Source organism: Bubalus kerabau, chromosome 21, assembly GCF_029407905.1.
Source record: "Bubalus kerabau isolate K-KA32 ecotype Philippines breed swamp buffalo chromosome 21, PCC_UOA_SB_1v2, whole genome shotgun sequence".
NCBI classification, from domain to species: Eukaryota; Metazoa; Chordata; class Mammalia; order Artiodactyla; family Bovidae; genus Bubalus; species Bubalus kerabau.
Window position 1 is genome coordinate 16,639,443 of NC_073644.1, and position 288,358 is coordinate 16,927,800.

Sequence of the window (288,358 nt, forward strand, 5' to 3'; positions counted from 1 at the left end):
TAAAGAAATGCAAATCAAAACTACAGTGAGGTATCACCCTCATATAAGTCAGAATGGCCATCATCAAAATGCTGGAGAGGATGTGGAGAAAAAGGAACCCTCAAGCACTGTTGGTGGGAACATAAACTGATATGGTCACTATGGCAAACAGTATGGAGATTCCTGTAAAAACTAAGAATAATGCTACCATATGACCCTGCAATCCTACTATGGGGTATATAATTGAGATAACCATAATTCAAGAAGATACATGTACCCCAATGTTCATTGCAACACTATTTACTCCTTGTACTCCTTAGACACTCCCTGGACTACAAAGAGATCAAATCAGTCAATTCTAAAGGAAATCAACCCTAAATATTCATTGGAGGACTGATGCTGAAGCTCCAATACTTTGGCCATCTGATGTGAAGAGCCAACTCCTTGGAAAAAACCCTGATGCTGGGAAAGATGAAAGGCAAAAGAAAAGGGCAGCAGAGGATGAGATGGTTAGATAGCATTATCGGACTCAATGGACATGAATCTGGAGCATCAGAGACTCCTGGACATGAATCTGGGAGATAGTAAAGGACAAAGTAGACTGGCATGCTTTAGTCCATGGGGTTGCAAAGAGTCAGACATGATTAAGTGACTGAACAACAACAACAACCCCAATGTTCATTGCAGAAGTATTTACAACAGAGGTCATGGAAGCAATCTAGAGGTCTACCAATAGATGAAATGATAAGTTGTGGTACATATATACAATGGAATATTACTCAACCACAAAAAGGAATTAATTTGAGTAAGTTGAGTTGAAATGGATGAACCTAGAGCCTGTTATACAGTGAAATCAAAAAGAAAAACAAATTTTGTATATTAATGCAATAATATAGAATCTAGAAAAATGGTCCTGATAAACCTATATGCAGGGCAGAAGTAAAGACACAGATGTAGAGAATGGACTTGTGGACACAGCAGTGGAAGGAGAGGATGGGACAAACTGAGAGAGTAACATTGAAAAAATATACATTACCACGTATAAAATACATAGCAAGTGGAAAGTTGCTGTATAACACAGGGAGCTCAACCTGGTGCTATATGATGACCTTAAGGGGTGGAATGGGGGGCAGAGTGGTAGGGACGATCAAGAGGGAGGGGATATATGTATACTTATGGCTAATTCACATCATTGTACAGCTGTGCTGTGCTTAGTCACTCAGTCGTGTCCAACTCTTTGTGATCCCATGGACTATAGTCTGCCAGGCTCCTCTGTCCAAGATATTCTCCAGGCAAGAATACTGGAGTGGGCTGACATTTCCATCTCCAGGGGATCTTCCCAACCCAGGGATCAAACCCAGGTCTCCCACATTGCAGGCAGATTCTTTACCATCTGGGCCACCAGGCCAGAGATACAGCTGAAACTAACACAACATTGTAAAGCATCTATACTCTATAAAAAAGAAATTGAAAAAATAAGAGTGCTTTGTCAACATGGGTTTGAGGAGTTTAGAGGTAGTTTATACCATCTTGTCAGTCTTATATTTTATAATATTGAGATCGATGCTTTGTACCTGATCTCAGTGTGATACCTGGAATGCTCTGCCACTGGGGAAGATTGTATAGCAAGAATACACTACACAACTAGCCAGTATAAGAAGCACCAGATGAAACTCCATTTTGGCCTCTCTGATTCAAAATTTGTTGTTGCTCAGTCACTAAGTCAGGTCCAACTCTTTGTGACCATATGGACAGCAGTATGCTGGGCTTCCCTGTTGTTCACTGTCTCTTGGAGTTTGCTCAAACTCATGTTTTTTGAGTTGGTAATGCTATCCAATAATCTGTGTATGTATTGATGGTTCAAAAGAGAAAGTATGTCCAATAAGGCTCTGCACTGATAAAACAACTGGAGCCTGTATCTGACCTCTCTGGATGCCTTGCTGGAGATAGCTTTACTTTGAAGCTGCTGTCATATTATATCCTTGTATTCTTTTCTCTAACAGAATGTATATTTGCAAGCATTGTGATTTGGGGTCCTATGATTTTTTTTTTTCAGTACTTGAACTCTAATTGCCAACATTAGTGTTTGAATCCAAGTGAGACAAGTAGAGAAATTGAGAATAAAGTTTCAGAATCTTTATTTGACCAGAAAATGTTTACGATTTTTGAAGGGGATCAAAAGAGGCAAACTTCCAGTTATAAAATAAATAGCCATGGGGATGCTGTGGTGGCTATAGTTAATGCTATATTACATATTTGAAAATTACTGAGAGTAGATCCTAAAAGTTGTAATCACAAAAAAAAAAAAAAAAGAACTATGTATGGTAACAGATGTTATCTAGACTAATTATAGTGATTATTTCATAATATATATGCATATTAAATCAATATTGTATACCTGAAACTAACATATGTAAATCATACATCAATAAAAAATTAAAAAGCAACAACAACAACAAAAAACCCAAATTCTTAATTCCTTCCTACCTAAGAATAAATAAATTCAGTTGATGCTTGAAGAATGGGTTCGAACTGCATGAATCCACTTACACCTAGATTTTTTCAATAAATGCATACTACAGTACTACACCATTCAAAGTTGGTTGAATACATGCATGCAGAACTTTGGGTGTGGAGGACTGACTATGAAGTTATATTGGGATTTTTGACTGTACAGGTGTTAGTGCCCCTAGCCCCCTTAATTGTTCAAGGGTAAACCATAAATACAATTTTAAAAAACAGATGGGGATTTTCTTCTTTTCTTTTTTCTTACTATTCAATAATCCATTTTTAGTGGTTCCCCAAACCATTTTATAAATCTGCATTTTTACTATTCCTTTTTAGTATTTTACTTTAAATAAATAAATTAAATTATGTTACTTTATGACATAAAAAGAAAACAGTCCACCACAGATAGCTTGAGAAGCATTGCTTTACCTTGAGTGTTCAATTTGTGATAAACCATTATGTGATACATCTTTGTTCTACACAATTTTAAGTGTATTATATTACTCATAAAAACATTTATAATAAAAATTAACAATTCCATGCAACTTGTTTTGCTTCAAGGTTGAGAGCACTGTCCCCCAACCCAAGACTTCTAACCGCAACTTCAAGGAGTTACGGTACAGCTACAAAGTTAGAGGAAAGAGACCATGCAAGATCACTCTCACTTCTGAGAGCAATTGGAGGTTCAGAGATTGCAGGGGAGGGTTCCCCAAATGTAATCAGATTCAAAAATTTGTTTGTAGAATTCATTGAAGCCAATTATATTCCCAGTTATATTTTATTATAGGGCAAGTATACAGATTCTAACTATCCAAAGGAAGAGATGCATAAGGCAAAGTCTATGAGGGTTCTAAAAGCAAAGTTTCTATTATTCTCAGGTTGCTTTACTCTCCTGGCATCAATATGCAGAGTATTTTCAATCTGAGAAGCTCACTTGATCTTTAGTGTCCAGAATTTTTATTGTATCTTTGATATGCAGACATGATCAGTTGATTGCCCATGTGATTGTTGCAGATGGATTGATAATACCGTATGACCTGAAGTCCCATCCTAAATTACACAGTACATCTTTTTTAGTGCATCCAGCTCTTGCCCTAAACAGAAACATTCCTATCAGGTATGACATCCCTGGATTTGGAAGATCTGCTGGAGGAGGGCATGGCAACCCACTCCAGTATTCTTGCCTCGAGAATCCCCATGGACAGAGAAGCCTGGCAGGCTACAGTTCACGGGGTCACAAGAGTTTGACACAACTGAGTGATAAAGCACACATCAGGTATTGTTGCAGAAAGGGGGACCCCTTCCAGGGTCCGAAACTGGGCTCTTGTCTAACACTCTGAAATGAATTGTCCGAAGAGACACATGTGCTGACAAAGCAAGAGATTTTCTTAGGAAACGACACCCGGGCAGAGAGCAGTAGGGTAAAGGAACCCAGGAAAACTACTCTGCCTTGTGGCTCGAACTCTCCGGCTTTATGGTGATGGGATTAGTCTCCGGGTTGTCTTTAGCCAATCATCTGACTCAGAGTCCTTCCTGGTGGTGCACACCTCATTCAGCCAAGATGGATGCCAATGAGAAGGATTCTGAGAGGTGGTCGGACATATGGTGTCTCCTTTTGACCTTTCCTGAACTCTTCTGGTTGGTGGAGGCTCACTAGTTCCATGTTTCTTACCAGGACCTCCTGTTGTAAAACAATTCATGCAAACGGTTACTATGGTGCCTGGCCAGGGCAGGTGGCTTCAGTCAGTCTGCTTCCCATAAAAACTGCCCTCTGAGAGACTTCATACTCAGGATACTTCTTGGAAATGGGGGCAGATGTCTCTTTCCTCTGTAACTTCTTCCTGCTGTGCATGGACCTAGGCCTGCCTAGCAGAGCAGAAGTCTCTCTCTACCTGATCTAAGTCGAGGTATTTTTTGCCTGAAACCAGCATTCACCCTTGTAATAAAAGCAATTTAGCTTGAAACTGTTGGTCCCTGTCAGAGATGAAATAGGGCCAAACAGGAGGCCTAAACAGATGGTCATCATCATGCCCCCAGAAACAGAAGGTGGCATTTGGGGTGAGGGCTGCAGGATGTGTGACTTTTTCTGATTGGTTGGTGGTGAAGCAACAGAGCAGTGCTCCAGCAATCTTGTGTTCAGCCTGAAGTTACCATCCTCCACCTGGGTGTGGGTCCCAGTTCTGTAGAAGAACTCAAAGACATTGCTATGCATTTTTTTTTTTTTTTTTTTTTTGAGTAGGAACCAGAACCCTGTCTCAAGGCTGTACCACCATTTGATTTTTCCTCTGTTCTGTATCCCCTCCCTTCCCTGATCGGGAACTGTTTGAATCTGCTCTTTGAGACAAATGGGGCTTCCCTTGTGGCTCAGCTGGTAAAGAATCCGCCTGCAATGCAGGAGACTTGGGTTCAACCCCCGGATTGGGAAGATCCCCTGCAGAAGGGAATGGCTACCCACTCCAGAATTCTGGCCTGAAGAATTCCATGTATAGTCCATGGGGTAGCAAAGAGTTGAACACGACTAAGTGACTTTCACTTCACTTCACTTTGGGACTCAGGGAAGGTCAAGGAGGCTGAATGAATGTTTTTATCCTAAGAATAAGAAACAGAGAACACAGAAGAGATCTGTATGCCAGAACCCCATGGAGTCCTGCTCAGTTTTAATTTAAGGAACTGTGCAATTATGACTTTGATAACTTCCTGTCAAAATGGGGCATAGGACTGCCTCAGTTTGGAGAATAGACACTGAATTTCAAGTATTTCTGAGTTTCAAGTCCTAGATCTGAGTCTTGTATGATTAAAATTTCAATGCCTTGGTCTGCCATTTTAGTATAACAGGCCCAATTAGAAGTAGTTGGAGGAGTGACCACTGAAATTTTAATAGACAAAATAAATCTCATTTATTTTTTAGAAGAATAGGCCCGAAATCAAGTCTGGACCCGGCACTTTGGGGAGACTTGTAGCCAGGTAGCCAGTTTTCTAGTTTTATAAAAAGTAAAGTTGTAGTTGTTAGCTGCCAGCAGACAATGTTTTGAGACTGTCTGGTGCCATCCAAGCCTGACACAACTTAGTAAACTCAAGTGTTTAGAAATATAATATCTAGCCTGAAATTACATCCATAGTATCCCCTAGTTATTTTCCTGGATATCTGAACCATAGCTATTCTATTTTGACTTTCAATTGTAAAATTCTCCTTAATAGCCAAAACAGATGTCACCATTAACAATGTCAGCATTTCTCTAGGTATGAGAAGATGCAAGAATTGGGACTCATAAAATCTTTTCCTGAAAAGATCTAACTACCTGAAGGCCTGTTCTGCCAGTTTTGCCCAGAGCACAGAGTGCCTCATTCCTGATTTCCATCCTGAATCCCTTTCAAGGGTGTTGAAGATTAGTAGCTGCAGTGGCCATGATTTAATCTTTGTAGAGGTAGATGGCAAGTGTCAGGTTTTAGTTGGCAGAGCCACTTCTTGGTCATAAACTTGACCATGATTTTGAGAGGGGCATTTCATGGTCATTTTATCCCATGGTGTTGAGAATGTCCATTCTCAGGTTCTGGCAAAGATTTTGTTGATAGTACGCTCAATGTGCTATTACTGGACTAGGCCATAAAACAGTATACAAAATTCTCTGGACCACCTGTCTTACTAGCCTCTTGGTTCAGGAAAATATTCCCTCTTGTTCCTTCTTCCCATATTTAGAGTTACACTGTTACCATCATCATCTCATATGGAATTATATATTATTTTATCAGAGGCCTCAGTCACACATTTGGTAGTGTAAAAAAGAGCAAGTTTGTAAGCAGGTGAAATACAAATGACATAGTCAGCAGTATCAGTAAAATCATAAGTAAGACTTAAGAGCTTCCATTAGACGTAGCCCAGTATATCCCAGGTCATCGAACTTAGTCTACTCTGTATGAATCTTTATCTTCCAGAGAAATTATATATTGGCACAGTCTATAAGGCACACAGCCCAGTTTTCTAGTGTTACTAGACTGATTATCCTTTGTCTGATTTTATTGTTTCCAACATAGAGGAGACTTTAAACCTAAATTACCATAGCCTGGTATTATCTATATAAATCCATCCCATAATTGTGAGAGATTTTTCCCTTTGCTAAAACTTTGCTTGTTGCTCTGATTGAGCTTTAGTAATAGAAGAAAATTCAAATTTATGGCCAGAGTCAGAGCAGGCATTATTAAGTGGCTAGGTGAGGGGATCCCATCCAGTAATATCAACAGTGATTTGAATATGACTATAATTTTTTTTTTTTAAGTAAATTTTCTCAGGGCCAACCAGTTAGTCTCAGAGTAGAGAAAGTAACCCAGAACTAGAGACAGGTAATTGGCCACAAACCCAACAATTGGATTGATTTCTAAAACTAGCATAGGATCAGGCCTATCATCAGGCATTTGATTTATATGCAAAGGTCTATGAAGTCAAGAAAACATTTTAAATGATTATATGAATTAGGTCCAGCATCTTGGGCAAGCTGTTTACCTCTGATGTCATCTTCTTCTTGTCCTTGTGTAGTGTAGTTTCTTCTCTGTTTGAGCATCATTTTAAGGTGAGATGAGGTCAGCTGTCCTCTCTATAGACCAGTCCAGTGTAGGGGCCTTTGGAAGTGGGAATCTAAGTTGGTTTCCCTTCAGTTTCACAGTGCATGAGCCAGTTAAGAATACCTGATAAAAAGGTCCTTCCATCCAGGTTGGAGACAGTCCCTTATATTATGTTTTTTTCCAGTCCTGGTTGCAGCTCATGAGGCATCTGATCTTTATCCAAAGACAGATGACTGAGATGTGCTTCAAAAACAAACTTAGGGTGTTCTTTAAGAATTCAATTAAATTATACATTAATATCACAAAACAGCAAAGAATATCCAAGTAATGAGTCTTACTAGAAGCAGACTTCCATTAATAAGCTGGGATTTAACATTTAATGAAACACCTTTTTCTCCCTAAAATTACCTTTATTTTTATCAAATATAACCAAATTAAGGCTAGTTTGCTTGCAAAATAGGTCTGTTCTCAGTAATTTTGGCCTGATGATTTATATAAACATAACTGATCATAGACTTTTTGCTTTGCTGAAACATTTATAGAGTCTCAGACTGAAATTTTAAAATAAAACAGGGCTGGGAAATTCACCAAAGGCTTATCACAGATTTAGCCTAACAAATCTAGGTGAATTCTTCCCTTTCCAAGGTCTCAGAAATTCCTTAAGATTTTTGTACCTGTTTGTGAGATAACCTTCCTAACTCATCTGATAAAGTTACTGGAAACCTAAGAGTTTCCAATCTCTGGAGGAGTTGATAGAGAGAAAATGTAATTGTTTTGTTTATAATGTATAATTTCACCAAATTACTGTCATAATTAGTTTGAGAGGAAGGTTTTCCCTACTCCCAGAAAACACAAGATTCAAACCTGTAATTTTTCAGATAGAAACCACAAAAGTTATAAGCATATTCGCTGGTTCAATCAGTCCTTTTTTTAACTTTTTGAAGTCATCAGGTTTTCCATTAGAATACCAGGACATAACAGAATGTTAAGAGTTCCATAAAATTTCTAGGATACCTATATTGGTAATATTTACCATACATTATAACATGAGAGGATTTATTACTCATTTGATAATATTTTTTATGTAATTTAACCAACCAAATAAACACAATTATTTTAATATCTCTGTTTTGAATGTTTCAGAGGCCCTCTGAAGCACCCCAAAGTTAGCTAGAGGTCAAAGGAACTTCAACAGAATTCAACTTAGGAAGTTTGGTCAAAAAAAAAAAAAAAAATCAATTCAAAGGGGTTAGAAGAGGAAACCAGAATTAAAAGAGACATGTGTACCCTGATATCATTGTAGCACTGTTTACAATAGCCAGGACATGGAAGCAACCTAGATGTCCATCAGCAGACGAATGGATAAGAAAGCTGTGGTACATATACACAATGGAATATTACTCAGCTATTAAAAAGAATGCATTTGAATCAGTTCTAATGAGGTGGATGAAACTGGAGCCTATTATACAGAATGAAGTAGTCAGAAAGGAAAACACCAATACAGTATATTAATGCATATATATGGAATTTAGAAAGAGGGTAACGATAACTATATGTGAGACAGAAAAAAAGACATAAATGTGAAGAATAGACTTTTGGACTCTGTGGGAGAAGGTGAGGGTGGGATGATTTGAGAGAGTAGCATTGAAACATGTATATTATCATATGTGAAACAGATCACCAGTCCAGGTTTGATGCATGAGACAGGGTGCTCAGGGCTGGTGCACTGGGGTGGCCCTGAGGGATGAAATGGGGAGGAAAGTGGGAGGGGGTTTCAAGATGGGGAACACATGTACACCCATGGCTGATTCATGTGAATGTATGGCAAAAATCACTGCAATATTGTAAAGTAATTAGCCTCCAATTAAAATAAATAAATTTTTAAAAATCTATTTTATCTGATATTAAACAATAATAATAAATAAATAAAAGGGTTTAGAACATTTGGTCAGATTTGGTCAATGCTGATGGTTGTATCATTTAGCTTGTTGATACAGCACAATGGTCCTATACATCGAGGCTCAAGGTCTAGTGAAAGTCAACTCTGCCATCTTGGACCTAGCTGGCTCTAATCAGTTTTCCTATGGCTGTGTCAATCCTAACAAAATCCATTTATCTAACTAATTGTAATACAATTTTAGAAAATCCTGATCATGCATAACTCTTTTTAGTATTTTTTCATACTTCCTTTTACTAAAAACAATCTTCCTACTTTCCTTAAGCAGCCAAGAACTAATTTTTATATTAGCATTTTATAGATTGGTGAGCATAAATATGTGTGTGTTTTATACTCTGTGTTCTGTGTAGAGATTTGTGATGGCCATTTTGCTTTGTCTGGCCACCATTTGGTTTAGACCTGCCATCATTTTGTTAGAACTTGATTTTCTTTCCCTATACCTTGAGACCAAGGCTATCGGAAACACTTATCTAGACCATCTCTAACTCCCAAGGCTGAGAAAAAACAGGAAATTTTTATCTATTTTTTTTTTAAATTTTAATTAAAAAAAATTGTTTATTTTAAATTTTATTTATTTAAAAATTTTATTTATTGCAACTGTTATTTATAAACTAGTGAATTTTATATTGTTATATCTAATTCATGACTAAGCTTTGAAAATGAAGCTAGATCTTGTGTTGTGTCTGTCTGAATATGCCTCCGTATGTCTTTGTCTCGCATAATATTTTTGAGATTAATTTGTAAATGAGCTCTATTTAATTGGCTTAAAAAAAGTAAGCACTTACAAATGAAATCATTTTAAATTGAATAATGAATTCCAGGTTCATGTGAACTGGGAAATATTCAATATTAAATGCCTGATATTAATGTTTGTTTGTTGAACTATTAATATAGACATGTCTTAGAGTAATTAACATTAAGTAGAATATTCTTATTGTACCTAGGTTAAATATGTTAAATATTATTGTATCTGTTACAAGTTTGTTAACAAGGAAATTATCTCGAGTGAAGAAACTTCTAAAAATTGTAAATGAGATATGATCTTTTAGATAAGATGTATTAAGAATAATTATGCTTTAGGAATGTCTGTCTAAAATAGTCTCTCTATATTGGAGTAACTTAAATATCTAAGGGTTGTGCTAAACTAAGTGTTGAAAGTCTATTGAATAGCTAGGTCAGTTTCAAATAAAATGATATTTTGAAACATTTACTACTAAATTGTAATTTCCCTTTACAAAGAAACTAAAGAGATTTGGGAGTGTAAATGAATAATGTTTAGTGCCATCTTAAAATGTTCTAAGAAAGCAAAGGTTTTAGAAAAAATCACTAGTATTTATGCTCTGCTGCTGCTGCTGCTGCTAAGTCACTTCAGTCGTGTCCGACTCTGTGCAACCCCATAGCCGGCAGCCCACCAGGCTTCCCCTTCTCTGGGATTCTCCAGGCAAGAACACTGGAGTGGGTTGCCCTTTCCTTTTCCAGTGCAGGAAAGTGAAAAGTGAAAGTGAAGTCACTCAGTCGTGTCTGACTCTAGCAACCCCATGGACTGCAGCCTACCAGGCTCCTCCGTCCATGGGATTTTCCAGGCAAAAGTACTGGAGTGGGGTTCAGGAAATACGCTTATACCCAGTTACAAATATAGGCTTCCCCAGAAGCTCAGCTCTAAAGAATCTGCCTGCAATGCAAGAGATACAAGTTTGAGCCCCAGGTCGGGAAAATTCCCCTGAAGAAGGAAATGGCAACCCACTGCAGTATTTGTGCCTGGAGAATCCCATGGACAGAGGAGTCTAGTGGGTTACAGTCCACAGGATCGAAAAGAGTCAGACAAGACAGAAGCGACTGCACACACAAACACAAATATATAACTTGTTTTGTGTCTTTCTTCAGCCAAAATAACCTCAGCTAGAATATGGGCATAACACAATTCCCCTACCTAAAATGGGAAACCATATAAGAAAGTAGTTTGACACCTTAAGTGCTGCATGGCTGTGAAATAGTGGTATAGTACTAGTAGGGATCTAGGGGTTATAGCGACTATAGAACGACTTGATTTTGAGTTATAGCCAATCTGTTTTTATCAGTATCTTTAATATGCAGGCCCTGTGCCAGATAATGGGAATATGATGATATTGAGGGTAATGGTCTGATTGATACAGACCTCTAAGGAAGCCCTTCTTTCTCACCAAAACATCCTAAAAGCCTTTTGCTCAAACAGTACCAAAACCATGGAGTTTTGCTGTAATTCTCCATTTATGCATGAAATATCTGGTTTTTCCTAATTCAACAGCTTGCATTATTTTGCTCCAAATACATAAAAACACCATAAACTTGAAAAATCAGTTTAGGCTGCTTAGACTTCCATCTCACATCCTGAACCCTCTATATCTTCCAGGGGCTTTCTTGTTATGCATACTGGGTACTAGGCATTATTGACAGTGCCGTATTAGTGTTAAATGTGATTCAGACCCGCTTCCTGATGGATTGAGGTTGAGAAAAAAAATACCAAAATCTGAAGCTCACCACATAAATCAGAAACTGCTTCATGTTGTGACCATGATAAATAGATCTGAAAATATCTACCAGGAAAAGTTAAGTCTTGGGGCTTTGTGTTATACCTGAATTAACAAGCCATTTTGCAAAAAATGAACTTTTCTCAAGGCCAGTATGCTTGTTGTTTTATGTTTATAAATGGAATATAGCAAAAACTCTATAAGGCATTAAAGAGATGTTGCAGTTCAAACCCAGGATGCATTTTGCTAAGGGGTGGCCATTGTGTTAGGCAGAAAGAACAGATGGGTTATTTTTCTTAGAGCTAATAGATAAAGGCCCTGAGTGTCTGTCAACTTCTTGCTTTCATGAACTTTACCAATTTTCTTTTTTCTTTTCATTTTGACTGATACCCCTTCTCTGTCAGATTCTAACAATAACCTACTAAGGATTATTACTCAGTATTATTCAATATCTGGGAATTTAAACATTGTATTCTTTGAAGTTATTATTAGGAAGTGCCAAGATACTTGGAATAGGTTCTGACAAACTAAAATTATGATGACAAAAAATGGGTTAACTAAAATGACATAATAGTTGAATTTCACTGTCACAAAATCATAGGTCTGTTTCTCCATCGATATTATTTTGAAATCATTTCATATTTTGGTTTCAAATTGGTCACTTTTTTAGACAAGCTGAAGTCATTGTGTTCTTCAAATTACTCATTTTATTTTATTTTTTTTAATTTTATTTTATTTTTAAACTTTACGTAACTGAATTAGTTTTGCCAAATATCAAAATGAATCCGCCACAGGTATTACTCATTTTAAATTCATGGATGGACCTGGTAGGTTAGGATGTCTGTAAAGAACAAAATGGTCCCTTCTGTGATAACAGAGAAAGAATGTATCGTGTTAGAAACACACATATCCTGGACTGTAAATATTTCCTTACCAAACTTAAGGAGTATTTTTAACTCTCTTATTTGTTAATACTAGCATAACAGTAATAGAAAAAAACACAGGCCTTCAGACAATGAAGTTATGTTCTTAATTACCATGCAGTACTGAGTCAGCTTCCTGTACATAAAAAGTGGAGCTGTGTTATAAATAAGGTTAGTAACTAAATAGAAACTCTATAGAAGTATAGCAATGTGGCTAAATGGTCCAGCTCTGGAGTCAATGTAATCAAGGCTAAGCTCTTTCAACTTACTAACCCTCTTTCTTTTATGGAGACAGAGATGCAAATAGGAATTTTTTTCATATGGTTTTAGGAGTCAAATAATGTATATAAAATTATTTTAATTCTTGGTATAATGTTAGAGCTCAGAAAGTGGCATATTACATTAACATTATTATTATAGCATATACAGCATGTAGAAAAAAAGGTAAAAGCATAACACAGAAGGGTCAAGTTAATACTCAGTGGTGGCATGATTGAAGACTATCACTCATCCTTTCTGGTTCTAGCTCCTGAAAACATTGAGAAGAATGTGCCATTCTATAGTTGGGAAAACGCCAAAGCAAAACTGAGAAGTTAAGCAGTCTGAAGGTAGATGCCAAGAAATTACACCTCCTGTCTATTAGGTGTTAATTACAACACACACACACACACACACACACACATACTGAAAAACATTTAATAAAATAAAATTTTATACAAATTGCTTAAATAATTCAGAGACTTTTAATGTTTATGTCACTTTGTTGGCTTAAATAATTCAGAGACTTTTAATGTTTATGTCACTTTGGGGCAAGGAGGGACACATCAAGATAGAAAATCAAGACAAGGAATGCCTAAATCTGTGAAAAGACTTGAATTCAAGATGCAGTATTATAGAGGAGAAAACGTATCTTGACTAAGTGAATTAAAAAGCACAAATTTGCTCCAAAAGACAGGTGCAAATGCAGGTAATGTTAGGCAATAAACTAAATTCACATGGAAAAGTGTTGGAAAATTAAAATATTTTTGAAATATAAACACTTCAATGTTGTTTAATTTTGTTTATTATGTATATGTGCTTGGAGAAACACCCTATCCTTCCCAACACACTACTACTACTGTACTATCTTCATTCCTACTGAATTTTGAAAAGAAAAGCCTCAAAAAATCATGATGCTAAGGGTTTGAGATCTGTTTTAATTGGTTATTAACTGTCTTTGAAGTCATTTGACATCACTTGTGGAATAAAGACAGATGCTAGTCTTGAGTGAAAAGATCCAGAAGTCTGGAAACCAATCCAGGAGAGATTTCCTGAAATAAAGTCCACAGCTTGGTAAGTGCCTAGACAAGTAGATGGAGTGGATGTGAAAAGTTGTTGTTGAATCACGCGAAGACACCGGGATTCTTGGCCCCTGGAGGAGAAGAATTCAATCCGGGGCCAGAGACGAGGCTTGATTGCTCAGAGCTTTTGTGTACTTCTGACATAGGCATCAGAAGGGGGCAGAAAGAGTGCCCACTTGCTAGTGTTAACAATGAGGTTATATAATCCAAAGAATGTCTGGAGGCTGTAAAGACCTCATCAGACCTACTCCCATAATTTACATTTTAAGATAACATTGTCCTCAGGCAAGATACATCCTTGTAAAGACCAGGTCTACTCCCATAATTAACATTTTAAGATAACAGAAGGTTGAATCCAAAGACTGTCCTTAGGCAGGATACATTATTGTTATATAATCCTAAGGAATGTGGAGAAAGAAAAAAAGTTTGTCCTTTCTTCCTCCCTGAGATTTCCAGACCCCTCTCTCCTTGGGGACCCCTAGACTCCCTATCAACCTGCCTAGGAAATGACTCTCTCAGATGTCACATATACTGCTGCTAAGTCATGTCAGTCGTGTCTGACTCTGTGTGACCCCATAGACCGCAGCCCACCAGGTTTCTCCATCCCTGGGATTCTCCAGGCAAGAACACTGCAGTGGGTTGCCATTTCCTTCTCCAATGCATGAAAGTGAAAAGTGAAAGTGAAGTCGCTCAGTCGTGTCCTACTCTTAGAGGTCCCATGGACTGCAGTCTACCAGGCTCCTCCATCCATGGGATTTTCCAGGCAAGAGTACTGGAGTGGGTCGCCAGTGCATTCTCCATGTCACATATGAGGGACATTTTAAAAGTGTCCATGGAAGGGATCAAATTGAGGACAGGTTGCTAGTCAGTACTGCCATTTTCACTTAGGTGAAAATTAGTGCCTCCACCCAGAATTTTCCCGAGTCAGCCAAGAGTCCCATTTCGGTGGGAGTAAGAAAAGTGCCTACTCTGACCCGAATTGTTTCTTACTACCTTATTTCATCATATAATGAAGATGTTTCCTCACAGAGCCCCAAAGTTACATGCTAAATAGCTGGGGAAATTATTAATTAAAAATAAAATTTTCTCCCAACCCAGAAAACCTCTCCAGAATAGTTACAGAGAAAGAAAATAGCTTATTGAATAATCATTAAACCAGAATGTCATGGACATCACAGGCAGTCCTCTGTGAGACTGAAAAACAGAAAGAAGTCTTATCCATTTATAACCAGGTAGATAATACCCACTACTTACATGTTCTCTAAATAAACAGTAGTTAGTCCTCAAATAGGAGAAGACAATGACTATATTGACTATGCCAAAGGCTTTGACTGTGTGGATCACAATAAACTGTGGAAAATTCTGAAAGAGATGGGAATACCAGACCACCTGAACTGCCTCTTGAGAAACCTGTATGCAAGTCAGGAAGTAACAGTTAGAACTGGACATGGAACAACAGACTGGTTCCAAATAGGAAAAGGCGTACATCAAGGCTGCATATTGTCACCCTGCTTATTTAACTTCTATGCAGAGTACATCATGAGAAACACTGGGCTGGAAGAAGCACAAGGTGGAATCAAAATTGCCAGAAGAAATCTCAATAACCTCAGATATGCAGATAACACTACCCTTATGGCAGAAAGTGAAGAGGAACTAAAAAACCTCTTGATGAAAGTGAAAGAGGAGAGTGGAAAAGTTGGCTTAAAGCTCAACATTCAGAAAACAAAGATCATAGCATCTGGTCCCATCACTTCATGGCAAATAGATGGGGAAACAGTGTCAGACTTTATTTTGGGGGGCTCCCAAATCACTGCAGATGGTGACTGCAGCCATGAAATTAAAAGACACTTACTCCTTGGAAGAAAAGTTATGATCAACCTAGATAGCATATTTAAAAGCAGAGACATTACTTTGCCAACAAAGGTCCGTCTAGTCAAGGCTATGGTTTTTCCTGTGGTCATGTATGGATGGGAGAGTTGGACTGTGAAGAAAACTGAGCACTGAAGAATTGATGCTTTTGAACTGGGGTGTTGGAGAAGACTTGAGAGTCCCTTGGACTGCAAGGAGATCCAACCAGTCCATTCTAAAGGAGACCAGTCCTGGGTGTTCTTTGGAAGGACTGATGCTAACGCTGAAACTCCAATACTTTGGCCACCTCATGTGAAGAGTTGACTCATTGGAAAAGACTCTGATGCTGGGAGGGATTGGGGGCAGGAGGAGAAGGGGATGACAGAGGATGAGATGGCTGGATGGCATCACTGACTCAATGGACGTGAGTCTGAGTGAACTCCAGGAGCTGGTGATGGACAGGGAGGCCTGGTATGCTGCGATTCATGGGGTCGCAAAGAGTCGGACACGACTGAGAGGCTGAACTGAACTGAATGGCAACCCACTTCAGTACTCTTGCCTGGAAAATCCCATGGACGAAGGAGCCTGGTAGGCTGCCGTCTATGGGGTTGCACAGAGTCGGACACAACTGAAGCGACTTAGCAGCAGCAGTCCTCAAATAAGAGAATACAATAGCACCATTTATTACACACATGTTTACCGTAAATTTACCTGGTAATTGGAGTGACCATTTATGTTATTTAATTGGTTTATACAAAGGAAAAGCAAATTTCTCCTATCTTTTGGGCAAGAGGGATTTTTTCAACGTGGAGCCAGGTACCCACTGAAGTTATGCTCTTACTGTCCCACAGAAACTGCAAAATAGGGGTACTATTTCAATTGATGTTTGCTTTTCAAAGAGATATCTCCCAGACTCTTAAGAAAAGCATCCCTAAGTTATAAAGCTGGCAAGAGGCTTATTTAGTTTCTAGAAAGATGTACATACGTTTTAAAGAGAAAGTGAAAGAACTTACAAGTTTTCTAAAGTAAATATTCTAATAAAAGGGAAGAATGAGAAGACTCTTATTTACAACAGAGAGAATAAAGCCTCTTAAAAAAAAAAAAAAGAAAAGAAAAGTATTTAAATGGGGACCTTGGACTCCAGTGCAGTGGTGGAGAGATGTCCCCATGCTGTTTGCTGTGAGTGAAATGATCTGCCAATGCAGGGCTCTCCCACTTGGAAGTGCAGCACAGGCGGTGGCCATTTCAGTGAGGAGAGTATTAACTATAATAATTATCAAAGCGTTGTTGAAAAATAATAACATAAAGAAAACCTAACATGTAACTTAAAGAAGACATGTATAACTCATTTTAATGCCCAATGTCATTGTTCTAGGTCACTTAGAATGGTAATGCTGTAACTATTTCTCTCTGACTAGCCAAAACATGCCTTTTTCTCACCTGGTGGATGTTTAAACACTCCTTTCTTGTCTATGCTGAATTTAGAGACTCTTTTTTTGTTTATTTGTTTGATTTTTCACCAGTACATGGGAATTATAACTGTATCCCACAGTACCTCAAGTTATCTTATAAAACCTCATGAAAGCAAGGATGGGAAATGCTCCTAAAGTTAGAATGAAGTATTGTCATTGTTGGAAGTTAAATGACTTGGAATAAATCAAAGAATGGTCACTCCAAAAGACATATTAGGCTTTTTAATATATTATACAGAACTTGTATTTAAACTGAATATCTGAATAAGTTCCCTGAAAATGATTTTTGTATGAGGCACGAGGGAAGAAAGCAGGAGAAGCATTTCCTGTTGTAAGGCCTCTCTCTTCCTTATTGCTAATATACAAAACAGCAACAATTCTTTTCACTGGTTTCTGTCTTTGGAAAAAATTATGTTTATTATCTTTCATAAACACATGTGACCATCAAAGAATACAGTTTCTCATATTTTGTTTTAGGGCTTCCAAATCACCTATATCTTAAGATAAACCCGAATTTTTCTCACACCAATATATCTACTTGAACTAGAGTTCAGATATCTGATTTTGTTCTTATATAACTTAGCTTTTACAATCAAGTCCCAAACTTGATCTGACAAATACATTAGGGGAAATAGAAAACTTTCAGAATATGTCCTAAAATAAATGAATACAATCCAACTCCCATAACTTTCTTATTTCTATCTAACAGTCTGTGTAATTAAATTTATCTTTAGAATGATCCTAAAGCTTTGGAAAAGTGTTCAGATTGCTAAACATGTTTATGATATTCCATAGCATTTTAGTATTTTAGTGGACATTGATTTCAAAACTGATAATCTAAGTATAAAATGGTTAATTTTGATTAAGCAGACTATTCATGTGATTGGACTATTGCTTTGTAAACACATTTCTGGAAAAATAGAGATTGACTATTCTTAATATGCTTTTGTTAAAATAAGAAAATATATAGATGTTGATGGCTGACTCTTCATCAAACTGATGTCTGGGCATTATATGGGTGGATCCAAAAAGGTCCCTAGGACCCAGACACTATACATAAATGCTAAAGTGCTGTGATTACACTCAGTTTGGCTATTGCATACAAACTGTAAATACTTATATATCAGCCACCAGGAACAACTTAAATATTTTTCTATTCATTCTTTACACCAAGTGTTTACCAAGTAGAATACCATATTACCCAAAATGTTTCATAAAAATAATCAAAAAAGATATATATATATATATAATTATTATTATTCTTAAAATATATACTGGTGATAAAGAATGTATGAGGTAGTTTGTAAACACATCGGCAGTGATCCTTCTTCTAACAGATGGTGCAAACTGGGCTGTACTTAGCTCCATTTTAATAATAAGCTCTTTGAAAACAGAAGGCTGGCTTCAGAAAGGAGCAGCTGGCAAAGGCAAAAGAAATAGAATATATTCAAGGTTGGCCTAAATAGGTTTTCTAGAGCATTACTGCATGAATTGCTTTGTGGATTCCCACTAGACCTTATCCCACAGATAAACTGTAATGTTTCACATAATCCATCACATTCCTGAGATGAATGCATAGACAATGTCCTGGGAATAAAAGTCTTCTTGTGACAGCTGCCCTTTCCAACTTGTGTTTCAAACATGAAGGGAAACAAAATAAATGCATTCCACTGAATATTGTATTCATTCCTTGTTAACAAAAATATGCTCAGAAGAGAAAGGCACTTGTCTTAATTCAGGAAGGGCTCCTGTGGAAAAAGAATGATATTCAGGCTCATGATTATTTTTAAATAAGCTTATTGTATACCTGTTATCGATTGCCAACTTAAAAAATAAAAATGCACAATGTGAGAGTTGAGAGTTAAGTTTTATTTGAGAGCAGAATGAGAACTATTGCCCAAGAGACAGCATTTCAGTTAATTCTAAGAAACTGCTCCAAAGAGGAAAGGTAAGCATATATGTGAATTTGGTGAAGGGGGAGTACATGCAATTAAACATATATTTTTCCAGAAGATTTCTGCTATTCATGAAGAACAGTCATCACTATGAAGGATTTTATTGTTTTTCTGGATATGAGGAGATAAAAAAAATTGGACTCATAAAATCAGTTCATAAAAATATCTATCTGAAGACCTGTTCTGCCAATTTTCCCCAGAGCACAAAGTGCCTCATTTCTGCTTTCCATCCTGAACTCCTTTCAGGGTTTGTTCAAAATCAGCAGCTGCAGCAGCATGTGATTTAATCCATGTAGAAGTAGATGGCAAGTGCCAATTTGAAGTTGACAGATAACGCTGCTTTTATGTTTAGTTTACTTTTGATATTCAACTTAAATGTAAACTTAAGCAGATTGATCAAATCAAATGTCACTGAGAGAATTATGGAGCAATCCCTGCAATGTTTCTACTGATACCTGGGAGTGCTACAATCCTAGATATCAACTCTAACTAAAGATCAGACAACACTGGTAAAGAAAGAGATTCCTACACCTACTTTGATGTCTTTTCCTCTAAAGAATGCTATGTCCTAACGAAAGGTTGTTGCTGAATCACGCAAAGACTCTGGGATCCTTGGCCTCCAGAGGAGAAGAATTCAATCCAGGGCCAGAGATGAGGCTTGATTGCTCAGAGATTTTGTGTAATAAAGTTTTATTAAAGTATAAAGGAGATAGAGAAAGCTTCTGACATAAACATCAGAAGGGGGTAGAAAGAGTACCCCCTTGCTAGTGTTAGCAATGGAGTCATATACTCTCCAATGAATCCAAAGAAAGTCTGGAAATTTTAAAGATCTCACCAGACCTACTCTCATAATTTACATTTTAAGATAACAGAATTAGCCAGAAGGTTTAATCCAGAGACTGCCTTCAGGCAGGATACATTATTGCTATATAATCCTTGTAAACTGAAAGTGAAGTCGCTTAGTCGTGCCTCTTTGTGACCCCATGGGCTGTAGCCCACCAGTCTCCTCCATCCATGGGATCCTCCAGGCAAGAATACTAGAGTGGATGGCCATTTCCTTCTCCAGGGGATCTTCCCAACCCAGGGATTGAACCCAGGTCTCCCACATTGTAGGCAGATGCTTTAACCTCAGAGAAACCAGGGAAGCCCCTTGTAAAGATCAGACCTATTCCCATAATTGGGAAAGACTAGAGATCTCTTTACTTTCTACCATAAGAGATCTCTTTAAGAAAATAAGAGATACCAAGGGAACATTTCATGCAAAGATGGGCTCGATAAAGGACAGAAATTGTATGGACCTAACAGAAGCAGAAGATATTAAGAAGAGGTGGCAAGGATACACAGAAGAACTGTACAAAAAAATATCTTCATGACCCAGATAATCATGATGGTGTGATCACTCATCTAGAGCCAAATATCCTGGAATGTGAAGTCAAGTGGGCCTTAGAAAGCATCACTACAAACAAAGCCAGTGCTGTGAAAGTGCTGCACTCAATATACAAGCAACTTTGGGAAACTCAGCAGTGGCCACAGGACTGGAAAAGGTCAGTTTTCATTCCATTCCCAAAGAAAGGCAATGCCGAAGAATGCTCAAACTACTGCACAATTGCACTCATCTCACATGCTAGTAAAGCAATGCTCAAAATTCTCCAAGCCAGGCTTCAGCAATACATGAACCGTGAACTTCCTGATGTTCAAGCTGGTTTTAGTAAAGGCAGAGGAACCAGAGATCAAATTTCCAACATCTGCTGGATCATAGAAAAAGCAAGAGAGTTCCAGAAAAACATCTATTTCTGCTTTATTGACTATGCCAAAGCCTTTGACTGTGTGGATCACAATAAACTGTGGAAAATGCTGAAAGAAATGGGAATACCAGACCATTTGACCTGCCTCTAGAGAAATCTGTAAGCAGGTCAGGAAGCAACAGTTAGAACTGGACATGGAACAACAGACTGGTTCCAAATAGGAAAACGAGTACATCAAGGCTGTATATTGTCACTCTGCTTATTTAACTTATATGTAAAGTACATCATGAGAAACGCTGGACTGGAAGAAACACAAGCTGGAATTGCCAGGAGAAATATCAATAACCTCAGATATGCAGATGACACCACCCTTATGGCAGAAAGTGAAGAAGAACTAAAAAGCCTCTTGATGAAGGTGAAAGTGGAGAGTGAAAAAGTTGGCTTAAAGCTCAACATTCAGAAAACGAAGGTCATGGCATCTGGTCTCATCACTTCATGGGAAATAGATGGGGAAACAGTGGAGAAGTGTCAGACTTTATTTTTTTGGGCTCCAAAATCACTGCAGATGGTGACTGCAGCCATGAAATTAAAAGACACTTACTCATTGGAAGGAAAGTTATGACCACCCTAGATAGCATATTCAAAAGCAGACATATTACTTTGCCAACAAAGATCCGTCTAGTCAAGGCTATGGTTTTTCCTGTGGTCATGTATGGATGTGAGAGTTGGACTGTGAAGAAAGCTGAGCGCAGAAGAATTGATGCTTTTGAACTGTGGTGTTGGAGAAGACTCTTGAGAGTCCCTTGGACTGCAAGGAGATCCAACCAGTCCATTCTGAAGGAGATCAGCCCTGGGATTTCTTTGGAAGGAATGATGCTAAAGCTGAAACTCCAGTACTTTGGCCACCTCATGCGAAGAGTTGACTCATTGGAAAAGACTCTGATGCTGGGAGGGATTGGGGGCAGGAGGAGAAGGGGACAACAGAGGATGAGATGACTGGATGGCATCACTGACTCAATGGACATGAGACTGAGTGAACTCCGGGAGTTGGTGATGAACAGGGAGGCCTGGCATGCTGCGATTCATGGGGTCGCAAAGAGTCAGACACGACTGAGCAACTGAACTGAACTGAACTGAACTGAACATACTGCTAGAGAATGGAAGCTTGTTCAGTGAATTTAGAGCCTATTGTGTCCAAGAGAACTGCATGTGAATCCTAGCCACATACTAGATGGCTGATGCTGCATAAATAATTAGTATGACGGAGCCATAAATTTTTTTCCTTTGTGAGATTGCTATAGTAATTATAATTATGTTCATGATTAACATTTCAATGAATTTATGATTTGACCACATCTTTATATACTGTATCCTCCAGAAATGTGGGAATACTTACTATTATTATGCAAATGTTTTAAAAGGAGAGTCTAGAGTTAGAAATAGCTGTGAAAAAAACGTAAAGAAACCTTGAACCATTGGGGCCTGAATAACATTTATATTGTATATTCATTTACTGTCACAGAAAAGAGGGGATGTTACTGAGTCCCAGCTCCCTTGCTTACCACACAACAGGCCAGTGAATCCGAGACAAGGTGTTGAGGCCAGGAATTTGACTTTATTCAAAGTCAGCTGACTGAGAAAATGGCAAACTGGTGTCTCAGAGTAACCATCTCGTCAGGGTCTGGATTCCAAGTTCTTTTGTAGAGTCGGAAAGAAGCAATGAGGAACTAAAGTCAAAAGGCAGAATAGAGAGTAGAGGCAATGGGGGAAATACAGTAAAATAGTCTTCAATCTTGCAAAACATCTCTAAGGGAATGGCCAGACTTGGGAAGGTGTGTATTAATCTCTTGTATTCACAGGTGGGCAGGGTCACATTATCTCTCTATGAACTGAACAAAAGCACTTTAATTTACAGTCAGGCAGAGGGGTAGGGTCCTCTGAGTCAAGTTATTAAGTATGATTATAATAACAAAAGCAATGAAAAGCAAGTCAAACAGTTTCCAACATGGAGTCAGAATTGATTTCTTCTCTGCAATGGGGATAGTCACTCCTGCTGTTATTTCCACTTCATAGAAAGGCTGCTTAGAAACAAAGAGTTCTCAAGTCAACTATCCCACAAGTTAGGGATATTTGCTTTTGCCTGCTTCCAAATTACTACCATTGTAAAACATCTTACCATGAGTCAAGTATTTAACAATTTAACAGGGCAATTAAATGTCATTATGATAAAATCTCTTTAGCTCTTAACCCTGAGACATCTGGAATAAATGAGGACAACAATGAGAAAGAATTGGTCAATTTTAAGGCAAGAGTGAAGACTCTAGGGTTGATGTTTTTAGTAGTATTTTCCCCTATAATAAATCCATTTTACTAGATAGTTCTGTGAGATCTGCTTTCCAAAATAGTTTAAAAAAAAAAAATCTATAAAAGCACCTTGGTGTTTTTATTTCTCTCATTATCCCCAGAAAAATAATCAGAAAATCCTGAGCCTGTAGTGGCCTGCTACTAAATCCAACTTTATCTACTGATGATAGTTTCTTCTTTATTTTCATCGTTTTTTTTAATTTTATTTTTTTAATACCAAAAACATTTCGCATTGGGGTATAGGAGATTAACAATATTGTAGTAGCTTCAGGTGAACAGTGAAGGTACTCAGCCACACATATACATGTAACCATCTCCCCCAAGGAGCCCTCCCATTCAGACAGACACATAACATTAAGCAGAGTTCCATGTGCTACACAATAGGTCTTTGTTGGCTATCCATTTTAAATACAGAAGTGTGTATATCACCTGAGGGCTTCCCTGGTGGCTCAACTGGTAAAGAATCCACCTGCAAAGGAGGAGCTTCAGGAGGTAACAGGTTCGATCCCTGTGTCAGGAAGATCCCCTGGAGGAGGGCACAGAAATCCACTCCAGTATTCTTCCTAGAGAATCCCATGGACAGAGGAGCCTGATGAGTTACAGTCCATGGGGTTGCAAAGAGTTGAACATGGCTGAAGCAACTTGGCAAGCATGGCATATACATCACCTTCCTGAAGTCCCTAACTATCCCTTCCCCCTGGCAATGATAAGTTTTCTAAGTCTGTGAGTATCTTTCTGCTTTGTAATATCAATTGTATCATTTCTTTTTAGATTTCACATATAAGGAATGTCATATAAATTTCTTCTTCTCTGTCTGACTTACTTCACTCAGTATGACACTCTATGGATCCATCTGTGTTGCTGCAAATGGCATTATTTCATTCTTTTTAATGGCTGAATAACATTCCATTGTATTTAAGTACCATATCTCCTTTATCTATTCCTCTGTTGATGGACATTTAGAATACTTCAATGTCTTAGCTATTGTAAACAATGCTGTGATGAACATTGGGGTGCATGGATCTTTTTGGACTGTCGGGAGCCACGTTAGGCATTACTGACAAAATGGAGGCACAGCCCCAACCCCCTTTCCTCATCTTGCAGGCACAGCCCCAGGATGAATGAGTTAAGCCTTGTGATTCTGACTTGTTCTTTCCTTTCTTTGGTTGAGTTGGCTGGAAAGAATGTTAAGGTGCTTGAGAGAAGCATGAGAAAGCACAAAGCCTTCTGCAGTTGTGCCCAGAAAATAATCTGTAGAATAACCATTGACAGTTTTTCAAGGATCTTTACAAAGAATGTCCCAGGATGAGCACGTAGACCACAGCTTGAGGCCATGGGAAGAATTGTTATCTGAGACCTGTTTGTGGGGGAAATATATATGACAAAAGAAGTTTGCTGAGTTTAGGGTTTAGGAATAATTAAGAATAGCTAGCAATGGCACCCCACTCCAGTACTCTTGCCTGGAAAATCCCATGGACAGGGGAGCCTGGTAGGCTACAGTCCATGGGGTCGCTAAGAGTCGGACACGACTGAACGACTTCCCTTTGACTTTCACTTTCACGCATTGGAGAAGGAAATGGCAACCCACTCCAGTGTTCTTGCCTGGAGAATCCCAGGGACGGGGGAGCCTGATGGGCTTCTGTTTATGGGGTCACACAGAGTCGGACATGACTGAAGTGACTTAGCAGCAGCAGCAGCAGAAGCCTTTTTAGGAGATAGTGATCTTAAGATGCTAGGGGCAAACAGGATTTAGAAAGATAAGACATAAACTGAGGAATGTAGCATGAGTTATAACGTAATCACAAGTTAAGTATAGGACACATAAGAGAAAGTAGATAATAGATATTAAAGCCGATTCTGAAAGAATCGCTGAAGCAGGAACTCTATTTGAAGGACAACAATGATTTCTGGAGACAGTAAATCTGGGTGGGGGAAACGAAAAATGTCAAACCTCTGACCTAATCCTTTTGTCAAAGTATAAAAGAAAACCTGAAGCTTGAAACAAACATGTAGTTCTGCACTATGAGTTAGAGGCTACATCATCCTCCGCCGACACCGCTCACCACTTTGGGCTGATTCCCTGGCTGCTGGAGCTGGACTCTGGCATTGGACCACGTTTTTCTCTGGATATATGCACAGGAGTAGGATTTTCAGGGTTATATGGTAGCTCTATTTTAGCTTTTTAAGGAATCCCCATATTGTTCTCCATTAAGTTTGGTCTTGGAATACAAAATGAAGCAGGACAAAGGTTAACAGTTTTCCCAAGAGAATGAGCTCATCATAGCAAACACCATGTTCCAATGACACAAGAGATGACTCTACACATGGACATCACCATATGGTCAATGCTAGAATCAGACTGATTATATTCTTTGCCACCAGAGATGGAGAAGCTCTATACAGTCAGCATAAACTAGACTGGGAGCTGACTGTGGCTCAGATCATGAACTCCTTAGTGCAAAATTCAGACTTAAATTGAAGAAATTAGGGAAAACCACTAGGTAATTCAGGCATGACCTAAATCAAACCCCTAAATCAAAGCCCATGGGGTCCAAAGAGTCAGAGACAACTTCATAATTGAACAATATACTGTTCTCCATAGTGGCTGTACCAATCTACATTCCTACCAACAATGCAAAAGGATTCCATTCTTTCCACACCCTCTCCAGCATTTGTTGTTTGTGGATTTTTTGATGATAGCCATTCTGACCGGTGTGAGTTGATATCTCATTGTAGTGTGATTTGCATTTCTCTAATAACTAGTGATGTTGAGCACCTTTTCATGTGCCTATTGGCCATCTGCCCATTTTTTGAGTGAGCTGTTTGTTTTGATGTTATTAAGCATCACAAGCTGTTTGTAAATTTTGAAGACTAATCCCTTATTGGTCATATCATTTACAAATATTTTCCCCCAATCTCTGGGTTGTCTTTTAGATTTGTTTATTGTTTCCTTTGCTGTGCAAAAACTTTGAGTTGGAGTGAATGAATGAGTGAAGTTGCTCAGTTGTGTCTGACTCTTTGCGACACCACAGACTGTAGTCTATCAGGCTCCTCCATCCACCGGATTTTCCAGGCAATAGTACTGGAGTGGGTTGCCATTTCCTTCTCCAGGGTATCTTCCCAACCCAGGGATCGAACCTGGATCTCCCTCATTGTAGACAGATGCTTTACCATCTGAGCCACCAGGGAAGTCCTTGGAGTAGGTCTATTTATTTATTTTTTCCTTTATTTCCATTATTCTTGGAGATAAATCCAAAAAAATGTTGGTATGATTTACGTCAGAGAGGGTTCTGCCTATGTTTTCTCTAGGGGTTTTCTATTGTCCAGTCCCACTTGTAGGTCTTGAATCAATTTTGAGCTTATTTTTGTGTATGGAGTTAAAGAATAATGTAATTTCATGTCTTTTATATGTGGCTGTCCAGGTTTCCCACTACCATTTGTTGAAGAGACTGTCTTTCCAACATTGTGTAGTCTTGCCTCCTTAGTCATAGATTACTTGACCATGATGCATGGGTTTATTTATGGGTTTTATATTCTGTTCCATTGGTCTATATTTCTATGTGAGTACCATGCTGTTTTGATGACTGTAGCTTTGCAGTATAGTCTGAAGTCAGGGAGCCTGATCCCTCCAGTTCTGTTTTTCTTTTTCAAATTGCTTTGCTTGTTCAGGGTTTTTTGTGTCTCCATAGAAATTTTAAGTTTTTTTTTTTTTTTCTTGTTGTTCTTGTTATGTGAAAAATAGCATTGGTAATTAGATAAGAATTGCATTGAATTTGTAGATTGACTTGGATAGTAAAGTCATTTTGACAATATTGATTCTTTGAACCACAAACATAGAATACCTTTCCACTGTTTATATCTTCTTCAATTTCTTTCATTAATATCTTATAGTTTTCAAAGTACAGCTCTTTAACTCCTTCCATTCAGTTCAGTTCAGCTGCTCAGTTGTGTCCGACTCTTTGCGACCCCATGAAGTGCAGCGCGCCAGGTCTCCCTGCCCATCACCAACTCCCGGAGTTCACCCAAACTCATGTCCATCGAGTCAGTCATGCCATCCAGCCATCTCATCCTCTGTCATCCTCTTCTCCTCCTGCCCCCAATCCCTCCCAGCATCAGAGACTTTTCCAATGAGTCAGCTCTTCACATGAGGTGGCCTGAGTATTGGAGTTTCAGCTTTAGCATCATTCCTTCCAAAGAAATCCCAGGGCTGATCTCCTTTAGATGAGACCGGTTGGATCTCCCTGCAGTCCAAGGGACTCTCAAGAGTCTTCTCCAACACCACAGCTCAAAAGCATCAATTCTTCGGTGCTCAGCTTTCTTCACAGTTCAACTCTCACATCCATACATGACCACAGGAAAAACCATAGCCTTGACTAGACAGACTTTTGTTGGCAAAGTAATGTCTCTGCTTTTCAATATGCTATATAGGTTGGTCATAACTTTTATTCCAAGGAGTAAGCGTCTTTTAATTTCATGGCTGCAATCACCATCTGCACTGATTTTGGAGGCCAAAAAAATAAAGTCTGCACTGTTTCCACTGTTTCCCCATCTATTTCCCATGAAGTGATGGGACCAGATGCCATGATCTTCATTTTCTGAATGCTGAACTTTAAGTCAACTTTTTCACTCTCTTCTTTCACCTTCATCAAGAGGCTTTTTAGTTCTTCTTCACTTTCTGCCATAAGGGTGGTGTCATCTGCATATCTGAGGTTATTGATATTTCTCCCGGCAATCTTGATTCCAGCTTGTGCTTCTTCCAGCCCAGCATTTCTCATGATGTACTCTGTATAGAAGTTAAACAAGCAGGGTGACAATATATAGCCTTGACATACTCCTTTTCCAATTGGAACCAGTCCGTTTGTCTCCTTAGGTAGGTTAATTTCTAGGTATTTTGTTTTTCACCATGCAATGGTAAATGGAATTGCTTCTTACATTTCTCTTTCTAATCTTTCATTGTTAGTGTATAGAAATCCAACCGATTTCTGTGTATTCATTTTGCAACCTGTACCTTTACAATATTCATTGATGAGTTCTCTGGTGGCATCTTCAGGTTCTTCCATGTGTGGTATCATGTCATCTTCAATCAATGGCAGCTTGACTTCTTCTTCTCCAGTTTGGATTTGCTTTACTTCTGTTTCTTCTCTGATTGCTGTAGCTAGGACTTCCAAAACTATGTTGAATAAAAGTGGTGAGAGTAGATATATTATCCTGTTCTAGGTCTTACAGGAAATGCTTTCAGCTTTTCATCAGTGAGCATGATGCTAGTTGTAGGTCTGTCATATATGTTCCTTATTAGGTTTAGGTGAAGCTGAGAGGACCCCATGCCCAAGGGACGGCAGCCAAGAGGAGCAACCCCACGTTTGAGATCAGGGGCAGTGGCCGAGAGTGCCAGGCTGCAACAGGACAGGAACAGCCAAGAGGAGCTACCCCATGTCCAAGGCCAGGGGCGGTGGCTGGGAGGAGCTATGCCACGTCCAAGGAGCAGTGGCTGTGCGGGCGCAGGAAGGCCTAGAGGAGCTACTTCATGTTCAAGGTCAGGAGGGGCGGCTGTGAAGATATACCCCTTGTCCAAGGTAAGGAGCAGTGGGTGTGCTTTGCTGGAACAGCCATGAAGAGATACCCCATGTCCAAGGTAAAGAAACCCAAGTAAGATGGTAGGTGTTCAGAGGGCAGACACAGTGAAACCATACTCACAGAAAACTAGTTAATCTAATCACACTAGGACCACAGCCTTGTCTAACTCAATGAAACTAAGCCATGCCCTGTGGGGCCACCCAAGATGGCCAGGCATGGTGGACAGGTCTGACACATGTGGTTCACTAGAGAAGGGAATGGCAAACCACTTCAGTATTCTTGCCTTGAGAACCCCATGAACAGTATGAAAAGGCAAAATGATAGGATACTGAAAGAGGAACTCCCCAGGTCAGTAGGTGCCCAATAAGCTACTGGAGATCAATGGAGAAATAACTCCAGAAAAAATGAAGGGATGGAGCCAAAGCAGAAACAGTTGTGACTGTGGGTGTGACTGGTGATAGAAGCAAGGCCCACTTGTCTTCACATTCCAGGATGTCTGGCTCTAGGTGAGTGATCATACCATCGTGATTATCTTGGTTGTGAAGATATTTTTTGTACAGGTCTTCTGTGTATTCTTGCCACCTCTTCTTAATATCTTCTGCTTCTGTTAGGTCCATACCATTTCTGTCCTTTATCAAGTCCATCTTTGCATGAAATATTCCCTTAGTATCTCTAATTTTCTTGAAGAGATCTTTAGTCTTTCCCATTCTGTTGTTTTCCTCTATTTCTTTGCATTGATTGCTGAGGAAGGCTTTCTTCTTTCTTTCTACGCAGTTGTGGGTGTGACTGGTGATAGAAGCAAGGTCAGATGCTATAAAGAGCAATATTGCATAGGAACCTGGAATGTCAGGTCCATGAATCAAGGCAAATTGGAAGTGGTCAAACAGGAAATGGCAAGAGTGAACATCAACATTCTAGGAATCAGCGAACTAAAATGGACTGGAATGGGTGAATTTAACTCAGATGACCATTATATCTACTACTGTGGGCAGGAATCCCTCAGAAGAAATGGAGTAGCCACCATGGTCAACAAAAGAGTCTGAAATGCAGTACTTAGATGCAATCTCAAAAACGACAGAATGATCTCTGTTCATTTCCAAGGCAAACCATTCAATATCACAGTAATCCAAGTCTATGCCCCAAACAGTAATGCTGAAGAAGCTGAAGTTGAACGATTCTATGAAGACCTACAAGACCTTTTAGAACTAACACCCAAAAAAGATGTCCTTTTCCTTAGAGGGGACTAGAATGCAAAAGTAGGAAGTCAAGAAACACCTGGAGTAACGGGCAAATTTGGCCTTGGAATATGGAATAAAGCAGGGCAAAGGCTAATAGAATTTTGCCAAGAGAACACACTGATCATGGCAAATACCCTCTTCAAACAACACAAGAGAAGACTCTATACATGGACATCACCAGATGGTCAACACCAAAATCAGATTGATTATATTCTTTGCAGCCGAAGATGGAGAAGTTCTATAGAGTCAGCACAAACAAGACCAGGAGTTGACTGTGGCTCAGATCATGAGCTCCTTACTGCCAAATTCAGACTTAAATTGAAGAAAGTAGGGAAAACCACAAGACCATTCAGGTATGACCTAAATCAAATCCCTTATGATTATACAGTGGAAGTGAGAAATAGATTTAAGGGACTAAATCTGATAGAGTGCCTGATGAACTATGGATGGAGGTTCGGGACATTGTACAGGAGACAGGGATCAAGACCATCTCCATGGGAAAAAAAAAAATGAAAAGAGGAAAATGGCTGTTTGGGGAGGCCTTACAAACAGCTGTGAAAAGAAGAGAAGTGAAAAGCAAAGGAGAAAAAAAAAAGATATAAGCATCTGAATGCAGAGTTCCAAAGAATAGCAAGAAGAGATAGGAAAGACTTCCTCAGCGATCAATGCAAAGAAATAGAGGAAAACAATAGAATGGGAAAGACTAAAGATCTCTTCAAGAAAATTAGAGATACTAAGGGACATTTTCATGCATAGATGGACTTGATAAAGGACAGAAATGGTATGGACCTAACAGAAGCAGAAGATATTAAGAAGAGGTGGTAAGAATACACAGAAGACCTGTACAAAAAATATCTTTACAACCAAGATAATCACGATGGTATGATCACTCACCTAGAGCCAGACATCATGGAATGTGAAGACAAGTGGGCCTTAGAAATAATCACTACAAACAAAGCTAGAAGTGGTGATGGCATTCCAGTTAAGCTATTTCAAATCCTGAAAGATGATGCTGTTGAAAGTGCTGCACTCAATATGCCAGCAACTTTGGAAAACTCAGCAGTGGCCACAGGACTGGAAAAGGTCAGTTTTCATTCCAATCCCAAAGAAAGGCAATGACAAAGAATGCTCAAACTACCGCCCAGTTGCACTCATCTCATATGCTAGTAAAGTAATGCTCAAAATTCTCCAAGCCAGGTTTCAGCAATACGTGAACTGTGAACTTCCAGATGTTCAAGCTGGTTCTAGAAAGGCAGAGGAACCAGAGATCAAATTGCCAACATCTGCTGGATCATGGAAAAAAGCAAGAGAGTTCCAGAAAAACATCTATTTCTGCTTTATTGACTATGCCAAAGCCTCTGACTGTGTGGATCACAAGAAACTGTGGAAAATTCTGAAAGAGATGGGAATACCAGACCACCTGACCTGCCTCTTGAGAAACCTGTATGCAAGTCAGGAAGCAACAGTTAGAACTGGACATGGAACAACAGACTGGTTCCAAATAGGAAAAGGAGTACGTCAAGGCTGTATATTGTCACCCTGCTCATTTAACTTATATGCAGAGTACATCATGGGAAACCCTGGGCTGGAGGAAGCACAAGCTGGAATCAAGATTTCTGGGAGAAATATCAATAACCTCAGATATGCAGATGACACCACTCTTATGGCAGAAAGTGAAGAGGAACTCAAAAGCCTCTTGATGAAAGTGAAAGAGGAGAGTGAAAAAGTTGGCTTAACGCTCAACATTCAGAAAACGAAGATTATGGCATCTGGTCCCATCACTTCATGGGAAATAGTTGGAGAAACAGTGGAAATAGTGTCAGACTTTATCTTTTTGGGCTCCAAAATCACTGCAGATAGTGACTGCAGCCATGAAATTAAAAGACGCTTACTTCTTGAAAGAAAAGTTTTGACCAACCTAGATAGCATATTGAAAAGCAGAGACATTACTTTGCCAACAAAAGTCTGTTTAGTCAAGGCTATGGTTTTTCCAGTGGTCATGTATGGATGTGAGAGTTGAACTGTGAAAAAAGCTGAGCACCAAAGAATTGATGCTTTTGAAGTGTAGTGTTGGATAAGACTCTTGAAAGTCTCTGAGTTTGAGTGAACTTTGGGAGATGGTGATGGACAGGGAGGCCTGGCATGCTGTGATTCATGGGGTCACAAAGAGTTAGACACGACTGAGCAATTGAACTGAACTGAAGTGATGTACCCTCTTTGCTCACTTTCTGAAGAGCTTTTTTTTTTTTTTTTTCCCATAAATGGGCTCTATATTTTGTGAAAAGCTTTTTCTGTATCTATTGAAATGATTATATGGTTTTTATTCTTAATTTGTTGATATGGTATATCACATTTATTGATTTGTATATATTGAAGCATCCTTGGGATGAGTCTCACTTGATCATGGTGTGTGATCCCTCTAATGTATTTTTAGGTATGGAATAGTGGTATTTTGTTGAAGATTTTTGCATCTATGTTCATTAGTGATATTGGCCTGTAATTTTCTTTTTTTGTGTGGACTGGTTTTGGTGTCAGGGTGATGGTGGCCTCATAAAATGAATTGGGAAGTTGTCCTTCCTCTGTGACATTTTGAAACAGTTTCAGAAGAATAGGCACTAACTCTTTCTCTAAATGTTCAGTAAAATTCACCTTTGAAGTCTTCAGGTCCTGGACTTTTGTTTGTTGGGAGATTTTTAGTCAAGATTTCAATTTCAGTGTTTGTGTTTGACCTGTACATATTTTCTTTTCTTCCTACTTCAGTCTAGGGATATTGTATCTTTCTATGAATTGCTTTGAGGTTGCCCATTTTATTGTTATACAGTTGTTCATTGTAATCTCTTATGATTATTGGTACTTTGGTGAGGTCAGTTGTAACTTCTCTTTTTTCATTTCTAATTTTACTGATTTGAGTCCTCTCCCTTTTTTCTTGATGAGTCTGGCTAAAGGTTTATCAGTTTTGTTTATCTTTCCAAAGAACCAGTTTTTAGTTTCCTTGATCTTTGTCATTGTTTTCTTTGTCACTTGTTCATTTATTTCTGCTCCGATCTTTATGATTTCTTTCCTTCTACTGACTTTAGGTTTTGTTTGCTCTTCTTTCTCTGGTTGCTTTAGGTGTAAGGTAAGGTGGTTTATTTGAGATTTTTCTTGTTTCTTGAGGTAAGATTGTATTGTTCTAAACTTCCCTCTTAGAACTGCTTTTTCTGCATACCCTAAGTTTTGGACCATTTTGCTTTCATTTTCATTTGCCTCTAGGTATATTTTTTTTTCTTCTTTGATTTCTTCAATGATCCAATGGTTATTTAGTAGCATACTGTTTAGCTGTCAAATGTTTGGGTTTCTAAAAATATTTTCCTTGTAGTTTATATCTAATCTCATAGCTTTGAGGCCAAGTTTCTTCTATTTTACAATAGAAGAGAGAGCTTTGATGATCATGATCACACAGTACAAACATAAAGGCCACATGCTGTCTCCTGCCACACTCAGGAGTTCATTTTTTCATAGTTGACATCTTTGCAACATCTGATTATTTCAACTATTGGCAGTGATTCTCAGACAGAGGTGTTCTTCTATTAACATCTGAAGGAAGTAGCTTGCTGATAAGCTCCATCCATATATCAATCATAATGATCCAGATATCTTTTCAAAAGCATTCCTGCAGTGAGAATTCATTCATGTGTCAAAGCACAGTTGTAATTAAAAAGTTGATTTTTACCTCAGTGGTTTTGAAATCTAAGAATTAAACTTGGTTATCCAGATCCTAATAAAATGTAAAAGGTCAGAATGTTTCATGAATTGTAGAGCAATCCCCTAGATGGGCTGGGAGTTAGGGTAGTGTCTAACATATTAGAAGATCCCCAAGTCAGTCATAAGAGAATCTTAAAAAAATCCTTGATACACTGTCAGGGAACGTTTAATTTTAAGGAATCCTATACGTTGTTTTCTGTTTCTCAAAGGCCCTCTGTTCCTTATCAGTTCCTGGAAAACAGGAACAAGCAGAGCTGCAGGCAGTTCTCAGGACTGAAGTCATGAGACAGAACGCATACGTGGATTCCTTTCAATAACCTTTTACTTTTCTGTAAAACTAGTCATGTTCCTATTTCTCAAGATATGGATTGTCTTCTGGCCCCGTGAAGTTATTCCCCTAGTTACTGTTGTTATGGCCATAAGATGATTGTTATTTCCTTAGTTACTGTAGTAATGAGTCTGGTTTCGGTGTTTTTGCTCAACTTTATTTTCTGCCTAAAGCTTCCTTGTATAACAATATATAAGCACACGCTGCCTAAAATAAAGCATCCTTGTTTCACTCGAGACTTGGTTCCCCTGCGTCCTTCTTTTCGTTGCTTTCTCTTCATTGACTCTCATCCCCAGGTCCTGGTTTGCAAAGACCATAACAATACACTTTCAAAGAGAGGGATTAGAGAATTAATTATAGGGAAGGTGGCTGATACTAACAGTAGAACTGTCCTCTGTACCCGCAAGAATGATAAGTATGGAGCCCTATACCAAGGTCACAGGGCAAAAATCTCTCGAACTGACCAAGCCCAAGAGCAACTGTTGCCATGAGCCTCCAGATTGAATCAAGCCATTTCCCTGATCCCATATTAGATAAAATGCCCGCCACAGAGCATCCTAACAAAACACCTAACCCCATCATTCCAGTAGGAATTTTCTTTGTCTTGAAGCTATAAAGATTGGCTTCTAGCCAGTGAAAGTGGTTGTCAGCTCTCCTTTGAGCCGATACACTGTTCTAACAGTATCTACCACTCTAATAAACTTTATTCTCCTGTCATTCGGCCTCATGTCTGGAAATTATTTTTCAACATGTGCACAGGCCATAACAATAAGGAATATTTACATCCTCACAGTAAAAGAATATATGAAAAAAAAAAATCTACTCAGAGTAAAACAGCAAAGTCACATAAACAGGTTGCAAACTGCAGTGTGGATTTTCCTAGGAGTTTTTAATCTCATCTCAGTAAGGAGAGAAGTCATGGTGTGGATAATCAGTCATACTTGCTCGGGGAAGAAGTGAAGCCAGGCCTGGAAAAGTACCTGTGGAAGAGAAAATAAGCTACAAGGCTGACCAAAAGTTCAGGGGCAAGGGTAGGTTATGGTTTCCTCCCCTTAATTCTGCCCATCCCTTCAGTCCCCAACCTTGCCTGCAGTCTTAGGAGGGTATCAGTGCCACCATCAGAAATAAAACCACCTGTTTTGATGGGATTCAGAATATGTTACCCCAAAATAGCATACCTTGGCATACTGAATATTTCAGGCTGAAGGAATTTAACAAATGGCATGTGTAGGAAGGAGTTGCAGACTTTCACCTGAAGCAGGTGTTAAAACTCTCATTTGAGAGGTACCCTTCTTCCCTATATCTGAAACAAAGGAACATCTTTAGGTGGGCAAAAAGTTTTTGACAACCATTTCAACACACAAACAGCAAATATTGCCAGCCACCAAGTCATCAGCCACTGAAACCACTCCAATGGTACCCTGAAGGGAATAAGGGGGATTTCAGTTCAGTACAGTTCAGTCACTCAGTCATGTACGACTCTTTGTGACCCTATGAATTGCAGCACGCCAGGCCTCCCTGTCCATCAGCAACTCCCGGAGTTCACCCAAACTCATGTCCATCGAGTCGGTGATGCCATCCAGCCATCTCATCCTCCGTCATCCTCTTCTCCTCCTGCCCCCAATCCCTCTCAGCATCAGAGTCTTTTCCAATGAGTCAACTCTTCGCATGAGGTGGACAAAGTACTGGAGTTTCAGCTTTAGCATCATTCCTTCCAAAGAAATCCCAGGGCTGATCTCCTTCAGAATGGACTGGTTGGATCTCCTGTAAGTCCAAGGAACTCTCAAGAGTGTTCTCCAACACCACAGTTCAAAAGCATCAATTCTTCGGTGCTCAGCTTTCTTCACAGTCCAACTCTCACATCCATACATGACCACTGGAAAAACCATAGATTTGACTAGATGGACCTTTGTTGGCAAAGTAATATCTCTGCTTTTGAATATGCTATCTAGGTTGGTCATAACTTTCCTTCCAAGGAGTAAGCGTCTTTTAATTTCATGGCTGCAGTCACCATCTGCAGTGATTTGGGAGCCCAGAAAAATAAAGTCTGACACTGTTGCCACTGTTTCCCCATCTATTTCCCATGAAATGATGGAACCAGATGCCATGATCTTCATTTTCTGAATGTTGAGCTTTAAGCCACCTTTTTCACTCTTCTCTTTCACTTTCATCAAGAGGATTTTGAGTTCCTCTTCACTTTCTGCCATAAGAGTGGTGTCATCTGCATATCTGAGGTGATTGATATTTCTCCCGGCAATCTTGATTCCAGTTTGTGCTTCCTCCAGCCCAGGGTTTCCCATGATGTACTTTGCATATTAGTTAAATAAGCAGGGTGACAATATACAGCCTTGACGTACTCCTTTTCCTATTTGGAACCAGTCTGTTGTTCCATGTCCAGTTCTAACTGTTGCTTCCTGACTTGCATACAGGTTTCTCAAGAGGCAGGTCAGGTGGCCTGGTATTCCCATCTCTTTCAGAATTTTCCACAGTTTCTTGTGATCCACACAGTCAAAGGATTTGGCATAGTCAATAAAGCAGAAATAGATGTTTTTCTGGAACTCCTTTGCTTTTTCCATGATCCAGCAGATGTTGGCAATTTGATCTCTGGTTCCTCTGCCTTTCCTAAAACCAGCTTGAACATCTGGAAGTTTACAGTTCATGTATATTTAAGATGGAGAAAGAAAGGATACTGGCCCTAGATAGTTAAGATGCTTTGACCAATGACAATTTGTGAACATTTTGCTCAGTTGCCTAGTCATATCCAGCTTTTTGTGGCCCATGAACTCTAACCCACTAGGCTCCTCTATCCATGAAATTTTCCAGGCAATAATTCTGGAGTAGAGTGCCATGCTCTACTCCAGGGGATCCTCTGACCCAGGGATAAAACCCACATCTCTTGTGTCTCCTGCATTAGCTTTACTACTAGTCCTAGTTAAGATGCATATCAAAAGAATAATTTCAATGAGCCCAGGATCTTGGATCTTCCTATGCATAGAAAACCACTAAAATTATGAAGTTGAGATGTCTATTGTTTTGATTAGCAGTATTAATTTCATGTTTGACTTTTTTTTTTTTTTCCCAGTAAACTCCTATATATCCTGATATCTCCCTTACATCTTTGGAAGAATTCCTCAGAGCTATCTGAGAAGCTGGGCTACGGTCCTCAGTAAAGTCCAGGAATAAACATAACTCTCAACTTTAAGATTGCACTTTGTTGCCTGGTGAATTGTTTTGGTGGCCAACAAAGAGATGCAGAGCAGACTTTTCTCCTTCAGCTGAATTCTACAAGGAACCAGACCTTTGGTACCAGCAGAGGCTTCTTGTGCCTGTCCACCTTCTTGGATAGTCCAAATACATTTGGGTGAGTGTCTTCTGGGTCTTGGATCTCCCATTACTGGCTGATAATCCTAAATTTTATTTGGTTATGTTAAACTACTCTTTTGAGGAGTGATTTTCCTTGAAACATACTTTCAAGAAGAGCTGCTTGGGTTATCCTCAGTTAAAAGACACTGGAAAGATTTTGTTCAGTTGAAAGACATTCTGTTAGGGGAACCACTGACCAAAACTTCCCTCTCTGGCCAGGTAAGGTAGCAATCACTTGAATGATTTATCTTATGACTCGAGTCCTGGTAAGGAACATAGAACTAAAAAACTACCACCAACTAGAAGAATTTGAGAAAGGTCAAAATGAGAGAGGGGCTTCCCAGGTGGCTCAGTGGTAAGAATCTGTCTGCCAATGCAGGGCACCTTGGTTGGGGAGATCCCATGGAGCAGGAAATGGCAAACCAATCCAGTATTCGTGCCTGGAAAATTCCATGGACAGAGAAGCCTGGTGGGCTAGTCCATGGGGTTGCAAAGAGTTAGAAATGACTAAGCACATATGCATGCAAAATGAGAGATGAAATGCCAGTCCATATGTCCTACCAACCTTCCAGAATCCTTCTCACTGGAATGCATCTTGACTGTGTGATGTGTGCACCATCAGGAAGGATCCTGAGCTAGAATGATTGGCCAGAGACAATCTGGAAACTAATCCCATTATGATAAAACTTGAGACTGCAAGCCACTTGGCAAAGCAGTTCCTAGATTCACTTACTCTGTTGCTTTCTGCCTGGGCGCCCCTTCCCAGTGCTGCAACAAAAATAAAAATGAGCTTTAAAAAAAAAAAAAAAAAAAAAACTAGGAAAATAAAAGGAACAATGAACGGGCTAGAGAAGAAACATAAACTGGCCTGAAAGAGCTAAGGAATCCTAGTATTACTTTAACTGTTACTAGTCTGTAATGTCTATCCTTCACAAAGCTTACCTATCACCCTCTACTACTGTGTAAATTACCTCCTGAGCCAGGTATTTACTCTCCCTGCACTCTTTTATAGCATATCATCCCTTATAGCTGCTTGCATTTCAGAAAGAAGCTCAAAGGCCAATAACTCAGAAAAGAGTGGACCTAATTACTGAGCTGTTGGACCCACTCCTGCCTGATGCCAGCAGTGACTTTTATAATAATGCAAGCAGAAGAAAAATGCAAATCCTTCACCACTTTGATCCTCATCACTTACTCTGGACTATGCGTTTCACCTATAAAACACCCTGTAGTTCCCCAAGAAATGGGGTACAGTTCTTAAGGTTTTAGTCTACTGTGTTTCCTTTTTGCCAAGAAAATAAAGCTACTATTTTCTCCAAACTCTGTCTGTGTATTTCCATTTGACATCAGTAGACAAGGATCTAAGATTTTTAGCAGTACAAATAAAGTCTCTAGCTGCATCAGCATGTATATCTCCATGGACAATTCATTTCTGAGTGATAGATAAGAGCCCACTCTTGGGCCCCTTCCTGCAACAACCCAGTGGTTTATTCTTAGTTGAAAGACACAAAGAAGAGAGTTTTGGGGAATACATTTTATATTGATAGATCTTGTGAAGGCTATATTCTTGATACTATCTTGTGGGAATACCCCTTGTGTCTTCTTGGTTTGACTTACTATTAAGATACTACTCACCAATAACCAGACAGATCCTTTAAATTAGAGAAACTTTTAAATTGGTAAATTTTTAGAGAACTCTCATTGTTAACAGGCTTCTCTGGTGGCTCATTTGTAAAGAATTTGCCTGCCAAAGCAGGAGATGCAGGTTCAATTCTTGGGTCAGGAAGATTCCCCTGGATGAAGAAATGGGAGCCCACTCTAGTATTCTTGCCTGGAAAATCCCATGGACAGAGTAGCCTGGAAGGCTTACAGTCTGTGGAGTCACAAAGAGTCAGACATGACTGAGAGACTGAACATACATACACATTATTACAAACTGTTTTATTGGTACTTATTAAAAAACCAAAATAGCAATAGAGTGTGGAGATATATATATATATATATATATGAACTCTCTTAGTTTAAAACAATCAAATTAAACATGGATTGAGAAGGCTTATTTATGATCATCATTTCCCTCAATGGGTCTTACACATCATAATAAAACATCAGATTGTTAATTAGGTTGATTGGTTTTTCCAGTGGTCATGTATGGATGTGAGAGTTGAACTGTGAAGAAAGCTGAGCACCAAAGAATTTATTCTTTTGAACTGTGGTGTTGGAGAAGACTCTTGAGAGTCCCTTGGACTGCAAGGAGATCCAACCAGTCCATTCTGAAGGAGATCAGCCCTGGGATTTCTTTGGAAGGAATGATGCTAAAGCTGAAACTCCAGTACTTTGGCCACCTCATGTGAAGAGTTGACTCATTGGAAAAGACTCTGATGCTGGGAGGGATTGGGGGCAGGAGGAGAAGAGTATGACGGAGGATGAGATGGCTGGATGGCATCACTGACTCAATGGACGTGAGTCTCAGTGAACTCCAGGAGTTGGTGATGGACAGGGAGGCCTGGCGTGCTGCAATTCATGGGGTTGCAAAGAGTTGGACACGACTGAGCGACTGAACTGAACTGAACTGAAGAAAAAGCTGAGGGAAAAATCAAGAAACGTCTTCCCAAAAAGGTAAAAAGTTTAGAGACTCATGTCAACTGGATAGAAATCTTTAGATAATTATTAAGAAATGAAATGAATAAAACTGATATTAACAGGAGTAAAACAAAAGGTTTTGATGGAATACTACATAAGGTTGGATGGGCTAAAGGGATCCCTTATCAGTCCATAACATTAAAGGACCTCAAACAAGTCTGCTCTATTTATCCCATTATATGTGTTTCTGTATATATATAATTTGACATTATATATACAGTCAATTACATAAAATAAATTATATATATATATATATATATATATATATATATATATATTCTACATATGTTAAGCAGGAAGAAAATTATACTAAAGTACCTAACGAGAAGTGGTTTGGGGAAACAGTCCAATTAAACAAGTTGAAAGATTTAGCAAAAGGCCTGGGTTCCTTGGCTCAAACCCTCACTGAGGACCTCAAAGCATTTATACAAAAAATAGATAAAATGGTGGGGGAATAAAAAGGAAATATTCTGGGACTTCTTAACATGATGAGGAGGTTCTAAAGGAAAGGAAAGTTAAAGGTATAAAGGTTGATAGAATTGAGATTAAAGTCTATAAACATTGGTATATTTAAATGGACTGTTTGTAAGATGGCTATATCACTTTTGCCTAATTATACTGTGAAATAGACATAGCTCACTGGGGAATATTTGTGTGCCTGGTATTATAAGACAGAGTATATAAATCTGCCCCTCAGGGAATGTTAATTCAATATACTAAAAGAATGATCAGAATGATGTCAGTTCATTTCCAAGGCAAAGCATTCAACAACACAGTAATCCATGTCTATGCCCCAAACACTAATGCCAAAAAAGCTGGAGCTGTACAGGTCTATGAAGACCTACAAGAACTTCTAGAACTAACACCAAAAAAAAAAAAAAAAAAAAAAGATGTCCTTTTCATTATACAGGATTGGAATGCAAAAGTAAGAAGTCAAGAGATACCTAGAGTAAAAGACAAGATTGGCCTTGAGTATAAAATGAAGCAGGGCAAAGGCTAACAAAGTTCTGCCAAGAGAATGCATTGGTCATGGTATGGTCATCCATTTCCAATAACACAAGAGACGACTCTACACATAGACATCACCAACTGGTCAACACCGAAATCTGACTGATTATATTCTTCACAGCCAAAGATGGAGAAGCTTTATACAGTCAGAAAAAAATAAGACCTGGAGCTGACTGTGGCTCAGACCATGAGAGCCATACTGTAAAATTCACGATTAAGTGGAAGAAAGTAGGAAAAACCACTAGGCCATTCAGGTATGATACAAACCAAATCCCTTATGATACAGTGGAGGTGATGAATAGATTCATGGGATTAGATCAGAGGCCTGAAGAACTATGGACAGAGATTCATAATGTGCAGGAGATGGTGACCAAAATTATTCCAAAGAAAAAGAAATGCAAAGTGGTTGTCTGAAGAGGCCTTACAAATAGCTGAGAAATGAAGAGAAGCAAAAAGAAAAGGAAAAAACGAAAGATATACACAACTGAATGCAGAGTTCCAGAAAATAGCAAGAAGAGATAAGAAAGCCTTCTTAAGTGAATGATGCAAAAAATAGAGGAAAACAATAGAATGGGATAGAGATAGAAGGATTAGAGATCTCTTCTAGAAAATTAGACATACCAAGGGAATGTTTCATGCAAAGATGGGCATAATAAAGGACAGAAAATGCAAGGACCTATCAGAAGCAGATGAGACTAAGAAGAAGTGGCAAGAATACACAGAAGAGCTATACAAAAAATGTCTTAATGACCCAGATAACCATAATGGTATGGTCACTCACCTAGAGCCATACATCCTGGAGTGTGAAGTCAAGTGGGCCTTAAGAAGCATTACTATGAACAAAGTAAGTGGAGGTAGTCCTAAAAGATGACATTGTGAAAGTGCTGTACTCAATATGTCAAAAAATGTGCAAAACTAACAGTGGCCAAAGGACTGGGAAAAGTCAGTCTTCATTTCAATCCCAAAGAAGGGCAATGCCAAAGGAAGTTCAAACTACTTCACGATTACACTCATTTCACATGCTAGCAAAGCAATGTTCAAAATCTTTCAAGATAGGCTTCAACAATTCAACTGAGAATTTCCAGATGTACAAGCTGGATTTAGAAAAAGCAGAGGAACCAGAAATCAAATTGCCAACATCTGTTGGATCATAGAAAACACAAGGGAATTCCAGAAAAATATCTAGTTATGCCTCATTGAACATGCTAAAGCCTTTGAGTGGATCACAGCAAACTGGAAAATTCTTCAAGAGGTGGGACCACCAGACCACTTTACCTGCCTCCTGAGAAACCTGTATGCAGGTCAAGAAGCAACAGTTAGAATCGGACATGGAACAGTGGACTTATTCACAATGGGGAAAGGAGTACATCATGGCTTTATATTATCATCCTGCTTATTTAACTAATATGTATAGTACATCATGTGAAATGCTGGACAGATGACTTGCGAGCTGGAATCAAGGTTGTTTGGAGAAATATCAACAACCTCAGTTATGAAGATTATACCACTCTAATGGCAGAAAGTGAAGAGGAACTAAAGAGCCTCTTGATGAAGGTGAAAGGAGAGGGTGAAAAAGTTGGCTTAAAACTTAACATTCAAAACACTAAGATTGATTTGTGGGAGAAGCTGGCAGAGGAATAAGAGACGGAACTCACTTGCCTGCCCACAAATATATTAAAGACTCATCAAAATACAGAATAATTCTAACAGAGCTATTTCTAAATGAGAGAAGAAAACCCAGGAATGCAAAAAGGTAAGCTAATCTTCCTCGAATGATATAGGACAAAGATAAGGACATTAAAAAAAAAAAAAAATACAGCGGACTTCAGAAAGCAAGTTTGTGCACAAACAGAGGGAGGGAGTAGTGAAAGAGGAAAAGTTTGTGGGCACTGGAAACCCTCTAACAGGCGGGACAAAAGGGTAGTTGTGGAGCCTCAGACTACATTGCAACAGTGGGGACTCAGAAGGTGATATACAGAGAAAGCTCTGGAACAGCACTTCTCAGTCCATAAGTAGCTCACAAACCTCAGCCAAGACCAGAGGGTGTGGGTGGGGAGTGAAGCGAAGTGGCTACAAGCCCCAGCCTGTCCAGAAGGAGAGGACAAGAAGCTGAGGAAAGCAGCACATAAGCCTCCATCAAGCAGAGGCTGGGACTAGGAGCTGAGAGAAGCAGCTAGAAGTGACAGCCTGGCCCAGAAAGAGGGGACAGGGAGCCAGGAAAAGCGGCACACAAGCATCCACCCCAGCAGAGTGTGGGCACATGGAACTGAAAGAAGTGAGTATTAAGATTCAGCCTGCAGTAAAGGAAGTGATCTGGGGGCAGAGGGTCCAGCAAAGGTCCTAGGGACAGGTAGAGGGCTGGCGGCTATGCGGATGTGCTGAGAGGCCTCTTCCACAGGGCTGCAGAAATAGACATGACTACCACTAGTGGAGGTGACGGAATTCCAATTGAGCTATTTCAAATCCCAAAAGATGATGCTGTGAAAGTGCTGCACTCAATATGCCACTACATTTGGAAAACTCAGCAGTGGCCACAGGACTGGAAAAGGTCAGTTTTCATTCCAATCCCAAAGAAAGGCAATGCCAAAGAATGCTCAAACTACTGCATAATTGCACTCATCTCACACGCTAGTAAAGTAATGCTCAAAATTCTCCAAGCCAGGCTTCAGCAATACATGAACTATGAACTTCCAGATGTTCAAGCTGGTTTTAGAAAAGGCAGAGGAACCAGAGATCAAATTGCCAACATATGCTGGATCATCGAAAAAGCAAGAGAGTTCCAGAAAAACATCTATTTCTGCTTTATTGACTATGCCAAAGCCTTTGACTGCGTGGATCACAATAAACTGTGGAAAATACTTCAAGAGATGGGCATACCAGAGCACCTGACCTGCCTCTTGAGAAACCTGTATGCAAGTCAGGAGGCAACAATTGGAACTGGACATGAAGCAACAAACTGGTTCCAAATAGGAAAAGGAGTACGTCAAGGCTGTATATTGTCATCCTGCTTATTTAACTTATATGCAGAGTACATCATGAGAAACGCTGGGCTGGAAGAAGCACAAGCTGGATTCAAGATTGCTGGGAGAAATATCAATCACCTCAGATATGCAGATGACACCACCCTTATGGCAGAAAGGGAAGAAGAACTAAAGAGCCTCTTGATGAAAGTGAAAGAAGAGAGTGAAAAAGTTGGCTTAAAGCTCAACATTCAGAGAACTAGGATCATGGCATCTGGTCCCATCAGTTCATGGGAAATAGATGGGGAAACAGTGGAAACAGTGTCAGAGTTTATTTTAGGGGGGCTCCAAAATAACTGCAGATGGTGAGTGCAGCCATGAAGTTAAAAGATGCTTACTCCTTGGAAGGAAAGTTATGACCGAACTAGATGGCATATTCAAAAGCAGAGACATTACTTTGCCAACAAAGGTCCATCTAGTCAAAGCTATGGTTTTTCCAGTGGTCATGTATGGATGTGAGAGTTGGACTGTGAAGAAAGCTGAGTGCTGAAGAATTGATGCTTTTGAACTGTGGTGTTGGAGAAGACTCTTGAAAGCCCCTTGGACTGCAAAGAGTTCCAACCAGTCCATTCTAAAGGAGATCAGTCCTGACTGTTCATTGGAAGGACTGATGCTAAAGCTGAAACTCCAGTACTTTGGCCACCTCATGCGAAGAGTTGACTCATTGGAAAAGATTCTGATGCTTGGAGGGATTGGGGGTAGGCGGAGAAGGGGACGACAGAGGTTGATGTGGCTGAATGGCATCACCAACTCGATGGACATGTGTTTGAGTAAACTCCGGGAGTTGGCGATGAACAGGGAGGCCTGGCATGCTGCAATTCATGGCGTCGCAAAGAGTCAGACACAACTGAGTGACTGAACTGAACTGAACTGCTAGGCAGAAAACACAACAGAAGAAAAAGACCTCAAAACAAACCCCAAACAAATAAGAAAATGGCAACAGAATCATACATATGAATAATTACTTTAAATGTAAATGTATCAAATGCTCCAACCAAAAGATACAGACTGGCTAAATGGATACAAAAACAAGACCCATATGCATGCTGTCTACAAGAGACCCACTTCAGATCTACCCACTACAAGAGACACATGCAGACTGAAAGTAAAAGAATGGAAAAAGATATTCCATGCAAATGGAAATCAAAGGAAAGCCAGAAAGGCCATTCTCATTCCAGACAAAATAGACTTTTGAATAAAGAATATTACAATAGATAAGAAGGACAGTACATAATGAGCAAGGGATCAATCCAAGAAGAAGATGTAATAATTGTAAATATTTATGCACCAAACATAAGAACACCTCAATACAAAAGGCAAGCACTAACAGACATAAAAGGGGAAACTGACACTAACACAATAATGATAGGGGACTTTAGTACCACATTTACACCAATGGACAGATCATCAAAACAGAAAAGTAATTAGGAAACACAAACCTTAAATGACATATTAGATCAGATGGACATGATTGATATCTTCAGGACTTTCCACCCGAATGCAGAAGAATACACTTTCTTCTCAAGTGCACATGGAACATTCTCCAGGATAGACCATGTCTTGGGTCACAAATCAAGCCTCAGTAAAGTTGAGAAAATTGAAATCATATCAAGCACCTTTTTTGACCAAAGCACTATAAGAGTAGATATCAATATAGAAAGAAAATGTAAAATACACAATCACATAGAGATTAAACAATACATTTCTAAGTAATGAAAATATTACTGAAGAAATAAGAAGGGAAATCAAAAATTTCCTAGAGACAAATGACAACAAAAACACAACAACCAAAACCTATGAGAAGCTGTTCTATGAGGGAAGTTTACAACATTACAATTCTATCTCAAGAATCAGTAATCAAATAGACAACCTAACTGTACACCTAAAACAGCTGGAAATAGAAGAACAAAAACCCCCAAAGTTAGTAGAAGGAAAGAAGTCATAAAGTTCAGAGCAGAAATAAATTAAAAAGAAATGAAGGAAACAATTACAAGGTTAAAAAACTGAAAACGGGTTATTTGAGAAGATAAACAAAATGACAAACCATTAGCCAAACTCATAAAGAAAAAAAAAGGGAGGGGGAGGGGGGAGAAAAATCAAACAAATTAGGAATGAGAAAGGAGAGGTTACAACAGACAACACAGAAATACAAAGGATTGTAAGATATTATTACAAGCAACTATCTGTTAATAAAAAGGACAACCTAGAGGAAGTGAACATATTTTTAGAAAAGTTCAACCTTCCAAGAATAAATCAGAAAGAAATAGAAATTATGAGCAACCCAATTACAAACAATGAAATTACAAATGTGATATTAAAAAAAAAAAAAAAAACCTCCCCAAAAAAAGCCCAGGGCAAGATGGCTTCACAAGTGAATTCTACCAAATATTTGGAGAAGAGCTAATGCCTATCCTTCTGAAACATTTACCAAAAAAGATGGCAGAGGAAGGAACACTTCCAAACTCATTCTAGGGAGCCATCACCACCCTGACACGAAAACCAGACAAAGGCAACACACAAAAAAAGAAAATTTCAGGTCAATATAACTGATGAACATAGATGTGAAATCCTCAAAAAAATTTCAGCAAATTGATTTCAAAAGCACATTGAAAAGATCATACACCATGATCAAGTCAGGTGTATCCCAGGAATGCAAGATTTCTTCAATATACATAAATCAATCTGTTTGATACATCATATTAACAAACTGAAAGACAAAAACCATATGATCATCTCAATAGAGGCAGAAAAATCTTTTGACAAAATTCAATACCCATTTATGATAAAACTCTTCACAAAGTGGTCATAGAAGGAACCTACCTTAACATAATAATTACCATGTATAGCAAACCCACAGCAAACATTATTCTCACTTGTGAGAATTTGAAAGGATCCCCTCTAAGATTAGGAATAATAAAAGGGTGCCCATTCTCACCATTATTCAACATAGTTTTGGAAGTTTTAGCTATGGCAGAGAGAAAAAAAAAAAAAAAGAAAGAAAGAAAAGGAATCCAGATTGAAAAAGATGCAATAAAAATCTCACTGTTACAGATGACATGATACTATACATTGAAAACCCTAAAGATATTATCAGAAAATTACTAGAGCTAATCAGTGAATTTAGTAAAGTTGCAAGATACAAAATCAAGAAACAGAAATCACTTGCATTCCTATATACCAACAATGAAAAATCATAAAAGCAAATTAAAGGAAAAAAACAGAATATGAACCTAAGATGAACCTGGAGCCTTTTATACAGAATGAAGTAAGTCAGAAAGAGAAAGATAAATAGGGAATACTAACGTAAATATATGGAATCTGGAAAGATGGTACCGAAGAATTTATTTGCAGGGCAGCAGTGGAGAAGCAGACATAGATTATAGACATATGGACATTGGGAGAGAGGAGGAAAGGGTGAGATGTATGGAGAGAATAACATGGAAACTTATATTACCATATGTAAAATAGAAAGCCAGGAAACTCAAATAGGGGTTCTGTATCAACTTAGAGGGGTGGGATGGGAGGAGATGGGAGGTAGGTTCAAGAGGGAAGGGATAAACATATACCTATGACTGATTCATGCTGAGGTTTGACAGAAAACAACAAAATTCTGTAAAGCAAGTATCCTTCAATTTAAAAAAACAAACCTAGGAATAAACCTAACTAAGAGACAAAAGTTTTGTATACAGAAAACTATAAGACACTGATTAAATAAATCAAAGATGACATAAACAGATGGAGAGATATTCCATGCTCCTGGGTTGGCAGAATCAATATTGTGAAGATGACTATATTACCAAAGGCAATCTATAGATTCAATGCAATGTCTATCAAATTACCACTGCATTTTTTTTCCACAGAACTAGGAAAAAAAAAAAAAACCTCACAATTTGTATGGAAACACAGAAAACCCCAAATAGCCAAAGCAATCTTGGAAAAGAAGATTGCAGCTGGAAGAATCAACTTACCTGATTAAATACTATACTACAAAACTACAGTCTTTCAGACAATATAGTACTTGCACAAAAACAGAAATATAGACCAATGGAGCAAGACAGAAAGCCCAAAGATAAATACACACACCAGTGGGCACCCATCTTTCAAAAAGGAGGCAAGCATATACAATGGGGCAAGGATAATCTCTTTAATAAGTGGTGCTAGGAGAACTGCACAACTACGTGTAAAAGAATAAAATCAGAACACTTCCTAATACCATACACAAAGATAAACTCAAAATGGATTAAAGACCTAAAAGTAAGACCAGAAACTATGAAAGTTAGAAGAAAATATAGTCAGAACATAGAAGAGAGCATATACATCTTAGAAAAATCCTCTATGATCCACCTCCTAGAATAATGGAAATAAAACCAAAAATAAACATGTGAAACCTAATTAAACTTAAAAGCTTTTACACAGCAAAAGAAACTATAAACACTGTGAAAAGGCAGAACTCTGAATGGGAGAAAATAATAGCATAACAAATGAAACAACCATCAAAGGGTTCATTCCCAAAATATACAATCAGCTTATACAACACAATACCAGAAAAACAAACAACCCAATCAAAAAGTGGTCAAAGACCTAAACAGATATTTATCAAAAAAAGACATCAATTCAGTTCAGTTCAGTCATGTCTGGCTTTTTGTGACCCCATGGACTGCAGCACCCCAGGCTTCCTTTGTCCTTCACCATCTCCTGGAGCTTGCTTAAACACATGTCCATTGAGTCAGTGATACCGTTCCAACCATTTCATCCTAGGTCCTCTGCTTCTCCTCCTGCCTTCAATCTTTCCCAGAATCAGGGTCTTTTCAAATGAGTCAGTTCTTCGCAGCAGGTGGCCAAAGTACTGGAACTTCAGCTTCAGAATCAGTTTTTCCAGTGAATATTTAGGGTTGATTTTCTTTGGTGTTGACTGGCTTGATCTCTTTGCAGTCCAAGGGACTCTCAAGAGTCTCCTCCAACACCACAGTTCAAAAGCATAAATTCTTTGGCGTTCAGCTTTCTTCACAGTCCAACTCTCACATCCATACATGACTACTGAAAAAGCCATAGCTTTGACCATATGCACATTTGTTGATAAACTAATGTTTGCTTTTAATATGCTTTCTAGTTTGGTCATAACTTTTCTTCTGAGGAGCAAGCATCTTTTAATTTTATGGCTGCAGTAACCATCTGCAGTGATTCTGAAGCCCACGTCTGTTGCTGTTTCCATTGTTTCCCCATCTATTTGCCATGAAGTGATGGGGCTGGATGTCATGGCCTTAGGTTTTTGAATGTTGAGCTTTGAGCCAACTTTGTCACTCTCCTTTTACACTATAATCAAGAGGCTCTTTAGTTTTTCTTTGCTTTAGGCCATAACAGTATCATCTGAGTATCTGAGGTTATTGATATTTGTCCGTGCAAACTTGCTTCCAGCCAGTGCTTCATGCAGTCTGTCATTTCACATGATATACTCTGCATATAAGTTAAATAAGCAAGGTGAATTGCCAAATTCAGACTTAAAGAAAATAGGAAAAACTCCTAGACCATTCAGTTGTGACCTAAATCAAACCCCTTATGACTCTACAGTTGAAGTGACAAATAGATTCAAGGGAATAGATCTGATAGAGAGCCTGAAGAACTATGGATGGAGGTTCAAAACATTGTACAGGAGGCAGTGATCAACCATCCCCAAGAAAAATATTTGCAAAAAGCCAAAATGGTTTTCTGAGGAAGCCTTACAAATAGCTGATTAAAAAAAAAAAAAAGAGAGAGAGAGAGAGAGAAGCTAAAAGCAAGGAGAAAAGGAGATATATACTCATCTGAATGCAGAGCTCCAAGGAAGAGAAAAGAGAGATAAGAAAGCCTTCCTCAGTGATTAATGCAAAGAAATAGTAGAAAGCAACAGAATGGGAAAGACTAAAGATCTCATCAAGAAAATTATATATATCAAGGACTGATGCTGAAACTGAAACTCCAATACTTGGCCACCTAATGCAAATAACTGAATCACTGGGAAAGACCCTGATGCTGGGAAAGAGTGAAGGCAGGAGAAGGGGACAACAGAGGATGAGATGGTTGAATGGCATCACCGACTCTATGACCATGAGTTTGAGCAAGCTCCAGGAGCTCATGATGGACAGGGAAACCTGGCATGCTGCAGTCCATGGGGTCAGACACAACTGAGCTACTGAACTGAATTGAACTGAAGGAAACATTTCATGCAAAGATGGGCTCGATAAAGGACAGAAATGGTATGAACCTAACAGAAGCAGAAGATATTAAGAAGAGGTGGCAAGAAGATACAAAAGAACTATACAAAAAAAAAAAAAAATATATATATATATATATATATTCATAACCCAGATAACCACGATGGTGTGATCACTCACCTAGAGCCAGACATCCTGGAATGTGAATTTGAGTGGGCCTTAGAAAGCATCACTACAAAAAAAAAAAAAAAAAAAGCTAGTAGAGGTGATGGAATTACAGTTGAGCTGTTTTAAATTCTAAAAGATGCTGTGAAAGTGCTGCACTCAATATGTCAGAAAATTTGGAAAACTCAGCAGTGGCCACAGTACTGGAAACTGTTAGTTTTCATTCCAATCCCAAAGAAAGGCAATATCAATGAATGTTTAAACTACCACACAATTCACTCATCTCACATGCTAGCAAAGTAATGCTCAAAATTCTCCAACCCAGGCTTCAACAGTATGTGAAGTATGAACTTCTAAATGTCCAAGCTGGATTTAGAAAAGCCAGAGGAACCACAGAACAAATTGCCAATGTGCATTGGATCATAGAAAAAGCAAGAGAGTTCCAGAAAAACATCTATTTCTGCTTTATTGACTATGCCAAAGTCTTTGACAGTGTTGATCACAACAAACTGTAGAAACTTCTTCAAGAGATGGCGATACCAGGACACCTTACCTGTCTCCTGAGAAATCTGTTTTCAGGTCAAGAAGCAGCAGTTACAACTGGACATGGAACAACAGACTGGTTCTAAATTGGGAAAGGAGTAGGTCAAGGTTGGGTATTGTCACCCTATTTAACTTATACACAGAGTACATCATGAGAAATGCTGGGCTGGATGAAGGACAAGCTGGAAACCAGATTGCTTGGAGAAATAATAAACTCAGATTCGCAGATGACACCACCCTTATGGCAGAAAGTGAAGAAGAACTAAAGAGCCTGTTGATGAAAGAGAAAGAGGAGAGTGAAAAATTTGGCTTAAAGCTCAACATTCAGAAAACTGAGATCATGGCATCTAGTCCCATCACTTCAAGGCAAATAGACAGGGAAACAATGGAAACATTGACAGCCTTTCTATTTTTGAGCTACAAAATCACTGCAAATGGTGACCGAAGCCATGATATTAAGAGACCCTTGCTCTTTGGAACAAAAGTTATGACCAACCTAGACAGAATATTAAAAAGCAGAGATATTACTTTGCCAACAAAGGTTCGTCTAGTCAGCTATGATTTTTCCAGTGGTCATGTATAGATGTGAGAGTTGGACTAAAAAGAAAGCTGAGCACCAAAGAATTGATGCTTTTGAACTGTGGTGTTGGAGAAGACTCTTGAGAGTCCCCTGAACTGCAAGGAGATCCAACCAGTCCACCCTAAATGAGATCAGTCCTGGGTGTTCATTGGAAGGACTGACGCTGAAGCTGAAACTCCAATACTTTGGCCACCTCATGTGAAGAGTTGACTCATTGGAAAAGACCCTGATGCTCAGAGGGATTGGGGTCAGGAGGAGAATGGGACGACAGAGGATGAGATGGCTGGATGTCATCACTGACTGGATGGACATGAGTTTGACTGAACTCCAGGAGTTGGTGATGGACAGAGAGGCCTGGCGTGCTGTGATTCATGGGGTTGCAAAGAGTTGGATTTGACTTAGCGACTGAACTGAATTGATGCAATATTGTTCTTTACAGCGTTGGACTTTTCTTTCATTACCAGTCACATCCACAACTGGGCATTAAGTTTTGTTTTTCTCTTCATTCTTTCTGGAGCTATTTCTCCATTCTTCTCCAGTAGCATATTGGGCATCTATCAAGGAGATCCAACCAGTCCATTCTAAAGGAGATCAGTCCTGGGTGTTCTTTGGAAGGAATGATGCTGAAGCTGAAACTCCAGTACTTTGGCCACCTCATGTGAAGAGTTGACTCTTTGGAAAAGACTCTGATGCTGTGAGGGATTGGGGGCAGGAGGAAAAGGGGACGACAAGAGGATGAGATGGCTGGATGGCATCACCGACTCGATGGACGTGAGTTTGAGTGAACTCCGGGAGTTGCTAATGGACAGGGAAGCCTGGCGTGCTGCAATTCATGGGGTCACAAAGAGCCAGACACAACTGAGCAACTGAACTGAACCAACCTGGGGAGTTCATCTTTCAGTGTTATATCTTTTTGATACAAGTTTGGACGTGAATTTGTTCAAATTCTGGGAGATAGTGAAGGACAGTTTAGCCTGGAGTACTGCATTCAATGGGGTCACCAACAGTTGGACACCACTGAGCGACTGAACAGCCACCTGGGAAGAAAAGATATGACAAACCTAGACAGAGTATTAAAAAGCAGAGACATCACTTGGCTGATACATGTCTGTTTAGCCAAAGCTGTGTTTTGTTTTGTTTTGTTTTAGTAGTCATGTAAGGATGTGATAGTTGGGCCATAAAGAAAACTGAGCATTGAATAACTGATGCTCTCAAATTGTGGTGCTGGAGAAGTCTCTTGAGAATCCCTTGGACAGCAAGGTGATCAAGCCCATCAATCCAATATGAAATCAACACTGAATATTCACTGGAAGGACAGATGCTGAAGCTGAAGTTCCATTACTTTGCCTACTTGATGTAAAAGGCCAATTCTCTGAATACACCCTGATACTAGGAAAAACTTAGGGCAGGAGGAGAAGGTGGCAACAAAGGATGAGATGGTTGAATGGTATCATAAACTCAATGGACATGAGTTTGAGCAAAATCTGGGAGAATGTAAACTATAGGGAAGTCTGGTATGCTGCAGTCCATGGGGTCACAAAGAGTAGGGCATGACTTAACTGAGCAACAAAGGAAAACAATAGGTTCAAATAAGCCCCAAAACATGAAATACAACCTGGGAGCTAATATTCAGGAGTGATAAAACAAAATAAAGATTTTTTCTGCACCTCCAGAAAGAGGGCCTCTATGGAATGACTTTTGCTATGTGTTGAAAGTGAAAGTCGCTAAGTCGCGTCCTACTCTTTGCATCCTAATGGACTATACAGTTCATGGAATTCTCCAGGCCAGAAAACTGGAGTGAGTAGCCTATCCCTTCTCCATTGGATCTTCCCAACTCAGGAATCGAACCAGGGTCTCCTGTATTGCATGCTGATTCTTTACCAACTGAGCCATCAGGGAAGCCCGCTAAGTTTTGAAGGCATGATAAATTGAACCCTAAGGTTCTAGAATCTAGAACTGTTGATTTTTAGTTTAGTTGCAAATCTTCTCACTGATGCAAAAGAGCAAATTAAAGAAAATGTAGGTGAGCAGATCAATCTTTTAATCTTACTTAGTCAGCAAATCATTTATTTGGGGAATTAAAAGCATTTGTCTTGTCTTGCAAATCTCTACGTATCAGAAATATAAATATTGCTCACAATACCTGAGATTTAGCTAAATCTAAACCTAATTAGCTAAATCTGTTCCAACCTGAAACAAAAGGAAATAAAGAGAGGTGGGACTTTTTAAGTAGAAACCTTGGTAAGGGTCCCTCACCCAAAATCTAATTCAATACCTCTTTAAGAGTTTATCAAGGACAAGCAGAAAACTTAAAAGACTTTTCCACAAGTAATAAAGTGTTTAGTCACCTGAGCAAATGAATATAACTTATTCCCATGTTATTTATAAACTAGTATTAAGTATTTATATTATAATATTTAAGTTTTAAGTGAAGCTACAAGATCTCTAGTTATGTATGTTTTATGTCTGTGTGAACATTATACATATGATGTGGCTCTACATTCAGATAGATTTAAATTATTTTTAATTTTGGTTTTGAATTAAATTATAAAACAGCTTTATTTAATTGACTTAAATAAAGAAATAAGCACTTACAAATAAAATATTAATAATTATAAACTGGCCAGAATGAATTTCAGGTTTACATGATCTGGAAATTTATATTTGGTATTAAACTTAGCTTAGACTTCAGCTCAATTTCCCAGTTTGGCTAGTGATAAAGAGCATGCCTGCCAACACCAGAGACATAAGAAACACGGGTTCGATCCTTGGGTTGAGAAGGTCCCTTGGAGAAGGTAATGACGACCCACTCACTCCAGTATTCTTCCTGGAGAATCCCATGGACAGAGGAGCCTGGTGGTTTACAGTCCATAGGGTTACAAAGAGTCAGACACAACTGAAGCGACTTGACATGCACACACGGTTAGGATGTGTCTTTGGAGTCATCAATATTATGTTATCTGTATTATACCTAGGTTTGCTGAAGGTCAATAAGTTAGTATTATTTCTGTTGCAGAATTCATCAGTGGAAAAAAATTGTTATGATTATATTCCCATAAGTTATAAAAACAGGATACTGCCCTAGATAGTTAAGATGAACATCAAAGGGATAATTTCAGTGAACCTAGCCTCTTATATTTTCTCAAACAAGGAAAAGAACTAAACGAAGTTGAGATTTCTGTATTTTGTCATTGTTCTTGTTGTTGATTAGTCGCTAAATTGTGCTGGACTCTTTGTGACACCATGGACTGCAGCAGGCCAGGCTTCTCTGTCTTTCACTGTCTCCTGCAGTTTGCTTAAACTCCTGTCCATTGAGTTGGTGATGCTATCCAAACATCTCATTCTCTGTCACCTCCTTCTCCTCTTGCCCTCGTCTTTCCCAGCATCAGGTCTTTTCCAATGTCAGTTTTGTTTTCAACAAAAATTCCTATATATCCTGACTCCTCACTTACTTCTTTGGAATAGTTCCTAAGAGATATTTGAAAGGCTTTCTCCCAGGCCATAGTCACAGTAAGGTCCCCAAATAAAACATAAATTTCAACATATGTGTTCTTTACTTTTTCTTTAGTGGATACTTTTGTCTGAAGACAAAGGGATACAGAGAAAAATCTGAACAAACAGGCCTTGCTAAGTTTCCCTGAGTGTATTACACTTGCTCATACACTTTGCCCTATTATATCTTTTTACAACTTTCCACTATTCCTCAAACCTAACATAAAACACACATGTTTAACCATTTCTTTGGGTCTTCATTTCCTTATGAAATCTCTTGTGTTAATGTAAAACATATATTATAAATTTGTATGCCTTTGTTCTTGTAAATCTGTCCTTATCAGTTTAATTTTCAGACCCAGTTAGGAACGGTAAGCAGATCAGAGTAAAGAAAACCTTTCCCTCCTTTCATGATCATCTTCCCTATCAACTCCCTAGCCCCTGTGACCACTCTCTGATTTCTCCTATAATCCCAAGCACTGCTTGTTGTTTCCTAGCTAAATACGTCACTTCATACTCTGCCTTTTGAGTCACAATAGTCCCCCAATTCTACATCTCTGGCATATTTTCTGCTACCCTTCTTCCCTTAGCAAACTATTTTTTAAGCTTCCACACACAAATTTACCAACATCTCCTTACACCTGAACACCATGGTTAGATCTCTGTGCATAGCCAATAAAGCAGAAGTAAATGTTTTTCTGGAACTCTCTAGCTTTTTCAATAATCCAACAGATGTTGGCAATTTGATCTCTGGCTCCCCTGCCTTTTCTAAATCCAGCAGAGGTTCACAGTTCATGTTCTGTTGAAACCTTGCTTGGAGAATTTTGAGCGTTACTTTGCTAACATGAGATGAGTGCAATTGTGCAGTAGTTTGAACATTCTTTGGTATTGCCTTTCTTTGAGATTGGAATGAAAAAGGACCTTTATGAGTCCTGTGGCCACTGCTCAGTTTTCCAAATTTGCTGGCATATTGAGTGTAACACTTTCACAGTATCATCTTTTAGGATTTGAAATAGCTCAACTGGAATTCCATCACTTCCACTAGCTTTGTTCATAGTGATGCTTCCTAAGGCCCACTTGACTTTGCATTCCAGGATGTATGGCTTTAGGTGAGTGATCACACCATCATGGTTATCTGGGCCATGAAGATATTTTTTGTACAATTCTTCTATGTATTCTTAATATCATCTTCTGTTAGGTCCATAACATTTCTGTCCTTTATTGTGGCCATCTTTGCATGAAATGTTCCTTTTGTATCTCTAATTTTCTTGAAGAGATCTCTAGTCTTTCCCATTCTATTTTCCTCTATTTCTTTGCACTGATCACTGAGAAAGGCTCTCTTAATCTCTCATTGCTATTCCTTGGAACTCTGCATTCAAATGGGTATACCTTTCCTTTTCTCCTTTGCCTTCAGCTTCTCTTCTTTTATGGACACTTATTTTTCTACAAACCCCTTCTAATACAACTTGGGAACTGTGTCAGGGTCAAAGTGGTTACTGCCCATAGAAATGCCCGCCAAGACTGGCTTCTGGTTCATGAAGCCAGCCCAACTGCTTGCTAAGCATGTGTGTGCACTACAGTTAGTGATTTCTATGAATAATATTTAGGTTTATTTTAAATATATTTTAAATTATACTGGTTGGAATTCTTTGGTTGATGATATTGTCACATCTAAACACATCATTTGTTCAAGTACAAGCACATGTACACACACAAGCTCAGGCTACTTATCTATAATAGTACTCTGTGTGCACCATATCACCAGATACTGATGTGATTATTGGTTACAGATGTAAGAAGTGGAAACATTTTTTAAAAGTCTTCATGGAAGTGTCAGTTTTTTGATGAGCCTTGAGGTAAGCACTCTCCAGAAAAATGAGGGGAAAGTGTTGGTAGAACTGCAAGAAATGTAACATAGAAAGAATAACAAACTGGAGGACAAAGATAATAAAGGTAAAAACTAGAAAGTGTGGTGAGAATCAGATAATGAAGACTGCTAAGAATTTGGACTTTAAACTGTGGGTAACTGAAGCTCTTTAAACAGAAGTTACATAAAGACTAATATTATTGTAGCAAGGTATATATTTTAGAGTACAAGGAAACTGCAAACAGGGTTGACCAACTTAAGAAAATCAATATTTAAACTACAGTGGTAACAATGGGAACACCAGAGGGAGGAGAGCGGAGAACAGCTCTAAACTGTACCGGCCATTCTAGCAAACATTAGAGCTGGCTAACTCTTCTGTGCAACACAGTCTGGGTCAGGGATTGTTTGCTAACTTTTCCTTTAATTTCCACAGCTAGCACAAGATCGATCACAAAAGAGATGCTCCATAAATAACTATCGATTGGTTAACATGAAAAGAAACTCTCCTGTATTAGCCTTTTCAATGAGCAACAACAAAGAATTCCCTGAATCCACCCAAGTCAGAGAATGGGCTAGAGCCACAGTCTCATTTGTCACATCAAGAGTCAGAACCAAAAAGTCCCTCCATGAAAAATCCAAAGCAGTGGCCCATGTAAACAGCATCCATTACCCCTGCTTCCTCCTCTGTGTGCAAGTAGAATGTCAGGATTGTCTGCAGCATAGAAAACTTCTAAATTAACTTTCAGAGCAGACTATGGTATCCCATTCATGACTGTCCTCACGTAGCACCAACATTTTCAGATATCCCATGAACAACTTGCAAGAGGAAGAATTTCATCTCTGAATTATTGAAAATAGTGCTTTAGGCCACATTTGTGAAAGTGATTCTAGCCTGAGCTTCCATGAAAATATGCAATAACCACACTTCACGTTCATTTCCTCTTTGGGCTTCATTACTCTCCTAAAATATGATCTATAAACCCATTTTATAGATTTTTCTTACAAGATAAAAACATTGCTTAAGGTCTCAGGAAAATTTGCTGTGAAAGACAAGACTACACTGAGGGAAGTTTTAAAGACTGTCAAAATCTAGTGTTCACAGTGTCATAGGAATGGTATCATAAATTGATACAGCTTTTCAGGAGGCAATACAATATTATTTATCAGTGTTACTTATGAACTTATTATTTGACCCTGAAATTCTACTTCTAGAAATCTACCAAAATACTTGTACATATACACAAAGACAAATGTGTGAGAATGTCCATTACTGCATTGTTTGTTGAGCTCAATGGTTTAAATCATGTTTCATCTGCACTATGTAATATTACCCATTTTTTAATGGAGAAAAGATTGTAACTTTTTTATTGTATATATCTTTTCTGTAGCTTATTTTCTTATAATGAGTATGTATTCATACATTAATTAAAAATTTTTAATGTAAAAAGAATCTGGGCCACAATCCCAAACTCTGTACTCATAGTGCCTACTGTCTGTCACCCATAAGATGAATAAGATACTATCCTTTTTGTCTTTTCCTTTTTTCTCTGGGGAACATGGAACAGGATATAGACATATAAGCAATTATTCAATGAAGTCAGTGATAGGAGCCTATGCTTCCTTTCCTTCCATCATGGTCCCCAGACTGATTTCAGTTATAAATTGACAGTCTACACCCATACAAAGGCAGAAGACATGTGACAGAATAAGAAGCTAGTCTGGGGAATCAGAAGCTGGGTATACTAGGCAGTTTCCAATGATGTAACTATTTAATTTCTGAGACTCAATTTCTTTATTGCTATTTATAAGGAAACATTCTGCATCCCACAGTGATTTTATTCAGAGAAAATAGTCACTATACTTGGGGCTTCCCCAATGGCTCAGCAAGTAAAGAATCCATCTGTAATGAAGGAGACACAGGAGATGGGGGTTCGATCCCTGGGTCAGGAAGATCCCTGGAGAGGGAAATGTCAATCCACTCCAGTATTGTTGCCTAGGAAACCCCAGGGATAGAGGAGGCTGGTGGGCTACAGTCCTTGGATTGCAAAGTATAGGACACAACTAACAGACTAAACAACAAAACAGTGAATCTCTTTCCAAATCCTTATGTCATTTGCTTGCTCTGCCCTCTGTATTCTCTGATGTTCAGGCATAACTTCTACCATTCTGGGTCATGTGTATGTGTATGTGTGTGTGTTTAGTAGCTTCAGTCATGTCTGACTCTTTGTGACCCTATAGACTGTAGCCCACCAGGCTCCTCTGTCCATGGGATTTTCCAGGGTGGAATGCTAGAGTGGGTCGCCATTCCCTTCTCCAGGGGATCTATTACTTATTAATCTGGATGTGAAAATAGTCCAATGGGTTGCAAAGAGTTGGACATGACTGAGCCACTAAGCACTTACTAGCACTAGTCACTATACTATACAGGAAAGCACTGTGTAAGCTAGAAGTTATATATAGAAAAATAAATTCATTTAAATAAAGTCTCTTGCTGTGGTTTAGAGGACTATGTGAAAAAAATCTTCAAGTTGTACAGACTTTCACTTCCTCTGCCATGACACATTTTAAGGATGCCACCTCTGAGTCAAGAGTGCAATAGAAATAACACAGAGTAATATATGTAGAATTTTAAGATGTAAAACTATTTGTGTTATTAGTCAGAATCTGTTTATTACATGTAACTATGTGTGTGCATCTCTGAAATAAGGATCACCTCTATAAACAACCAAAATTACATAAGAAGATGCTAGCCAAAATGTTAAGCTGAGATTAGACCCCAAGACAAAATTATCTGTGGTATTAAAAACAAACTACCTGTGAATTCAAAGAACCCATAACACCAACCAAAAAGAATGAAGATGGGTCTTCAAAGACAGATGGGAGAAGGAAAGACACCTGGTCAGGCTTTGTCAGCTGGAAGTGATCATTCAAGCTCCTGGTTATTGCTTTATACAGCGATCAACACTAAGAGGAGGAGATAAAGTTTTCAGCAAGCCACTCAGATGGAACACCACAAGAGAGACTTTCTCTCTTTTTGAGCCCCCAAATATCTTCTTGTTTCTGCCTATTATATTATCAGTTCAATAATCAAAATTACAAGTGACATAACACTACCTCCTCCTCCTAATCTCTGTTGCCCTGTTCTAGATAAAAAGAGCAGAAATAACCATCTGGAAGTTTTTTTCTGTCTCTTGCTACTGGAAACTAGGTACTATAGGGGGAAAAACTATCCATATTAATAAAACTGAAAATTAAAAAATAAAATTAAACAAAAATTTCAGTGCTTTAAAATCCAAACCTCAGATATTTCCAAAGCTGAGATGATATGACCTATAAGACATTCTAGAACTAACACCAAAAAAATATGTCCTTTTAACTATAGGGGACTGGAATGAAAAAGTAGGAAATCAAGAGATATCTGGAGTAACAGGCAAATTTGGCCTTGAACTACAAAATGAAGCAGGTTAAATGCTAACACAGTTTTATCAAGAGAACACACTGGTCATAACAAACACCCTCTTCAAACAACACAAGAGAAGATTCTACACATGAACATCACCAGATGGTCAATATAGAAATCAGACTGATTATATTCTTTGCAGACAAAAATAAAGAAGCTCTATATAGTCAGCACAAAGAAGACCAGGAGCTGACTGTGACTAAGCTCATGAATTCCTTATTGCCAAATTCAGATTTAAATTGAAAATAAGTAGGGAAAACCACTAGAAAATTTAGGTATGACCTAAATCAAATCCCTTATGATTATACAGTGGAAGTGACAAATAGATTCAAGGGATTCGATCTGATAGACAGAGTGCCTGAAGAACTATGGATGGAAGTTTGAGACATTGTACAAGAGGCAGGGATCAAGACCATACCTAAGAAAAAGAAGTGGAAAAAGGCAAAATGGTTGTCTGAAGAGGCCTTAAAAACACCTGAGAAAAGAAGATAAGTGAAAAGCAAAGGGAAAAAGGAATGATATAAGCATCTGAATACAGAGTTAAGAGATAAGAAAGCCTTCCTCAGTGATCAGTGCAAAGAAATAGAGGAAAACAGTAGAATGGGAAAGACTAGAGATCTCTTCAAGAAAATTAGAAATACTAAGGGAACGTTTCATGCAAAGATGGGCACAATAAAGAACAAAAATATTATGGACCTAACAGAAGCAGATATTAAGAAGAGGTGGCAAAAATACACAGAAGAATTATACAAAAAAAGATCTTCATGACCCAGATAACCATGACGGTGCAATCACTCACCTAGAGCCAGACATCCTGAAATGCAAAGTCAAGTGGGTCTTCCGAAGCATCCCTATGAACAAAGCTAGTGGAGGTGATGGAATTCCAGTTGAGCTCTTTCAAATCCTAGAAGATTTTAAATAACTGGTTATTTGAATAACTCAAATAACCAGCAATTTTGGAAAACTCAGCAGTGGCCACAGGACTGGAAAAGGTCAGTTTTCATTCCAGTCCCAAAGAAGCTAATGTCAAAGAATGTTCAAACTTCCACAAAATCACACTCATCTCACACACTAGCAAAGTATTGTTCAAAATTCTCCAAGCTAGGCTTCAACAGTATGTGAATCTCCAGATGATTGAGCTGGATTTAGAAAAAGCAGAGGAACAAGAGATCAAATTGCCAGCATCTGGTGGATCATAAAAAAAGCAAGAGAGTTCCAGAAAAACGTCTACTTCTGCTTTAATGACTACATCAAAGCCTTTGACTGTGTGGATCACAACAAACTTTGGAAACTTTTTCAAGAGATGGGAATACCAGACCACATTTCCTGCCTCCTGAGAAATCTGAATGCAGATCAAGAAGCAACAGTTAGAACTGGACATGAAACAACAGACTGGTTCCAGTTTGGAAAGGAGTACATCAAGGCTGTATATTGTCACCCTGCTTATTTAACTAATATGCAGAGTACATCATTAGAAATGCCAGACTAGATGAAGCACAAGATGGAATCAAGATTGCCAGGAGAAATATCAATAACCTTAGATATGCAGATGATACCACCCTTATGGCAGAAAGTAAAGAGGAACTAAAGAGCCTTTTGATGAAAGTGAAAGAGGAGAGTGAAAAAGTTGGCTTAAAACTCAACATTCAGAAAACTAAGATCATGGCACCTGGTCCCATCACTTCATGGCAAATAGATGGGGAAACAATGGAAACAGTGATAGACTTTATTTTGGGGGGCTCCAAAATGACTGCATATGATGACTACAGTAATGAAATTAAAAGGCACTTGCTCCTTGGAAGAAAAGCTATGACCAACCTAGAGAGCATATTAAAAAGCAGAATGTAACTTTGCCAACAAAAATCCGTCTAGTCAAAGCTATGCTTTTTCCAGTAGTCATGTATGGACGTGAGAGTTGGACTATAAAGAAAGTTGAGTACTGAAAAATTTATCCTTTTGTACTGTTGTGTTGTAGAAGACTCTTGAGGGTCCCTTGGCCTGCAAGGAGATCAAACCAGTCAATCCTAAACCAATGAATATTGATTGGAAGGACTGATGCTGAAGCTGAAACTCCAGGACTTTGGCCACCTGATGGAAAGAACTGACTCATTGGAAAAGACTCTGATGCTAGGAAAGATTGAAGGCAGGAGAAGAGGGTGACAGAGGTTTAGATGGTTGGATGGCATCACTGACTCAATGGACATGAGTTTGAGTAAGCTGCGGGATTTGGTGATGGACATGGAAGCCTGAAGAGCTGCAGTCCATGGGGTCTCACAGAGTCAGACACAACTGAGTGACTGAACTGATGATGCATTTCCTTTGTCCTGCCATGAGAAAGGTGTATTAAGGAGTCAGAGGAGGCCCTGCAGATCATATCTTCTTGGTGTCTGCAGCCCTACAGCACCTCAGAGAGGTCCCCTTCCTCTCTGCTTCTGGAACTGGTACAGTGACCATCCCCAGAGCACCATGTCCTTGCTCTTCAAAACCTAGAGTCAATCTTGATTATCCTTCAGTTTAAAATAGAGAACAAAGACATACACACAAATTAAGCACAAATCCCTCATCACATATGAATTTGATTTTACCTACATAAGTTATATTGTTTTATTTGCTTATTTATCTTATGGTTTTTCTTTTCTTTTTCTTAAGCATAGGAAGCTGAAGGAACTCTGTCTCCTGATAAGAAAGAAGTATACAATAATCGCATTAATTTCCAGTCAGGCTGCCCAAGGACTGTCTCTCTTCTTAGAGGAAAAGACAATGGAAGCAGATTTCCATTTATCATGTAATGAACTAGACAGGACAAGGTGCTGGGCTTCGTACTTCAAGAGAATGAGCAGATGTGTGCTTCAGGGCTGGCTGTGAGGTACTCCACTGCCATCACTTTCTTTTCTCAGTAGGAGAACTCTTGGAAGCCTGAGGTAACAGTTCAATATTTGAAGAAATATCACACTGGAGTGACTGTCACTTCTTCAAAGAGTGAAGCTGTTTTGTCTTCTTTTTAAACCTAGGAGATGCAACTGACCTAAAGGCTGAAGTGATCACAGAGTGATGTTACCTGCAGAAGGGATGAGGCAGAGTGAAGGAATAGAATAATTTACCCCAGATTCTATGTTTATCTATTGATTTATTACTTTAAATGTTTTAATTGAAATATAGTTGAGATATCAGGTGCACTACATAATAATTTGATACTTACATACATTATGAAATGATTACCAAGTTAAGTCTGGTGATCATCTGTCCACATACAGAGTTATTACAATATTATTGACCATATTCTTTATGCTATATATTATATCCCTGTGATTTATTAATTGTATACCTAGAGGTATATACCTCTCAATCCCCTCAAATTACTTCCTTCACTTCTCAGCTCCCTCCCTTCTAGAAACCACCAATTTATTCTCTATGAGTGTGTTTTCATTTAGTTTTGTTTGTTTTTAGATTTCACATATAAGTGCGATCATACAGTATTTTTCTTTTTCTGACTTTTCCCCTTAGCATAAATTCCATCCATGTGTCATGAATGACAAGGTTTCATTCTTTTTTATATATACATGAGTAATACTCCATTGCATGTTTAATACCACAACTTTACCATACTAGCAAGGTAATGATAATCCCCCAAACTAGGCTTTAACAGTACATGAACTGAGAACTTCCAGATGTACAAGCTGGATTTAGAAAAGGCAGAGGGACCAGTGATCAAATAGCCAACAAGTGTTGGATCAAAGAAACAGCGAAAGAATTTCAGAAAAATATCTACTTCTGCTTCATTGACTATGCTAAAGCTTTTGACTGTGTGGATCACAACAAACTGTGGAAAATTCTTCAAGAGATGGGTATACCAGACCACCTTACCTGCCTCCTCAGAAACTTGTATGTAGGTCAAGAAGCAACAGTTAGAACCAGACTTGAAACAATGAACTGATTCAAAATGGGGAAAGGAGTACATCGAGGCTGTATACTGTCACCCTGCTAATTTAAATTCTATGAAGAGTACATCATGCAAAATGCCTGGCTGGATGAAGCAGAAGCTGGAATCAAGATTGCTGGGAGAAATATCAATAACCTCAGATATGCAGTAGATACCACCATAATGACAGAAATGGAAGGAGAATTAAAGACTCTCTTGATGAAGGTGAAAGAGAAGATTGGAACAGCTGGCTTAAAACTCAACATTCAAAAAACTAAGATCATGGCATCTGGTCCCATCACTTCATGACAAACAGATGCGGGAAAAATGGAAACAGTGTGAGACTATTTTCTTGGGTTCCAAAATCACTACAGATGGTGACTGCAGCTGACGTTGTCTGCTTTTTGTGTTAGGGCAGTGCTTCCTTAATGCAATGAATTTAGAAGCTAGAAGCATTCCTTGAAAAGGATATGCTAACTTTTAAAAAAATATTTGGTAGTATTCATCTATGAAGGCTTCTTTTCCTGGACTTTTGCTTGTTGGGAGTTATCATTATTATTGTTATTATTATTATATTACTGATTGCATTTCATTATTGGTAATCCATCTGTTTATATGTCCTATTTCTGATTCAATCTTGGAAGACTATACATTTCTTGGATTTATCCATCTCTTCCAGGTTGTTCATTTTGTTGGCATATAATTGTTTGTAGTCCTTTGTGTTTCTGTGACACCATTTGTAACTTCTCATCTTTCATTTCTGATTTTATTTATTTGGGTCTCTTTTTTCTTGATGAATCTGGCTAAAGTTTTATCAATTTGGCTCATCTTATCAAAGATCAGCTTAGTTTCACTGATTTTTTCTGCTGTTTTGTTTGGCTAAGCATTTATTTAGTTTATTTCTGCTCTGATCTTTTTTCATTTCTTTCCTTGTACTAACTTTGATCTTCCTTATTTTTTTCCCTAGTTTCTTCAAATTAAGGTTAGGTGGTTTGAGATTTCTTTTGTTTCCTGAGATAAGCTTATACTGTTCTAAACTTCTTCTTACAACTGCTTTTGCTACATCCCGTAGATTTTTGGAACATTATGCTTCCATTTTCATTTTTCTCTAAGTGTTTTTTATTTTTTATTTGATTTATTTGGTGATCTGTTGGTTGGTTAGCATGTTTTTTACCCTCCATGTGTTTGTGTTTTGGACAGTTTATTTTTTTCTTGTAGTTGATTTGTAGTTTCATACCATTTTAGTCAGAAAAGATGTTTGATATTTTATCTCCTTTATTCTATTGAGTGTTGTTTGTGGCCTAATATGTGTCTTATGCTAGGAAATGTTTTACATGCACTTGAAAAGAATGTGTATTCTACTCCTTTGGGATGGAATGTTCTTTATATGTCTATTAAGTTCACATGATCTAATGTGTTATTTAGAGCCAGTGTCTCCTTATGGATTTTCTGTTTGGATGATCTGCCAGTTTATACACAGGGGTGTTAAAATGCCCTATTTTGTTATGTTGCTGTCAGTTTTTCTCTTATGTTTCTTAACATTTGCTTCATGTATTTATTTGTTGCCATATTGGATGCATGTGCATGCATGTTCATTCACTCAGTGGTGTCAGACTCCATTGCATATGGAGTGGTGCATCCCCATGGACTGTAGCCCACCAGGCTTCTCCATCTGTGGAATTTTCCATGCAAGAAAACTGGAGTGGATTTCCATCTCCTCCTACAGGGAATCATCCTGACTCAGGAGTCATATCCATACCTCCTGCTTCTCCTGCATTGGCAGGCAGATTCTTTACCACTTAGCCACCTGGGAAGCCATTGGGTGCACATACATTTAAAATTGTCACATATTCTTGCTGAATTAATATGTTTATCATTATATAATACCCTTTTTTGTCACTTATTCATTCATCTTGCATTAAAGACTTTTTTTTCAATCCCCTCACTTTCACTTTGTGTGTGTATTTATATCTGAAGTGAGTCTCTTGTAGACAGCATACATATGGATCTTGTTTTTGTATCCATTCAGCCACTTTGAACCTTTTAATTGGAGTCATAACTACATTTCAAGTAATTATTGATAGGTATGTACTTATTGCCATTCTGAATTGCCAAATTGCCAGATATTCTTGTTTTTTTTGTTTTTCTTTTTACTTTGAACACTTTGAATATATCAATATATCATGACACTCCTGGTCTGCAAAATTTCTGATGAAAAGTCCATTCCTAATCTTTTGGGAGTTACTTAATATATAACCAGTTGCTTTTCCCTGAAGCTTTTAAGATTCTTTACCTTTAATTGTTGCTATTTTAATTATGGGCTTCCCTGATAGCTCAGTTGGTAAAGAATGCACCTGCAATGCAAGAGACCCCAGTTTGCTTCCTGGGTCAGGAAGATCAGAAGAAGGGATAGGCTACACTGCAGTGTTCTTGAGCTTCCCATATGTCTCAGCTGATAAAGAATCCATTTGCAATGCGGGAGACCGGGGTTTGATCCCTAGGTTGGGAATGTCCCCTGGAGGAGGGAAAGACATTTTAATTATAATGTGTCTTGGTGTGGACCTCTTTCAGTCAGTTCAGTTCAGTCTCTCAGTCATGTCCGACTCTTTGCAACCCCATGAATCACAGCACGCCAGGCCTCCCTGTCCATCACCAACTCCCGGAGTTCACTCAAACTTACCCCCATCGAGTCGGTGATGCCATTCAGCCGTCTCATCTTCTGTCTTCCCCTTCTCCTCCTGCCCCCAATCCATCAGAGTCTTTTCCAATGAGTCAACTCTTCACATGAGGTGGCCAAAGTATTATAGCTTCAGCTTCAGCATCAGTCCTTCCAAAGAACACCCAGCACTGACCTCCTTTAGAATAGACTGGTTGGATCTCCTTGCAGTCCGAGGGACTCTCAAGAGTCTTCTCCAACACCACAGTTCAAAAGCATCAATTCTTCGGCGCTCAGCTTTCTTCACAGTCCAACTCTCACATCCATACCTGACTACTGGAAAAACCATAGCTTTGACTAGATGGACCTTTGTTGGCAAAGTAATGTCTCTGCTTTTGAATATGCTGTCTAGTTTGATCATAACTTTCCTTCCAAGGAATAAGCGTCTTTTAATTTCATGGCTTCAATCACCATCTGCAGTGATTTTGGAGCCCCAAAAAATAAAGTCTGACACTGTTTCCACTGTTTCCCCATCTATTTCCCATGAAGTAATGGGACCAGATGCCATGATCTTAGTTTTCTGAATGTTGAGCTTTAAGCCAACTTTTTCACTCTCCTCTTTCACTTTCATCGTCTTATTTATGACTATGCTTCCTGGAAATGGGTGGCTGTTTCCTTCTTAGAAATGGATGTCTGTTTTCTTTCCTTTCGTTTCTCAGTTCTTATTTCTTCAAATAACTTCTCAGCCCCATTCTCGTTCTCTCTCTTCTCCTTCTTGGACCCCTATTATGTGAATGTTAATGTTCTTGATATTGTCTCAGAGGACTGAAATTATCCTCATTTAAAAAAAAAAAATCTTTCTATTTCTGTTCAACTTGGATGATTTCCACTACTCTGGTCTCCAGCCTGCTGATCTATTTCATTGTATAATATAATCCACTGCTAATTTCTTCTAGTATATTTTTTATTTTGAGTTGAAGTTATTCTTCAGCTCTCTTTGGTTACTCTTTATATTGCCCTGAATTTCTCACTGTGTTTGTCTATTCTTCTTCCAAATTTGTTGAGGATATTTATGATCATTATTTTGAACTGTTTATTGGGCAAATTGCTTATCTCCACTTCACATAGTTCTTTTGGGGTTTTGTCTCATTCCCTTATTTGGAATATATTTCTCTGCTTCTTCATTTTGCCTAATTTTCTGTGTTTATTTATTTGTATTTGATATATTAGTTATTCTTCCTAATCTTGAAGAAATGGCCTTTATGTTGGAATTATCCTATGGTGCTCAGAGCACTCATCCCCTAAACTATATGCTTTAGGGTACTCTTTATCTAAGATTGGGTCCTTCTGTTGTGGTGGGGCTGACTACTATGGGAACACCAGTAGGTAGAGTCAGGTCTCTGCCCGGCTGACTGCCATAGCAGTGGATGCCTGGTGGTGGATAAGGATGGGTCCTGGATTGGTTAGTTGCAGGGTCCCATGATTGGTGCCAGTTTGCTGGTAGCTGTGAAAGCCTTCAGAATTAGTAAGCTATAGGAAGGATTTTCATAACGGGAATTTTCCAGCACCAATGACTTTATGATAGAAGTAGCCTGCCAAAATGGCTGCTATGGTATTTATGCCCCTAAGGGGATTCTTAGTTACTTGCTGCTTCTCCAGGAAGCTCTCCAAGATCAGAAAATTGGTCTCACCTAGGCTCTTTTCAGATCATCGCCTCTGTACTAGGACCTGGAGTGTGTGAACCTCTTAAGATCAGACTCTCTGTTGTCACACTCCTCCAGCTCTGCCGCATGTACATCCCACTGGCTTTCAAAGCAAGATGTTTTGGGGTCTTGTCTTCCTGGTTCAGGATCCCTGGGAAAGGAACCTAGTGAAATGGGCTTCTCACTCCTGCAATTGTGATTATTCTCTTGTTTGTGTTTCACCTGCCCAGAGGTGTCAGTCTTGATTATACTGTGTTTCTGCCCCTCCAACCCATCTTGTTGTGCTATATTCTTCATATCTTTAACTATGGAAAATCTTTTATTATGGTCTTTGGGTTTTTCTTATAGATAGTTACATAAATAGCTGTGACTTTTGTGTGCTCATGGGAGGAAGTGAGCTCAAGGTCCTCTTATTCCACCATTGAATCAACACCTTCTGCCTGTGGATATCTTTAAAAATGGACTTCTTATAAGGCTCTAGCAAAAACAAAACAAAACACTTATGAAGCATAAGCTTGGCTGTTGTTCAGTCGTGTTTGACTCTTTGTGACCACATGGACTGCAGTACACCAGGCTTCTTTGTCCTTCACTCTCTTCTTAAGTTTCTTCAAGCTCATGTCCATTGAGTCAGTGATGCCATCCAACCATCTCATCCTCTCTCACCCACTTTTCTACCTGCCTTCAAACTTTCCTAGCATCAAGGTCTTTTCCAATGAGTCAACTCTCTTCATTATGTGGCCTAAGTATTGGAGCTTTCAGTGTCAGTCACTCTAATGAATACTCAGGGTTTATTTCCTTTAGCTTAGACTGGTTTGATCTCTTTGCTGTCCAAGGGACTCTCAAAAGTCTTCTCAAACATTACAGTTAGAAAGAATCAGTTTCTCATTGCTCAATCTTCTTTATGGTTGAACTCTCACATCTGTACACGACTACTGGAAAAACCATAGCATTTACTATACGGAACTTTGCCAGCAAAGTGATGTCTCTACTTTTTTATACAGTGTCCAGGTTTGTCATAGAATGTCTCCCAAGGAACAGGTATCCTTTAATTTTGCAGCTGCAGTCACTGTTCACAGTGATTTTTGGAGCCCAAGAAAATAAAGTCTGTCACTATTTCCATTGTTTCCCTATCTATTTGCCATGAAGTGATGGGACCAGATGCCATGATCTTAGTTTTTGGAATTCTGAGTTTTAAGCCAGCTTTTCCAATCTCCTCTTTCACCTTCATCAAGAGAGTCTTTAGTTCCTCTTCCATTTCTGTCATTATGGTGGTATCATCTGCATATCTCAGGTTGTTGATATTTCCCCCAGAAATCCTGATTAATACTTGTGCTTCATCCAGCCTGGAATTTCACCTGATGTACTCTGCATATAAGTTAAACAAGCAAAGGGAAAATATACTGCCTTGAGGTACCCATTTCCAAATTTTGAACCAGTCCATTGTTCCATGTCCTGTTGCAACTGTTACTTCTTGACCTGCATACAAGTTTCTCAGGAGACAGATAAAGTGGTCTGCCATTCCCAAATCTTTAAGAATTTTCCACACTTTGTTGTGATTCACAGTCAAATTCTTTAGCATACTCCATGAATCAGAAGGAGATGTTTTTCTGGAATTCCCTTCTTTTTCTATGATCCAGCAGATGTTGGCAATTTGATCTCTGGTTCCTCTGCCTTTTTAAAATCCACTTGTACATCTGGAAGTTCTTGGTTCATGTACTATTGAAACCTAGCTTGAAGGATTTTGAGAATTACCTTGCTAGCATATGACATGAGTGCAATTGTGTGGTAGTTTGAACATTCTTAGGCATTACCCTTCTTGGGGGTTGGAATGAAAAATTACCTTTTCCAGTACTGTGGCCATTACTGACTTTTTCAAATTTGCTAGTGTATTGAGTACAGCACTTTCAGAACATGACCTTTTAGGGTTTTAAATAACTCAGCTGGAATTCCATCACCTCCACTAGCTTTTTCATAGTAATGCTTCCTAAGGCCCACTGGACTTCACACTCCAGGAAGTCTGGCTGTAGGTGAATGACCACATCATTCTGGTTATCTGGGTCATTAAGACCTCTTTTGTGCAGTTCTTCTGTGTATTCTTGCCACCTCTTCTTAATCTCTTCTGCTTCTATTAGGTCCTTTCCTTTTCTGTCCTTTATTTACCCATCTTTGCATGAAATGTTTAGTCTTTCCTAGTCTATTTTTTTTCCCTCTGTTTCTTTGCATTATTTGCTCAACAAGGCTTTCTTTCCTCTCCTTGCTATCTTCAGAAACTGCATTCAGTTGCATATATCTTTCTCTTTCTCATTTGCCTATCACTTCTCTTTTCTCAGCTATTTGTAAGGCCTCTTCAGACACCATTTTAGCTTCTTCCAATTTTTTTTTTTAAATGAACCAGTCCATTGTTCCATGTAAATTTCTAACTGTTGCTTTTTGACCCATATATGGAATTCTCTGGAGACAGGTAAAATGGCCTAGTAATCCCATATGTTTACAGGTTTTCCACAGTTTGTCATGACCTACACAGTTAAAGGCTTTAGTGTAGCCAATGAGGCAGAAGTCTTTTCTGGAATCCCCTTGCTTTCTCCATGATCCAAAAAATATTGGCAATTTGATCCCTTGTTCCTCTGCCTCTTCAAAATCCAATTTGTATATCTAGAAGTTTTCAGTTCACATACTTGTAAGGCCTAGTTTGAAGAACTTTGAGCATTACCTTAATTGAGAATTACCTCACTGGAGAGGGAATGGCAAACCACTTCAGTATTCTTGCCTTGAGAACCCCATGAACAGTATGAAAAGGCAAAAATATGGGACACTGAAAGATGAACTCCCCAGGTTGGTAGGTGCCCAATATGCTACTGGAGATCAGTGGAGAAATAACACCAGAAAGAACGAAGAGACAGAGCCAAAGCGAAAACAATGCACAGTTGTAGATGTGATTGGTGATGAAAGTAAAGTCTGATGCTATAAAGGGCAATATTGCATAGGAAACTGGAATGTAAGGTCCATGAATCAAGGCAGATTGGCAGTGGTCAAACAGGAGATGGCAAGAGTGAACAACATTTCAACATTTCAGGAATCAGCAAACTAAGATGGACTGGAATGGGTGAATTTAACTCAGATGACCATTGTATCTACTATTGTGGCAAGAATACCTTAGAAGAAATGGAGTAGCCATCATAGTCAACAAAAGAGTCAAAAATGCAGTACTTGGATGCAATCTCAAAAACAACAGAATGATCTCTGTTCGTTTCCAAGGCAAACCATTCAATATCACAGTAATCCAAGTCTAATGCCCCAACCAATAATCTGAAGAATCTGAAGTTGAATGGATACTTGAAGAGCTATGAAGATCTTCAAGACCTTTTAGAACTAGCACCAAAAAAAAGATGTCCTTTTCATTATAGGGGACTGGAATTCAAAAGTAGGAAGTCAAGAAACACCTGGAATAACAGGCAAATTTAGCCCTGGAGTACAGAATGAAGCAGGGCAAAGGTTAATAGAGTTTTGCCAAGAGAACACACTGGTCATAGCAAACATCCTCTTCTAACAACACAAGAGAAGACTCTACACATGGACATCACCAGATGGTCAATACCAAAATCAGATTGATTACATTCTTTGCAGCCAAAGTTGGGCAAGCGCTATGCAGTCAACAAAACAAGACCTGGAGCTGACTGTGGCTCAGATCATGAACTCCTTATTGCCAAATTCAGACTTAAGTTGAAGAAAGAAGGGAAAACCACTAGACAATTCAGGTATGACCTAAATCAAATTCCTTATGATTATACAGTGGAAGTGAGAAATAGATTCAAGGGATTGGATCTGATAGACAGAATGCCTGAAGAACTATGGATGGAAGTTCATGACATTATACAGGAGGAAAGGATCAAGATCATACCCAAGAAAAAGAAATGCAAAAAGACAAAATGGTTGTCTGAGGAAGCCTTACAAATATAGCTGTGAAAAGAAGAGAAGAAAAAGGCAAAGGAGAAAAGGAAAGATGTACCAATTTAAAGACAGAGTTCCAAAGAATAGCAAGGAGAGATAAGAAACCCTTTCTCAGTGATCAATGCAAAGAAATAGAGGAAAACAATAGAATGGGAAAAACTAGAAATCTCTTCAAGAAAATTAGAGATACCAAGGGTTAATTTCATGCAAAGATGGGCACAATAAAGGACAGAAATGGTATGGATGTAACAGAGGCAGAAGATATTAAGAAGAGGTGGCAAGAATACACAGAAGAATTATTCAAAAAAGATCTTCATGACCCAGATAATCACGATGGTGTGATTAGACTCACTTAGACCCAGACATCCTTGAATGCAAAGTCAAGTGGGCCTTTGGAAGCATCACTATGAACGAGGGTCGTAGAGGTGATGGAATTACAGTTGAGCTCTTTCAAATCCTAAAAGATGATACTGTGAAAGTGCTGCACTCAATATGCCAGAAAATATGGAAAACTCATCAGTGGCCACAGGACTGGAAAAGGTCAGTGTTCATTCCAACCCCAAAGAAAGGCAATGCCAAAGAATGCCCAAACTACCACACAATTGCACTCATCTCACATGCCAGTAAAGTAATACTCAAAAATCTCCAAGCCACGCTTCAGCAGTACATGAACCGTGAACTTCCAGATGTTCAAGTTGCATTTAGAAAGGCAGAGGAAACAGAGATCAAATTGCCAATATCCTCTGGATCATCAAAAATGCAAGAGAGTTCCAGAAAAACACCTACTTCTGCTTTATTGACTATACCAAAGCGTTTGACTGTGTGGACCACAACAGACTGGAAAATTCTTAAAGAAATGGAAATACCAGACCACCTGACCTGCCTCCTGAGAAATCTGTATACAGGTAAAGAAGCAATAGTTAGAACTGGACATGGAACAACAGACTGGTTCTAAACTGGGAAAGGAGTATGTCAGGGCTATATATTGTCACCCTGATTATTTAACTTATATGCAGAGTACATCGTGGGAAATGTGAGGCTGGATGAAGCACAAGCTAGAATCAAGATCACCAGGAGAAATAACAATAACCTCAGATATGCAGATGACACCACATTCATGGCAGAAAACGAAGAACTAAAGAGCTTCTTGATGAAAGTGAAAGAGGAGAGTGAAATGCTGGGCTTAAAACTCAGCATTCAGAAAACTAAGATCATGGCATCAGGTCCCATCACTTCATGGAAAATAGGTGGGAAACAATGGAACGAATTTCAGACATTTTTTGGGCTCCAAAATCACTGCAGATGGTGACTGTAGCCATGAAATTAAAAGATGCTTGCTCCTTGGAAGAAAAGTTATGAGCAACCTAGACTGCATATTAAAAAGGAGAGACATTACTTTGGCAACAAAGGTCTATCTAGTCAAAGCTATGGTTTTTCCAGTAGTCATGTATGGATGTGAGAGTTGGACTAAAAGAAAGCTGAGAGCAGAAGAATTGATGCTTTTGAACTGTGGTGTTGGAGAAGACTCTTGAGAGTCCCTTGGACTGCATGGAGATCCAACCAATCCATCCTAACAGAAATCATTCCTGAATATTCTTTGTAAGGACTGATGCTGAAGCTTAAACTCCAATACTTTGGACACCTCCTGGGAAGAACTGACTCATTTGAAAAGACCCTGGTTCTGGGAAAGAGTGAAGGCAGGAGGAGAAGATGATGACAGAGGATTAGATGGTTGAATGGCATCACTGACTCCATGGACATGAGTTAGAGTAATGGAGTTGGTGATGGTTAGGGGAGCCTGGCATGCTGCAGTCCATGGGGTTGCAAAGAATCAGACATAAGTGAGTGACTGAACTGAACATTAATGACATGTGAAATAAGAGCAAATGAATGGTAATTTGAACATTTTTTGGCATTGCCCTTGTTTTAGAAAGAAAATGATCTTTTTCCAGTCTTGTGGGTGGTGCTGTTTTTCAAGTTTGCTGGCACACTGATGGCAGCACTTTAATAGCATCATCTCTAAGACTTTAAATAGCTCAGCTGGAATTCAGTCCTCTCCAAAAGCTTTGTTTGAAGTAGTATTTCCTAAGGCCCATTTGACTTCATATTCCAGGATATCTGGCTCCAGCTGAGTTATTACACCATTGTGGTTATCCAGGTCATTAACACCTTTTTTGTATAGTTCTGTGTATTCTTGACACCTCTTTTTGATCTCTTCTGCTTCTGCTAAATCCCTACCATTTCTGACTTTTATGGTGCCCATCCTTGCATGAAATATTTCCTTAATACCTCTAATTTTCTTGAAGAGATCTATAATCTTTCCCATTCTATTGTTTTCCTCTATTTATTTTTATTGTTCATTTAAGAAGGCCTTCTTATAACTCCTTGCTATTCTCTGGAACTTTGTATTCAGTTGGGTATATCTTTGTTTTTCTTACTCACCTTTTGCTTTTCTTATGCCTTCAGCTACTTCTACAGCCTCTTCAAACAAACACTTTTTCTTCTTGCACATCTTTTTGTTGGAGATGATTTTTGTCTTTGCCTCCTGTACAATGTTATGAACCTCTGCTCATATTTCTTCAGGCACTCTCTCTGCCAGATATAATCTCTTGAATATATTTTTCACCTCCACTGAATAATCATAAGGGATTTGATTGAGTTCATACCTGAAAGGTGGAGTGGTTTTTCCTACTTTTCTCAATTTAAGCCTGAGTTTTACAATAATGCACTTACGATCAGAGCCACAATCAGCTCTAGGTTTTGTTTTTACTTATTGTGCAGAGCTTCTTCATCTTTTGCTGCAAAGAACATAAGAAGTCTGGTTTGGTATTGATCATCTGGTGATGTCCATGTGTGGAATTTTCTCTTGTGCTGTTTAGAAAGAGTGTTTGCTATGACCAGCATGATCTCTTGACAAAGCTGTGTTAGCCTTTGCTCTGTTTCATTTTGTACTCCAAGGTCTAAGTTGCCTGTTTTTCTAGGTATCTCTTGATTTTCCCCTATGATGAAAAGGATAGCTTTTTTTGGTCTTTTTCTAGCAATGTTACAGGTCTTCATAAAACCAGTCAACTTCAGCCTCTTTGACATCAGAGGTTGGGGCACAGACTTCGATTACTGTGATGGTGAATGTTTTGCCTTGGGAACAAACAGATCATTCTGTCATTTTTGAGGCTGCACCCAAGTACTACATTTTGGACCCTATTATTGACTGTTAGGGCTACTTCATTTATTTTAAGGAATTCTTGCTCACATTAGTAGATATAACAGTTATTTAAATTAAATTTTCCCATTCTTGTTTATTTTAAATCACTGATTCCTAAGATATCAATGCTCAGTCTTGCCATCTCCTGATTGACTACATCCAATTTATCATGATTCATGAACTTAACATTCCAGGTTCCTATGCAAAATTGTTCTTTACAGCATGGGACTTTACTTTCACCACCAGACGCATCCACAACTGAGCATCATTTCCACTTTTGTCCAGTCACAAGGTAACATTAATTTCTAGATTCTGCCAGTCTTCATGATTGCAGTGTTTTCAAAGGAGCATTTCAGGAGGGTTGGCTCTAGTACTCAGTGGAGAGTCAAGGTCATGCTCTTGAAGACAAAGAAGACCAGATGAACAGGAAACAACCTCCTGTTACTGAAGTAAGGGAAGACACACATCACAATATTTAGTCCTGCTCAAGCAGATGACCCAACCAATGCCCTCAGGGAAGAATATAGATCCACTGGCATTGCCAAGTGAGAAGTCTCACTGAACATCACAAATCACATTTAATGATTAGGAACACTGAATTGCAATGAATGATCAGTAATCAGCCATTGATGTCACTGCACAACAGCAGCTGAAGTAAGCCAGGTCTTGTTGCAAATTCTTCTTCCATTTCCACCCTATTAAATTGGCTCAGGCAGTAAAGAATCCAGTGTTTCTGGTCTCCCTGGAGGCTGTGCTGGTGTATGCAAAGAACTGACTCATTAGAAAAAATCTTGGTACTGGGAAAGATTGAAGGCAGGAGGAGAAGAGGATGACAGAGGATGAGATGGTTGAATGGCATCACTGACTCAGTGGACGTGAGTTTGAGCAAGCTCCAGGAGCTGGTGGTGGACAGGGAAGCCTGGAATGCTGTATTTCATGGGGTGGCAAAGAGTTGGATGTGACTGAGTGACTGAACTGAAATGAACTGATCTAGAACAAAGAATCCACCTACAATGCAGGAGACGTGGGTTCTATCCCTGGGTTGGGAAGATCCCCTGGAGAAGGGCATGGCAACCCACTCCAGTATTCTTGCCTGGAGAATCCCATGGACAGAGGAGCCTGGCCATCTACAGTCCATAGGGTTGCAAAGAGTCACACATGATTGAGCAACTGAGGACATATGCACACAGAAAAACTCAAACTATACTAATTTTAAAATTAATTTTCAAGTTTTTCTTTTTATAATAACTTCATAAGGGCTTTCCTGGTGACATAGATGGTAAAGAAATTGCCTGCAATGTGGGAAACCTCGTTTCTATCCTTGGGTTGGGAAGATCCCCTGGAGGAGGATGTGGCAACCCCCTCAAGTATTCTTGCCTGGAGAATCCCCATGGACAGAGGAGCCTGGCAGGCTACAGTCCACGGGGTCACAAAGAGTCCAACACGACTGAGTGACTAAGCACAACACAGCACATTAAACTGAAACTAACACTTATATATGAAGAATACAGCCTTAATCCACCAAACAAATGAAAATTGTATTGTGTCCCAGAAGAGAGAGTCAACTGGTAGTTTATATAGCTATATCTCCATTGTTTGGGATTTTTTTCTCTCATTAGACCAGTAGTGCATATTTTTAAGTAAGTAAATAAGGAAATAATTGGAAATTATTCTTTTGTGAGAAAAAAAAAAACAAAAAAACAAGAAAATCAAACCCAAGGCATTGGTCTAATTCAGTTCAGTTCAGTTCAGTTGCTCAGTCGTGTTCAACTCTTCACGACCCCATGGACCACAGCATGCCAGGCACCCCTGTCCATCACCAACTTCCGGAGTTTTTTCAAACTCATCTTCATTGAGTCAATGATGCCATCTAATCATCTCATCATCTGACGTCCCCTTCTCCTCCCACCTTCAATCTTTCCCAGCATCAGGGTCTTTTCAAATGAGTCAATTCTTCACATCAGGTGGCCAAAATATTGGAGTTTCAGCTTCAACATCAGTCCTTCCAATGAATACTCAGGACTATTCTCTTTTAGGGTGGACTGGTTGGATCTCTTTTCAGTCCAAGGAGCTTGCAAGAGTCTTCTCCAACACGACAGTTCAAAAGCATCAATTCTTCAATGCTCTGCTTTCTTTATAGTCCAGCTCTCACATCCATATATGACTACTGGAAAAACCATAGCCCGATGAGATGTACCTTTGTTGGCAAGGTAATGTCTCTGCTTTTTAATATGCTGTCTAGGTTGGTCATAACTTTCCTTCCAAGGAGTAAGCATCTTTTAATTTCATGGCTGCAATCACCATCTACAGCTATTTTGGAGCCCCATAAAATAAGTCTGACATTGTTTCTACTGTTTCCCCATCTATTTCTCATGAAGTGATGGGACCAGATGCCATGATCTTAGTTTTCTGAGTGTTGAGCTTTAAGTCAACCTTTTCATTCTCCTCTTTCACTTTCATCAAGAGGCATTTTAGTTCCTCTTCACTTTCTGCCATAAGGGTGGTGTCATCTGCATATCTGAGGTTATTGATATTTCTCCCAGAAATCTTGATTCCAGCTTGTGCTTCATCCAGCCCAGCGTTTCTCATGATTCACTCTGCATATAGGAAATACCTGGAGTAACAGGGAAATTTGGCCTTGGAGTACAGAACGATGCAGGGTAACAGCTAATAGAGTTTTGCCAAGAGAATGCACTGGTCATAGCAAACACCCTCTTCCAACAACCAGGAGAAGACTCTACACATGGACATCACCAGATGGTCAACACCGAAATCAGACTGATTACATTCTTTGCATCCAAGGATGGAGACACTCTATACAGTCAGCAAAAATAAGACCTGGAGCTGACTGTGGCTCAGATCATGAGCTCCTTATTGGTCTAATTATCCTCAATGAATAAGCCACACACATTGCATCTAACTGAGTTAACCAGTTCATACAGGGACTGGTCATTAGGAAGGCCCCAGGGAGTAGCTGATTGACCTCCTGAATTATTTCCAGTGGGTGGATTTCTAATCTGACAGGATTCCAAGACACATGTGGAAAGCCCTGGGATGCAGCAACAATTCTAAAAAGCCATGTCTAAACAATAAGGTAAAAATAGCTTTCTCTTTCTATGAAATATCACTTCACATTTTACCATGGTCAAATATTCAAATGCCTGTGTTGCATTCAGTGCTAACATTAGCCATCTTAGACATTTTGACATCTTCTGTAGTTTCTGGATTAATGTGCAAATAGGCTACTTTTTAGATTGCATTAAAGAACACTCAGAAGTATATAAAGGACAGCCAGTGTTATCTATTAATGCATAGGAAAGGAGGGAGGGAAAAGAGGGAGGGAGATGGAATAAGATAGGACATCCAGCCTGTCACAGGAAATTGCAGTGGCTGAGAATGTTGGGAGAAACACTGAAAATCAAATTTAAGTGTTCACTAGATGTAAAAATCAAAAGTAGGACATTTCATTCATCACTACTGACCTGATTCTTTCATTCCTTGCCTGTCATTTGACTTTATGATTGTTTTTCTCTTTTTTGTCAAATTGTTTCCTTCTTGACTAAAATAGAGGGGAAAAAAGCTGACTGGAAGTGGATTCCAGCCAGAAATTTTTCTGTGGAAGAATCTCACAGGTTGTGGCTTTATCAGGAATCCCAGGACCAGGCAGATATTAATACATGTATATAGAAAGTATTATGTCTGAGTTACAAGGATGTTGAGTGTGAAGGGGATCAAGCAATTAATCAAGGACATGTTCTTTCTGTTCTCTGTGGAGGATCATTGAAATGTAATTTTTTACAATTTAGAATTCATTTTTCACAGAAATTTTAGTTTCACAACAACAATGAGCAGAAAATAGAGAATTCCCGTATTATCTCTTTTCCCACATGTGCACAACCTCACCAGTTATCAACATCCCCCATCAGAGCAGTGTATTTGTTACAATTAATGAACCTACATTGAAGAAGGCAATGGAACCCCACTCCAGTACTCTTGCCTGGAAAATCCCAGGGACGGAGGAGCCTGGTAGGCTGTAGTCCACTGGGTCGCTAAGAGTCGGACACGACTGAACAACTTCACTTTCACTTTTCACTTTCATGCACTGGAGAAGGAAATGGCAACCCACTCCAGTGTTCTTGCCTGGACAATCCCAGGGATGGAGGAGCCTGGTGGGCTGCTGTCTATGGGGTCACACAGAGTCAGACACAACTGAAGTGACTTAGCAGCAGTAGCAGCAATGAACCTACATTAACACAGCACTATCATATAAAGTGCACAGTTAAACATTCAGGTTCACTCTTGGTGTTATACATTCAGTGGGTTCTGACAAACTTACAATGGCATGGATCCATTATTAGTATCACAGAGTATTTTTGCTTCTCTAAAATTTTTTTGCACTCTGCCTAGTCATCCTTTCTCCCCCTCAGTTCCTGGCTACCACTGATCTATTTACTGTCTTCATCATTTTGCCTTTTCCACAATGCAATATAGTCAGAATCATGAAAAATGTAGCCTTTTCAGACTGGCTTATTTTACTTAGTAAAATGTATTTAAATTTCTTGCATGTCTTTTCATTGATGGATATCTCATTTCTTATTAGTTCTAAATAATATCCCATTGTCTGGGTTATCCATTCTCCTACTCAAAGACATTGTGATTGCTTCCAAGTTTTGGCAATCATTAACAAAACTACTATAAACATCTGTGTATAATGTGTAGACAAAAGTTTTTAATTCATTTGGGCAAATATCAGAAGAGTAATTGCTAGATCATATGGTAGAGTATGTATAGTTTTATAAGAAACAGCCAAACTGCCTTCTAATGTGGCTGTACCATTTTGCAGCAATGCATTAAAGTTTCTTCCTCTTCATGTTGTCACCAGCATTTTATGTTGCCAACTGTTTTGGCCATTCTAATAGCTGTGTAGTAGTTCCTCATTGTTTTAATTTCCATTTCTCTGATGACATAAGATGTGGAACATCTTTTCATATGCTTATTTGCAATCTCTATATCTTCTCTGGTGAGATTTCTATTAAAGTTTTTGGCTCAATTTTTAAATCAGGTTGTCAATATTTTTGGTTTCTGAGTTTTAAGAATTCTTTTATATTTTGCAAAATAGTCCTTTAACAAATATATATTTTGCAAATGTTTTCTCCCAGAATGTGGCCTGTCTTTTTATTCTCTTGACAGTGTCTTTGGCAGAATAGAAATTTTAAATTTTATTGAATTCAAGCCTATCAATTATTTCTTTCATGGATCATGCCTTTGGTGATATGTCTAAAAAATCACTGCTACATCCGAGGTCATCTAGATATTCTCCTGTCATACTCTATGAATTTTTAATTTTTTGTTTTATTAGGTCTATAATCCATTCTGAGTTAATATTTGTGAAGAAAGTAGAGTATGTGTCTACATTCCTTGTTTTGTATGTGTATGTTCCACTTTTCCAGAACTATTTGTTGAAGAGACTATTTTTTTTCTACTGTATTGTCTTTACTTTGTCAAATTTCCATTGACTATGAGTGAAAGTCGCTCGTTCAAGTCTGACTCTTTGCAACCCCATGGACAGTAGACTCCAAGCTCCTCTGTCCATGGGGATACTCCAGGCAAGGATACAAGAGGGGATTGCCATACCCTCTTCCATAGGCTCTTCCTGACCCAGGGATCAAACCCAGGTCTCCTGCATTGCAGGCAGACTTTTTATGAACTGAGTCACCAGGGAAGCCCATTGACTTTCATTGACTATAAGTGGGCTTATTTCTGGGTACTCTATTTTGTTCCATTGATTTGTCTACTTTTTTTTGCCAATATAGTACTTTATTGATTACTGTTGTTGTTCAGTTGCTCAGTCGTGTCTGACTCTGCAACCCCATGGACTGCAGCATGCCAAGCTTCTCTGTCCTTCACTATCTCCCAGTTTGCTCAAACTCATGTCCATTGAGTCAGTGATGCCATCCAACCATCTCATCCTCAGTCCTCCCCTTCTCTTCCTGCCTTTAATCTCTGCCTTCAATCTTCCCCAACATCAGGGTATTTTCCAGTGAGTCAACTTTTCGCATCAGGTGGCCAAAGTATTGGAGCTTCCGCTTCAGCATCAGTCCTTCCAATGAATATTTAGGTTTGATTTCATTCAGGATTGACTGGTTTGATCTCTTTGCTGTCCAAGGGACTCTCAAGAGTCTTCTCCAGCACCACAGTTTGAAAGCATCAATTATTCAGTGCTCAGCCTTCTTTATTATCCAACTCTCAGATCCATACATGAATACTGGGAAAACCATAGCTTTGACTAGTGTCTCTGCTTGTTAATACACTGTCTAGTTTGGTCATAGCTTTTCTTCCAAGAAACAAGCATCTTTTAATTTCATGGCTGCAGTTACTGTCCTCAGTGATTTTGGAGCCCAAAAAAGTAAAGTCTGTCAGTGGTTCCATTTTTTCCCCATCTATTTGCCATAAATTGATGCCATGATCTTATTTGTGAAGAGTGTATAATATAGTAAGTGGTTAAGTTGAGAAGTGTCAGTCTGTCAGTTTTGTTCTATTTCAATATCATCTCAACTGTTCTGAGTCTTTTGCCTCTCCATACAAACTTTAAAATCAGCTTGCTGAAATCTGCAAAATAGCCTTCTGGAATTTTGATTGAGATTGCAATGAATCTAAAAATCAAGCTTATTACAGAATATAAAGATCAAACATTATAATTTGCATACTTATCTAAAACTATTCTCATTTTACAAGATTATATGACTTACTTTTGGAGAAGGCAATGGCACCCCACTCCAGTACTCTTGCCTGGAAAATCCAACGGATGGAGGAGCCTGGTAGGCTGCAGTCTATGGGGTCGCTAAGAGTCGGACACGACTGAGCAACTTCACTTTCAATTTTCACTTTTCACTTTCATGCATTAGAGAAGGAAATGGCAACCCACTCCAGTGTTCTTGCCTGGAGAATCCCAGGGACAGGAGAGCCTGGTAGGAGGCCATCTATGGGGTTGCACAGAGTCAGACACGACTGACGCGACTTAGCAGCAGCAGCAGCAGCGCATGCTAGCACAGTAATGCTCAAAATTCTCCAAGCTAGGTTTCAACAGTATATGAACTGAGAACATCCAGATATACAAACTGAATTTAGAAAAGGTAGAGAAACCAGAGATCAAATTGCCAACAGCTGCTGTATCAGAAATAGCAAGGGAATTTCTTTTTTCTTTTTTTTTTTATGTTTTTTATTTTTATTTTTTTTTCACCTTTTTTTTAAATTTTATTTTATTTTTAAACTTTACATAATTGTATTAGTTTTGCCAAATATCAAAATGAATCTGCCACAGGTATACATGTGTTCCCCATTCTGACCCAGAGGGATGGAATAGGGAGAGAGAAAGGAGGAGGGAATTTCAATAAAACATCTACTTCATTGAGTATGCTAAAGCCTTTGACTGTGGGGATCACAACAAACTCTAGAAAATTCTGAAAGAGATGGGAATACCAGACCACCTCACCTGCTTCTTGAGTAACCCGTGTGCTGGTCAAGAAGCAACTGTTAGAACTGGAACAGTTAAAACATGGAACAAAAGACTGGTTCTAAATTAGGAAAGGAGTACATCAAGGCTGTATATTGTCACTCCGCTTATTCAACTTATATGCAGACTAAATCATGAGAAATGCTAGGCTGGATGAATCACAAGCTGGAATCAAGTTTGCCAGGAGAAATATCAATAACCTCTGATATACAGATCACACCACTCTAATGGCAGAAAGTGAAGAGGAACTAAAGAAGTTCTGGATGAAGATGAAAAAAGAGAGTGAAAAATCTGGCTGAAAACTCAACATCCGAAAAGATAATATCATGGCATCCAGGCCCATCAATTCATGGCAAATAGTTGGGGGGGAAAATGGAAACAGTGACAGACTATTTTCTTGGGCTCCAAAATCACTGCGGCTGGTGACTGCAGCCATGAAATTAAAAGACAGTTGCACCTTGGAAGAAAATCTATGATAAATGTAGACAGCATGTTAAAAAGTAGAGACATTACTTTGCTGACTAAGGTCCATATATTCAAATATATGATTTTTCCAGTAGTCATGTGTGGATGTGAGAGTTGGACTATAAAGAAGGCTGAGCACTGAAGAACTGATGCTTTCAAACTGTTGTGTTGGAGAAGACTTCTGAGAGCCCCTTGGACTGCAAGGAGATCAAACCAGTCAATCCTAAAGGAAATCACTCCTGAATAGTCATTGGAAAGACTGATATGAAGCTGAAGCTCCAATACTTTGGCCACCTGATGCAAATAACTGATTTATTAGAAAAGACCCTGATGCTGGTAAAGTTTGAAGCCAGGTGGAGAAGAGGACAACAGAGGATGAAATGATTGCATGACATCACTGATTCAATGGACATGAATTTTAGCAAACTCTGGGACATAGTGAAGGGAATCCTGGTGTGCTGTAGTCCATGGGGTCTCAAAGGGTTGTACATGACTGCTTGATTAAACAACAACAAAGACAGTGCCTACAGAAAGTTGTCCCTACTGCCCAAGAGAAGGTGAAGGAATTAAAGAAGTTCAAGAGTAGGAACATCTACTAACATCTGTAAATATTATCATAATATATGTGATAAAATACCTTTTGGTCATTAAAACAACACAAGCTGTCACACTGCCTACATAGACATATCCCAGTATCACCTCTTCACCACTGTTCTCTAACCCCTATTGCTTTTATACCTCCTCCATGGCTTTTTAAAATTTTCATTGTTATTTCATAAACACCACAGCTTCCTGTTACATGTGCTCAGGAAGAAAAATATCTATTAATAATTTTCTGTGTAATTCTAGATTTTTAGATAATGTCAAATTTATCAGTGTCACAAAATGTTAGATAAAGAGTAGATCTCTAGATTTTGTTGGAGGGTTGGTTTAAAAGCTGAGAAAGCCACTGATATTTAACTGATATTTCTTATAAGAGGGGTCAATGTGATAGACAGCCTTAGTTATTTCCACCTATAATGACTTTTTTCTGTCATTTTAGAGAAGAAGGAAGGTCATGAAGGAATTAAAAAACATATACTTCAGAATTAGATATCATGTTCTGCTTATTAGGGTGCTGTAAATGAGCATAATTTTGCAAAATTATGTAAATCATAACATTTTATTATTATATTGTCCTCTCAGACCAGGATTTAAACTCCTCTTCATCAAAATCCATTTTCTCTTTTGAGGTGTACACATATATGCTCTCGCATAATATTTCCTAATAGGAAACTGGGAAATACCATAATAAGGCAGAGCAGGTTTCTCAGGTGGCTCAGTGGTTAAGAATTTGCCTGTGATGCTGAAGATACAGAAAATACCACAGGACCGATCCCTGGGTTGGGAAGATCCCCTGGAGGAGGGCGTAAAAACCCAATCCAGTATTCTTGCCTTGGCTAGCCCATGGACAGAGGATCCTGGCAGGCTACAGTCCACAGGGCTCACAGAGTCGGACACAACTGAAGGACTGGGCCCAAGTTAACCTTGAAGTGAACTTCTAGCATTCTGCTTATGGAGTGATCCAGAATTTTGGAAGGACTGATGCTGGAGTTGAAACTCCAATGTTTTGGCTACCTAATGCGAAGAGCTGACACATTGAAAAGACCCTGATTTGGAAAAAGGTTAAGAGCAAGAGAAGGGGGCAACAGAGGATGAGATGGTTGAATGGCATCACTGACTCAATGGATATGAGTTTGAGCAAACTACAGGAGAGAGTGAAGGACAGCAAAGCCTCACATGCTTCATGGGGTCACAAAGAGTCAGATATGACTTAGCAACTGAACAACTCTGAAAACTGTAGAAGCTAGAAATGATCCAGTTGGGTGGGGAAGGGGCAATGAAGTAGGTAGACATTTTATTCCTCCTCCTACTCTGGAGGGGAATAAAAAAGGACATTACTTTCTTTGGCTTTAGAGAATTCAGTTCAAAGTTTTGAGAAGAACCTTGTTCAAAAGATACCTACTGGATGTTAGTCCCTACAGTAAGCCAGAAATAAGGAGAAGGGACTCATTGGAGATTCCACTGAGGCGGTCCATAGCTAATGGACTTTGAGAAGAACCATATCATTTTCCAGATTTTAGTTTCTGCATGGTTCCTTTAGCTTTTTGTAAGTTTTATAAGCACTAGAAGCTATATTCATCCATTATTGTATGGAATTATGGGCAAGGCCTGGCATACACTTTAAGTTAAAAGTGCAAAGGAAATAGCAGTTGTCTAAAAAGAAGTGGTTTCCCAGTGGTAGAAATGACTACAGAATAACAGTACAGCAGTCTGAAGCCACTAGTAGCTGCAGTTGACTACCACAACATGAAGGGATCCATGGAACCAAGCCTTTCAGCCATCCTGAACACGTCAAAAGACATTTGAGGGCATGGAGAATTGTCATAATGATTTGAATGTCAAAAGGAGACATGACTTTAGTCACAGCCCGCAGAAGTTTGAGATATCTGAGTTCTAGCAACAATAATCCTCTTTCATACTAGGGTTAAAAGTCCACCTAAGATTCTGGAATAATCCCAATCTGATTTGTGACTACTCTGGCCCCAGTGCAAGCATCTACTAGATATTCCCACACTCCACCAACTAAAGTGTCCACATCTGACAAAATTGAGGGTCTCTATAGCCTGTTCCATTGCCACAACACACTGATTATTAGGTTATCTGGAGATTTTCTTTGCCTACATGGAGCTGAGCTTGACTGTAAGGGACAGAAGAAGATATTTTTAAATGATATTGTTCTTAAAGAGTTTATTTGAGAGAAAAATAAAGACCAGCTCACTTAGGCTAAGGAACACTGTAGTAAATGCCTTATGAATACAGAGCCAAGGGGAAGTGTAGAAGCTGGAGTAATCGGTAAGTCTGAGGGAGGTCAGGTGAAGGAAAAACATCATTTTCTTAAAGGAGTGTTGGCTTCTGTCCTAGACTGGTTTAATACGTGTATATTACCCTCCCTCTAACAATATATATCTTTTGCTACATGATAAAATGTAATTGTCTCTGGGCTGTTCAATTCAAGGTTCCTTGTTATTTGCTAAACTCTCACGAGACACAGGTTTGATCCCTGGGTCAGGAAGATTGCTTGGAGAAGGAAATGGCAACCCACTCCAGTATTCTTGCCTGGGAAATCCCATGGACAAAGGAGCCTAGTGGGCAGTCCACAGTGTCACAAAACAGACGTGACTTAGCAACTAAACAACAACAACATTACCATGCTGATTTTTCTATGAAGTAGTAATTAAAGAAATTATTAGGATGCAACATAAAGACAATGGCAATGGCACTCCACTCCAGTACTTTTGCCTGGAAAATCCCATGGGCGGAGGAGCCTGGTGGGCTGCAGTCCATGGGGTCGCTAGGAGTCGGACATGACTGAGCAACTTCACTTTCACTTTTCACTTTTATGCATTGGAGAAGGAAATGGCAACCCACTCCAGTGTTCTTGCCTGGAGAATCCCAGGGACGGGGGAGCCTGGTGGGCTGCAGTCTCTGGAGTCTCAGAGTTGGACACAACTGAAGCGACTTAGCAGCAGCAACATAAAGACAGAAAAAATGGTCCATCTCTTCTCCTAAGTTATGGAGATGCCAAAATCACTAGGGCCAAATCTTGGATTATGTTATTCTCAATAAAATTTGGAATCAAATATATATAAATAATGACCCAATTAATTCATTTAAATGAATTTACTAGTGTAAAATGAATTGTTATCAAGCATTAGGAGCAGTGTTTTGTATATTAATTCCATACACATGTATATTTAACTCATAATGAATGCAGCAAAAAACAAAGCCATGAAATATAGAATATATGGGAATAAAACTAGAGAGTGTAAGAAAACCCAATAATGTACTACATTTTTTAAAAGCTTAATGGTTTCTAAAATTCAGTGTTATCATCCCAGTATTTAAAAAAAATTATCAGAGTAATAATACCTCTTGTCAAATAACTGATGAAAAGGAGTTATAATGGAAGAAAAATAAGCAAGTTTTTACATTATCTTCAGTGGACCAAGCCAAAATATTTGCTTAATTGGGTACCACAGTTGAACCTTTCACTATTTTACTGCCCTATAAATAAGAGCTATTTTCAAAAGTCAGATAATTGTCAGAGCATGTCAAATACACAAGAGAAAAACATTAAGAACCCCCCTGCATTCCCCCTCCATGAAACCAGAGATAATTTTCTTGAAGAAAAATGTCCTCTAGAAAGTTTTTTGAAGCATGTCTTAGGAATAAGGGCATAGCTGTGTTAGTGAAAATTTGGGCAGAATTTTTTAAATTGAATAAAAAGATGAATTCCAGGAAAAGTGAGGCTTCTGGTAATACATGACTCACAGGAAAGACTTTGGACATTTTCTATCAACCATTATAGTCTTTACAATGCGTGAATTTCGGCAGGCTCCTCATTACCCTACTATGAGCTCATGCCCATGAATGGTGCAATGAAATGTTAATCAGGCTTTTCTGTGATGGCATTAAGAGGACACTAGCAACAAGAACCTCCTCTCTTCTATTCTAGTAGTAAATGTATTGTATGAAAACCTTTCTTCCTAAATTCCTAATAGTCCAAGATAGCACCCTAATCTTCAAGCTGGGTGAGTACAATAGCTTTATGACTCAAATATATTTTTTCTTCCATTTTTCTACCCCCGCCACCCCTCCAGTGTTTACGGTTACTTTTAAGCTTGCTTCTAGAACCCAGCCATGCTAAAATCTTTAGCTTCTTTTGAATAAGCGCTGCTGACATGGCTGTTTAGTAAACCCCCTGCTTTCCTTCAAGTTTCCAGTGTCTTTGCAAAAAGAGAGTGCTGACTCACATCTTTGCTAAAACCTCATTTCACCAAAAGTCTTTCTTTAGACCCCTGTCTGGGTTAGTCCTCATCATCCCACAGACACTCCCACAAAACCCAGAGCTTCCTCATTTATCACAGATTGTTGATACTAATCTCCCACACTGGACCACGAGATAGTTGCCAGTGCTGAGTCCCTGCTTAACTACAGTCTCAGACAAGTGCCTGGACATAGAGTGCTTGTATGTGAGCTAAGTGTAGGTAGAGTATATCCTTTATTACACACTTTTAAATGTTATTTAATATATGCAAGTTATATCACATTACTTCATGTTTTTATATATTTCATAAATTATATAATATACTTTATACCTTAATTTCAGCTATCACAGGAAATTTCTAATCAGATTTCTATCCTGGAAATATTTATTTTTCTATCTGAAACTTTCTTCTCCAGAAAAACTTAAAATCACAAAAGAAATACTTGGTTTTTAATATAAACAATTTAAAGCTAAGACCATAAGTTTTTAAAAATAAATATTTCATTCCCCCTCATTTCACTGTATTCTAAGCACTGAAATCTGTTTTAAGAACTAAAGAAACTGCTAGGTTGTAGAGCCATGACAGGCTATAGAAAGGTTCTCTGCACAGTGGGGTCATCACGTGTAAGGACGATGTTCCCGAGAAAAGCTATGCCCTCCCTCACATTACTTTCATCTCTAGAAGCTCTCCAAGGACAAGGACGTGGAACCTGTCCTGCCACTAAGACTTAATCACTGGTTTAAAAGATTTATTGAGTCACATCTGCTTATTCATTAGCTTCACTCTGGAAAGAATATATTTGAAAGCAGGGAGAGAGAGAGAGAGGGCATAAAATAGTTCACATGGGGTAGAAAGTGTGCATTGTGAAGAGAATAAATTTCTCTAGCACAGGCCAAGTTTTGCTAGACTTCATGACACCTAGGAATTTTTCCATTTAATAAATTCTGCTCAAGCTTGCAGTTTGTAGCACCATCCTAAATTCATTTTCACCAGATAAGAACTGACAGAAACCTTTCCAACACTTGGGAGGCTGTATTGTCCAGGAGTAAGCCCTGCATGATGCTCTAATGAGGTTAAGACAGAGCCTGTTTGTTCAGTCAACCAGACCAGCATTTACTCTGCTGACTCCTAATGATGATTAAGGAAACAAGATTTACCTCAGAATCTGTGCTTCTTGACAAAAGATATCCTGGAGAGGTTGGCACTCATTGTTTCTGTCTGAGGCTCAAGGAGTTTCTTTCTTTTTTTTTTTTTTCTCACTACGAAGAAAGAAATATAGAACTAATGATTATAAACTGAGAATTAGAGCTTGTAATAGTCATAATCCCAGAGAATTTGATGATTAAGATAGACAATGACCAGTTTGTTAGTACATTAATTGCTCTTAGCTCCATCCTGGGCTACAGAATTGTCAAGCCAGTCATTAAATACTAGTAATGACTAGTTATTCCAGAATTAAAAGCTTAAATGCAAATAAAAATGAGATTGATGCTCTTTAATAGATTCATGTATCTTCTCTTTACCATGGTTATACCATATGTTATATTCTTATGAACAGTGTTATTTCTAGAGGGGATATGGCTGTTTCTAAGTGAGATTCTATTTACTTCTGTAGCAGTTATTTAGTCTACCACATATTGGCTATTGTTTTATAAATCCCCATACTTCCTTTTAATGAAATCTCCTTAACTCACATATTCCTGGAGTCTTTAGGAGGTTGTTTTGAGGTCTTCAGGTTTGTATTCTTTTGTTGCTGTGTTTTTTACTTTGCCCTCACACTCTAACTTTAGAACTTTATTCTTCACTAGCCCCAGGATAACACATACACAGACATCTTTGCTGCATTGTCAATATCATTATTGTCAACCAAAATCAATTCCGCATTAGCTTGGTCCATGGCTTTCTCAATAAGAAATAAGATTTACCTCAGAATCTGTGCTTCTTGACCAAAGATATCCTGGAAAGGTTGGTACTCATTGTTTCTGTCTGAGGCTCAAGGAGTTTTGTTGTTTTTTTTTTTTTTCCCCTGTATTACCTTTGGATAGAATCTTATTATATGAAAGTGATTTTTAGGTCCGGTTGTGAAATGTGAATTCATATGTCTTTTCTGATTCAGAAAGCACATCTGAAACAGAAGCAGAGAAACGTATACAGGCCCTATTTTATTTTTAATGAGAAAGCCAAGGCAAAGGGAGGCCACAGAAACTGCCTGCGGCTTACACAGCAGGTTTATGTCAGAGCAAGAGTTGAGAGTAAGTGGTGGGGTGGAAGGAGCCCAAGGCTGGGATCAGGGGACCTTATTGTTCTCCTAGTTCTGTCAAGCTGGAAATAGGTGTAAACTTTGAGAATTCCGACTTTCTAGATTGCAGCTTTCTTGTGAGTAAAATGAGGTTTTAAACTTGATATGCTTTGAAGCTTCTTGCAGTTCTGGCCTCTTAATTCAAAGATCTGCCTGATATTACACAAAAAGGCAATTTAACTTAAAAAATACATTAGGGTGAACTGAATTACTTAGGAGAAAGATTATAAGGACAAGAAAACATGACCTATGTCCTAAAAGACAGGTTTGGGGAACAGAATATTTTAACAAAGAATGTTAAAATATGGTCATGGAAACAGGACAAATTCTGAACATATAAGCAAGACAACTATATTTTTTGTGAAGTTGCTCAGTCGTGTCTGACTCTTTGCAATCCCGTGGACTGTAGCCTACCAGCCTCCTCCATCCATGGAATTTTCCAGGCAAGAGTACTGGAGTGGGTTGCCATTTCCTTCTCCAGGGGAATCTTCCTGACCCAGGGATCGAACCCAGGTCTCCCACATTGCAGGCAGACTCTTTACCATCTGAGCCACCAGGGAAGCCCAGACAATTATTTAAGGTGATGAAAAAAGATCAAAATTATATTTCAGTAGTTTAAATTCTGGGAGGCTTCAGAAAAAGGAGGCATCAGCAGTAGTTTCTTTGATAGCCTCTGGTATTTTCTTTTTGTCCATCTTGGTTTGAGTGAATATCTCTTTCAATGTTTCCCTCTCCCTTCCTTCTCTGTTGGGATCTCAGCAAAGCAATCTAAAGCTTTGAGCCCTATTACTGGTTTCAAGCCAAACTGATTATTTAAATAAAGTTTCTATGGTCTTCCAATATGCCACACACTCATAAACTCTGCCCACTAGAGTCATATGCATACACATAGACACACGTTCTTTTCCTTATTTTCTCAGGGAAATTCAGGATATAAATACACAGGCAAAATAAAGTTCAGTTGACATATTGTAACCAAAAGTGGGATCTGGATGCTTGTTGTTCAAAAGCCAATCAAGAGGCAGTGTTGGTGGAAAATTTGCTTTATTTTGGATGCTGGCAACTGGGTAGAGGGAGGGCAGATACCTGTCCAAAGGCCAATCCTAGCCACTGAAATCAGTGGGCAACAGATTTTATAGGCCAAGGAAGAGGATTATATACAAAAACAGCATGGTCAGCTCTGACAGTCATCTTCAAATTAGTCACCCATGGTCTGTCAGCAACATCTTGATTTTTTTAAGTAAAATTAGTTTTCAGTTCCATAGTGGAGGTAATAGAAGCAGTGACAGATTTAATTTTATTGGGTTCCCAAATCACTGTGGACTGTGACTGCAGCCATGAAATTAAACGACACTTGCTCCTGGGAAGGAAAGCTATGACAAATCTTGTTGTTCAGTCAAGCAACAATGTCCAACTCTTTGCAACCCCATGGACTGTAGCACTCCAGGTTTCCCTGTCCTTCACCATCTCCCAGAGCTTGCTCAAACTCATGCCCATTGAGTCAGTGATACATCCAACCATCTCATCCTCTCTCATCCCCTTCTCCTTCTGCCTTCAATCTTTCCCAGCATCAGGGCCTTTTCTAATGAGTTGGTTCCTTGAATCAGGTGGCCAAAGTATTGGAGCTTCAACTTCAGCATCAATCCTTCTAATGAATATTCAGGTCTGATTTCCTTTAGGATTGACTCCTTGCAGTCCAAGGGACTCTCAAGAGTCTTCTCCAACACCACAGTTCAAAAGCATCAATTCTTCAGTGCTCAGCCTTCTTTATGGTCCAACGCTGCTGCTGCTAAGTCACTTCAGTCATATCTGACTCTGTGCAACCCCATAGACCGCACCCCACCAGGCTCCCCCGTCCCTGGGATTCTCCAGGCAAGAACACTAGAGTGGGTTGCCATTTCCTTCTCCCATGCATGAAAGTGAAAAGTGAAAGGGAAGTCACTCAGTTGTGTTGCTCTTAGTGACCTCATGGACTGCAGCCTACCAGGCTCCTCCATCCATGGGATTTAACTGTAGACAGTGTATTAAAAAGCAGAGACATCACTTTGCTGGCAAAGGACCATCTAGTCAAAACTAGTTTTTCAAGTAGTCATGTATTGATGTAAGAGTTGGACCATAAAGAAAGCTGAGTGCTAAAGAATTGGTGCTTTCAAATTGTGGTGCTAGAGCAGATACTTGAGAGTCCCTTGGACTGCAAGATCAAACCAATCTATCCTAAAGTAAATCCACCCTGAGTATTCATTAGAAGGACTGATGCTGAAGCTGAAGCTCCAATATTTGGCCACCTGATGCGAAGAGCTAGCTCATTAGAAAAAACCCTGCTGCTGGGAAATATTGAAGGCAAAAAGAGAAGGGGGTGGCAGAGGATGAGATGATTATGTAGCATCACCAACTCAATGGACATGAATCTAGGTAAATTCCAGGAGACAATGGAGGACACAGAAGCCTTGCATGCTATAGTCTTTGGAGTCACAAAGAACTAGATACCACTTACCAACTGAACAATAGCAACAAAAGTCTTCAGTTCCAGGGTCAGTTTGTTCCCATTTCCTTGAGGCCAATTTTGGGATTGTGGTAGCTTTTGTCATGGCAATAGTCTCATTATTGTGTAGTTAAACTTCCTCCACCTGATTGAAGTTGCAGTATCAATAAGATAGTTTATAGGATATGGCTCAAAATATTATCTATAACCCTTGTGTGTATGCATTCATGCTTAGTCAGTCATGTCTGACTATTTGTGACTCTATGGACAGTAGCCCACCAGGCTCCTCCATCCATGAGATTTTCCAGGCAAAAATACTAGAGTGGGTTGCTCCTTCTTAAGGTCCCTACTATGGACCTTAAGAAGGAACTAAATGTCCTCGACTATGCTTAATGTCTAAACTATTATTGTTTGATCTCCTTTGACAGTTTTCCTTTGTTTCTGAATGTTCTCACATCTGTGATTAATCTTATCCTTTGGCTAAAGTTTTTCCACAGACAAAAGGCAGGCTGAGGACTTGAAGGCAGGGAGGACCACAGGTGCTTGCTTCATTTCAGTATGAGAACAGCCCCTGGGTTCAACAGGTTGAGAACATTACCAAGAAATGAGAGAAACACAATCATTTCTAAGTTGTCTGGTCAATACTGACAAATTATTCCCTATACTTCAGTTCATCTTGGTCACCAGGATTAGCCATGATGCATTCCTAAAATGCATTATGCCTTTTAAAGCTTTTTTTTTTTCATCTAGGTATTATTAAATAAATACAAAGCCCTGTGAGGTTCATAGATTTAGGATCATGCCTCCGTTTATAGATAAACTTCTCAAAAACAAGAAGAGTTGGATGCTGTATTAGAGATACACATATGTGTTCTTCTCATCACTGATATAGAAGGAATCCAGTCAAAAAGGTTATTTACTGAACTTTCAATAAATATAAACTTATACTTTAAGTGTCGCTCAGTTGTGTCCTACTCTTTGTGACTCCATGGACTGTAGCCCACCAGGCTCCTCTTGTACCTTTAGCCAAACTAAAAATAATAATAATAATAATAAATGTTTGAGTAGGTTTTCAGTGAGGCCATTCTGACTAAACCTAACCAAACCTATAACTTTTTTAAACTGTTGAACTAGAATAAAACTGAAATATTGTAATACCTTTGAATCTGAACTCAAAAGGGTACTGAGAATCTACGTTTGTAATAATCCACTCTAATGTTGTGATTATTATGATTTTGGTCTTGGAAACTAAATAAAGTAGTTTTGATCATGCATGGGAAGTGAGATAGTTGCTGAAACTAATGAGATGAAATGAGAGCAGTGTAAAGGCAAAATGATAAATGATGAACTGGGAAAATATAGCTGTAATTAATATAGCAGAAAAATAATTAAAGTCCTTGATATATTAATAAGTTCTAAAGTCCAACAACCCTACAGTAAAAATGGACTGTAGAAGTGAACATATAGCCAAACTAATAGAAATTCAAGGAGTCCTTAGCTAAATAAAAAGTTGCTCACAGTAAGAGAAATACAAATGGAAAATACACACCATCACTTCTTATATATATTAGGTTAATAAAACACCAAAGTTGACATCATACATGTAGGGGAAGCTCTGGGGAAACAAGTATTCTCCTACACTTTTGGTGGGAAGAAAAAAATAGCAAAACCAGGACAGGTTTTGCCAAAATATGCATTAACCTTTTGACCTAGCAATTCCAATTTTCTAATCTATTTGTAATAAAAAGAAACTAGACACTATATCCAAGGCAACTGTCTACCAGTAGGAGATTGGTTGAATAAACTTTCAAACACCCAGTCACATGATGGCGTAATTGTTGCTCTGAAAAGAAATGATAATGACCTCTATGTTCTACTATGTAATGATATCCAGGTAATATTGTAAATAAAGAAAAAGGGGGAGGAAAAGTATGATTTAACTTATATAAGAAAGAGTTGACACAAATATTAAATTATATACATGCATATGTTTGCATGTGTATATACATATAAGCTCAAAATGATATGCTTTTTAAAAAGCTCATTAGAATCCATTAGAAGATGACAGTAGTTTTGAATCACTTTGAAAACTGGTCAATAAAGGGAAAGAGTTAAATATCTATCCTGACTTTCTTATACACACTGAACCACTAGGCTACCAAATAGTTGAAAGAGAAATTCCTCCTTTTAGAAGTATCCTGAATAGTAAATGAAAAGAAAATATAGAATATTATTATTATGAAAGCCCCAATGAATCAATGAATCAAAATGATTGCTGACATCATAAAAAGAGACAGTCAAACAGTAAATGTTTTCTGATGGAAGAAAAAAATCACCCTCCGTGAGTTTATTCGCAAAAAAATAAAAAATAAAAAAATAAACTGAATCTGATCAAACATCCTTCACATTTACCAATTTCAAGAAAAACAGGAAAAGGAAGATGTTAAATGACATCACAGTGTTACAATCAGCAAAATCTTGACTGTGGAAAGTTCTACAAAGCAAATGACCAAATTTCTCCCACAAATGATATGCAAAGGAAATAGAAAAAGAACTTATAAACTAAACGGGAGCTCATGAGATATAGCTATCATTAACAAATGCATGAACCTTGGAAAAGTGAAAGTCACTCAGTGTTGTTGGACTTTTTGAGACCCCATGGACTGTACAGTCCATGGAAATCTCCAGGCTAGAACACTGGAGTGGGTAGCCTTTCTTTCTCCAGGGGATCTTCCCAACCCAGGAAGTGAACCAGGGTCTCCTGCATTGCAGGAAGATTCCTTACCAACTGAGCTATCAGGGAAGCCCAATAACAATGCATGGACTTTATGTAAATCTAATTCAAAGAAATAAATGGTAAAAATGATATTATGACATTATTATAAATTTGAATACTTATTTTAACTTCTTTTATATATGATAATAATACTGTGGTTATGTTTTCTGAAAGTTATTATATCTTAGAGATGAATAATAAAATATTTACAGAGGAGATAATATGATTTCTCTGGAAGAAGTAAGTCAAGACACAGATGAAACAAGATTGTCCATGAGTCTATACATTTTGAACCAAAGTGATATATGCAAGAATATTCATTATACTATTTCTGTGCATTTTGGAATGTGTTTTAAACTTCCATAATAGAATACTTTTCAAAATGTGGGGGATGAGAAGGTATACAGAGTAGATTTTTTGTGGTTAATAAAATGTCTACCATTTCACTGATCAATGAAGTGATTTGTGGTCATAGGGACACAATCCTAGGTTCTTATAAGATGGAATCTTCATAAAATACAAATATCTGAGCTTTTCATGCTTCTATATAAATCACATAGCTTTCAGCCAAAAACTAGTAGAAAATACACAAATAAACCTCTGTACATTCATGTAGTTTCCTAAGTCTCACACTTGAAATACTCTAAAAGTATAGCTGCAACCGCAAGTTCTCCTACAGCCATTGCTGAACTTTGTTTAGAATTCCCAGTAAAAGGATTTCCAAAAAGAAGATCTTGATAACATTGAACTTGAGAGCATGCTTGATTTCTTTCTTTCTTTTTTTTTTTTTAACCAGTGGACCCATAACACCTACCACCTAAGTGTCTAATAAACATCTGTTGAATGAATGATTGAATGACAGACCTCGTGGTACAGTGATAAGAATATGTTATATTTAGACTGTGTTTTTTTATATGTTTTTATTTAGGCTTATGATTCATGATTTACCTAGCATATTTAGATTATGGTTGTTTGAATCTGAGCTGTGCTATTAGTAGGTAATAAAATAATTCTCTTGAATCAGTTCTGAGAGTGGTATTACATGATGAAATACATGTAGAATGCTAGTACAGTCTGGCACATAGTGAACATTCAGTAAATAACAGTGATACAGATGTTTCAGAAAATATCCAATGTAACAAGATAAATAGCTATAAATATATATAGGTATATATATATATATGCATACATATATATGCATGAATGGATAGATGGACAACTTGGACAATATCATAATAAGATCTAACTTGCACACTCGGCAGAGAACTAGATTAGAACTTGACTCTGTCATTGAATTACAAGTTTGCTATCAGGCAAAGCACTTAACCTCACTGAGCCTGACAATGTTAAAAGCACAATAACAGGGTTTATTTAAATACCATGGCTCGTTCAGCAGTTCAGTCTTTTGATATGAAATAATTAGCATAAGGCAGATATAGATCACTAGAGCATGGGAAAATAGCTACTATTTATGTCTTATCCTTACTCCTTGGAAGAAAAGTTATGACCAACCTAGATAGCATATGCAAAAGCAGAGACCTTACTTTGCCAACAAAGGTCCGTCTAGTCAAGGCTATGGTTTTTCCAGTGGTCACGAATGGATGTGAGAGTTGGACTGTGAAGAAAGCTGAGAGCTGAAGAATTGATGCTTTTGAACTGTGATGTTGGAGAAGACTCCTGAGAGTCCCTTGGACTGCAAGGGCATCCAACCAGTCCATTCTAAAGGAGATCAGTCCTGGGTGTTCATTGGAAGGACTGATGCTAAAGCTGAAACTCCAGTACTTTGGCCACCTCATGCGAAGAGTTGACTTATTGGAAAAGACTCTGATGCTGGGAGGGATTGGGGGCAGGAGGAGAAGGGCATGACAGAGGATGAGATGGCTGGATGGCATCACCGATTCGATGGGCGTGAGTTTGAGTGAACTCCGGGAGTTGGTGATGGACAGGGAGGTTTGCTGCTGCTGCTGCTGCTAAGTAGCTTCAGTCGTGTCTGACTCTGTGCTGGTGTGCTGCAATTCATGGGGTCACAAAGAGTCGGACACGACTACGGGACTGAACTGAACTGAAGCAATAAAAATACACAGTTAGTGACAGATGTGGAACTAGAATCTCCTAACTCCATTTTATACTTTTCTGTGTGAGATGTTCCTTTCCTATTAATCATTAGGCCAGCTGACCTACCTACCATGCATGTCAGCTCCTGTATTGCAATGAGCCTAAAGACTGCAGAAAAATATAAATTAATTAGCATCTGAAAGGCAAGGTAGGATGGACAGAAGTATTTACTATAGAAGTCAAGAATAATCCAGGACTGTGATTGCCTCAGCTGTGATATCCTTAGGCTTAAGCTGTCTTTGCACCATCCCATTTGTAAACAGAGTTGCTTTCAGTGTTCATATGCACATACATGTGTTTCTTTTGCATATTGCCGTGTCTCCAAGGTCAGAGACATCAGATCCATAGAACTCAGTGCTAGAAGAGACTTTAAAGATAATCTCACAAAGTCCAGAGATGAAGTGGCTTGCCTAAGGAGGTTGACCATGGTGGAGCTATTCTAGAACGTGAGCCTCCTGACCACACCTCCTCACAGTACACTGCTCTTTTTCCCCTAGCTAACGTTGCCCCAGAATGTTGATCTCAGCTATGCAAAAGTACAGTAAGGACAAGAATAACACGTGTTAGTTCCTAGATATCTTCCTGATAGCCTTCAATATCAAAGAGTCAAAATTCTATGCCAGAGACTATATCAACAGATACTGTTGCCAGGGTGAGCTAGGGTTTCTGTAATTCTCATTTTGTGATTTTTTTTTATGCATAAAGCCACATGCTTCCCCAGGGAAGGCAGTATTAGGTAGGAAATGTTGGTTTTGCAGCATTAACAATGGTTTTACAAAACAATGACTCTGGTGACTAGGCACCCTAGATGTTTAGGGAAAAAATTGTTATAGGGCCTGGAAACCATGGTGACCTTTCCAACTTCCACTTAAATTAATTAGGTTATAATAAGTGGGCAATGGAATCAGTCAATGTCCTCCAGGAAGTATAATTTTTTTTCTCTATGCATGTGTACATGCTAAGCTGCTTCAGTCTTGTCCGACTTTTTGTAAACCCTATGGCTCCTCCATCCATGAGATTCTCCAGGCAAGAATACTAGAGTGGGTTGCCATGCCCTCCTGCAGGGAATCTCCTGACCCAGGGATCATACCCACATCTCTTACATCTCCTGCACTGGAAGGAAGGTTCGTTATCACTAGCATACCTGGGAAACCCTTCCTCATCTATAATATCCTGGAAAAACTGAAATATTTTGTAAAGTCCTCAGCATCAAATAAAGAGACAAACTCACATTAGAGCCTCAATTCTGAGTCTGGGCAGAGTATTGTTAAACATTTGTGGAAGAACCAAGATTATTTTCTGACCCTGGTAAATTCCGAGAACTGTGGGACTCCAAAATTGCAAACAGAGAAAGACACACACACCCAGGCACAAAGGTAGACTTCTACTCAGTACAGCAGACAGAACCATGCTCCACTGCCCAACCCCTAGAGTTTCCCAGTTAGTCCAGATATTAGCAACTTCCACACTATACTAAACTACATTATACTATGCTCCACCATCCTATGCTACACTACACTATGCTATAGGATACTATACTACCCTACCCTACCCTACACTGCACTACACTACTCTATTCTCTACTCTACTATACCTAAGAATCCCACATCAGTAACTCCTTGGCATGGGTTTGAGGAGTTACTTGTGTGGCTGGTGAGGTTAGAAATAAGGAACTGAGAAGAGCAGACTCCTGGGATCTCTCACAAGTCAGCCTGCACGCCCGACGAATGTTTGTTGTGCCCCTGCCCTCCATGGGGTGAACTCAACCAGACAATGGCTCAAGTCTGCCTTCTCACAGGGAGTTCTCTTGCTGTCTCTACTGCCAGGACTCGCAGGGATGAGGCAGGGCTGCCGCACAAGACCATTTTCTTTGCACACACTCTCCTTTACAGAGAACAAGTGTGTGTTGGGGGTGGGGGTGGGCGGGCAGTCCTGGGAGTAATACCAGGATCAAAGTATGAGGAATGCTGCTAAGATACACTGTTTCAACCACAAGTCTGCACTGCATTCTTCAGTCTAGCTTTACCAATAATATCCATCTCTCTGACTCTCGTCCCATTCTCAACTGGTTCATGAACCTGTGGAGGGAAAGAGAGGGACATAATTTATTCCCTCTCCTACAAAAAATCAAACAGCAACAAATATTCTTCAACAGACCTAGAAAGGCCCACATCTTCAGTGAAAACTTCCCATCACTTCTGTCATCACATATCAAATGAAGTTTATGGGAAGTAGCCAGCACTGAATTCCTGGATCCAAGGAAAGTTTCACTGTTTAAGGTTGTCTGGCGTATATCCCTGGACAAGTCATTGATCTGTCTGTGTCCTGGTTTTCTCTTTTGAATAATAAAGGGTCAGGACTGTGAACATATGTAAAGTCCTTCTCTGTTGGAACATTTCCAATATTCACAAATGGGGTAAGACAACAGTGTTAGCATGGCGAATTGGAAAACATAATACACAGTCAGCCACGGAGGAGCCAAGAAAATCTTCAGAGAGAACTGGAGCTGAAGCTGAAGAGGATAGAATTTGGACATGCAGAAATCATGGGAAGGCATTTAAAATAGGATCAGAGTTTGAGACAGATCTTTATATGAATACAAAAGGCAGCCTTATAGTTGTGTACACCTCCAGTATACAAATGTCAAAAATGATCAAATTTGTCATTTTGCATAGGTTTATTAGGGAATTCATGCCCAGAGAAGTTAAAGGAATGATCGTGTAGCTAGCAAAGTGCAGAGTATGAATTCACTGTACCAGCTGCTCTACAGCTGTTTGTGTGTGGGGGCGGGGTGCACGTGCAAGTGTGAACGCACACATGCAGAGCTCATGTTTAGAGGGCTTATGGGGAATGAGATGGTTGAATGGAGCAGAGAATTCATGTAGAGCAAAACAGACATTGATTGCTTCTCAGTCAATCATCAAATAAAGATTTGGTATGCCTTAGGGTCGATCTAAAACTCTCATTAAGATGACTGAAATAACAGCCCACTGAATCGTCAATATGGTTATTTCAGTCATCTTAATGACCCAATCAGATCAACTCTTGGGAGATCTTCAACACAGCTCCAGAGGGAAAAATTCTTACACAGACATAATAGCAGCTTTTGTTGAGCCCTCCTAACTAAATGATGGATTAAGTCACAGAGAGCTCCCTAGAGGAATGAGAGTTGAGCATTTATTGTTTATAAACAAAGTGCCAAGGGTCCTATCTTAATGGGGCAAATAAAGACATTGTAATATTGAGCAAATGGACAAAGATAGGAATGAGCAAGATATACATAAAGGATCAGAGCCACATTTTTTTTTGACCAAAGCTGTACTTCCATGTCTGAGGCATATACAAATATGATGATGGAAAGTTCAAGTCAGAAAAGATGAGCAAACTGATGGGGAATGGTCAAATGTATAATGTTTTGATCACTGTAACTTAGCTCAGGCTCTAGCAACATAGCAAAGTATCAGTGAGTATTGGTTATGATGAAAACATTAATGATGGTGATGATTTTGATGACAACAATCTGTTGGCAATTAGGAAAAATGATGATCAAGAAAAGATCAGTTTAAAAATGACAAAGGTCTGAGAAATTTTCTATTAAGAGATAATGAAGTAGGGCTTGGATATAATCTGACCTGTGAACAGTCTTTATAGGATAATAGATATAAATTTGTAAAAAAAAAAAAAAAAAGAGAGAGAGAAGAAGCAATGAGGAGAAAACTTGTTATGAACTGAATTGTATGTCCCTAAACTTCCAGTACTTTGGCCACCTCATGTGAAGAGTTGACTCATTGGAAAAGACTCTGATGCTGGGAGGGATTGGGGGCAGGAGGAGAAGGGGATGGCAGAGGATGAGATGGCTGGATGGCATCACTGACTCAATGGACGTGAGTCTGAGTGAACTCCGGGAGTTGGTGATGGACAGGGAGGCCTGGTGTGCTATGATTCATGGGGTCGCAAAGAGTCGGACACGACTGAGCGACTGAACTGAACTGAACTGAAACTTCATGTTTAAGTACTAACCCTTTGTGTGACTATGTTTGAAGATAGGGCCTCTAAGCAAATACAACTGGCTTTCCGTATCCACAGAGGCTGAACCCCAGATACAGAGGGCTGACTGTACTACCATTTTATACAAGGAATTTGTCTATCTTCAGGTATTGGTATACACAGGGTCCCCAGAACCAGTCACTCCTTGGATACAGAGATGACTGTAATTAAGGTTAAATGAGGTTGTATGGGTGGGACTGTAACACTACCTTATAAGAGGATGAGGAAGAAAAACCAAGAATGTACACACAAAGAGAAGGCAAGTGTCAGTGAGCCAAGGAGAGAGGCCTCAGGAGAAACCAACTTTGCCATCGTCTTGTTCTTAGACCTTTAGTTTCCAGAACTGTCAGAAAACAGATTCTATTATTAAGTAACCCCATCTTTGGTATTTTGTTATAAATACCCAAGCAGACTAGTACAAAGACCAATCCCAAAGACACTTGCTTCAGTGAAAGAACACAATTTTTTACAGTTTTTGTCACTTAGAGACAAAATAATCTGTCAGGAAAGTGTTTAAGATAAGGAGATTGCCCTTCAAGATTTGGACTCTTACAATGGATGAAAAACAATACCAAATTCCTAATGTCACCATGACTATCCAGAGTTTTAAGAAAAAGTTTAAAGGCTGCAAACACAGAACCCAATATTTGGACACAATAGTACCAAAAATAGGTTATTTGGATACTTCAGAATATGAGGCGGAATTATTTTTTTCAATTTTATTCCCTTTTCTGTAGTGTGTGAATCTGACCCAGATATCAAAACATTTCTAAAATTTTAGACCTAAAATATATCCTCTCAGCAAAAATGTGAAACTGATAAAGTTTGAAAACTCTAGGGATGGGGGTTCTGTTTGCATTCTACCTCTTTCTCATGATCTGCTCCAACTTTCTCTCCAGATAATAGGCCTTTCTTTGTGCAGCCCCTAAGTTGTAACACCTTTTCCACAGTCTGATAATTCCATTCAAAGTAATTAAACATAGCATAAGAGATAGGAAGCCCTTTCTCTTCCTATTAGCAACAACCCAACCAAACAGTTGGAACTACAGCATGAATAATTGTATTAATCAGAAAGGACAGAGTATAAGGCAGTAAACAGCTACAAAATTTCAATCACTTAATATATCAAAGTTTTCTGTTGTCTTTTTCTCATTCACAAGGGGCACTTATCTAGCAACACAGGGGTCCAAACTAACAGGGAGGCCCACCGTGCTGCATCCTGGCTGTTAGAATCACATAACTTAGGGGGTTGAGAAAATGAAAGGTCAAGTGCCAGCAATAAAAATCTCAGGCTAGGAAATTATATAGAACATCTGTGTTCACAGCCAACTCCCATAGTACTCACTGGTACCCCCTAACTGCAAAAACGTGGGGAAACCCCATCCTCCCAAAAGCAACAATAGGTTTCCAACTTCAGCTTGTATCACAGCCACTTGGAGAGCTTGTTAAAACATGAATCTTTAGAGTTTCTGGTTCTGATCATTTTCATTTCTAGTAAGTTCTTGGGTGAAGCTGAGGCTGCCAGTCCTGGGACTGTCCTTTGAGAATCCCTGGTTAGAGTGACAGTTCCCAACACTTGGCTTTCCATTAGAATCACTTGGACAGCTTGTCAAATAGATTCATGCTGAGGCCCCATCCATAGAAATTCTTATATAGTTGGGTGAGAGTGGAGCCTTGGCATCTAAAAATTGCCCTGTACACCCAGCACTGCTAGTTTAGAAAAATATAATTTAGATATGGTTGGAGATTTTTCTTCAAGGAGTTCATATTACAGATGAGAAAACAAGTTTAATATCATACAGTGCGATAATGGTATCTCCAGACCTAAAAAAAAAAAAAAAAAAAAAAAGCCTCTGGATCCCAGGGGGTACCATTTCCTTTAATAGAACAGCACACAGAACGGGCAATAGTTTAAGACCAATTTACTCTGCAAATTTCCCTCACTCTGCTTAAAACAGACCTGTCTCTCTTCAGGCACAGCCTGGCTCTCAATGCTATTATCTGCTGTGTTAGGCAGGGCAGGGGGAGCCCACCTCCAGTTCTCCTGCGCAGCTGAGGGTGCCACCCAGGAGGAGCCGCCTGAGCGCCCTCCCTTCCCATCCTCACCCCAGCAGCCTTGCTCTGCGTCCGACCCAGCCCCACACAGATTCTGACTCCACGCCAGGAGCCAGGGCCAACGTGGCTGATGCTGGGGGAGGAGCCCACCTCTAAAGAAATGGAAAAGAAACGAACCAGCTGCTGTCAGGTGCCCTTTGGTCCCACATCGACTAAATCCAGGCTGCCAGAAGGCAGCGCAAAAGGAATCTCATTTTAAAAAGCAACTGACGGAGATAAAATCGAACTGCTCAACCATCACAAATTCAGAGATTCAAGTCCTCCTCTGGTCCTGTCCCCAACACAGACACACAGTGATCATTTTCCCATTATGGAATTTTACTGAATTCATCAACTCTAAGTAAAAATAAATAAACAAGGGGTGATCTGCCGTCCTTTTACAAATTTTGAGCTGATTTAACAGCCATCTAATAAACACAACCTGCATCGCTCATGGCCTCTGGCCCATTAGTCTTGGTGTAAAACTGAGAAACATCGCCATCTGCTGGCCCGGGGGCACACGTGAGTGGAAATTTCCACCTCTTGTTATCTTCAAACAAGAGGAAGGCAACATTAGGCCTGGAAATTTTGCAAACTAGTTGAAATTCAGGGCAAATCACTAAGTCCTTTCAGCAGAGTACAAACTGCATTAAATTTTGGTTGACTTTCTGGTGTGTTATGTATGTGTATGAATGGGTTGAGGAAGGAAGGTCTTTTGCATGTCTCTTCATATTCTTTATTTTGTTGCCTTTGTCTTTTCTTGAAATGCTCAATGTTGAGATTTACATAGGTCCGTTCAGCCAACACTGAACTTCTTCCATGCTTTTGCGTATCCATTCAATGATAGACGCGAGGAGAGGGAAATAGAACACAGTTTCCTTCTCACGGCCTGCATTGATTAGAAATCTGAGTTTCTGTGGTTTTGATTTCTGTGCATCTTGACAGTGAAATACGTGAATATCATATTGGAACCAGATGATTTATTCTTAAAATTGCCAAAATAATGCACTCTAATGGCTTCCTCTGGACTATATCCTTCTGGAAAATAGGAGAGGAAGATTCTTGTGACCTGAAAAAGGGTTATCTTGGCCCTGATCGGTGTGATTGTTTACTCCTCCTTTCCCTTCCTCTTCCATCTTCAGAAAACTCCCGCTCCAAACCCACCTCAACATCCCCCACCAATTTCCACAGTGCTGATGAACCCTAAGCAAATTGTATAGTGTGGTTTCTTACTTTAATACTTAAAATTGTGAAACTTATTTAAAATGTACAGAATGATTAATAGACGAAAAAATAGGAGAGGGACTGCCAAGACAGAATGTAAATTTTCGAAGTGGGAGCTATTTTTGTCTTTGGTGATGAGACCTGATGATGAGTGATGGTTTTCAAGATGATGATAATTGTATTCTCTTTTATTCCATGGAGCAGCATTGCATTCACTCTTCCTAACTGTGGAGTAGGCTCTTTGCTTTATCCAGCTTTTTTAAAGGAGAGATGCCCTTATGGGAACCCAAGATAATCAATTCAGGCTGTGCAGAGACCTGGAGACAGCTCAGGTAACTCTTTCTCCTTCCTGTCACCTTCCCCCATCCTCCCCACACCTTCTCTACCCAAATAGGCCAATGGGGAACCTCTGTCCCTTATGACTAAGAGTTGAGAAGTGAGGAATCAAAGGAAATGGGTAGGAGTAATGCCAGGCACTATAATGATTTCTTGCCAATGATGAGCTGGCTTGGAGGCACTCCTGCCTGCTTTGACGCTTGAAAAGGACTCACCATAAAAACAAGAGAAGAGTGTTCACTTGGAACATGTAGCCTACACTGTTATCTGCAGATGAGTTAACTAGTCTACTTTCATAGAACACTGGTCCTGCGGGAAAAACAACCTCTAAATTTCTAAATGGCTAGAACAAGAAGAAAACATAAAGAGGATTACACAGATGATAAACCCAAAGGAAAAACATGAAGGATAAATCCCTGGAAGGACAAAGGAAGTTTGTTGAAGGTCACACCGGACAAGAATGGCAGAATTGCACCTCCAGCATTTTAGACAAGATTTCTTACTATAATCCACTTCCTCACAAAATAGAGTGTTGCCACTGGCCACTGAGCAGTGGCCACAGGACTAGAAAAGGTCAGTTTTTATTTCAGTTCCAAAGAAAGGCAATGCCAAAGAACGCTCAAACTACCGCACAATTGCACTCATCTCACACACTGGCAAAGTAATGCTCAAAACTCTCCAAGGCAGGCTTCAACAGTACGTGAACCATGAACTTCCAGCTGTTCAAGCTGGATTTAGAAAAGGCAGAGGAACCAGAGATCAAATTGCCGACATGCATTGGATCATCGAAAAAGCACAAGAGTTCCAGACAAACTTCTGCTTTATTGACTATGCCAAAGCCTTTGACTGTATGGATCACAATAACCTGTGGAAAATTCTTCAAGAGATGGGAACACCAGACCACCTGACCTGCTTCCTGAGAAATCTGTATGCAGGTCAAGAAGCAACAGTTAGAACTGGACACAGAAGAACAGACTGGTTCCAAATTGGGAAAGGAGTATGTCAAGGCTGTATATTGTCACCCTGCTTATTTAACTCATATGCAGAGTACATCATGAGAAATGCTGGACTGGATGAAGCACAAGCTGGAATCAAGATTGCTGGGAGAAATATCAATAACCTCAGATATGCAGATGACACCACACTCATGGCAGAAAATGAAGAACTAAAGAGCCTGTTGATCAAAGTGAAAGAAGAGAGTGAAAAAGTTGACTTAAAACTCAACATTCAGAAAACTAAGATCATAGCATCTGGTCCCATCACTTCGTGGCAAGTAGATGGGGAACAATGGAAACAGTGAGAGACTAGTTTTGTGCTCCAAAATCACTGCAGATGGTGACTGCAGCCATGAAATTAAAAGACGCTTGCTCCTTGGAAGAAAAGTTATGACCATCTTAGAGAGCACATTAAAAAGCAGAGACATTACTTTGCCAACAGAGGTCTAGTCAAATCTATGATTTTTCCTGTAGTCATGTATGGATGTGAGAGTTGGATTATAAAGAAAGCTGAGTGCCGAAGAATTGATGCTTTTGAACTGTGGTGTTGGAGAAGACTCTTGAGAGTCCCTTGGAATGCAAGGAGATCAAACCAGTCCATCCTAAAGGAAATCAGTCCTGAATATTGATTGGAAGGACTGATGCTGAAGCTAAAACTCCAATATTATGGCCACCTGATGCAAAGAACTAACTCATTGGAAAAGACCCTGATGCTGGGAAAGATTGAAGGTGCAAGGAGAAGAGCACAACAGAGGATGAGATGGTTGGATGGCATCACTGACTCAATGGACATGAGTTTGAGTAAGCTCCAGGAGTTGGTGATGGACAGGGAAGCCTGGTGTGCTGCAGTCCATGGGGTCACAAAGAGTCAGACTGAGTGACTGAACTGAACTGGCCATAGGAAAATTTTTTACATTTTCCTAATTAATTTTGAGAAGTTCTATACTTTACATCACCCTAGTTTAGTCAAACCTCAAACACCAGGACCTCCTTTATTAGAGTATCTCCTTACATTGCAGGAAAACAATTAATATAAGTGACTCATACTAAAGTGTTAGCAATTCAGGTCACACAAATGTGAGGGTGGAAACTCTAATAATGAGCACCCAAGAAGAGAGTGTAGGAAATAAGCTTTGTTCTATAAAAGGGTCTGTATTGTTTAATGCATTGGATTCTGAATGCAAAATGCTAGAGATGGAATCCTGAATGTGAGCCGTAATATCTGGGCAAATTACTCAAACTCTGGTAGTATCACAGTAAGGATAAAAGAAGTAAAATCAAATAATGTGTTTTGAACAGCATGAGTTACATTATAATCAGTCATAAGCATTAGCTTTTGTTTTTGTGGATGTTATAACTCAGTGAGTGACCAATCATGACCTTTAGGAGAAAACCATTCTTTTCTCATCATTAAATTTTCATTATGTACCATTATTCTCTCTATTCTTTCCAAAAAGTCCTAAATCTTTCTTAAATCATTCCCCATAGTAAAGTTGGAGAAGGCAATGGCACCCCACCCCAGTACTCTTGCCTGGAAAATCCCATGGATGGAGGAGCCTGGTAGGCTGCAGTCCATGGGGTCGCTAGGAGTCGGATACGACTGAGCGACTTCACTTTCACTTTTCACTTTCATGCATTGGAGAAGGAAATGGCAACCCAGTCCAGTGTTCTTGCCTGGAGAATCCCAGGGATGGTGGAGCCTGGTGGGCTGCTGTCTATGGGGTCGCACAGAGTCGGACATGACTGAAGCGACTTAGCAGCAGCAGCAGAATGGTAAAGTACATCCAGAGTAGGTGCATCTTACTACTACACCCAACAGCAGACCCCTCAGTAAAAATCTCATTGCTACTTCTTTAGATAATAGTGTTTGCTTTCAGCAATAACTAGAAACATGAATAAATAACCTTCTTGATGGGTCTCGAGAAATGATCCTCAAATCAAAACCGTGACTGCACAGAAAGGGAATTGAAGTCAAATTACTTGAAGTGAAGTGAAGTGAAAGTCATTCAGTTGTATCTGACTCTCTGTGACCCCATGGATGACACATGGGTAGCCTTTCCCTTCTCCATGGGATCTTCCCAACCCAGGGATCGAACCCAAGTCTCCCACACTACAGGTGGATTCTTTACCAGCAAGTGAAGCCCCAAATTACTTGAAAGTTGGTAAATATCTAATATGGCAGAAAAGCCTAGAAATGAGTCCTGGTACTAGAATCACAGTGAATGTCCTATCTGACACCACATGACCTCTCTGTGCCTCAGTTTCCTCTTCTATAAAGTGAAACACTGGAATAAATCACACCTAAGGGCCTTAGGTGATCTTTCTATCCTGTCTTTTCCAGATGTATGTTTATTACATATATTATAAGTATTTTTGCTCCCAGGGAGATGAAATATATGTGGTAAACGTTCAGTTTTCAGTAGAGCAGATGGTCAGAGGTAGGGGTTATCGCAGCTCACATCACATTTTTGTTACTATGTGATCACTCTGTTGGCCACATTTTAATATGAGTAGTAAGAATTATTCCTCCCTGCATAAACATTTTAGGATGGATAATCACTGATAGTTAACAATAAAATAAATTCACCCAATAATTATTTATTAAGGATTAATATAACAAAGTTAAGCCTTTAAGCAATAACTTTAAAAAGTAAAAGAAACTTAGCAAACAGAAACCCTACTTGTTTACCAAAAACAGGACATTCTCTGGTGGGTCTTCCAGGATCCCTTTCTTGAACAACATTCTCTCGGACCTGTCTTTTAAGCCTCTCCACACTTCCACACACTTCATTGTCTCCATAGTTATTGATTTCTTCCACTCTTCAGTAGAGGTTCTTGAACCTTCCTTCTTTAATTGTCCAGTGAAATCCATGTACAATCTAAGTACACACAAGCCCCTAAAGGTAGAATGTAACAAGAATTGTAGAGTCGTGGATTTAATTTCCCTGGATGTTATTGCTCTTTTTGAGGTCAACACACAAAAACTCACCACTCGATTATTGCTTTTAATGCACAATATAGATCTGATTTGATATTTATTTGACATCACAACCAGATAATACTTTTCAAATGACAACTGCTCTTTAACATGATTTTAAGCCACTAGAATTTTCTTTAACTAAATCGAGAGAGTTTGGGGTGAGAGGTACCTAGTGCTTTAAAGCCTATTTCTTTGTAGGTCAAATTGATCTACCCGAGCTCTTCTATGTGACAGTTAGGCTTGACCGCCTGACCCTGATTATTGTGGTTCTGTCATACTTGACTAGGGGGAGAAAGTTATGTTTACATATTTTGCCACTGCTATGAATTTTAATTTAATCCAATTTTGGAATATGCTATTCAAGTCGATCTCAAATTCAGTTCTCACTGAACCATGGGGAGTATGTGTGTGAAAGCTGATTTATATCCTTTTCGTTTTGAAGCATTTCTTCTTTTCCCTTTTAAAGAGGTCAGTGTGCATCTGCCCACATTTTGGTCTCAGAGAACACAAGCCTTCTGGATTTTTATGAGCTCCAGATGGAGTTGTAGGAGCTGTCCATTGCAACATCAGTGTGATTTGTATAGCATTAATAGCCCTTTTGTTCCACGAACTTCAACTCCCTTCAAAATATAAGAGTATTGAGTGCATCATTTCACGTGGAGAATGAAGAGGAATGTGCACTTGGATGTGAGCTTATGTGCTATGGTTTTTGGTACTGACTTTAAAATCACACTCCACTCTGATCCTCATGCGCTACCAGCTCAGTGCACCGGTTTGTGGATGCTGAGTGTGTTGTGGGTCAGACTGAAGAGCACTAAGTTACAACTTACACTAAGTTATCAACTCTGTGAGTTGATACTATGCTGAGAAATTTGTTCTTTTAACCAGAAAGAATGAAATTATGCAGACATATTAAGGTCTTGTATGTGAATAAGTGCTGTAGCAACAAAGTGGCTTTCAATTTCCAGCACATGTTATTTTTAAAAAAATAAAAAGCAATATCTAGTCTGGGTCAATATTTTAAAGGATTTTTTTTTAATTAATGTTATTACTGACTCTCAAACCAATTATAGCAGAACAGCATGGAAGTCCACGAGAAAAAACGATGTGGCCCCATGAGGGGAAAAAAAAAAAATGTGGCCTTGTTATAAAACATGCTGTAGAGGAACTTTACAAAAAAAAAAAAAATCAGCCTCTTCAAATTAATGCCAAAGGAAAACTGCAAAGAGTCAAACGATTTCCAGGAAGCAGAATTTGAAGTAAGGCAAAAAATCACCAGATACTCAATAAAAATGAACTGAGCTTTATATGTGTAACAAAAAAAAAAAAAAAAGGAAAAAAAATCATGTGTTAATTGATGCCAAACTCTCCTCTAACAAACTAACCATCACAGGCTGTATAGCAAGAAAAGCAACTAAAATGAGATGCTGGTGTGCTGCAAGGAAAAGTAGCCCCCTCACACTGCAACTAGAGAGAGTCTTCTCGTAGCAACAAAGACCCAGTGAAACCAATAAATAAATATTTTTTTAAATGTACACTGAAATAGATTTTTTTTTTGAAAGTTAAAAGAGTTTTACATTTCTGAAAACATGACACAAATTTATTGCTACCACGAATACAAGAGAAAACATAGTCCCCAACACAACTTTCAAAATAAGGAAAATCAAAGCCAGAAAATATCAGCATAGTGCCCAAGTTCACACAGTCAACCAGCAGGAACCAGTCTTACGACTCTGATCTCCACTGTATCCGATATGAACACCCCTCAATTTGAGGTTACACAGAGAGTTGGGATTCTCTGAGGATGGTTTTCAGGTCTTTTGCCATTTCTAGGCAAATTACTTAACTCTCTCTTTCTCTTCTTCTATTTATCAATAAGGATAATGCAGGTATTATCTGGGAAGAACTTTGAGTCAGTCTGATTAAAAATCCTATTTAAAGTGCCAGGTGCCATTCCACAAATAAGTGAAAAAATAGCAAAGGGAAATCTGCGTTCAAACATCCCAGTCTCTTTTGCTCCCTAGTCTCTCTCACTCTCCAGCACCCAGCAGGCACTTACCCCTTGGAAGGATGAAGCTAAACAGAAGATGATTAATCTTGTATCAAACCTCCTCAGCACAAGGCAATAATTGAAACATTCCATTGCAATCTCCCCACCTACTTTTTCCTAGAACACATGATTACATCCAGATTATTATTTTGCCTTTTCTTTTTGAATTGGGGAAATGTAACTGAACCATTTTGAACAGTACGTAGTTTGTTGGAGATTTGGCAATGACCTTGGACTGTGTTGGCGGAAAGCTGCATGGTGCACTGATGAGGACAACTGGGCTGCTACTGGATTATTTTTAATGCTGCCAGGATACACAGAAGGAATGATCACTAATACAGTTCAGTTAGGGGCAGGTGAATTCTCTTTCTACAAAACTCCAGAGAGAATAAACAGGTCAGTTTACTTCTGCTGCTGCTGCTGCTAAATCACTTCAGTCATGTCTGACTCTGTGCAACCCCATAGACGGCAGCCCACCCAGGCTCTGCCGTCCCTGGGATTCTCCAGGCAAGAACACTGGAGTGGGTTGCCCTGTCCTCTGCTAAAACAAAATAAGTGTGACATTGTAACAACTATTATCCTGAATGGTTAAAATAAATGTTAGATCAGTTCAGTTCAGTCACTCAGTCCTGTCAGATTCTTTGCAACCCCATGGGCTGCAGCATGCCAGTCGCTGTGCATCACCAACTCCCGGAACTTGCTCAAGCTCATGTCCATCGAGTTGGTGATGCCATCCAACCATCTCATCCTCTGTCGTCCCCTTCTCCTCCTGCCTTCAATCTTTCCCAGCATCAGGGTCTTTTCCAAGGAGTCAGTTCTTCACATCAAGTGGCCAACGTTAGATAGATTCACATATAAATTCAATAAATGTGGCTAACCAAGTTTTGACTTTTTCTTTCCCATATCTTTAGTCAGTACAATGCTAAGCTCAATAATGGAATGGAAAACTCTCATTTCAGAGGCTTTCAAAATATGAAAGTAAAATATATGTTTTGAGTGGTTTTCCTAAAGGAAAAGTAGAATTTCCCTACATTATAATTTATATCACAAAGGATGGAAGAGGGGCCCCTCTAGAAGAAGAGAAAGAAGGCATTCTGACAAGGAAGAAGAGAGATGAGCTGTGGAGTTGTACCCTCACCTTTATGAGGGATGGCCTTTGTACTTCTTCACTTGTTCTCTGAAAATAATTACTTTTCTATGTTGCATTTCCCTCTGGCTATGGCTAATCTTTCAGTCAAATCTGTTACATAAGGAAGTCTTGGGTGAATGGTGCTTTGGGGAACTGAGGCTAGTGTTCCCATTTTCTTCCCAAGGAAGCCAATATGGAAATAGCCATAGGGAGAATGGAAACCTCCAAATAACAAGAAATAGTCAGCAAAAAGGTGAATGGAGTGCTCAGGGGAAGCTAAAAGTGATCCTAAAGACACTAATAAGCAAAAAGGAGATGGCATCAGTATACATTGACTCTAAAACTGATGCGAGGAAAGTCCTGTCTATTTCAGAGGTAGGTGACTTTTATGAAGATGAGAACAAACAAAAGATTCTCATACTAATAAAATGGGCATTATTCAGACACTAATAAAATGGGCATTATTCCAGATAGCAGACCCTGAAATCAGTACACTTCAAATAGTGCTGGGTTCATAAAACCTAAATTCTTTTGAATTTATTAAAGAAAATCTCTGTAAAATGATACAGAGTAAGGGTATGCAAACTACGACCATGGGCCAAATCCAGCCCACAGCCAAATTTGTAAAGAAAGTTTAAATTCATAGCTTTTCCACACTCATTTGTTTTTGTATTGTTTTTGACTGTGTTCATGCTACAACAGCAGAGGTGAAAGGTTGTGGCAGAGATCATATGGCCCACAAAACATAAGATATGTATTATCTGGGCTTTTATAGAAAAAGTTTGCTGACCCTTGTTGTAGAAAAAGGAGCAAATGTGTTTAACCAGTACTCAGAAGATCTAGACCCAGTCTCAGCTCTAGCCCAATATGTTCTTAGCAAAGTCATTTAATATTTCAAAGTCTACATTTTCTAACCTGAAAATGAAGCTAATAGTTAATGCACGGGCACAACAAGGTTTTGGTGAAGTTCATGATGTGATTTATACTTGGAATACTTGGAAAACTATAAAGGTATAATGGTCTATACACATTGTTTCTATTTAACTACACCAGAGTGTATTCTGTTAGAAATTAAATTACTCAGTGTTTGGGGGGCAAACAAGATGTTGAAATGGTCAGGTAGGGTGCTATAATTCATGAGGTGTTGGGTTGCAATTTTGATTGTGTATAAATATTTGGAATTTGGGATTCATATCTCCCCAGAAATAGAATCACAAAGAAATCTTGCCACACCCTGCCTTTGCCTCTGACTCCAGTCACATGGGCCACCAATGTAGAAACTACAATTCTGTGCATCACTTGTGCCTTTGCTCTTACTGAGGCTTGTTCTGGACCCCTCCTCTCACCTGCTGCTGCTGCTAAGTCACTTCAGTCGTGTCCGACTCTGTGCGACCCCATAGATGGCAGCCCACCAGGCTCCCCCATCCCTGGGATTCTCCAGGCAAGAACCCTGGAGTGGGTTGCCATTTCCTTCTCCAATGCATGAAAGTGAAAAGTGAAAGTGAAGTCATGTTGAACCCTCAGCGACTCCATGGACCGCAGCCTTCCAGGCTCCTCTATCCATGGGATTTTCCAGGCAAGCTACTGGAGTGGGGTACCATTGCCTTCTCCGCCTCCTCTCACCAGCCCCTCTCTATGATCTTTATAACTAAGACATCAGTTCAGGTGTGAGCCCAGCAAGATGCCTTCCCTGACTCTCTTGTTCCAGATAACTTGTTCCTCTTTATTGGGCCGAATTGTTGACTGCCCACAGCATATGCCTGTCATTGCTATTCCCCAGGTATATTATAATTAAGCATACATCTTTACATGTTTCTGTCCCTCTGCCAGCCCCCACCCTAAAAAGAAGCTTCTGGAGGACAGGGACTGAGTCTAAACCAAATAGCTTCCATTGCTGGGAAAACACCAGTACCAGGTAATTTCCACTTTCTCCAGCTACATAATAGGAAGGATATTGTTGTCTTCATCTTAAACTTTTGAAGAAAGTGCAGACTGGAGCAGAAAAGCTACTTATCCAGAAGGAAATTGCAAATGATTAGTGGAGCCACATTTAATTCTGTAAGGAATTCCCCCTGCCCAAAATACTCCATTCTTAATCACTATGTTATTCAGAGGCCTTCAGTTTCTTAAAATTATCTGATTCTCAACAGTTTTGACATATTAAGGCAAAGCAAAATTCTTCAAACTATGGAAATATTTGTTAACAAGCCAATTGCCTACACAATTATCCTCTCCTACCTTCTCATATTTCCTCAACTTAGTCTCTATCCCATATTTTCTGATGTACAACTCCAGCATTTGTGTCTCATCTATTCACACTGCGTATGAATGTGCAATGCAAAATTATTGCAAAGTGAAATCACACATTTTGCAAAAGTCTCAAGTTTTTATGACATCGATGAAAATGATTTTGGAAAAACCACTTAAAACATACACAGATCCTTGAAAACTGAGAATGCAGTATAGAGCTAGATTAATTAACAACAAAAAAGAAAAAAAGGAAATTAATGATGACAGATTAGGTCATTCAAAAGAGAATGATTTAAATATCAAAGAACCAAGGGAACCTCTTAGGAAATCTGAGAATCCTTAAATATTTATACAAAAAGAACTTTCTTAATCATGGTGATATGAAAGCCAAATATAAAGTAAAGGATGCCTTTTTGTATTATCTTAAAAGATCTATTAATATTCTTTCTTTATTTTTCCTGTAAGAATAGCTCCTGCTGTACTGCTGCTAAGTCACTTCAGCCGTGTCTGACTCTGTGTGACCCCATAGACGGAAGCCACCCAGGCTCCCCCGTCCCTGGGATTCTCCAGGCAAGAACACTGGAGTGGGTTGCCATTTCCTTCTCCAATGCATGAAAGTGAAAAGTGAAAGTGTAGTCACTCAGTCGTGTCCGACTCTTAGCAACCCCATGGACTGCAGCCTACCAGGCTCCTCCGCCCATGGGATTTTCCAGGCAAGAGTACTGGAGTGGGGTGCCATTGCTTTCTTCGAAGAATAGCTCCTAGTTGTAATCAAAATATGAAGTTTATTTTTCATTATTTTATTTTCATATTTTTCCTCAAAAAACTTCATTTAATTATTTGCCATGGAAATCTCTGTGGATGATAGTATCGAATTACTCTGTCTACAGTTAGATAAGTTGAGGACAAGTAACATGACTCAAGAAGAGTCAAGTCATTGCCCTAGAAATTTAGAATGAGAAAGAAAAGCATCCTTTTGGTTGCCCAGACTGACACATGCACAGCTAAGAACAGTCTGTGCCCAGATTTCCTGACATGTGAAGCACAAAAGCTGAAAAAGCAGGTCTGCAAGAAGAAAGACTAATGCAGTAGAGATGCAGTAACAAGAGAATAAAGAGGACCTATCTTTGGTCCCAACACCCAACAAATTTGTGCCCTTGACCCTTCCAAGTAAACTTGAAATGAATTCTTCTTTTGATTTCTATATGTAGGGTTCCTTGGGTTACAGTCTGAAGCAAGCCAGAGATGCCTCTGTACCCACAATAACCCTCCTCTAACCAGACCCTCCTCAGAAATCCTAAAGAATGTGTCCACAGGAAGCCTGAAACCCTCCAAATCCCTTGTATGTGCCTCTTCTTCAGACTATTGTCTGGAGCATAAACCAAGTCACTGCTGTGAACACCCCATCCCCAAGGGATGGACTCAGGGGAGCTGCAGCAATGTTGTAGGTAAAGCTTGAACTGGGGCATTCACTCATGCCACATAAGATCTCTCACAGTGTAGAACAAAAGCTTGGATGGGAAGAGAAAGTGTGTGGCCTTAGACCAAGGCAGGTGGTATGTCCGAGATTTAAACTCAAACTTGTCATTCCAGATTATTATGTATTATACAAGGAGAATGTATTAGAATTAACAGTTTACTAGCTTAAGGTATGGACCTCCTGAATAGTTCAATTGGCAAAGAATCTGCCTGCAATGCAGGAGACCCCACTTCGATTCCTGGGTTGGAAAGATCCCCTGGAGAAGGGATAGGCTACCCACTCTAGTATTCTCGGGCTTCCCTTGTGGCTCAGATGGTGAAGAATTCTCCTGCAATGTGGGAGACCTACGTTCACTCCCTTGGTTGGAAAGACCCCCTGGAGGAGGGCATGGCAACCCACTCCAGTATTCTTGCCTGGAGAATCGTTATGGACAGAGGAGCCTGGAGGGCTACAGTCCATGAGGTCATGAAGAGTCAGACATGACTGAGTGACTAACACAGCACACCACAGCTTGATGTATAACTGTTAAATATTTAGACACACAGAATATAAGCCTCTATTTTTTTATTCTTTTCCAGATACTGTAAATATAAAAAGCAGGCCTGACATCTCGTGATAACGTTGATTCAACTACACTAGGCTCCATACAGTTTTTATAATTGCATGTCATGAATGATGCTGAATTTTATGAGTTACCCTCCCAAGAATAGTGAGATTCTGGATTGCTCTAAACTGTGTCAGATATAGAAAGATTCAGAGTAAAACTAATTCCTTATGATTATAGAGTAAAACTGAGAAATGGATTTAAGGGACTAGATCTGACAGATAGAGTGCCTGATGAACTATGGAATGAGGTTTGTGACATTGTACAGGAGACCAAGACCATCACCATGGAAAAGAAATGCAAAAAAGCAAAATGGCTGTCTAAGGAGGACTTACAAATAGCTGTGAAAAGAAGAGAAGCAAAAATCAAAGGAGAAAAGGAAAGATATAAGCATCTGAATGCAGAGTTCCAAAGAATAGCAAGAAGAGATAAGAAAGACTTCCCAGTAATCAATGCAAAGAAATAGAGGAAAACCACAGAATGGGAAAGACTAGAGATCTCTTCAAGAAAATTAGAGATACCAAGGGAACATTTCATGCAAAGATGGGCTTGATAAAGGACAGAAATGGTATGACCTAACAGAAGCAGAAGATATTAAGAAGAGGTAGCAAGAATAGACAGAAGAACTGTACAAAAAAGAGCTTCACGACCAAGATAATCACGATGGTGTGATCACTGACCTAGAGCCAGACATCCTGGAATGTGAAGTCAAGTAGGCCTTAAAAAGCATCACTATGAACAAAGCTAGTGGAGGTGGTAGAATTCCAGTTGAGCTATTTCAAATCCTGAAAGATGATGCTGTTGAAAGTGCTGCACTCAATATGCCAGCAACTTTGGACGACTCAGCAGTGGCCACAGGACTGGAAAAGGTCAGTTTTCATTCCAATCCCAAAGAAAGGCAATGCCAAAGAATGCTCAAACTACCACACAATTGCACTCATCTCACATGCTAATAAAGTAATGCTCAAAAGTCTCCAAGCCAGGCTTCAGCAATATGTGAACTGTGAACTTCCAGATGTTCAAGCTGGCTTTAGAAAAGGCAGAGGAACCAGAGATCAAATTGCCAACATCTGCTGGATCATCAAAAAAGCAAGAGAGTTCCAGAAAAACATCTATTTCTGTTTTATTGACTATGCCAAAGACTTTGACTGTGTGGGTCACAATAAACTGTGAAAAATTCTGAAAGAGATGGGAATACCAGACCACCTGACCAGCCTCTTGAGAAACCTATATGCAGGTCAGGAAGCAACAGTTAGAACTGGACATGGAACAACAGACTGGTTCCAAATAGGAAAAGGAGTTCGTCAAGGCTGTATATTGTCACCCTGATTATTTTACTTAAAGCAGAGTATATCATTAGAAACCCTGGGCTGGAAGAAGCACAAGCTGGAATCAAGATTTCTGGGAGAAATATAAATAACCTCAGATATGCAGATGACACCACCCTTATGGCAAATACTGAAGAGGAACTCAAAAGCCTCTTGATGAAAGTGAAAGAGGAGAGTGAAAACATTGGCTTAAAGCTCAACATTCAGAGAACGAAGATCATGGCATCTGGCCCCATCACTTCATGGGAAATAGATGGGGAAACAGTGTCAGACTTTATTTTTGGGGGCTCTAAAATCACTGCAGATGGTGACTGCAGCCATGAAATTAAAAGACGCTTACTCCTTGGAAGGAAAGTTATGACCAACCTAGATAGCATATTCAAAAGCAGAGACATTACTTTGCCAACAAAGATCCATCTAGTCAAGGCTATGGTTTTTCCAGTTATCATGTATGAATGTGAGAGTTGAACTGTGAAGAAAGCTGAGTGCTGAAGAATTGCTGCTTTTGAACTGTGGTGTTGGAGAAGACTCTTGCAAGTCCCTTGGACTGCAAGGAGATCCATCCAGTCCATTCTAAAGGAGATCAGTCCTGGGTCTTCTTTGGAAGGACTGATGCTAAAGCTGAAACTCCAATAGTTTGGCCACTTCATGCAAAGAGTTGACTCATTGGAAAAGACTCTGATACTGGGAGGGATTGGGGGCAGGAGAGGAAGGGGATGACAGAGGATGAGATGGCTGGATGGCAACACCAACTCGATGAACATGAGATTGTGTGAACTCCAGGAGTTGGTGATGGACAGGGAGGCCTAGCATGCTGCAATTCATGAGGTCACAAAGAGTAGGACACGACTGAGTGACTGAACTGAACTGAACTGAAGAAGGTAAGTTATCACCTTGTGTATGGATAAAGAAAGGCCTGACAGGATAAATCAAGTAATCTGGTTTCATACTTTAACAATTATGGTTGGCCCTTCCTATCCATATATTCTTCATCCAGCTGTACTCTGCAATTTTATATAAGGGATTTTAGCATGGAGGATTTGGGTATCCTTGGGAGTTCTGGAATCAATATTCCATAGATATTAAGGAAAAACTGTATTTCTATAATCCTTATTTATGGGCGGGAACTATGAACTTTGGAACCTAAAAATCCAAGCTATCTTTATCTGAAGAATCTGATCCTATTAATTTTGTCTCTGTTTTAGACTTCATCTATATAAGAATATGGAATCTACCATCATACTTTAGTTGAATTATAGGAATAACTACCCATAATTTGGACCTCACTTGTGGCTCAGCGGTTAAGAATCCACCTGCAATGCGAGAGACCTGGATTCAATCCCTGGGTTGGGAAGATCCCCTGCAGAAGGGAAAGGTTACCACTCCAGTATTCTGGCCTGGAGAATTCCATGGACTCTCTAGTCCATGGGGTTGCAAAGAGAAACAACTGAGCAACTTTAATTTCACCTGTACTTTGTACTTGCCTGGTGAGTCAGTGGTAAAGAATCCAGTGCAGGAGACATTGGTTCAACCCTTGGGTCAGGAAGGCCCCCTAGAGAAGAAAATGGCAACCCACTCCAGTATTCTTACCTGGGAAATCCCATCGGAAGAGGAGCCTTGTGAGCTACAGTCCATGAGGTTGCAATAGAGTCAGACATGACTTAGTGACTAAAAAACACCTGCAGTTCAACTCACATTTGACAAAAACCAGTGAATTTCATTTAGTCAAGGCCTAAAATATCAACTGACTAATTTTTTTAGTATTTTCCCTTAAAAACTTTGATTTATGATAGACATAAAATCCAATTATAGATATAAAAGTAAAATAAAACCAAAATCTATTAGGATAAGAAGATGAAATACTAGGATCCTATGGCTCAACTTTAATACCACCACTTCACAGAGAACAAAGTTGAGTACCAAAGTAGTGAAGCAATTGGACCAAAGTTACTGTACTTTTCTTAAATCAATCTCTAAATTACACAGGTCTATTTTAAAACAGTTCCTTTCTAGGTTTAAAAACAAAACTTGCCATCTAAAAATAATTCTTCAACACTAAAAAGATAGTATAAGCAGGCTGAAAATCAGCTTTTTGCTAAATGACTTTTCAACAAATACTTCTATAATATTCTCATTTCTGCGAACACTTAGCATGGAAAATTTCCTTGGGGTTAATTGTTTGCTTCAGTGTGTATAAGTAGTATTTAACTGTCTTTCTAAAGTAACACTCTTTATCCCTAGTTAAGACTATGCCTAACTTTAATTGACTTCAGAATAAGTAAGAGTGACTCAATTTTAATGATCCTATCAGCCTTTCTTTGTAATTTATGAACACATATAAAAAAACATTTGATGGCCACCACACCAAAAGGGTATGATGTCCATTTCATCATCGGGGACTGGAATGCAAAACTAGGAAATCAAGAGATACCTGGAGTAACAGGCAAGTTTGGTCTTGGAGTACAAACTGAGACAGGGCAAAGACTAACAGAGTTTTGCCAAGAGAATGCACTGGCATAGCAAACACTCTCTTCCAAAAACACAAGAGATGACTCTACATATGACCATTATCAAATGGTCAATACCAAAATCAAATTAATTATATTTTTTGTAGCCAAAGATGGAGAAACTCTATAAAGTAAGAAAAACAAAATTGGGAGCTGACTGTGGCTCAGGTCATGAACTCCTTATTACCGAATACAGACTTAAATTGAAGAAAGTAGGGAAAATCACTAGACCATTCAGGAATGACCTAAATCAAATCCTTTACAAATATGAATATATGGTGGAAGTGGCAAATAGATTCAAGGCATTAGATCTGATAGGGTGCCTGAAGAACTATGGATGGAGGTCCATAACTTTGTACAGAAGGCAATGATCGAAACCATCCCCCCCCCCAAAAAAAAAAAAAACTCAAAAAGGCAAGATGGTTGTCTGAGGAGGCCTTACAGATACCTGAGAAAACAAGAGAAACTAAAAGCAAAGGAGAAAAGGAAAGATATGTCCATCCAAATGTAGAGTTCCAAAGAAGAGCAAGGAAAGATAAGAAAGCCTTCCTAAGTGAACAATGCAAAGAAATAGAGGAAACAACAGAATAGGAAAAGCTAAAGATCTCTTCAAGAAAATTAGAGATACCAAGGGAACATTTCAAGCAAAGATGGGCACAACAAAGGACAGAAAATGTATTGACCTAAAAGAAGTAGAAGATATTAAGAAGAGGTGGCAAGATACACAGAAGAACTGTACAAAAAAAGGTCTTAGTGACCCAGATAACCATGATGGTGTGATCACTCACCTAGAGCCAGGCATACTGCTACGTGAAGTCAAGTGGGCCTTATGAAGCATCCCTATGAACAAAGTAGAGGTGATGGAATTCTGGTAGAGCTATTTCAAGTCCTAAAAGATGATGTTGTTAAATTGCTGCACTCAATACACCAGCAAATTTGGAAAACTCAGCAATGGCCACAGGACTGGAAAAGGTCAGTTTTCATTCCAATCCCAAAGAAAGGCAATGCCAAAGGATGGTCAAACTACTGCACAGTTGCACTCACCTTACACACTAGCAAAGTAATGCTGAAAATTCTCCAAGCTAGGCTTCAACAGTATGTAAAACAAGAACTTCCAGATGTTCAAGCTGGATTTACAAAAGGCAGAGAAACCAGAGATCAACTTTCCAACATCTGCTGAATCATAGAAAAAAGAAAGAGAATTCCAGAATTCCAGAAAAACAGTTTACTTCTCCTTCATTGACAACACTAAAGCCTTTGAATGTGTGGACAACAAATTGTGGGAAATTCTTAAAGAGATGGGAATACCAGACCACCTTACCTGTCTCCTGAAATCTATGCTGGTTAAGAAGCAACAGTTAGAACCGGACATGGAACACTGGACTGGTTCCAAATTGGGAAAGAAGTACTTCAAAACAGTATATTTTCACCCTGCTTATTTAACTTATTTGCAGAATATATCATGCAAAATGTGAATTGGATGAAGTACTAGCTGGAATCAAGATTGTTTGGAGAAATATCAATAACCTCAGATAGGCAGATGATACCACCTGTATGGCAAAAAGCTAAGAGACACTAAAGAGCCTCTTGATGAATGTGAAAGAGGAGAATGAAAAAGCTGGCTTAAAACTCAGCATTCAAATAACAAAGATCATGGCATCTGGTCACATCATTTCATGACAATTAGATGGGTAAAAAATGGAAACAATGATAGACTTTATTTCCTTGAACTCCAAAATCACTGCAGATGGTGACTGCAGCCATAAATTTAAAAGACACTTGCTTCTTGAAAGAAAAGCTAAGACTAACCTAGATAGCATGTTCAAAAGCAGAGACATTACTTTGCCAACTAAGGCCCATATAGTCAAAGCTGTGGTTTTTCCAGTAGTCATGTATGGATGTGAGAGTTGGACTACAAAGAATGCTGAGCACCAAAGAATTGGTGTTTTTGAACTGTGGTGGTGGAGAAGACTCTTGAGAGTCCCTTGGACTGCAAGGATCCCTTGGACTGCAAGGAGATCAAACCAGTCAATCCTAAAGGAAATCAATCCTGAATATTCATTGGAAGGACTAATGATGAAGCTGAGGTTCCAATACTTTGGCCATCTGATGTGAAGAACTGACTCACTGGAAAAGACTCAGATGGTGGGAAGGATTGAAGGCAGGAGGAGAAGGGGATGACAAAGGATGAGATGGTTGGATAGCATCACTGACTCAATGGACATGAATTTGAGCAAGCTCTGGGAGATGGTGAAGGACAGAGTAGCCTTGTGTGCTGCAGTCCATGGGGTCATAAAGAGTCAGATACAACTGAGGGACTGAACAACAACAACATCCAAGAGGAAAAATTCTAAAAATAAAAATTATTTTAAATTTAAAAGTTGCTAAATTTCAACAACATTTAAGTTTAGTAAACACACACACATATGCATGAAAAAAAAAAAAAAAACTGGTACAAGGTTAAAAAAATCCAGAGAGTCACAACGTAATACATCAGATGAAAAATTGATTAATAATCAGGATATTCAAAGAGATTGACCATGCATCATCTGCCTTCAAAGAGGTTATAGTAGAAGCGTATTGAGAAGACACCATTTTTAATACAAGAAAGCATACGATAACAAAAACGTAATTGAAAACAAAACTTAGTACTCTAGAAGTTCAAGAGGAAAAAGGATGAGCATGGTATGGAGTGTTCATGTGCTCAGTCACACAGTTATGTCTGACTCTTTGCCACCTCATGGACTGTAGCCCGCCAGGTCCTCTGTCCATGGCATTTTCCAGGCAAGAATACTGGAGTAGGTTTCCTTCTCCGTGGAGTGTTCATAGACAGTATTCAAAACAAGCAAGACTATAAAACTAGAACTTGGGTCTTTTTTTAATATAAATATATTTATTTTAATTGGAGGCTAATTTCTTTACAATATTGTACTGGTTTTGCTATACATCAACAGGAATCTGCCAGGGGTGTACACGTGTTCCCTACCCTGACCCCACCTCCCACCTCCCTCCCCATACCATCCCTCTGCGTCATCCCAGTGCACCAGTCTCAAGCATCCTCTATCATGCATCAAACCTGGACTGGCTATTCATTTCACATATGATATTATACATGTTTCAATGCCATCCTCCCAAATCATCCCACCCTCGCCCTCTCCCACAGAGCCCAAAACACTGTTCTATACATCCGTGGCTCTTTTGCTGTCTCGCATACAGGGTTATCATTACCATCTTTCTAAATTCCATATATATGCGTTAGTATACTGTATTGGTGTTTTTCTTTCTGGCTTACTTCACTCTGTATAATAGGCTCCAGGTTCATCAACCCCATTAGAACTGACTTAAATGTACTATTTTTAATGACTGAATAATATTCCATTGTGTATAGGTAGCACAGCTTTCTTATCCATTCATCTGCTGATGAACATCTAGGTTGCTTCCATGTCCTGGCTATTATAAACAGTGCTGCGATGAACATTGGGGTACACATGTCTCTTTCCCTTCTGGTTTCCTCAGTGTGAATGCCCAGCAGTGGGATTGCTGGGTCATACAGCAGTTCTATTTCCAGTGTTTAAGGAATTTCCGCACTATTATCCATAGTGGTTGTACTAGTTTGCATTCCACCAACAGTGTAAGAGGGTTCCCTTTTCTCCAAACCCTCTCCAGCATTGATTGCTTGTACACTTTTGGATCGCAGCCATTCTGACTAGCGTGAAATGGTACCTCATTGTGGTTTTGATTTTCTTTCCTCTGATAATGAGTGATACTGAGCATCTTTTCCTGTGTTTGTTAGCCATCTGTATGTCTTCTTTGGAGAAATGTCTATTTAGTTCTTTGGCCCATTTTTTGATTGGGTCGTTTATTTTTCTGGAATTGAGCTGCAGAGGTTGCTTGTATATTTTTTAGGTTAATCCTTTGTCAGTTGCTTCATTTGCTATTATTTTCTCCCATTCTGAAGTCTGTCTTTTCACCTTGCTTATAGTTTCCTTTGATGTGCAGAAGCTTTTAATTTTAATTAGGTCCCATTTGTTTATTTTTACTTTTATTTCCAATATTCTGGGAGGTGGGTCATAGAGGGTCCTGCTGTGATTTATGTCACAGAGTGTTTTGCCTATGTTCTCCTCTAGGAGTTTGATAGTTTCTGGCCTTATGTTTAGATCTTTAATCCATTTTGAGTTTATTTTTGTGTATGGTGTTAGAAAGTGTTCTAGTCTCATTCTTTTACAAGTGGTTGACCAGTTTTCCCAACACCACTTGTTAAAGAGATTGTCTTTTCTCCATTGTATATTCTTGCCTCTTTTGTCAAAGATAAGGTTTCCATAGGTGTGTGGATTTACCTCTGGGCTTTCTATTTTGATCCATTGGTCTATATTTCTCTTTGTGCCAGTACCATACTGTCTTGATGACTGTGGCTTTGTAGTAGAGCCTGAAGTCAGGCAGGTTGATTCCTCCAGTTCCATTCTTCTTTCTCATGATTGCTTTGGCTATTCGAGGTTTTTTGTATTTCCATACAAATTGTGAAATTATTTGTTTTAGCTCTGTGAAAAATACCGTTAGTAGCTTGATAAGGATTGCATTGAATCTATAGATTGCTTTGGGTAGTATACTCATTTTCACTATATTGATTCTTCCGATCCACAAACATGGTATATTTCTCCATCTATTAGTGTCCTCTTTGATTTCTTTCACCAGTGTTTTATAGTTTTCTATATATAGGTCCTTTGTTTCTTTAGGTAGATATATTCCTAAGTATTTTATTCTTTTCGTTGCAATGGTGAATAGAATTGTTTCCTTAATTTGCTTTCTATTTTCTCATTGTTAGTGTATAGGAAATGCAAGGGATTTCTGTGTGTTGATTTTATATCCTGCAACTTTACTATATTCATTGATTAGCTCTAGCAATTTTCTGGAGGAGTCTTTACGGTTTTCTCTGTGGAGGATCATGTCCTCTGCAAACAGTGAGAGTTTTACTTCGTTTTTTCCTATTTGGACTCCTTTTATTTCTCTTTCTGCTCTGATTGCTGTGGTCAAAACTTCCAAAACTATGTTGAATAGTAGTGGTGAAAGTCAGCACCCTTGTCTTGTTTCTGACTTTAGGGAAAATGCTTTCAACCTATCACCTTTGAGGATGATGTTTGCTGTGGCTTTGTCATCTATAGCTTTTATTATGTTGAGGTATGTTCCTTCTATTCTTGCTTTCTGGAGAGTTTTTATCATAAATGGATGTTGAATCTGTCAAAAGCTTTCTCTGCATCTATTGAGATAATCATATGGCTTTTATTTTTCAATTTGTTAATGTGGTGTATTACATTGATTGATTTGCGGATATTGAAGCATCCTTGCATCCCTGGGATAAAGCCCATTTGGTCATGATGTATGATCTTTTTAATGTGTTGTTGGATTCTGATTGCTAGAATTTTGTTAAGGATTTTTGCATCTATGTTCATCAGTGATATTGGCCTGTAGTTTTCTTTTTTTTCTATTTTTTGTTTTTTTGTTTTGGCATCTTTGTCATGTTTTGGTATTAGGGTGATGGTGGCCTCATAGAATGAGTTTGGAAATTGACCTTCCTCTGCAATTTTCTGGAAGAGTTTGAGTAGGATAGGTGTTAGCTCTTCTCTAAATTTTTGGTAGAATTCAGCTGTGAAGCCGTCTGGACCTGGGCTTTTGTTTGCTGGAAGATTTTGATTACAGTTTCAATTTCCGTGTTTGTGATGGGTCTGTTAAGATTTTCTATTTCTTCCCGGTTCAGTTTTGGAAAGTTGAAATTTTCTAAGAATTTGTCCACTTCTTCCAAGTTGTCCATTTCATTGGCATATAATTACTGATAGTAGTCTCTTATGATCCTTTGTATTTCTGTGTTGTCTGTTGTGATCTCTCCATTATCATTTCTAATTTTATTGATTTGATTTTTCTCCCTTTGTTTCTTGATGATTCTGACTAATGGCTTGTCAATTTTATTTATCCTCTCAAAGAACCAGCTTTTGGCTTTGTTGATTTTTGCTATGGTCTCTTTTGTTTCTTTTGCATTTATTTCTGCCCAATTTTTAAGATTTCTTTCCTTCCACTAACCCTGGGGTTGTTCATTTCTTCCTTTTCTAGTTGCTTTAGGTGTAGAGTTAGGTTATTTATTTGACTTTTTTGTTTCTTGAGGTATGCCTCTATTGCTATGAACCTTCCTAATAGCACTGCTTTTACAGTGTCCCACAGGTTTTGGGTTGTTGTGTTTTCATTTTCATTCATTTCTATGCATATTTTTATTTCTTTTTTGATTTCTTCTCTGATTTGTTGGTTATTTAGCAGCGTGTTGTTCAGCCTCCATATGTTGGAATTTTTAATAGTTTTTCTCCTGTAATTGAGATCTAATCTTACTTCATTATGGTCAGAAAAGATGCTTGGGATGATTTCAATTTTTTTGAATTTGCCAAGGCTCAATTTATGGCCCAGGATGTGATCTATCCTGGATAAGGTTCCGTGTGCATTTGAGAAAAAGGTGAAATTCATTGTTTTAGTGTGAAATGTCCTATGGATATCAATTAGGTCTAACTGGTCTATTGTATCATTTAAAGTTTGTGTTTCCTTGTTAATTTTCTGAGATTCTTGCTGGGTACAGTAATACGGGCTGTAGGTTATTTTCTTTCATCACTTTAAGTATATCCTGCCATTCCCTCCTGGCCTGAAGAGTTTCTATTGAAAGATCAGCTGGTATCCTTATGGGAATCCCCTTGTGTGTTATTTGTTGTTTTTCCCTTGCTGCTTTTAATATTTGTTCCTCGTGTTCGATCTTTGTTAATTTGATTAATATGTGTCTTGGGGTGTTTCACCTTGGGTTTATCCTGTTTGGGACTCTCTGGGTTTCTTGGACTTGAGTGATTATTTCCTTCCCCATTTTAGGGAAGCTTTCAACTATTATCTCATCTAGTATTTTCTCATGGTCTTTCTTTTTGTCTTCTTCTTCTGGGACTCCTATGACTTGAATGTTGGGGCATTTAACATTGTCCCAGAGGTCTCTGAGATTGTCTTCATTTCTTTTAATTCGTTTTTCTTTTTTCCTCTCTGATTCATTTATTTCTACCATTCTATCTTCTACCTCACTAATCCTTCTTCTGCCTCTGTTATTCTACTATTTATTCCCTCCAGAGTGTTTTTGATCTCATTTATTGCATTATTCATTATATATTGACTCTTTTTTATCTCTTCTCAGTTCAGTTCAGTTCAGTTCAGTCGCTCAGTCGTGTCTGACTCTTTGCAACCCCATGAATCGCAGCATGCCAGGCCTCCCTGTCATATAAGTTAAATAAGCAGGGTGACAATATACAGCCTTGACGGACTCCTTTTCCTATTTGGAACCAGTCTGTTGTTCCATGTCCAATTCTAACTGTTGCTCCTTGTTTATTTCTTCTAGATCCTTGTTAAACCTTTCTTGCATCTTCTCAATCCTTATCTCCAGGCTGTTTATCTGTGATTCTATTTTGTTTTCATATTTTGGATCATTTTCACTATCATTATTCGGAATTCTTTATGAGGTAGATACCCTATCTCTTCCTCTTTTTTTGGTTTGGTGGGCATTTATCCTGTTCCTTTACCTGCTAGGCATTCCTCTGTCTCTTCATCTTGTTTATATTGCTGTGTTTGGGGTGGCCTTTCTGTATTCTGGCAGTTTGTGGAGTTCTCTTTATTGTGGAGTTTCCTCACTGTGGGTGGGGTTCTATGGGTGGCTTCTCAAGGTTTCCTGGCTAGGGAAGCTTGTGTCGGTGTTCTAGTGGGTGGAGCTGGGTTTCTTCTCTCTGAAGTGCAATGAAGTGTCCAGTAATGAGTTCTGAGATGTCAATGGGTTTGGAGTAACTTTCAATTCAGTTCAGTCGCCTCAATCGTGTCCGACTCTTTGCGACCCCATGAATCACAGCACACCAGGCTTCCCTGTCCATCACCAACTCCCAGAGTCCACTCAGACTCACGTCCATCGAGTCAGTGATGCCATCCAACCATCTCATCCTCTGTCGTCCCCTTCTCCTCATGCCCCCAATCCCTCCCAGCATCAGAGTCTTCTCCAATGAGTCAACTCTTTGCATGAGGTGGCCAAAGTACTGGAGTTTCAGCTTTAGCATCTTTCCTTCCAAAAAATCCCAGGGTGGATCTCCTTCAGAATGGACTGGTTGGATCTCCTTGCAATCCAAGGGACTCTCAAGAGTCTTCTCCAACACCACAGTTCAAAAGCATCAATTTGCGGATATTGAAGAATCCTTGCATCCCTGGGATAAAGCCCACTTGGTCATGGTGTATGATCTTTTTAATGTGTTGTTGGATTCTGATTTCTAGAATTTTGTTAAGGATTTTTGCATCTATGTTCACCAGTGATATTGACCTGTAGTTTTCTTTTTTTGTGGGATCTTTGTCATGTTTTGGTATTAGGGTGATGGTGGCCTCATAGAATGAGTTTGGAAGTTTACCTTCCTCTGCAATTTTCTGGAAGAGTTTGAGCAGGATAGGTGTTAGCTCTTCTCTAAATTTTTGGTAGAATTCAGCTGTGAAGCCGTCTGGACCTGGGCTTTTGTTTGCTGGAAGATTTTTGATTACAGTTTCAATTTCCGTGCTTGTGATGGGTCTGTTAAGATTTTCTATTTCTTCCTGGTCGAGTTTTGGAAAGTTGTACTTTTCTAAGAATTTGTCCATTTCTTCCACTTTGTCCATTTTATTGGCATATAGTTGCTGATAGTAGTCTCTTATGATCCTTTGTATTTCTGTGTTGTCTGTTGTGATCTCTCCATTTTCATTTCTAATTTTATTGATTTGATTTTTCTCCCTTTGTTTCTTGACAAGTCTGGCTAATGGTTTGTCAATTTTATTTATCCTTTCAAAGAACCAGCTTTTGGCTTTGTTGATTTTTGCTATGTTCTCTTTTGTTTCTTTTGCATTTATTTCTGCTCTAATTTTTAAGATTTCTTTCCTCCTACTAACCCTGGGATTCTTCATTTCTTCCTTTTCTAGTTGCTTTAGGTGTAGAGTTAGGTTATTTATTTGACTTTTTTCTTGTTTCTTGAGGTATGCCTGTATTGCTATGAACTTTCCCCTTAGGACTGCTTTTACAATGTCCCACAGGTTTTGGGTTGTTGTGTTTTCATTTTCATTCATTTCTATGCAAATTTTTATTTCTTTTTGATTTCCTCTGTGATTTGTTGGTTATTCAGCAGCGTGTTGTTCAGCCTCCATATGTTGGAATTTTTAATAGTTTTTCTCCTGTAATTGAGATCTAATCTTACTGCATTGTGGTCAGAAAAGATGCTTGGAATGATTTCTATTTTTTTGAATTTACCAAGGCTAGCTTTTCATATGATTATCTCAATAGATGCAGAGAAAGCCTTTGACAAAATTCAACATCCATTTATGATTAAAACTCTCCAGAAAGCAGGAATAGAAGGAACATACCTCAACATAATCAAAGCTATATATGACAAACCCACAGCAAACATTATCCTCAATGGTGAAAAATTGAAAGCATTTCCTCTAAAGTCAGGAATAAGACAAGGGTGCCCACTTTCACCAATACTATTCAACATAGTTTTGGAAGTTTTGGCCACAGCAATCAGAGCAGAAAAAAAATAAAAGGAATCCAAATTGGAAAAGAAGAAGTAAGACTCTCACTGTTTGCAGATGACATGATCCTCTACATAGAAAACCATAAAGACTCCTCCAGAAAATTATTAGAACCAATCAATGACTAGAGTAAAGTTGCAGGATATAAAGTCAACACACAGAAATCCCTTGCATTCCTATACACTAATAATGAGAAAACAGAAAGAGAAATTAAGGAAACAATTCCATTCACCATTGCAAAGGAAAGAATAAAATACTTAGGAATATATCTACCTAAAGAAACTAAAGACCTATATATAGAAAACTATAAAACACTGGTGAAAGAAATCAAAAAGGACACTAACAGATGGAGAAATATACCATGTTCATGGATTGGAAGAATCAATATAGTGAAAATGAGTATACTACCCAAAGCAATCTATAGATTCAATGCAATCCCTATCAAGCTACCAACAGTATTCTTTACAGAGCTAGAACAAATAATTTCACAATTTGTATGGAAATACAAAAAACCTCGAATAGCCAAAGCAATCTTGAGAAAGAAGAATGGAACTGGAGGAATCAACCTACCCGACTTCTGGCTCTACTACAAAGCCACAGTTATCAAGACAGTATGGTACTGGCACAAAGACAGGAATATAGATCAATGGAACAAAATAGAAAGCCCAGAGATAAATCCACGCACATATGGACACCTTATCTTTGACAAAAGAGGCAAGAATATACAATGGATTAAAGACAATCTCTTTAACAAGTGGTGCTGGGAAAACTGGTCAACCATTTGTAAAAGAATGAAACTAGAACACTTTCTAACACCATACACAAAAATAAACTCAAAATGGATTAAAGATCTCAACGTAAGACCAGAAACTATAAAACTCCTAGAGGAGAACATAGGCAAAACACTCTCTGACATACATCACAGCAGGATCCTCTATAACCCACCTCCAAGAATATTGGAAATAAAAACAAAAATAAACAAAAAAACCTAATTAAACTTAAAAGCTTCTGCACATCAAAGGAAACTATTAGCAAGGTAAAAAGACAGCCTTCAGAATGGGAGAAAATAATAGCAAATGAAACAACTGACAAACAACTAATCTCAAAAATATACAAGCAACACCTACAGCTCAACTCCAGAAAAATAAATGACTCAATCAAAAAATGGGCCAAAGAACTAAATAGACATTTCTCCAAAGAAGACATACAGATGGCTAACAAACACATGAAAAGATGCTCAACATCACTCATTATCAGAGAAATGCAAATCAAAACCACAATAAGGTACCATTTCACGCCAGTCAGAATGGATGCTATCCAAAAGTCTACAAGCAATAAATGCTGGAGAGGGTGTGGAGAAAAGGGAACCCTCTTACACTCTTGGTGGGAATGCAAACTAGTACAGCCACTATGGAGAACAGTGTGGAGATTCCTTAAAAAACTGGACATAGAACTGCCTTATGATCCAGCAATCCCACTGCTGGGCATACACACTGAGGAAACCAGAAGAGAAAGAGACACATGTACCCCAATGTTCATCACAGCACTGTTTATAATAGCCAGGACATGGAAGCAACCTAGATGTCCATCAGCAGATGAATGGATAAGAAAGCGGTGGTACATATACACAATGGAGTATTACTCAGCCATTAAAAAGAATACATTTGAATCAGTTCTAATGAGGTGGATGAAACTGGAGCCTATTATACAGAGTGAAGTAAGCCAGAAAGAAAAACACCAATACAGTATACTAACGCATATATATGGAATTTAGAAAGATGGTAACAATAACCCTGTGTACGAGACAGCAAAAGAGACACTGATGTATAGAACAGTCTTATGGACTCTGTTGGAGAGGGAGAGGGTGGGAAGATTTGGGAGAATGGCATTGAAACATGTAAAATATCATGTATGAAACAAGTTGCCAGTCCAGGTTCAATGCACGATACTGGATGCTTGGGACTAGTGCACTGGGACGACCCAGAGGGATGGTATGGGGAGGGAGAAGGGAGGAGGGTTCAGGATGGGGAACACATGTATAACTGTGGCGGATTCATTTTGATATTTGGCAAAACTAATACAATTATGTAAAGTTTAAAAATAAAATAAAATTTAAAAAAAAAAAAAAAAGCATCAATTCTTTGGCACTCAGCCTTCTTCACAGTTCACTCTAACATCCATACATGACTACTGGAAAAACCATAGCCTTGACTAGATGAACCTTTGTTGGCAAAGTAATATCTCTGCTTTTGAATATGCTGTCTAGTTTGGTCATAACTTTCCTTCCAAGGAATAAGCGTCTTTTAATTTCATGGCTGCAATCACCATCTGCAGTGATTTTGGAGCCCAAAAAAATAAAGTCTGACACTGATTCCACTGTTTCCCCATCTATTTGCCATGGAGTGATGGGGCCAGATGCCATGATCTTCCTTTTCTGAATGTTGAGCTTTAAGCCAACTTTTTCACTCTCCACTTTCACTTTCTTCAAGAGGCTTTTTAGTTCCTCTTCACTTTCTGCCAGAAGGGTGGTGTCATCTGCATATCTGATAGAGTTTTGCCAAGAAAATGCACTGGTCATAACAAACACCTCTTTAAACAACACAAGAGAAGACTCTACACATGGACATCACCAGATGGTCAACACCAAAATCAGATCGATTATATTCTTTGCAGCCAAAGATGGAGAAGCTCTATACAGTCAGCAAAAACAAGACCAGGAGCTGACTGTGGCTCAGATCATGAACTCCTTATTGCCAGATTCAGACTTAAATTGAAGAAAGTAGGGAAAACCACTAGACCATTCAGGTATGACCTAAATCATATCCCTTATGATTATACAGTAGAAGTGAGAAAAAGATTTAAGGGCCTAGATCTAATAGATAGAGTGCCTGATGAACTATGGGCAGAGGTTTGTGACATTGTACAGGAGACAGGGATCAAGACCATCCACATGGAAAAGAAATGCAAAAAAGCAAAATGGCTGTCTGGGGAAGCCTTACAAATAGCTGTAAAAAGAAGAGAAGCGAAAAGCAAAGGAGAAAAGGAAAGATATAAGCATCTGAATGCAGAGTTCCAAAGAATAGCAAGAAGAGATAAGAAAGCCTTCCTCAGCCGGTCAACGCAAAGAAATAGAGGAAAACAACAGAATGGGAAAGACTAGAGATCTCTTCAAGAAAATTAGAGATACCAAGGGAACATTTCATGCAAAGATGGGCTCGATAAAGGACAGAAATGATATGGACCTAACAGAAGCAGAAGATATTAAGAAGAGATGGCAAGAATACACAGAAGAACTGTACAAAAAAGATATTCATGACCCAGATGATCACAATGGTGTGATCACTGACCTAGAGCCAGACATCCTGGAATGTGAAGTCAAGTGGGCCTTAGAAAGCATCACTACGAAGAAAGCTATTGGAGGTGATGGAATTCCAGTTGAGCTATTTCAAATCCTGAAAGATGATGCTGTGAAAGTGCTGCACTCAGTATGCCAGCAAATTTGGAAAACTCAGCAATGGCCAAAGGACTGGAAAAGGTCAGTTTTCATTCTGATCCCAAAGAAAGGCAATGCCAAAGAATGCTCAAACTACTGCACAATTGCCCTCATCTTGAGAGGGTAACAGGCAGGAAGGCCAGGGGTCTCCAAATGGAGGAAATAGCCTGCAAGTGTCAGACATTTTTCTCTCTCTTAAGCGGCAGGAGGAAACAAACTAACAATATTTTTTTCCTTCTCTATACAAATTTAAAGAGAGGTTTCTCTTAAAATACTGTGTTGCCATAATGACACTAGAGATAACCAATGCCTTTTTCTTATGGAAATGTTTGTCTTAAGCTATGCTAATGTACTACGCCTTTACCCCAAACTCTGTCTCCAAGTCGGTTCCGCCTCTTGGCCCAAAACCTACTTGACAAACCAGTATGTTATACTCAGATATTGTTCCCCTAATCTATGTAAATGAAACTATTTGTATGGTGGTCTGTCCTTCTTTAAGATTCAAGTTAATTATTTTATGGCCCAAGATAAACCATTTGGTGCCATTCTAAATTTTAAGACATTCCTTTCTTTCATTAACAGACTGCTAGTGACTATATAACATCCAGCTGAAGACTAGCAAGGGGGTACTCTTTTTGCCCCCTTCTGATGCCTATGTCAGAAGCTTTCTCTATCTCCTTTATACTTTAATAAAACTTTATTACACAAAAGCTCTGAGCTATCAAGCCTTGTCTCTGGCCCCGGATTGAATTCTTCTCCTCCGGGAGCCAAGAATCCTGGTGTATTCGCGTGATTCAACAACAACCTTTCATCTTGGGGGCTCGTCCGGGATCCTTCAGGACAAGGTAAGGATGCTTGGAGCTTTAGTTCTTTGTTCTCTTAGCGAACACGTTTTCTGCTGTGTTTTACTAACTCTTCCGTGTGCTTGTGTGAATGAATGGCAGGCTCTGCGTGAAGCAAGTAAGGGGCCCTGCTCTGCGGTTCCACAGTGATCTCATACGGCTTATGGGAGAAACCTGTTGGGGTGTTATACCGACCTGTCAATGCCAAGAGGCACCCAATGTCTCCTTCGAGAACCGACCAGAAATGGGCAAAGCGTGTGGACTGAACTCTCCTTTCTCGGTCAAACTTTTCGGTCTCTTTGACCATTTCATAACTCCTTGAGAATTAAAAGTACTAACCTAATCTATCGGATCATAGACTTTCAAGAGACTTGTGATCTATATTGTTACTGTATACTGTGGCTTAGGTCCCAAACTTGGATTGGTATTCAAGAAAGCGCCTAGCCTTGCTAGGAATCGAAAGTTCGGAAGCTAGATGGAGCTCTAGCTTCCAGAACATCTCTGAGGTTAAAGGTTACTCAGATTGGGACTGTGATGGGTTTTTTCCTTTGGTAACGCCGGCTCTTAGTGGATCAGAGGAGGCTGTTATACTGGTGTGGTGATGCTTGGAAAGAACATCTCAGTTTTATGTTCGTGTCGGTCTTATTGTAGTCAGGAAATACTCAGGGTCGTGCACAGGCACTCAGGTGACGAATGTTTCCCACAGCGGTTTTAGCTTGGGAGGCATTCCGGAAGGTTACTCTGATTCACCCCAGGTGACATCAGAGGCAAACAAGGTTAAGGGTGAAGAGCTGGACGTCAAGTAGGGATGCTATCAAGTCTACCCCTGGTACATCCCCACCCCATCTCGGTGGTAGAACCGGGAGGGACGAGTACGGCGCCTGTGTCGGTAAGGGACAGACTAAGTCCGACCAGGAAGGAAAAGCTTTTGGTGTAACGTCTGTCTACACCCCCATCTAGAGCAGGGAGGGACGCCTCCGGTAGAAAAAATGGCGCTGGTCGCTTTTTTCTCTCTTACAGATGGGAGCTAACAATTCCAGCCTCACTCCTTTGAACTGTATCCTGAAAAACTGGGATAGATTTGATCCCCAGGGCTTAAAGAAGACACACCTGGTCTTCCTATGTGATACTGCATGGCCACGGTATCCATTGGAGGACGGCGAACGGTGGCCGGTTGGAGGGTCTCTTAAGTATAATACTGTTCTACAATTAGACCGGTTCTGTAAGGAACAAGGGAAATGGGTAGAAGTAGCATATGTGTTGCCCTTTTACTCTCTGCGAAATATGCCAGACTTATGTCCTAAGGGTATAGATTTGGGCGTGAAACCTTCAGCTCCCTCCTGTCCTCTTACTTTGCCCCCGTGCTGGGGACTCCAAACTGGGATTCAAACTGCCCACATGGAGGTCCAAACAACTCCTGTCTCAGTACGACCTCAGACTACTCTGGTTTCAGTAGAAACTCAGACCATCGAAGTAAGAGATGAGATGGAGGACAGGAGACAAAGAGAAGAGGAAAAACAGGTTTCTCCAATCTATCCCTGGGATCATATGCGCAGAGCAGCCAGACAGACTGAGGAACAGCCACAGAAGCTGTTGCCTCTTTATGAAACACCCACTGGGAGAAATAATCAGTCTGTGAGAGTTAATAAGCCTTTTTCTTATCAAGAAATACAAAGAATCAAGGAGGATCTGGGAGACTATTTAGATGACCCAGAAAAATATATTAGAGCTTTTAAAGGTGTTACTCTGCTTTATGACCTCACTTGGAAGGATGTGATGTATATCTTGGGACAAACGCTGACTCCCGAGTCAAAGACTCGAGTTTTGGGAAAAGCGGTTGCTTATGGAGATGAATGGCTTGGTAATGAATCAGTAGGGAAGAGGGAAAACGAGATAGCGGCCCTCCCCACTGGGAATCAGGCGGTCCCAACCATAGAACCAGACTGGGACTACAACACAGCTAAAGGAAGATGGGATCAGAATCATTTTGTTAGATGTATTCTTGAAGGACTTAGACAGGCACGTTCTAAGCCTTTAAACTATGGCAAATTGGCAGATATAGAACAGGAGGAAAAAGAAGCTCCTGGTAAATTCCTAGATAGACTGAGAGAAGGCCTTCGCAGATTCACTGAGATTGATCCCGAAAGTGAAGAGGGAAAAGTGATCTTAAAGGATAGATTTCTCACTCAGTCGGCTCCAGATATCCGCCGTAAGCTATTAAAACAGGCGTATGGACTAAATCAGTCTTTAGATACTCTGTTACAACTGGCTCAGACAGTCTATTATGGTAGGGAATATGAGGAAAAGAAAGAAAGGCAAAAAAAGACAAAGGAAAAGGCGGAAGCCTTCGCCATGGCTATGAAAAACGTTCTTAAACAGCCTGAGAAAAGTGCCCAGAGGGGCCCAGGTGAAAAGAGATGGGCTTGCTACTACTGTGGAAAGGAGGGGCACCTCAAGCGGGATTGCCCTCAGGCATCTAAGCCGCCCCCGGCTCCATGTCCGGTCTGCAAAGGACCACACTGGAAGAGAGACTGCCCCCAGAGGCGTAGGTCTCCCGGGTCGGACTCTCAAGACAATCAGGACTGAAGGTGCCCGGGGGTCCCCACACAAGCTCCCGTCCTAATTACACCTGAGGAACCCCGGGTATTAATAGTTGTGGGGGGCCAATCCGTCGATTTCCTTTTAGATACTGGGGCAACTTATTCTGTGCTCACTGAAGCCCCTGGCCCACTTTCTTCCCGATCCGCTTCCGTAATGGGACTGTCTGGACGAGCCAAAAGGTATTATTTCAGTTATTCTTTATCTTGCAACTGGGATTCTGTGCTGTTTTCACACGAGTTTCTGATTGTGCCAGAATCTCCCTCACCCCTCTTGGGAAGGGATATACTGAGCAAGGTCCATGCCTCTGTTTTCATGAATATGGAGCCCTCCCTTTCTCTCCCTTTAGTTGAACAAAATGTAAATCCTAGAGTATGGGCGGATGGAAAATCTGTGGGTCGAGCTCAAAATGCTATTCCTGTAGTTGTTAAGCTCAAAGACCCGCACGTATTTCCACATAAGAAGCAGTATCCACTGAAACCTGAAGTTAAGGAAGGGTTAAAACCCATCATTGAAAATTTAAAGGAACAGGGACTATTAATTTCCTGTAACAGTCCTTGCAACACTCCTATTTTGGGTATAAAAAAATCGAATGGTAAATGGAGACTAGTTCAAGATTTACGAATAATAAATGAGGCTGTAGTTCCTTTACACCCCGTAGTGCCTAATCCTTATACTCTATTGTCTGAAATTCCTGAACGGGCCAAATATTTCTCAGTAATTGATTTAAAAGATGCCTTCTATTCAGTACCTTTGGCGGAAGAAAGTCAATTCCTATTTGCCTTTGAAGACCCTACGCAGCCAGCTTCTCAATTAACCTGGACAGTTTTGCCCCAGGGATTTCGTGATAGTCCTCACTTATTCGGACAAAGTTTGTCACGAGATCTACAAAACTTTAATAGCTCTGAAACAGTGGTGTTACAATATGTAGATGATATTTTGCTCTGTGCTGAGACAGAGGAAGCTTGTTCGCGAGCCTCTGAAGATTTCTTAAACTTTCTGGCGGACTGTGGTTACAAGGCATCAAGAGAAAAGGCTCAGCTTTGTCAACAATCGGTTAGATATCTGGGCCTAATCATATCAGAAGGGACTAGGGCCATAGGCCCTGAGAGAATTAAACCTATACTAAATCACCCCTTACCTATGACTTTAAGACAATTGAGAGGATTTTTGGGAATCACAGGTTACTGTCGCATTTGGATTCCGGGTTACGGGGAACTTGCCCGGCCTTTATATAAACTTATAGCTGAAACTCAGCAGGCCCAAACCGACAAACTGGTTTGGTCTCCAGAAACTCAAAAGGCTTTTAAGGTTCTTCAGACTGCTCTCCTGCAAGCTCCAGCTCTGAGCTTGCCCACAGGGTCAGAATTTAATTTGTTTGTCACTGAAAGAAAAGGTGTGGCATTGGGAGTTTTGACACAACCCCGAGGGCCTCACCAGCAACCTGTAGCTTATCTAAGCAGAGAATTAGATGTAGTTTCACGTGGGTGGCCCCACTGCCTAAGAGTAATTGGGGCAGCGGCTTTATTAGCACCTGAAGCTTTAAAAATAATTAATGGACGAAAGCTTACTGTCCTGACTTCTCATGATGTGAGTGGAATCTTAAATTCTAAGGTTAATATTTGGATGACAGACAGTAGGCTTCTTAAGTATCAGTCATTGTTGTTAGAAGGACCAGTAACTAAGCTTAAAGTTTGTGGAAATTTAAATCCTGCCACTTTCCTTCCTGAGAAGGAAAATGAAACACCTGATCACGATTGTTCTCAATTCCTAACTTTAAACTATGCAGCTCGAGAGGGCCTAAAGGATACCCCATTAGACAATCCTGACATGGAAATATTTACAGATGGCAGTTCTTTTGTTCAGGATGGAAAGCATAAAGCAGGTTACGCCGTGGTGACTGCTGAACAGGTTTTGGAAGCAAAATCTCTCCCCCAGGGAACCAGTGCTCAGTTAGCGGAGCTTGTGGCCCTGACCCGAGCTCTAGAGTTAAGCAAAGGGCAGCGGGTAAATATCTACACAGATTCTAAATATGCCTATTTGACTTTACATGCTCATGCTGCAATATGGAAAGAGAGACACTTTAAAACAGCAACAGGAGAACCTATTAAGCATTTCAGAGAGATCGAGAGACTTTTAACTGCTATATATTGTCCTAAAGAAGTAGCTGTTATGCACTGCAAAGGGCACAGCAGGGATGGGAGTAAAATAGCCGAAGGTAATCATCTGGCTGACTGCCAAGCCAGAAAAGCGGCACTTTACGAAACCCCTTCACTACAGACGCCTTTGATCTGGACAGGTCCTGTGGAACAGGAAAGACCACAATATACTGAGGAAGAATTAGAAAGATATGAAAAACGAGGAGCAAAGATTACTGATAAAGGATGGTTACAGTCTGAGGATGGACGATTAATAATTCCTGAAAATGCTCAGTGGAAAATTCTTAAGGGTTTACATCAGAGTTTTCATTTGGGTGCCGAGAGTACTTACCAAATGGTTTCTCGTTTGTTTGAAGGTAAAAATGTAATGAAAACTTTAAAGAATATTATCAAAAGGTGTGAGATTTGTCAAAAAAATAACCCAAAGACTGAAAAGCTAACAAAATCTGGATTACAACGAAGTGGGAAGTATCCTGGAGAAGACTGGGAAATTGATTTTACTCACTTGCCAAAAGCTAATGGATATTCTTGCTTACAAGTTTGGGTAGATACCTTTACTGGATGGATTGAGGCTTTTCCCAGTCGTAGTGAACAGGCTAAGGAGGTTATAAAGATTTTAATCCATGAAATTATCCCCAGGTTTGGGCTGCCACGGAGCCTTCAGAGTGACAATGGCTCCGCCTTTAAAGCTGCTGTAACTCAGGGGGTGTCTAAAGCTCTAGGAATAGAATATCACTTACACTGTTCCTGGAGACCCCAATCCTCCGGAAAAGTTGAAAAAGCAAATGACATTATCAAAAGACATCTGCGCAAATTAACTCAAGAGACGCAGGACAAATGGATTAAAGTCCTACCCATAGCTTTAATGAGGGCTCGAACTACCCCCCAAAAGAAGGGACTGTCCCCCTTTGAATGTATTTATGGAAGGCCTTTCTTACGCACAGACATTGTTATAGACCCTGAAGCCTTGGAATTAACTAATTATGTAACTCAGCTCTCAGCTTTTCAACAGGCATTAACAGAACTCCGGGAGACAACTCCTGACCCAGCCTCCGAGACAAACAAGCCTCTATTTGAGCCAGGAACCGAGGTCCTCATAAAAACATTGGGATCTGGGGGCCCATCCCTCGAGCCTCTCTGGGAAGGTCCTTACCAGGTTATTCTTTCTTCTCCCACAGCTGTCAAAGTGCCAGGAATTGATTCGTGGGTACATCATACTCGAGTTAAGAGGTGGCACCCTGACCAAAATTAAGTGACTTCATTTTATGTCTTTACTTTCTATGCTCTGACTTTGTACCTTTTAGATGTACCTGATAACCTATGCGAGCTTACTTCTGCTGACTCCAAATATCCTGAGTCTGCCGTTGGATCCTCAAGACAATGTCTTCCTGTCCTGGGCTCACTCCTATGCTGCATTCCACAATCGGTCTAACTGCTGGGTCTGTGGAGCACTCCCCTCTTCGTCAATGGAAGGCTTCCCGTGGTGGACGTCCCCACTTCAAGGAAAAGACTTTCTCCAAGTCTGTGAATACCTTCGACAGCAATCACATGCGATGCCTCTTCTTCATCTGATGACAACTACCAACCCTAAAATGGACTGGTGCAACACTTTGTACTCTAACTATGGGCATAATGTGACTTTTAACTTTGATTATACATTGTCTAGGTTCAATGACTATTTTTCTACATATAAGGTAAACCGGTCTAGATCTAATGGTTTTTTGCCTGACGTTTATCAAATATGGGACGAGGTTACATGGCTAACTCCTGAAAAAGGACGCTTAATATCTACTGCCTCTATATGCTGGGAACAAACAGAGCCGTCCCCAAAAGTTAGCCAACAACTTAATTACAATGATTGGAAACAATTGGGATATTTGTCTCAGGAAACATGCAATGTAATCATTCCCGTGTTTTCCAACCCCAGATCAGGTTCTCCCTTTGTCTGGCCAGGCACAAATTGGGACTGGATGTCTCAGTCACGCTGGCTTGCGCCAAATGGGACTTATTGGATATGTGGCTCTTACCTATGGGCGTGGCTTCCCCCTGGTTGGATAGGGAGATGCACCCTGGGTCTAGCCTTTACTCATGGCTTTATATTTTCAGAGCTTCCAGAAAAGCCTGCTAATTTACCCCACCTTAAAACTCGGTGGACAAGGTCTGTATTTTATTGGTATGATTATTTGGCTGCAGCGTTTGTTCCCTCTTTGGGGACTACAGATGTTATGTTACGAGTGGATGCTTTGACTAATTTTACTCAACAGGCATTACAAGATTCTCAGAAGGCTATTTCAGCTCTTAATGCTGAACAAGCACAAATTAGAAAGGTGGTTTTACAAAACAGATTGGCTCTAGATATTCTGACAGCTGCACAAGGAGGAACCTGTGCCATTATTCATACCCAATGCTGTACATACATACCTGATATGAACACGAATGTTACTCATTTTACTAACCACATGAACAAGATGATTAGGGCCATGGATACTCCTGAAGCCTCAATTGCCTCACTTTGGGAGACGTTAACTAGTTCCCCATGGTGGACGACTATCTTAATTACAATAATTCTGGTTGTTTTGTTCTTGCTGTTTGCTCCCTGCATCTGTAATTGTATAACTGGATTTGTTTCTAGCCGCATGAAAGCTTTTAAGTTACAAATGGTTGCTCAAACTCCTGCTACTGCTGTAGCTTCCTCCGACTACTATTTGGGGCCCCTGGATCAGATATCCTCAATATGAGGATTAGGAGAATATGTTGCCTCACCAATTTAGGGACAACGCCCCTTGTCAGCTCGGAAGCAGTTATGGAATGAGAACGACGCCCCTTTTCCCTAGGCAACATAATTCTCCTAAAAGAAAAGGGGGGAATGAGAGGGTAACAGGCAGGAAGGCCAGGGGTCTCCAAATGGAGGAAATAGCCTGCAAGTGTCAGACATTTTTCTCTCTCTTAAGCGGCAGGAGGAAACAAACTAACAATATTTTTTTCCTTCTCTATACAAATTTAAAGAGAGGTTTCTCTTAAAATACTGTGTTGCCATAATGACACTAGAGATAACCAATGCCTTTTTCTTATGGAAATGTTTGTCTTAAGCTATGCTAATGTACTACGCCTTTACCCCAAACTCTGTCTCCAAGTCGGTTCCGCCTCTTGGCCCAAAACCTACTTGACAAACCAGTATGTTATACTCAGATATTGTTCCCCTAATCTATGTAAATGAAACTATTTGTATGGTGGTCTGTCCTTCTTTAAGATTCAAGTTAATTATTTTATGGCCCAAGATAAACCATTTGGTGCCATTCTAAATTTTAAGACATTCCTTTCTTTCATTAACAGACTGCTAGTGACTATATAACATCCAGCTGAAGACTAGCAAGGGGGTACTCTTTTTGCCCCCTTCTGATGCCTATGTCAGAAGCTTTCTCTATCTCCTTTATACTTTAATAAAACTTTATTACACAAAAGCTCTGAGCTATCAAGCCTTGTCTCTGGCCCCGGATTGAATTCTTCTCCTCCGGGAGCCAAGAATCCTGGTGTATTCGCGTGATTCAACAACAACCTTTCAATCTCACATGCTAGTAGAGTAATGCTCAAAATTCTCCCAGTCAGGCTTCAGCAATATGTGAACCGTGAACATCCTGATGTTCAAGCTGGTTTTAGAAAAGGCAGAGGAACCAGAGATCAAATTGCCAACATCTGCTGGATCATGGAAAAAGCAAGAAAGTTCCAGAACAACATCTATTTCTGCTTTATTGACTATGCCAAGGCCTTTGATTGTGTGGATCACAATAAACTGTGGAAAATGCTGAAAGAGATGGGAATACCAGAACACCTGACCTGCCTCCTGAGACATTTGTATGCAGGTCAAGAAGCAACAGTTAGAACTGGACATGAACCAACAGACTGGTTCCAAATAGGAAAAGGATTTCATCAAGGCTGTATATTGTCACCCTGCTTGTTTAACTTATATGCAGAATACATCATGAGAAATGCTGGACTAGAAGAAACACAAGCTGGAATCAAGATTGCCGGTAGAAATATCAATAACTGGAGAAGGGAATGGCAAACCACTTCAATATTCTTACCTTGAGAACCCCATGAACAGCATGAAAAGGCAAAATGATAGGATACTGAAAGAGGAACTCCCCAGGTCAGTAGGTGCCCGATATGCTACTGGAGATCAGTGGAGAAATAACTCCAGAAAGAATGAAGGGATGGAGCCAAAGCAGAAACAATACCCAGCTGTGGATGTGACTGGTGATAGAAGCAAGGTCCGATGCTCTAAAGAGCAATATTGCATAGGAACCTGGAATGTCATGTCCATGAATCAAGGCAAATTGGAAGTGGTCAAACAAGAGATGGCAAGAGTGAATGTTGACATTCTAGGAATCAGCGAACTCAAATGGACTGGAATGGGTGAATTTAACTCAGATGACCATTATATCTACTACTGCGGGCAGGAATCCCTCAGAAGAAATGGAGTAGCCATCATGGTCAACAAAAGAGTCTGAAATGCAGTACTTGGATGAATCTCAAAAATGACAGAATGATCTCTGTTTCCAAGGCAAACCATTCAATATCACAGTAATCCAAGTCTATGCCCCAACCAGTAATGCTGAAGAAGCTGAAGTTGAACAGTTCTATGAAGACCGACAAGAACTTTTAGAACTAACACCAAAAAAAGATGTTCTTTTCATTATAGGGGACTGGAATGCAAAAGTTAGAGTAACTTTAGGCAGCCTGTATATTGAAGCTCAGGGCTGTGTTCCTGTGTTGCTGGAGAATTTGTGTGGTATGTCTTGCTCTGGAACTTGTTGGCCCTTGGGTGGTGCTTGGTTTCAGTGTAGGGATGGAGGCGTTTGATGAGCTCCTGTCAATTAATGTTCCCTGAAGTCAGGAGTTCTCTGGTGTTCTCAGGATTTGGATTTAAACCTCCTGCTTCTGGTTTTCAGTTTTATCTTTACAGTAGCCTCAAGACTTCTCCATCTCCTTTTGAAGACAATCGGCTGCTTTTCTAGGTGCCTGATGTCCTCTGCTGGCATTCAGAAGTTGTTTTGTGGAATTTACTCAGCATTCAAATTTTATTTTGATGAATTTGTGGGGGAGAAAGTGGTCTCCCCGTCCTATTCCTCTGCCATCTTAGGACCGCCCCAGAACTTGGGTCTTAAAGGAATCAAGCAAACCGTCTGTGAGGACATTTTAGATTTCACTTGTGGGTTTCATTACCTCCTGAAGACTCAGTTTCCTGTCATTGGTAAGAAGTAACTTAGATGCAGTGCTCAGCATCGTATCTAATACTAATTGCAGTGAATGTTAGGTTTGCCTATATCTCTCCCCGGGCAAGTGTCAGAATGTAACATGCCATCACATTACCCAATCTGCCTCTCTTGCCTCAGTGAGATGCGCCCTTCAGTGGCATCTGATCTAAGCTAGTTTAATCATAGTACCTCACTCCCCAGCCACAGTGACTGATTCTCAAGCATGGATACATAACCCAATTGAGACCAAATTAGAGTACTCTTTGACCTAGAGCCTGAGGAAAGAGCCTCTTTCCCCTCTGGTGATCAGCCAGGATTGAGGGTTTTGCCATATGCAGAACTTTGAGCACTAAAATTGGGAAGCTATCAGGAAAACTGGGAATGCAGTAGCTGGGAAGAATGATTCCCAAACAACCTATGGAAGAAGCAAGTCTACAGTACGAAAAATGGAGCAATTATACAGAGAGAACAGAAATGGGGAGAAAGACAGTGCTGGTGAGCTTCCAGCCTTTGATCTGAATTGTTTTCAAAGCTAGACACTCTTGGTTTTACTCACTTTGGATTACATGTTGCAATTAATTTCCCTTGATTAGGGTAACTAAGTTAGGGTTTCTGTCACTTGTAATCAAAAAATCCTAGTCACTACTTTGACCCATAGAAAGTGCTTCATATATATTAGCCATTATCATTATAATTGTGGTAACTATTGTTAAATTCTACCAAGAAACTTTATTTCTCCTGGTTTATTAGTTAAGATGTAGTGTTGTTTAGTCACTATGTCATGTTTGACTCTGCAACCCCATGTAGCACTGCAGAATGCCAGGCTTCCCTGTCCTTCACTGTCCCAGAGTTTGCTCAAACTCATATCTATTGATACCACCCAACCATCTCATCTTCTGTCACCTTCTTCTCATCCTGCCCTCAATCTTTCCCAGCATCAGAGTCTTTTTCCAATGGGTCATCTCTTCCCATCAGGTGGCTCAAATATTGGCACTTTAGCTTCAGCATCAGTCCTTCTGATGAATATTCAGGACTGATTTCCTTTAGGATTGACTGGTTGGATCTCCTTCCTTGCAGTCCAAGGGACTCTCAAGAGTCTTCTCCAACACCACAATTCAAAAGCATCAAAGATGAACAAATAACATAAAAATAAATAATTCTGCTCTCATGGAGACATAGCCAGAGACCACTTGGGCTAATTTGAATGACATGGTTCCTACTACTGGCCCAGAAATCATCTCCAACATCCAAGGAAACTTGGGAGCAGAAATGCTGCATAAGGTCCAGACAGTTATTTGGATATAGAGCAGCACTGAACGACTCTCCTTCCACTACTTGCATCTAGGCAAGCTCCCCAGTCTCAGCTACTATTCGAATTTCTGGTGAAAGATTTGGATGTGTAGACTGATAAAATTCTGCTTGGTAGGACAAAATATGGTTTTCTCAAGATGAAAATACTATATGAATGAAACTCCATACTGTTTCAAAAACAGGAATTTTCCCTGATTGTTCTTAAAATTCAATGTTGTTAAGAGATAAACAACAATGCATCATTGGCCAAACACGACTGAGCGACTTCACTTTCACTTTTCACTTTCATGCATTGGAGAAGGAAATGGCAACCCACTACAGTATTCTTGCCTGGAGAATCTCAGGGACAGAGGAGCTTGGTAGGCTGCCATCTATGGGGTCGCACAGAGTCGGACACGACTGAAGCAACTTAGCAGCAGCAGCAGCCCAAACAGTTATTGACTACTTTGGTTACTTTCCATTTCAGAATCTATTGAATAATAATAATTTACTTTCCATGTAATCTATAGCTTGAAGTAGAATATTTTTTAAAAAATGTTCTTAATGTATGAGAAAACACCATTCTTTAATTAAATCCTTCTCCTGAGATCAACCTGAAGCAAGAGATTCACATGGAACTTGCTAGGCTTATATCAAAAAGCAAAGACCAACAGAGAAATCCCATAATGGTTTTTAGATTTTAGAACTGAAACTCTAAGAAGAAACTTTGCTTCTGTTCACATTTCACTAGCCAAAGTAAGTTGTACAAAAAAGGCAATGGAGCGGGAAAGGAAATTATAATTATCGTTTGCTCACTGGGGTGGGTGAAGGAGGAAATTGTTTGGAACAATGGTACAATTTAATACAAGTTTTATTACCCTGCTGGACCCCCTCTTTTCATTTATCTTCCTTCTTTCTGGCAAGTTCCCTCCCAGTACTTTCTTGCAGCTCAACTCTCATCTACACCCCCAAGGTCTCTCTTCCCTGATTCCCCAAGCTATTTTGTTTCTTATTACTCATGACTGTGCATCCCTTCTTAAATTTCTTGAATTTATATGATAAAATATATTATCAGTCTAACAGCTGGTAATGGCTCAGAATATCACACCTCTTAGATAACTTCATTCCTGACTTTAAAGTATCTCCACAAATATTTTTAATCATTGAGTCTAAAAGAGTATGCTAGGTATTATACACTAAGTTATTTCTCTTTAAAAGCCTATTAAATAGTTGGGTGTAAAAGATGCAAAACAAAAATATTAGGCAAAAAAAAAAAATCTAAATGGTAACTCACTCCAATATTCTTGCCTGGAAAATTATATGGATAGAGGAGCCCAGCAGGCTGCAGTTCATGGGATTGCAAAGAGTCAGACACGACTGAGTGACTGAGCACACAGGCGCGCGCGCGCACACACACACACACACAATAAAAACAAAACAGTGAGTGATTATTCCAAGTGACTTTCACATTCAAATGCTTCTACTAAGGTATAAAACCAGATTGCTTTCCTTTTTTCCATTCAATCAACTATTCAATTAATAAATCCAATAGTAATAAGCTACATAGGTGTTTCCAGTTTTCTTACCATGAAAACTAAGAAGGTTTGGGCTTTGAATGTGCAGTTTCTTTCACTTCTCACACCTTCTATACCTTGTCAGACAAACTTCTGGGGGTTTACAGTCCAAAATGGAAAAATAAAAAGAAGTAGATGAAAAAACACTTTAGTAATGAAGGAAGCTCAGCTTGAGAAATTTGGGGAAAGTACAGGAGTTGTTCTTTTTGAGAGAAACTAATTGAGAGGAAAATTAGCATTTTAAGAAGCACTGTTGAGGACTTTGTACCATTTTGCATGTGCTGAAGAAGTGCATGTAAAGACCTTGAGTTATTTTGTAAATAACTGAGGATTTGGCACTTCTTTAACTCTGACACCACTCTGAGATTAGACCACTTGTATCACGGCTTTCATAAAATTACTAAACACACATTGACTGAACACAACTATGTGTTGAGGACAGTTTGAGGGGCAGGCTGTCCAATGACAAGCAAAATAGATGTCAATTTTTACTTGGAATATGTATCATTTAAAATAAGCACCACTACAATGAGATAGAGAAATTAAGAACTGTAACAATTTGCTTAAAGATTAACAAAACATCAAGAAAGTGACTTGCCATCCAAATTTATATACAGGTGCATACTAAGTGTCTTCATTGTGTCTGACTCTTTGTGACCCCATGGACTGTACCCTGCCAGGCTTCTCTGTCCATGGGATTCTCCAGGCAAGAATACTGGAGTGGGTTGCCATTCCCTGCTTCAGGAGATCTTCCCAACCCAGGGATCAAATCCACGTCTCTTATGTCTCCTGCATTGGCAGGCAGGTTCTTTATCACTAGCACCACCACAGATAAGAAGTAGCAAAGCACAGGTTATATCCCAGTTCAGCCTTCTGCCCAACCTACATACCAAATCCAATATCAGCTCATACAATTGTCCTCAAATTGTATGAGGACATATCTAAATACCTATTCCCCCAAATATTCTTCCTCCACTGCATATAGCACACTCAGCAGATTCAAATTCTCTGTCTTCCACCACAGATCTCCATGTAAAATTCAGACTGAGAGTTGAAGAAGGTTTGATAGATGAGCTACTGCAAATCTACTTTGTGCCTTAGAGATGCTGCCCAGGAGTGATCTCAGCTGCTTTTTCCATCTTCCTTTTTCCCATGAGTTACAATAGTGCCATAAAAACAATTACTATCTGAGTAGAGTGGGAAATAGCAATTTAAAATGATTAAAAAAAAGAATCATTTTTAAAGTAATTACTATCATTATTTCTTTATTTGAGAAAGAGAGAGAGAGAGAGATAAATATATTGTGAATCAATAGAAGCCTTGGCCCACAATCTCTAAGCCTTATTTACCTGGGTATTGTTTATCTCCCAGAGTTTCCCCTCAGAGGAAAGAATAATAAAGCAGAATGACTCATAGCTTTTTATTTACAGAGAAATGCCTTTTGGAGGGAAATAATATTTAAAAGCCATCAAGTGTGAAAGGGGCTCAAAGACTTCTCTGTGGGACGGAAACATAGTACATGGCTCCAGTAAATGAAAACAGAGCCATTACCACCTGACTCTGTCTCACAAGTAATGCTCACACCTCTCAGAAATGAAGTCAAGAGATACATCTTTCAGCAGAGACCTTCCTTCTGCTTCTTATGACTGCAGAGGCAAGGAGAAATCCCTCCAGAGGAAATCACATGTCTCTCAAAATGCTTCAAACTAAGCTATCCTATTATGGGCTATAACTATCCTCAGAGCAATAAACGGGCCATCAGTATATATCTGATTCTACAGTTAACTCTGCTGTTGTTCCAGCTGATGACAATTTCTGCTTGCTCATCTATGAACCTGAAATTCAGTCACTTGAACTCTGTAGTCTCAATTTCTAACTCCAGTGGGGTCCCTTAGCCCCAGTTGATATTCAAGTCCCTGTTTTCTCTCCCCCAGCCTTCTCAGGAAAACTTAAATTTCAGCCTGCTCCATTTTAGCCCCAAATCTTTAGATTCAGTATGAGGATATCATAATTTCACCTTCATTCATTTCCAAGGAAATGGGCAACCACTTAAAATAAAGAACTCAGAAGGGAACCATGAATTTGGTTGTACTATTTTATGACCATCTTACTTGCAGGAAATATTGTTGTTGGTGTATTATGTTATACTTAACCTTACTATAACTGCTTCTAATTTGAAATGTAGACTCTGAGTCTGATGAGATACTTTTCCACTTGTCCAGTTGTCAGGATGCCTAGAGTGGGGAAAATATGGAGGCAGTTAAAAGGAAAACCAGTGGGAAGATTCTGATCTTATAGAAGAGAACTGCTTTGATATGAAGTTCAAGAGTTTTATATAACATCCCTTTTTGTGATTCATTAAGAAGGCAGATAGGACTTTATTTTGTGTGTGAAGGTAACAGTGTCTATTATGTTGAGGGGTACAAGTGGTCATTTTACAGTGTTGGGTAGGAAGGATTCTCAGATCAGTAGAATTGTTACCCGGCTGTTGCCCCAGAATCATACCCTTGCCCCTGGATGGAGGTGAACTATTCTTAACTGAGTTTCAGGCTTAACCACAAAAGATAGAGCTACAAAGAGAAAAATAAGAACTGATTAGGAGAAGGCAATGGCACCCACTCCAGTATTCTTGCCTGGAAAATCCCATGGCCGGAGGAGCCTAGTGGGCTGCAGTCCATGAGGTCGTTAAGAGTCAGACACGACTGAAGCGACTTAGCAGCAGCAGAACCAGCTAGGTCCAAGACGTTGTAAGACTTGACTTCCAACAGACCTTCAACCTCACTATATTATTATTGCAATACATGAGCATGCTAAATGATACACCCAGCAGCACCATGACAGTTGAAAATTGCCATGACAACAACCAGAAAATTCCATACAAGAACTGAAAAGGAGTGTGGTTGGAGTTCTGAACAAACCACACTCCTCTTCCTCTTCTCCAGTAAATCATGAATATTCCTCCCTCTATTCACTCCCTTTTTTACCTTTACTCGAAGCTAAGCTTTGGCTACATACTCTTATGCTTTAATACATAACTGCATTGGATGTGAAAGAAACATACCTGTACAGTCACTGTTCTATATATTAACATTTAACACTGCTGTGATCCCTCAAGGACATTTTGTGTTATGGCTTTAAAGCAAAGGCATGATTATTAGAAACTATTTAAACTGTTTCAGTCCAAGTCAGGTTGAGAAGTTTATGTTTGAACTAAGTTTCCACTTCTCCATTCTCTGGCCATTGAATAAAGCTTCTGCTGTTTTGGTCTCAATATTGGTTTCATTATTGGCTGTATTAATCTGAGCTGGAAAAGAACCTTCCCCACCAAGGTAGGGGACCTCAACTGGGCTAAGGCCCAAGTTGAGATTCATACAACCAATTTGGTAACAGAATCAACATACCCATCAAACACAGTATCTGACAGTCTGCTCTTAGTGCTTTGGGATAAGTATTACTAACCTAAGAATATTAATGAATATCATAGCAAAACTAATTGTTTTGTAAATTTAGAAAATAAGACAAACATGACTAGGAAAAGTATATGTCATGCCAGTAATATCATCCTGTGAATTAATGTAAATAAAGAAAAATAGGTACCTGTAAAACAATGTGAGGAAAGGAAGGCATTAGATTATAGAGCTGATGGAAAGTCCAACATATTTTACCAAGGACCTGGCTTGCCTAAAGATATATAAGGCACTCTTCCCTCCAAAGCCAACACAAACCACATCTTGCCCTATTGAACCCACATCTTTAGTCAGTTCTTTTCTAACAATCAAAGCTTTTGGTAGCTGGAAAAAAAAAAATGCTTTTAACACTGATCTCGTGGTCTGTGGCAGGTCTAATTTAATAGCATTTTCTGAAGAGAATAATAATCTTTCATTTTCTCCCTTGACCTTTTTAGCATATTCTGCATCTCTTAGTATTTTCCTTCTTTGCATTCTCCCTCCTGCATGTTATGCAAATGAGCTGCTGAGCTGGAGAAAATAAACTGCATTTGTCTTCCTGACACACTCCCTGAAGGGTGGTGTGGAAACCTGAACACATTCATTGATCACGTCTCCACTCTCATGGACTGACCTGCATAAGGCACCCATGCATGTTACAGAAAACTTGTGGGACTCAGGAAGACACAGAAAGAGATTTCAAATGGCCCACCCCTACCATCTTCCTTAGGAATTTGCACCTCTGAATCCATGTAGGCCTGTCCCAACTAGACTTAGTCTCAAAATATTCATGAAAGCACATAACACATGTTTAGTTCTGTCCCCTCCACTACTTGGTTAATGCTCACAGGAGACAGGCTGGGTTGACATTCTCATCCTTCCAATGAAGTTCAGATTAAGTGTTTATAGTTGGTAAAGTGTAGCCCAGCAGTGTTAATATCACCTGGGAGCTTGTCAGAAATGAAGAGTCTCAGACCCCACCCAGAAATACCAAATCAGAGCCTACATTTTAATAAGGCCCACAGGCTATTAGCTTGAAAAGCCTTGATGAAGTTGCTCATAAACACTCTCTCCTTGTTTCTCCGAACCACTTCAATGAAAAGTTACTGTGAGAGGTCACTCAGGGAACATATTCCTCTCACCACAAGTCCTATCAGGTTTCAGAAGGAGAGGAGTTTGAACTTTGTCATTCTAACAAAGGAAGGCCGCTGGCATCTGCATCCAGCAGAACTCTTTCTAAGAAACATCATGGCTTTTAAATAGCACGATGTTTTAACCCTACGATTTTCAAACCTTCTCTGTCAACACTTATTTGATTGAGTATAGTCATCTTCACGTGGCTATCTACTCGGCATTTCACCATTCCTGAGGCCCAAGCCACTTTTTGATGGAACAAGTAAAACAGTGTTTCTAAAAATATAACTAAGAACATTCTCTAATCTTTACAAAGTAAATCACTAGTACAGTTTGGTGCTGTGTTATTCCTAGTGAAGACACAATTTCAACACATGTCACATCCAGTCACAACACATTTGGGGACCTACCTCCTAAGACATAAAACTGTTTTCTTCATCCCAGAGTGTTCAACTACAGCAGCTGGCAGGGTAGATATTTGGGAAATCAAAAGTGGCATCGATCATGGAACCTATCTGACTACAAATAGGACTCAGCTAACCTGAGTTACTTCAATCAAAATCTAAAGAGGAGACACTGTCCTTTATCACAACTCATTGGGATAAATTCAAGTTGACTAACTTAGAGAGAGATTTAAGGAAGAGGTAGCCAAAACAGAGTAATTTAACAATAGGGAACACCAGCTGTCCCAAGCCGGGAAGCCTCACGGTCAGGGAGAGGAGCAGTTAAAATGCTCTTCAGACAGACCTATTGATTGAAATCCAGGACTTTTGACCTCAGTTGGCAAGTTAGATACAGTTGTAAGCTAGTTACAGCTGGTCTTTGAAACCTTCTTTTCTCTTGCTTTGCTCACCATACTCCATTTAGTTTTTTATTCATGCCCTTGATCCTCTCTGTCCTTTTAAGGGTTACATATCCAACTTCTTGCTCCTGCCTCCTCAGAAAAACTCTCAGGAAAGAAAAAAAAAAATCTTATCCCATTCACTTATGTTAGCTACTGTCATTGAAATTCTGACATTTTAAAGCTGAAACTCAAACAAAGAAATGTTGGGGACAAGAAACTTCTCTTCAGAGCCCCTGGACACCCCCTTCCCCTGAGATTACCTAAGTGGCCCTATCTGGGAAGCCTAGTCTGAATAGGATTATGTACTCCCTAACCTTTGACTTCAGTTCAGTCACTCAGTTGTGTCCGACTCTTTGTGACCCCATGGGCTGCAGCAGGCCAGGCTTCCCTACCACTAACTCCCATAGCTTACTTGAACTCATGTCCATCAAGTTGGTGATGCCATCCAACCATCTCATCCTCTGTTGTGCCTTTCTCCTCCAGCCTTCAATCTTTCCAAGCATCAGTGTCTTTTCCAATTAGTCAATTCTTTGCATCAGGTGCCCATAATATTGGAGTTTCAGCTTCACTATTCAGGACTGATTTCCTTAAGGATTGACTGGTTGGATCTCCTTGCAGTCCAAGGGACTCTCAAGAGTCTTCTCCAACAACACAGTTCAAAAGTATCAGTTCTTCAGTGCTCAGCCTTCTTTATACTCAAACTCTCACATACATACATGACTACTGGAAAATCCATAGCTTTGACTAGATGGACCTTTGTTGGCAAAGTAATGTCTGTGCTTTTTAATATGCTGTCTAGGTTGGTCATAGCTTTTCTTCCAAGGAGCAAGAGTCTTTTAATTTCATGGCTGAAGTCACCATCTGCAGTGATTTTTGGAATGCAAAAAATAGAGTCTGTCACTGTTTCCATTGTTTCCCCATCTATTTGCCATGAAGCGATGAGACCGGATGCCATGATCTTAGTTTTCCGAATGTTGAGTTTTAAGCCAAATTTTTCACTCTCCCCTTTCACTTTCATCAAGAGGCTCTTTAGGTCCTCTTCTCTTCCTGCCATAAGGGTGGTGTCATCTGCATATCTGAGGTTATTGATGTTTCCCCCAGCAATCTTGATTCCAGGTTGTGCTTCATCCAGCCCAATACACATGATGTACTCTGCATCATGACAGACATATCATCATTGACAGGGTGACAATATACAGCCTTGATATACTTCTTTCCCTATTTGGAACCAGCCTGTTGGTCCATGTTCAGTTCTAACTGTTTCTTTTTGACCTGCATACAGATTTCTCAGGAGGCAGGTCAGGTGGTCTAGTATTTCCATCTCCTGACGAATTTTCCAGTTTGTTGTGATCCATACAGTCAAGGGCTTTCATATAGTCAATAAAACAGAAGTAGATGTTTGTCTGGAACTCTCTTGCTTTTTCAGTGATCCAGCAGATGTTGAGAATTTGCTTTCTGGTTCCTCTCCACCTTTTCTAAATCCAGCTTGAACATCTGGAAGTTCACATACTGTTGAAGCCTGGCTTGGAGAATTTTGAGCATTATTTTGCTAGTGTGTGAGATGAGTGTAATTGTGTGGTAGTTTGAGCATTCTTTGGCATTGCCTTTCTTTGGGATTGGAATGAAAATTGACCTTTACCAGTCCTGTGGCCACTGTTGAAGTTTCCAAATTTGCTGGCATATTGAGTGCAGCACTTTCACAGCATCATCTTTTAGGACTTGAAATAGCTCAACTGGAATTCCATCACTTCCACTAGCTTTGTTCATAAGGATGCTTCCTAAGGCCCACTTGACTTCACATTCCAGGATGTTGGGCTCTAAGTGAGTGATCACACTGTCATAGTTGTCTGGATCCTGAAGATCTTTTTTTGTATAATTCTGTGTATTCTTGCCACCTCTTCTTGATATCTTCTGCTTCTGTTAGGTCCATACCATTTCTATCCCATATTGTACCCATCTTTGCATGAAACATTCCCTTGGATCTCTAATTTTCTTGAACAGATCTCTAGTCTTTCTCAGGAAGTGAAGTGACCACTCTGGGTGAGTGACTACACCATCATGATTATCTGAGTCATTAAGATCTTTTTTGTATAGTTCTTCTGTATATTCTTGCCACCTCTTCTTAATCCCTTCTACTTCTGTTAGGTTCTTGTTGTTTCTGTCCTTTGTTGTGCCAATTTTGCATGAAATATTCCCTTGGTATCTCCAATTTTCTTGAACAGATCTCTAGTCTTTCTCATTCATTTTCCTGTGTGTGTGTTTTTTTTTTTGTTTTTGTTGTTGTTTTGCATTGTTCATTTAAGAAGGTTTTCTTATCTCCAGAACTCTGAATTCAGTTGTGTTTATGTTTCCCTTTTGCCTTTGCCTTTTGCTTCTCTTTTCTCTGCTATTTGTAAGGCCTCCTCAGTCAACCATTTTGCCTTCTTGCATTTCTTTTTCTTGGGGATGGTTTTGGTCACTGTACCATGTACAATGTTATGAATCTTTCTCCATAGTTCTTCATGCACTGTGTCTACCAGATCTAACCCCTTGAATCTATTTGTCACCTGCACTGTATAATCATAAGGGATTTGGGTTCATAGGGAACATTAAAAGAGATAATGTATATAATAATCTTGGCAGACTTCCTTGCACTTAAATCTCAACAAGTAAGTTATTTATTCTTTATCATTATTATTAACAATATTAACTGCAAAAAGAAATACTTTTTAATATGTCTCACTATATAATTTTTCTTTTCCTGTGTATTTCTTCTAATTTTTGCTTTATGTATCTTTGTTTCTTTGCTGTTAGGTGTCTAATGGTCTATGATGTCTATCTTCTTTGTGAATTTTACTTTTTATAGTTAAAAATATTCATCTTTGTTTCATTTAAAAATAAGTAAATAACTTTTAAAAAAAGAAATACTAGATCATGAAATCTTGAATTAAGTTTCATGCTTTCTTGAAAGACTGTTTCTCTGCATATGTAAGTAAGAATCTAGAGTACCTCAGAAGCATTTTGAATATGTTTTAAGCTCTGATCCTAGGGATAGTCTATTTTGAAAAAGAGAGCCTGGGTATGGGAAATAGTTGAAATAGCAAGTGGTGGCCCAATCAAGACAAGCAATTGCCACATGCCCTTCAAAGCTCAGAGGACAATGACCTAGGCAGCGTGAGGGTCAGAGAGGAGGGATTGCTCCAGTTGTGGAAAGTGGGGTGATACACAGAGTATAGGCAGAGTTTATTCCTGAGTATCAGGATATATTGATTTGTCTGTGTTAAATTAAAAAACAAGGCAGCCATTAGACTGAGGTGGCTCTAATGCCATGACAGTTTCATAAGCAAACCAAAATCTAAGCATGTAAATGCTTCGGGTTTACAAAATCAAAACACTAAAGACAGCTAATCACAAACACCAAGTAGGCTTTAAGCTATGGTCAATCAATAATTTCCTTATTTTGCTTCCTCTTCTCTGCAGAAGTCTCCCCTGAGTTCCTACCAACAGAAGCAATCCTAACCACTTCTGGTTAGAGGCTAATCAACTCAGGTTGATTTTTTCACAAAAACTCTTAAAATTCTTAATATACCTTGTGTTTATCTAATACAACATAGGTGTGAGTATTTGGAAAAATTATAAATATCAGTCAAAGTAGGAAAATTGTAGATGGCCTTTCTTCCTCCTCCTCCTGTAACCCTTTTTATTTCTACCTCTTCCATCACAGAAATGACAGATTTCAAAGGGGACAAATATTGAATGTTACTACTTTCTCTGACCACTGAACATTTCGAAACATCAAAGTTTTCAGAAAACAAGATAAAAAATACTTTATAAAGAATCATACAGCTCAAATATCCTAACATCTATAGGTAAATTTTGAGAAAAGAGATTCCATTTCTTGATAGATGATACTATTTATTTTTATTACTGCAACACATTTGGATACACATGATTTTACCACACTTTTATAAGAACTGAAGAAATTACGCACTCCCCTGACATACCTGGCACCATGACTCGGATTTAACCTGGCTGAAACAACCTCAGTTTGTTTGGCCCCCTCAAGGCAGAGGCCAAGCACAGCAGAAACCCAATTCGGCAAAAGCTCATGCGGTGGAAGCTGAAAGCGAAGAAAAAAACCCAGCACAGTGGAAATGACAAGAAGCTCAGCATGCTAGAAAACACGACAGCAAAAAGAAACTCAGCAGAAAGCTTATGTGGCTCAGTCTTAGATTCCAGAAGACCTCTGGCTAAGGTAGGAGGTCCTTGCTTCTATGGCTGGAAGGACATGTGGCTAACAATATATTAATTCCTTTACAATCTCTCATTTTTTGTTTCCTCAAACATCCTGCAAACAGTGAGCAGCAGTGGGTGCAATTGAGAGACTCTAGCGGAGCTACTCCCCAATGTGTCCCAAAGGCTATACTCTCTGCTGTGTCTTAGTAGATGTTGCCCAAGAGGGTGAGGGTTCTTCTTTCCTTAATATTCTTTGTGCCAAGGGTCAGGCCAATGAAAACTGTGAGCACAGGTCAGGTATTTAGCAGATTTTCCAGCAAGTTATAAAGGGGATTTTTTGGCATGTTTTTTCCCACTGCTTTTTCCTTGTCCTTCAGCTCCTCTCTCCATCTATGCCATTGTTTGATTGGTCAGGTCACCATCTTTCCATTCCTGAAAGTTGTGTTTGAAGCTGTTTACCTAAGACTGGGACTCAAACCAACATGGTAGGGACTCTGTGCTATGCTTAGTCACTCAGTCATACCCGACTGGGACTTGAGCCTGGGCAAAACCCATGGTGCCTGGTTTCAGGACCTAATGAAGCTCAGGTTCTTGATGTATCATTGCAAAAATTCAGTGAGAGACACAGTGATAGGTAAGAGGTAGATGTGTTTGGATTCAGAGAGGAGCACACTCCACAGAGCATGTGCCATCACAGAGCATGTATGCAGTGGCCATGAAATGTGGTGTGGCTGGTTTTCATGAGCTGGGTGATTTCATATGCTAATGAATGGGCGGATCATTTCAAAAATTGGGGAACCACCCACTCTTTGCTCTTCTGATAGTGTCTTGGAACTGTCCTGGCTCCTCTGGGTGTGTCATTTAGCTTGCAGATTGAGAATCAAGGTTTAGTTGAATTTGATTTGTCTGTCATCTTGGACCCATTTGATTTTAATCGGTTTATGTTATGCCCTTGGGCTATGTCATTCTTTCAAAAGTTGTGCCCTGCCCGCTCCAATCGGGCCCACAATGTGGCTTCTACAGAGGCAATGTTGCTCTAAGATTGTTCCCTCTACAATCTTCTGGAGGGACAACTAGAAAACAGTTGGCCCTTGGGAAGGAAATACTGTATAATATCCAATCCCTCTAGATAGTCAGGCCTTCATCTTCCATGTTTCCTACAACATGTACAAAAACAACATCTCTCAGTGAACCTGCTAGGGTTGGTGACAGGCACACAATGCCTTCTAGAAGTCCCTCTGCTGGTGACATCCCTTCAAGGGCAATTGGGCTTCGAGGGATAATGTTTGCCACTTTGAGAATTAGCCCTGAAGGCTGTTTGGGCCCAAACACTTACCACCCTTCTCCTAAGGCTACAAACATATTCCCTGGATTAAATCTCCACTCCACTTTTATGGAATATCTGGTATGTTGACTCTTATTTTGTTCTTAAGCCACTTACTAACTCCTACAACCAGCACCTTGCCCCCTTGTAGGCAACATTACTCCACCCCACTTATTACTAAAATACTCTTAACACCCCTAATGGGACCAAGTAACCCACCCCTTTGTCATTATTTCTGTTATTACCTTAAGTGGGTCTATGACAATAAAATGCATACCACTGGAAACACCCTAAACTGCTCTTAAGGAGGACTAGGGGAAGAAATCAGTGACTTACATTCCCTCTGAGCAATAAGAGGACAAGCCTTATGGCTGTTTTGCCAGGTTCCCAGTCTCAGGGCACAGGCTTGGATTGCTTTACATCTTGGTACCTATTCCCATCCATGGTGAACAAACCATCTATAAGTTAAGATTACACCCCCTTAATCCTACCCAGTACTAGTCACACTAGAGAGCTTGGGGACACACAACTCCAGCCTGGAGTCCCAGGAGATTGACCTGCCTCGACCTGCCTAGGGATCTTTTCTCTGGGAGGTTGTCATGCCTCAACCTGCTTAGGAATCTGCCAGTCCAGGGGTCCCAGGAGGTCGACGTGCCTCGACCTGCATAGGATCTGGTCCTTGGGAGGTTGTCATGCCTCAACCTGCTCAGGGATCCTCCAGTCCAGAGGTCCCAGGAGGTCGACATACCTAGACCTGCCCAGCGACCCAATTCTCGGGAGGACGACATGCCTTGACCTGCCTGGGGACTTGATCTCCACAAGGCTGTCACGCCTCGGCCTGCCTGGGGTTCTGCACCCTGACCCAGCAATACCCAGCTCTGAGGTTGCAACAGTACTAGGTAGGATAAGGTTCAGAAAGGCTTACTTCTAAGGAAGTCCACCCATGGAAATAGAAGGAAGCCTATTAGATGTGGGACTGTGCCTGGTCTCAGCAATAACTTAGGAGCCCAGTGAGAACCCCATTGCCTTTCTGGAAAGTCTAAAAGAGGTCCTCCAAAAGTTTACCAATCTGAACTTTTACAAGGAACAGGAGATTTTAAAGGACAAATTCCTGTCCCACTGTGCATCATATATCAGGATAAAGTTACAACACAGCAGGACTCTGCTGCTTCTTTAGATGAGATGGTCCAGATAGTCACCAATACCTTTTATAACAGAACAGGAGAGGGAGGCCAAGGCCCAGGAAAGAGAGAAAGGGAAAGAGGTAAGTCATGCCCAGATGCTGGCTGCCCTCCAGAAGGCCTATGGCAAACCCCGAGTCCTTAAAGGACAAGGCACAAAGCAAATGCCTAATCTGTAGACAGGCAGGACAATGGGCCAAAGAGTGTCCAAACTGTGGCAAGTATCCTAAAACAGCTTGCTACAAATGCCATCAATTGGGACACTGGGCAGCACTCTGCCCTCGGGACCAAGAGCCTCAAGGTCAAGCACCAAGCCTTTCCTCACGATGGTTCCGCAGGACTGAAGCGGCCGCTCCAGCCAGCCCGCCTGTCACAGATAACCATCATAGGGCTGGAGCCAAGGGTGCAACTGGGTGTGCTAGGTAGGTCCAAGAATTTCTTGGTTGACACAGGGGCTTCCTACTCTGTCCTGACCTCCTATTCTGGAGCCTTCTTCTCCTAAACCTGTACCATTTTGGGTGCTAAAGAGAAAACAATTACAAAAAAGATTCACTGAGCACTTCTTTGTTGCTGGGATGGACAAATATTTTCCCACCAACTTCTGGTGGTCTCTGAGAGTCCTACTCCCTTATTGGGAAGAGACCTTTCCCCGCTTAGATAGAAGGGATACAAGATGCTTGATAACTTTCCCTTGGGGGCAAGCTATTTTTACCAGCTACCAAGTGAAATAACCCCTGAATGGCAGAGGCCATTTATGGATGTTGATCAAAGGATCCTCAGATATCAAGCAGTGCTGATGGAAAATCCAGGACTGACTATATCCCCTTGTGAGGTGCTTAACTCAGATACCCTCATGCCTACCCCTGAGGGCTCTTTCCACTTTAACTCTTGCCTAGAAACCTTGGACTACTGGACAAAACCCCAAGTAGGACTGTCGGAAGATCTTCTGACCAACCCTGAGGAGATATGGTACACTGAAGGGAGAAGCTTTGTCTTGGATGGAAAAAGAAGAGCCAGATATGAAGTAGTCTCCAATTAGAGACCATAGAGGCTAAATCTTTGCCACCAGGTACTATACAAAAAAGATCTTCACGACCCATATAATCATGATGGTATGATCACACGTACAGCCAGACATCTTGGAATGTGAAGTCAAGTGGGCCTTGGGAAGCATTACTATGAACAAAGCTACTGGAAGTGATGGAATACCAGTTGAGCTATTTCAAGTCCTAAAAGATGATGCTGTGAAAGTGCTACACTCAATATGCCAGCAAATTTGGAAAACTCAGCAGTGGCCACAGGACTGGAAAAGGTCATTCTAATTCCAAAGAAAGGCAATGCCAAAGAATGCTCAAACTACCACACAATTGCACTCATCTCACACGCTAGTAAAGTAATGCTCAAAATTCTCCAAGCCAGGCTTCAACAGTTTGTAAACCATGAACTTCCAGATGCTCAAGCTGGTTTTAGAAAAGGCAGAGGAACCAGAGATCAAATTCCCAACATCCTTTGGATTATTGAAAAAGCAAGAGAGTTCCAGAAAAACATCTATTTCTGCTTTATTGACTATGCCAAAGCTTTTGACTATATGGATCTCAACAAACTGTGGAAAATTCTTAAAGAGATGGGAACACTACAGCACTTGACCTGCCTCTTGAGAAACCTATATGCAGGTCAGGAAGCAACAGTTAGAACTGGACATGGAACAACAGACTGGTTCCTAATAGGGAAAGGAGTACGTCAAGGCTATATATTGTCACCCTGCTTATATAACTTATATGCAGAGGACATCATGAGAAATGCTGGGCTGGGTGAAGTACAAGCTGGAATCAAGATTGCTGAGAGAAATATCAATAATCTCAGATATGCAGTTGATACCACCCTTATGGCAGAAAGTGAAGAAGAACTAAAGAGCCCCTTGATGAAAGTGAAAGAGGAAAGTGGAAAAAGTTGGCTTAAAGCTTAACATTCAGAAAACTAAGATCATGGCATCTGGTCCCATCACTTCATGGCAAATAGATGAGGAAACAGTGACAGACTTTATTTTGGGGGGGCTCCAAAATCACTGTAGATGGTGATTGCAGCCATGAAATTAAAAGACACTTGCTCCTGGAAGAAAAGCTATGATCAACCTAGGCAGCATATTAAAAAGCAGAAACATTACTTTGCCAACAAAGGTCCATGTAGTGAAGGCTATGGTTTTCCCAGTAATCATGTATGGATGTGAGAGTTGGACTATAAAGAAAGCTGAGTGCAGAAGAATTGGTGCTTTTGAACTGTGGTGTTTGAGAAGACTCTTGAGAGTACCTTGGACATCAAGGAGATCCAACCAGTCAATTCTAAAGGAAATCAGTCCTGAATATTCATTGGAATGACTGATGCTGAAGCTGAAACTCCAATACTTTGGCCACTTGATGTGAAGAACTGACTCATTTGAAAAGACCCTGATGCTGGGAAAGATAGAAGGCAGGAGGAGAAGGGTATAACAGAGGATGAGATGATTGGATGGCATCACTGACTCAATGGACATGAGTTTGAGTAAGCTCCAGGAGTTGGTGATGGACAAGGAGGCCTGGTGTGCTGCAGTCCACAGAGTCACAAAGAATCAGACACAACTGAGCGACTGAACTGAACTGAACTGAGCTCATAGCCCTGACTCAAGCTTTAGACCTGGGAAAAGGAAAAAAAAGTAGCCATTTGCATTGATTCCAAGTATGCCTTTCTGGTGCTACATGCACATGCTGTTATTTGGAAAGAAAGAGGCCACCTGACCACCCGAGGATCCCCAATCAAATATGGTGATCAGATCCTTAGGCTCTTGGAGGCAGTCCACCTGCCTGCTGAGGTTTCAATCTCCCACTGTAAAGGACATCAAAAGGGAAGCATGGAAGTGTCACAAGGGAACCAAGCAGCTAATCAGGCAGCTAAGGGAACAGCATTACAGAGCTATGACCTAATAGGGGCTGCCACCTTAGTTCCACAGATTAATTTGCCAGAAACTACTTTATATACTGAAGGTGTATAAAGCTCAAGCTTTAAAGCTAAGAGTGAGGGCTTTCAAGAAGATCACATGGGGTGGTTCCAAAAGGAGGGACTCCTTATTCTGCCTGAGAACCTCCAATAGAAGTTGGTTAACTCCTACATGGCACGACCTATTTAGGGCAGAAGGCTCTCCAAAGATTATTAGAAAGGCCCTTCAGAGGATCAGGCCTCCAAACGACTATAAGGCAAGTGTTCTCCTCATGTTCCACTTGCCAATTAAACAACCCCCAAGGAGCTCAAAGACCCCAGCTGACCGTGGTCATCCAAAGGCATGGGACACACCCAGGAGAAGACTGGCAGATGGACTTCACCCAGATGCCAGTTTCTCAAGGGTATAAATACTTACCAATCATGACAGATACATTCACATGATGGGTTGAAGACTTTCCCACCTGGGCTAGAAGGCTAGGAGGTGGTAAAAAAAAAAAAAAAAAAAAAACTGCTCCATGAAATCATTCTGAGATTTGGTCTGCCCAGGTCATTACAAAGTGACAATGGGACATCATTTACTTCTAAAGTCACCCAAGGGGTCTCTAAAGCATTGGGCATTGCTTATTATCTCCATTGTGCCTGGAGGCCTCAGTCTTCAGGAAAAGTAAAAAGAGCCAACCGATTTTTAAAATCAGTGGTAAAAAAGATAACCCAGGAGACCTCCCTGGGATGTAAGGAGGCTTTACCAATAGCTCTCCTTTGCACCTGTATTGCTGCTAAGCAATAGGTTGGTCTTAGTCCTTATGAGATGCTGTATGGGAGACCTTTTGTTTATGCCAATAACCTCTTCTTAGATCCAAAGGCTCAAACCCTTTGGTCTTATACCTTGGCCATTGGGCAATTCCAACAAGATGTACGCTTGCAGGCTATCAACCAGGACCCAAAAGATTCTAAAGACCCATCACTATATGCTTCAGGGACTCAAGTCCTAATTAAAGTCTGGAAAGATGGGTCCCCAAAGGCTCAACTCAGCCCACATGGAAGGGCCCCTACCCTGTAATACTTTCTACCCCCACAGCAGTCAAAGTACCAGGACACGACTCCTGGATTCACTACTCATGAGTCAAGCTGTGGGAGAAAACAGAAGACAACACTCAATACTCCTGTGAGCCCCTGGGATATCTTGGCTACCTATTCAGAACTACAAATGAGTGCCACTCTAATGAATACCCACAAAATTAAGCTTCTGGGGATAAGATTTCTCAGGATAGCTCTGAAGAGCCAACACAGCTTGACAGGGGTTGAACTCCAAAATAGACAGGAGATCGATCTCTTGATCCCTGAACAAGGAGGGACTTGAGCCATCTTGAATGACATGTGCTGTTTCTGGGTAAATACCTCCAGCTAAGTTAAAGTCTTGCAGTCCTCAAGGAAAACACTCAAATCCTACAAGACCTCAAAGAACGAGCTGGAGAGTCCTCAGAGTGGCTACAATCTCTCTTTGGGAGATCCTTCTCCTGGCGAGGGGGCAATTTGAAGTTAGCTAATGCCCTGACTAATCCCTGTTATCACCATATTGATGCTGCTTAAGATTGTTGCATGTATTATCAATCATCTAACCTGTTTTGTCTCTGCCCAGGTCAACAAGCTACAATATGCAGTGCCAGTTCAACAAGGATATATAAAACTATACCTGACCATGGAAAATATCACTCAACCTTAGATGGACACTGCTATAAGGACTCTGAAGCTTGAGATTAGCAAGAGGGGGAGGCCCAAAGCCCCTTGCCATCCCAGCTAAGCAAGAAATAGCTAGAGAGACCTCGATGCCCCTATTCCCAAAGAACTGGGCCTTCCATCTCTTTAAGGGGAAATGTTAGGTAGTTAGAATAGGAAAAAGGAATCCAAAATAGTGATGACTAAAAGACAAAGAGAGCAAAAAGCCTGCAAAAATAGAACAAGGGAAGGTCCAAGAACTGAGTGAGAAACTCAAGTGAAACAAACAGCCCTCCTGGCTAGCCCAATTTACATAGGGCAGGGTCAGAGGAAGGAGAAAAAACATATAAAAAGAGGAGCCAAAGTTGAGTGGCAAGCCTCTTTCGGGTTGGCCCACCCTCAGGCCTAGAGGATGTATTTTCCTTTGCTTGCCAAATAAAACTGAGCTGTAACACTGGTCTGCCATTTCAAGTTTTTGGGTAGCAAGACATAACTGAGGAAATTACACACTCTCTTGACAGTAATAAAACTCTAGTCCTTTGAATCAAGTCTTTTCTTGATTAAAAAAAATGCAGACAAAAATGCAAAAAAAAAAAAAAAAAGCACAGAAACCCTTTTACAACTCTCTATCCTAGAAAATTTCAAAAACTTCAGATCTCACAAAACTCAATTGGTTTTAATTATTGTTATGCAAACTCTTTATCATTGTAAATGACATTTAAGTCTTCATCCAATAATTAAATTCTATAATTTCTCTAATCCTTAAACTTGGAGGAGTAGCTGTATCCAACCTCTTTCCTCACTCACTTTCTCTCTCTCTTCCCCCCGCGTAGTCTCTCTCCTTTTTTCCTTCTGTTTTTCCAGTTTCATTAGCTGTTTCCTCATTAATCCTTTTCTTCTGCTTGGACATGTCATCAAGAACATGAGGAGTCTAGAAGTCTCATGTTTTAACCTCATGTGAGGTTAAAATTCATGGAAGTAGAATTTGAAAGATAAGATTTATGGAACATGTGATAGCCTCTTTCAAATATCTGTGCACTGAAATGGGAGATACACTTAAGGATGTGCCAGCAACTGCAGGATCTTCTGGTGGTGAAAATGAGACTTTGTAACTGTAATGTGTAAAAATCTGTTGGATGAGGGGGGAAAATACTGTAATTTTGTTGACAAGTTACTGAAAATGTTTAACTAACAAGAAAGCAACCTGTTATTTTCATGAAAGAAAAATAATTCATTATTTCCTTTTCTTACCAGCAGCTTGCTTCCTTCAAGTTGGGGAAAATAACTATATGATAATCCCCAAATTGAATACTTACCCGGGAAAATAGTGAATCAAAAGGAATACTAATCTGCTGTAGTTAGTGAATATTGAGATGCTAGCAATCACAATAATGTAAAAAGGATTCAAGAAAGACTATGTAATCAGACAGAGCAAAATCTCAACAAATAGGCATTTGATGCCTCCAATTTAACCACATATGTTTGGCAAATAAAAATGTGTGAAAAAGAACTAACAATTTAAGCAGAGTGAGTAATCCACCCAGATATTCCCTTCTGTGAACATATGCCTCAGACACCAGAGGTGAGAGCAATGAATCTGCTGCTCCCCACTCTGGTCTTAGTTTCTTTAAGTTCTGATTTAGTGTGAACTTCTCACAACTTGGGTGAAAATCTAGAGAAAAGATATGCCTTTTACAGCATGACTTTAATGCAACCTGACCACTTCACCCAATACTCCATTAAAGAAACAGCCATGTGTTTCAATGATGGAGGAAATTTTGACAAAACAGGCAGTGTTTCATTCAGCAGGAGATGATCCAATATGGCACCTTCCTGCAGCCCTTCTGTAGGCCTGCATCCCACAGGCCTACAATGCCTGCACTTGCCCAGCTTTAAGAATGAAGAAAAAGCCTAGAGTCAGCAACAGAAACATCAATGTCATTAATTTAATAGAGAAAAGGGGACCTTGACCTTATACATCCAAAACAAGGTGTTGGAGAGACACCTCACTGTGTGTGGTGCATGGAGGGCAGGACTGGGTGACAGTATTTGCTGGCAGGGACTAGGGGAGAGATTGCCCACATTAGGTGGGATCATTAGTTATCAAGGAAACCAGGCGAGGCATACTTTGGTAGGAATAGTCATTAACTGGGGCCTGAGGCAAGTTACCTAGAAAGATCAGTCATGCACATAAGTTACAGGTGAAGCAAGCACTGGTCAGGCAGGTGATATACAGAGAACAAGAGAACAGGCATCACCAACAGTTATATGGTGACCTGCCCATATACCTTCTGAAATACACTGTTCAAATTCACATGACACACTTAGGTTTGCTGTCACGTTTTCCATCCTATCAAAACAGTTGGAAAGTTGTTGTCACCATGAAACATTCCACAAAAGAGTAAAAAATGCATTGAATCATCAGGGGGTCTATACAGTTTAAGTTTAAGAAAAGGCAGGTTTAAGTAAAAAAAAATCAGATCTTATCCTAATTTTGTCTTGGACTTATACTTGGAAGAAAGTCATTTGCCACTCTGGGGGTTGGATTTCTCTTCTATCGGATAATATAAAATTTTCTCTCCTCTGCTTGTCTCTCATGGTCATTGTGTTAAATAAGATCATAACACTGTGGATATCAGAAAAGAGTATCAATACTATATTCACCAAATTGATTAATGTATTAATGTTCAGTTTAGTTCAATCACTCAGTCGTGTTTGACTCTTTGCAACCCTATGAATCGCAGCACGCCATGCCTCCCTGTCCATTATCAACTCCCAGAATTCACTCAAACTCATGTCCATCGAGTCAGTGATGCCATCCAGCCATCTCATCCTCTGTCGTCCCCTTCTCCTCCTGCCCCCAATCCCTCTCAGCATCAGGATCTTTTCCAATGAGTCAACTCTTCACATGAGGTAGCCAAAGTATTGGAGTTTCAGCTTCAGCATCAGTCCTTCCAATGAACACCCAGGGCTGATCTCCTTTAGAATGGAATGGTTGGACCTCCTTGCAGTCCAAGGGACTCACAAGAGTCTTCTCCAACACCACAGCTCAAAAGCATCAATTCTTCTGCGCTCAGCTTTCTTCACAGTCCAACTCTCACATCCATACATGACCACAGGAAAAACCATAGCCTTGACTAGATGGATCGTTGTTGGCAAAGTAGTATCTCTGCTGTTTAATATGCTATCTAGATTAGTCATAACTTTCCTTCTAAGGAGTAAGCATCTTTTAATTTCATGGCTGCAATCACCATCTGCAGTGATTTGGGAGCCCCCAAAAAACAAAGTCTGACACTGTTTCCACTGTTTCCCCATCTATTTCCCATGAAGTGATGGGACCAGATGCCATGATCTTGGTTTTCTGAATGTTGAGCTTTAAGCCAACTTTTTCACTCTCCTCTTTCACTTTCATCAAGAGGCTTTTGAGTTCCTCTTCACTTTCTGCCATAAGGGTGGTGTCATCTGCATATCTGAGGTTATTGATATTTCTCCCAGAAATCTTGATTCCAGCTTGTGCTTCTTCCAGCCCAGGGTTTCTCATGATGTACTCTGTGTGTAAGTTAAATAAGCAGGATGACAAAATACAGCCTTGACGTACTCCTTTTCCTATTTGGAACCAGTCTGTTGTTCTATGTTCAGTTCTAACTGTTGCTTCCTGACCTGCATACAAATTTCTCAAGAGGCAGGTCAGGTGGTCTGGTATTCCCATCTCTTTCAGAATTTTCCACAGTTTATTGTGATCCACACAGTCAAAGGCTTTGGCATAGTCAATAAAGCAGAAATAGATGTTTTTCTGGAACTCTCTTGCTTTTTTGATGATCCACTGAATGTTGGCAATTTGATCTCTGGTTCCTCTGCCTTTTCTAAAATCAGCTTGAATATCTGGAAGTTCACAGTTCACATATTGCTGAAGCCTGGCTTGGAGAATTTTGAGCATTACTTTACTAGGGTGTGAGATCAGTGTAATTGTGCGGTACTTTGAGTGTTCTTTGCATTGCCTTTCTTTGGGATTGGAATGAAAACTGACCTTTTCCAGTCCTGTGACCACTGCTGAGTTTCCAAATTTGCTGACATATTGAGTGCAGCACTTTCACAGCATCATCTTTCAGGATTTGAAATAGCTCAACTGGAATTCCATCACTTCCACTAGCTTTGTTCGTAGAGATGCTTTCTAAGGCCCACTTGACTTCACATTCTAGGATGTCTGGCTCTAGATGAGTGATCATACCATCATGATTATCTTGGTCATGAAGTTTTTTTTGTACAGTTCTTCTGTGTATTCTTGCCACCTCTTCTTAATATTTTCTTCTGTTAAGTCCATACCATTTCTGTCCTTTATCAAGCCCATTTTTGCATGAAATATTCCCTTGACATCTCTAATTTTCTTGAAGAGATCTCTAGTTTTTCCCATTCTGTTGTTTTCCTCTATTTCTTTGCATTGATTGCTGAGGAAGGCTTTCTTATCTCTTCTTGCTATTCTTTGGAACTCTGCATTCAAATGGGAATTTCTTTCCTTTTCTCCTTTGCTTTTCACTTCTCTTCTTTTCACAGCTATTTATAAGGCCTCCCCAGACAACCATTTTGCTTTTTTACATTTATTTTCCATGGGAATGGTCTTGATCCCTGTCTCCTGTACAATGTCACGAACCTCCGTCCATAGTTCATCAGGCCCTCTGTCAATCAGATCTAGTCCCTTAAATCTATTTCTCACTTCTACTGTATAATCATAAGGGATTTGATTTAGGTCATACCTGAATGGTCTTGTGGTTTTCCCTACTTTCTTCAAGTCTGAATTTGGCAATTGGTATTAACATTAGGGAGAAGTAAATAGCATTATTCTAAATATGCCTCAATCAGTAGTTCCAATTAAAAAAAAAGACCAAAGTTTGTTGTTGTTGTTGTTGTTGTTTTTTACCTTAGTCCTTTACTTGTTCACATACACCTACAGCCTGTCAAATTCTACTCAAAAACTTGTTAAAGATTTTTTTTTTAATTACACTAAATCCATGGATGAATTGGGAAGTGACTTTCTTACAGTATTGAGTCCTTCAATACTATAAAATAATCTTGTCTTCCATCTATTTTTGTCAGTAAATAGAAATACAAGAATATTGTATATATTGGCCTTATATAAATACATGAAAAATTCACTTATTAAGTCTAATAGTTTGTAGAGTAATTTAAATTTCACATATACATAGTCATGTCTCCTGTGACAAATGATGATTTTATTTCTTTCTATCTAAACCTCGTGCCTTTTATGTTGTCATGTTGCTTTCCTACATTGCCTGAGACCTATAGTAAAATGTTTAATAAAAGTGATCTCCATGTTTGGGGAAAGCTTTCAATATTTTTTGTTAAATAAAAGTGCATGTCTTGTTTAGCCATATTTACTAGTGGTGAACATATGCATATCTTATGATACAGTGACCCCACTCCTAGGTACATATATTCAAAATGTAATATCTATGAGAATTATTACAGCAGCATTATTTATATTAGCCTCAAACTAGACCACTCATATGCTAGTCAACAACAGAATGGATAGAGGCAGATACACCATGAAATACTATATAACAAAGAGAATGACACACTAGAACTGTATATATCAAGTACAATCTTGTAAGAGTGAACAAAAGGTGGATACAAAAGAGTACACTCTGCATGATTCCATTTATATAAAAGATCAAATGAGATAGTTATGATCTTAGAAGTCAGTAGAGGAGTTATCAGTGCAGGAGGTAGTGAGTAAAGATAACAGAAGGAGACTTCTTGGTGGGGGGTCTGGTTGTTTCCTAATCAGGGTGCCAATTACGTAGGTGTGTCAGTTTGTGAAAAATTTATTGAGCCTAACATTTATGGTTTGGGCATAAGCTCCTTAAATCCCTATTTTAAAATTCAAAATGAGCCTCCATTGATTTTCAGATGAAATGCAGAATTAATACAGCCCACTAGGCCCATTGAGCCTTCCCCCACCACTCACTGTCACCCAGTCTTAAGCTTAATGTTTAAGCCACATGTGTATAGCTCCCTAAGTACTTTCTGTACTTTTCCCATTATTTCCCCTTAATAATTTTCTTTTTTTAAAAAATGTTAATTTATTTATTTTAATTGGAGGGTAATTACTTTACAATATTGTATTGGTTTTGCCATACATTGACACGGGTGTACATATGCTCTCCACCCTGAACCCCCCTCCCACCTCCCTCCCCATACCATCCCTCTGGGTCATCCCAGTGCACCAGTCTCAAGCACCCTGTATCATGCATCGAACCTGGACTGGCGATTCATTTCACATATGATAATATAATGTTTCAATGCAATTCTCCCAAACCATCACACCCTTGCCCTCTCCCACAGAGTTCAAAAGACTGTTCTATACATCGGTGTCTCTTTTGCTGTCTCATATACAGAGTTATCATTACCATCTTTCTAAATTCCATACATATGCGTTAGTATACTGTATTGGTGCTTTTCTTTCTGGCTTACTTCACTTTGTATAATAGGCTCCAGTTTCACCCACCTCATTAGAACTGATTCAAATGTATTCTTTTTAATGGCTGAGTAGCATTCCATTGTGTATATGTACTACTGCCTTCTTATCCATTCATCTACTGATGGACATCTAGGTTGCTTCCATGTCCTGGCTATTATAAACAGTGCTGCGATGAACATTGGGGTACACGTGTCTCTTTCCCTTCTGGTTTCCTTGGTGTGAATGCCCAGCAGTGGGATTGCTGGGTCATATGGCAGTCTATTTCCAGTTTTTTAAGGAATCTCCACACTGTTCTCCATAGTGGCTGTACTAGTTTGCATTCTCACCAACAGTGTAAGAGGGTTCCCCTTTCTCCACACCCTGTCCAGCATTTATTGCTTGTAGACTTTTGGATAGAAGCCATTCTGACTGGCGTGAAATGGTACCTTATAGTGGTTTTGATTTGCATTTCTCTGATAATGAGTGATATTGAGCATCTTTTCATGTGTTTGTTAGCTATCTGTATGTCTTCTCTGGATAAATGTCTGTTTAGTTCTTTGGCCCATTTTTTGATTGGGTCGTTTATTTTTCTGGAATTGAGCTGTAGGAGTTGCTTGTATATTTTTGAGATTAATTGTTTGTCAGTTGCTTCATTTGCTATTATTTTCTCCCATTCTGAAGGCTGTCTTTTCACCTTGCCTATAGTTTCCTTTGTTGTGCAGAAGCTTTTAATTTTAATTAGGTCCCATTTGTTTATTTTTGCTTTTATTTCCAATATTCTGGGAGGTGGGTCATAGAGGATCCTGCTGTGATTTATGTCACAGAGTTTTTTGCCTATGTTCTCCTCTAGGAGTTTGATAGTTTCTCGCCTTATGTTTAGATCTTTAATCCATTTTGAGTTTATTTTTGTGTATGGTGTTAGAAAGTGTTCTAGTTTCATTCTTTTACAAGTGGTTGACCAGTTTTCCCAGCACCACTTGTTAAAGAGATTGTCTTTTCTCCATTGTATATTCTTGCCTCCTTTGTCAGAGAGAAGGTGTCCATAAGTGCGTGGATTTATCTCTGGGCTTTCTATTTTGTTCCATTGGTCTATATGTCTGTCTTTGTCCCAGTACCATACTGTCTTGATGAATGTGGCTTTGTAGTAGGGCCAGAAGTCGGGTAGGTTGATTCCTCCAGTTCCATTCTTCTTTCTCAGGATTGCTTTGGCTATTCGAGGTTTCTTGTATTTCCATACAAATTGTGAAATTATTTGTTCTAGCTCTGTGAAAATACCATTGGTAGCTTGATTGGGATTGCATTGAATCTATAGATTGCTTTGGGTAGTATACTCATTTTCACTATATTGATTCTTTGGATCCATGAACACAGTATATTTCTCCATCTATTAGTGTCCTCTTGATTTCTCTCACCAGTGTTTTATAGTTTTCTATACATAGGTATTTTGTTTCATTAGGTAGATATATTCCTAAGTATTTTATTATTTTCGTTGCAATGGTGAATGGAATTGTTTCCTTAATTTCTCTGTTTTCTTATTGTTAGTGTATAGGAAAACAAGGGATTTATGTGTGTTGATTTTATATCCTGTAACTTTACTATATTCATTGATTAGGCCTAGTAATTTTCTGGTGGAGTCTTTAGGGTTTTCTGTGTAGAGGATCATGTCATCTGCAAACAGTGAGCGTTTTACTTCTTTTTTTCCAATCTGGATTCCTTTTATTTTTTTTCTGCTCTGATTGCTGTGGCCAAAACTTCCAAAACTATGTTGAATAGTACTGGTGAGAGTGGGCACCCTTGTCTTGTTCCTGACTTTAGGGGAAATGCTTTCAACTTTTCACGATTGAGGATAATGTTTGCTGTGGGTTTGTCATATATAACTCTTATCATGTTGAGGTATGTTCCTTCTATTCCTGCTTTCTGGAGGGATTTTATCATAAATGGATGTTGAATTTTGTCAAAGGCTTTCTCTGCATCTATTGAGATAATCCTATGGCTTTTATTTTTCAATTTGTTAAAGTGGTGTATTACATTGATTGATTTGTGGATATTGAAGAATCCTTGCAGAGAAGGCGAGGGCACCCCACTTCAGTACTCTTGCTTGGAAAATCCCATGGACAGAGGAGCCTGGTGGGCTGCAGTCCATGGGGTCGCTTAGAGTCAGACACGACTGAGCGACTTCACTTTCACTTTTCACTTTCATGCATTGGAGAAGGAAATGGCAACCCACTCCAGTGTTCTTGCCTGGAGAATCCCAGGGATGGGGGAGCCTGGTGGGCTGCCATCTATGGGGTCACACAGAGTCGGACATGACTGAAGTGACTTAGCAGCAGCAGCAGCAAGAATCCTTGAATCCCTGGAATAAAGCCCATTTGGTCATGATGTATGATTTTTTTAATATGTTGTTGGATTCTGTTTGCTAGAATTTTGTTAAGGATTTTTGCATCGATATTCATCAGTGATATTGGCCTATAGTGTTCTTTTTTCGTGGCATCATTGTCAGGTTTTGGTATTAGGGTGATGGTGGCTAATAATTTTCATCAGAAGCAGCATTATATAGTCATAAAAGCACTGATTGGGAGAATTTGCCTGGGTTTGAATTCAGGCTCTGCCACTTCTTAGCTTTGTAATCTTGTGCAACTTACATGACTGTCTTATGCCTCAGTTTCCCCATCTATAAAGTTTGGATAATAATACAGTTGTCACAGAGATTCTGCCCAGATGCCACCTCTCTGTCTTATCTGAGCACTTAAATTAGGGGCCTCTCCTCTGTGCTTCTTTCTCTAAGGGCTAACTTGCCTGTCACAGCTCTAACTGAACTGTATTATAGACATATATTAGTTGACTAGGGCTACTATTGCACCCCTCCAGTACTCTTGCCTGGAAAATCCCATGGACGAAGGTAGGCTCCAGTCCATGGGGTCGCTAAGAGTCGGGCACGACTGAGCAGCTTCACTTTCACTTTTCACTTTCATGCATTGGAGAAGGAAATGGCAACCCACTCCAGTGTTCTTGCCTGGAGAATCCCAGGGACAGAGGAGCCTAGTGGGCTGCAATCTATGGGGTCGCACAGAGTCGGACACTACTGAAGCTACTTACCAGAAGCAGCAGGGCTACTATATAAAAGTACCACAGACTGAGTGGTTTAAATAACAGAAATTTCCTCACAATTCTGGAGGCTAGAAGTCCAAATTCAAAAAGTCCCACAGGGTTGATTTCACTCTGAGGCATGTATCCTTGGTTTGCAGATAATTGTCTTTTCCTTTAGTCTTCACATTAGCTTCCCTGGTAGCTCAGCTGGTAAAGAATCCACCTGCAATGCAGGAGACTCTGGTTCAGTTCCTGGGTCAGGAAGATCCCCTAGAGAATGGATAGGCTACCCAATCCAGTATCCTTGGGATTCCCTGGTGGCTCAGATGGTAAAGAATTTGCCTGCAATGCAGGAGACCTAGGTTCAATCCCTGGGTTGAAGGGCTAGATTACCCATTCCAGTATTCTTAGGTTTCCTGGTGGCTCAGATGGTGAAGAATCTGCCTTCAATGTGTGTTGGGGGCCGGCGGGAGGCACTCCGCCCGTGGCAAAGGTCATGAGGAAGGAGGCTTGACATACGCAAAGGAGGGATCGAGCCTCAGGAGTGCCCCTGGAAATCCTCAAGCATCTACCCCCATAACCAGAGCCTGCCTGCTTTACTACTTTGTGCTCCCACCTACACCTCTGACTTCACAAGGGGCTGTCCCCCACCACCTCTTTCAGAGAAGGCGTTAACCTAGAGCTCCAGTTAATAAAAACTCCTGGGTGTGACAAGAGTGTTTTAACCTACAAACTCCTCTGAAGTTTCTCTAGCCTGCCTGACAGGCTTGTCCGGCCACATGTGATTGCTCACAGCCTCCCAACCATGAGAGGCACGAGATGCTTTAAACCTTCTAAAAACAGGTTCCTTATAAAAGTTAGAAAACTATTAGTATAAGTATAATGGGCTGATTAGAAATTGTATTGGTGAAGGGTTTTTCATTTGTTGAGCCAATGTTTATTGCTAAGTCTCCACATCCCCTGCCCTTATACACATTAATGAATATATAGAAGAAATAAGTATTAACCTTTGATATTAATCACGTTAGACCTTAGGCTAAGTAAATTCTTTCCTTAACTAAAACCCACTACACCCTCACCCTATAGGAATGTAACTTTATTTGGGTGGCATCTGTTTTAAGAATAATCACCCCTGGAGAAATAAGTGTCCTGGTTGACTGACCGCTGTCACAAGGAGAGGGTCATAAATTGTCAGCAGGCCCCCTGGCCAGAAGATGATGTAACACCCCTAAGACCTCTGAATACATTTGTATGAAGCACCTGACTTTGATAAAAGTCAGGACTGCTGACCCCGCGTGACTTTTGCATAACATCTCAGTGTATAAAAGTAGACCATGGAAAACAAAGAATTGGGATCAGTTTCTCAAAATACTGGTCTCCCTATGTCTCTCTCTCTCTCAAATTCTGGCTGGGTCTCCATCTGGAGCGCAGAATCCGCCATGCTTACTAATTATGCCTGGGCTTCTAAGATCCGATCGGGGAGGCCTCAGTGTCTCCTCTCCTTCGGGAGAATGGAAGGACGTCTGCGGCCTACGTAAGTGATGCAAACCTCTTGTCTTGAAGTTTTATTGGTCTCCCGCGTAAACCAAGCTACTCAGCCTCTTTTCTCCACTGAATTTTCCTGCTGAGCTATCCTCATTCTAGTACTCTTTATATCTCTAATTAATATCTAATTAAAGCTATTGTATCCTGATCCTCGCCGACACCGTCCCCGCTTCAAACTCCCTGGATCAGCCGGGGCTGGACCCCGGCAGGTGGCGCCCAACGTGGGGCAGTGTAAGCAAGAGCACACAATCTCCCTAGCAGTTTCTCTGGGAATTTGGAATTGATATCTTAAAGCAGTAGCATTTTGATGATGAAGTAAGACCTGGGTTCAATCCCTGGGTTGGGAAGATCCCCCAGAGAAGAGAAAGCTACCCACTCCAATATTCTTGCCTGAAGAATTCCATGGACAGGACAACCTGGCAGGCTGCAGTCCATGGGGTCGCAGAGTCAGACTTGACTGAGCGACTTTCACTTTAGCCTTCCCGTGGTCTTTCCTCCCTGCATGTCTGTGTCCCAACCTCCTCTTCTTATAAAGATACCAGTCATTTTTTTTTTTACTTTTTTAATTTAAATTTATTTATTTTAATTAGAGGCTAATTACTTTACAGTATTGTATTGAATTAGGGCCCACATCAACAATCTCATTTAACTTTAATTATCTTTTCAAATATAGTTACATTCTGAGGTACTGGAGGTTAGGACTTCAACATATGAATCTGGGGGAATACAGTTCAGCCCATACCAACATATTTATCCCTCTCTCTCTTTTCCTCCCCTCTACTTATGACTTCCTAAAAAAGGAAGTTTGTCTTACAGTCTATATCGCCAGCTCCTAACACAGCATCTGATACATAGTAGACTCCTAATAAATGAAAGCTACAGAGGAAAGGAAGTTTATACAAACAAGCTCCTGGGAGCAAAACTCATCATTTCTTGAAAAGCACTGATGATCTACAGAAAGCAGATGAGCTTCACTCAATCAAGTAAATAATTACAGCTGAAAGCAAAAGTCGATGAATGCAATATACTGACCCAGTTGTAACTGACAGAGGCATAGCTATAATCCTAAATCTATTACTCTGAAGTGAAATTTGAGTTTTCTTTAATAACAGTTCCTTAACATTAATTATTCACTACTTTTGTTTCTTTTCTGAGTAGAAGCCAAAAGGGATGACCTCCATAATATTTTCTCTTTTATTTTAAATTTAATTTTATTTTAATAGGAAGTGAATTATTTTAGATTAATAAAAATATAATAAGGCAATGATTAAGAAATCTTTATCTCATTCCTATTATTATCTATGCTTCTCATATACATGGTTTCTTCATGTATATGCGAGAACATTTAAACGTTTACTTTATCACCCCTCTTTTTTTATACAAATGGTGGCATTCTATAAACTGTCCTGAACTTGTTTCTTCACTTGCCAAAATATCCTGGCAACATTTCTGTATATATAAAAAGAAGCCTACATAGTTCTTTTGTTCAACTATGGAGTATATCATTGTATAGAGATACTTGCAATATTTCCCACATGTTAAAATTTTGCAAAGAATGCCAAAAAGATAATGTAGGAGACAGGCCTACTAAAAGGCCTGGCAAAAGAATTAAACAATCTTGCTGAGAGGACATGATTCAGTATGTGACTCCTGAAGGAATCCAAGAAAGAACAAAAAACATCTTGAAAGCAGGATGTATGCCTGGAGATAGAAAGCCATCAACAGATTGTTCCTGTCTTTGGCGCCTGAGAGGCACATAAAGATTAACTGGGTCTTTGTCCCTGATGCAGGAAAATAGGGATTAAAAAATGTTAAATGTTAATTGCACAGGACTATCATTGAAGGCCACCTGGCCTGCTATGCTTCTGCAAACATGAACAAGCAAGTCTCAAAAAGTATAATAAAGCAGACTTGAGATCAGTTTGGGCACCTTCATCTCGTGGTGATATTGGTCCCCTGATCCCCTCTGTAACTTCACTGAGGGTTTCTCATTCTTTCACCACACTGCACTTTTGGGAAACTGCGCTATCAAGCTGGACTTGACAGGATAACTTTGTCCACATGTCATTTCAAACATATACAGGTGTGCCTAAAGTGTAAATTCCAGATGCAGGGTTATCAAGTCAAATGTTAAGTGACTGTGTAAATAATTTTGATAAATATTTCATGTTCTTAATAAGATTGTACCTTTTCTCACTCACAATAGCAATGTATGAGAAAGCTTACTTTTCTGTAGTCTCACCAACAAGAATATTATCACACTTGTGAGTTTTTGTCAATCTGCTAGAAGAAAAAAGTGTTTCTCAGAGATATGTAGATATAGGCAAGGCAATATTGTCTTACAGGGTATTTGATCTGATGGGTAAACTTCAAACGAGTGTAGATCCTTGTTTCTTTATTGTCCTGACTTCCAATTTATTAGTGACCGTAACCCTTGATGAAATAAGACTGGAGAGAAGAGAAAGGAGGAAAAAGATTCTGGAACACAGTGTGAGAGGATTCAGATCTGAAAATGGTATCTATACTTTTACCCACATTCAAGGGTCTGGATCCAGTCAGAATTCCCATGGAAATGTAAAAAGAGCTAGATATTGTTGTTCCCAGCTGAGGATCCACCTTCTAGAAACAGATATATGTTATGAAAGGGAAGAAAGAATTTTGAAAGGCAGTTGGCCCTCCGCTGCTGTTATTTGATTTCAATTGCTTCACCTAAACACTGAACTTAATCACATAAACTACTTTTGTTAAGCTGTGGAGTTATGTTATTTTAAAAAAAATATGTAATTACTGCCCAGAACAATTTCTACAAAATTGGTGATCTTCTAAGTTCCTTGACCTCAATGCCCTTATCTGCAAACCAAGAAAATTGAACTAGATAATTTCTAAAGATCTTCCAAGCATCAACTGTGTGAATTTGATATTGTTATAAATTAATGTGACTTGTAGTCCATGAGTTGTTGGCCACAAGCCAAAACTACTACCAAGCTAATTTTTAAGTTACTTCCTCTTTGTGTCTCTTTCTGGGGTTTCTCAAGGATGTGACCTTGTCTTAATAGGAGGCTTATATTTGAGAGGCAATTGGTACATCCCCAATCTCTTTATGCTTCTCAAATCAGACTGCCAATTTACTGCTGATTGAATTATTAGTGAACCATGATCTTACAGATAAAAGTTTCAGTTTAAGCCAAGAAATGTTCATTAAGTTCTATAGTAAGAGTTCATGAAATGTCTAGTCTGTATCCAATACTCAATTGCTGAGGAAGTACAAAGAAAAAGACAAAATTCAAACCCAGAAGGAGTTTGTGTTCTGATTCAAGAACTCAACATTCCAAAAAAGAGTTATAAAAACAGAGCTCATGATCCAAAAGAGCTTATAATTTCTTTCAGTGCACTCACATGAAAAGATAGCAACATGGGATCACAAATGATTTTCTGCCAAGATGAGTAAACAGGAAGAACAAACAGTGAAAATGAGGGCAGTGATAGGCTTGACCTGAGTGGCTTTCCTAACATCAAGATGACAACTGAATTCTTTGTAATGTGAAGCATGAAAGAAACAGATCCCCACTAAGCAATTCCCAACCATGATCTGCTGTCCATGAGGGCTGAGGTCAAGATTTCTTTCATTCCTACCTATAATTAGCACTTTGGTTTATGATGGGAAATATATGCTTGTCAACAATGTGTCTTATCAGGGGAGAGACTAAAACCCATGTAATTTGAGAGACTCTTTTCAGCAATGGATAAAATTCAAAAAGATCAAAGATCACCCATGCTGAGAATAGATGGAATTAAGAAAAATGTCATTAACTTCATCTCAGTTCTCCTCTTGTTGACACAGTTGATAGTCCAGAGCATGTAACATAAGATTTCCCATTGTGTGACCCACATTGAAGAAAGTCAATTATGTGTATTTGGGACACTAAGTCTTGTTAAACCCAGGTTTAGGAAACTCTGTCCTACCTGCCCCCATCTGGTCCCCCCTTCCTCAACCCCCATTAAATAACACATGTCCTGGTTATGCATGACTTTCAGAACCAGAGCCATTTCTGAAACTAAAAAGAGTAGCTGTGTAATGTGTAGTTTCCAGTATTTTAGGGAAAGAAAGAGGAAATATTAACTCTGCTTATAAAACAAAGAAACTGAGATGCAACTTGGTTATATTAGTAGGCTAAAATTCAGATGTTCTGAGTGAAGAAGTCAAGACTAGACCCCCAATATTTCAGCTTCTTGTTTGGTGTTTTCTCTATCGTATCTCACTATCAGGATAGTCTTTCTTCCAAACTAGAGCAGAGAAATTGATGATCGATGAAACAATATGTACAACAGCTCAGTGTCACAACACGCACATCCAAAGTCTTTGATGAGGCTCATTACTCGATGAGTACCAATCATATCTAAAAGGAATTGAAGCTATCCAACTCCTCATTTTACATATGATGTATTGAGGACACAAAGATTCAGAGATGTTCAGTAACTAATACAAAATCAGAATTAAAAAAAACATTCCTACCTCATAGTCTAGACTGTACTACAGCATGAAGTTGCTGGATATCTTGTCACATATTAATAGCTTGCTGCCACAAATTCTTTGCATTTTTTGCTGATAATTGTTTAAAACAAACTGTACTTCTCTTTTGGATAGTTCATTCTCATTGGCATTTCTCTCTCTTTTTTTTTCTACTAACCACTTCTCCAATCTTCTTGCTTCCTCATTCTGAAACTGAATGTGATCCTCAGAGCAAAAACAAATGTGCCCTCGGGCTTGTAGAAAATCAATCTAGGGAGCCCCATGTAGAGGAACTGGTGCTGATAAATAGAAAGTGAAAACAAATGCTTCAAAACTACTGAATAGAGACCAGGGTATACAATAAACAGGTTGTCTTTACCAGAAGTAAGGTGTCTGCAAAGGAAGAACGTTTTAAGAATGTTTATTGACACTGTTGTAGTCAATAGTATAAGACACATTTCTTTCATTACATTCCTAACACACCTGGGATGATTGGAGACATGAGATCGGGGGCCACAAATTATTCATATCTTAGTGGATGCAATTTAATTAAATTGCTGTCCTCCTAACACATGTTTGACTTCAACCCCAGAGGAGTGTCATGGCTATAACTAGAAATGGAAGGATGTAATTTTAAAAGGTGGACAGTTCCGGAAAGGGCAGGCCTCCCCTGGGGAAATGTAGTGTGAGATTTTGGCAATATGAGAACTGTTAATCCATTGGAGGGTAGGACTCAGAGATTAAACAATTGGAAGGGAAAGGATGTCACAGAAGTGGGAAAGGGAATGGGAAGGGAGAGGAAGGCAGCTAAAGGCATGCCCAGGTAGGTCCCCAGTTTTCCAAGATTCAAATCTGAGTTTGTGTTTGTTTGGAGGCTTCTTGAATATGATGAAAATTTAAAGCCTCCCGTTTCTTTATTTTCCTGCTGGATAAGGTCTGTCAGGCACTTTACCCTCCCACAAAATAAACAGAAAGTTTTATGAAGGGGCAGTGAAGCAATATACTGCCAATGAAGGCAGAGCTGGCAGACACCCACACTCACAAGTCAATCACAGTGGCTGCCAGCTGGGAATGAACATTCTTAAATTGTGTGACTCACCTTTCTTGGCCTCAAGAGATTTTATTAACTCCCTGTAGCAATGAGCAATGGTTTCCATTTGAGGGCCGTTCCTTTTTGCTGCAAGAAATGTATAGCTGAATCATGGCCATAGGGTCAAGGATCTCAAAACCAGCTGAACTCACCTCAGTCACTTTGTTGACTGATTAATACATGATCATTCTAAAGGCAAGTTTGATCATATTTCTTCCCTGCTTGAGCTTTAAATAGCTTCCAGCTGCTGAGGTGGGGTGCTACTCAGTGTGGCCAGTCAGAACCCAGGCCTCATGGCTGAGCTCCGCTTGCACCTATCAGGGGCAAGGTCACCTCTACCTCAACCCCCTACAGTGAACTTCCTAAAACCTCTCTAAAGGAATTAAGAACTCTACAGCCTCCAAGCCTTTGAACTCTGCTTTAACTCTAGCTAGAATGTTTCTCCCCTACATTCTTCTATTTCAAATATCACATCCTGGGTACAATGAGATGTATAGTAAGACTACTCGAGCTCAAATCTTCACTCCTGTTCACTGCTTGGGAGTTACTTAGCTTCTTACTGCCTCAGTTCCATCATCTGCCAAGTGGGTAGTTATAACAATATATTTATTGTGGCCTTTGATGTTGCTACTGTGATGCACTGAAAACTCAGATGGCATTATTTATTAATAAAATCATTTTAAATTAAGGTATGTACATTTTTTAGACAAAAAACTGTTGCATATTTAATAGACTGTAAACATCTAGTGTAAACATAGCTTGTACCTGCACTGGGAGACCAAAAAATATTTATGTGGCTCACTTTATTTGAGACATTTGCTTTATGTGGTAAGGAACTGAATCCTAATATCTCCAAGGTATGTCTGTACAGATAGGAATTTTGAGAGAAAAATCACATTCACATAAATTTTTACAGTATATTGTTATAATTGTTCTATTACTGCTTATTGTTGTTAATCTATTTCTATGCCTAATTTATAAATAAAACTTCATCATAGATATGCATGTATAGGAAAAAAATAGTTGATATAGGGTTCAATACTCTTCATGGTTTCAAGCATTCAGTGAGGGTCTTCACATTCCCTGTGGATAAGAGGGACTATAGCATACTTAATCTTTTGAAGCCTTATTTCCCTCATATGTGGTTGCACTCTGTTATTTTTAAGATCTTTCTTTTATAATCCTGACAGTGTGCTCTGGCCTTAACACAAAACAATCCCTTTTGCTTTGTTGTGTGCGTGTGTGTGTGTGTGTGTGTGTGTGTGAACTTGTCTACAAAGCACAAATGGTTAAAAAAAAAAAAAAAAAACTTTTTCACCTAAATATCATTTGAGATCATGGCTGTGTAAATTCCTGGAAATGCTCTGAGTTCCACAGGGTAAGGTAATGCCATCCTTGTCATTTTTAAAATGTCTACTTTTCAGGGCTTCCCTGGTGGCTCAGTGGTCAAAAATTGGTCTGCCGGTGCAGGGGACACAGGTTTGATCTCTGATCCAGGAAGATAGCACATGCTGCAGAGCTACTAAGATCACGTGCCACAACTGCTGAGCCAGTGCTACAGAAACGACAGTTCTAGCGTTGCCCCAGACATAGTGCTAACATTTACTGGGTCTCAGCAAACGGACGTGTAATAAATTACCAAAAAAAGGGCTATCAGAAGTCCAGACGGAGAGACAAAGAAATGCGGGTGGGGGAAAGAGACAAGGTTGGGAGAGGAAGAAAGAAGGAGAGAGTGAAGTAGGCTGGACCTGTTTCTGACCACACTCAAAGCCGAGACTCACACTGTAAATATTTAGCTACTGCATTTGCCCACCCACATTCTGCTCACCACATTAATGAGAACAGTTGAGAGTTGGTGTATTTGCAAACAGTTCCACCCAAACACAACAAAAACTGGCAAAACTGAAGAGGGTGTCCCAGCATTTCTGTTAGTCATTTACGATGGCTGTCCACAGAGCATTATATTTTTCAGAGACAAGGCACATGATATTCTCATTTACTGTAGCAGAACAAATAAGTTTAACAATTTAATTAGAAGTGGGGAACACAGGATGACAAAGATATCCTTCACACACACAAACACACTTGCAATAAATTGAGTTATTCAGTAGTATATATATATATATATATTTATATACACACACTAGTATAATATGCTAAGTATACATATATACTTAGTAGATTTTGTAAGAGGAAACTGAAATACTCATCATAAAAAATTATTAAAAAAACCTCACCCACTCTCTTCATCTTTGTCTATACCTCATATATACACACAGTGTCTGGAATATCAGTTCAGCTCAGTTCTGTCATGGAATCATGTCCAGCTCTTTGTGACTCAATGGACTGCAGCACACCAGGGTTCCCTGTCCATCATCAACTCCCAGAGCTTACTCAAACTCATGTCCATTGAGTCAGTGATGCTATCCAACCATCTCATCCTCTGTTATCCCCTTCTCCTGCTGCTTTCAATCGTTCCCAGAATCAGGGTCTTTTCCAATGAGGTGGCTCTTTGCATCAGGTGGCCAAAGTATTGGAGCTTCAGCTTCAGCATCAGTTCTTCCAATGAATATTCAGGACTGATTTCCTTTAGGATTGACCGGTTTGATCTCCTTGCAGTCCAAGGGACTCTCAAGAGTCTTCTCCAACACCACAGTTCAAAAGTATCAATTCTTCAGCACTCAGCTTTCTTTATAGTCCAACTCTCACATCCATACATGATTACAGGAAAACCATAGCTTTGACTAGATGAACCATTGTAAGCAAAGTAATATCTCTGCTTTTTAATATGCTGTCTAGGTTGGTTATAGCTTTTCTTCCAAGGAGCAAGTGTCTTTTAATATCATGGCTGCAGTCACCATTTGCAGTGATTTTGGAGCCCCCCAAAATAAAGTTTGTCACTGTTTCATTGTTTCCCTATTTATCTGCCATGAAGTGATGGGACCAGATACCATGATCTTAGTTTTCTGACTGTTGAGTTTAAACCAACTTTTTCACTCTCCTCTTTCACTTGCATCAAGAAGCTCTTTAGTTCTTCTTTGCTTTCTGCCATAAGGGTGGTGTCATCTGCATATCTGAGGTTATTGATATTTCTCCCAGCAATCTTGATTCCAGCTTGTGCTTCATCCAGCCTGACATTTTGCACGATGTACTCTGCATAGAAGTTAAATAAGCAGGGTGACAATATACAGCCTTGATGTACTCCTTTCCCAGTTTGGAACTAGTCTGCTATTCTATATCCAGTTCTAACTGTTGCTTCTTGACCTGCATACAGGTTTCTCAGGAGGCAGTTAAGGTGATCTGGTATTCCCATCTCTTTAGGAATTTTCCACAGTTTGTTGTGATCCACACAGTCAAAGGCTTTGGTGTAGTCAATAAAGCAGAAGTAGATGTTTTCCTGGAATTCTTTTTCTTTTTCAATGATTCAATGGATATTGGCAATTTGATCTCCAAGTCTAAATCCAGCTTGAATATCTGGGTTTCATGGTTCACGTACTGTTGAAGCCTGGCTTGGAGAATTTTGAGCATTACTTTGCTAGCATGTGTATGAGTGTGGGTAATTGTGTGGCAATTTGAACATCCTTTGGCATTGCCTTTCTTTGAGATTAGAGTGAAAACTGACTGTTTCCAGTCTTGTGGCCACTGCTGGCATATTGAGTGCAGCACTGTAACAACATCATCTTTTAGGATTTGAAATAGCTCAACTGGAATTCCATCACCTCTACTAGCTTTGTTCATAGTGATGCTTCTTAAGATCCACTTGACTTTACATTCCAGGATGTTTGGCTCTAGGTGAGTGATCATACCATTATGATTATCTGGGTCATGCAGATCTTTTTTGTATAGTTTTTCTGTATATTCTTGCTACTTTTAAAATATATCTTCTGCTTCTGTTAGGTCCATACCATTTCTGTCCCTTATAGTGCCCATCTTTGCATGATATATATCCATATATATCCATATATATATATATGGATATCCATAATATATATGCCTGGTATGTAAAAAAATTTCTGGCATATAGCAGGTGTTTAATAAATATGTGACTGAGTTGAAGAAATAATAACATTAGCTTATTTGAGCAGTTGTTGCCTTGGTCTGGAAAAATAGCATTATTCTTTACACATTTATGCTGAAGTGATGTCTATTTACCCAAAATGATCATCTCTTCTAAGGACAGGTCACCAGTTCATCTGAAAAAGATACAAAAGAAAGCAAACAAAATTTTAGTCAATGCACATTCTCATATACTGTTGAGGAGACTAAATACTTAATTACCTAGATTGCAATTATTTATACTTTAATTGTATCATCACTTTGCATTCACTCAACAATTTTTAAAAATTATATATTGAGAATCTACTATATGCCAAAGCCCATGGAGGGTGCTAGGGATACAGTAATAAGACAGAGTGATCTCTGCTTCTATTTTAGTGGAGAAGACAGAAAATAGCAATTTATTATAATGTGAGTTTACTACAAAGAAAAAGTACAACATTTAATCCATTTTACATGTCCCTTTGATACTACAAGCATATTGTAAATTCCTATAATTTGTTGCCCTTATATAAAAATTAATCATAAATATATCTTAACAATTATAAATACATCTGGTTTTCCTAGGAAGCAAAGAAATTAGGTTATTCAGTCCTTAGCAATCTGGAAGCTTTTACCTAATTGTCAAATGCTATAAAAGTTCCATTATACTCCATTTAACTGCTTTGGATAGGACCTTTCTCTTTTTGTGACTTGATGGAAAATTAAACTTTATCGAACTAAACTACCTAAACATCTAAAAAGTACCTCTCAATCTATGATATCCCAACACACAGAATCACCAAAAAGCATTCCTTTTACAGTGGTCAGTTATCACACAGCATTTATTGTTCAGGTTGTAGACACAGCCAAAGTAATACTCTAGGGAGTTAAGATGAAAATTTACAGAGTTTACACAAAATTTGCACAACTTACTCAAAAATGAGAGCTTCCTAGAAAGCTAAAAAGTTAATTATCTTGTTTTCCAAGTTGGAAATACTAACAAAGAAGAAGGTGTAGGAAGGGAGCAGCCAGAAGTAGGCAAAAACAGAAAGTAAGGTAATAAAGCCTAAAGGATAATCACATTATCAGGCAATGAGTGGTTATCATGTGCCAAGCACCTTACTAAGCCCTTGACTTTTGTTCCTCTCACAAGCCTGTGAGGCAGCTACTGTCATAAGCTACCTACTACCCTAAAGTGAAGTTGCTTAGTCGTATCCAGCTCTTTGCAACCTCATGGACTGTAGTTTACCAGGCTCCTCCGTCCATAGGATTTTTCAGGCAAGAGTACTGGAGTGGGTTGTCATTTCCTTCTCCAGGGGATCTTCCAGACCCAAGGATCAAATCCAGGACCCCTGAATTGCAGGCAGACGCTTTACCGTCTGAGCTACCGCGGGTACCCTAGGTAGCTGAGAATTCTATGCAGAGAATTTTACATAAATGTTCTCTAATCCTTCCAACAATTTGGCCCTCTTGTGCCCAATCTGCAACTGAGAAAACTGTGGTTCAAAGGAACTGAGTAACTTTCTGTGGTAAGATTCCTTGTGCCTGCGAGTGTGCATAATTGTTCAGTCATGTCCAACTTTGTGGGACACCATGGATATGTAGCACTCCAGGCTCCTCTGTTCATGAAATTTTCCAGGCAAGAACACAGGAGTGGGTTGCCATTTCCTACTCCAGGGAGTCCTCCTGACCCAGGGATCAAGCCCACATCTCTGTGTCTTCTGCACTGGCAGGTGTGTTCTTTACCACTGTACCCCATGATTCCTTAACTAGCAAGTAACTGGATAAGACCTGATCCAAAGTAAAGTGACCATACATCCCAGTTTGAATGGGGAAGTTGCATTTTATTCCTGTTGTCCTGCTTAATTAGAGTGTCCCATTTCACTCTCAAGAGTGTCCTGGTTTGGATGCAGTGATATTATCCTCTACCCCAAAGGCATAACCTTTCCACTCGGCCATGCCTTCACACAGCAATGGCTTTCAGTACATATCTTTGGCATAAAAGCAAGGGAAACATACTACAAAAAAGAACTTCAACTGCTCTAAATGCATGACGATTCTGAATCATTCAGAGAAAAGGAAAAATGGATTATTCAGTTAAATTACTTTCAAGAGCAAGAATCTATTAAAGGAAAGAATACTTATAAAGTGATGCTGTCCCAAGTAAAAGTTAAATTCAATTAAAACTAAACAGAAGAATGGAATTTTAAAGAAATTTTTATCCCAAACTGTTGAAGTTTTAACTTTTGAGCTTAAAGAGAATGCATCTTAGTTGTCTATAAAATTTGTTTTTGACCCTTTCTTAGTCTCGCCAGAAAAAGGGATTGTGTCATTTTCCCCCAGAAAAATGCTCTCCCCACTACTTGCAAAAAAAAAAAAAAAAAAAAACAAAAACCTTCCAAACTCAGTGTCAAGTGTGACTTATTCAGTTCAAACACTCACTATGCACCATATGATCTTGGGCAGGTTACTCATTCACCCTGCCATTTTTCTAGAATGCAAAATTAGAACAACAGCAAAATATCACCCACTGGAATGCAGAGAGGGCAGTATAAAATAATGCAGGTTAACACTCAGACGGGTGAATAGTGCTAGGCCCAGAAGAGGTGCTTGTTTACTTGTGACAAATATTATCATTTGGGTTAACCCTAGTTTAAATTCTGTCCCCTTTAGGAAAGTGAAATTCCAAGTTGAAGAAACAAGATCAAATCTAGCCAAAATGAATCACTACTATTAATAAAAATATACCTCACAATACACTTAAAATTTAAAGCTAAAGGAGTCCCTGCTGCTGCTGCTGCTAAGTCACTTCAGTCATGTCCGACTCTGTGCGACCCCATGGACTGTAGCCTACCAGGCTCCTCTGTCCATGGGATTTTCCAGGCAAGAGTACTGGAGTGGGTTGCCAGTTCCTTCTCCTAAAGGAGTCCGTAAAATCACCTAATTCAATTACTTCATCTGACTTCATCTTATACAAAAGGAAAATGGAACCGACGAGATGATACAACTTCTACAAGACATAAAATCAACTAGTGGCAAAGCTAGCTATGCATTTTGTGCCTACAAAGGCCTGAGTGTGGGAACAACTGGGCTTGTGTGATGAATAAAACTCATCTTCCACAGTGTAGCTGTATAGTCTCACGCAAGTTTATTTAATATTTCTGAAACTCGTTATTCTCAGTTGATGGAGAGGAGGATTAAAGTTCTTTGTCAGAGTATTGTGAGGATTAAAATAAGTAATATGCAAAGAGACCTGAGTCATACTCATACTCACAATAGTGTGCCCACAGCTGCCCAGCTGCCAGAAGGGAATTTGTCAGTGTCTACCAAACTGCACACATCCTTCAACTTAGAAAGTCCACTTCTAGAAGTGCATCCTATAAGCAAATTTTTGTTCAAGGATGTTCACTGCAGCTTTAACTGTGAAAATGACCAAAAAATATCTATCAAGAGGGAAATGCTGCTAAAAAAGAGAGATTTTCTACAAAGTGACAATGATAAGTCTTTTGAAAATGTCAAATAAATAAAAAGGAATGCCACTGAATAATATATGCAGAAGTTTTGAACCCATTCATACCAAAGCAATATGAAAATATAAATATGTATATACAAATCCAGTTTTTATGAAGCTTCTTATGAGACTAGTAGTATTTGAGGAAAGAGGGAAATAAAGATAATCATACCTTTTTTCTATATATCCTCCTATCTTTAAAAACTTATCATAAGAATACTTTCATATATTATCTTTAAAATAGAAAAATCGTATACTATCATTGCAGATACTAGTAGATACTAAAAGTTTCCTTCTGTCCATACACCTCAATTCTTAGTGTTACAACTTTTATTATTATAATTGCTATTCCTAGTCATTTTAACTTCAGACACAATTTTAGAAACAAATATTCTTTCAAGGACTACTCTGCCCCCTAGAAAGCTTTTCCACAGGGCTTCTGATATGTCGGTTTGTTTATGACCTGCACTAAAGGTCCACATCCCACAGCCTGAGCCAGGAGATGAACGAAGATTAATAAAAGCAATAAAGGAAAGGCAGGGGCATCTCCTTCATCTCTGTTTTTGGTGTCATTTGTCTCTTTGTTAAATTGCACTCAAGACAATAAAAGGAAATAGGCTGTGAAAAATGAAAGAGTCCTCTATTCATAAAAACAGTTCAAATGAAAGAAGCCTTTTAATGGAAAAGGGACCACTAACATGCAAATCAGTGAGTGGTAGAGGGACACATAAAACCCCTAAGACAATTCATTAACCACAAATTATTGAAAGCAGCTCAAATCTTTTCCCCCAAATCATGTTTATATTCCAGAGTAATGGATACCCTCAAGAAAATTCTCAGACTGATGTTTCTGCTGCAAAGACAATAGGCAAAAGCAATATGTTTGACTATAGGATGTGCCCTACTGATATGAGAGCCCTTAGAAGAAACACAACCCCTATTTAGCATGATGAATGGGATGATATGGTATAGATGGAAAGCCAACAGGCTCACAGACAGGAGATGTGACTTCTCCTTCCACTTCAATTCACCTTCCTGAATGAATAAATCTATGATCTCACAAAAACTAGCAACTTCATCTCTGAACAGCCTCACCTAAAATGAGGATAATAATATACGCCTTACCTATCTTTCATAGCTGTTATGATGCTTACATGATTAAACATGTATACATATGATTATTACAAATTTGTCCCTTTAAATCATGCCAGCCACTCAGATACCACCCAGTCGGTGCCCCATTGTTTCCAGTAATACTTGTAGACCCCTCAGGTAGAGTTAGTGGTAAAGAATCTATTTGCCAACACAAAAGACATAAGAGACACAGTTTGATCCCAGCATCAGGAAGATCCCCTGGAGGAGGGCATGGAAACCCACTCCAGTATTCTTGCCTGAAAAATCCCCATGGACAGAGGAGACTGGTGGGCTACAGTCCATAGGGTCGCAAAGAGTCGCACATGACTGACATTACTTAGCACTCACACACTTTACTACCACTTCTATTTTCCCTCTTTCTTTCCATTCCCGAATTTGCATAATTTCAAATCAAACTGTATGCTGAACAGCTCCGCATTTAATGGGAACGCAACTTTCTATTTTGAATTCCTCTGCCTTAAAGTGCTAGCCTATAGGCAAAAATTTTGGCAGACTCTCTGTTCAAATTGATCCACTGCAAGTCTGCCCTTAGCCTGAGTGTGACTCACAATTACAGGGAATGCCCTTGAAAGCCCTCCAGGCGGTCTCCTTGGGACTTTAGATATCTCACTTTAAGTACTGACAGAAGCAATCTAATTTCTTCACCGTTCTTTTCTCTTCATCCGTGATCTACTCTTCACAAAGTAAATGAGATTTCATATTAAAAAAAAAAAAAAGGATACTGTGACTTGGCACGGGTTTTTGCAAAGAAAGCTTCATTCATGTCCACTACCTTAGATTAATCAAGGTATAAGAGAGGGTTAGTTAGTTGGGGAGGATTCTTACAACAAATCATCAAAGCCAAAAATACGCACAGCAGGTCTCTAAAAGATCTGTTTCAATTTGGCGACCAGCTAGCTTCAAAGAACAAGGGGAAGAGATTACCACTTAGAAACATCACTCTCGCTTTAGGTACAGGGTTTACTTGGAGAAGGCAACGGCAGCCCACTCCAGTACTCTTGCCTGGAAAATCCCATGGATGGAGGAGCCTGGTAGGCTGCAGTGCATGGGGTCACTAAGAGTTGGACACGACTGAGCGACTTCACTTTCACTTTTCACTTTCATGCATTGGAGAAGGAAATGACAACCCACTCCAGTGTTCTTGCCTGGAGAATCCCAGGGACAGCGGAGCGTGGTGGGCTGCCGTCTATGGGGTCGCACAGAGTCAGACACGACTGAAGTGACTTAGCAGCTTAGCAGTTACTCAAAGTATTGGACAAAATCTCATGTTTTCACACTGAGTTTCTTCCTAAGGGTATGTTAGGGCCTTCTGTACCATGGGGATTTCATCCATGAGCCAGGTCAGATTTCAGAAATCTTCCTCATTCAGAATCTCATTCTTCTACAACTTTGTTGTTGACCACTGTGAATTGACACCAAAAATATCTAAACCAAAAGGCTTTGTTTGATATGCAATATTACTCAACCTCCATATTTTCTAAAATAGCTAAATAAAGGATATTTATAAATAAAACATTCGAATCATCAGTGAGCTGTCAAAAAGACAGCTATTGGAAAATAAAAATGAAATATAGCAATCACTGCCCTCAGGCATAACTACTTTATAGATTTAGATAGTACCTGGTTGGCTAAATCTGTAATCTACCATGAATGTCAGTTGCCTGTTTGTAAAATAATTAGGTTGAATTTTATCATTTCTAAGATGGCTTCCAGATCTAAAGCTTCATATATCTGTGAAATGTTGATTTACATTTTAAAATTTATCTTGCAGTGTTTTTTTTGTAGTTTAGGGGTTTGTTCATCTTCAGGAAAAAAACAGATTGGTTGCCCCATTTCAGCCTTGGTTGACTGTATATAAGAACTGGGGGTCATTTATGCCATAAACTTGATATTACATTCAAGAAATCTGAAGTCTATTAAAATAGCATGTCATGTCTTTTGCCTTTTAAGGACAATCTGTCCCATTTTCTTGTTGTTATTGAAACTATTAGAGAATTTTACTGGTAATGATCATTACTAGATTATTACTACATTATTACTACTACATAAAAATCTTTATGAAGTCAAAGATTTTTTTTAAATATTTTGTTTCCTGCTATTAATATTTCCTATTTTAAAAACCGCTTTATTGAAACATAACTAATATTCTATAACACTCACTAACTTAAAGTATACAGTTCAGTTTTCCTTAGTTTAAGTCATAGAGCTGCAGACCTATCGTGTGACCTTTATTTGGGGTGATGAGAAAGTTCTGGGTTTTGGTATTATCAGTGGGTATATAATATATATTAATTTACTTAATCTACTGAATTGTACACTTTAAAGTGGTTACAAAAGCAAATTTTATGCGTTTTACTACAATTTTTAAAATTAAAAAAAAAATCACTGAAGTGTTTTTAACATAATTTGCATTCCATTCTGCAGCTCAAGTATCATTGTTTACTGTTTAGTAGACTTTAGAACCCCAAGCAATAGAATAGATACACTTGAAATTGTTGAGATAATGGCTTTCTCCAGGAAATTTAATTAGAGATGATTTCCTGTCTTCTCCATATTTATCTATATATTTTTTTTAATAAGCATGCAGAAGTCTTTGGACAGAAAGCAATTATAAACATTTTTTTAAGTATTATCAACACAAGTGATTATGATTTTTATGTAAAGGATCTCAAAGGGTTTGTGTATGAGGTAAATATTAACTATTTGGAGATACTGTGTGTCTAGTTTTCAACAAAATATTACAGGATATGCAAAAAATCTCCCTTCATAGCTCAGTCAGTAAATAATCTGCCTGAAAGGCAGGAGACCCGGATTTGATTCCTCAGTCAGGAAGATCCCATGGAGAAGGAAATGGCAATCCACTGCAGTATTCTTGCCTGGAGAATCCCATGGACAGAGGAGCCTGGCAGGCTACAGTCCATGTTGCAAGAGTTGGACACAACTTAGCAATTAAACCAACCACCACCATGCAAAAAATAAAAACAGCAATATGTGACCTAGACTTGAGAGAAAGAGCACCAAATGAAACTGACTCAGACTAGATCTAGCATAGGATTTAGCAGCCAAAGACATTCAGGCAGCTATTGTAAAAATTTCCAAAGAATTAACAGAAATTATGAGTCATGATGAAATAGAAAATCTGAACAGAACAATTACTAGTAAGAAGATTGAATCAGTAACCAAAAATCTCCCAAAAAAACAAAAGTCAAGGACCAAATAGCTTCACTGGTGAATTTTACCAAACAGTTAAAGAAGAGTTAATACCTATCCTTCTCAAATGATTCAAAAAAACGAAGAGGAAAGAACACTTCCAAACTCATTCTACAAGGCCAGCACTACCCTGATACCAAACCAGATAAAGACACTACAGAGAAATAAAATATCCTATAATAGGTGAATAGATAATAAAACTGGTTCCTCAATACAATGGAATACTGAAAAAAAGTCAAAGTGCTATGGGTTTCCTGCATTGCAGGCAGACTGTTTACCATCTGAGCCACTAGTGAAGCCCCACAGTGGAATACTATTCAGTGATTAAAAAAAAAAAAATGAACTATTAAGACATAAAAAGGCATGGATGAACTATAAATGCATGTTGCTAAGTGAAAGAACTTGAAAAGACTTTGAAAAGACTATATACTATGTAATTCCAACTATTTGACATTCTAGAAGAGATAAAATTATAGAAACAGTGAAAAGATCAGTGGCTGCAGGATTCAGGGAGATGAGTGTGAGGGATGAGTAGGTCAAGCACAGGGAATTGTTAGGATGGTAAAATTATTCTGTATTAAACTGGAATTGCAGCTATATGACACTATGCTCTTGCCAAAATCTACTGAACTTTGGAGTTTGAGTCAGACACAATTCAAGAGTTGGACACAACTGAGTGACTGACACTTCCACTTTTATTGAACTTTAAACACAAAGAGCATACCTTAATGTATGCAAATTTAAAAAAAAATTGGGGATGTTAGGAAAACTCCATATGGAATATAAATGTGATGAAACAATCTAACTGCATTACAAATATGTGATACAATCTCGCTGAATGGGGTCTTGGAAAAGCATGAAGATCTAGGCAACTTTGAAAATGAGTGGAGTCTGCAACTAAACTAAAGTCTATAATTAAACTAAACACAAAAGAGAGTGTACATAAGCACTATACTCCAATTGATAAAGATATATCCTATTGGAGTAGATATTAACTAAGTCGCTTCAGTCGTGTCCGACTCTGTGCAACCCCATAGACGGCAGCCCACCAGGCTCCCCCAAGTAAGCAAATGAAAGGTCAATGGTAGGATCACATTTCTCGTTATTGCAGTCAGTTTACAAATAAGCATGTAGAAGAGGCCTGCATGATCCATAAGGTAATGGGTTGAAGTTGGAGATAACAGGATGAGCTTATAATTAGCTTAACAGAGATACAGATGGCTTCCCTGGTGGCTCAGTGGTTAAGAATCCACCTACTAGTGCAGGAAATGTGGGTTCAGTTCCTGGGTCAGGAAAATCCCTTGCAGAAGGAAATGGCAACCCATTCCAGTATTCTTGCTTGGGAAATCCCATGGACAGAGGAGCCTGACGGGCTATAGTCCATGGGGTTGCAAAAGAATCAGACACGACTTAAATGACTAAACAACAACAACATAGTTACAAATGGTTGCATATGGAAATATTTCTAGATAAGTATATATACATGGGCTAGAATATACACATGTATATCCTTGCTCTGGTAACTGAGAGGTCTAAAAAGGTGACACTCAAGTAACAAAGAATATATCTAGCACTCAGATCTTTTCTGAGTTTCTAATCTCATTTTCCAAAAAGAGAACCAGGCCTCCTTGAAGAAATGGCACATTCTAGATCTGAAGCAGGAAATATACAAATGAGCCTTGAATATATTGTCGTACTATAAAGAAAATATTAAAAAAAAAAATCCTCCAGTGATGGGTTATGTTAAAGGGGACATAGAAACCAACCGAAAGAGTTTCCAAAGGCCAAAACTGGAACAATATGTGATAGAAAATAAGCAAAGTAGTATCAGATTATAATACAAAATATAAAATAAATATTCATGAGGCCAATCAGATATAAATAGATGACTACCTAAATGATTAGTGGATAACAAACAATTCTTCTATGCAGGAGAATTCCAAATAATTTATATAGGTATTCTTCCTTCAAGGATAGAGACAAAAACTCTTTACTCCTAGGTATGGGCTGTGCATAATAACTTCCTCCCAAAGAATATAGTGTGGAAAGAGAAAAAAAGGTACTACAGTGGGGAAGACTGACAAAGCTTTTTAGGTAGGTGATCAAATTCAACACCAACAGTGGTAAGTTATGTTAATATTATATGCCATTGATACGTGATGAAAATGAAAATGGCACTTTACTTTTGTAGACTTCTTCCCCAAAAAGCATAACTAAGGTCTCATTATGAGAAAAACAACAGAAAATTCTAATAGACGGATATTCTAAAAAAAGAAAAGAAAAACAAATCTTGACAAGTACTGCTCAGAACTTTCAAGGTCATCAAAAATAAGGAAAGTCTGAGAAACTATCACAGCTTTGAGGAACCTAAGGAGAAATGCTGATTAAATGCCTTGTGATATCCTGGATGGAGTCATGGAACAGAAAGGGAACATTGGGTAGACAGTTAGGAAGCCTGAAAATCATATGGACTTCAATCAATAATGATGTCTTCTTCTAGATTTATTAATTTTAACAAATGTACCTTAATAATATAAGATATTATAAGGGGAAACAGGGTATTAAAATAAGTGAATTTTCTATATTAATAGTTCTCTGTAAATTTAAAACAGTTCTGGAAAATAAAGTTAATTTAAACAGCAATAAATAATTGTTGAACCTCTCTAATCTGATGAAAAAATATTAATCTACAGATCCAAGAAGTTCAATGAAACCCAGATATGATAAACACAAATATCAATATCTAGACTCATCACAGTCAAAGTGCAAGAAGACAAAGACAAAGAGAAGATCTTGAAAGCTGCATGAGAGAAAAAAAGACTCATCATGCATAGCTTATCAATGGTACAATTTAAAGTTGATTTCTGACTCATAAATAATAGAGACCAGAAGCCCATAGAAGAACATATTTGAAGTGCTATGAAATAAGTCTATATCCAGCCAATCTGTTGTTTTGAAAAATGCAAAAATGAAACATATCCAGACAAACAAAATTTAAAAGAAATTGTGGCTAGCAGATATGCCTTATAAGAAATACCAAAGGAAGTCCTTCACACTGAAAGAAAATAAGGCCTGATAATAATTTAAATCCACAGGAAGAATTAGAGACCCCAAAATGGTAAATATATAGGTAAATTAAAGACTATATGAATATATTTTCTAATTCTCATAATTAAAAAAATAAGATTATGTAAAGAAATAATTAAAACACTGTATTTAAGAGGTTATAACATATAAAGATATGATACATGTGATCATAATAGTACAAATTGGGAAAGCTGAAGAAATTGAGATATTTTAAATCCAAGTCACCATATTTGGTAGATATTAAGTCAGTATTTACCTAAATAAATTAAGATATATATCTTAATTCCTAGCAACTATTAACAAAATAACTCCAAAAACCTAGTTTAAAAAATTCAACAGATACTAATAACAGAAGATATTGTTACAGAACTGTGCTACAGTGAGTCAAAGAAGAAATCACAATAATTCAATGATTCAAAAATATCTGAACAGTTGTTAATGGAGATGATTGGAGTTTGGAATAGTAGAGGCCAGGTGGTAACATTTCACTACCATAAGCAAGGTAGTCAAAACTGCCATAATAGGCAGCAAAGTTGAAAAGTAGTCAGTGCAGGACTGACTTAGGAACAGGATGGGCAGTCATTAAGACTGTTGTTTAACAAGTCATAATAAAAGTATATAAAAAATGGAAAAACAGAAGGTAGAGGTCATTTACTGGATGGAACATCACAATCCTTGGCCAGTTTCCACACCTGAGTCAATTCTCAGACTCAGAATCCATCAACTGAGGGAGAGGTCAGTTCCTAATGAATAAGGATTCAGTAATGCAACAGAAAGTGCACACATTAATGTTCTCTACAGTCCTTCTGAAAGGTGATTATGGTTCTATTTTCAGATAACCATACACTATAGAAAGAATAAAGATGTACAGTGTGTATGACAGTGCTGAGAACCAAGGATCCAGAGTCCTTGTGCTCTCCTGTTAGAGTCACAGCATGGGGCTTAAGTAATAAACGTAGTGACCCAGCTCTGCCTCCCAGTGTGCCCAATACGTCTGTGGGCCCACCCAGTAATTACTTTTCAGTTTCAAAATGTATAATTCGAAAAGACACGAATAACAGCTCAGAAACCTCATATTAGCTCCTGGAGCTAGTGTTCTAAGTAAGAGCTAGTGTAGTAGGAAAGGTCAAATGGAAAGACCTGAAACTTCCTTTCAGTTAAGATAATAAATTAAAAAACAATATTGTATTCTGGGGAGAGATATGATTAGTGTCACTTTCAAAGACTGAAATCAGTGATGACATGTGCTATCTTGCCCTATTTAATTCACCAGTATAGCTCTTACAAAAAAACCCAAAGCATCTTAGCAACTGATAGTGGACAAGTGAAAACCTAAGGAAATAGTAGGCCCATGTATAGCTGCTATATCAGATATGGTATCTTTAGTAGAGCAGATTTACACATCCCTGGTAATCTAGTAGTTACATACCTGGCAAATGCAGCTTTTTCATATTTATAAAGAAGGAGGATTAGAAGCAGTTTATCTTCACTTGTATACAACAATACACATTCATGATCTTGCCTGAGAGTGTTGGAGGAGGTCATTGAAAGGACATGGCTGCTGGTTTACTGATGTAGCTGGAGGCTCCTTATCTTTTTGGCTTCCTACTCTTCCCATACTACCAGCTGTTTCAAGGACATAGGCTTGAAAGAGTACGGTGTTATTGAGACCTTCTGGAATGATCTGCCTCTTTCCTTCCCTCAGTATGCATGGGACTCAGTTTTTATTACACCCAGAGACATCACAAGGTTACAAACCAAAACAGAACCATCTTAAGTCTCTTGCTTTCTGTCAAAATAGAGTTTAAAGAAACGTGAACCATCTGGACATTCTGTGGAATCTCATACTGCCCATTATATAGATGTGATCATGCTTATCAAATGTGATTATCAGTAACTGACAATTACTCAGAACACCTTGATAATATTCATGCTCTCTAGTGAGTGAGAGAAACCTCAAAAGATTCAGGGATTTGATATATTAGTGAAGTTTTCAAGGGTCCAGTGATCCAGAAAATCTTGGAACATCCCCTACAAAGTGAAAGCCAAGTTGTACCTTGCAACTCCTACCATTAAGATGGAAGCACAGTACTTGGTAAGTCCATTTGAGTTTTAGAGACAGCATATCCTACACTTGGGAATACTGTTCAGTCCCATTCATTAGGTGACACAGAAGACTGTAGAGTTTTATGGAGGCCCAAAGCAAGAGAAGAGGTATCTAGACTAAAAATAAAAAGACATGTGAGACTTTAGCTTTAGTCCTAGTAGGAAGCAAAAACCTCATGGTTTCTGGAGCAACACCATACCAACCTGAGCAGCAAACTAGACATCATTTGAAAAGTAGGTCTTACATGCTACCTGTACTGGTAGAAAGTGAATATCTAACTATGGATTATCAAGTGCTCCTGAGACCAAAACTTCCCATCATATATTCCATACTGTTAGATGTATTAATCATAAATTCACACCGGTCCAGCAATAATTCATCATAAAGTAACAATGATACACCAGAAATTAGGCTTGAGCCTCATTCTTAGGCTTGCCTTGGGCAAGTCTAGAGGGCTCATGCTCACAATCTCAGGTAACATTCTCTATGAATAGCTAATGAAGAGGGAGGAAATACAATCTTGCTTCATGGATGAATGAGCTTGGTACATGGTTACAAGACCCAAACAGATTGCTTTCTCACTATAGCCACACTCAGGAATGTCTTTGAAAGAAAATGGCAAAGAGAAATCCTCTCAAAGACAGAGGTTCAGGTGAAGCAGCTCACCATTCCTTTTTGTAGAAAGTGAACTGGCCCAAAATAAGAATATGCTTGTCCTTTTGTAGCTGCCATCTATGGGGTCGCACAGAATTGGACATGACTGAAGTGACTTAGCAGCAGCAGCAGCATGTAAAGCAAGAAATGATGTGCCTATCTGGTAGGACGTCTTGAAGTTGCAATATTAGAAAACTGAGTGAAAGAAGGTCTGAGAAAGAGGCAAATGTTGGATTTAGGAGAGTGAGCACAAAATATGGAAATTTTTATTTTGAGCACTAATGCCAAAGAGAAATTATCAACTGCAGAACAGGTCCAAGCAACTAAGCAGAGAGACGGGTTCACCAGGTAGTTAACATCTCCTTTCAGACAAAGGGCTTGTGCAATGGGATCAAGACTGGGCTAACTAAACTGAAAGACATAGGGGATGAGCATGGCCCACAGCATGATCTCACTAAGACTGATACAGTCACTGGTAAATGTCTAATCTCTCAACAATAGAAGCTAATTCTGACCCCCAGTATGACACAAATTCTCAAGCACACCAACCAGTGTCTCAGAGGCAAGTTGATTACATTAGATACTTTCTACCTTGAAAGGTTAGTCACCTAGACCCAGACATTCTGGAGTGTGAAGTCAAGTGGGCCTTAAGAAGCACTGCTGTTAATAAAGCTAGTGGGTGTGATGAAATTTCAGCAGGATTATTCAGATTCCTAAAGGATGATACCTTCAAGGTTTTGCACTAATTATGCCAGAAAATGTGGAAGACCCAGCAGTGGCCACAGGGCTGGAAAAGGTCAATCCTCATCCCAATCCCCAAGAAAGGTAGTACCAAAAAATGCATTAACCATTGGACAATTATACTCTTCTCCCATGCTATTTCAGTTCAGTTCAGTTCAGTTGCTCAGTCGTGTCCAACTCTTTGTGACCCCATGAATTGCAGCACGCCAGGCCTCCCTATCCATCACCAACTCCCAGAGTTCACTCAGACTCACGTCCATCTAGTCGGTGATGCCATCCAGCCATCTCATCCTGTCATCCCCTTCTCCTCCTGCCTCCAATACCTCCCAACATCAGAGTCTTTTCCAACGAGTCAACTCTTCACATGAGGTGGCCAAAGTACTGGAGTTTCAGCTTTAGCATCAGTCCTTCCAAAGAACACCCAGGACCTATCTCCTTTAGAATGGACTGGTTGGATCTCCTTGCAGTCCAAGGGACTCTCAAGAGTCTTCTCCAACACCACAGTTCAAAAGCATCAATTATTTGACACTCAGCTTTCTTCACAGTCCAACTCTCACATCCATACATGACTACTGGAAAAACCATAGCCTTGACTAGATGGACCTTTGTTGGCAAAGTAATGTCTCTGCTTTTGAATATGCTATCTAGGTTGGTTAAAACTTTCCTTCCAAGGAGTAAGTGTCTTTTAATTTCATGGCTTCAATCCCCATCTTCAGTGATATTGGAGCCCCCAAAAATAAGGTCTGACACTGTTTCCACTGTTTCCCCACTATTTCCCACGAACTGATAGGACCAGATGCCATGATCTTCGTTTTCTGAATGTTGAGCTTTAAGCCAACTTTTTCACTCTACTCTTTCACTTTCATCAAGAGGCTTTTTAGTTCCTCTTCATTTTCTGCCATATGGGTGGTGTCATCTGCATATCTGAGGTTATTGATATTTCTCCCGGCAACCAAGAGCAATTCCAGCTCATGCTTCTTCCAGCCCAGCGTTTCTCATGATGTACTCTGCAAGGAAGTTAAATAAGCAGGGTGACAATATACAGCCTTGACGTACTCCTTTTCCTATCTGGAGCCAGTCTGTTGTTTCATGTCCAGTTCTAATTGTTGCTTCCTGACCTGCATACAGGTTTCTCAAGAGGCAGGTCAGGTGGTCTGGTATTCCCATCTCTTTCAGAATTTTCCACAGTTTATTGTGATCCACACAGTCAAAGGCTTTGGCATAGTCAATAAAGCAGAAATACATGTTTTTCTGGAACTCTCTTGCCTTTTCGATGATCCAGTGAATGTTGGCAATTTGATTTCTGGTTCCTCTGCCTTTTCTAAAACCAGCTTGAACATCAGGAAGTTCACGGTTCACATATTGCTGAAGCCTGACTTGGAGAATTTTGAGCATTACTTTACTCGCGTGTGAGATGAGTAGAATTGTGTGGTAGTTTGAGCATTCTTTGGCATTGCCATTCTTTGGGATTGGAATGAAAACTGACCTTTTCCAGTCCTGTGGCCATTGCTGAGTTTTCCAAATTTGCTGGCATATTGAGTGCAGCACTTTCACAGCATCATCTTTCAGAGTTTGAAATAGCTCAACTGGAATTCCATCACCTCCATTATCTTTGTTCATAGTGATGCTTTCTAAGGCCCACTTGACTTCACATTCCAGGATGGCTGGCTCTAGGTCAGTGATCACACCATCATGATTATCCGGGTCGTGAAGATCTTTTTTGTACAGTTCTTCTGTGTATTCTTGCCACCTCTTCTTAATATCTTCTGCTTCTGTTAGGTCCATACCATTTCTGTCCTTTATCAAGCCCATCTTTGCATGAAATGTTCCCTTGGTATCTCTAATTTTCTTGAAGAGATCTCTAGTGTTTCCCATTCTGTTGTTTTCCTCTACTTCTTTGCATTGATTGCTGAGGAAGGCTTTCTTATCTCTTCTTGCTATTCTTTGGAACTCTGTATTCAGATGCTTATATCTTTCTTTTCTCCTTTGCTTTTTGCTTCTCTTCTTTTCACAGCTTTTTGTAAGGTCTCCCCAGACAGCCATTTTGCTTTTTTGCATTTCTTTTCCATGGGATGGTCTTGATCCATCTCCTGTGCAATGTCACGAACCTCAGTCCATAGTTCATCAGGCACTCTATCTATCAGATCTAGTCCCTTAAATCTATTACTCACTTCCACTGTATAATCATAAGGGATTTGATTTAGGTCATACCTGAATGGTCCAGTGGTTTTCCCTACTTTCTTCGATTTAAATCTGAATTTGGCAATAAGGACTTCATGATCTGAGCCACAGTCAGCTCCCAGTCTTGTTTTTGCTGACACTATAGGGCTTCCCATGCTAGTAATATATAGTAATGTATAATGTATGGCATACTGATGTATAGGGCTTCCCATGCTAGTAATGTCATACTTAAAATCTTGCTTGATAGGCTTCAGCATTAGGCAAACCAAGAACTTCCAGATGTTCTAAACTAGGTTTAGAAAAGGAAGAGGCACTAGAGATCAAATTGCCAACATTCTCTGGATTATATAGAAGGCAAGGGAATTTCAGAAAAACATCTATCTCTGTTTCATCAACTAAGCAAAAGCCTTTGACTGTGTGGGTCATGACAAACTGTGGAAAGCTGTAAGTAAGTTGGGAATACCAGACCATCTTACCTGTCTCCTGAGAAACCTGTATGCAGGTCAAGAAGCAACAGTTAGAACCCTGTATGGAGCAACTGATTGGTTCAAGATAGAGTAAGCAGTATGATAGAGCTATCTGCTGGCACACTGTTTGTTTAGCCTATATGCTGAGCACATCATGGGAAATTCTGGGCTAGATGAGTTACAAGCTGGAATCAAGATTGTCGAGAGAAACATCAGATATGTGGATGATACCACTGTAATGGCAGAAAGCAAGGAGGAACTAAAGAGCCTCTTGATGAGGGTGAAGGAGGAGAGTGAAAGAGCCAGCTTAAGACTAAATAAAAAAAAAAAAAAAAAAACACTAAGATTATGGCATCCAGTCACATTGCTGCTGCTGCTGCTGCTGCTGCTGCTGCTGTCGCTTCGGTAGTGTCCAACTCTGTGCAAGCCCATAGACAGCAGCCCACCAGGCTCCCCCATCCCTGGGATTCTCCAGGCAAGAACATTGGAGTGGGTTGCCATTTCCTTCTCCAATGCATGAAAGTGAAAAGTGAAAGTGAAGATGCTCATTCGTGTCCGACTCAGCAACCCCATGGACTATGGTTCCTCCATCCATGGGATTTTCCAGGCAAGAGTACTGGAGTGGGGTGCCATTGCCTTCTCCCTCCAGTCACATTACTGCATGGTAAATAGAAGGGGAAAAGGTGGAAGTAGTGACAGATTTCCTCGTCTTGGGCTCCAAAATCACTGTGGACGGTGACTGCAGTCATGAAATCAGAAGACAATTGCTTCTTGGCAAGAAAGCAATGACAAAACTAGACAGTGTGTTGAAAAGTAGAGACATTACTCTGCCCACAAAGATCCAAATAGTCAAGGCAATGGTCTTCCCAGTGGTCACGTATGGTTATGAGAGCTGGACTGTAAAGAAAGCAGAGTGCCCAGGAACTGATGCCTTTGAACTGTGCTGCTGAAGAAGACTCCTGAGAGTCCCTTGGACAGCAAGGAGACCAAACCAGTCAACCTTAAGGAAGATCAATCCTGAATAATCACTGGAAGGACTGATGATGAAGCTGAAATTCCAGCATTTTGATCTCCTGCTGCGAACAGATGACTCATTGGAAAATTCCCTGATTCTGGGAAAGATTGAGGGCAGAAGGAAAAGAGAGCATCAGAGGATGAGATGACTATCCCTTTCACTGAGATGGTGCACACAGTCTCACCATTGTTAGTGTCAGCTGGTAAGAGCTCATAGCTGTTGCTTTTTCCAAAGAATTTTCCTTGGCTAAAAGGAAACAGGAGCTGTCTCATTCAAGCGGCTAAGTCTTGACTCCCCTAGACAGTCAAGAACCAGTAATTAACTGAAATGGTAGATACAGAAAGCTTGTCTCCCTACCATAAGAGGAGATCATCTACATGGTATGATTTGTGCTACAGAGCTTCCCTTGGAAGCAAGGTAAAGCTAATCTTTAGCCAAGATCATTTTTTACTTAGCTTTCTTTTCTTGCTCTCTTTGTTTTCCTTAGTAGTCTCCTGAGATCAGTCACTCAATAAATTGACCCAGAAATTGCCAACTCTGGCTTTGCTTCTAGAAAACAAATCTAAGACGTAAACCAAGCATAATGTGGTTTGCAAAAGACTGAGAAATGAAGGAGAAATTTTAGTAGTCCCACAATGTTGGGGAGAAAAAGAAATGGTATTCAAGGCCCACTAATCAGAAGAAGGACCATGATAAATGTTTCAGATTCTCACTTAGGATACCTGAAGAACTATGCACTTGACTTTAATCAGCTCAATAGCTCACAGAAATAGTGATCTGTCATTATCTCCTCTGTAGGGAGATAAGAGTTTCTTCAGTTTTTCATAAATAAAGTGTGGTAAAATATTAAAGGAACACTTGCTCCTTGGAAGAAAGGCTATGACAAACCTAAGACAGCATATTAAAAAAACAGAGACATCACTTTGCTAACAAAGGTCCGTCTAGTAAAAGCTATGGTTTTCCCAGTAGTCATGTATGGATGTGAGAGTTGGACCTTTGAGAGTGCTGAAGAATTGATGCTTTCAAACTGCGGTGCTGGAGAATATTCCTGAGAGTCCCTTGGACAGCAAGAAGATCAAACCAGTCAGTCAATCCTAAGGAAATCAATCCTGAATATTCACTGGAAGAATTGATACTGAAGCTCCAATACTTTGGCCACGTGATGCAAAGAGCTAAACTAACTCATGGGAAAAGACCCTGATGCTGGGAAAGACTGAGGGTCAGAGGAGAAGAGGGTGACAGAGGATGAGATGGTTGGATGGCATCACCGATTCAATGGACATGAATTTGAGCAAACTCTGGGAAACAATGAAGGACAGAGAAGCCTGGCATGCTGCAGTCCATGGGGCTGCAAAGAGTTGGACATGACTTAGCAACTGAAAAACAATTGTGCAATTAAAAATGACCAGGTATAAAAAGAAATAAGGCAAAGAAATGAAACAGAAAAGAGAAAGAGATTCACAAGTGCTCCAGATATTCAAGTTAACAGACATAGTTAAGATAACTATAATTATTTTGGTCAAGAAAATAAATAAAAAGATATAGAATTTCAGGAAATAACTAATTTTTTAAAAAATGAATTGGAAATTCTATAACTAAAATATAATTGAAATTAAGAGGTAATTTAATAAATTGGACAATAATAAAATTGATGAAAGGAAAAAATAATAGGAACATAGGTCAAACAGAAGCATACATACTGAAACAAGGAGAGTAGAAAGGATAAGCACAAGATACATCCAGAATATAACTGTTTATGAGATTAACATACACATAGTCCAATGGTTCCTAACTAGACACTATTTTGTCCTCTCTCAGGTGATATTTGGCACTATCTAGAAACATTTTTTTAAACTATCACAGTTTCTAGAATTGCTACTGGCATCTAGTGCGTACATGCCAAAGATATTGCTAAATAATGAACACAAGTGACTCCTACAAATAAGATAATAAGAATTATCTAGTGCAAAAATGTCAAAAGCTGTTGCTAAGAAATTGTGATATAGAAAGCCCAAGAAAGAGAGGAAATAGAATCTGACAGAGGCCATATTTAAAGAGGCAATGGCTGAGATTTTTCCAAAGCTAACAGAATACATCAAGTCAAGCACTTAAAAAAGCCTAAGTCCGTCGGTCTGTCTCTCTCTTTTTTTGCTTTTGGCCAGGTCACATGACTAGGAAATTCCCAAAGAAGACTAAGTCTCATGTCAGCTAATTGCAATCCATGGATTGATTGGATCCTGTCATAGAAACAAATTGTGAAAAGAAATACTATAAGAAAATCAGGGAAGTTTGAACCTCAAATAATGCAAAAAATCATTTGTAAGTTTTTAAGGTGATATTATGTCATGGCTTTGCTTATAAGAGAATCATTCCTTACCCTTATGATAGCAGAGGAACAGGTGGAGATGGGAATGCATCTCTCTCTGCAGATGCACTAGGAATATACCTTCAGATGCAGGAGATCTCACAGAACACCAGCTGAGAGAGCAGGCACGAGCCCCTGACCACCAGAAAGGAATATATAGATCCAGGCAAAACTAGGTAAGATGAAGGAAGGAGTGGAAAAAGAGGAGAGTGGGAAGGAATGGGCCCACACACAGTGGGTGAGGAAACTGAAGCAGGGGTCAGATCGCCACACCAGGGCAATTGTTTGCAATAGAGAAGAAGCATTTGAGGCTGGTGGAGAGTGCAGCAGCTGATCTGTGACATCCTGAAAGTGGTAAGAACCACACAGACAATCCTTGCCACAGTACTATATACCTGGGACAGGGACATAAGCACCCTAATGCACATTGCCTGGGAGATGGAGAGTAGGGATTAGAGAGAAATCTCAGGGAGAGGCCTTCTGTTGACTGTGGGGAGACAGCCCAGGGGGATGAAAGGAAGGAGAATATGGTAGGGAATGCCTTTAGAGGAAAGCTGGGCATCCACAGAGGCAAAGTAATACTGCTGAGTCATACACAGAGGGTGGAGCCATCACTGTAGATGCTCTCTTGCCACATGCTGGCAGCGGCAGGTGACCAATAGAGAAAGACCTAAGAGAGGGAGGTCCTTTAAGTACCCGAGGCACCAAGCAATAGTAAAGGACCCCAGGCAAGGAGGCCTTTGAGCACCTTCTGCACTGAATAACAGAAAAGGACCGGCTAGGGAGGCCCTTTGATCACCAGCTGCCAGAAGCTAGGAAAACACTCTAATAATGCCATAGCTCCTGTGCCTGATGTCACTCGCTTCCCTGTACACTTGGCAACACCAGGGTCCCCATGATCCTAGCAGCTCCACCACCTCCAAGCTCAGTCTTCAATGGGGCAGGCTGCTAGAGGCTAGAAAGAAAACTAAAACACCATATCTTCTATGCCAATGGTCACCAACTCCCCTGTGTACCTGGCACTGCCAGGGTCCCTGTGATCCCAGCAGCTATGCCACCTCCACACATGGTCCTCACTGGGGCAGACCCAAGTCCTCCAGTGCAGCTTCAAGAGAAAATTCCTGTGGCTGACCCACATGCAGAGGTGGAGATGAAGCCACAGATGAACCCCAGGGGCAGTGTGGCTAAGGAAGAGGATCAAAACCCTTCCCATCAGCTGTACAAGCTGCAGATTAAATTGACTTGCTCCACTAGGCAGTCTCTGTGTCTATGGAATATACAAGGGTAAAAGAAAATGCACTAGGTCTGACAGCTGTGAACACTGATGGCAACAACACATAGGTGTAGGGCCAGGTTAAAGTCTGAGCTGTCCCTAGCAGGTGCAGAGACCAGTCCAGAATTGGGGGATATCCTTGACTCACAGCAAGGGAAAGGACACTGACAGCTGACAGCTGAGAAAATCTTTACTATTATTCTTTTATTTTTATGTTTTCTGTACTTGGTTCTGGATTTTATTCTTCTTCTTCTTCTTTTTAAATTGCCCCCCCCCCCCCCGTTGCTGTGGTTTCTGACTTTATTATTACCATCAACTCTATTTAAGCTTCTGAGAATTTTTTTAAAAGCACACTTTTTATTTCCTTTCTATCTCTATATTGGCTTTTTGTGGTTGTGTACGTTTTTTTTTTTTTCTTTTTCAAAATTCTTTGTTTTCTTATTGTACTTTTCCTACTGTAGTTATTCTTTAATCTATATAAATCTTTTTTATATACTTGTATTTAACTTTGCTTTTCTATTTTTTTCTACTTTTCTTTCATTCCTTATCTTTCTTTATTTCACCATGCTTGTTAATTTGTTTTGTTTTCTTTAATTTATTCCTGAATTGGCACTTGACTTTGGTTTTGTTATCTGGTGTGTATTTTAGTTTTGTTTTTAATTGGTTGATATCAATTTTGGTTTCCCTTGCATGCCAAGTCACTCTCTTTATTTTCTTTGGACTGCTTTGGTTTTGCGTCTCTGTGTGTTTTCCTTCAATTTCTTATTGGTCTGGTTTTGTATTTACCATTTGTCTGGGTTTTTCTCTTATTTCTTGTTTTGTTTTGTTTTTGTGTGTTTATTTTAATCCCTTTTAATGTCAAAACAAATGCCAGCCAGAGATTCGGTCTGAGCCTTTGGAGTACGAACACTGAGTTCAGGACCCTAGACTGCCAGAGAAATCCTAACCCCAGAGAGTATTAATTAGTGAGAACTCCCACAAATATTTTCGCCTGTATCCAAAGACCTGGCAACACCCAACTGCTACCAGCAACCAGTCCAGTCCAGGATGCCTCAACCCAATCAACAAACAAGACAAAAGTACGAACCCAGTCATCAGCAGATAAGTTATCCACAGACATCCTAAAACATACCACCTCACAAAGCCCTGTCCAGAGACGGAAAAAAATCACCTCCTCTCACCAGAACGTTGGCTAAAGTCCCTGCCAACAAGAATCGAAACACTGGATAAACATAACCCATTGAGGGCAGAAATCAAAAGGAAGAAGGAATATGACCCTAAAGCCTGGAAAAAGGAGAACTTACACGCAGTAAGTTAGAAAAAAATGAAAAGACATAGAAATATTGAGCAAATGACAGAACAAGGTAAAAACTCAAAAGGCCAAATAAACAAAGAGGAAATAAGGCAAATCATTATTCTGGCAGAAAAATGGTTTTTCCAGTGGTCATGTATGGATGTGAGAGTTGGACTGTGAGGAAAGCTGAGCGCCAAATAATTGATGCTTTTGAACTGTGGTGTTGGAGAAGACTCTTAAGAGTCCCTTGGACTGCAAGGAGATCCAACCAGTCCATTCTGAAAGAGATCAGCCCTGGGATTTCTTTGGAAGGAATGATGCTAAAGCTGAAACTCCAGTACTTTGGCCACCTCGTGCAAAGAGTTGACTCATTGGAAAAGACCCTGACTCTGGGAGGGATTGGGGGCAGGAGGAGAAGGGGACGACAGAGGATGAGACGGCTGGATGGCATCACTGACTCAATGGACGTGAGTCTGAGTGAACTCCAGGAGTTGGTGTTGGACAGGGAGGCCTGGCGTGCTGCGATTCATGGGGTCGCAGAGTTGGACATGACTGAGCAACTGAACTGAACTGAACTGACCAGAAAAAAAAATTAGAGTAACGATAGTAAAGATGATCTAAAATCTCAAAATTAGAGTGGAGAAAATGTAAGAATCAATTAACACATTTAACAAGAGCCTAGAAGAAGTAAAGAATAAACAAACAATGCAATTACTGAAATTAAAAATACTCTGGAAGGAATCAATAACAGAATAACTGAGGCAGAAGAATAGACAAATGAGCTGGGACATAGAAGAGTGGAAATAACCATTGAAGAGCAGAATAAAGGGGAAAAAAAAAAAGATTTGAAGATAATCTCAGAGACCTCTGGGAGAATACAGAATGCACATTTGAAGTATAGGGGTCCCAGAAGCAGAAGAGGTAAAGAAAGGGTCTGAGAAAATTTTTGAAGAGATTATAGCTGAAAACTTCCTTAACATGGGAAATAAAATAGTTAATCAAGTCCAAGAAGCAAAAGGTGTCCCACATAGGATAAAGCCAAGGAGAAACAAGCCAAGACACAAACTAATCAAACTAACAAAATATGAAGAAAGAACATTAAAGTAGCAAGGGGAAAGCAACAAGTAGCATACAAGGGAAACCCCATATGATTAAGAGCTGACCTTTGAGGAGAAATTCCGTAAGGCCAGAAGAGAATGGCAGGATATATTTAAAATACTGAAAGGGGAAAATCTACCACCAAGATTACATAGCAAGGACCTCATTTATTCAAAACTGATAAAGGAATCAAAAGCTTTACTGATTTTGATTTACTGACAAGCAAAATGTAAGAGAAATTAGCACAAAGAAACTAGCTTTACAACAAATGTTAAAGAGAATTCTATATACTGGCAATATAAGAGAAGGAAAGAGCTACAAAAACAAACCCAAAGCAATTAAGAAAATTCCAGTAGGAACATGTATATCAATAATTACTTTAAATGTAAATGGATTAAATGCTGCAACTTAAAGACACCAGGGGCTTCCCTGGTAGCTCAGACTGTAAACAGTCTGCCTGCAATGTGGGTGACCTGGGTTCAATCCCTGGGTTAGAAAGATCCTCTGGAGAAGGAAATGGCAACCTACTCCAGAATTCTTGAATAGAAAATCCCATGGGCAGAGGAACCTGGGGTCACAAAGAGTTGGACACAACTGAGTGACTTTCACATAAAAGACAGACTGGCTGAATGGATATATAAACAAGATGAATATACATGCTGTCAGTAAGAGACCGATTTCAGATTTGGAGACACATACAGACTGAAAGTAAGAGGATGGAAAAAGATATTCCATATAAATGAAAGTCAAAAGAAAGCAGGAGGAGCAATTCTCATATCACACAAAAAGGATCTTAAAATAAAGAATATTACAAGAGATAGGTGAGATACTATATAATGATCAAGGGATAAATTCAAGAAGACTACATAACAATTTTATATATTTATGCATCCAACATAGGAACATCTCAATACATTAGGCAAGCACTAATAGACATAAAAGGGGAAATTGACAGTAACACAATAATATTAGGGGACTTTACCAGCTGAACCACAAGGGAAGCCCAAGAATACTGGAGTGGGTAGCCTATCCCTTCTCCAGCAGATCTTCCCAACTCAGGAATCGAACGAGGGTCTCGTGCATTGCAGGCAGATTCTTTACCAACTGAGCTATAAGGAAAGCCCCAGTAGGGGACTCTAACACCCCACATACACCAATGGACAGATCATCAAACCAGAAAATTAATAAGGAAACACAAATCTTAAATGACACATTACACGAGATGGACTTAGTTGACATCTTCAGACTATTCCATCCAAATGCAGAGGAATAAAATCTCTTCTCAAGTGCATATGGAACATTCTCCTGGATAGACATCTTAGGTCACAAATCAAGCCTCAGTAAATTTAAGAAAATTGAAATTGTATCAAACATCTTTTCTGACCTGAACAGTATGAGACTAGATATCAATTAAAGGAAAACTAATGCAAAAAAATAAAACAAACAAGCACATAGAGATTAAACAATAAATTTTTAAATAACAAAGAGGTTACTGAAAAATAAAAAGGGAAATCAAAAAACCCTAGAAACAAATCATAATGAAAACATGATGACCCAAAACCTATGTGATAAAGCAAAAGCAGTTCTAAGAGGAAAGTTTATAACAATACAATCCTACCTCAAGATACAAGAAATACATCAAATAGACGACTTAGCTTTATACCTAACACAACTGGAAAAAGGATGAACAAAAAACTCCGAAGTTAGTAAAAGGAAAGAAATTATAAAGATCTGAGTAAAAGAAATAAAAAAGAAATGAAATAATAGTAAAGATTAATAAAATTAAAAGCTGCTTCTTTGAGAAGATAAAATTGACAAACCACTAGCCAGACTTGTCAAGAAAAAAATAAAGGAAGAATAATCAAATCAACAAAACTAGAAGTGAAAAAGAAGAGATTACAACAGACAATGCAGAACTGCAAAGGATCATAAGAGACTATTATGAGCAAATATATGCCAGTAAAATAGACAACCTGGAAGAAATGGACAGATTCTTAGAAAAGTTCAGCTTTGTAAGACTGAATCAGTAAGAAATAGAAATTATGACCAATCCAATGACAAGTACTGAAATCAAAACTATGATCAAAAATCTCTCCATAAAACAAGCCTACAGCCAGATGGCTTCATAGGTGAGTCTATCAAACATTTGAGAAGAGCTAATGCCTACACTTCTGAAATTCTCAGAAAACATTCCAGAGAAGGAACACATCATATTTATTCTATGAGCCCATGATTGCCCCAACACAAAATCAGATAAAGACATAACAAAAAAAGAAAATCACAGGCCAATATCACTGATGAGAATAGATGAAAAAATCCTCAACAGAATTCTAGCAAACAGAATTCAACAATGCATTAAAAAGATCATTCATCACGATCAAGTTGGGTTGACCTCAGGTATGCAGGATTATTCAAAATGCACAAATCAGTCAATGTGACACACCACATTAAAAATTGAAAGATAAAAACCATATGACCATTTCAATAGATGCAGAAAAAGCCTTTGCAAAATTCAGCATCCATTTATATTTATAAAAACTATTTAAAAAATTGGCATAGAAGGAACATACCTCAACATAATAAAGGCCCTATATGATAAAACCATAGCAAACATTATTCTCAATGATGAAAAACTGGAAACATTTCGTATACAATCAAGAACAAGACAAGGGTGCCCACTCTTGCTGCTATTGTTCAACATAGTTTTGGAAGTCCTAGCTATGGCAATCAGAGAAGAAAAAGATATAAAAAGGAATCCAGATTGGAAAAGAAATAAAACTCTCACTGTTTGCAGAGGACATTACACTATACATAGGAAATCTAAGATGACATAAACAGTTAGAGAGATATTCCATGTTCCTGGGTTGGAAGTATCATATTGTGAAAATGACTATACTACCAAATGCAGTCTACATATTCAATTCAATTCCTATCAAATTACCAATGACATTTTTCACAGAACTAGAACAAAGTATTTCACAATTTGTAGAGAAACACAAACTACCCTGAATAACCAAAGCAATCTTGAGAAAGAAGAATGGAGCTGGAGGAATCAACCTTCCTGACTTCAGACTATCCTACAAAGCTACAGTTATCAAGACAGTACAGTACTGGCACAAAAATAGAAGGATAGACTAATGGAACAAGATAGAAAGCCCAGAGATATATCCATACACCCATGGGCTTAATCTTTGACAAAGGATGCACGAATGTATACAACGGAGAAAAGATAATCTCTTCAATATATGCTTCTGGGAAAGTGGACAGCTCTGTGTAAAAGAGTGAAATTAGAATACTTTCTAATACCTTATACAAAGACAATCTGAAAATGGGTTAAATATCTAAATATAAGACCAGAAACTATAAAACTCTTAGAGAAAAATAGGCAGAACACTTGAAGACATAGATTACAGCAAGATAGTCTATGACCGCCACCCCACCCCCAGAGTAATGGAAATAAAAATAAACAAGTAGAACTGAATTAAACTCTAAACCATTTGCACAGTAAAGGAAACTATAAACAAGGTGAAAAGACAACTTCCAGAATTCAAAACAATAATAGCATATGAAACAACTGACAAAGGATCAATTTCCAAAATATACAAACAGCTCATGCAACTCAATACCAGAAAAATGAACAACCCAATAAAAAAGTGAGAAGGAGATCTAAATAGACATTTCTCCAAAGACATACAGATGGCTAATAAACACATGAAAATGTTCAACATTGCTTATTATCAAAGAAATGAAAATCAAAACTACAATGAATATCATCACTTCACCCAAGTCAGAATGGCCATCATCAAACAATCTGCAAACAATAAATGCTGGAGACGGTGTGGAGAAAGGGAACCCTGTTGCACTGCTGGTAGGAATGTAAATTCATACAGCCACTATGGAAGACAGTATATTCCTTAACAAACTAGAATAAAACTACCATATGACCCAACTATACCACTACTGGACATATAACCTGAGAAAATCATAATGGAAAAAGACGCATGTACCCCAGTGTTCATTGCAGCACTATTTACAATAGCTAGGACATGTAAGTAACCTAGATGTCCATTGACAAATGAGTAGATAAAGAAGCTGTGGTACATATATAGAATGGAATATTTCTCAGCCATAAAATGGGATGCATTTGAGTCAGTTCCAAGGAGGTGAATGAACCTAGAGGCTATTGCATCAAGAGAAGTAAGGCAAAAAGTGAAAACAAATATCATATATTAAAACTATATGCATAAAATCTAGGAAGATGGTGCTGATGAACCTATTTGTAGAGCAGCAATGAAGATTCAGACATAGAGAACAGACTTGTGACTCGGGGAGGGAAAGAAGAGGGTGGGATGAATGGAAAGAGTAGCATGGAAACATATACACTAGAATATGTAAAATAGTTAGCCAGTGGGAATTCACTGTATGATTCAGGGAGCTCAAATCTGGTGCTCTGTGACAACCTAGATGGATGGAATGGGGTAGGAGGTGGGAGGTAGATTCAAGAGGGAGGAGACATATGTATACGTACTGATTGGTGTTGACATGTGGCCAAAACCAACACAATATTATAAAACAATTATTCTTCAATTAAAAATAAATTTAAAACAATTTCAATATATAATTACTCCTTATCTTTTAGGATGTGTAGAGATATATTTATGGATAAAATTAGTTCAAATTTGGAATTTATTTCAATATAATCAAAGTAAGGAGAGAAGAGACTAGGGATGTAAATGAAGAAGAATGGCCCATGATTTAATAATTGCTGAAGTTAGGTGACAGATAGGTACTTGGACATTCATTATACCATGCTTTCTGTTGGCTATATGTTTTACATTCTTCCACAATAGAAACTAAACAAACAAACTGATAGTACAGAGAAGCAAGAAGTTTAATTAATATTAGACTTCTACAATCGCTTTACGTGCTTGAGTGCATTCTCTCTTCAGTCATATGACTCTTTCTGACCTTATGGATTATAGCCCACTAGGCTCCTCTGTCCATGGGATTTTCCTGGCAAGAACAGTGGAGTGGGTTGCCACGCCCTTCTCCAGGGGATCTTTCCGACCCAGGGATTGAACCCCAGTCTCCTGCATTGCAGCCGGATGCTTTACCACTGAGCCACCAGGGAAGCCTCAGTCTGAACTGCTGTCATCATAAAATGCCATGTTTTGCATTCTACATCAGAAGCAAGATTGACTTTTTTCTTATCACTTTGTCTCACTCTTGCAGATTTTCAGATCTCCTTGTTTTAACTGCTACTTCCATTTGCTGCTTGCCTTAAACTACGTGTTTTTGTTTTGCTTTTTGATCCTCATTTCCTATTTCCTGACTTCTAAACACACTGCCTATGGCCAATATGATTCAAACCTCAGTTTTAATTCCTGATTCTAATGCCTCTACTCAGTATTCATCTATGGCCTGGCTTTGAAATACAGCAACTGGATATACTCTCATTTCAGACTGTCCAGGTTCTTTCAGATGCCCACTATCAAATTATTCAGACTGCAAATTTTGGTCACGTAGATTAGGCACATGGTTTTGTAGTCATCAAATACACGAAAATATTGGTACATTTGAGTGGGATATAGTGTCGAACAACCATAGCTCACTGGCTTCTACCTCGCTAAATGCTCTAGGATGAGTCCTTTCCAAGTAGATGCTAAGCACATTTATGGATGTGAGTATGTACTACTTCTAGCTAAGATTTTGTTGGTAACAATTTTTAAAACTTACAATGATATGTATCAGTTCAATTCAGTTCAGTCGCTCAGTCGTGTCCGACTCTTTACAACCCCATGAATCGCAGCATGCCAGGCCTCCCTGTCCATCACCAACTCCCTGAGTCCACCAAAACCCATGTCCATCGAGTCAGTGATGCCATCCAACCACTTATCCTCTGTCATCCCCTTCTCCTCTTGCCCTCAATCATTCCCTGCATCCGGGCCTTTTCAAATGAGTCAGCTCTTCGCATCAGGTAGCCAAAGTATTGGAGTTTCAGCTTCAACATCAGTCCTTCCAATGAACACCCAGGACTGATCTCCTTTAGGATGGACTAGCTGGATCTCCTTGCAGTCCAAGGGACTCTCAAGAGTCTTCTCCAACACCACAGTTCAAAAGCATCAATTCTTCTGCGCTCAGCTTTCTTCATAGTCCAACTCTCACATCCATACATGACCACTGGAAAAACCATAGCCTTGACTAGACGGACCTTTGTTGGCAAAGTAATGTCTTTGCTTTTTAATATGCTATCTAGGTGGTCATAACTTTCCTTCCAAGGAGTAAGCATCTTTTAATTTCATGGCTGCAATCACCATCTGCAGTGATTTTGGAGCCCAGAAAAATAATGTCTGACACTGTTTCCCCATATATTTGCCATGAAGTGATGGGACCAGATGCCATGATCTTCGTTTTCTGAATGTTGATCTTTAAGCCAACTTTTTCACTCTCCTCTTTCACTTTCATCAAGAAGCTCTTTAGTTCTTCACTTTCTGCTATAAGGGTGGTGTCATCTGCATATCTGAGGTTATTGATATTTCTCCCAGAAATCTTGATTCCAGCTTGTGCTTGTTCCAGCCCAGCGTTTTTCATGATGTACTCTGCAAGGAAGTTAAATAAGCAGGGTGACAATATACAGCCTTGACGTATTCCTTTTCCTATTTGGAACCAGTCTGTTGTTCCATGTCCAGTTCTACCTGTTACTTCCTGACCTGCATATAGGCTTCTCAAGAGGCAGGTCAGGTGGTCTGGTATTCCCATCTCTTTCAGAATTTTCCACAGTGTATTGTGATCCACATAGTCAAAGGATTTGGCATAGTCAATAAGGCAGAAATAGATGTTTTTCTGGAACTCACTTGCTTTTTTGATGATCCAGCGGATGTTGGCAATTTGATTTCTGGTTCCTCTCCCTTTTCGAAAACCAACTTGAACATCTGGGAGTTCACGGTTCACATATTACTGAAGCCTGGTTTGGAGAATTTTGAGCATTACTTTACTAGCATGTGAGATGAGTGCAATTGTGTGGTAGTTTGAGCTTTCTTTGGCATTGCCTTTCTTTGGGATTGGAATGAAGACTGACCTTTTCCAGTCCTGTGGCCATTGATGAGTCTTCCAAATTTGTTAGCATATTGAGGGTAGCCCTTTCACAGCATCGTCTTTCAGGATTTGAAATAGCTCAACTGGGATTCCACCACCTCCCCTAGCTTTGTTCATAGTGATGCTTTCTAAGGCCCACTTGACTTCCCATTCCAGGATGTCTGGCTCTAGGTAAGTGATCACACCATTGAGATTATCTGGGTTGTGAAGATCTTGTTTCTATAGTTCTGTGTATTCTTGCCACCTCTTCTTAATATCTTCTGCTTCTGTTAGGTCCATACCATTTCTGTCCTTTATTGAGCCCATTTTTGCATGAAGTGTTCCCTTGGTATCTCTTATTTTCTTGAAGAGATCTCTAGTCTTTCCCATTCCATTGTTTTCCTCTATTTCTTTGCACTGATTGCTGAGGAAGGCTTTCTTAACTCTCCTTGCTATTCTTTGGAACTCTGCATTCAAATGGGTATATCTTTCCTTTTCTCCTTTGCTTTTCACTTCCCTTCTTTTCACAGCTATTTGTAAAGACTCCTCAGACAGCCATTTTGCTTTTTTCATTTCTTTTTCTTGGGGATGGTCTTGATTCCTGTCTCCTGTACAATGTCATGAACCTCCATCCATAGTTCATCAAGCATTCTGTCTGTCAGATGTAGTCCCTTAAATCTATTTCTCACTTCCACTATATAGTCATAAGAGATTTGATTTAGGTCATACCTAAATGGTCTAGTGGCTTTCTCCACTTTCTTCAATTTCAATCTGAATTTGGCCTACTTGTTTAAAAAATTAAAAGTGAAAATGTTTCTCCATTTCTTCTCATATCCTTTAAATGCTTTTCTCATGCAGATCAGCCACCCTCATATCTCTAGGTACCAAATGCTTCCTCATTTGGCACACAACAGCTCAGGATCCTCATGACTACAGTGATCCCCCTCACATTCTCTAGAAAATTATAATCATAGTTTCTCATTTTGATGAAATCTATTCTCAGCCATTTGTAGTTTTAGTGTCCATACATCCATGTCCAATTCTTTTATTGTACAGTTCTTACACTAAGCTAACAGAATCCTGTACACACACCCATAATTCAATAAATATTTATCAAATAGTCAAATATATACTGAAATAGATAAATGAATACACTAATAGATGAAATTATTTATGTCCCTTCAAAATAGGAATGATTCATTTTCAATATAAATCAACAACAATATCAAATCATTGCCCCACACAGAGTAAAGAACATGAATTCATTAAACTGACATTCTTCTTGGGTGGAGGCCCCTTTCCAAATGAATGTTTCCAAACTACCATTCTAAGTGCCTGGATATGGTTTCATGCTGTTTTCTGTAGAAAGCAATTGTTACGAGTGCCAAGTAAGAACTGCTGTGAAACCTGAAGTGACCTTAGCTATATCCAGTCTCCATTGTAAAGTGATTGCTTTGGATTTCTACTATTTCCCATTCTCATTACATTCTTTGTCACCAGAATGGATTAATGTGGTGCCATATTCTGCACATATTATAATGTTTGTCAAGATAATAGATAGTCTGAAAATTTAAATTTCCAGTACAGTCAGTGAATTATGAAATACGTCTTAAAATGCTGCCTCTTTCTGCTCACTTTACCCAACAGGCTTAGCTCTCCCTCCTCTCAAAATCCTAACTGTTGCCAGAGAGAGGTCTAAGAGGTCAACGAAGTAAAGATTAGAATATTGAAAAGGTCAGGATGGGCATGGCTACTTCTTTAATTCACACCACATATTATACATTAAAATTCAAGGTTCTCACTCATATGACAAATGAGAATAGAAAAGTAGCATGAAATTAATCTGAAACCCCCTTTAAAGTGACAAATGGCTATTAATTTCTTTGGTATTCATTACAATAACATTAATCATGAAAATCCCTTTGAATGTGAAAGTAGCTGTTATGTGCAGTTCCATAGAAATTTGCTGGTAATTTAACATTCACTAATGTCCATTGACAATGAAATGATACTATATTTTTCCACTTTTCTGTGACAAAATCTGTAATAGGCAAAAGACATAAAGTCTGTTTCTTTTGTCTGGTCAGTTCAATCACTCAGTTGGGTCCGATTCTTTGTGACCCCATGGACTAGAGAACTCCAGGCTTCCTTGTCCATCACCAATTCCTGGAGGGTACTCAAACTCATGTCCATTGAGTCGGTGATGCCATCCAAACATCTCATTCTCTGTCTCCTCCTTCTTTTCCTGCCTTCAATTGTTCCCAACAACAGGGTCTTTTCCAATGAGGCAGCTCTTTGCATCAGGTGGCCAAAGTATTGGAGCTTCAGCTTCAGCATCAGTCCTTCCAATGAATATTCAGGTCTGAATTCCTTTAGGATTGACTGGTTTGATCTCCTGGCAGCCCAAGGGACTCTCAAGAGTCTTCTCCAACACCACAGTTCAAAAGCATCAATTCTTTGGTGTTCAGCTTTCTTTATGGTCCAACTCTCACATCCATACATGATTACTAGAAAAAACGTAGCTTTGATTAGACGGACCCTTGTCGGCATACTAATGTCTCTGCTTTTTAGTATGCAGCCTAAATTTGTCATAGCTTTTCTTCCAAGGAGCAAGCATCTTTTAATTTCGTGGCTGCAGTCACCATCTGCATTGATTTTGGAGCCACCAAAAATAAAGTCTACAACTGTTTCCCCATCTACTTGCCATGAAGTGATGGGACCAGATGCCATGATCTTGGTTTTCTGAATGTTGAGTTTTAAGCCAGCTTTTTCACTCTCCTCTTTCACTCTCATCAAGAGATGCTTTAGCTCCTTCTTGCTGTCTGCCATAATGTTGGTGAAGTCTACATATGTCTTTCATAAAGACTAAAATCGTAAGTGGTCTCCTGATTATTATGGCTGGCCCCTTGAGTTTAAGGTTCAAAGAACATGAAAATTTAGTGTGACTCTAGGTACCAAGGAGAGTAAAGCATGTTTTTAAAACTTTATGTCACTAAACAGTGATTAAAACCTTATGACGTAAAGTGACATAAATAATTTAAATAGCAAGAATTTTGGCACTAGCTGCTTGTTACTCCAGCCAACTCAATGACACTAAATATAGGGTTCAGTCTTCTTAGAGGTAGGTAGCTAGTCCATGCTTCAGTTCCTAACCTTAATCCTGGTTTATTTTCTCATTGCAAGTAGCTAAATTGTAAGGATAATATCCATTCTCTTTACAAAGAATAAATGGAAAATATTAAAAATCCAAGGTACATAGTCAATGCAATCTCTATCAAAATTTCAAATAATGGTTTTTACAGAAGTAGAACAGTCATAAAATTTGTATAAAAATTTTGTGAAACTACAACAGACCCCAAATGGTCAAAGCAATCTTGAGGAAGAAGAACACAGCTGAAGGCATCAAGTTCATGGATTTCAAAATATATTACAAAGCTATAGTAATGAAAACAGCACAGTACTGGCATAAAAACAGACACATAGATCAGGAGAACAGCATAGAGTGCCAAGAAATAAACCCACACACAGTCAACTAATTTTTGACAAAGGAGCCAAGAGCATACAATGGGGAAAGGAGAGTCTCCTCAATAAGTGGTGTTGAAAAACAGAATGCCCGCATATAAAAGAATCAAAGTGGACCACTATTTCACACCATACCCAAAAATTAACTCAAGATTAATTATAGGCTTGAGCCTAATACCTGAAATCATAAAACTCCTAGAGGAGAACATAGGTGGTAATCTTCTTGACATAGGTCTTGGCAATGATTTTTTAAATGGGATACCAAAATGTAAGTGACAGAAGCAGAAATAAATGTGTGGAACCACATCAAACTAAAAACTTCTACATAGCAAAGGAAGCAATCAACAAAATGGAAAGACAACCTACTGAATGAGATAAAATATTTGCAAATTATATCTGATAAGAGAGTTAAAATCCAAAATATATTAAAAACTCAATAGCAAAAAACAAACAATCGGATTTTAAAATAAGCAAAAAATCTTAATAGACATTTTCCCTAAGAAGTCAAAGATGTCTAACAGATACATGAAAATCATTGGTCACAAGGGAAATTCAGATCAAAACCACAATGAGCCATCACCTCTTAGAATGGTATTAAGAAGATAAGAAATAACAAGTTTCATGAGGATGTGGAGAAAAGGGAGTCCTCTTGCACTCTTGGTAGGAATGTGAATTGGCGCAGACACTATGGAAAACAATATGGAGGTTCCACAAAAAATTAAAAATGAAATTACCATATGACCCAGCAATTATTCCACTTCTGGGCATTTATCTGAAGAAAACAAAAAAAGCTTCACATTCACTGCAGTATTATTTACAATTGCCAAGGTGTGGAAATAACCTAAGTGTCCACTGATGGATGAATTGATAAACATATTGCAGTATTATTCAACCATGAAAAATAATGGAATCCTTCCATTTGAGGCAGCATGAATGGACTTTAGGGGAATTATGCTAAGTGAAATTAAGTCAGACATAAAAATACAAATAATGCACGATGTCACTTACATGTAAATCTTAAAAATAAAACAAAACTAAAAATGATCATAGAAACAGAGAACAGATTGGTGGTGCAAGAGTTGAGGAGTGAGAGAAATAAGTGAACAGTTTTTTGCTTTTTTGTGTGCGTGGTTGTTGTTCTTAGTTTAAATAAATTGAGAGAAAAAAGTAATGACTACACTCTGGTAATTGGATAAAGCTAAAAATCCTTAAGCTTTCAAGTCACTGTTTATTTCTCCCGATACAATTCTATTTAGGGAAAAAAAACAAAAAAAACAACAACTCTTTGTTAGAGTAATAATCAGTTTCCTCAGTTCAGTTCAGATGAGTTCACCTCAGTTCAGTTGCTCAGTCATGTCCGACTGGTGACCCCATGGACTGCAGCATGCCAGGCTTCCCTGTCCATCACCACTCCTGAAGCTTACTCAAACTCATGCCCATTGAGTCAGTGATGCCATCCAACCATCTCATCCTCGGTCATCCCCTTCTCCTCCGACTTCAATCTTTCCCAGTATCAGGATCTTTTCCAATGAGTCAGTTCTTTGCATCAGGTGGCCACATTATTGGAGTTTCAGCTTCAGCATCAGTCCTTCCAGTGAATATTCAGGACTGATTTCCTTTAGGATGGACTCATTGGATCTCTGTGAAGTCCAAGGGATTCTCAAGAGTCTTCTCCAACAACACAGTTCAAGAGCATCAATTATTCAGGGCTCAGCTTTCTTTATAATCCAGCCCTCACATCCATACATGATGGCTGGAAGAACCATACCCTTGACTAGACGGACCTTTGTGGAAAAATAAAGTCTCGCTTTTTAATATGCTGTCTAGGTTGGTCATAGCTTTCCTACTAAGAAGCAAGTGTCTTTTAATTTCATGGTTGCAGTCACCATTTGCAGTGATTTTGGAGCCCAAAAAAGCAATGTCTGTCACTGTTTCCATTGTTTCTTCATCTATTTAACATGAAGTGAAGGGACCAGATTCCATGATCTTAGTTTTCTGAATGTTGAGTTTTAAGCCAACTTTTTCACTCTCCTCTTTCACTTTCATCAAGAGGATCTTTAGTTCTTCTTTGTGTTCTTCCAGAAGGGTAGTGTCATCTGCATATCTGAGATTATTGATATTTCTCCTAGAAATCTTGATTCCAGCTTGTGCTTCATCCAGCCCAACATTTCTCATGATGTACTCTGCATGTAAGTTAAATAATCAGGGTGACAATATACAACCTTGACGTACTCCTTTTCCTATTTGGAACCAGTCTGTTGTTCCATGTCCAGTTGTACCCATTGCTTCCTCACCTGCATACACATCTCTCAGCAAGCAGGTCTGGTGCTCTGGAATTTTCCACAGTTTGTTGTGATCCACACAGTCAAAAGCTTTGGCCTAGTCAAAGCAGAAGTACATGTTTTTCTGGAACTCTCTTGCTTTTTCCATGATCCAACAGATGTCAGCAATTTGATCTCTGGTTCCTCTGCCTTTTCTAAACGCAGCTTGAACAACTGGAAGTTCATGGTTTACGTACTGTTGAAGCCTACCTTGGAGAATTTTGAGCGTTACTTTCCTAGAGTTTGAGATGAATATAATTGTGCCATAGTTTGAGTATTCTTTGGGATTGCCTTTCTTTGGGATTGGAATGAAAACTAACATTTTCTACTCCTGTGGTCACTGCTGAGTTTTCCAAATTTGCTGGCATATTGAGTGCAGCACTTTCACAGCATCATCTTTCAGGATTTGAAATAGCTCAACTGAAATTCCATCACCTCCACTAGCATTGTTCATAGTGATGCTTTCTAAGCCCCATTTGACTTCACATTCCAGGATGTCTGGCTCTAGGTGAGTGATCACACCATTGTGGTTATCTGGGTCATGAAAATCAGTTTTCTTTAGTTTTTCTGTGTATTCTTGCCACCTCTTCTTGATATCTTCTGCTTCTGTTAGGTCAATACCATTTCTGTCCTTTATCATGTCCATCTTTGCATGAAATGTTCCCTTGGTATCTCTAATTTTCTTGAAGAGATCTCTAGTCTTTCCCATTCTATTGTTTTCCTCTATTTCTTTGCATTGATCACTGAGGAAGGCTTTCTTATCTCTCATGCTATTCTTTGGAACTCTGCCTTCACATGGGTATATCCTTCCTTTTCTCATTTGCCTTTTGCATCTTCTTAGTAACAACTAAGAATGTGGTCCACTGGAGAAGGGAATGGCAAACCACTTCAGTATTCTTGCCTTGAGAACCCCATGAACAGCATGAAAAGGCAAAATGATAGGATACTTAAAGAGGAACTCCCCAGGTCAGTAGTGCCCAATAGGCTACTGAAGATCAGTGGAGAAATAACTCCAGAAAGAATGAAGGGATGGAGCCAAAGCAAAAACAATACCCAGCTGTGGATGTGACTGGTGATAGAAGCAAGGTCCAATGCTGTAAAGAGCAATATTGCATAGGAACCTGGAATGTTAGGTCCATGAATCAAGGCAAATTGGAAGTGGTCAAACAGAAGATGGCAAGAGTGAGTGTCGACAGTCTAGGAATCAGCAAACTAAAATGGACTGGAATGGGTGAATTTAACTCAGATGATCATTATATCTACTGCGGGCAGGAATCCCTCAGAAGAAATGGAGTAGCCATCATAGTCAACAAAAGAGTCTGAAATGCAGTACTTGGATGCAATCTCAAAAATGACAGAATGATCTCTGTTCGCTTCCAAGGCAAACCATTCAATATCACAGTAATCCAAGACTATGCCCCAACCAGTAACGAAGAAGCTGAAGTTGAATGTTTCTATGAAGACCTACAAGCCCTTTTAGAACTAACATCCAAAAAAATGTCCTTTTCATTATAGGGGACTGGAATGCAAAAGTAGGAAGTCAAGAAACACCTGGAGTAACAGGAAAATTTGGCCTTGAAATATGGAGTGAAACAGGGCAAAGGCTAATAGAATTTTGCCAAGAGAATGCACTGGTCATAGCAAACACTCTCTTCCAGCAACACAAGAGAAGACTCTACACATGGATATCACCAGTTGGTCAACATCGAAATCAGATTGATTATATTTTTGGCAGCCAAAGATGGAGAAGCTCTATACAGTCAGCAAAAACAAGACCAGGAGCTGACTGTGGCTCAGATCATGAGCTCCTTATTGCCAAATTCAGACTTAAATTGAAGAAAGTAGGGAAAACCACTAGACCATTCAGGTATGACCTAAATCAAATCCCTTATGATTATATAGTGGAAATGAGAAATAGATTTAAGGGACTAGATCTGAGAGTGCCTGTTGAACTATGGACTGAGGTTTGTGACATTGTACAGGAGACAGGGATCAAGACCATCCCCATGGAAAAGAAATGCAAAAAAGCAAAATGGCTGTCTGGAGAGGCCTTACAAATAGCTGTGAATAGAAGAGAGGCGAAAAACAAAGGAGAAAAAGAAAGATATAAGCATCTGAATGCAGAGTTCCAAAGAACAGTAAGAAGAGATAAGAAATCCTTCCTCAGTGATCAATGTAAAGAAATAGTGGAAAAAACAGAATGGGAAAGACTAGAGATCTCTTCAAGAAAATTAGAGATACTAAGAGAACATTTCATGCAAAGATGGGCTCGATAAAGGACAGCAACTGTATGGACCTAACAGAAGCAGCAGAAGATATTAAGAAGAGGTGGCAAGAATACACAGATTGCTATTGCTATTGCTGAGTCACTTCAGTCATGTCCGACTTTGTGTGAACCCATAGACGGCAGCCCACCAGGCTTCCCTGTCCCTGGGATTCTCCAGGCAAGAACACTGGAGTGGGTCTCCATTTCCTTCTCCAATGCATGAAAGTGAAAAGTGAAAGTGAAGTCACTCAGTTGTGTCCAACCCTCAGCAACCCCATGGACTGCAGCCTTCCAGGCTCCTCTGTCCATGGGATTTTCCAGGCAAGAGTGCTGGAGTGGGGTGCCATTGCCTTCTCCCAGAATACACAGAAGAACTGTATAAAAAGATCTTCATGATCAAGATAATCACGATGGTATGACCACTGACCTAGAGCCAGACATCCTTGAATGTGAAGTCAAATATCATTATGAACAAAGCTAGTGGAGGTGATGGAATTCCAGTTGAGCTATTTCAAATCCTGAAAGATGATGCTGTGAAAGTTCTGCACTCAATATGCCAGCAAATTTGGAAAACTCAGCAGTGGCCACAGGACTGTATAAGGTCAGTTTTCATTTCAATCCTAAGAAAGGCAATGCCAAAGAATGCTCAGACCAGCGCACAATTACACTCATCTCACATGCTAGTAAAGTAATGCTCAAAATTCTCCAAGTCAGGCTTCAGCAATATGTGAACTGTGAACTTCCTGATGTTCAAGCTGGTTTTAGAAAAGGCAGAGGAACCAGAGATCAAATTGCCAACATCCACTGGATCATGGAAAAAGCAAGAGAGTTCCAGAAAAACATATATTTCTGCTTTCTTGACTATGCCAAAGCCTTTGACTGTGTGGATCACAATAAACTGTGGAAAATGCTGAAAGAGATGGGAATACCAGACCACAAGACCTGCCTCTTGAGAAACCTGTATGCAGGTCAGGAAGCCTCAATTGGTACTGGACATGAAACAACAGACTGGTTCCAGATAGGAAAAGGAGTACGTCAAGGCTGTGTATTGTCACTGTGCTTATTTAACTTCTATGCAGAGGACATCATGAGAAATGCCAGGCTGGAAGATAAGCACAACCTGGAATCAAGATTGCCAGGAGAAATATCAATAACCTCAGATATTCAGATGATACCACCCTTATGGCAGAAAGTAAAGAGGAACTAAAAAGCCTCTTGATGAAAGTGAAAGAGGAAAGTGAAAGAGGAGAGTGAAAAAGTTGGCTTAAAGCTCAACATTCAGAAAACAAAGATTATGGCATCTGGTCCCATCCCTTCATGGCAAATAGATGGGGAAACAGTGGAAACAGTGTCAGACTTTATTTTTCTGGGCTCCAAAATCACTGCAGATGGTGACTGCAGCCATGAAATTAAAAGACGCTTACTCCTTGGAGGGAAGGTTATGACCAACCTAGATAGCATATTCAAAAGCAGAGACATTACTTTGCCAACAAAGGTCCATTCAGTCAAGGCTATGGTTTTACCAGTGGTCATGTATGGATGCAAGATTTGGACTACGAAGAAAGCTGAGCACCAAAAAATTGATGCTTATGAAATGCGGTGTTGGAGAAGACTCTTGTGAGTCCCTTGGACTGCAAGGAGACACAACCAGTCCATTCTAAAGGAGATCAGCCCTGGGTGTTCTTTGGAAGGAATGATGCTAAAGCTGAAACTCCAGTACTTTGACCACTTATGCAAAGAGTTGACTCATTGGAAAAGACTCTGATGCTGGGAGGGACTGGGGGCAGTAGGAGAAGGGGACGACAGAGGATGAGATGGCTGGATGGCATCATCAACTCAATGGACGTGAGTTTGAGTGAACTCTGGGAGTTGGTGATGGACAGGGAGGCCTGACGTGCTGCAATTCCTGGGGTGGCAAAGAGGAGGCGGACATGACTGAGTAACTGAACTGAACTAACAACTTAGTAACAAACTTTGATTACTTAATAACAACTTAGTAATCAACTTCTTAGTAACACTAATAACAGGACCTTATTGTTATGAACAACAACAGTGATAATAACATCAATTAATAATATTAGTTACTCTATGATAGTTATAAGAAATAAACATGCATTAACTAATTTAATCTTCTCAATAGCCTTAGGAAGATAACACTATTTTTATCATCCCTATGGGCTTCCCTGGTGGCTCAGACTGTAAATAATCTTCCTGCAATGCAGGAGACCTGGGTTCAATCCCTGGGTCAGAAATATCCCCTGAAGAAGGAAATGGCAACTCACTCCAATATCCTAGCCTGGGGAATTTCATGGACAGAGGAGCCTGGTGGGCTACAGTCCATGGGGTCACAGAGCTGGACACCGCTGAGTGACTAACAATGAATTTGTACACAAGGCACATAGCTAGAAACTGGCTGACCTAAGGTTTGGAAACTGTCAGTTTGACACCTGGATCCACCCTTTGAGAAATTACACTTCATTTGCCTTTATTTTTTTTTTTAATTTTATTTTATTTTTAAACTTTACATAATTGTATTAGTTTTGCCAAATATCAAAATGAATCCGCCACAGGTATACATGTGTTCCCCATCCTGCCAAGTGGGCTGTTTGCAAGAACTGTAAGATGATAGAACCAAATAATAAAACTAGAACTTAGAAATTTGTGGAAAAAAAAAGCTTAATTTCCTAAAGATTCAGGAAGAACAAGGAATTTGTCATTTTAAATCAGTGCTCATCAAAAACAAACAAACAGCTGGATCGTAAGGCAGGTCTATTTCCAGTTTTTTAAGGAATCTCCACACTGTTCTCCATAGTGACTGTACTAGTTTGCATTCCCACCAACAGTGTAAGAGGGTTCCCTTTTCTCCATACCCTCTCCAGCATTTATTACTTGTAGAGTTTTGGATCGCAGCCATTCTGACTGGTGTGAAATGGTACCTCATAGTGGTTTTGATTTGCATTTCTCTGATAATGAGTGATGTTGAGCATCTTTTCATGTGTTTGTTAAATATCATGTATGAAACGAGTTGCCAGTCCAGGTTTGATGCACGATACTGGATGCTTGGGGCTGGTGCACTGGGACGACCCAGAGGGATGGAATGGGGAGGGAGGAGGGAGGAGGGTTCAGGATGGGGAACACATGTATACCTGTGGCGGATTCATTTTGACATTTGGCAAAACTAATACTGTTATGTAAAGTTTAAAAATAAAAAAAAATAAAAAAAAAAAACAAAAACAAAAAATGTGTGCTGCAAAGGTACCAGGACATACTGATCCCTTCAGCCCTGGGACAGCCAGGTGGGCTCTAGGATAGCAAAAACCAGTAGGCAAGCTGCAACCACAATCTGCCTCTTCCAGGCTCCTTGGAGCACACTGGAGATTTGCAGGGTCAGAATTATTGCCTATCTGCAGGCCACTGGCAAGATGCTGATACCTGTCATGTGCTGCTCTGTGTCCCATTAGGCTGAATGCAGATGGGGAGGCACTGTAGTACTCAGAAAAATATTTTTAGAAAGCAGTTGCAAAGCACAGCACTGCTGTTGAAATGGAGATGACAACCAACAGAGCTACTAGTAGACAAGGAGCACTTCTGTCTGTAGCACAAAGTGTGGCCACTTCGAGGTAAGGTGAGGGCCCGGGTACAAACATCTGGTGTACCAACTCCAGCCAGTGCCATGAACCCCTGCCTTAATATGTGTTGAAACTTCTGTCAGTTGGCAGTTGATGTGCCCTTTTATTCAAGCTATCTGCAGGGGAATAGCTCTAACAATTCATGCACATTCTGTACATTAGACTTCCATCATTATTTTTAAATATTTAATATGAAAAATTCAATTAGATGTTAATTGCTTCACATTATCACAAGAAATGTCAACATCAGTCAAGGAAGAAAAGGAAAAAAATGTTAGATCTTTAAATGAAATTTAAATTGCTGTAAACTGGAGAATAATTGTAAAAACTGTTTTATGTTTTTTGGTGAAACTGTGGAATAAAATTATTTTCTTCATGAAGACAATAAATAATTTGAAGACACTGAAAAATTTTCATTATAAATTCCATGTAGTCATTTCAAAGCATAAAAAGTTATATTCATGGAAGAATACTCAAATTTCTCAATAAAAATAAATGAATTCATCTGGAATTTTATAAATAATATTTACTATATTCTTTCATTTTTATATTTATTGTTCTCATAACTATATAATATACAGGAAAAGTAATGGCTGTTTTCATCATTTTTATAGCAAATTCCCCTAAATCCCCTTCAGCATACCCCAGAATGTCATACAAGCATTCTCATGAAAAGGTCAGGAAGCACTGCTCCAGAAGGTGCTTGGAAATGAAGGCACAGCAGGATCAAGCTCACAACAACCCCAAGCAAAGTCATCCTAGGAAGAAAAGAGCTTTAAAGTTCCCCTGAATTTTCAAATGTTTTAAAATATTTATCATGCCCATGAAGATTTTTTTAAGTAATAAATTCTCACAAGATTAAAAAGTAAACTCAGCGGAGACTAAGGAATCAGGTTTTGAATTTGACAGGGAATGCTGTCCAAAGCCTGAAAAATACTCCTTTTTGAAGATACTTGCTATGCATGTGCAAGTACCTGACAACCTGTGCTGGGGAGAGGCATTTGTTTTCATTCTGATTCTAATATCCCTGACATCCTACAGTTCTTCCTTGCACCTACAGCATCACACCTTATGCCTTCAGTATCAAAACAAATTAATATATGTTCTTGGGCTTCCCATTGAGCCCTTGGGTCTCCCTTCTTCCTTCAATACTCCTGTCTCACATTCCTCCCCTGTCTGGGCAGAGGTGATTGCTGATGACAAGGTTTTCTGGATTGAGAGCTTGCAGAAGCTTGTTTCTATTCATTTGTTTACATAATGCTTAGTAGAAAATTCAGATGACTTATAGATGCCCTCTGCCATGTTTTCCTGAGTCTATTTGGACAAAGTGCTTAATCTTATTGAAACTCAGTTTACTCATCCGTAAAACTGGGATAGGTATACCTGTGTCATATGATTAAAAAAAAAAAATAATGGGATAATGAACCTCATTAAGACTATAAGGCCCTCAATACATTTTAACCAACATTATGTTTGCTATTATTAATGCTATTGAACTAAAATGTTAAAGGTATTATTTGAGGCTAACTAGTTTCAAAAGTCCTATTCCTATTCAACATGATATCTTCTAAAGGTAACAGGAAAATAAAAGTGAAGATTTTCTTATCAAAGCAGCAGACTCTCTCTTAAGCCTAAAAATCAAGCTGAATTTATCAATTAGTTTCCAATCCTCTCCACTTCTAAGAGGATGAAGCCACAAGATCTCCCTTCCTTCCCCATCCCCAAAAGTGGGTTAGATTGGGTGCGTCTGAAGTTCATGACTTATATACCAGGCTGAAGTTTCCTCCTTCACTGATACGGGATTTCAGTATACAGAGCTACCCAAGCCCTTGATCCAGGTCCAGCTCACTTTTCTTAACATGCATTTTTTATGTTGCTTCTTTTTTCTGATCATGGGAATACTCAATCTTCCGTGCGTCTACTCCTAAGATTGATTTTTTTTTTTGCATTTTTTTATTTTATTTTATTTTTAAACCTGAAACACTGTATTAGTTTTGCCAAACATCAAAACGAATCCGCCACAGGTATACATGTGCTCCCCATCCTGAACCCTCCTCCCTCCTGCCTCCCCACACCATCCCTCTGGGTCGTCCCAGTGCACCAGCCCCAAGCATCCAGTATCGTGCATTGAACCTGGACTAGCAACTCGTTTCATACATGATATTACACATGTTTCAATGCCATTCTCCCTAATCACCCCACCCTCTCCTTCTCCAACAGAGTCCATAAGACTGTTCTATACATCAGTGTCTCTTTTGCTGTCTTGTACACAGGGTTATTGTTACCATCTTTCTAAATTCCATATATATGCGTTAGTATACTGTATTGGTGTTTTTCTTTCTGGCTTACTTCGCTCTGTATAATAGGCTCCAGTTTCATCCACCTCATTAGAACTGATTCAAATGTGTTCTTTTTAATGGCTTGCTTTCACTGAATTCACTTCCACTTCTGAGCTACTCTCATTCCCAGCCCCTGGCTTGCCCCTGGTTTTGAAGTGTCAAAGTCCTTATTCACCCATGTATCAGCCACCAGCCCAGCACATTACCTTATGCTCATGATCATGGTGCGGGAAACTGTCATCTGTCACTAAAATTCCTTAGCACCTCTCCCTTCCTTGTTCCCATCTCTTCTTCCACTCTCTCCACCAGGAGGGTCCACGGAAGATCTTTTGTTCTTTGTGAAAGATGATGCGATCTATGCATAAGCAAATTGAAGACCTATGAGCTACCAAATAGTCATGTGTTCACCTCCCTCTCACGCTTGTTTTAACCAGCCAGTGTGTAAGTTCATGAGGCCAGTAATAGAGCATTAAGTAAAAAGGCAAAACTACTAATAATCCATGGTGCTAGAGAATGGTGGCTACCTTTGTGGGAATGGGATCTGGATATCGATTGAGAGGACGCCCAAAAGGGACTTGTGGAATGCAACATCTTTGATTTTTTTTTTTCCTCCATCTGGTGCATGTGTGTGCCCACTTTGTATAAATGGAGATACACTCATATTCCTCTTTCTGCATATATATCAAACTTTAATAAAAAGTTTACTTTTAAAACTTAAAATAAGTGTTTTTCAAGTAAAACGCCTTAGAAGAAAAAGGTTTTAGTGTTAACATTTTGGTCAGCTGATGCTAACCTCATTATGTTCATAGAAAAGTAATAACAAGTATGAAAACTAAGAAAAGACCAAGCATCACTGCAGATCAGTTGAGTAATATATGAAAGGCAAAGTTATTAAATTGGCAGAAGAGGAAGTATTATCATTGCAAACCTCAAAATTTCAATCTTCAAAAACAGTCATGCAATTATCTAGCATGCAAATACATTTGGAATAGATAATGCTTGCTTTTCTAATTAAAATGTGATTTATTAGACTTCTGACCTTGCTTTGGGTGTGTGTGAAAATCAAAATCCTTTTAACACTCACACATTAGGGTTAGTAAAGACTTTAAAAGATACATTCTCTCACCTTCATTAGTAGAAAAATGTTCATACTGGAGTCACCCAGACCTTGACCTCCTCTATCACCTTATATTTTATAATGGTTCCAAGTGCCTTATTTTATTTGAGTCCTGTGAATGTATAAACATGTTATCCGATAAGAGATCCTTCACCCTGGAAAATTCTCCCTTTCATAAAGGTCACTGTAAAAATCAAGCTGGGACTGGGGACTTCTTCCAAGTGGGGCTGTCTGTACAAATCCAATTTCCCATAAGGTAAGCAGGTGTTAACAGTTGACATCTAAGGTCAAAGTGCTTGGGGCTGAAGTAGTCTGCTATGCTCCAGTTGCAGAGGCCATTTTAATAACCTCCCCTTTTAAAGGGGAAAGCTACAGGACTCTCCCAGAGCAAAATTCCATGGAAAGTCCAAGTGTGCCAGCTGGAATCACCATACTCTGCCAAGAGAACGAGGAACCCAGGACATCAGGGATACTGTTGAGATTTACCTGAGCCCTTTGTACAATAACCCTCCCAAAAAACAGCCACGTATAGCAGATATGGAGAATTATCCCTTTTTAGAGATAATCTTATGGCTAATTACAGTGTCATCAAGAATTTAATCTGAAACATAAGCTTCATCCATCATTGGGATTCAGAAATATTTGGTAGGCAATTCATTTTAAAAAGTTTAAGTAGATAAATTGTCAAAGATTGGGTGAATATAAAAGCTTATGGAGAGATGCTAATGACAGCATTTCACATTACCAGTAATGAAAAATAAAAATGAAAGTATGAGAAAATAACACTTTAAAGCAAAGTTAAACAAAAAAACGATAAGTAATTTAACTCTGCTGCTGCTGCTAAGTCACTTCAGTCATGTCCAACTCTGTGTGACCCCATAGACGGCAGCCCACCAGTCTCCCTTGTCCCTGGGATTCTCCAGGCAAAAACACTGGAGTGGGTTGCCATTTCCTTCTCCAATGCATGAAAGTGAAAAGTGAAAGTGAAGTCGTTCAGTCGTGTCAGATTCTTAGCGACCCCATGGACTGCAGCCTACCAGGCTCCTCCATCCATGGGGTTTTCCAGGCAAGAGTACTGGAGTGTGGTGCCATTGCCTTCTCCAATTTAACTCTAGGAACCCAATGTTAGACTAAGTCACCAGTAAAGAATATTTTTGCAATGCAAGAGATTGGGGTTCGATTCCTGGGTCAGGCAGATCCCCTGGAGAAAGGAATGACAATGCACTCCAGTATTCTTGCCTGGGAAATCCCAAGGACAGAGGAGCCTGGTGGGCTACAGTCTATGGGATCTCAAAAGAGTTGGATATGACTTATCAACTGAACAACAACAACGTTACTGTAAGCTTGGCATAAGCTTGGCATGGGGACAGCTTCTTTGGAATGCAATATGGATACATACAGCTTGACTCATTTTCAGTATGCCTACTTTTTTACCTAATAGTGGCTCAGACGGTAAAGCATCTGTCTACAATGCGGGAGACCAGGGTTGGATCCCTGGGTTGGGAAGATCCCTTGGAGAAGGAAATGGCAATCCACTCCAGTACTATTGCCTGGAAAATCCCATGGACAGAGAAGCCTGGTAGGCTACAGTCCATGGGGTCGCAAAGAGTTGGACGTGACTGAACGACTTCACGTTCGTTCTGAATATTTACATTAAGGAAACAATAGTTTTAAAATAGTCATTGCACATTGTCTAAACTATATATATTTTAAATAATTGAATAAAATATTAAACTCAATTAAATTATAATTTAAAAAATAATGACAATGAACTGCATTCAACTACAAAGAAAAATGTTTACAACATATTAAACTAAAAATCCAGATCCAGAAATGTATAATTCCCACTATTATAGTCATATAAAATATATATTATACCAATCAAAACTGACAGAAAATAATATGAAATGAAACCAGCTACTCTGTTAGAGTTATAAATTGAGATAATTTATATCTTTTTCAAAATCCATTGAATGACATTAACACTTATATAATAAAAATACAGTAGACTATACAGTTATCTTAGGCATTATTGCAAATTCTATGAACAACAAAGTACATTTTATTTCACTAAACTAAAAAGATGATGAAATCAAAATATTTTGTTTACATGCTTGGAAATTATATGATGATGATCAAGTCACTTAAAGTCCCAGAAAGGTTATTTCCTCATTTTCAAAATGGATTTGAAATGTCCTGCCACTCTTATCTCACAGACATTACACTGCCCAAATGAGGTGACATGTATGAAAGTGCTTGTTAATCATATTTCTTGGTCCATTAGGTTGCTTAACAAAATAACATAAACTAGGTGACTTGCAAGCAAAAAAAAAAAAAATTATTTCTCATGGTTTTGAAAGTTGAGAAGTCTAAGGTAGGGGGCCAGCAGATTCACTCTCTGTGATGGCTCATTTCCTAGGTGGCCATCTTTTTGCTATAACTTCACAAAGTAGAAAGGAAGCAAGAGAGTGTCTTCATAAACTGAAGGTTGGGATGGCAGATCAAATCAATTTTTTTCTCAGAATTGATGCTATCTTCTCAGTCAGTGAGCCTATAATAAAAATCCTCATAATTGGTTACAGCCTAGCTTAAACAGTGAACCATAGGCTAGACCAATATAGGACTTCCTGTAGTGCTTGTATGTGTGCATGTTTGTGTCTGTATATGAAAGGTTAGCAGAAGATGCTGAAAATTCAAGATATCAGCCACTAACCTAGAACTTAATTACATCCAAAGATGTAATTTCTTTGAAGTATGATGGAAAAGTGGTGTAGTAGTCCTGCCATCTCAAGGATCATATGAGCAAGACAGCATATATAAAAGAAAAAATAAACTAGCACATCCCTTAGAGGGAAAAGCGAATAAAAAATTCATGAAGATTTCATTTGGGAAATTACTTGTATTAATACTTCCTCCATATTCCTAGGACTAGCATCACCAGAATATCAATAGTCTATCATCAGAGGTCTACTCAGAAGATGAAGTACCTTCCACAGTAGAAAAAATGTTCCTTCAAAATGCTAAAGATGAGCTCACATGACACCAAATAAGACTTAAAGCCTTAATACTCAATAATTCAACAATTTGGATATTTTCTTTTTTTAATTTTAAATTTATTATTTCTTAATTGAAGAATAATTGCTTTACAGAATTTTGTTGGTTTCTGCCAAATATCAACATGAATCAGCCATAGGTATACATACATGCCCTCCCTCTTGAACCTACCCCCCATCTCCTTCCCCATCTTACCCCTCTAGATTGATACAGAGCCCCTGTTTGGGTTCCCTGAGTCATACAGCAAATTCCCATTGGCTATCTATTTTACATATGGTAATGTAAGTTTCCAAGTTTACTGTCTGTATACATCCTCCTCTCCATCCTCCCCCAGTATGTGCATAAGTCTGTTCTCTATGTCTGTTACCTTTGTTGACCTGCAAATAATTTTACCAGTACCATCTTTCTAGATTCCATATGCAGGCTTTAGTATATGATATTTGTTTTTCTCTTTCCTACTTCACTCTGTATAATAGGCTCTAGTTTCAGCCACCTCATTAGAACTGACTCAAATGCATTCCTTTTTATGGCTGAGTAATATTCCATTGTATATATGTACCACAACTTCCTCATTCATTCACCTGTCAATGGACATCTAGGTTGCTTCCATGTCTCAGTTACTGTAAATAGTGCTGTAATGAACATTGGGGTACATGTGTCTTTTCCCATTATGGTTTTCTTAGGGTATATGCCTAGTTGTGGTATTGTTGGGTCACATAGTAGTTTATTCCTAGTTTTTTAAGGAATCTCCATATTGTCTTCCATAGTGGCTAAATCAATTTATATTCCCAAGAGAAGTACAAGGGGTTTCTCTTTTCTCCACACACTCTCCAGCACTTATTATTTGTAGACTTTAATGATGTCCAGTCTGACTTGTGTGAGGTAATATGTCATTGCAGTTTTGACTTGCATTTCTTTAATAATGAGAGACGTTGAGCATCTTTTCATGTGTTTGTTAGCCATCTGTATGTCTTCTTTGGAGAAATGTCTGTCTAGTTTTTTTCCCCCACTTTTTGATTGGGTTGTTTGTTTCTCTGGTATTAGCTTCTATGAGTTGCTTATATGATTTGGAAATTAATTCATTGTCAGTTGTTTCATTTGCTAGTATTTTCTCCCATTCTGAGCGTTGTCTTTTCACCTTGTTTATTGGGTATTTTCAATTATACCTTTTCATCTGAAGGGGTATGCATTGTAGTCACAGTCATTCCAGACTACACCAAGATGTCTCAATGTGCATAAAGGCTGGGACAAAGATACGGTAAAGAACGAACATGAAAAGATAGAGAAATTAAGCTATTTTTTTTCTTTTGGATTCCTTCCCCTACCCCAAGTTTGCAGTTTTTAATCTCAATAGCTATGTGAGTGTGCACCCTTATTGTTTTTATTAGAGTAAAAAGTACCTTAAATACATCCTATGAAGCTGATGCAAGACCTAGCACACAAATTTTCATAAAATAAGAGTACCATGTGTACTTACAGAATAAGTAAGTAAATGAAATGACAAAATAACACTATGCTTGATTTCTATATTTGAAAGGAAATAGAAGTCCATTCTTATTTACCATTCTTTATTTCCTTCATAAATTTCCTTCCATAAAAATTGTCCTTGTAAATGATGTTAATTGAGTAAATGCTATTTTCATTGATTTATATGATAATTTCAAAAGATTTTCATTTATTTATGCAAATTAATCTCCAATGGCAAAAACAACTTTAATAACCTATTACTCTCTATATAATCTAGTCTTGAAGCCTCACCATTAAGTTTTAACTATTAATGAAAGCTGAATATCAGAGAAAAACACAGAAAGTTGAAATTGCAATCAAAACAATTCCTTAGTAAGAAGAATTACAGTAATAAACTGGAAAAAAAAAAAACATGACTTTTTAATTTGGACCCTGGCTCATGTACTAACTTGATCTACCTTCTCTGAGTTTCTGTTTGTTGTTGTTTTTCAGTCACTCAGTCATGTCCGACTCTTTGCAACCCCTTGGACTGCAGCATTCCATGCTTTTCTGTCCTTTACTATCTCCTGGAGTTTGCTCAAACTCCTGTCCATTGAGTCAATGATGCCATCCAAGTATCTCATCCTCTGCTGCCCACCTCTCCTCCTACCTTCAATCTTCCCCAGCCTCAGGGTCTTTTCAAATGAGTAAGTTCTTCTCGTCAGGTGGCCAAAGTATTGGCCTTTCAGCTTCAGCATCAGTCCTTCCAATGAATATTCAGGGTTGAGTTCCTTTAAGATCGGCAGGTTGGATCTCCTTGCAGTCCAAGGAACCCTCAAGAGTCTTCTTCAACACCACAGTTCAAAAGCATCAGTTCTTCAGTGCTCAGCTTTGTTGATGGTCCAACTCTCACATCCATATATGACTACTAGAAAAACCATAGCTTTGACTATATGGACCTTTGTCCACAAAGTGATGTCTCTGCTTTTTAGTATACTGTCTAGGTTTGCCATAGATTTTCTTTCAAGAAGAAAGCATCTTTTAATTTTATGGCTCAGTCACCATCTGCAGTGATTTTGGACCCCAAGAAAATAAAATCTATCATGGTTTCCATTTTTTCCCCATCTATTTGCCATGAATTAATGGGACCAGATGTCATGATCTTAGAAATGTTGAGTTTTAAGCTCGCTAGTCTAGAAAATAAGAAGTACCTATAACATGGAATTTGACTGGCATGAGAATCAAATTAAAATATTATACCAAGAACCTGTCACTAAATGAAGAAGCCAGCCAGTGTGTGCCCAGTCGTGTCCAATTCTCTGTGACCCCATGGACTATAGCCCTCACCAGGGTCCTCTGTCCATGGAATTTTCCAGGCAAGAATACTGAAGTGGGTTGCCATTTCCCCCTCCAGGGCATCTTCCCAATCCAGGGATCAAACCCGTGTCTCTTGCAACTGCTGCATTAGCAGCTGGATTCTTTACCAACTGTGTCACCTGGCTATTCACTAAGTGAAGCTTCCTTTCTTCTAGCCTTTGAATTTGGGCTTCTTTTCAGAGTGTAAAATTTATTTACACAACCCCAGTACTCTAAGGAAGATGAAAGAAGGAAGAATGGAAGTTATTTCAGGTCTGCCACTTTCTAACTCTTAACTCCCACTACTTTGGACTGAATTGTATTTACCCAAAACTCATATGTTGAATCCTCAACCCCTCATCATGTGACAAGGGATAAAGAGACCACAGAGATCTCTCTCTCTCTCCTACTCGTGCCCACAGAGAAAAGGCCATATGAGGATATAGCTCTCACTAGAAATCAACTCTGACAGCACCTTGATTATGGAATTTTGGCCTCCAGAACTGTGAGAAAATAAATTTCTATTTTTTTAAGCCACCCAGCCTGTGGAAGATTGTTATGGAAATCTGAGTAACAAATACAGCTATCTACAAGAGTTCAAGCTCATTATTACTGTCAGGGATGAAGTGGACAAGCACCCCCAACAATGCTAATCATTGGAGAGTAAAATGTCTTTCCAACACTAATGTTGTCACATGAAGATGGAGAGAGAGATTATTTACATAATATTACAAGGAGAGTCTGGGATTATGGCTCCTGTCTAGGATTTCAGATCTTTTATTTCTTGTTATGAAATTCATTTATCTAAGTAGGAAATGGCCTCCTGGTCGTATTAATAGCTTCATCAGCACCCTGTTCTACTATTGATGAACTTTGGCAACCTTGCCTTTGTCATGCAATATACTACATATGTCTTTACACTTACACTGCCTCCTTCTCCACCCTACTGGTGCTAACCCCACTGAAAATTCAGCAACTAAACAAAGACAGGCATATTGTGATACATCTGTGTTTTACCTTCAAATATATCATGTCTTAGGCAGTAATTGTTGTTGTTTAGTTGCTAAGTCCTGTCCAACTCTTTGTGACTTTCTAAACTGTGGCATGCCAGTTTCCTCTGTCCTCCACTATCTCCCAGAGTTTGCTCAAATTCATGTAAATTGAGGCAGTAATGCTATCTAACCATTTCATCCTCTCCCACTCCCTTCTCCTTTTGCCTTCAATCTTTCCCAAGCATCAGGGCATTTTCCAATGAGTCAACTCTTCACATCAGGTGGCCAAAGTATTGGCACTTCAGCTTCATTAACAGTCCTTTCAATGAAAATTCAGGACTGATTTCCTTTAGTACTGACTCATTTGATCTTGCAGTCCAAGGGACTCTCAAGAGTCTTCTTTTAATTTCATGGCTGTAGTCACTGTCTGCAGTGATTTGGGAGCCAAATAAAATAAAATCTGTCACTGCTTCCACTTTCTCCCCTTCTATTTTCCATGAAGTGATGGGACCAGATATCATGATCTTAGTTTTTAAAATGTTGAGTTTCAAGCCAGCTTTTTCACTCTTCTCTGTCATGCTCGTCAGGAGGTTCTTTTAGTTCCTCTTCACTTTCTGCCATTAAAGCAAGTCTTTAAATCCTGCCACAATAACTGAGAAATATAAGTTTCATCATTTACAAATTATAACTGAAGATTAGCATTAAGTAGCACCTTCTTGATTGAACACAAAATATGCTTGCTGTATTATTGCTGGTGGTTTGCGGACCACTTTCCAGATTCACGCAGAGCCCTATTCTCTACTGCTCAACCATTCCTAACTCTTTGTGACCCTGTGGACTACAGCCTGCTGGGCTCCTCTGTCCCAGGCAAGAATGCTGGAGTGATCTGTCATCTCCTTCTCCATTCTCTATTGTGATATCATTAAATATATTATAATCAACACATGACATAGCTAAAAGTAGAGGTACACTCTCCAAGACCACTTTAATGAAGTGGAGTTTGTTGGTGTTCATGGTCACTTTCCCTTCCCAGAAGTAAAAAAGGAATGTTGGCTTTTGGAGATAACCCTCCTTCTTGATGTTTGCTCTCTCTTCAGAAGTGTCATTTAATAGTGTATTATCTTATTCTTTGAAACTAGCTTATACCAAATTTATAAGGATTGACTTTCCTTCCAAGGAAAATATGAATTCTAAATAAGGGTCCAGAGAAAGCAATGCCTAAACCTGAAATACACAGTTCTGCCCTAGTGTAGATTCCAACAAAAGAGGATCATGAAATGAATATTCAAGTGCAATAGTTTACTTGGAAAGTGATCCACTGGTGAAGGAATGGAGAAGTGAGACAGGAAAGAAAATGACCAATAAAGGGTGTGTTCTCAAGCAAGTTATTACTGTGGACATCTGGCCCTATGGTTAGACTACCAGAGAACTAACCCTAGGGAGTATCAAATAGTAAGAACTCAAACAAACAAAAAAACCCATTTGGCTTGACATCACCCAACCACCAGTAGCAACCTGTCCAGGATGCCTCATCTAAACAACAAACAAACAAACAAAAAATACAAACCCAATCATCAGCAGACAGGATTACCACCTCACTCAGCCTTGGCCATCAGATAAAAACCAAACAAATAAACAAAAACTCAGCACAAATCTCAACCTATATGAAGCTTACACAAACCACTGGACCAACCTTAGGAGGGCAGAAAACAAAAGGAAGAAAGAATTCAACCTTGAAGCTTGGGAAAAGGAGACCTTAAACAGAATAAGTTAAAAAAAAAAATGAAAAGCAGAAAAATACTACACAAATGAAGGAACAAACTAGAAACACGGAAGTCCAAATAAATGAAGAGGAAATAGGCAAACTACCTGAAAAAGAATTAAGAATAATGATAGTAAAGATGATCAAAAACCTTGAAAATAAAATGGAGAAAATGCAAGAATCGATTAACAAAGACATAGAAGAATTAAATTTAAAAAATGTATAGAGAGACAAACAACACAATTATTGAAATTAAAAATACTCTAGAAGGAATCAATAGCAGAATATCTGAAGCAGAAGAACGAATCAGTGAGCTGGAAGATAAAATGGTGGAAATAACTTCTGAAGAGCATAATAAAGTAAAAAGAATGAAAAGAACTGAGGATAGTCTCAGAGACCCCTGGGACAATATCAAACACACCAACATTTGAATTATAGGGGTCCCAGAAGTAGAAGAGAAAAAGAAAGTGTATGAGAAAATTTTTGAAGATATTATAGTGGAAAATTTCTCCAACATGGAAAAGGAAATAGTCAGTCAAGTCCAAGAGTCCCATACAGGATAAACCCAAGGAGAAACACACCAAGATACATACTAATCCAATGAACCAAGACTAAACACAAAGAAAGAATATTAAAAGCAGCAAGGGAGAAGCAACAAGTAACATACAAGAGAAACCCCCTACACTTAACAGCTGATCTTTTAGCAGAAACTCTGCAGGACAGAAGGGAATGGAAGCGTATATTTAAAGTATTGAAAGGGAAATATCTACAACCAAGATTACAGTACCTGTCAATAATTTCATTAAATTGATGGAAAAATTAAAAGCTTTTCAGACAAACAAAAGTTAAGAGAATTCAGTACCATCAAACAAACTTTAAAACAAATGTTAAAAGGACTTATATAGTCAAGAAATGCAAGAGAAGAAATACAAAACCAAGCCCAGACAATTAAGAAAATGGCTATAGGAACATATATATCAAAAATTACTTTAAAGGTAAATGAATTAAATGCTCCAACCAAAAGACACAGACTGGCTGAGTGGATACAAAAACAAGATCCATATGTATGCTGCCTACTCAAAAACTCACTTCAGACCCAAAGACATATATAAACTGAAAGTGAGGGGATGGAAAAATATATTCCATGCAAATGGGAAGCAAAAGAAAGCTGGAGTAGCAATCCTCATATCAGACAAAATAGACCTTAAAATAAACAAGATTACAAGAGATAAGGAAGGACACACATAAAGATCAAAGGATCAATCCAAGAGGAAAACATAACAATTGTAAATATCTATGCACCCAACATAGAAGCACTGCAATACATAAGACAAACAGTAACAGACATAAAAGAAGAAATGGACAGTAGCACAATAATAGCAGGAGAAATAACACCCCACTCACAACCAGATCATCAAAATGGAAAATTAATAATAAAACACAAGTCTTGAGTGATATATTAGATGAGATGGACTTCATTGATATCTTCAGGACATTCCACCCAAATGCAGAAGAATACACTTTCTTCACAAGAAATGCACATGGAACATTCTCCAGGATAGAGTCATTCAAGTATCTTCTCTAACCACAATGCTATGAGACTAGATATCAATTACAAGAATAAAACTGTAAGAAACACAAACACATGGAGATTAAACAACAAATTTCTAAATAAGAGATTACTGAATAAATGAAAAGGGAAATAAAAAAAATTTCTAGAAACAAATGACAATGAGAACAGAACAACTCAAAACCTATGGGATGCAGCAAAAGCAGTTCTAAGAGGGAAGTTTATAGCAATACAATCCTACCTAAAGAAAGAAGAAAAACATTGAATAGACAACATAACTTTGCACCTAAAATAACTGGGAAAATAAGAACAAAAAAAAAATAGTAGAAGGAAAGAAATCATATAGATTCAAGCAGGAATAAATGAAAAACAAATGAAAGAAGCAATAGTAAAGATTAAGAAAGCTAAAATCTGGTTCTTTGAGAAGATAAACAAAATTGACAAGCCTTCAGCGAGACTCATCAAGAAAAAAAGAGAGAAGAATCAAATCAACAAAATTGGAAATAAAAAAAAAAAAGGTTACACCACACAATGCAGAAATACAAAGGATTATAAGAGACTATTATGAACAACTATATGGCAGTAAAATGGATAACCTGAAAGAAATGGATAAATGCTTAGAAAAGTTCAATCTTCCAAGACTAAACCAGGAAGAAATAGAAATTATGAACAACCCAATCACAAGGACTGAAGTTGAAGCTGTGATCAAAAATCTCCCCAAAAAACAAAAGCCAGGGACCAGATGACTTCACAGGAGAATTCTGTCAAACATTTATAGAAGAGTTAATGTCTATCCTTCCAAGACTCTTTCAAAAAATTGCAGAGGAAGGAAAACTTCCAAATTCATTCTACGAGTCCACCATCACTCTGATAACAAAACCAGATGAAAACAACACAAAGAAAGAAAACTACCGGCCAATATCACTGATGAACATAGATGCAAAACTCCTCCACAAAACTTTAGCAAACAGAATTCAGCAACACCTCTAAAAACTCATACACCATGATCAAATTGGGTTTGTTCCAGGAATTTCAAGGATTCTTCAATACACGTAAATCAATCAATGTGTTACACTATATTAACAAAATGAAAGATTAAAACCATATGATCATCTCAATAGATGTAGGAAAAGCCTTTGGCAAAATTTAGCACCCATTTATAATTAAAACTCTTCAAAAAATGGGCATGGAAGGAACCTATCTCAACATGCTGCTGCTGCTGCTAAGTCGCTTCAGTCGTGTCTGACTCTGTGCGACCCCATGGACTGCAGCCTACCAGGCTCCTCCATCCATGGGATTTTCCAGGCAACAGTACTGGAGTGGGGTGCCATTGCCTCCTCCCTATCTCAACATAATAAAGGCCATATATGATAAGCCTACAGCAAACCTTATTCTCAATGGTAAAAAACTGAAAGCATTCCCCCTAAGATCAGGAAAAATGCAAGGGTGTCCACTTTCACCACTATTATTCAACTTAGTTCTGGAAGTCCTAGCTACAGCAATCATAGAAGAAAAATAAATAAAAGGAATCCAGATCGGAAAAAAGTAAAGGAACATCTCACTGTTTGCAGACGACATGATACTGCACATAGAAAACCGTAAAGATGGTATCAGAAAATTACTAGAGCTAATCAGTGAATTTAGCAAAGTTGCAGAATACAAAATCAATACACAGAAATCACTTGCATTTCTATATACTAACAATAAAGAAAGTGAAGTCGCTCAGTCATGTCCCACTCTTTGCGACCCCATGGACTATAGCTCACCAAGCTCCTCCATCCATGGAATTTTCTAGGCAAGAGTACTGGAGTGGGGTGCCATTTCCTTCTCCAGGGGATCTTCCTGACCCAAGGATTGAACCCAGGTCTTCCTCATTGTGGGCAGAAGCTTTACTGTCTGAGCCACCAGGGAATCCCATGTACTAATAATGAAAAACCAGAAAAAGAAATGAAGGAATCAACCCCATTCACCATTGCAACAAAAAAGAATTAAAAATATAGGAATAAACTTACCTAAGGAGATAAAAGAACTGTACACAGAAAATTATAAGACACTGATGAAAGAAATCAAAGACAACATGAACAGTTGGAGGAGAGATATTCCATGTTCCTGAGTAGGAGGAATCAATATTGTAAAAATGACTGTATTACCAAACGCAGTCTACAGATTCAATGAGATCCCTACCAAATTACCAATGGCATTTTTCACAGAACTAGAACAGATGAATTTGTTCATTCATTCAAATGAATTCTACAATTCATACAGAAACACAAAAGACCCCGAATAGCCAAAGCAGTCTTGAGGAGCTGGAGGAATCACGCTTCCTGGCTTCAGATTGTAGTACAAAGTTACAGTCATCAAAACAGTATGGCACTGGCACAAAAACAGAACTAGAGACCAATAGAACAAGATAGAAAACCCAGAAATAAACCCACGCACCTATGGGCACCTTATTTTTGACTAAGGAGGCAAGAATATGCAATGGGGCAAAGACAGCCTCTTCAATAAATGGGGCTGGGAAAACTGGACAGCTACATGTAAAAGAATGAAATTAGAACACTTCCTAACACCATACACAAAGACAAACACAAAATGGATTAAAGACCTAAATGTAAGACCAGAAACTATGAAACTCTTAGAGGAAAACATAGGCAGAACACTCGATGACATAAATCAAAGCAAGATCCTCTATGACCCATCTCCTAGAGTAAAGGAAATAAAAACAAAAGTAAACAAGTAGGACCTCATTAAACTTAACAGCTTTTGCACAACAAAGAAAACTATAAGCAAGGTGAAAAGACAACCCTCTGAATGGGAGAAAATAATAGAAAATGAAAAAAATGACAAAGGATTAATTTCCAAAATATACAAGCAGTTTATACAACTCAATGCCAGAAAAACAAACAACCCAATCAAAAAGTGGGAGAAAGACCTAAACAGACATTTCTCCAAAGAAGATATACAGATGGCTAACAAACACATGAAAAGATGCTCAACATGGCTCATTATTAGAGAAATGCAAGTCAAAACTACAATGAGATATCACCTCACATGGGTCAGAATGGCCATCATCAAAAAGTCTACAAACAATAAATGCTGGAGAGGATGTGGAGAAAAGGGAATACTCTTGCTCTTTTGGTGAGAATGTAAATTGATACAGCCACTATGGAAGATGGTCTGGAGATTCCTTAAAAAGTAGGAATAAAACCACCATATGACACAGCAATCCCACTCCTAGGCATATACCTTGAGGAAACCAAAACTGAAAAAGACATATGAATCCCAATGTTCATTGCAGCACTATTTACAATAGCTAGAACATGGAAGCAACCTAGATGTCCATCAACAGATGAATGGATAAAGAGGTCATGGTACATATACACAATGGAATATTACTCAGCTATAAAAAGGAACACATTTGAGTCAGTTCTGATGAGGTGGATGAACTTAGAACCTATTATACAGAGTGAAGTGGGTCAGAAAAAGAAAGATAAATATCGTATTCTAATGCATATATACAGAATCTAGTAAAATTGTACTGAAGAATTTATTTTCAGGGCAGCAATGGAGAAACAGACATAGAGAATAGACTTATGGACATGAGGAGAGGAGAGGAAAGGGTGAGATGTATGGAAAGAATAACATGGAAACTTACATCACCATATGTAAAATAGATAGCCAACGGGAATTTTCTGTATGGTTCAGGAAACTTAAACAGGGACTCTGTATTTATCTAGAGGGGTGGGATGGGGCAGGAGATGGGATGGAGGTTCAAAAGGGAGGTGATATATATTTACCTATGGCTGATTCTTGTTGAGGTTTGACAGAAAACAACAAAATTCTGTAAAGCAATTATCCTTTGATTAGGAACACATTTATACCTGTGGCGGATTCATTCTGATATTTGGCAAAACCAATACAATTATGTAAAGTTTAAAAATAAAATAAAATTTAAAAAAAAAATAAATTTAAAAAAAAGTAATTTAAATCTCAGAAACTTACTTTTTGAGGAAATTGAATGACATTGTTATTATAAGCCCAGAAGTGAGAAATGTTTAATTATATATGGATCCTTGAAGAGATATTATCTTTGACTATTTTAAGGAACTCCATAATAACCACAGCAGAATCCAGTTAATAACTTTGAAAAAAAGAATTTTCTAAACAAAGGTAAATTTCCAAGCACTATTGGTACAACATAAATTCCAAACTAATCAAGAGTAAATTTGTGATGGTTTTGAAAATTATTTTGTTGGTTTGATGTTTTTTGATATACTAGCAAATATTTAAGTGATCACTAAACAATGGCTTGAAGAAATGCAGCTGCTTTAAATTTTTCCAGATGATAGCATAGTTTTTATCAATGTTCTCCACCCAGACTGGCATTCTGTATCTCCTTGCTGGTTACCTGCTGCTGCTAAGTCGCTTCAGTCGTGTCCGACTCTGTGCGACCCCAGAGACGGCAGTCCACCAGGCTCCTCTGTCCCTGGGATTCTCCAGGCAAGAACACTGGAGTGGGTTGCCATTTCCTTTTCCAATGCATGAAACTGAAAAGTGAAAGTGAAGTCGCTCAGTTGTGTCCGATTCCTAGCGACCTCATGGACTGCAGCCTACCAGGCTCCTCCGTCCATGGCATTTGCCAGGCAAGAGTACTGGAGTGCGTTGCCATTGCTATAAAGGACTTTCTATCTTATCTACTCAGTCCTGAAAAGCAAGTTGTCTTTAAGTATCAACCAAGGCTTCAGAGTGGCCTTGTAATAGGGAACTGGCTTACAGAGGACTTTGCTATGGCCTTACTGACAGAGATATTTAAGTATAGAATACTTGTATTCTTTTCCCAGTAGCTTCCTAAATCTCCTTTAGACTTGAGGAGTCAAGAAGGAACTGCTTGAATGAAACACCATCAATGGTATATTTCATATGAAAGTTTCTCAAAGCCTAAAGAAGACAGTTGTTACTTGAATTCTTGAATGTCCACTGTGTTAAACAAGTCAAACTTTTCTCTCTTCTAAGAATGGCATTGAAATACATATAATATCATATATGGAACGAGTCGCCAGTCCAGGTTCGATGCACGATACTGGATGCTTGGGTCTGGTGCACTGGGACTACCCAGAGGGATGGTATGGGGAGGGAGGAGGGAGGAGGGTTCAGGATGGGGAACACATGTATACCTGTGGCGGATTCATTTCGATATTTGGCAAAACCAATACAATATTGTAAAGTTTAAAAATTAAATTAAAATTAAAAAAAGAAAGGATAGAAAACAAAAAAAATAAAATAAAAAATCACTTTAATGTTAAATTTAAAAAAATAAAAAATAAATTAAGAAAATAAAAGTATAGTTTGGACAAATTCATATCATTGAAATTTCAAAATAATTATGTAATTTTTCCCATCGAAAAATTTTATCATCAAAATTCTCATTTTAATTGCTGCTGTTGTTCAGTCACTCAGTTGTGTCCAACTCTTTGCAACCCATGGACTGCAGCACTCCAGGCTTCTCTGTCCTTCACCATCTCCTGGAGCTTGCTAAAACTCATGTCCATCGAGTTGGTGATGTCATCCAATCATCTCATCCTCTGTTTTTCCCCTTCTCCTCCTGCCTTCAATCTTTCCTAGCACCAGGGAGGGTCTTTTCCAATGAGTCGGCTCATCACATCAGGTGGCCAAAATATTGGAGCTTCAGCTTTAGCATCAGTCTTTCCAATGAACATTCAGGATTGATTTCCTGTCAGATTGACTGGTTTGATCTCCTTGTGGTCCAAGGGACTCTCAAGACTCTTCTCCAACACCACAGTTCAAAAGCATGAATTCTTCAGCATTCAGCTATGTCTCATTGTGTAACTATAAACAAATCTTTATAGTTATATTATGTGTATGGAGAAGTTAGTAACCTAGTGAATATAAAGCTATGTCAGAAGTCAAATTGTCCCATACACTCTAGTTACAAGTACTCCAAGTTTGCTCTTGTTTTATGCCAAGACTTAAAAAATAAGATTGGATAATTTTTGATTTCCTATTTTTGATGCCTTTACCAACTGAATTGAAACAAACAAATGGTAAATGATTCAAACAAGGATTTACTGAGCATGTGTTACACATACAAATGTGCTTGATTTGGTGGAGAGGAGAGAAGAAGAAAATGAGAAAAAAAAATGATTCTACATGGAAATCATTGTTTGGGGTGCTTTGTCTACATTATACAACCTTCCCATCATCCTGTGTGGTAGTTATTATTATGTCTAATTTCCAGGAGAGAAAACTAAGTTTCTTAAACACAAATGAACTTTTACAAGGTTACTCATCTGGGAAGTGGCAGAGCAATGGCACAAATTTATATCTCATAATTCAGCAGCCTGGGTTCTTTATATTATGACACCTGCCTTCCAAAGGGAAACTAGATTACTTTGAAGCTACAAACAAACAAAAATATCAGTTAGTTTGGGAACAATTTTTTAAAACAGTTTTATTGAGGTAATATTGACATACAATAAAATACATATCTAAAGAGTACAATTTGACAGATTTCAACAAATACATCGGAGAAGGCAAAGGCAAGCCACTCCAATACTCCTTTGCCTGGAAAATCCCATGGGTGGAGGAGCCTGGTGGGCTACAGTCCATGGGCTCTCTACGAGTCGGTCACGACTGAGCGATTTCACTTTCACTTTTCACTTTCACGGAATGGAGAAGGAAATGGCAACCCACTCCAGTGCTCTTGCCTGGAGAATCCCAGGGACGGCAGAGCCTGGTGGGACAGAGTCGGACACGACTGAAGCGACTTAGCAGCAGCAGTAGCAACAAACACATACCTATGAAGCCATCATCATAATCAATAAGTGAACATGCCAAAATCATCATCCCCAAAGTTTTCTCAAGACAATTTGGAATTCTTTTCTCCTGTCCCTCTCTTCATGCCCAAGTGAATATTGATCTAATTTTTCTCATTATAGATTAGTTTACATTTTCTAGAACTGCATATAAATAGAGCAGATCAAAGCAGTCAATCCTGAAGGAAATCAGTCCTGAATCTTCATTGGAAGGACGGATGCTGAAGCTGAAACTTCAATACTTCGGCCACCTGATGCAACTGACTCATTGGAAAAGACTTTGATGCTGGGAAAGATTGAAGGCAGGAGGAGGGAACAACTGAGGATGAGATGGTTGGATGGCATCACCAACTCAGTGGACATGCGTTTGAACAAGCTCTGGAAGTTGGTGATGGACAGGGAAGCCTGGTGTGCTGCAGTCCATGAGGTCACAAAGAGTCGGACATGATGGAGGGACTAAACTGAACTGAACTGATATTGTATGTAGTTTTTGTTTGGCTTCTTTCATGCAGCATAATTATTTTGAGATTTATCCATGTCATTACATGTATCATATTTTTTTCCATTTTATTGCCAAATAATATTTCATAGTATGGATATACTATAAATTGTTCATTCATATGTTGTTTCTAGTTTTTAGCTGCTACATATAAATCTGCTCTGAAAATTTGTGTAAATTTTAAATGAATATATGCTTTCTTTTTTTCCCTTGTGTAAATACCTGAGTGGAATAGGTGAATCATATGGAAGGTACATTTTTAGCTTTTGAAGATATTATCAAGCTTTTTTTCAATGTAATGATACCATATCACATTTCTAGCAGTAGTATATGAGAGTTTGAGTTGTTCCACATCCTATTAACACTTGATATTGTCAGTCTTTTTCATTTTAAGCATCTTAATGGGAGTGTAGTGGTATGTCACTAAGGTTTTCATTTGAATTCCCCAATGACTAATCATGTTGAACAACTTTTAATGTGCTTATTTGCCATCTGTACATTTTCTTTGATAAAATATCTCTAGAAACTCTTGTTCTCTTTCAAAATTTGAGTGTATGAGTTGTTAGAGTATATATTCTAGATTTGTTGTTCAGTCACCAAGTTGTGCCTGACTCTGCAATCCCATGGACTATATATAGCATGCCAGGTTCTTCTGTTCTCCACTCTCTCCTGGAGTTTGCTCAAACTCATGTCCATAAGTGAACAGTGCTCTCTAACCATCTCATTCTCTGTTGCCTTCTTATCCTTTTCCTTCAGTCTTTCCCAGAGTTAGCATGTTTTCCAATGAGTTGGCTCTTCACATCAGATGGCCAATGTATTGGAGCTTAAGCTTCAGAAACAGTTCTTCCAATGAATATTCAGGGTTGATTTTCTTTATTTGGAGTGACTGATTTGATCTCTCTGCAGTCCAAGGGATCTCAAGAGTCTTCTCTAGCACCACAATTCAAAAGCATTAATTTTTCAGTGTTCAGCCTTTTTTATGGTCCAACTCTCACATATATACATGACTACTGGAAAAACCAAAGCTTTGACTATATGGACTTCTGTCAGCAAAGTGATGTTTCTGTTTTTTAATACACTGTCTAGATTTGTCATAACTTTCCTTCCAAGAAGCAAGCATCTTAAAAAATCCATTAATAAATACATATTTTGCTGTGCTTTTAACTGGAATATACCTTTGCTTTTTTTATTTTCATAACACTGTCTTCTGAAGAGCAAAAGTTTTTAACTTGGATGAAGTAATTATTTTTTTACTTTAATGTTTTTTTATTTTAAGACTTTTTTCTTGTATTTTAGAATTCTTTGCCAAACTGAAAGTCACTAAAATTTCTTTCTTGCTTTTATTTTGATGTTACATAATTTTAGCTATTACATTTAGGAACAAAATTCATTCCAAGTTAATTTTTCTATGTGGTATTAGGTTAAAACTGAGGCTTAAAGCTCAACATTCAGAAAACTAAGATCATGGCATCTGGTCCCATCACTTCATGGCAAATAGATGGAGAAACAGTGGAAACAGTGTCAGACTTTATTTTTGGGGGCCCCAAAATCACTGCAGATGGTGATTGCAGCCATGAAATTAAAAGACACTTACTCTTTGGAAGGAAAATTATGACCAACTTAGATAGTATATTCAAAAAGCAGAGACATTACTTTGCCCACAAAGGTCCGTCTAGTCAAGGCTATTGTTTTTCCAGTGGTCATGTATGGATGTGAGAGTTGGACTGTGAAGAAAGCTGAGCGCCAAAGAACTGATGCTTTTGAACTGTGGTGTTGGAGAAGACTCTTGAGAGTTCCTTGGACTGCAAGGAGATCCAACCAGTCCGTTCTAAAGGAGATCAGTCCTGGGTGTTCGTTGGAAGAACTGATGCTAAAGCTGAAACTCCAATACTTCAGCCACCTCATGCAAAGAGTTGATTCATTGGAAGAGACCCTGATGCTGGGAGGTATTGGAGGCAGGAGGAGAAGGGGACGAGAGAGGATGAGATGGCTGGATGGCATCACCACCTCAATGGACATGAGTTTGAGTAAGCTCTGGGAGTTGGTGATGGACAGGGAGGCCTGTTGTGCTGCGATTCATGGGGTCGCAAATAGTCGGACACAACTGAGCGACTGAACTGAACTGAGATTATTTTTTGTTCTGCTTTTGCTTGTTTGTTTGTGTACACATACAGCTGTAAAATCATTCCAGCGCTATTCATTGAAAAGATTACCCCTTCCCCCTTGAATTTCTTTGGCACTTCTGTCAAGTATAAATTAACCATATATATGTATATCTGCCTTCAAAGAGAAACACTGAGCTTCTTCTTTTTTAACCCATCAACATACCCTTTATTTTAAAAATACTCAAGGTGATTCCATAGCAGAATAAAACCAAGTCCAAGTAAACACAGTGACATGAAATAAACAGTTGTAGTAAAGAAAGAACTAGAACAAAATTTAGAGAGGCTGTTTGGAATATGATTCTCTCTCAAATGACAAAGACTGAAAAAATCTTTCCTAGTTTTTGATTGATAAAATTTCTTACAGTATAATCGTAAAAAATTACATACCTTCAGGAAATATTTTTGTCTGCAAATAGTTTTGTCTCAATATACATCCAGCAGAGTCTGGATGTTGTTTGGGTCAAGGTTATTTCTTGCAGCCTAATCTGTGTGTTCTTTGTTGTGAACGAGTATGCCATCATCCTTTTTATAGCTCCATATCAGGTTTATGTATAATTCAATCAATACCTTGGGGCACAGTATTTGATGATTACAATAAAAAAAGATCTATTTTGTTGTTCTTTGTGAAGGTACTTTCATTATCACATGTCACTCAGTTACAAGAGTTTATAGGACCATTTACACCCAGTGGACACTTTAAACATACGATTTTATGACAACTAAACACCAAGATAAATGAAAACATTTTAGAAAGATATTAGGATCCTTTCCTTGGTATTTGGTTGATATGAATTCGCACCATAAAAAGAGTTTTCCTTTGTACAGTCCTGCTTGTTACAAGGCACAGGAGAAATGGAGCTGAGATGAAGTGTTTCAAACAGCTAATGGCTAGCTTGCTCACCCATTAACAGCAAGATACCCAAAATTAAAAATAAGATATGAAAACTAAACAAATGATTTTCTAAGCAGTGTCCAAATACTTTAGGTAAATTAAACAAATATTTATTGGGCACTCTCAGATGGTAACACGTCTGCCTACAATGCGGGAGATAAGAGTTCAATCCCTGGGTCAGGAAGATCTCTTGGGAGAGGAAATGGCAACCCACTCCAGTATTCTTGCCAGGAAAATCCCATGGACAGAGGAGCCCGGTAGGGCTCCATGGGGTTGCAAAGAGTCAGACATAACTGAGCGACTTCACTTTCACTTTCTTTCTCCATAATACTAGAAATTCAGCTGGTCAGTTGGTTTCCTTCTTGTCTCAGATAGTAACCACATGACCTATAGTTCCCCATTAGTATCATTCCTTTGAGTCACGAAATGATTTGGTTTAACATAGTGTAGCCATTACTACAAGAGAAATTTGAATGTGAACTTCATATTAGATAGTACTATTGCATCAGTACTTTGGCCACCTCATGTGAAGAGTTGACTCATTGGAAAAGACTCTGATGCTGGGAGGGATTGGGGGCAAGAGGAGAAGGGGACGACAGAGGATGAGATGCCTGGATGGCATTGCTGACTCGATGGACATGAGTCTCAGTGAACTCCGGGAGTTCGTGATGGACAGGGAGGCCAGGTGTTCTGCGATTCATGGGGTCGCAAAGAGTCAGACATGACTGAGTGACTGATCTGATCTGATCTGACTGCATCAGTATTAAATTTCTTGATTTTGAGAATTGAACTATGGTTATGTTTTTTAAAATGTCTACATTCTTAGGAAATATGTGCTAAAGGAATGATGTCATGACTTCTGCAAGTTACTTTCAAATGGCTCAGCAAGATGATAATAATTATTATAGTAATTATAATACTGTAGATGTGTTATGTGATAGAGAAAGCAACTGTGGCAAAATGTTAACAGTGGATTGAATTTAGGTGAAGGATATACGGGAATACAATATAGTGTTCTTAAAACTTTTCTGTAGAAATGAAAGCATTTTTTAATAAAAACTTTGAGTGGAATTAAGGATCTGTCTTATCAAAGAAGAACTCATAGAGAATGGTACCCAAATGGTACCTAAAGGAGCAATTGGTCTCTCAGTGCTCCTTAGCAATTTCTTTCTTTATGCCTAGTTGTTGCTGTATTGTATTTCCTCCAGTGGTTGTAAACTTCAAGCACACTTCTTTAATTCTATCTACAGAGTCCCTCATTTTGTTTATTCTAGTAACTCTCAACACATGACTTAGTGGCATTTTTTTCACCTCTAGGTTAACCTGTTAGCAATATCTATTCTAACTTGCTGTCCCAGAAGAAGTATCTCCATCCTCCACCCTCTCCAAAGGCAACCACATATTTTCCCATCCTGCAAGATTGTCAGTAATGCTCACCCTTCTTCCTCCTTAGACTCTTGCTGATTACCCTCTCCTCTTGACCTTTCCCTGAATCCCAGCATACAGAGAAGAAATCCAGCTCCACCCACCATAACACTGACACAAGCTTCCCTAACCAAGAAATTTTGACAAGCCACCTGTACAACCCCACCCACAGCGAGGAAACTCCACAATTCTTAAAGGTAACAGTAAGCTGCTCCCCATCAAGAACTTGGAGGGGAAAAAAAAAAAAAAAAGAAGGAAATGAGCTAACTGTGAGCACATGTGGATCACATGTTAAAGACTAAAGTGGAAATCTACAAAGTTACCCTAAAGAGACAGAATGGCTCTAAGGTCATCCATAAAAACTTGGTTAAAATTAGATTAGTAATATTCATATATGCATAGAAACAATATGGTATTTACTTAAAAATTAGTTTAGAAAATCAGCAGAGGACAAAAGTACAGTGTTAGAAAAGAGGTAAGTGGTTACCATGGGCTGGGATGGAGGGGGTTTATGGGAATTGACTGCAAAGGGCACAGAGAATATTTTAGGCTGATGGAAATGTTCTAGAGCTTGATCATTTGGTGGTAAATGACTACATACACTTGTTAAAACTCATTGAATTGTACTTTTAAAATTGGTTGATTTTACTGTAGATAAAGTATAACTAAACAAAGATAACTTTAAAATGGAGTTATCACTATAACAGTGTTTATTAGTAGTAATAAAATCAGAATGACATATGTTACAATTGATTACTAAACATGGGTGGGCACAGCACCCTATCTATGGTGTTGAATAACAAGAATATGTGATCCTTCCTGCTACAACATTTAGGGTCAACATGCCCTTCCCAATCTGTGCTAGTTGCTTTGAAACTGCTTTCCTTTGGGAGCTTCTAGCTCTGCACAGAAGCCTTAGTGCATTGCATCATAATAAAATAAAAATCCTTTGCTTTATTTGAATATATTGAGAATGTCTCTCTTATTCAAATTGTACTCCTGGAATTACAGCTTTTCAGAGAGCTAAAAGGACACATACAAATCTTTTATTTGTCATCAGATATTATCTCACCCACAATGGGCTTAAGAATGTCAGTGACAGTGGAAAATGCCTATCCTTCACATTTCTTCTTCTATTTCTCAGGTAAGAGAAGGGGAGAAGACCCCCCTCCCCCAAAAAATGGTCTAATTGCATCCAGAATAGATTTTTCTATTTCGTTAGGCAAGTAACAAACCCAGGAAATTCTAAATTCTAGAAGCTCATCTGTCAGCAGCTGGTTCCCCAGAGACCAAAAGAATGCTTTCATTTAGCTGAAGGTTGCTATAGGCAGCCACACGCCTGCCTGGGAAAATACATCATTTTTTGAAAATCTGAAAATGACTGCTAAAGGGAGGCAAAGACCTAGTTACATGTCCCATTTCAGAGCCTTCAGCCCCAGCTGCAGTGACCAAATAGGAGAGTGATGACCCTGGGGATTCAGCAATTCAGTTTTATGTGACATCCTCACAATCCCTAGGCCAAATTCAGGAAAAACTGCTACTATCACCAGCTCAGAAACTCCATCAAAGGCAGAGAGCCAGTCTTGACTCCAAAGGAGGCATTACCAGTCTCTCACTCAACTTTCACAGGCTGGACCCTTCAGAGAACTATGCGTGAGTTCAGTTCAGTTCAGTTCAGTCACTCAGTCATGTCCTTCTCTTTGCGACCCCATGAACCGCAGCACGCCAGGCCTCCCTGTCCCTCACCAATTCGCGGAGTTCACCCAAACTCATGTCCATTGAGTCGGTGACGTCATCCAACCATCTCATCCTCTGTTGTCCCTTTCTCCTCCTGCCCTCAATCTTTCCCAGCATCAGGGTCTTTTCAAATGAGTCAGCTCTTCGCATCAGGTGGCCAAAGTATTGAAGTTTTAGCTTCAACATCAGTCCTTCCAATGAACACCCAGGACTGATCTCCTTTAGGATGGACTGGTTGGATCTACTTGCAATCCAAGGGACTCTCAAGAGTCTTCTCCAACACCACAGTTCAAAAGCAACTATGAGTGAGCACGGCCATAAAGGTTGGTTCTAGACAAACAGCTGCAGGAAAAGCAAGTGTCTTCTTGCCTCAGCATCCAGCTAAACTGCCCAGCCTTGCCTATCTGTTCCTCAGCTGAGTACAATTCCTGACTCCCATCTGTCACTCCCCATTTCTGAAAGCTCCCTCCCACCTCACTCCACATCTTGGCAACATTAAGGCTGAGCAGGTGCAAGCCCAACATTATTCAATCCCAGTTTTGATAATCATAATATGTTCATAGACTCTTTCTGTTGCCCAGGTTTTACACATAGTACTTTAATATATATTTCTTCCATAAACGCAATAAAGATTTTCCACAAGAATTACTAGATACAGGATAATGTTGAGAACGGAAACAAACACTCAGCCATTCTGAGATGCAAATGCTGGGTGGGCAGTGGGACACATGAACTAAATCATATCATGAGGCTTTTTGCACTTGCTCCTCAGTGTGTGGACTTTCCAGGTGGCTCAGACGATAAAGAATCCACCTGCAATGCATGAGACCCAGGTTCGATCCCTGGGTCAAGAAGATTCCCTGGAGTAGGAAATGGCAACCCACTCCAGTATTCTTGCCTAGAGAATCCCATAGACAGAGGAGCCTGGCAAGCTGGAGTCTATGAGGTTGCAAAGAGTTGGACAAGACTGAAAGATTAACACTTTCACTTTCACTTTTCTCAGCATGTACAATTCAACTTTGTGCCTTAAACCAACTGCAAGTGGCCAGGAAGTTCCAGAATCCTTCACAAACACAGAAGGCTATGACTGTTATATCTTGGACCATGGTATATCTTTCCATTTATTTGTTTTGTCTTCAATTTCTTTCATTAATGTCTTTAAGTTTTCAGAGTACAGGTCTTTCACCTCCTTGGTTAAATTTATTCCTAGGTACACTGACCATTGAACACTGATTTTGATAAGGGCACCAACTTCCCAATTCGATCAAAAATCTGTGTATAACTTTATAGATGGCCTTCTGTATCTGCAGTTTTGCAGTCATAGATTCAACCAGTCATGGATTGTGTAGCACTATAGTATGTATGTATTGAAAAAAATTATGTATAAGTAGACCTATGAAGTTCAAACCTGTGCTGTTCAAGGGTCAAGTGTATTTTATTCTTGTGATATGATTATAAATGTGATATGATTATAAATATATGTTTTCTTGCTTTCTCTTTCTGATACTTATTAGCCTATAAAATACAGCAAATTTCTGTATTTTAATTTTGTATTCTGCAACTTTACTGAATTCATTTGTTAGTTCTAATAGTCTAGGGTTTTCTATATATAGTATTATGTCATCTGAAAATAGTGACAATTTTGCTTCTTCCCTTCCAATTTGTATGCCCTTGTTTTTCTAGCCACAGCTAGTACATTGAATAACAGTGGTGAGACTATACATCCTTGTCTTGTTTCTGATCTTAGAAGAAAAGCTTTTAGCTTTGCTCTGGTGGATATGATATTAGCGGTGGGTTGTCATAAACTGTGTCATAAACTGTGTGGAGGTATGTTTCTTATATACCCCCTTTGTTGAGAGTTTTCATCATGAATGGGTGTTGAATTTCATTAAATATTTTTGTTGCATCTGTTGAAATGATAATATAGTTTTAATTTTTTCTTTTGTTAATGTAATATATCACATTGATTGATTTGAGAATATTGAATTATACATGCATCCCTGAAATAAACCCCACTCGATCATTATGATATTTTTAATGTATTGTTGAATTTAGTTTGCTAATATTTTATTGAGGATTTGTACATCTATATTCATCAATGACATTGGCTTGCATTTTTCTTTTTTTTTTGTAGTGTTTTTTTTCTGATCTTGATATTGGATTAATTCTGGCATCATAGAATAAGTTTGGAAATGTTCTCTCCTCTTCAATTTCTTGGAACAGTTTGAGAAGGATAGGTCTTAGCTCTTTGTTAAAAGTTTGGTAGAATTCCCCTGGAAGCTATATGATCTTGGACTTTGCTAGCAGTTTTTTTTTCCTAAATTACTGATTCAATTTCATTACTGTAATCAGTCTGTTCCATTTCCTCCTGATTCAGTCTTGGAAGATTATATGTTTCTAAGAAAGCAAAGAGGAACTAAAGGGCCCCTTGATAAAGATGAAAGAGGAGAGTGAGAAAGCTGGCTTGAAATTCAACACACCTGTGGCTGATTCATGTCTATGCATGCCAAACTACCACAATATTTTAATTAACCTCAAATTAAATAAATTAAATAATTTTTAAAAATTCAACATTCAAAAAACTAAGATCATGGCATAGGGTCTCATCGCTTCATGGCAAGTAGATGGGGAAACAATAGAAAGAGCGACAGACTTTATTTTCTTGTGCTCCAAAATCACCGCAGACGGTGACTGTAGCAGAGAACGAGATGGTTGGATGGCACCACCGACTCAATGAACATGAATTTGAGCAAGCTCTGGGAGATGGTGAAGAACAGGGAAGCCTGGTGTGCTGCATTCCATGGGGTCACAAAGAGCTGAACATGACTGAGTGACTGAACAACAACAAGAACTTATCCATTTCTCTAGGTTGTCCAAATTGTTGACATGTAATCATTTGTAGTATTCTCTTAAGATTGTATATCTGTGATTTTAGTTATAACTTCTTTTTTATTTATAATTTCATTTATTTGGGCATTCTTTCTTTTTTTAGTGACGAGTCTGGCTAAAGGGTTATCAGTTTTGTTTATCTTTTCAAAAAGCAGCTCTTAGTTTCATTATCCTCTCTGTCTCTGACTCTCATTCTCTTTCTCTCTCTTTGGTCTCTATCTCATTTATTTACACTCTAATCTTTATTATTTTCTTTCTTTTACTAACTTTGGACTTTGACTATTCTGCTTTTTCTAATACCTTTAAGGATAAAGTGAAATTGTTTATTTGAGTTTTTTGTTTGTTTGTTTGTTTTATGAGACAGGCCCATATCATTACAAATTTCTTAGAATCTCTTTTGCTGTATTCCATGCATTTTAGAAAAATGTTTCTATTTTCATTTCAATGTATTGTTTCATTTCCTCTGATTTCTTCACTTATCAATTGGCTTTTTACTGGTGTGTTGTTTATTCTCTGGGTGCTTGTACTTTTTTTCCCCCAGTGTTCTTTCTATGGTTGACTTCTAGCTTCACATCATTGTGATCAAACAAGATGCTTGGTGTTATTTCAGTCTTTTAAAATATATAAAGACTGGTTTTGTGGACTCCTGGATAATATTCCATGTGTACTTAAAAAGAATGTGTATTCTGTTGGGAATGGACTGTTCTATAGATATCTATTAAATCCATCTGTTTATTTTTCATTTGTTTTTTGGCTGTGCCATGGGGCATGTGGGACTCTACTTCCCCAATTAGGGGTTGAACTCACTCCTCCTGCATTGGAAGTGCAGAGGCTTTACCACTGAAATCCATCTGCTTAATGTATCATTTAAGATCAATATTCCCTTATTGATTTTTCTATCTGGATAATCTATCCATTGATATCAGTGAGATTTGAAAGTCCTCTATAATTATGTAGTATTATCAATTTCTCACTTTATCTGATAATATTTGCTTTATGTGTTAAGAATTTCTATTTATGAATGAACTTTTTATCATTATATAATGCCATTCCTTGATTTTTGTTATAAGCTTTATTTCAAAGTCTATTTTCAAAGTAAGTATTGTCACTCTATGTTTCTTTACATTTCCACTTGCATATAATATCTCTATACAATCCATTACTTTCCTTTTTATAGTTTACTTATTTATTGCATTTATTTATTATTTTATTTCTTTTTCTTTCCCAGTGATACAAATACATGTATCTACTCCATTTCAAATTATTTTCCAAGGAACTGTGCTCAATATAATCCTTTATGGCCAGTCTGTGTGTATCGTATCTTTAGCTTTGAAGTGAGTCTTGCAGGCAGCATGTAGATGGGTCACATTTTCTAATCCATTCAGTTACCCTATATGTTTTGATTAGAACATTTAATCGATCTAATTTAAAGTGATCATTGATAGGTTTATATTTATTGTCATTTTGTTATTTCTTTTCTGGTTGCTTTTGTAGCTCTTCTCTGTTATTTTGTTTTTTAATGCCATTTCCTTGTGGCAAGAACATTTTCTTTGTTTTACGTTAGGGTTCCTTTTCCTTTGTGTTGTATATTTTTTTCATTTGTAATTACCACAAGGTTCATATATATCAATATCCATTAGTTCAGTTCAGTCACTCAATTGTGTCTGACTCTTTGCAGTTTCATGGACTGCAGCATGCCAGGCCTCCCTGTCTATCACCAGCACCTGGAGCTTGCTCAAACTCATGTCCATTGAGTTGGTAATGACATGCAACCATTTCATCTTCTGTTGTCCCCTTCTCCTCCTGCCTTCGATCTTTCCCAGCATCAGGGTCTTTTCCAGTGAGTTAACTCTTCCCATCAGGTGGCCAGAGTATTGGAGCTCCAGCTTCAGCATCAGTCCTTCCAATGAATATTTAGGACTGATTTCCTTTAGGATGGACTGGCTGGATCTCCTTGCAGTCCAAGGGACTCTCAAGAGTCTTCTCCAAAAACACAATTCAAAAGCATTAATTTTTCAGTGCTCAGCTTCCTTTATAGTCCAATTCTCACATCCATACATAACTACTGGAAAAACCATACCTTTGACTAGACGGACCTTTGTTAGCAAAGTAACATCTCTGCTTTTTAATATGCTGTCAATGTTGCTCATAGATTATCTTCCAAGGAACAAGCGTCTTTTAATTTCATGGCTGCAGTCATCAACTGCAATGACTTTGGAGTGCAAAAAAATAAAGTCTCATTTTCCACTGTTTTCCCATCTATTTCTCATGAAGTGATGGGACCAGATGCTGTGATCTTAGTTTTCTGAATGTTGAGCTTTAAGCCAACTTTTTCACTCTCCTCTTTCACTTTCATCAAGAGGCTCTTTAGTTCTTCTTTGCGTTCTTCCATAAGGGTGGTATCATATGAATATCTGAGGTTATTGATATTTCTCCCAGCAATCTTGATTCCAACTTGGGCTTATTCAAGCCTGGCATTTCACACAATGTACTCTGCATAGAAATTAAATAAGCAGGGTGACAATATAGAGCCTTGACGTACTCCTTTCCCAATTTGAAACCAGTTTGTTGTTCCATGTCCAGTTCTGTTGCTTCCTGACTTGCATATGGGTTTCTCAGGAGACAGGTCAGGTGGCTTGGTACTTCCATCTCTCGAAGAGTTTTCCACCTCTCGAAGAATTTTCCAGTTTGTTGTGATCCACACAGTCAAAGGCTTTGGTGTCGTCAATAAAGCAGAAGTAGATGTTTTTCTGGAACTCTCTTGCTTTTTTGATGATGCAATGGATGTTGGCAATTTGATCTCTGGTTCTTCTGCCTTTTCTAAATCCAGCTTAAACATCTGGAAGTTCATGGTTCACATACTGTTGAAGCCTTGCTTGGAGAATTTTGAACATTACTTTGCTAGTGTGTGAGATGAGTGCAATTGTGTGGTATTTTGAACATTCTTTGGCATTGCCTTTCTTTGGGATTGGAATGAAACCAGTCCTGTGACCACTGCTGAGTTTTCCAAATATGCACATTGAGTGCAGCACTTTAATAGCATCATCTTTTAGGACTTGAAATAGCTCAGCTGGATATCCATCACCTCCTCTATCTTTGTTCATAGTGATGCTTCCTAAGGCCCTCTTGACTTTGGACTCCAAGATGTCAGGCTCTAGGTGAGTGATCTCACCAGTGCACTTATCTGGGCAGTAAGATCTTTTTTGCATAGTTCTTCTGTGTATTCTTGCCACCTTTTCTTAATATCTCCTGCTCCTGTTAGTTTCATGCTGTTTTTGTCCTTTATTGGGCCCATCTTTGCATGAAATGTCCCCTTGGTATCTCTAATTTTCTTGAAGAGATCTAGTATTTTCTATTCCATTGTTTTCTTCTATTTCTTTGCATTGATCAAAGGAAGATTTTCTTATCAATATCTATATTGATCTGTATATAGTATATAATATATATATAATTTGTTTTAAACTGATAGCCATGTATTCAAACACATTTTAAAAGCTCTACATTTTTTCCTTCCCTCCCAATGTTTTATGTTTTTGACATCACATTTTACATCTTTGTGTTCACCTTAACTATTTATTGTAATTATAATCAATTTTATGGCTTTTTTTTTCTGAAAGCATTAATTCTTTGGCATTCACCTTTATTTTTTTCAATTTATTTATTTTAATAGGAGGATAATTTTTTTTTAACTTTCATACTAACTTTTTAAGTAGTTGATCCACTGCCTTAATATATATTTGCCTTTACACTTGAGATATTTTCCTTTGTGTATTTTTTTTTTCTTCTTACAGCATTTTCTTTTTTACTTAAAGAATACCTTTAACATTTCCTGTAAGGCAGTTTAGTAATGATGAACTATTTCAGTTTCTGCTTGTAGGGAAAATTTATCTCTTCTTCAATTCTGAATAAAAAGCTTACGGGGTAGATAATCTTTGGTTGCAATTTTTTCCTTTCAGCACTTTACATATATTATGCTACTTCCTTCTAGCCTGCAGTTACTGCTGAAAAATTAGCTGATAGTGTTGTGAGGAATTATATGTGATTCTTGTTTTTCTTTTGTTGCCTTTAAAATTCTCTTTAAGTTTTACCATTTTAATTATGACATGTCTGGGTGTACATACATTGGATTTATCTTTTGGTTGGACACTCCATGCTTCTGGCAGTTAAATATCTGTTTCCTTCCATAGGTTAAGAAAGTTTTCAGCCATTATTTCATCAAATTTGTTTTCTTCCCTCCTCTGGAACTCCTACAACGTGAACATTATTGTGCTTGATGTTGCCCCAGAGATTTCTTATGCTATCCTCATTGTTTTAAACTCATTTTTCTTTTTGCTCTTCTGACTGTGTGATTTCCACTATTCTATCTTCCTGGTCATTTATGTATTCTTCTATACCATTTATTTTGCTATTGATTTCCTCTAGTCTTGGGCTCCAAAGTCACTACAGATGGTAACTGCAGCCATAAAATTAAAAGAGGCTTGCTCCTTGGAAGAAAAGCTATGACAACCTAGACAGCATATTAAAAAGCAGAGACGTCTCGCTTACAGGGAGGCAGGAGGGAGGGGGGTTCGGGATGGGGAACACGTGTTTACCTGTGGCGGATTCATGTTGATGTATGGCAAAACCAATACAATATTGTAAAGTAATTAACCTTCAATTAAAATAAATAAATTTATATTAAAAATAATAAAAAAATAAAAAGCAGAGACGTTACTTTGAGATGTTACTTTGCCACAAAGGTCCATCTAATCAAAGCTATGATTTTTCCAATAGTCCTGTATGGATGTGAGAGTTGGACCATAAAGAAAGCTGAGTGCAGAAGAACTGATGTTTTTGAACTGTGGTGTTGCAGAAGACTCTTGAGAGTCCCTTAGGCTGCAAGGAGATCAAATCAGTCAACCTTAAAGGAAATCAGTCCTGAATATTCACTGGAAGGACTGATGCTGAAGCTGAAGCTCCAATACTTTGGCCACCTGATGTGAGGAACTGACTCATTAGAAAAGACCCTGATGCTGGAAAAAATTGAAGGCAAGAGGAGAAGGGAACAACAGAGAATGAGATGATTGGATGGCCTCACCAACTTGTTGGACATGAGTTTGCACAAGCCCCAAGAGTTGCAGATGGACAGGGAAGCCTGGCATGCTGCAGTTCATAGGGTTGGACTCTTTGCAGTTCAAAGAGTTGGACATGACTGAGTGACTGAACTGACTGAGTATTTTTTCTTTTTTCTTTTTTTTAAATTTCATTTTATTTTTAAACTTTACAATATTGTATTAGTTTTTCCAAATATCAAAATGAATCCGCCACAGGTATACCTGTGTTCCCCATCCTGAACCCTCCTCCCTCCTCCTCCCCATACTCTCCCTCTGGGTCGTCCCAGTGCACCAGCCCCAAGCATCCAGTATTGTGCATCGAACCTGGACTGGCGACTCGTTTCATACATGATATTACACATGTTTCAATGCCATTCTCCCTAATCACCCCACCCTCTCCCTCTCCCACAGAGTCCATAAGACTGATCTATACATCAGTGTCTCTTTTGCTGTCTCGTACACAGAGTTATTGTTACCATCTTTCTAAATTCCATATATATGCGTTAGTATACTGTATTGGTGTGAGTATTTTTTTCATTTAAGCTAGTATACTCTTCAGCTCTGACTTTTTAAAAAGTATTTTCTAATTCTCTATTCTTCTAAGTTTAGTGAACATTTTTATGATTATTGCTTTAAACTTTTTATCATCTGAATTACTTATTTCTGTCTCATTACAGCTTATTTCTAGGGTTGTATCTTGTTCTTATTTTGGAAAATATTCCTCTCTCTTCCCATTTTGTGTGACTTTCTGTGTTGGTTTATAAATTAGGTAAAAGAGTTACCAACTTAGCAGCAGCAGCTCCCACTCCTTGTGTGGGAGTATCCCTATGCAAACTGAATATGCCCAGTTGTTTGACCAGAGGATTGGAGCTAAAGCAAGTGTGGGCTGGAGATCTTTCTGGGACACATGGCTGCCATTTTGGCTGAGTGGGCTATAGCTGGAGCCTGATGTGGGCCAGGGCTTCTCCCAGGGCACATTGAATCCCACTGTCTGGGTGAGGAGGGATTTAGAACTAGAGCCCAGCTTGGACCAGGGCTTCTCCCAAGATATACCCAGAAGCTGCCACCCTGGCTGAATGGGGCTTGAGCTAGAACTAAGTATGGACCAGGGCTTCTCTAGAAACGTGATGGAACCAGAGTCATTTGCTGACTGTGGATCAAGTTGAGGTGACCTTGATGGTCAACCAGGCCAACTCTAGTGGCTTGGTGCTTTTCAACTTGCTGCCTCTGTGCTGGGTCTCAGAGAAAGTGAGTTTGTGCATAAGCCCTGCTTGCTTTCAGCTCATTTTTCCAGAGCCACTCCCCAGAGCTGGAAAGCCCAATGTGGGGCTCAATTTCCCTACTCCCTAGAAAGGACCTCTGAGTTTGTGATGTCCCCTTTCTCTTTGGGATCACCCACTGGACATGTGGATTCTGACTAGATTCTTTCCCTTCCCTTCATGGTTTTTGTCCAAATATGGTTTTTCTTTAGATCCTTAATTGTAGTAAAACTGTGCTGCTAATTTTCAGGTTGTTCTCAGAGAGAGCTGTTCTATATGTAATTACAGTTTTGATGTGTCCCTGGTGGTTCAGATGGTAAAAGAATCTGCTTGTCTTGCGGGAGACCTGGGTTTGATCCCTTGTTTGGGAAGATCCCTTGAAGGAGGACATGGCAACCCACTCCAGTATTATTGCCTGGAGAAACCCCATGGACAAAGGAGCCTGGCAGGCTACAGTCCATGGGATCACAAAGAGTCGGACGCAACTGAGCGACTAAGTATAGCACATGGGAGGAGAATCTTCCTACTCTCGATCCCATTTCCAGACCTACTCATTTTTCCCAACCACTTTCATTATTACTGGTATCTTTCCTCCCACTCCAGTTTCCACTCTGCTTACCTCTGACTAAAACAAACAAATACGTATTCATTTTTTATGGCTCAGTACAAGACTTAGCTTATCCACAAAGCTTTCCCGCAATTTCTTTATCTGTTCTCTTTCCCTCCTCTTCAAGTGTCCTAATACATCTGTGATCCACACCACATAGGTTAACACTTCATTGTTTGCAAATTATTTCATGAATTTGTAACCTTTGAAACTTATCCCACAGCACTCTAGCACCTGGAAGACTGCCAGACATGTAAAAGGTTTCCTTACTGATTTCTAGGCTGAAACAATTTTCCAGGCTGAAAACTGTTTACAGCTACTTCCTTAAACCTGTTTAAAAAGAAAGAAATAAAAAGAAAAACTATTCCTAATCCACTAAGAGTGATGCTCAAAATTCAATAATTATCTTGTGAAATATTTCCATTCCCCATACAATTTGACACTTTTACCCAGGAGAATATCTCTCATCTTTTATGTTGCTAATTCTACTGTTTGACAAATAGAGTTCACCTAGAATCTCCCTTCAAACCATACTTAAACTTTCACCCTTTCAGAAAAGACTCTGGGCTATATCTCATGGAGCCAGTCAGCTTCACTAATTTGTAACCAATTTTTGATTTACTAAATGCCAGTGTTCAGCTAGAAGGGAGATGGAAAAGCCCCAGGTAATTGCTGACCTTCTCATTAGGGGGAGAAGATATCCATACCCAATTTCATACTGATATGTCTAGGGAGATTGGGTGTGAAAGATTTTTCCCAAGATTAGAGAGAAGAAGGAAAGTACATGGACTAAAAATGGCATGTGGTTGAAGGGCTTCTGAATTAATGGAAAGAGAGATTTATTATAACCTTCAACTGGATAAGAAATATGCTGGTGCTGGTCTTTTCTGAAAACCTGGATGCCATTCTGAAAAGGTTAGTTCTAGAAATGGATCTCATCTTCTAAATAAGTGGAATATACTATAAACAATGAAGAGTTTTGCTCCTAATGAGAAGGACAGGTATTCTATTATGCCTACAGTGTTATAAAGAGCAGAGCCAGCTCATAACAGAATTGTGCACCATAACTGGTCTGGTTTGGTTCTTCTCTGTCCTTCTCCATGTGTGCAGACCAGTCCCAAATCCCTTCCCTAGTCTTTTCATGGACATCTTCCACCTCAGCCCCTTGCACTTTTTCCCCTCCCTTTTACGTTGTCCATTGCAAACTTGTCCCAGTGCCATCTGAGATTCGTGCTATTTTCAATGGAGAGATGACTTGATGTGTATTCTTCCCAAGAATATATGTGTTTGAACAGGAGAGAGATTGAGATAACTCAAGGGAGTGAGTTTCTAAAAGACATTTTGCCTTGAGGATTCTCTGAACACAAATTACATTGTAGACCATCTGGCTAATAAGATAGCACTGGAAACAGATTAGAGTGGGGTCATGGTGCACAATCAGGCTCTCTGAAGTGACCCTGAGGAACAGCATCAGACATGAGCAGAGGACCAGTGATAGGATGAGGAAAATTTTGGTAAAGAATCATTTAGTAATGAGTCATGCAGATGCCATGTCTGACTCACAGCTTGCAGGGAGTGAAGACTTCTGTCTGTTCCATAGGGACCTCTGGAAAAACCATGATAATGAGCAGCATCAACACATCACAAATAAGCTTTAGCCTCAGTGGGAAACCAGATCCGTCTGTATGGTTAGGACAGCCAGAATAGTAACAGAAATATTCCAGAACTTTTCCCCTTTTAAGTAAAAAGTGAGTACTTTCTATATATATATATGTGTATGTCACAAGGACATGCATAATTTCATCTTCATTCATATTCAGTCTTTCTTTTGTTATGAACATATTTTTATATTCACTGTGGACTAATAATATTTCTACTTCAGAGGTTCTCTGTAAAGATTGCACTGTCATTAGCGATTCCATGTATGGGGAAATAATGTGAACAAGAACAGATATGGTACAGTGCCAGGGGTATTGGTGGACTGGAAAACACAACAATCAGCAGAGCCTGCATGAGATATGTTAGAAAGAGTCAAAGGATGACACTGGAAGCCTTATCTGAGTCTACGGGCCAATAGGATTCAATATCAGAAAAGGAGTTACAAAGCCAGCTAAGCACATCCTCCAGTGAGCCTCATTCAATCCCAAGCAACCTTACCTGAGTCTAATGTTTCACTTCTCACTTACAGATGTGGAAAGTGAGACTCAGAGATATTAAGTACCTTGCTCAAGATGAAGACAGCAAGCCAATGACAGAACAAGGATTTTGCATACTGGAGACACTAAAAGAAATTATTTGGAAACATACAAAGGGATGTTAGTTGAATAACAGGAGACAATGAGCCTTGGGTGTCATGTGAAGACTCATCTACTTATCCAATGCTTTAGGGAAAGTTTTAATTTGACATTACCAACAGAAAAACACTGTTAAATCGTAAAAGACTCTGAGAGAAGTGATTTCATACTTTTAAATGATAATGCTTTCTTATTTTCTGTTGTTCTTATTGTCAGGGTTGTCTGATTATTAGCCTTACCTAAATCCCTCTAGGAATGAAATAATTCCTCCTGCTTAATTGAATGATAAAACAAATGCTTCCACTGCCATTTTTATTTATGGTGTAATCAGCTCAGCTCCCCAGAATATGCCACAGACTCACAGCCTTTTCAAAATATGGACGATCTAAGCTTGTATATGCTCAATAACACTCTGAATGTGTTTATTCAAATGCTCTTCTCCTAATTATTAAGTTTGGGTGTATTTCAAGGGACATTTAATTCATCTCTGTGTCATTTACTTTGAGCTCATTCAAATCAGTCAGAAATAGATTGCAAGAAATATTTGCTTCTTAGATAGTATCAGGGGCTTCCCTGGTGGCTAAGAGGGTAAAGCATCTGCCTACAATGCAGGAGACCCAGGTTCAACCCCTGGATAGTATCAGAGCCACTACTTACCTTAAAATTGTGTGCATTGGGTCAAGATAAAATGAAAATGCAGCTTTCAAGTGAATTTTTGAACTTTAAGGTTGAAATAACAGATTGTCAGCAGAAAACTACTTCCTAACTTTATTTTATATGCTAAAATTTGCAGTTACTCCACAACATTTAGGAGTACATGAGAGACAGACAAAGGAATGAGTTAATTTTGGGTGCCACCATCTCTTCTGCCCTGTATTTGTGTCCCTGTGTCAGTATTCATGTTTTTGACCTTTCCCATGCACAACATTTCTACATGATCCTCTTAGGGGAAGTCAGTATTTGATAAAGAAAACCCAAGTCAGAAATAAATCATATTAAGTTACAGAGGAACAACGTTGAATACTGAACAACTGGTATGTCATGATAACACAATTTAGGGCAGCTGTAATAAAATCCAAGTCAGCACCAAGAAACTATGCAAGGTGTTCCTTGCTGAACAGAGTTACTATGTAAATCAGAAATCAAATGAAGATACATGCAAGATATTTTATCCCACCTGAAGATCAGTCACCTTTCCTAGAGGCACAATGATGTTGGCAATGAAAAAGAAAAATTAGTGATTTGACAACTAGGATGCATCCTCCAAGTCTGTTATTGAAATTATTAAATGTAAATAAATAAATAAAAAGCCCTCAGTAGAATAATGCAACATCCAGGATTAGAGCTCAGTATATTTTACATGTGGGGCATACTGTAGCCTAAATTCTTCCTCTTTTCCTTGGATTTATGGACAGTCACAAACTTTCTAAAGGGCACAGGCAACCCTTTCATCCAAGGTTAATTTTTTGTTGGCCATACAACAAATTATCCAATCTTCCCAGTTTGATTTATCAAGTGCTGAATGGCGTGGCCCCTCCTTAATTCTCAAACTCTCCTCCAGCCACTCATCTACAAGTGGCCAAATTTTTCCACAACAGACTATGATCTTTTCAGATTCTGTGGCATATTCAACTAGGAAATCTTTTTGTTTCCTCTATGCTTCATATTTTACTAATAATCAGACTTACTGACTAGAAGCCATGGTTTAGATATCTTTATACCTCTAAGTTCAAGCAAGGGCCCAGAACCCACTAGAAATTGCTAGATATATATATATTTTAGTATGATTAATAGAAAGCTTCCTGACATGAGCTAGTAATCAAAATTTTCCATAACATTTTCAGCCAAGTGGAGTAATATACTACTTTCAAAGCTTTGAAAAAGAAACTACTTCACCACTCACTTTATTAATATTCAAGTTATTTGGTTAGGAGTGATGCCAAAACTTTTCACATATTCTAAGAAATATCATTGCAAGTCTGGAAATGGAAAAAAATAACACAAGTCCACAAGTGAATGCTAGCTGATGACTTCTCAGCTGGTGCCTGCATTTGATATGAAGGGAGAGCTCTCTGAAACTTCAGTGCTTAGATTCCACAGTTATATAGTCACACTTATTTAAGAAATATATTATGTTAAAGATGAAACTCTAATCACTTGCTGTAAATGGGAGCTGTATTGAAATGACTCCTAGGGAATTCTAGCTTTTATCTTGACAACTATCCACAAGTCGGCAAATATTCACTTGTATTTGCTATGTATCTGTGTGGGGGGACTAATGCCAACATATTTCCTCTACTGATAAACCCCCAAATTCCAGGACAATATTTTCAGTAGAAATATGAAACAGCTCTTTTTCAGAAAGCACAAATTAAAGTAAATACTAAATTGGGAGCCTTTACATTTTGAGGATATTATGGGGACTATCTTGTGCAATTTTGAAGTAATTTGAAGATTTTGTGGTATAAGACAGACCAATGTCTGTCTCCATTACTACACACTTTGGAAAGAGGAAAAATCAATTCTTTTTCTCAGTATCTTGTCTTCCTAAATCTGGTTGAATACATTCAGTAGAAATCCTCTTTGGAGAGATTTTATCATGGCAGGAGAGGAACACTGCCAATACAGCAGCATTAATAACTATTAAAGAAATTTAAGCTGAGAGCTCAGAGAGAAATCTATTCTGACAAGAATCTCCTGAGAGGAATTATCGCTCACTTAGAGAATTCAAATCCTCCCTTACCACTGTATCCCCTATATGTAGCCTGGTCACAAAGAACCCTCCACGAAGAAGGCCAGATGAAATGATTAGGCCTTTCTCCAAATTAATAGTGGATTCTTCCCTTTCTGATAAACAAGGGAGAGGTTGCAATGCAGTTTTACCTTGCAACAGGAAAATAAAATAGGCTTTCTCAGAAGTGTGCATCCCCAGGGCCTTTGTGATGAATCAGCATTCATAGATTCCTTTGACCTTATTAAGGGCAGACACTGCAGATAATATTAATAATGTGCCCTTCAATAGATCAAAAGTATTGCTTCCAAAGGCTGCATAGCTGAAAACACTAATTAATGTTGTTTCTTTGGGGAGGGAACTGGGGGAGTAGTGAGAAAGTAAAGCAGTTTTACCACAACTTGGATGATAAAATGCTGGCCCTAATTTTCCTTTTTCTTATCTGGCTCTTCATACTGTGGATCGAATGCAGCACATCTTGCCTGGCCTGTGGAACCATAAGCAGCCCATAATCAATGGATTCCTAATGAGAACAGCCAGCCAAGCAGCCGCAATAATCACCTTTTGGACAATCAATACAGAAGGAAATGTGAAAAGAGTTTGATATCAGCTATTTTTCTAATTATGCCTAACCAATTCTAATTATAAGGATGTGGTATGCATTCCAGAGACCTTTGATGAGTAGATGTATTGGAATCTTTTCAAATAATTACAGAATTAAGACAAAAGAACTGCACGGCCTGGGATATATGAAATAGTAGGGGCGGAGAAATGTGTAGATTTGAAAGAAGGAGCCTCTATTTTCCCCTGGTGCTAGATATGACACTTCAAGTGCCCAATTTAATTAACCTTACCAGAAACAAAGATTTGAAAGAAAAAAGTGTATGTGTTCAAAATATCAGTTCATAACTACAACTAAAGAAACAACCAAAACAAATACACTACCTCCTCCCCAAAAACCAGAGAAAGAGCCAGTGATTGACTGAGGTCAGTTTCAGCCACACACCCAAATTTCACAAGACTGGCTGCAAATCACTCAGAGCTCTGTGCTGTTCCGGGATTATTCTGCTGCAGCACACTCCTTCTGAAGCAAGAACTCTGGCTTCTGGTCAGTATGGAGAGCAACAGAAATCAGAGCATGCAGTGTGATTTGTCTGAACTCTGCATAGGGAGCAGCACAAAACAGAGCTCCTGCTACCAGCTGTGTGACCTTCGCCATGTCATCTAACCCCTCTGAGCCTCAATATCCTCATCACCAAAATGAGGACGTGATAAGCACACCAGCTCCCCTCAGATCTAAATTCAGAGTCTACAGTGATCAGAGCAGCCTGCTGATACTTTCGTTTTCACCGGAGAGTTAATTCTCTTCACTATGAACTGCAGTTGAACATTTGACAGATCTGACTCTGCTGTCCCTCCAAAGGAAGCATGAAGTCAGATGAGTACTAGCTAGGGATGGTGAAAAATCAGATAAATAGTAGAAGATCAGAACATTTTGGCTATTTCCAAACCCTGCATCTATATGATTGATGTCACATACACAAAACATTCAGATAATCCTGTGAGGGGTTTCTTTTTTGTCCTAATGTCTTGATACTGTACAAACCAAATCAATCCAAATTATACTGCTATATCTCATTTCACTCTCTATTGCTTTTATCTAGGAGTGAAAATAAGCATTCTGGTTGCTGTAAAATTCACAAACTAGTGAAGATCAAGACATTAACTAAGGTACTTGGAACAGATCACATCTTTCAAGTATTTCATTTCTGTTCAGCATCCAAGAAACTGGAGCCAGATCCTGTACCTTGGAAGAATCAAAAAATGGTTAAATAATATAAGTATTTTGATTCACAGGTCTTTTTAGACCCATTCACATGGGGCCACTTCAAGGAGGTACAAGGTGAAAGGTAGCAGAATACATCATCCCAAAGTATATAGCTTTGGAATATAGATTAATTTGAGCTATAAGCACTTGAAAAGCAATAAATGCAGAGTGGTGCATTGTCTGAAGTCCTCTTATCTGCCTAAAGACAGATCCTCCAAAAGGGAACTCAATTGTCATAAACTCTTTTCCCAGGACTTTCACCCACCAGGGAGAGAGGTCAACACCACACCCAGATATACTTTTCCACAAAATGTCATACTGCCCCTTATTTATTCTAAAGCCCCATTCATTTTCCTAAAAATCATTTACTCTCCCTTAGGAGGCTTACACCTTCCTTCTTCTTATTTAATATGGTATTTAATCCTGAATTCTAATGCCACCTCTTTGAACTATTCATTTTTCCTTGGCTACCTATCTCCCATGATTCACATACTAATAAATTTCTATTTGTTTTTCTCCTGTTAATATACGTTTTAGCACAGGAATCTTGGTCAGGAACTCAGAGGGTAGAGTGAAATTACTTTTTCTCCCCTACAAAAAGTTGGCTTTAAAACTCAACATTCAGAAAACTAAGATCATGGCATCCGGTCCCATCACTTCAAGGCAAATAGATGGGGAAACAATGGAAACAGTGACAGACTTTATTTTGGGGGGGGCTCCAAAATCACTGCAAATGGTGACTGCAGCCATGAAATTAAAAGATGCTTGCTCCTTGGAAGAAAAGCTATGACTAACTTAGACAGCATATTAAAAAGCAGAGACATTACTTTGCCAACAAAGTCCATCTAGTTAAAGCTATGGTTTTTCCAGTAGTCATGTATGGACGTGAGAGTTGGACTACAAAGAAAGCTGAGCACAGAAGAATTGATGCTTTTGAACTGTGGTGTTAGAGAAGACTTTTGAGAGTCCCTTGGACTGCAAGGAGATCCAACCAGTCCATCCTAAAGAAAATCAATCCTGAATATTCATTGGAAGGACTGATGCTGAAGCTGAAATTCCAATACTTTGGCCACCTGATGTGAAGAACTGACTCATTGGAAAAGACCTTGATTCTGGGATAGATTGAGGGCAGGAGGAGAAGGGGACGACAGAGGATGAAATAAATGGAAGGCATCACCGACTCAATGGACATGAGTTTGAGTAAACTCCGGGAGTTGGTGATGGACAGGGAAGCCTGGTGTGCTGCAGTCCATGGGGTTGCAAAGAGCTGGACATGACTGAGTGACTGAACTGAACAAAGCTTTATGGAATTCGACCTGGGTCCATTGTTTTTGAAAACAGAAAAGTACTGGGTCAGCAAAGAGTGGTCAGTGGGTAGCTAAATTCTAGCAAATCCTATTTTCTATATCCCCTTGCCTAGGATTGCCATATACTTGTCTGCTAATCAGGACACTTTAAGACCTAAAAGGAGGCTTTAGTAATAATTATACCAAGGAGACAGAAGCAAATGAGAATGGAGTTAGGCAAACAGAACCATGGTCACTCTATTCAGGCCCCATAATGTGAAGGTTCTGAGTAACTAGAAATCACCGACCTATCCAAAACATCTGAAGAGCCCCAACCAAGAAGGCTTCCCTAGTAGCTCAGATGGTAAAGAATCTACCTGCAATGTGGGAGACCCAGGGTTGACCCCTGGATGGGGAAGATCCTCTGGAGAAGGGCATGGCAACCCACTCCAGTATTCTTGCCTAGAGAATTCCATGAACAGAGAAGCCTGGCAGGCTATGGTCCAGGGGGTCGCAAAGTGTCTGACATGACTGACCGACTAACACTTCCACTTTCTTTCAACCAAGAACAAGGATTACAGCTGCATTGTAATTTTTGTATTCAATCCTTCCATCCTTCCCTTTTCTCTCTTTCCTTCTGGAGCCCACTCTTTTCTTTTTACCCTTCCCTTTTCTGTCCTCCCTCCCTTCTTCTGTCCTTCCTTTCTTCCTTCTGTCCTGTATTTAAGATAACTAGATACTAGTTCCTGTGCAGAAACTGAATATAAACCAGAAATGGTCTCTGCATTCATGGAGCAAGTGACCTGAGGGAATACCAACATTAATTAAAAAGTCACAGATAAACAATTGAATTATGAAAAGGCTATAAATGAGGTTCTGGTGCATAGTGCTTAGGATGTGTATATACATCATACAGTATCCAATTAAAAGTCAATAAATAAGGTAGGATGCTGCTGCAGAAGATAATGAGCCATGATGGTCATCCCATTGAAGGCACCATCTCTCTGCTGTTTAAGCCATATGAACAACTGAAAGCTCCCTAAGAAAACTTCACTTTTCAAACTCATTTTTATTAATCCCAAGAGTATCAAGATTCTGTGGTTTGATCTTCAATTTAAAAGAATACTGCATATTCAGTTACTTTTATCCCCTGCATATTTGAGTAACTTATAGGCGACCAAGGCTTACACTCCAAAGGCAAAGAAAGCAATTGTTTTGTTCATAATGTGGCTGAGGAAATATAAAGTTTGGCTCAATCTTAATGTCTTTCTTCCTTGGAAAGGAGGTACCATATGTGGATGTCATTGCCTCATCACTAAGTTGTGTCTGACCCTTTTGCAACCCCATGGGCTGTAACCCACCAGACTCCTCTGTTCTTGGGATTTCTCAGGCAAGAATACTGGAGTGGGTTGCCATTTCCTTCTCCAGGGGATCTTCCTGATCCAGGGATCAAACCCACGTCTCCTCATTGGCAGGCAGATTTGTTATTACTGAGCCACCAGGGAAGCTCTGGGTATGTGGATGTGTGCTTAGTCACTCAGTTTTGTCTGACTCTTGGCAACCCCAAGGACTGTAGCCTGCCAGGATCCTCTGCTAATGGGTACTCTCCAGGCAAGAATAATGGGGTAGGTTGCCATGCCTTCCTCCAGGGGATCTTCCCAACACAGGAATTGAACCCAGGTCTTCCACATTGCCGGCATATTCTTTGCTGTCTGAGCTACCAGGGAAGCCCATGTATGTGGATATTATTATATTAATATTGAAAATGGGGAGACACTAGAGAGAGCTAAACAGACTCCATAAAAGAGAGAACAAAGAGCCTGCTGCACACCCTTTCAGAGTCCTTTTCTTTCCTCAACAGGCTTGGCTCCCTACTTCTTGTCAGGTTAGCTCTAAACCAAGCCTTAAAGTTCACTAAGGCATCCATAATTTAGATTGTGCTACTTAAAATCTGAATAATTCTGATTCTGGCTGAAATCTCCTTCTAAGTTGTCTGTGGGGAGACAAATAAGTTAATATAGTGAAGTAGATTGTTAGGGGTTGGATTGCGAGATAGTTAAATAATATTTTAAGTGACTTCCAAACACCTTGCTGCTGCTAAGTCGCTTCAATCATGTCCGACTCTGTGCGACCCTATAAATGGCAGCCCACCAGGCTCCCCCGTCCCTGGGATTCTCCAGGCAAGAACACTGGAGTGGGTTGCCATTTCCTTCTCCAACGCATGAAAGTGAAAAGTGAAAGTGAAGTCGCTCATTTGTGTCCGACCCTCAGCGACCCCATGGACTGCAGCCTTCCAGGCACCTCCGTCCATGGGATTTTCCAGGCAAGAGTACTGCAGCCCTCATTTATGTACAAACAAATGTGGAAATTAGAAATCACTGCTTTATTTCTTCTGAAACAAATCTCCTGTGGAAACTTAACAAAACATGATGTTGGGGTTTCCTTGGTGGTCCAGTAGTTAAGAATCCACCTGCCAATGCAGGGGACACAGGTTCAATCCCTAGTCCAGGAAGATCCCACAGGCCACAAGGCAACTAAGCCCACTCACCATAACTACTGAAGCCCGTGTGCCCTAGAGCCTGTGCTGTGCACAGAGAGGCCACTGTGATGAGAAGCCTGCGCACACAACTAGATAGTAACCTCCACTCACCACAACTAGAGAAAGCCTGCACACAGTCATGAGGATCCAGCACAGCCAAAAATAAAAATAAATAAAATTTTAAAAGAAGAAAGAAATATATTTTGTTTAAATTTCTTCTCAAACCTGAAGTTAAAAACGAACATTTACATTTCTGATTTATCACTAATATTTCTCTTATTGAAACTCACAAAATGTTGGATATAAGTGATAAACACAGTGTCCTAATCTGCTGTTGCCACAGAGGTGCTTAATGATCTCTGCAGGAAATGTCATGGCACTCATGTTTTTGCACAATGAGGAAACTTATTTCTCAACCAGGACTTCAAAAGGGAAATAAGCCTTTCTGCAAAATGGAGTCTTCCACACCATCCCAATCCCAAAACACCACAATTCATAAAAAAATCTACCAAGAAGACCCCAAAAAAAATGCAGCATCACAGAGCTGATGGCAGCAATTCTTAGAGACCATTGGAGAGGAAAAAGCCTTTATCAAACTCAGTTAATAGAAGTTCAATATTTAAATGCTTTATTTTGAGTGAGTGTGTAAGCATAGACTATGCCTTAGTAGTAGTGCCTTTGACTCAAGAGCAAGATGCACTGGAATAGTATGAGTGAAAGTGAAAGTCACTCAGTCGTGTTCGACTCTTTGGGACCCCATGGACTGGAATTCTCCAGGCCAGAATATTGGAGTGGATACTCTTTCCCTTCTCCAGGGGCTCTTCCCAACCCAGGGATTGAACCCAGGTCTCCAGCATTGCAGGTGGATTCTTTACCAGCTGAGCCACAAGGGAAGCCCAAGAATACTAGAGTGGGTAGCAATCTTCCTGACCCAGGAATTGAACTGGGGTCTCCTGCATTGCAGGTGGATTCTTTACCAACTGAGCTATATATTACTCAGTAATATTACTCAGAATACTATAGTGCATCTAGAAAAAAAGCCTGAACTCACACTGGCCCCTTAAGCACGCCACCAGTTAGGGTCATTACCAGTGCCTTCTGACAGATGAACTGGAAATGAATTCTTAGGAACTTTTGCCTATAACCTGGTGGTAATTGGTAAAGAATCTGCCTGCAATGAAGGAAATCCCAGTTTGATTCCTGGGTCAGGAAGTTCACTTGGAGAAGGGATAAGCTACCCACTCCAGTATTCTTAGGCTTCCCTGGTGGTTCAGATGGTAAAGAATTCTCCTGTAATGCGGGAGACCTGGGTTCAATTCCTGAGTTGGGAAGATCCCCTGGAGGAGGGAATGGCAACCCACTTCAGTATTCCTGACTGGAGAATCCCCATGAAAAGAGGAGCCTGGCAGGCTACAGTCCATAGGGTTGCAAAGAGTTGGACACAACTGAGGGACTAAGCACAGAACACAGGTGGTAATATTGCAAAAACTCATTTTATCCCCACCCCCCAAAAAAGGTTTATTGCCTTTTAAGTCTTAGTTTAATGACATAAAAGATTCCTTTGATTTAGTTGAACTAAACAATTCCACATTAACATTAGAGGCAAGATCCAGGTATATGGAGACCCAGGTAAGAAGACTCTCAGCAAATTGTTTTAATTGGCCTAACTTCTACATGGGCTTCCCTGATAGCTCAATTGGTAAAGAATCTGCCTGCAAAGCAGGAGACCCTGGTTGGATTCCTGGATTGGGAGGATTCACTGAAGAGGGAATAGGCTACCCACTCCAGTATTCTTGGGCTTCCCTTGCAGCTCAGCTGGTAAAGAATCTGCCCACAATGCAGGAGACCTGGGTTCAATCCCTGGGTTGGGAAGATCCCCTGGAGACAGGAAAGGCTACCCACTCCAGTATTCTGACCTGGAGAATTCCATGGACTGTATAGTCCCTGGTGTTGCAAAGAGTTGGACATGATGGAGAGACTTTCACTTTCACTTCAACTTCTACATGGATGTCTAACCACTTTCAATAGTCCGTAGCACATTGGTATGGTAGTCAATATTTTTTACAAAACCGTTCTAAGGGAGAAACTGTTAGAATTTCTGTTTATATTTCTACAAGTTCTTTGTACATTTTATAATGTTCATACTAGAATAGTAAACTATGTTGACTTATGAATAAGTAAGGATATTTGGAAAGCATATTTAAAAATGTTTAGTGCTGGAATGTGAGGTTTAAAAAGCTGAGGGCCATTGTTCTATACTAGAAGATCCTTAAAAAGGGATCATGTCTTACTTTGCCCAACTAAGTTCTTGAAATGATGCAGGAGGGAGAAAAAGGGTGAAGGGAAAGGCTCTTGGCTAGTATTTCTATATCAAGAAGACAGGTTTAGGTTACAGCCAGAGGTCTACATGTGCATTTTTGTAAACCACCTGTGTTTATTGTGAACAAAGTTCATTCTCTATTTTGCAACATCTAAGATTTTTAAACATCCTGAGGTGACAATGTATGATAAGAAGTAGAGCTAGTGAATCAACCAATTTGTAAATATCTTTTTTAAAAATAATTAAGAGGAAAGCAGCATCTAAGACATGGAATTGTTAAGCCATCTCTGAGTTGGGTCTTATTCATTGGCAGCAGAGGGGCAGAAGAAAGTGTAGAGACGCATGTACGCAGTGTGCTCATATTTACACTTTAATGATAACCATTGATATTTGTGCATCTACTTTGGCTCTACCATAGGAATACACTGTTCAGTAGATCAGTAGAAACAACTTCCTTGCTAATATTTTAATACTATAGACTGGATAATGAATTCTCCTAGAATCACTAAAAACAGAAATGAAAAAGAAAATAGGAGACTGTTAATAAATGTCTGTTGAATAAACAAATGAATCAGTAATAAGTGGACATGGGGCTATGAACTTTGTATTCCCATACTCTGTTTTAGACCATTTTTATCTATTAAACATAAAACTTCAGGACCTGATTATAAGGAACAACTTCAGTGAATCAAGTGTTCAGGCTCCTTTCATACAGGATACAAGCCTGACCTCATCACCTTCTCATCCATTACTAGATCCCTTTGGAAGAGGCTCTGATACCTGTTAAGGAATTCTGGCTTTTCTCATTTGCAGCCTCACTACAGCACAGACAGACTAGAACCTTGTTTACTGGGAAAGAAAGAATCAGTTGGAGAAAGTTTAGCCTCTGAGAAGCAAAGCAGTTGTCTTGTAGAGATTGAGAAAATTTATCTAGTCCAAGACATGTCCCTCTTCCCCTCAGACACAAAACTGGTCTTTTTCACTCTCATTCATTCTGGTTTTGTTGTGATGCCCACAAGCAATGTTGTTGTTTCAATCACTAAATCATGTCTGACTCTGTGATCCCACGGACTGAAACATGTCAGGTTCCTTTGTACTCCGGTATTTCCCAGAATTTGCTCAAATTCATGGCCATTGAGTTGGTGATGCTACCTAGCCATCTCATCCTCTGTCGTCCCCTTCTCCTTCTGCCCTCCATCTTTCCCAGCATCACGGTCTTTTCTAATGAGTTGGCTCCTCACATCCAGTGACCAAAGTATTGGCGCTTCAGCTTCAGCATCAGTCCTTCAAATGAATATTCAGGGTTGATTTCCTTTAAGATTGATTGGTTTGATCTCCTTGCAGTCCAAGGGACTCTCAAGAGTCTTCTTCAGCACCACAGCTCAAAAGCATCAGTTCTTTGGTGCTCAGCCTTCTTTATGGTCCAACTCTCATATCCATACATGACTACTTGAAAAACCATAGCTTTGATTATGCAGCCCTTTGTCAGCAAAGTGACATCTAGGCTCTTTTTACCTAGTTTATGTTCCAATTTCTCCATTTCTCTTTTTTTGTTGTTGTTTCTCATAACTTTATCAAGTGTTATAGGAAAGCTTTTTTCAATTATAACAAAGATATTTACAAATTGGTTAATTCACCAGCTCTACTTTTTATCACACATTGTCACCTCAGGACATCTAAGAAGCCTAGATGTTATGAGATAAAGAATGAACACTGTCCACAATAAACATAGGTACTTTATAAAAATGCACTATGGTTATAACTTAAAACTATCTTCTACATTAAAAAAAAAACAAAGCCAGCATCTTAGACATGGAATTGTTATACCGTCTCTGAGGACATCAGCTTTTGTTCATTTAGGTTAGCAGGAGAGAGGCAGAAAGAGTGGGAGGGATGAATGTTGATGTGTTCATATTTATGTTCTGATGAGAACCATTGATGTGTGCACATCTCATGGCTGTACTATAAGAATGCATTGTTAAGTAATTTAGTGGAAACATACCTCCTTACTAATACTCTAATAGTTTAGATTGGATAATGAATCCTCTTAGAAGCACTATACTTTGTGTGCTCTGTTGCTTTATGTCTCATTTTTAATTGAACATTAAAGGAATGTAGTATTTTAATCATAACTTGACCAATATCTTTATCTAGAAGCCTGTTGCCATTTTTTTCTTTTCTGAAATTTTTGTCACCAAGACATTGCAAACTTCTAGAAGCAATGTAATCTAAACCACAATTAACATCCCTTGTGCCCAGACTGTGGCCTTTATTACTGTTCTCCATGGAAAGAAACCAAGGCTCCTTGGAGACATGGCTGATTCCAGTCTAAGAGAGAAAGGAAACCGGTGAATCTGGGACCTCTTTTGTCATAAAGCAGAAGTCCCTGAAAAGATTAATGGCATTGTGTCAGACATCCAGGAACCAATGTGAAGAACCTGCCACTGGTCAAACAATTTAGACCTCAAAAAGAATAATGAGTTTAGTGGATTGAAACAGATCAAATCAATGAAAAATCAATGTGTGCATAATGATACTTTAAAAAAGAAAGTCATAGAAAACTCATTTATCACTATTTGAGGTAAGAATCAACACAACACCTCTTTTTGAAAATTGGAAAATAAAGGAAAAGAATTGATCGTTTACCTTGCCTTTCTGGCAGGTACTGGGTTTCCGAGTAAAAGCCCATTTGGTGAGAGAAAGCTCTTCTTTGCATAGGAATGTCAGCTAACTAATGAAGAAAGAGTGGTAGAATGTTTTTAATATTTTCTTTTTTTTCCTTTTTTAAAACTTTATTTTAATTGGACGCTAATTATTTTACAATATTGTAGTGGTTTTTGCCATACACTGACATGAATCCGCTATGGGTGTACACGTGCTCCCCATCCTGAACCCCCCTCCCACCCCCCTCACCATCCCATCCCTCATGGTCATCCCAGCGCACCAGCCCTGAGCACCCTGCCTCATGCATCAAACCTGGACTGGTGATCTGTTTCACATATGATAATATACATGTTTCATTGCTGTTCTCTCAAATCATCCCACCCTCGCCTTCTCTCACAGAGTCCAAAAGACTGTTCTATACATCTGTGTCTCTTTTGCTGTCTCTCATACAGGGTCATGGTTACCATCTTTCTAAATTCCATATATATGCATTAGCATACTGTATTGGTGTTTTTCTTTCTGACTTACTTCACTCTGTATAATAGGCTCCAGTTTCATCCCAAAAATAAAAAAATAAAAATATTTTAGAAACTCTAATTAAATTAACTGCTTCAGGCAAAGATGATCAGTTGGTATCAAAACCAGAAGGTGAATGGTTTGTACAGCAATATATTCATATAGTGCAAAGTAATACTGTACAGATTAGTTTCTAGTCCCAAGAGAAAAACATAATTCTACAGTGGAGGGACTGAATTGCTCTTACTAAATTTAATCTAGAGGCCAATTTTAGTATCATTAGTGATGAGTCAACCAAATTTTATGTGTCTTTTGGAAAATCACAATATTATATATCTAAAACAATTAAAAGCCAGGAATGTTTAACTTGAATCTATTTAGCCTTTTGATATAACCCCCAGTATATAGGAAATATGTGGGCTATCACAGTCAGACACATGTAGAAAGCAACACATTCTACAGGGCAACTGATCTGTTCTCTTTAATAAGTCAGTGTCATAAGAAAAAAGCCACAGGTATGCAATGATGGATTACAGTGTGCCGATGAATGCTTCGCACTCAGTTCAGAGAGATACTAGAAGTTGGATTTGCAGTATTTGTTGATTTTCATGCTGTAAACAGCCCCACCAAGGCAATTTCAGGGTACCTCTGTGATCTCAAACAGCTCACAAAATTTTTCGTATACAGCTGGAGCCAGCTGTGGCATGCCACTGCTTGGAGGACTTTGCCTGGCTCCTTGTGGTCCCGGATTAATTCTGAAAAAAAAAAAAAAAAAAAAACTGTATAAGTAAAAGTCACTTAAATGTCATTTGGGAGAATATTTGATGAGTTTACCATCTAATAAAAGGAGAAGTTGGACATCTGGACACCATTACTGGCAAAAGAAGCAGGTTGCAGAATAGCATATACAATATGATCTCATTTTTGTGTAAAATATCCTAGATAGGCATAGATAAATATGCAATAAAGTGTGAACGATGGTCACTTCTGAGTGATGAGAACATGCTGGTTTGGGGATATTTTCTCTAAAATTTAGCAATACATCAGGCTGACATAGTCACTGGACTTGGAAAAATGGATGTGTGTGCCCTGCCTTCAGCAACTCACTGGGATCCAGCTTATTCCTCTTCCTCTTCTGCATTATGGGAGAGTTTTGAGGGCAAAGGCCATCACTCATTTCTCTTACTTTCTGTTGCAAACTTCAGCACAGGACCATTTAAATACTAGGTATTCATAAAATAATTATTGACTATAAGATGGACTGACTGTGTAACTGTAACTTCCTAAGGCGATAAACATACCAACTAGTGTAGGAAATTGGCTGGTTTTTGACTTGATACGCCCCTCAGAAAAAAAAAGAAAAGAAAAGGAAGTATACAATATATGTAGATATCTATATGGATATATATTTCAGCATCATCTCTTAACATATACATTTCTTTATTTATGAATTATTTACATGTTACATACCACCATGCAATATAATACATCTATTTTTTTCTTATTTTTACATGACAAATTATTTCACGTCCATGCCTCTGAAAAATACTAGACTAAACTAGCATCCTTTTTACCCCTTTTTCCTTTCTGCCCTCATTCCCAAATCCACATAGACAAGAATAAAATTCTCATAAAAAGAAAGAAGATATGGGAATCATCACCCCTGGAGTTAAAGGCAATTTTCCTGGGCTCCTCCCTCCCAGCCCCCTGCATGTGGAGGAAATGGCATTGGATGGGTGCTTACATATCCCCCACTCACACACACCCGTACGTCTTCAATCTGGAATGTGAGCCAAGTGAATATAGCCTTAATACCCATTGCATAAATAATGCCAGCCGCAAGGCAGCTTCTAAATGATTCCAGATGTGCTCTCTTCATGTTGCCAGAGAGAAAATAACTTTGAACTACTGTCATTTCAGCAGAGAGCTTACTCCGTGATTACATCTGGATGAAATAAGGAAGAGCTATCCCGACTGGTCTATTACCCATGCAGGTAAGAAAAGAATAGAAACATCCTTTCTGTCTAGTTGAATGGCCTCATGGTTTAGCACTCTTAGACTCTGGTTTAATATCAAGATGTCTCAGGTTTTAAATGAAATGTCAAATATAATTTGGCTCTGGATTCCTAAGATATACGATTGCCTTGGAGAAAACTTGATAACTCAGCATTCCCGTGTCAAATGTGTATCTACCTGATAGTGCACACTATAAAGCTGGTGCCCCCACTCTGCCTCCACTGCATGAAAACCCTCAGCCAGCCTGAAGAGCCAGGTTCCTTCCCCTGCTTTAATGTGCATGAGACGCCACAAAGAAAAACTTTATGTCCGTGAGACAAGGCCACCGTTCAGAGTTCTCTTTGAGAATCTAATCTGCACAGAATATGAAATTCAGTATTAAAATGCAGAGACTTTCAAAATCTTTGGACACAGGTGGCCACAGCCATGACAACAAATCACACATATTCCTTTCCTTTTAAAGTCTTCTTTCTGAGTGTATCTTTTCACTGCCTCTAGATTGGCATTACTTTTCTTCATTTGTGGGAGAATCAGACTCAGTTCCAAAATCCAACTAAAAAAAGTAAAGAAAATAAATATATAGCTGCCTGTTTCTTTAAAGTAAAAGAATCTCACAATTTAAACTTGGAAGCACAGAGGAACCGGCATTTGCTAAGCAGCTATTGGATGGTGGAGATAGGGTAGTAATTGCAATCATAAGACTCACAGTCTGGCCTAACGTGATTTATGAAAACTAACGTGTAGATAATGAAATCTGACAGCCTGAGTATTGAATAGATGTAAACATTTTGGTGGAATTTGATTCACCAAAATTCCATAGCAAACAGTCTTTCTCTCACTGACACACGGCAGCTTCAGAAATTCCAGACTACAGCCAGTGTGCTGAATGCAAATTTTGCCAGGAAGTGTGCCTGTGGGAGGAGCAAGGAACCATTCTGTTAGGAACAAAACTGCTTCTTATTGACATTTAGATGAGCCTGACTGCTCTGATCCATTACCTTGAATAATTAGACCACCAAAGGAAGGGTCTATGCTTTAAGCTGTGTCTCCTGAAACCTCTGTTGAAGTCCTTCAGAATGTGACCGTATTCTGAAAGTGTGCCTTTATAGAGAAATCTAGAGAACATGAGGTCTTTAGAGGCAAACCCTATTCCAACATGGCTGGTATCCTTACAAAGAGGGGAAATTTGGACACAGAGACAGACATACACATGGGAAAATGATGTGAAGATGCAGAGAGAATGTCATGTGAAGATGGCGGATCACAGCGAGGCACCTGCAAGTCAAGGAAGCCCGAGGCCACAGGAAGCTGAGAGAGAGCCAGGGAGCAGAGCCTTCTCTAGTGTCTTTAAAGGCAGCATGGGCTCCAAACATGCTGATTTCAAACTTCCAATCTCCAGAACTGCAAGATAATACATTTCTATTGTTCTAAGCCACCCAGCTTGTAGTATTTTGTTATGAAGCACTAGCAAATATAGAGGCAAGTATTACCATTCATATGCTGCAGAAGTAAAAACTGAAGCAGATCAAACGAATATTGTAAAACAATCATCAATCAATTAAAAATAAAAACAATTAAAAAAAAAACTGAAGCAGAATTCAAATTCAGCTCCATCTGACTTCAGGACTTATACAACTATAGCAGTATTTTCAAACTGGCTTCCACAAGACTGGGATTCACATACAGATGCCCCAAATTCAAAACATTCAATCCAAAAAATTCTTAATTTTCTATTTGCATTTTAGTTTGTTTCAAATAATGATTATACTTAGACTTATCTTAATGACCATCTAATAACCAAACATTACGCCATGATTTCTGTGTCCAAGCTTGTGTTGTGTTGGTGACGGAGTTGGTAGCAAATAATGCAACTTTAATTTTTAATTGTCCCAGGATAATGGAAAAAGTACAACATATTTATTATGTAAATAGTAATTTTGGCACAGTGCAAATTCTGAATAGCATCACAGTCATTTGTATGAAAAAAGGTCACAATAGCTAAAACAAAAGAACTGTGGGCAAATTGAGTCATCAGCACATAACACATAATAGTACACTTATGATGCCTTCAAAAGGGCTGAGCCTTGGCAGTCAGAGCCATAGTAATACCTAGAACAGTTTTTCTTCAAATACCATCATCACATATGACTTGTATCATTATTTTAAGTTTTATTAGGTTGCATATTTGTTTCTATTTAATTAATAACTTTATTATGCTTGTCATTGTGCTAAGAACTAGAGACATTAAAAACCTTATGTCTACTTTTATAACTACACAAGAGGTAGAGAATTTATTGAGATGTTTGCAGTCTGCATGGCCTACTCTTCTGTTTCAGTGGTTAATCAGGTGCTTTGTATTCTCATCAGGAGCATTTGTGGGGACACAAGTGGAGCTACTAGAAAACCACATCACAAAGGGATTTTTGTAAAGACCTCACTTATTTATGCTGAGTACACCAGCAGGGTAGGAAAGGGGCAAAGCTTCTCATCAGAGTTAGAGGAAGATATAGAGAAAATAATTTTTCCAAGTCTGTGGGGTGATACGGCTCTGAGGGTCTCTCAAGTAGTGGGATTCACATCTTACCCCTTCTCAGGACAAAGCTTGGGAAATGGGGTAAATGACTACTTGGCATACCTTGGACAATTGGATACTATGGATCTGGAGTCCAATTTCTGCCCCCCAAACATGGTCTAGAGGGAGCAGAGCAGTAGACTCTAAGATCCCCTAAGAACTTGGATGAGGCCATCTCACTGATGGTTTACATGCTTTGTCACTGCCTAAGACCCTTGCAATATCTTTATACAACCTTTAGTAAATGTGTCAGCTGGGCTGCAAGGAGCCCTTATAAGACTGAGATTCAATTGTCTGCTGACCTGGCAGGACTATTCAATCTGAACTAAGTACATAAAGTAAAGGAACATGTCTGGCACACTCAAATGGTCTACATACTTATTTAATTAATGTTATAATTTAAAATTATCTAGGTTAATACTTTGGGCCTGAATTTTTTTTTTTTTTTCCTCCTTCTAAAAGAAGCCTGAATAGTTTTAGGTTTAAAATGCATGGCATTACTCAGAGTTGTCTTGATATGGTAGTAACTAATGGCTGAGCATGAGTTAATCTCCCTCCTAGCTAGCTATCACCTTGGAAACCGAGAAGCAAAGCCCTCAGGGATAAGGCAAGTGGATTCATAGACTTAAATAACAATTTCAGATAACAAGAGATGAAATGTCACAGATAGTTCATGATTAATTGCCAAATGAGTTACAAACAATATCTGCTTAAAAATAAGAGCTCTCTGTATTTCCTCAGGTTAGACCTTTATAGCACATTTTCAGATTCCTGCTTCACTCTTATGTGGCCGTGTGAACCTGCACCACCAACACCAAATAAATCTTTTGCCACCTATTTACCACTGTCTGTCACCCTTCTGGAGGGGAACACAAAAGGTGAAGATATCCAAGAGAGTAAAATTCTAAAGGTAAATGGGGTGACCCGAGGGGCCTGGGCAAGGTTTTATTTCTGCTCACAGAACTGAGTTCCACCCAGCCAATTTCCAGGCCCTGTCTGAAAATCTTTCTCCAACCACCCCTCCTCTCCAAGTCTATCCTACCTAAAGTAAGCCTTTGTTACTGCTTATCTAGGCCTGGCACAAATCTCTAGCTATCCTCCCTGCTCACTGTCCTAGGCGCCTTCTGTCTAGCAAAGTATATCACATCACATCCCCGCCACATTCCTACGCTCTGGTTCCAAGTGGCTTTTGCAGTTTTGACGCCCCTCCACTCCCCCACAGACCTGACTTGCAAACTTGCTGTGCTTTGAATTCACCAAACTCTCTGTCATCAGACTTGTTCTCACATCCCAGCCTAGAGTGTCCTCCTCACTTCCTTCAGAGCCCACTCCTCCTGAATGCCTGGCCACCTGAGGTCCCCCTGTCATTCCTCCCCTTGAATTTGCTGATTGCCGAGCTCCATTAACATTTATCAGTGTGCTTCAGAATATTTTGTATTGTTCGCTGTTGCCCCAGAATCTAGGCTAACACCAAGAACAACAGGTAAGTACTGACACATTCTAGAGAGAAGCTGAAGACCACTAAGCCATCCAGGCTGTGAAAGAACTCTAAGAATGTGAAAGGAGTTTCAGTAAATGAATAGAAAGTTCTTGGCTTTTCTCAACCAAGAGGCAGAAGGAAGGGCTTGATGAGCATTATTTATAGATTCTGGGAATAGCTGAAGAAGGAGAGGATGGAAGCCCACTGCCCAGCAGGATGTTTACCTTACTGTAGAATCACAGGCCTTCCAGCAGCTGGGGACCCAAGTGAGACACAGAACAAGCTTTCTAGGAAGAGATTGAGTTGGGAACATATGTGGACACAGAGATTGGACCTGCTTGCAATCCCGGAGGACTCTGGCATAGGGATACCAGAGCAGC

The 288,358-nt window shown here is 39.1% G+C and overlaps 2 protein-coding genes across 3 annotated transcripts; both read left to right on the plus strand.

The window, feature by feature from the left end:
- The first annotated feature begins 134,962 nt into the window (after positions 1 to 134,962).
- LOC129635804 (uncharacterized) lies at positions 134,963 to 141,278 on the plus strand. 2 transcript variants are annotated; one of them, XR_008706467.1, is made up of 4 exons: positions 134,963 to 135,276; positions 136,294 to 137,861; positions 137,960 to 138,053; positions 141,209 to 141,278. XR_008706467.1 is itself a non-coding variant. In XM_055558989.1 (2 exons), exon 2 carries the CDS (start codon positions 136,294 to 136,296, stop codon positions 137,857 to 137,859), a length of 1,566 nt encoding a protein of 521 aa, XP_055414964.1. In that variant the 5' UTR covers positions 134,963 to 135,276; the 3' UTR covers positions 137,860 to 137,882. The 2 variants fall into 2 exon arrangements, 1 of the variants encoding a protein (XP_055414964.1); XM_055558989.1 differs by lacking the exons at positions 137,960 to 138,053; positions 141,209 to 141,278 and having other exon boundaries at positions 136,294 to 137,882.
- On the plus strand, positions 139,490 to 143,263 carry LOC129635803 (uncharacterized). The gene is made up of 2 exons (XM_055558988.1): positions 139,490 to 141,186; positions 141,335 to 143,263. Exons 1-2 carry the CDS (start codon positions 139,498 to 139,500, stop codon positions 142,766 to 142,768), a joined length of 3,123 nt encoding a protein of 1,040 aa, XP_055414963.1. The 5' UTR covers positions 139,490 to 139,497; the 3' UTR covers positions 142,769 to 143,263.
- The last annotated feature ends 145,095 nt before the right edge of the window (positions 143,264 to 288,358 follow it).

What these genes read in the sequence shown, in the direction of transcription:
- LOC129635804 (XM_055558989.1), top strand. Translation starts at nt 136,294, where the DNA reads ATGGGAGCTAACAATTCCAGCCTCACTCCTTTGAACTGTATCCTGAAA.
- LOC129635803 (XM_055558988.1), top strand. Translation starts at nt 139,498, where the DNA reads ATGACAGACAGTAGGCTTCTTAAGTATCAGTCATTGTTGTTAGAAGGA. An exon ending in TCTGGGAAGGTCCTTACCAG is followed by an intron (nt 141,187 to 141,334) that starts GTTATTCTTTCT and finishes TGTACCTTTTAG; the next exon opens with ATGTACCTGATAACCTATGC.